The sequence below is a fragment of the Leopardus geoffroyi genome, chromosome B3 (assembly GCF_018350155.1).
Source record: "Leopardus geoffroyi isolate Oge1 chromosome B3, O.geoffroyi_Oge1_pat1.0, whole genome shotgun sequence".
Lineage (NCBI taxonomy): Eukaryota > Metazoa > Chordata > Mammalia > Carnivora > Felidae > Leopardus > Leopardus geoffroyi.
Window position 1 is genome coordinate 106,886,795 of NC_059337.1, and position 265,706 is coordinate 107,152,500.

Sequence of the window (265,706 nt, forward strand, 5' to 3'; positions counted from 1 at the left end):
GGTTCAAACTCACAAATGATGAGATCATGACCTGAGCCGAAATCAAGCGTCAGTTGCTTGACAAACTGAGCCACTCAGGCGCCACAGAGATTTTTAAAATAAGAATGAAAGACTGCTAATATATCTTTCAAAGAAAAAATATCTGGGATGATTTTAAACGTGATTATGTATTAAAACAAAAGGTGAATTAAATGCTTAGTCTTCTAAGCACAATAATTTAAAAACTTGGTAACTGACACAAAACCTGGTACTTTAGGTAAAATTCTTCTGTTTATTTATGAATACATATATACAAATGAAAATACACATGAGACATTCGCACTATATATGTGCTAGCTTTTATTATATGTTACTAATGTTTTCAAGGGCATGAATGCCTTTCTTATTTTTGATGTCCTGCATATGATTTAAGCGGGTCATTTAAAGTTACTAATTACAGTCTAATGTTCTGCTTGGTGGAGTTCATCTTGTGTTTGCACAATTAAAATTCTGCTTCTACTCGGGTGTTGGATTTGCAGGTTGGCTCATGCAATGATCATTCTGGCAGAGCTAGCAAAATGGTGCTGGCCACAACTAGTAATTGTCTTAGAGTTCCCTGTTTAATAACAGTGCTACATCCCTTTCCCAAGACCTCTTGTCAGGTGCATAGATGTGCACATTAGCCATGCTTTATAAAGCAAATCAAGTGTTTCCGTGTAGGCTGGCTCTAGATCCTACAGATACTATCATTTCTGTGTGCATGTGGCTAGGAGGTAGATCTATAGTAACTGTACAGCACACTTTCACTTTCCTAAAATGGAAAAAGAGCTCTTTATTCTGACTTGTAGAATATTCTGTCTTTTTCAGGGTCAATATGCATTTTAAATTTCAAACATTTGGATTATACAAAAATACACTTAAACCAGACTATAGAATCAGGCTTTTGAAGGCAAAAAACCCTTTCTTTCCCTCTCAAGCTTCAAACCAACTGGGAAACAGACATGAGACATATACATAGAGCTCAAAATATCAACTTTAATACTGGAAATTCCATTGGGAAAAATGACTGCATATCTGTACAGAAAAGGACACACTAACATTCTGTCTTCCCACTAGATCTTGCAACAGTCCACCTGAGGGAAAGTTTGGTTCAATGTAGAAGATTCACTTAGTGAACCCCACTAGTCTGGGGTATAGACAGATGAAAACAGGAGTAAATCCCCAGTGTCTTTAATCCTGTTGTAGATTAGCTTCACGAAATCAAGAAACGTGAGACAATGGTCAGGAGGTGGGTGTGTGTGTGTGTGTGTGTGTCTCACAGATGATCTGTTAGTTTCTCAAGTATTTTATTATAAGATTTTACAGATAGAAAAAATTTCAATAAATCTCTACAGAGTCAAAGTAGCACTGGTTTGGGGTATATAAGGTAATACTTAACAACACGCTGTGATATATAGATTGTGAAGACATCTTCTTTACCCATTCATCTGTCAATAGACACTGGGGTTGCTTCCAAGTATATACACATCATTCAGCCATACAAAAGAATGAAATCTTGCCATTTGCAACAATATGGATGAACCTAGAGAGTATTATGCTAGGTGAAAAAGCCAGACAGAAAGATAAATACCACACCATTTCACTTAAATGTGGAATCTAAAAAACAAAACAAAACAACACAAAACAAATGAACAAACAAAACAGAAATAGATCCATATGTACAAAAAGCAAAATGATGGTTCCTGGAGGGGAGGAAAGTGGGGGGTTGGATGAAATAGGTAAAGAGGATTAAGAGGTACAAACTTCCAGTAATAAAATAGTCATGGGGATGAAAAGTGCAGCATAGGGAATATAGTGAGTAATATTATGATAACGTTGGTGACAGGTGGTAACTACTCTTGTATACAATTGTTGAACTACTGTTGTACATCTACCTGAAACTAATATAATATTGTATGTTAATTATACTTCAATTAAAAAAAAAGAGTGTTTGTCAATTGCACTCTTGTGTCCCAGTTTCTGTGGGAGGGTAAAAACCAACTTTGCCTTGCTCCCAAACTACCTTCTGTCATGAAGACGTTATGTCAAAAAGAGTTCATTTTTCCTTTGGATAAAGTCAATTAGCTAACACAGAGGGTCATCCCAGTTACCAAGTGAATTTAGGATGAACTGAATGTCAATCCCAAAGTTGTGACAAATGGTGCTGTCAAATCCTCTTATTTGAGGACTAGTTATTATTTGAGAACATGCATGGGATAGGTTGTATCTGCTTGCTATACAAAGGGTAAGTTTTCTTTTTGTCTGCAGTCTCTTTAGGGGATTGTCTGTGACGTCCATCATATTCTGCTTTAATGTGTAATTTTTTCAGTAATAAAATTGATTTTCTTTTCCTTCTACTTTTGTGGAGAGGTGTTTTGTGTTGTCAGGAGATCTGAGTTTTAATTACATTTCCCCAACAAGGTGAATAAGAATTGTCAAGCACTGTTGGAGGGAGGAGAATCTGAGACAGCTCTTCTGGAAAGTTATCAGAAGGTATTCAGGAAACTATTTGCTTTTGGGCCAGTAATTCTGTTCCTGACATATGTCTTGGAGAAATTGTCTGTAAGAAAGCAATTACAAGGCTGTTCGACACAGTGTTGTTTATTGGAGTCAACCTAGGTGCCCAAGATAGGGGAACAAGCAAAAGGTAAACCTTGGTAGATGTGTATACTGTTCAGAGTATAGAAACAATAATCTACCTGAACATTCAGAAACAAAGATCATAAAATAGTACTGAATGGATTGATTCAGTACTTAATAGTACTGAATAGAACTGAAGTATTGATTCTTTATCAATAAAATTTATAGCACAGTGCCATTTATATAAATCAAAAATACAGACCTACAAAACAATACTGCCTGTTTTTCAAAGAGAAATACACAACTCAAGGTTTAGAAGAAATATTAGATTGTGGGGGGTGTGGTTGAGATGGGGGTGGGATTGGAGAAGGAACTGGAGATAAAAGAAAGGGCCTCCTATGGACAAATGATGATAATGTGCTATAACCTGAGGGATGTAACTGACTTTCTGAGCCAGAGGTATAAATAAAAGACTCAAAAGAAAGGAGGTAAAGAAAGAGTTCTCACACACAAAGAACTGCTCAGCTCTCTAGTGAATTAAGTAAGACTACCATCCCTGGTTAAATTCACTGTCATTCGAGTTGCTACCTTATAGCTAAATATAACTGGGATAGTAAAATGAAAAGGTTATGTTGTCTGCAACAGAGTAACACCTTTACAATTCCATTTGGGCTGTCTTTTAAGAAAATCTTGTCCATTAATTATATGTTAGCAAATCATGGACAAAGATTATTTAACTTTTTCAGATAGACCATTTAGAAATACCATTCTGTTCATCTAATTAAAAATTTCACTTCAGAAAACTCCTTTTAATTGAATAATATATGTTCATTACCAGATATTAACAATGAGAGCCTCTGATGATTTTATAAGAACTACATAATTATCTCTCCACTGCCAAAGTAAGCCCTAAATTATACTGCGTTCACTTTTTTATGATATATCAAATTCAAACATGGGACAGGGAATTTTCACAGATAATCTAATAACATCATTAACAGAAAAGTACTAATTTGCAGAAGGATCAAATGTCAACAAGAACACAAAAATTAAATTAAACTAGCATTTGAAATCTTCAGGTTTTTGGTTCTCTGGAATTAAAGGCATTAAAAAGCCAAACTGTAATTAGATGTCTCCACAGTTCTCCAGCAATAAGGATAGGGCTTTTGGGGAAATAAATTTAACAACCAATTCAAAAGGTTTTAATTAACAATTAGCATGCAACTCAAGATTTTCTTATGTAGGTTTGAGAAGTCACCTCTATTTTGTTGAAATGATTCTTGTTTAAATCAGGCAGTGATACAGTAAGCTTGCTACCAGTTTACAACGTATTTTCAGATTCAAGATACTTTTACCCATAAGTAAACAGATTTAAATATGTATGTATTAGTCTTTGTCTAGAATATAAATAGAGAGATGAATGAAGTCTTAATTCACTAAAATGTTTATTTAACACATTGGAGTTTTAGCAGTCTCATTTTCTACTGTTTCTTGAACAGACACATAAACCACATTATAAACTTTAAAGTTGAGAAAAGGAGATTAACAAGATCATCACTGGTTTCATATTCTTCCTGTGGCTTTTAACTGTAATCCAATACTATCCCAATACCATCTAGAATATGTTAACGACAGGCAATTCTTCCTTTAAGAATTGCTCAGGACAAAGGCTTTAGTTTGGCAAATCACCAATGATTATTAGCCTACAGCTACACAGGAACTCTGATTCCGTTGCTGACTGGCCAAATCCTTGAGTCTTAAAATTACTTGTTTATATAACATAAAGAAAACTGTGTGTTAGCTCTTAGTCTTTTACTGGTCAGGAGATTCACAACAGATTTCTAACAATGTACTTTGATAATCTCTGTACTTTATCCAAAAGACCTGCATTTCCCAAAATGAGAAGCTTGATGTATAAAGTTCACCTCTTGATTTCTGATCCCAATTTTTAATCTAAAAGTTTAGATTCCTAAACTATCCTTATCTAGTCTTTATATCCTAAGATGAATACTTGCTCAGGCAGCTAATATTGTTAAACTAGGTTTTCAAATAATATTAAACATACAGATCTGAATCAGATTTCACTGGTATTTGTTTCAAATCCTTAAGCCACAAACACTTCAATTAATTTATTTTTAATTCACCAATTAATGACAAATGTAAACAAATTCCTGTGAAATAAGAAATGTACAAGGAAAATTAGTCTATTTTTTCCATGTTCGTGTTTACAGTGAACAATATAGAAAAAAACAATTGAATCATGACAAGTATGTTGAATTGTTGATAGTTATAAACGGAAAGAGACATTTTTAAAATCTGCACTTCTATTTTTCTTGAGAAAGTTTAAAACTAGTCTATTGAATGAGGCGGCCATCTGGTGACGGAAAAGAGCACTACAGGCACTATTTTGCATGAACTGAACGTCATAAATATTCTATGCAAACCAACTGAACCACAAAAAATTCAGCAGCGCTGTCCAACAGAAACATAATAGAAGTCGCATGCGTAATTTAAAAATTTCTAATCGCCTCTTTTAAAAAGTAAAATTTTAATAACGCATTTTTATTTAACCCGATATATCAAAAATAATACTGAGTCTTCAAAATACAATGTGTATTTTATAGTACACTTCAATTCAAGTGTTCAAGAGCCACGCGTGGCTGTGGCTAGTGGCTCCCATATTGGGACAGGCAGATCTAGAAAATGAAATGACAGCTACAGTTCCTTTGATTTTCCTTTTACTGAATGCATTCATTTCTCAGCCCTTCTGCTCACCCTTTAAAAAAAAAGTTCCTCCCTGTCCCTCTTTAAGTTCTACTTTATTTTATAAATATGTTTTGCCTCCTGAACATTTTGGAATATTTAAAGGACCCTCCAGAGCCGGTCCAAGAACAGTAAGAAGACCCTTGGAGGGTCCATCTCCTCTCTAGAGGCACCAGGGCATTTGCCTGCCTGCTCCGTCCTTCGATTCTGCTCGTTCCGCGCTCTGCAGCTTAGGCGGTGGTCAGCTACATTCTTGGGGCTCCGAGGCCACGCCAGGGCCGGGAGCGGGGATCGGAACGTGTCCTGGCTGTCTGGTCGCCTTATGACATCACAGCGACATGACTTTTAAGGTTCCAGTTCAGCAAGGCTCCGTCCTTCCAGACCCCGAAGGTTAAAGGCTTTCAATGGGAGACAGCCGGGACTGGAGGAAGCCACACGACTAGGTCTCTGCCATCATGCCCACAACTCGTTGCCTCCGATCCGGTCCTCCGATCCTGAGACAGCAGGCGAAAAGATGCGCGCGGGCACAATGACACCCGCGAGCAATAAGCTCCCCGCCATTTCCCAGCAGCACCAGCGGGGTCTTCCGGGTGGACCCCTACCTCTGCTGATTGGCTGGAGGTTGCCGCCACGTGATCCAGAAACGGATTCGGCCGCTGCTTTTCCCACCCCGTGATGTCCCCCTCCCCACTCCAAGGTCGCTGGAGGCGGAGGGCAGGTTTCCTAGGCAACAGCAGCTGGTCGCGTACACACACCAGGCCCTGGATTAGAGAGGGTGTCGTGCCTGCTGTTGCAAGATAGGGATTAGGAAATCGGAGTGGACTCTGCTCTGTCTCGGATTGCCCGGGAATCCATCCTCTTTCTGGGATAAGGTGAGTGTGCCTCACCTTGTGGCCTTCGGGTGTCTTTGCTTCTCCCTCCTGCCACTCTGCCCGCCCCGGAGAGGAAGATGGGAGAGAAGAAACACTGTGGTCAAAGGACTCCCCCCGTAATGGTGCAATGGAGATGGTAATAATGAGACAGTTCCATGTCTTTATTGAAGGCCATCAGGGTGACCAGAGCAAAGGTTAAGAGAAGAATAAAAGAGAAGGTGGCTCACAGTCACCTGTGCAGCCTTTCCTGCAGACGTTAAGGTACAGAACTGAGAGAATCAAGTGCTTATTGGCCAAATTTGATACTGCTCACCTAGAGCCAGAAAGGTGTTTGTTTGGCCCATCAGTGCTAACAGGTGGATTCTGATCTCTTTATACCCAAGGGAGGAGACAATTTGACCATACAGGGCTTCTAGTTTGTAGAAAAGAAACTTGATTTTTCAGAATCATACCCTACCCAGCTCTCATGGCAGACAGAACATGGTGCTTTATACTCTAATTATTATACTCTGGTCTTGTATGGCAAATATTTACATATTATTATATTATATTCCAAGTTATACCATATAGGACCCTGTAGCATGACAATTAATTCAAACCATTTAACAAACTTTTATGGAACACCAAGCAAGTGCCAGGCACAGTGATAGGTTCATTGACCCTGCCTTCGGTGAACATGACCCTCCTGGTAGGGAGGAAGGACCTGCAAGCATCACAGTAGAGTAGGACAGGTGCTATAAATAGAAAGTGTGCAGGCCTTAACAAGGAAGAGAATGATTATAATACTACCAGAGAGAATTAAAGTCTTCATACAGAAGACCCTTGATTTAAATTTTTAAGGATGTATGGAGTATGCCATAAAGTCAAGGGAAAAAGGCATTTTAGGAAAGGAAGACTGCATATGCCAAAATGCAGAAATGCCCCAGCCCATTCAGAGAACTATAGTTGTGGCCAGACTCTGAGGTGTTGGGAGTTTGTGGTTGATGAGCTTGACAAGCAGGCAGGGGTCAGACCATGGATACCATGAATACCTTCCAAGGAGAGTGGCGTAAATAGATTTACCTTTTGGGAGGTTGGCTGTTACAGTAGTGTAGAAGGTGGATTGGAGGGATGGATGTAGGACTGTAAGGAGAGCATCCAATTAAGGTGAAGTGATAAAGGCCTGAACTAATGCAGAGGCAAATATGATGGAGAGGAGGGGGAAAATGATAGACATTTAAGAGGTATATTCAGAAGGATTTAATGAACAAGTGAATATGGAAGAAAGACTAAAAGAGTGGTTAAGGATATGTCCCAGGGTCTAATATGGATGATTGCAAAGATGGTGCAATTTACCAAGAGAAAGCATACACTAGGAGAAGAAAGCTGGCTAGAAAATATGACTCCAGGTTTGAACGCACTGAATTTAAGATGCCTGTGACACATCGAGATGTAGCTTTCCATATTGGAAATTGGATTTGCACAGGAAGGAAGTTGCACAGCAAAAAGGAAGATAAAAATTAGTAATTTTCACCAAGAAGGAAACAATTGATCAGAAAAGTAGATTTGAAATAACAAGTAGAGGGGCAAGTGGGTGGCTCAGTCGGTTAAGCATCTGACATGGGCTCAGGTCATGATCTCGCAGTTCGTGAGTTCGCGCCCTGCTTGGGCTTCTCTCTCTCTCCGTGTCTCTCCCTGCCCTTCCCCTACCTGGACTCTCTCTCTCTCTCTCTCTCTCTCTCTCTCTCTCTCTCAATCTCTCTCTCTGTCTCAAAATAAATAAATAAAAATTAAAAAAAAATATAACAAGTAGAGAGAAGACACGGGGAAAATGTCAAACCAAAGAAGAAATCTTAAAGAAAGGAGTCATCAACATTGACAAACGCTATGTCAAGGTCAAGTTAAATTGAGAGCTGAAACATGGCAAGTGTCTTTGACAATTAGAAGATTATTGTTGACCTTGGCAAAAGAAATGGTTGTGGCCTGACATATCATCAGTCAGACTGTAGTGAGTTAAGAACTGGATGGAGGTAGTGAAGCATTGCTAATGACTACTCTATCTAGAAGTTTTTCAGCGAAAATATCTAAACCCAGCTACTCATAGAATACAAGATAGGAAGACTTTTTTTTTTAAGACAGGAATGATCTAACATTCGTGTATGGAGGGAAAAGAAACTGCAGAGAAGAAAAGGTGGGAATAAATGAGGAGGAGGAAAATTTGACGGAATAGTATTCTGAAAGAGACTGACTAGGATGGGATCAGTACACACATTTTGGACAAGAGAAAGAATACTTTCACTAAGAGGGGAGTCAGGAAGGGAAAGAAATACATTTTTAGGAGGAAAAGAAATTTAAGGAATGTAAATCTGATGTCATCACTGTTCTCTGTGAAGACGGGAGACAAGATCATCTGCAGAGGAGGGGTGGGAGGGAGAACCTGAGAAGAGTGGCAGAAGTTTAGAATAGTCCCTATGTCATGAATCCCCCATCTGTATGTCTAGCCCTACTCTCACTAGGAGAGGAAGTCGAAGAGGAAAATATAAAATGTCTGTTGTTGAAGACGGAGGCAGCTGAAGTAGAGGCCATGCATTTGTAGTGACTTCAGCTCCGTGCTGGTTATATGAAATGTTTCAGCAGCACTTCACAGTGGAGAGGGGAGGTGATTGGATCAATCTGAGATCAGAAGGGTGAAAGTTATAGAAGCTCCTGGTGGCTCCCGGTTCCCTGAAGGAACTAGAGGAGACCTGGGGTCTCTTAGATGGTCAGGCCCTGAAAAGAACTTCCCCAAAGTGGAGGAGAGTGGGTACAAGCTGGCCAACAGGACACAACTCTTGATGAAATCAGAAGCTTCAGCTGGAAGCCTTGGGTCTACTGATGACTGGAGGAAGCATAGGAGGCTTATAAGTACCAGAGAGGTTCAGGCTCCTCATAATTCAAGTGCAGTTATTCAAATTATAGAATTGGAAGCTTTGTAATTAAATTTTGTTTTGCTAATTAATATTGGATTAGAACAGATTTTTTTCTAAATGAAGGCATTGATGAAAGAAAATAAGATGAAGTGGAAGGCTGATATCCAAAATATACGTATTTTCTCTATCAAGAAAAAGTAGTCTCCTTGAATAAATAGAAGACTAATACTGTAAAGATGGACGTTCTCTTTAGATTAAGCTTTACACTGGAATCTCAAAAACCCAAGTGAATTTTTAAACACTAAATACAAAATAAACATAAATTTTGTTTGGAAAAATAAATGAAAAAGTAGCCAAGAAATTTTTAAAAAAGAATATGATGGAAATTGATATAAATCACAGTAATTAAAACAGGATAATACTATAGGAATAGATAGAGCTAAAGGAGAACACAGATTGGAAAGTCCCAAATTAGGCTCAAATATATGTGATAATTTAGTAAATAACAAAGGGAACAGTTAATTTCTTTTGGAATAGACATCTTGGACATGGACTAGATAACTGGAATTGCCATTTGGTGACTTTGGATGTACTGAGGACAGGCTTTTTCCTTGTGTGGTGGCGGAAAGGTAGGCTTTCCTTTAGTGTTCACAGACATTAAACCAGAATGTAAGGATTTCTTTACTGATGAGAAGGGGTGGTGGTACAAAGCTCTCCTTTACTTAATATGGCATCTGAATAAGCCTAGGGAGGGAAGACTGTGGCCCACATTTATGGACGGGCCTCTGATAGAGTACCTAATCCTCTCAAAGTTGTTCCTTGCTAAGTGCTCCATTGCCTGGCTGCCCCTGCAGCCTATGCTGTAATATATGGGGGGGGGGGGGGGGGGGGGGAGGGGGGGAGGGGGGCAGGGCAAGAATGGGTTAAAGAGACAGTTGCAAGGAAAGATTGGTATCACCTTCAATATGGATCCATCATCTAACTACTTCTCACCATCCCCACTACCTCCACCCCACCACAACCACCATCCTCTCTCTCATGTTATTACAAGTTTCTTTCTTTTTTTTTTTTTTTCAACGTTTATTTATTTTTTTGGGACAGAGAGAGACAGAGCATGAACGGGGGAGGGGCAGAGAGAGAGGGAGACACAGAATCGGAAACAGGTTCCAGGCTCTGAGCCATCAGCCCAGAGCCTGACGCGGGGCTCGAACTCACGGACCGCGAGATCGTGACCTGGCTGAAGCCGGACGCTTAACCGACTGCGCCACCCAGGCGCCCCTACAAGTGTTTCTTAACTGGTCTCCTTGCTTCTACCGTAGACACCTACAGTCTATTTTCAACAGAGTAGATCGGGTGATCCTTTCCAAAACTTAAGACAGCTCATATTACTCTCTCACCCCACCCCCCTGCCAAATCCTCAAAGAGGTTTCCATCTTACTCATAATACTAAAATGTAAAGTCTTCACAAGGGCCTACAGATCACAAGACAGCACATGATCTGTCCCTGCAATACCTTTCTGATGTCACATCCTACCTGTCTCTATTTCACTAGCTGTGTTCCAGCCATATCATTTTCCTTGCTATTTTGCAAACATGCCAACTGTTCTTTTTTTTTTTACATGTGTTCTTCCCTCTGCATGGATGCATTTTCCCCAGATTTCCTCATAGCTCACACTCCTTCATTTCCTTCACCTCTTTGTCCAGATGCTACCTTACTAGAGAAATCTTCTCTTTCCTCCACCCCCTATCATTTTCTGACTGGTAGATATTAGTTCCTTAACACAAAAGTTAATGAATAAGTGATGAATTAGTAGAGATTCCAGTGTATTAGAATAATTTTCTGGCTCTTATTTTTCTTTGTGATGCTAGCTGGGGCCCCTCCCCTTCTCAACTCAGCATGGTCAGACTGTGTCTCCAGTTTACAAAGCCTGAGTACAAATACAGACTCTGATATAAATCTCAAAATCCTTTGATTTGGTTCCCTTGGATGGCTTACAGCCACCATCTTCCCAATCACTGCTGGTCTGAGTTTGGGGAATTTTTTCGAATAGTTTTATAAAACTTCTTTCCTTGGTACATTGAATTTTGGGCTGGTTTATACCAATGGGCTTTTCTCTCAGACTCATGCCATCTACTTCATTTTCATTCAAAAGACCCTTTGCTAATAAAATACTCAAGAATAAACTAACCAAAGAGGTGAAAGACCTGTACTCTGAAAACTATGAAACACTGATGAAATAAATTGAAGATGACAGAAAGAAATGGAAAGATATTCCATGCTTATGGATTGTTAAATCCACAAATATTGTTAAAATGCTTATACTACCCAAAGCAATCTACACATTTAATGCAATCTCTACCAACATACCAACAGCATTTTTTGCAAAACTAGAACAAAAATTCCTAAAATTTATATGGAACTACAAAAGACCCCAAATAGCCAAAGCAGCCTTGAAAAAGAAAATCAAAACTGGAGGTATCACAATTCCGACTTCAAGCTATATTACAAAGCTGTAGCAATCAAAACAGTACGGTACAGGTACAAAAAATAGACACATAGATCAATGGAACAGAATAAAAACCCCAGGAGTAAGCCCACAATTATATGGTCAATCTTCAACAAAGGTGGCAAGAATATGCAATGGGAAAAAGTCTCTTCAACAAATGGTGTTGGGAAAACTGGACAGCTACATGCAAAAGAATGAAATTGGACCACTTTCTTACACCATACATAAAAATAAACTCAAAATGGATTAAAAAAATAAATGTGAGACCTGAAACCATAAAAATCCTAGAAGAGAGCACAGGCAGTAATTTCTCTGACACTGATCATAGTAACATCTTTCTAGATACGTCTTCTGAGGCAAGGGAAACAAAAGCAAAAATAAACTATTGGGACTACATCAAAATAAAAAGCTTCTGCACAGCAAAAGAAACAATCAACAAAACTAAAAGAGAACCTACTGAATGGGAGAAGATACTTGCTAGTGACATATCTGATAAGGGGTTAATATCTAAAATATTAACACACAAAAAAACCACAAATAACCCAATTAAAAAATGGGCAGAAGACATGAACAGACATTTCTCCAAAGAAGAAATACAAGGTGGCCAAAAGGCACATGAAAAGATGCTCAATATCACTCACCATCAGGGAAATGTAAATCAAAACCACAATGAGATCACTTCACACCTATCAGAATGGCTAAAATCAGAAACTCAAGAAATAATAAATGTCAGCGAGGATGTGGAAAAAAAGGAATCCTCATGCAGTGTTGGTGGGAATGTAAACCAGTGCAGCCACTGTGGAAAACAGTAGGGAGGTTCTTCAAAAAATTAAAAATAGAACTACACTGTGATACAGTAGTTGCACTACTGGATATTTACCCAAAGAATTGGAAAACACTAATTTTAAGGGATATATGCACCCTTGTGTTTATTGCAACATTATTTACAATAGCCAAACTGTGGAAGCAGCCCAAGTGTGCACTGATAGAAGGGAAGGATGGATCAAGAAGAGGTGATATATATATATATATATATATGTATATATATATATATATATATATATGTATATAACATTTTTCCGCCGTAAAGAAGAACAAAATCTTGCCATTTGCAACAACATGGATGAATAGAGAGAGTATAAAATGCTAAGAGAAATAGCCAGTCAGAGAAAGACAAATGCCATGTGATTTCACTCGTGTGGAATTTAAGAAACAAAGGAACAAAGGAAAAGAGAGAGATAGACCAGAAAACAGACTCCGTTTTTTTGTTTTTGAGTTTATTTATTTATTTTGAGAGAGACAGAGTGCGAGCAACCAAGGGAGGGGCAGAGAGAGAGGGAGAGAAGGAATCCCAAGCAGGCTCTGCACTGTCAGGACAGAGCCCAATGTGGGGACTTGAATTCACAAACCGTGAGATCATGACCTGAGCCAAAACCAAGAGTTGGATGCTTAACCAACTGAGACATCCAGGTGCCCCACAAAACAGATTCTTAACTAGAGAGAACAAATGGATGGTTACCAGATGGGAGGTGGGTGGGGTTATGGGTGAAATAGGTCAAAGGGATTAAGAATACACTTATCACGATGAACACTGTGTAATGTATAGAGTGTTGAAGTACTACGTTGTGCACCTGAAACTAATATATCACTGTACATTAACAATATTGGGATTTAAATAAAAACAATAACAGCAACAAAATACCTTTCTGAACATCTCTGACAATCAATGCCCCTTTCCTAGCATTGTTACACATTCCTTTCTTATTTTCACATTTCCCTAGTCATTTTAGTGGGATTTAGGGAGGGAAGGTTGGTAAATACATGGACTCAAGTCACCAACTCATTTTTCTTAAAATTTAAACTTATGTACATGTATATAATTATGATTGAATGAAAGTAGACATATACTTTTAAAATACATATTTAAGTAAAATTTTGTTCTAAGTATAACATCTGTATAGATATCACACAAAATCTTAGGTATCTAATTTTATTTTCTCAAAGTGAATGTGTTCCTTTAATCAGCATGCAGATCACAAAACACATCTTCATCAGCACTCCAGAGCCCTTCTTTGCCTCCTCCTAGTCACCCACCCCTGAAAGGTAACCACTATCTGGGACTGCTACTAAAACCATAGATTGGTTTGCTTTCAAATTTTATATGAACAGAGGCACATATTATGAACCTTACTGTGTTTGTGTGTCTTCCTTTGCTCAATATTGTGCTTGTGGGAATCATCCAATGTTGTATACAACAATAGTTTCTTTCTCATTCCACCTCTAGGTATAAACTCAGACTAAATGTGCACTAAAGTCTCTTATGATAAAAATGTTAAGGGAAGCACCATTTAACTCCAAACTGGAGACAGTCCGAAAGTCTACTAACAGAATGAATAAATGGTTTATTATAGTCTTACTTTTGAAAGTAAGTTTATATCTTCTTACTTTTGAAACATGCTTTTGAAAAGCTTTTTTTTCTTTTCCAGTTTTGCCTAGATCTATCCCCGTTCAACCTCTCACGCCTATTATATGTAAAGATAGACATACTCAGTTGTTAATATTAGTTACCTTGCACGCAGCTTTCACCTGCATGTTAACAACTCATGGTAACCACTTTGTATGTTTATGTGTTTTATCCTTACATAATCATACACACATGCATAACTACATATATATATGTATGTATATTTATATACATATACATACATATACATATACACAGACATATACACATATACATACATATACACACACAGACATACACACATGCATAACTGCGGGGGAATTAGTGTAAAAAGTGGGATCATGATATATATCATATCTACATTTTTGCTTTGTCATGTCATCATATTAAAACCTAGACTCCTATATTTTAAAAACAGTATGTGTCTAGAATAATATAATGGATAGATTAAAAATTACAAAAAAACTGAGTTAAATTTTATTGTAGCTATTAGATATTAAGCAGTTCATATCATCTAAAATGAAAACACTGGCTCATTCATTTTAATAAATATTTATTCCCATGCCAGGTATGTCACTAATTCCTGAGGTTTCTTTTCTTCCCTAGTACACTTAGAGAGCTATGTTCAGTTTGGGACACAACCGTGTAATAGGAAGGATAAACTGGAGCCTGTTCAAAGGAGAGAAACAGGGATATCTCTAGTGAGAAAACTAAAAGACATGAGCTGGGGAGCGAGGTAAAGTTGTAGATGAGAGATGACTGTGTTTGTCAAGTATGGAAGAAAAATACTTGTTTTATTTGAACCCAGGAGGTAGAATAACAGTGGGGTGGAGTTATGGACAGACAGAATTAAATTCAAAATAAAAAAGAACTTTCTAACAGAAAGTTTTAGAGATGGAGTGGACAGTCTTGGGGCCCAGATAGATACTTGGTATTACACTGTGTGAAAATTTCAGGCCACATGTGGGTGGTTTCACTTCAGTAGCTTTAAGATCCCTTTCAGGGGCGCCTGGGTGCTCAGTTGGTTGAACATCTGACTTCGGCTCAGGTCATGATCTCACAGTCTGTGAGTTCGAGTCCCACCTCAGGCTCTGTGCTGACAGCTCAGAGCCTGAAGCCTGCTTCGGATTCTGTGTCTCCCTCTCTCTCTGCCCCTCCCCTGCTCATGTTCTGTCTCTCTCTGTCTCAAAAATAAATAAAAACATTAAAAAAAATTTTTTTTAAAAAGCGCCCTTTCAACTTGGAATGACATGACTCTAGAATTTATTTATTTCAACTTTTCACTTTCCTTAACAGATATATTATGACCTTTATTTTTAACGGAAGATGATTGAATGTGAAAACCTAAACCAAGAAGAAATAATTAAGGAACTGGTGAGTCAAAGCCAAATTTATTTTCAATCCATTTGCAAGAATGTTAAGTGAACATTTTTATACTCCTTTCTGGAGCTTATACTCCTTTCTGGTCTACCCCATGGCCTTTGGGAACAGAGAAAAACCATTACATGGTATGACTTTCCTTCTTGTAAAAGTCAAAAATGGCATTGGTGCAATTGGCAATTTATAATTTCTAATGGCAAAAATATTTTCTTTTAATAGGTAATAACCCAATTTCTTCTTTGAAACAGTGTTTATGCAATGGTTTGTCTTACGAGATGGTTGGACAAGAAGGATCAGATATTTCAGAACTGGAGATGTTTTTCTCAGGGTATCCCCGTATAGTTGGATTATCATTATTTCCTAATCTAACGAGTCTCACCATTGTTGCTCAAGATATAAAGGAAATATCAGGACTAGAAACTTGTTTACGGCTTAAAGAACTTTGGATTGCCGAATGCTGCATAGAGGTAAGCGTAAACACAACCTTATGTGAAGTATTTTATGCCGAATTCTTTGGCTTTGGGAAAAAAAATTCCTTGAAATACATGCATGAGTCATAAATCAAAACAGATGAATGAGGGCGGGGCATACACGATGAATTACAATAAAACCCTTTACCCTGTAAAACAAAACAAACTAAACAGATAAATGGGTAAAATACAGAAATAGATTTCTACAAAGGAGAAAATAGAAATAAAGACATAGAAATAATAGACATATTCTACTTTTTAGTAATCAGATCAGATCAAATAATACCCAGTATTGCTTAGTAGTAAATTGGTCCACTTGGTCAGTATTGGTTGTATGAAAATTGTAACATCTGTATTGAAAAGCAATACTGCAGAATGTATCATGAGTCAAGGGAAGATGCATACCTTTTGAGTCAGAAATCCCTTGTTCTAAGATCTTATCCTAGAGAAGTAATTCAACAGCAGAAAACAACGGTATGCATGAAGTTATTTGTTATAGCACTATTTATAATATTTAAAATGTGAAACGAATATTCTGCACATAAAGGTATTTTTAAGAAAATTATTATAAACTTCATAAGGCTGCACCTTGGTGGCCCAGTCAGTTGAGCGTCCAACTTTGGCTTGGGTCATGGTCTCACAGGCTGAGGGAGAGAGTGTTAAGCAGGCTTCATCCTCAGCATGGAGCCCAATTGATGCAGGGCTCTAGCTCACAACCCTGGGATCATGACCTGAGCCAAAATCAACTGAGCCACCCAAGCACCCCTGTATTTTTTTCTTTTATAATGTTTAGTTCATTTTGCTGGCTACAGGTTTTTCAATAAAGTGTGATTTTTAAAAGAAAATGTGCTTATAATCTACTCTATTAAAAGGATTAATTCTAAAACAGAAGTTAACACTATTCAGTCTCTTTTTTTTTTTTTTACAGAAAATTGGAGGTCTTCAAGAATGTAGAAATTTAGAAAAATTGTATTTATATTTTAATAAAATTTCCAAGATCGAAAATTTAGAGAAATTATTCAGATTGGAAGTTCTTTGGCTGAACCACAATACAATTAAAAATATTGAGGTAAGATAATTTCAGTCATTTATATGTAAAGTCAATTGTTCCTGTGGAGTTTTAACCACAATGTCCTAAATAATATAATGGTTAGGGACCAGAATATTCGTGACTAGTTTAATAATTGTTAAGAAAAACTAACATGTATACAGTATTTTATAATGTGTAGAAACTCCATATACATCGTTTTCTTTGTTCCTCCCACCAAGCCTGGGAGGTAAGGTATTATTTCTTCTTCAAAGGTCAAAAAAAATAGAGATTTAGAGAAATTATATGTAACTTGCCAAGGATTATAAACACACTCTGTGTGATGTGTTTTTCTTCCTACTCATCATCTTCTTTTCCTCTCCACTCCCCTCCCCCTTCTCTCCTCCTCCAATAATTCTCTCCGTATTCCAGGGAAACAAAGATGGGTTCACTGAGACACCTACTTAGCTTCTGTGTTTGTGAGGTACACAGTACCCAGTGCTCAGAACACTTGGAGAACCAACCAGACAGATCAGATCATTTATAAGTATGTATTTTACTAACTTCTTCTAAATTCTATATTGTCTAAATTTTTAGGGCTTGCAAACTTTGAAGAATTTAAATGACCTCAACCTTGCTGGAAATCTAATAAGCAGCATTGGTATGTACTGTTTCATTTGGAATATGAGCTAATGCTACAATAGTTTTTTATCAGTATGAAAAGTACATTCTTAGATTTCGTTTTTAGACTCTTTTGTATGATAGTTTGCAAGGCATCTCTAAATCTGTGATTACAGGATGTGAAAATATTACCCACTAACCAGTTATTACTAACTATACAATGTTATTGTTAGTCTTACTTATATGCAAGCCATGATGATCATATATAACTAAAAAATATTATAGGATATGAGCAGGAGGTAAAATAAGAAATTTGATTTTTCTTTCATCTTGTTTTTTAAATTAAAGGTCGATGTCTTGATCCCAATGAACAACTGGAAAGATTAAACCTTTCTGGTAACCAAATATGTTCTTTCAAGGTATGTTTAAGTGGAACAGTCTACTTTTATTTACCAACCTAGATCATGAACCATCTTATTGCAGAAAATGTACTAAATAGTTCCCTTTTAAGCAACAATTTAATTATTTTGGACTACCCAATACTCTTGGAAATTTTACAGGCAGCTGATTAAGTTAGCCATACTGATCTGACACTTTTAAATCTAACACTATTTACTTGCCTTTGTTTTCCTCTGATCTTTCTGGCTGCACCTCTTCAGTTTACTGGTGTTTCTTCTCCTGGATCTAAAAAATGGACTCTTCCAGGTTAGGCCCAGGATCTTTTCTCATTGCTATCTATGTTCATTCTCTAAATAATCTCATCATATCTTATGACTTTAAATAGCTTTTATTCACTTATTACTCCTAAATTTCTACTTTCTCTAACAGCTATCTCTATGTCTACTTTCCCTAATAACTCCCCAGAACTATAGACATCTCCTATCCTCACTCAAACTGATTTCCCCTCGAATGAACCATCTTCTCCTGCAGCTTTCTCTACCTCTCTAAATGGCATCTCCATTTTCCTAATAACTTAAGCCACAACCCTTAGAGTCATGGTTTTTTACTCCTCTTATTTCTTCATAGCCCATATCCAGTCCATCAGCAAATTCTATTGGCTCTATTCAGAATATGTCCAGTGTGACCATTTTTTACCACCTGTATCTCTACTAACCTGGTTCAAGACACCATCAGCTCTAACCTGCATTTGGGGTTGGGGGGGGGAATGCCTCCTAACAGGTCCCCTTGTGTTTACCCTTTCACTGCTTGCTCCTTCGAAAAATATGTGAGATCAAATAATTCTTCCACTCAAAACTCACTCTTGCTTCTCCCACACTGTGTCTCTGACGATGCTGCTCCCAGTTTCCCTTTTGTTTATTCCATTTCAGCTGCTCTGGTCTCCTTACCAGTCCTTGAATATAGCTATCACTGTCACCTTAGGGCCTTTGCACTTGCTGGGGTATTCTTCCCCCAAATGTCTTCATGGCTCATCTCCTCATTTCTTTCAGGATTGTGTTAAGATGTTATGTTCTTAGTGACCTCTTTCCTGCCCAATTTAGGTAAAATAACAGCAACCTTACTTCCCTCCCTAACCTGAAGCACTCTTATCACTCTCCCTGTGTTTTCTTCTTGGTGCTTATCCACATCCCTGACTAGAAAGAATACAAGCTCCCTGAGTGCAGGAAGCTTGCCTGTTTTGTTCACTGTATTCACAATGCTTAAAACAGTATTTGACATGTAAAATCTCAAAAAGCATTTGAATGGAAGGGAGGAAAACAAAAACACTAAATGTTTATGGGATATGATATGGCTGAAAATATGGCATTTGTAATTTTGACGGTGTCAAATTGGAAGTGCGTATTCAAACACTTCCTCTAGACAGTAACGAAGAAAGATGAGTGAGTACATTTACTATAGAAATAATTTTGAATGGATCATTATTAAAATACACATTCTTTTACTCAGAGAAGAATATAAGATGCCAAAAAGCTATAAGAATGAGGCAGAGTGTTATAAGCACTTTAACCAGAAAATTTAAAAACATAAAAAGTTTAAACAAAATTTTATTGGTCAGAGTCAAGAGGAAATAATTGATATGAACACTAAGGGGTTGACAGAATTTCAGCAAGCATTAGAGGAGGATCTTCTACAAATACAGTGGGAGGGACTCTTGATCTCGGAGTCATGAGTTTGAGTCCCATGCTGGGCATAGAGATTACTAAAAATAAATAAAAATTAAAAATACATGCAGTGGGAGGTAAGCATTCTAAGGTGAGGAGAACATTATGCACGAAGACATGGAGGTAAGAAATCAAGGGGTATATTTGAACAACATCAGCAGAAGAGAGCAGAGGGAGCTTAAATTCAGAATCCTGTGGGAGGTCATTTTAAGCTGACTAACGAGACATGAGGTGCTTAGGGAAAGAGCATTCCAGGCAAAGTGTGAAGGACCTAAATGGTGGAAAGAGCATGGCAATTTCAAGAAACTAGAAGTCTGTTGCTGGGACAGAGTGAGGGAGAGAATCATGGGTTGAGGCTGAAGAAGATAAGCACACAGTGCTGTGAGGATAAGGTATTGTCCTACCAAGAAGCCATGTAGAAGTTTATCTTACTCTGGCTAGTGGAAAAGCCAGAAAAGTGTGGTGGTAAAGAGCATAGCTACATAGAAAGATCTGTCACTTCTAGCACTGCCACAAGCCACAGGCAGCATTGTACTGTGGTAATATAAAGTGCAAGCAAAATAATAATGTAAAGCTTTTAGAATAATGACTAGCACACAGTAAGCACTCAACAGATATGCTCTTTTATTATTACTACCATTTTAATTACATTAACCTATTCTATTTCAATCTCATCAAAAAATGAGGATACAAATTTGGATTGTAAAAATTTATTATACGGAATAAAACTTAAACAGTTCTCTAAAAAAATGGCTATTTTTCAGAAAAACATTGAAATGTGATTCACAGCAACTTTTACTATTCTCACATTAGGAATGTTCTCGGAACACTATTACCTTGAATTTTTATCTCTAACCTTTCCACCCACCCTAAAAAGATACTATCCTGGTGGTGATGGAATAACTTCTGTGCCACTTTCTGTCCATACCAGCTACCACAACCCTAACTTTTAGTGAGATTCTGTGCTTTTGTAGACTCCAGTGTCGTCTGACTTTTGAGTGTAGGTGGGGGTTAGGGGAAGTTCCTGTGTAAGACTTCAAAGTTCCTATCCACCATAGCCCTGACTGATGGTCAAAGGCAACATAGCCACCCAGAAATCAGACAGTGTTTTCTCCTTGGAACAGTCTAGTGGTTTACCTTCCTTGCTCCTGCAGAATTTGACCAAATAATTCTTTGCACAACTCTGTCCAGAAATCTCCATTTCAGAGCAGCTCTGCTTAGTCCCACTTCTGCCATGAGCCCAGTAAGAGCCTCAGGGCCAGCCAGTGAACCAAGTCACATTGGTCACCTGACCCTGTCTTACTCTTGACTCCAGCAGCCTGACTTCACTACTTACTTCCTCATTCCATTTGTACTTTATTTTTAGGACTAGTACCTCCTGGTTTTTGCTTTGGATTTCCTTTAACTCTGATTCTGAATCTACTAATTAGCATTACATCTGTTGAAGGCAAGCCCCACCATAGTACCCTTCTACACCAGGCCTCTGTCATGAATTCTTCCTTAGTTTTTTTCAACACTTTAAAAATGCAATCACCATTCTAACCTTGTAGACTGAGGGCCAAAGCCCATATAGACTCTTAGCTTATAGACTTGTGTGTGCATAAGAAATTAGTAATAGAGTTGTGATAAATTCTATAACAAAGGTAAACCCAGTGGCTAAGAGAGTTCGTAGGAGGAGACTCTACCCCAAGCTTGGGGGATGAAACAAGACTCCCAGGAATGACGGGGTAAATCTGGGATGAAGTTCAATCCACTCAAAGGCAGCAGCACGAATGAAGGTATAAAGATAAGGTAGGGTCTGGCACATTCTGAAATTTCAAGTTGCTCAGCACAACTAAAACATGAAATGTCAAAGTTGCAGTAGAAGAGGAAAGGCTGAAGAGTTAAGCAGGGACCAGATACCAAATAAAGGAAGGTGTAAACAAGGACCTAAACTTCAGTGTAAAATATGTTCAGGAAAGACATTGGCCTGGAAGTGCATTATCAATCCCTTCCCCTCCACTGAATGTGAGGAAAAAGGGGTTCTCAGGACAAAGCTAGGTTTTAGTTGCCATTAACTGGTAGAAAGGGCATTTACAGAAAACAAACAAAAAGCCCTAAAAATCAGGAATTCAGTGGTGCATATAATAGAACAGGTGTCCCCTAGCCTTTGGTGAGAAAAACAGATCTGGAGGTCCAGGAGAATGGTAAGCACCCTTCCTAGGGTGGTAAGGGTGGGAAATGGTGGTGAAGGAAGCAGGAGACCTGCGGACAGTAGGGGCAATAGTTAGCAAAGGGGCTGCGTGGAGGAGGCAACGTTATCTTAAAAAATATATGTGCTCAAGTGACTGACTCCAGGGTTCCAGGTGGAATACCTGATTTAGTAAATACTCTTTGGTCTTTTATTTTTAAAATGCATAGTTTAGAGAGTCTGTTATTTAACTATTGTTATCTATTCTTCATGTAGTTAACATGTTTTTCACTAGAGGAAAAAAAACATTTTATCCATCTAAATCACTTTAAAATGTTTAAGCACATATTAAAATGCATTACATTAAATTATGGGTGATCTTAAGTGTTCAAATGGCCCCTTTAGAAATGGTCAGTTGTGGGATGACTGGCTGGCTTAGTCAGTGGATCATGAGACTGTTGATCTCAGGGTTATGAGTTCAAGCCCCACGTTGGGTATAGAGATTACTTAAAACTATAATGTATATAAAAAAAGAAATGGACAGTTGCAATTAATTAATTGAACATTATCATTGCTGTTGTTTTAGGACCTCACTAACTTAACCAGGCTGCGTCACTTAAAGGATTTATGTCTGAATGATCCTCAATATAAAACCAATCCAGTTTGTCTGCTGTGTAATTATTCCATACATGTATTATATCACTTGCCTAGCCTTCAAAGACTTGACACGTTTGATGTGTCAGCAAAACAGATCAAGGAACTGGCAGATGTAAGTGCATCTTTAATCAGAAATCTGTGACTGAAGTTTAATTAACTGCTTCTTTCTGGCTATGTCCACATATGGTAGGTAGTAATATCTTGTCAGTTCTTGTCACCAACTCTACTTTTGTCCCAAGGAGTGGATATTTCATATGAATATATATAAATAATAATATTAGTACTAGAATCTCAATGTTCTTGACAGTACTAGAAGGCAAAATAAGAGAAAAACATTGGAATTTATAAAACTAAAAGAAATAAATCTGAAAAATGATCATCAGTGTTAAGAAGAAGTGAACTAGTGCTATATACATAAAAATTAATAAGGCCAAAGTAAAGTAGTAATGAAACAAGTAACCTCCTCTCATTTGAAATACTCATATGGAATACATATCAAAATTAGAAAATATCCATGGTTGATGGTAGTATTCTGGAATTAGATAGACTTTAATATAATTAAGATGATTTGGGGCTCTCTAGAAGTATATCTACGCACACTGCCAGAATCTAGGAGGTCTCTCAAATCTTGAAGAGAGCCATTCCTAGGCGGCCACTGATGGTGAACCTCCCAGTAAAGGGGCTGGCTCCTTTCCCATGCCACCAAAGGACCTATAATTTCAGAATGGAGTGCATAGGAATTCACCATATTTATTAATAGTCTTTCCAGATTATAGTTGTTCTTCTCCTTCCAGTCCAGTGAGCCACATTCATTTGTGCTAATTGTTAATTGTCCAGTAGACAGGTTTTGAGTATCTAGAGTGTGGATGCACATGGATGTCCCCATATGAGGCCCTCCCCTCCTTTCCTTGTGGTTCATCCATCATGTCAACATAGATAAAGAATGCCTTTATCCATTTATCTTGTTTCTCTTGTCTTGCCAGCCTGAGGATTTATTCTTAGCTTCCATTCTCTCCTCTCTTTTTTCCAAAACTGAGATTATCCTCTCTCCCATCCCAGTCTGAAAAGTGAACTGTCTTGCAATATCAAGCAAAGGGCTAGAGTTCTTGTCTACTAGCAGATGTTCAGAGTCTTTGGAGATTCAGGGAAGAATGTCTCCTCTAACACCATTAAGTCAAAAATAACGGGAAAACTTCACAGTGACAATCATATTTTTTTAAGATTTCTGTTATCATCTGCAGAGTTCTACATTAGTCAGTTTCTTCAAAGGTGAGCTGGTAATGAAATTACTTGGCTTATTAACTTATCTAACAAATATTTAATACCTATTACATTCCAGGCACACCTCAGGTCCTAGAGATATAGAATGACCAAAACAGATAAAATCTCTGCTTGCTTGGAGCTTACACTCTTATGAGAGAAGACAGATACTCAGAAACTAAATAAGAAAACAACTAGTATGTCAGATAGTGATAAATGCTATGGAGAAAAATAAAACAAGGGTGAAGGAAACAGAATTATAGGTAGGGGCAGAGGGAGAAGTGTTGGCTATTGTATATAGAATTGTTGGGAGAGGATTCCTCAGGCAACACTTGGTCAGAGACTGAAGGAAGTAAGGGAGCAAGCTTTTCAGGGATCGGCAAATGCAAAGAATTTGAGGCAGGAGCCTGCCTCTCATATTTGAAGAACAGGAGGTTAGTGTGGGTGGAGCTGAGTAAGTGAGAGGAAGAGAAGAGATGAAGACAGGAATTGGGGGGTGGGGAGATCAGATGAAACTGTAGGATGTTAGAAAAACTTTGGCTTTTACTTTGAGTGAGGCGGAGCCCCTGGAAAAATTTGAGCAGAGGAGAGACAAAATGACTTATGTTACTTATGTTTTATAGGGATCCTTCTGGGGGCGCCTGGGTGGCTCAGTTGGTTAGGGGGCCAACTTCATTCAGCTCAGGTCATGATCTCACGGTCTGTGGGTTTGAGCCCAGTGTTGGGCTCTGTGCTGGCAGCTCAGAGCCTGGAGCCTGCTTCTGATTCTGTGTCTCCCTCTCTCTCCCTGCCCCTTCCCTGCTTGCTCTCTGTCTCTCTCTCTCTGTCTCTCTGTCTCTCTCTGTCTCTCTCAAATAATAAACATTTAAAAAAATTTTAAAGGGATCCTTCTGGCTAATGGGTTAAGAATAGAGGATTTGAGGGAAAAGATGAGCACAGAGAAACCAGTTAGATCCCAGTCACTTGGATGAGAGGTGTTGATGGTTTGATATAAGAGGATAGTAGAAGAGGTGGTGAAAAGTAGTCATATTCTGTAGTAGTTAGAAGGGGGAACCCATCTGGATTTGCTGATAGAGTGGATGTGAAGTGCAGAGGAAAGAAAGAAACAATAATTCCAAGCTACTGGCCTGAGCAACTGAAGGAGGGAAGAAGTCACTGTTTGATGAGATGAGGAAGAATATGGAAGAAGTCTGTTGAAAGGAAGGATCATGGTTTAATTTCAGACATATAATTTTGAGCAATCTTTTGAACATGTAAGAGGATATGTTCAAAAAGTAATTGGGTACATGAGTCTGCTATTTAAGAGGGTTGCCTGGGTTGGAGATATAAATATGAGAATTGAAGGCAGAAAGATGGTACGTGGAGCCAGGGACTGGACATTCTCTTACACCAGGAGAATGGTGTAAATGGAGAAGTGTGTCAGTTGGGTGTTGGAGACTGGGGAGGGAGGAGGAACCTGCTGATGAGATGGAAGAAGAGAACTAAGAAAAGCAGGTTCTTTTGACATTCTGCCTAAGATTGTCATACATTCGGTTTAGTCTTGTATATGTCAGAAGTAGTAGTATTTAAAGAACAAAATAAAGAATTGTTCCATGATTCCTGATATCTTCTCTTAAATTATGTCATTATATTTCAGTTTTCCCACTATAAAATATTTATCCTTTCTTCACCGTTTTAAGGCAAAAATAGGATATATTACATACTAATATTGCTCAACTTTTGATTTAGATCAAGATGATTTTTCACATTCAAAGTGTTTTTATGTAAGAATTGCATATAGATTTCCAAGGTGCTTTCTTCATTACCATTCATACGAAGACAGGTTGTGCGAGGGTGGTGGCAGTTCTCCAATGTGGTAAACTCTTGAGCAGAGTACTGTCGATTCTTCAAATTTTCACCCATGGCTGTGGAGTAGTTTGTGTAAACTATAAGTGACAAGGACAGTCAGGAGGACCAGCAGGGAGTCAGCATGGGAAAGAGGGAAGAACATGGGAGTTCAAATCAGAAGACTTGGATTCAAGCTCCAGTTGCGTCCATCACAACCTGCCACTCAGGCAAGGCCTTTCCCTTCCAAAACTTCAGCTTTCTCAGAACTATTAAAATAGTGATGATAAAAATAGTACCTGTCCTAAATGTTATTGTAGGGACCCAATGAGTTAATGGGCATAAAAGTACATTTGAATTGTTAAGTACCGTAAAAATAACCACTATGAAACTGTAGTTGAGCCTATGACTTTTCATTCTTTTTTGGTAATCAAAGAAGCAAATGGAACATGTTTTATCTTAACTTCATACAAACATGCAACTGAATTTAGCATTATAGTTAGACTATTTTACAAAAAAAAAAAAAAAAACACTTTTTTTTTTTTAAACTGTAACGGACAAGTAATTCCGCCAAAGTGGAATAGTGAAAATGAGTTTGACATTCTCAAAATCCAAACACAGAAAAGCAAGTTGAATATAGTAAGCCTACAAAGTTGATTTACTGTTTATGTACAGTTTACAACATAGTCTTCCCCATTTTTACGGAATCTTAGTATATACTCTCAAGGACAAAAAAAAAACCCTGATTAATAACTCTTATTGTTATCACACACTAAGTGATCATTGAAGAGTTCAGAAATAGTAAAATATCACAATTTATGTTCCCAAACGTAGATATAGGTATATTCTTAATAAAATATAAAAATAAAGTAGAAGATGGGGCGCCTGAGTGCCTCAGTCAGTTAAGCATCTGACTTCAGCTCAGGTCATGATCTCACAGCTTGTGGATTCAAGCCCTGCATAGGGCTCTGTGCAGAGCCTGCTTGGGATTCTCTCTTCCTCTCTCTCTGCCCCTCCACAACTCATGCTTTCTCTATTAAAATAAATAAAATTTAAAAATAATAAAGTAGAAGAAACTGTGCAAGGATACACTAGAAACTGAAATTAGTAGTTATCTGTGGAAAGTGGGGCACCTGGGCAGATGGGAAGCAGGTGTGGGAAGTACTTTTCATTGTGTATTTTTCAATTATTTTGGTGTTTGAAACATGAGCATATTACTTATTCAAAAATAAAAATTAAAAACAAAATAAAAGCAGTATTTTTTGTCCCCCCTCTGCCAAGGGACTCCCAAGTTAGATTTGAATTTTGGGCAAGCAACACATAATGTTTTAATATCATATTTATTAAACTTAGTTATAATTATTCACTTATACTCAAACATGATTTATTATTTTTTTTTTCAATATATAAAGTTTATTGACATATTGGTTTCCATACAACACCCAGTGCTCATCCCAAAAGGTGCCCTCCTCAATACCCATCACCCCTCCCTCCCACCCCCCATCAACCCTCAGTTTATTCTCAGTTCTTAAGAGTCTCTTATGCTTTGGCTCTCTTCCACTCTAACCTCTTTTTTTTTTTTTTCTTCCCCTCCCCCATGGGTTTCTGTTAAGTTTCTCAGGATCCACATAAGAGTGAAACCATAGGGTATCTGTCTTTCTCTGTATGGCTTATTTCACTTAGCATCACACTCTCCAGTTCCATCCATGTTGCTACAAAGGGCCATATTTCATTCTTTCTCATTGCCACGTAGTACTCCATTGTGTATATAAACCACAATTTCTTTATCCATTCATCAGTTGATGGACATTTAGGCTCTTTCCATAATTTGGCTATTGTTGAGAGTGCTGCTATAAACATTGGGGTACAAGTGCCCCTATGCATCAGTACTCCTGTATCCCTTGGGTAAATTCCTAGCAGTGCTATTGCTGGGTCATAGGGTAGGTCTATTTTTAATTTGTTGAGGAACTTCCACACTGTTTTCCAGAGTGGCTGCACCAATTTGCATTCCCACCAACAGTGCAAGAGGGTTCCTATTTCTCCACATCCTCGCCAGCATCTATAGTCTCCAGATTTGTTCATTTTGGCCACTCTGACTGGCGTGAAGTGATATCTGAGTGTGGTTTTGATTTGTATTTCCCTGATGAGGAGCGACATTGAGCATCTTTTCACGTGCCTGTTGGCCATCCGGATGTCTTCTTTAGAGAAGTGTCTATGCATGTTTTCTGCCCATTTCTTCACTGGATTATTTGTTTTTCGGGTGTGGAGTTTGGTGAGCTCTTTATAGATTTTGGATACTAGCCCTTTGTCCGATATGTCATTTGCAAATATCTTTTTCCATTCCGTTGGTTGCCTTTTAGTTTTGTTGGTTGTTTCCTTTGCTGTGCAGAAGCTTTTTATCTTCATAAGGTCCCAGTAGTTCATTTTTGCTTTTAATTCCCTTGTCTTTGGGGATGTGTCAAGTAAGAAATTGCTACGGCTGAGGTCAGAGAGGTCTTTTCCTGCTTTCTCCTCTAGGGTTTTGATGGTTTCCTGTCTCACATTCAGGTCCTTTATCCATTTTGAGTTTATTTTTGTGAATGGTGTGAGAAAGTGGTCTAGTTTCAACCTTCTGCATGTTGCTGTCCAGTTCTCCCAGCACCATTTGTTAAAGAGACTGTCTTTTTTCCATTGGATATTCTTTCCTGCTTTGTCAAAGATTAGTTGGCCATACATTTGTGGGTCTAGTTCTGGGGTTTCTATTCTATTCCATTGGTCTATGTGTCTGTTTTTGTGCCAAACATGATTTATTATTTACCTGAAGTTCAAATTTAACTTAGAATCTTATCTTTTATTTAGCAATCCTATCTTTACCCACGTTCTCTTGTTTTAGATTTAAGAATTCAATAGAAAATTTTTACACTGACTCAAAGCATTCTTTATTGGATTTTCCATTTTCTCCAAATAGGCAAAAAATTAACACCACTTGCCATTTCTTTAATTACTGTTTTTCTTTTCAGTTGCCCTTCCAAAATAAGCTCTTCTTTATCAGGAATTTTTTTATCTATTAATCATTATCTTACAAGCGTGTTTTTTCTGAACTGTTCTCTGTTACTGATGCCTTATTTTTTATAGAGGACTTTAGTGATTTCAATCTCAGAACTTCATAATATGTTGGGAAAGGGAATTCTTTTGGCCTGTTCATCATGCCATATAACTGTGTCTATTCTATATTTTATGCCAAATAATTCTGTTGGGATCTTGATTATCTACTTTCTAACAAATAAATCACATAACAAGAGCCTGCATCTATGAAAATACATGTCCAGAACAGTGTACAAGACTTCCAAATTATTTAAGGTACAGATAACCCAATAAAGAGAAATGTCTTCATTATTTCAGGTAAACAGTTAAAACTGGGTCACATTTAATAGTGCATCTGATTTGCTTATTTTCTCCTCAGCTAGTTCCTTTTGACTAATATTACTTGTAGGTACCATTTAGCTGGTGTATTTCTTAATAGTAGATTTAATCTATTTATTATATATTTATTATAACTAGATAATCCACTGGTGTTAAGATATTCTAGGTAATGGGATTAGATTGACAATTTAGTCATTTGCTCAATCTAAAACAAGTTTATTTAGAGCATCCTTTTATAGAATTGGGGGGGAAATCAAATTCTATTTCTTACCCATGCTTTTAAAAAATGAATAATGTTACATTTGCTTTTAATGCTTTTGATGTATTTTTCCCTAAGTTAATTAAATAGGAATAATGCAGTGACCTATTTGCTTTTTAGCAATATGCTTTATTAGCTAAATGATAAGATTTTATAAATTGAATTCTATCTGGAAGCACTTTATGTTGTCATCCTCGAAATAAATATGAATATGCCTTAACTTAAAATATCCACAAAGGAAATATTTGGAATTTTATATTTTGCTTATTGTTTAAATATAGCACTCTGTATAGCCATTATCATTTCAGCTATCATCATTATGAGTTATTGGGCATGTAAAATTTTCCAGTGGTTACATAGAACATATCACACTCCCATAATGCTACCAAACTTAATAATGTTTTTTGCTTCAGCTGATCGTTTATTTGTTTTTATTTTCTCACTTTTAGACCACAGCAATGAAAAAAATAATGTATTACAATATGCGTATAAAAACTATTCAGAGGCATCTTCATGAAGACCTTGAAAAATTGAATGAACAAAAATGCAAATTACAGAAATTGCCAGAAGAAAGAATAAAATTATTTACCTTTGTGAAAAAAAATGTAAGATTCAGTATTGTAAAATTTTAGTGGCCATATCTTCAGAAAACTGGTGATAAGACGGCATTATCTTTTAAATTATATATATATGTATACACATATAGAAATAATTTTTTTATTACTACTTCCAAGTTTGCTTCTAAACCTTTGATTCCATTCGCTTGACCAAGCTTCGTTGTGTGCTTAGAAATCTACAACTGTAAAAAGGTAGAGGCTTATAAATTTATAAATGTTTTAAAAAGCTGTGTAATTCAGTATGATTCCAAAAGTTATTGAAATCTATTAGAGTTTATTTCAGCTGTATTTTTATTAGACATATTCAGGCTGTGCTCAAAATTAATTTTTTGGTCTAAAGTGCTAAAATTTCCCTTTAATAATACTTTTAAGGTATTAAAACCAGATGAGACCTTTAAAGCAAGCTGTACTTTGGTAGTTATATTATGTGTGCTTTTTTTACTTAGAGTAAATTGGATTTCCTTTACCAACAGTAGGCTTTGAAAAATGAAGGACTATTAACCTCAAAATAGAACTTTTTATATATAAGAACTTACTGTATTTTTTTAAAGTAAGAAAATATAATTATTCTACAAGTGTTAGAAAAATAAATTATTTGGGGCGTAGGGGAATTGGATTCTTAGTTTACACTTTACCAAAAAAAAAAAAAAATGCCAGTGGGGAGAAAAAAAGAACTAAATTAAAAATGAAAAAACATGAAAAAAACTGAAGAATATATAGATGAATATGGTTAACTGATGTCAAAATAACAAAAGAACAATGTAGATCTGATTGCAAAAAATAAAAGTAAAATGCTTTGGTACTAAAAAGGATCGTTAATAAAAATAAACAGTTTTCAGCAAACATGATGGAGGCATCTGGCTGGCTCAGTTAGTAGACCATGTGACTCTTGATCTTGGGGTTGTGAGTTCGAGCCCCACACTGTGTGTAGAGATTACTTAAAAATAAATCTTTTTAAAAAACCATGATGGACAACCTTAGTATAGGCATTCATAAATAAACAACACAAAAAGCAAATATTCAAATAGAAAAACTGAGCAAAGTACATAAGCTTCTTTTTCACAAAAGAAGAAATTAAAAAATGACTAAGATTTGAAAGAAGAGCTTAACTTGGTTATTAATTTCCAAGTGTGAATTAAGATAACAAACAACCATTTTCTCCTATAAAATTGTCAAAGTGTAACACGTGACAGTACTCAGGCTGGTGAAGATAAGTGTGACCCTACTACACCACCAATGAAATGTAATTTGGGTCATATGTATTCACAGCCTAAAAAATGCTTGCAGCCTTTGACCCAGTAAACCTACTGATAGCACTCTGTTCTAAGGATTTGGATAAAATTTAAATACATAAGATATTTATCACTACACTATTAATAACAACAAAAAATTGGAAACTTAACTAATTGTTTAACTAAAGAGGAAGAATTATTCATTCTTAAGGTAGAGTAGTATACTGCCATTAAAAACCAAGTCTTTTAAATATATTTAATGCTCTTCCTAAAATAAACGGGCTTGAATTAATAATATAATAGATATCCTTAAAGTGAAACATTAACATTTATTTTTGGATAAGAAATGAACCAGTATATGAAAATCATTTTATATCTATTTTTGTGTACAAATGCATGTATTAAGGAAAATCTGCAAATGTGAAAAATAATACCTGTAGATTAGATAAACTATAGACATTTTTAAAAATATGCTTGATTTGCTTTTAATAGCTGGATATAGCCATTATAGAGGTGAGGACAGATAATCAGTAAATTTCTATTTATAAAAATCTCTCCAATGTATCTTGAAATCCTGCAAAGCTGGGGTTAAGGCAAAGCAAGTGAGGTACTCACTGCAGGCCCAAAATTAGAGTGCTAAACACCTCAGTAATCACAATAAATCATATCTAACACAATATTTTTTAAAAAATACAAATGAATGCCAAAAAAGTCCACTATGAACAAGAAAAAACGATCAAAATTTAAATAAAAACATTGCCGTGCTGAGCCATATATAGGAGACTGAGGCAAGAGGAAAAATATGCATCTCAACATACATGTTTTATATATTTTCTATGGTTGATTTTTTCCCAGAATACCAAAGTACTTAAAAAAAAATACTGAAAAATTGAAAAGTAGGTGTGATAAATGTCACGTTACCTTTTTTTATTTATTTTAATTATTTTATTTATACTCAAACCAGTTTAAATATTTTATTTATACCCAAACCAGTATTTGTTATAATTTTACTTTGGCTTTAATAGAAGGAAGCTCATCACTAATATTTAAAAATCAATTTCTTTGCTTTTCTCATTTCGATGAAAAGAACTGCCATGTTTGAAGTATTTAAGAATGTCCTTTGGTCAAAAGAAATTGACTGACTAAACCTGCACCAAAGTTGTAATTGCACGTTTGGCATGTTTTTATGCGTTTGGCCTATTTATTACCTAAATTTCTATTTTCTTTATTTAAATTAACTATATATTTCATAATTCCACTAAAATGTTTTGCTCTATGGCACACTGATTTCAACAGCTGGAACGGGAACTTGCGGAACTCAAGGGATCTGGCAAAGGGCACAGTGATAGATCCAATAACAATAAAGTAGCTGAACTTGAAAAATCAAAGAAGTGTGAAACTGTCACAGAAGAGCCAAATCTTCAACAGAAGATACTGACCAAACTAAATGCCTTGAATGAAAGGGTAACATTCTGGAACAAAAAACTAGATGAGTATGTTTTATGAATTGTCTAGTTCAAATTTGAAACATGAGAGGACAGAATGTTCTAGGCTATCAGTCGAGCTCAGTTCTCTTCCTCAGGGGTGGAAGGAATTATGAAGTAAAACACGGAATGTGTTTCTAGTCCCATTCCCAGCAGAGATAGATATCATTGATTCAAAGCCGACATACATAGTTTTTTACAGAGGCAATGCTTAATTAGGCACAGCAAACTTCCCCCTAGTGGCTTCTTGTCACATCACTGCTCTAGTGTCTGCAAACTAAAAATAGAGCTGCTACTGATGGAGAAACTCACCACATAGACCTGACTGAGCAAAGCACATACATAGTTGTCTGGAGTCACGTAGAAACAAACTCTGGCTGAGTTTCAACTAGACATGTAAAGCAGAAGATTTAGTAAGTACCAATAATTTTTTATTTACTAGGGCATTAAATGGATAAAGTTAGTTTGCCCTGTAAATACTACTGCTGATCCTACTACTGCTTCTACTACTACTACTAACAGCTAACACTTATTTCTTACTCTGCCAAATTCTTTGCTAAGAGCTTTGTATGTATTTTGCATAGAATCGTCAAAAAAAAAAAAAAGCCTTTTCAGGTGTAGGTACTGTTAATATTGCCATTTTACTGAGAAACCGCAGCATCAAAAGATCTGCGCGCCATAAGCGGCAGAGCCAGGAGAGACTTCTAACCTTATTGCCAGAAACAGAATATCTTTAACTTGGTTTAACTGTTAACACCAAGCTTTCTGTACCCATTGACAAACGCCTTATATTTTCATATCAGCCTTTTTTTTTAAAAAAAAAATCTATTTTAACTATAATTTTAATGTTGTGATATTTAGGTTTTTCTAATAACTTAATTTTTCTCTTAAATAGGATTGAAGCAATTTATCATGTTGAAGTAAAACAAAAGAAGAAAAGCCATGGCTTATGGATCCCATTTTTGTTAATTGAGTTGGAAACTGTGGGAAATATCCACTTTGAAGAAGGCACTCGATCTGATGACTGGTAAATCTGTTTGAAATTTAATTACAGCCTTAAAAATAATTTTAGGTGCTTAGGGGTGCCTGGGTAACTCAGTCAGTTGAACATCTGACCCTTGGTATCAGCTCAGGTCATGATCTCATGGCTCGTGGGTTCGAGTCCCGCGTCGGGCTCCATGCTGTCAGTGCAGAGCCTGCTTAGGATTCTCTCTCCCTCTCTCTGTGCTCCTCCCCCACTCATGCTGCCTCTGTTGCTCTCAAAATAAATAAACTTTAAAAAAATAAATAATTTTAGGTGCTTAGGATCATCAGCTAAAATACCAACTTATAAAGTCTTAAAATGTCTAATTTTCAAAACACTTCTCATATAGAATGTTCATCCACTGAAGAATAGCTGTTACCTGTTTTGCCACCAATATGTTTTTCTGTTTACATAATTGCTGTGGGCTAATCTTGAGAACATCCTAATGATATTTCATTGCTCTTTACCCAATTTCCCTTAGCCCAAGAGCCAGAATAAATTTTTTTATGTTTATGGCCAAGTATTAATTTTATATATGTTTAAACTGTTCATTTCTTGACTGGACGTGGCCCTGGATTCTGAATATTGTGTGAGAACCTACAATAGAGAAGGAACGCAGGAGCAGGATTGGCAACAGCAGGTCGCAGACACTGGGGGAGGCACCATAGCAAATTTCCTGGGGGTCCATAGTCAAAGTCAAACCAGTTGTCTAGAGCTGGCTAGAGTCAGGGTGCACATGGACTCTGTGAGTTGAAATAAGGCATGCACTTAAAACCCAGGAATTTGGGTTAAAAGTCCATTTAGGCAGAAATGGAGAGAGCCACCAGAAACAGGCAGGAAACGGGCATACACACTTCGTAATTGAAGCCTCCTGGTACAGACAAGGAAATGACTGTGTTGCCTCAACTTGAGGGTACAACTTAGAAAATGATTCTGAAGGAAGGAAGGAAGGAAGGAAGGAAGGAAGGAAGGAAGGAAGGAAGGAAAGCAAAGGTTTGCAGCAGAAAATATCACTAATTATAACTTCCACATTTCTGTAATCATTTCCTCAAAACTGGGGAGCTGTGAACAAGCCAAAGCTTGCCCTAGAACCCTAGAGCATACGGCGAATTTGGGTGTGTAGAGAGAAAGCAGGAAGCACGTAAAGTGATTGAATGGACTTGATCCAGCATCCCGGCGGATTGTATTTGCAGTCAGTGTTGAAACAAACACCGACTTTTATGGAGTAAAATGCAAAATTCGATTAACTTTTTATATGTTTATTTATTTATTTGTTTTAATTTTTTTTTCAACGTTTATTTATTTTTGGGACAAAGAGAGACAGAGCATGAATGGGGGAGGGGCAGAGAGGGAGGGAGACCAGAACCGGAAACAGGCTCCAGGCTCTGAGCCATCAGCCCAGAGCCTGAGGCGGGGCTCCAACTCACGGACCGCGAGATCGTGACCTGGCTGAAGTCGGACGCTTAACCGACTGCGCCACCCAGGCGCCCCTATATGTTTATTTTTGAGAGAGACAGAGACAGAATGTGAGTGGGTTAGGGGCAGAGAGAGAGGGAGACCCAGAATCCAAAGCAGGCTCCAGGCTCTGAGCTGTCAGCACAGAGCCCGACGTGGGGCTCAAACTCACAAACTGTGATTTCATGACCTGAGCCAAAGTCGGATGCTCAACTGACTGAGCCACTCAGGCGCCCCTGTATTAACATTTTATAAATTAAAATATGTAATTGTTATGAATTACTTTAAGCCATGAGAAGTTCTGCCCAAGTGAGAAATAGACCGTTTAAAATATTTTCTTTTGTATCAGTACATCAATGGCCCAGCAGTTACCACTATTCACTTAACCACAATACTTGATTTTTATGTGCAAAGATATAAAGGGGATTCATCCCATTTCCCATATAAACAAATAAAGGCCTTGATTTTTCAAGTACAAAAATTGAATGGTGTCTGTCTGCAGGGTGCATGAAAAATTTTTCAGTCTTTCATTTATATTCACTCAACCTAAACAGATTTGTTTATTATTATTTCTGTTTCTTTTTAACTTATTGCAGAGTAGTCTATTTACAAAACAAGTAGATGATAAGGAAAAAATGCATAAAAGCAAAATGACTAAAAAGCCATTAGGTAACTATGTCAACCTGATAGTAAATTAGTTTGATGGATTTTGATAAGTATTAGCAATTGTTTACTTGGCTTTAGTAATAACAGCCTTGATCCATTTTAAGAAGAAAATCAAATCTACATTGGCAGAATTTGAAGGATTGTTTTTTTACAAACTTGGCCACCTTAGCTGTGATTTTTTATGGATACTATGAAATAGCTCCTGGGGCGCCTGGTTGGCTCAGTCGGTAGAGTATGCGACTCTTGATCTGGAGGTCGTGAGTTCAAGGCCCACGTTGGGTGTAGTACAGTGTCTGCATGTAGCAGGTACTTGGTATTTGCTAATCAATCAGTAAAGATAACGAAGTGATTTCCTATGTGGTCCCTGCTGGCACACCTCCTCCACAGCGAGCACTGTGTAAAACAAAATAAAAGCCTTTTGTAGCAACCTGTTATTTTCCAAGTGATATTCAAACCTTTCACCCCAATATTCAGCGGGCTTCACCATATGGTGTTCAAACCATCCTACTACTTTTCCAACCCCTCCAGAGTCAGCCAAACTGTGTGTGCCTCACTGCTCTTGGGACATACCTGGTGCACCACCGTGGTTTCCTCTGTTCTGCTTCCTTCACCCAGAATACCTTACATCCTTGCCCTCACTCTCTTTCATTGTCTGTCAAAACTTACTTTATCTTCAAGGCCAACATCAAGAGCCATCTTTTGTGAGGAATACCTTTGTCATCTTTATCAGATTAGTCATTATTCTCTTTGAATCTTCACAGCACTATGTTGCATCTCTCCTATCTTCTACTCAGTTATAATTTTGCCTATGTTTGTCCCATTACTTTTCTGCTCCATTTGTTTATAAACTCAGTGAAGATAGAGACTGCATTCTTATTCATCTTTGAATCTTTTCTATTGTGTTCACTTGCTCAGCATCCATCCACTGGGTTTCTACCATGGGCCAGATTCTATTCTAGGTGCTAGGGGTAAAAGTTATAGTTTCTGCTCTCATCCAGGCTGCCATCTGGTACGGGAGACTATGGAAATGAAGCAGTACTAAATTCTAGGATAATTGTTGGTCTGGAGAAGAATGACATTCAAACCAGAATGGGGGTGTAGAGAAAGTTTTTGGAAGTGGGGACATCTGAGGGAGATACTTTGATCTGAAATTTGAGGGACAGATAGAAGTTAACTATACACAGAATTAGGGGAAGGACTTGCTAAGCAGAGGAAACAGCATGTGGTGAAAAGGTATGGAACTATTATAATACGTTTGGAGAACTACAGTATTTCCACATGACAAAGGCCTGATCATTAAAGCGCACCATGAGCTGGTAGTTTGAATTTCGCCCTTAAGTCTTTGGGACCCCTTGAAAGAGAGGTATAAGAGATTTAGATATTATTTTATATAAGTTCCTACAGTTATTATTTGAGGTTCAGACTAGAAAGCATATATCTCAGGTCAGTAATGAGATGCTGCCCAGTGCATGTGGCACGTTACCAACAATGCTATGAGAAGTGTCCTCTTCTATGAGGAACTGATAATACGGAGTGTCACGGTACTTCCTAGTCAGTTATAGGTTTGGTTCTCCCTCCTCTAGCAGTATTCCGGCACTCTGTGAATGATGTCTTCTCATCTCCAGCTTGACCAGGTGATTTATTGAATGGCTTTAGTTCTCTGATTCCAGATAGCACAGAGCCCATGTCCCATTAGCACGGGGGTTCCCAGTCTCCAGGGCTGTAGGAATTCTATGTGAAGAAGGGCTCAGCTACTGAATTTCCAGGCAGAGAAAAGCTCTATGAAAGGATTCCACTTCATGGAGTTTCCTGTGCCATTCTTATTTCTTGCATTCCTGGGAACTGAACTAGAAGCTAGGTATTGTCCATTTATCGCTTCTATCTATTCTTGTTTACCCTTGTTACTATATGACAAAACTTTATCTAAATAAAATGCCTACAACACTTTCTATCAGAGTATAATAATAATAAAAATGGAGTGCAAGTAGTAATTGGAGCTTCAGTGGTTCCAGGATGTATTATGTAGGAGTGACTTGGACTGATCAGGCCCAGACAGTGATCCCTCTATACATGAGCCTGGAGGTTTCCCACTCCTCGTGATGATGTAATTATTTATCCAGACCTCCGAACTAATTAGCAGCATCAGCTGGTTGCCACACTACTTATATGTATCTGTCTCCTAACAGACTGTGAGCTCCTCCGGGAATGATTTGGTTTGGGCAGCTCACTTTTCAACTCCAAGGGAAGAGTAATTGGGCAGCTCTTAGCCGCACTGGTTCAGTCTTCGCTAGTGAGAAAGGCAGACACTCTAAATGAGTTTGTCCCAGGGAAAGACCACCCACCAGGAAGCTCACCTCTGTGATCTTAGCCCACACTCATGTTCAGGCCTTTGTTGATATTGTATGCCAGGGAGGACCAGACATCTCATTACAGGTAAATGTATCCCATATAGGATCACTTAGCTTTCTTTTCAAATTGATCCATTTTATTTTATTATTATTATTATTTAATGTTTATTTATTCTTAATAGGGAAAGAAAGAGAGCACGAGCAGGGGAGGGGCAGAAAGAGAGGGAGACACAGAATCCAAAACAGGCTCCAGGCTCTGAGCTGTCAGCACTGAGCCCAATGCAGGGCTCGAACCCATGAACCATGAGATCATGACCTGAGCTGGAGTCAGATGCTTAACCTACTGAGCCACCCAGGTGCCCCCAAATTGATCCATTTTAAAATCTCATCTTAGTCCAAATTCTGTGCTACTTTAAGATAGAGCATGGCCCAGTAAGGGCAGTAGAGAGCAGATGAGCACTTCCAATACATTTTCTTGAGATCTTCACATAGTTGGCCCCTTCTTCTCCTTTTCTTCACTCAAATATCTTCTCTGAAATATCTTACCCAGATCTATACTCAGTAGCCCCCACTCCAGTCCTTACTGCAAACTTCTCCTTCTTCAAAGCACTTGTCAGTTTAGAAATGATTTTATTTATGTATTGTTTATTTTTTGGCCAACTCCTTATAATATAGGCTCCATGAGAGGAGGGACCCTGCCTCTTTCACTTCTATATCCCTAGTTATGAAGTTTTTGGCAGTAGTCCAAATGAGAGATGATGGTGATTTGGAAAAAAGTAATAACAGTGATGGTGATGACATAGGGTTATAATCAGGATATTTTAGATGTAGGGCCAAAGAGATTTGACCAAAGAATTGGATATTGGTGAGACAGAGAGGAGGCAAGTTTCATTCCTGGGATGTTAACTTAAGCTACCAGTTAGATGCTGGTACCATATACTGAGATGGAAAACAGTCAGAAGGAGTAGGCTTAGAAGCAGGTGATGAATTAAGTTTTAGAGGCCTATTCCATATGCAAGTGAACATACCAACTAAGCAGTTGGATGTTCAAGTAGGGGTATATCCACCTAAATTGGGTAGAGATAAAGTCTGAAAGTAAAATGTTGAACTATATCCGTATATATAAAATATATTTTTTCTGTATATTGCCAAGGGACCAGATGAAATCACCTAGGAATAGTATTCATGGAAACAAAAGGAGCACCCAAGACTTATTCCAGGTGCAGTCCAACATTTAGAAAGCTGCCAGAGGAAAAAGAATCAGCAAAGAAAACCATTAAGGAGCAGCCAATAAGAAGAAAGCCAGAAATATATAGTTTCACTGAAGCCAAAAAACAAAGTGTTTCAGTAATGAAGGATTACTCAAGCAACATGTCTTTCAGTCAAAACACATACCTAATAATTAATAAAAACAACTCTTTTATGTTTCAAAGTTTAACATCTCTTTTATTGATTAAGTGTGCCAGTTTGGACCAAAGCAGAGCTAATGATATGACAATGTATCTTTAGCAAAAAATATAAAATATGGGTTATAAGTTTTATTATATGTAACTTAGTGTTCTTCAACGTTTTAAGGACAATGTGTTCTTTTCTTTATATATATTCTGTTTTCCCATATAGGTTTAACTCCTGCTATGAACTAATTCTCTCACGTTTTTGTACCTGGGACTTCAGGCCATATGGTATTACTGGAGTGAAAGTAAAACGTATCATCAAAGTTAACAACCGTATTCTGAGACTAAAATTTGAAGAGAAACTCCAGAAGTTTCTTGACAATGAAGATATGCATGATTCAGAGTAAGAAGTTAAATTCCGTAAGGAACATTTTTACAGAAGTCTGATTTTATTTTGTAAAAGAGTCATTCTGTTTTAAAAGCTTACAATATTGGAGTGCCTGGGTGGCTCAGTCAGTTAAGCGCCCAACTTCAGCTCAGGTCATGATTGCACGGATCATGGGTTTGAGCCCCGTGTCGGACTTTGCTTGGAGCCTGCTTGGGACTCTCTCTCCCCCCGCCCTCTCTTCCCCTCCCCTGCTCGGTCTCAATCTCGCTCTTGCTCTCTCTCTCTCTCTCTCAAAAATAAATAAACATTTTTTTTAAGTTTACAATATTGAAAATATGCCTTGTTAGTAAATATTTCCTTTTCATGCATCTTCCTTGACGAGGATGACATCATAGTTTACCCACACTGGGGCCTTTTTTGTTTTTTAAGTTTTCATTTGTCCATTTGGAAAGAGACAGAGAGAGAGCAAGCAGGTGAGGGGCAGAGAGGGAAATTCCCAAGCAGGCTCCTCACTGTTGCCACAGAACCTGATGCAAGGCTCGAACCCACAAACCTTGAGATCATGACCTGAGCCAAAGTCAGACGCTCAACCAACTGAGCCACCCAGGCGCCCCTGTGGCTCTTTTTGAGATTGAGGGGGATTGGAGACTTAGTAATGACACTGAAACATTCACTGTAAATGGGAAATATCCAGGGCAAGATATATGATTGTCTTATCTATGGCTAAGCTCTTTTGAAATCAATTCTCAAACTTTTTTGTCTTAATTATTCTTAAGGAGCTATCGAAAGATGCTGGAATGTCTTTTTTATGTTTTTGATCCTGAAGTTACAGTGAAGAAAAAGCATCTGCTACAAATACTTGAAAAAGGATTCAAAGACAGTGAAACGAACAAGGTAGCATAAAATGTCATTCAGAATAATGCTTTCTTCCTAATGAATAAAGCCCTGCCATTAGTTAGACAGGGCTTGGTTCTCAATCCTTTTATTCATATTTATAGCCAACTTCTGCTATTTCACAGAAAGCTTGGTGCTACAAAGTATAGCATCTTCCTTCTTTGGATTATACCAGAATAAGTCCATCAATTAATTTATCTGCCTGACTATCTAATATTTCTAGGTATCCTATTTTCATGCTGTGATCCTTTTGTTAATGATCTTGAAATCTATTTCTGTAATCTCTTTTAAACACTCTAGGGTCTTCTCCATCTTGAAAAAAAAAAGTCCATTCGCTGAACACTGCTATGCTTTCTGGTTGTCATCCTGTTTTTCTTTCTCTCTTACTGCCACCACTTCTTTATTTTCTACTTCTTTGTCTGCACCTTGCTCCCTGGTCACTCTGAGCTCCAAAATATCCAGTCACCCTTTCTCTGTCTTCCGCTCTCTTGCTGAGGCAGCTGTAACACCCTGTTATACAGCAGTGCTCCCTCACCCTTTTCACATCATGGCGCACACAAAAATGATAATGTTGTTGCATTTAAATCCTGGCTTTCCTACTCAGGAGCTAAGTGACTTCACCTCTATGTGCCTTTTTCTTCCTATCTATAAAATGAAGGTAATAATAGTATCTACTTCACAGAGTTGTGGTTAGGATTTAGTGAGGTATGCATTCCAAAGTTTTTGGATACTGGTACACCACTCCATGTTCATAACACCATTATTCATAACAGCCAAAAAGTCAAAACAACCCAAATGCCCCTCAAGACACAATGGATAAACAAAATATGATATAGTCATTCAATGGCATACTAGCCATAAAAAGGATTTAAATTCTGATCCATTCTGATCCATGGTTAAACCTTGAAAGTATTATACTAAGTGAAAAAAGCCAAACACGAATTTACAAATATGGTATGATTCCACTTATATGAGGTACGTAGAATAGGCAAATTGGTACAGACAGAAAGTAGAATAGAGGTTAGCAGGGGATGAGGATGGAAGGATAGGGAGTCATTATTTAATGAGTGCAGAGCTTCTATGGGGATGATGAACAGTTCTGGAAATGAATAGTGGTGATGGTTGCACAATATTGTGAATGTACTCCATGCCAATGAATTGTACACTTAAAAACGGTTAAAATGGTAGTTTTACTTCATGTACTTTTTACAGTTAAAAAAAAAAATCACCAAAACTGCATTCCAGCCATTCAGTGGAGAATGGATTGGAGGGAGTAGGAGCTGATGGCAGGAGGTTACATAGGGGGGATACTGCAGCAGCAGGCCAGAGGGACAGTGGCTTCAGTAGGCTGGTGTGGCGAAAGTGCCCTTATGTACTTTCTGGAAGAGAAGAAAGAAGGAGGCGAGGAATAAAGGATTGGAAAAAGAAGAGTGGAGTGCTCAGGGTGATTCCAGAGAACTATGAACCATCATGGACACAAAGGTTGGCAGAAAGATGAGGCTAACATTTCTGTGTGTTTCCTGCTTGCCCGACACTGTGCCTAGCGCCTTATCTCCTGCCGCTCCTTTAGGAGATGCGGTATCTCTAATCCTTCAAACAGCCGGCTATCCAGTATGGTAGCCACCACCCGCATGTGACTGCTGAGCATTTGAAATGTGACTAGTCAGAATTGAGATGTGCTAAAAAGTTTTAAATAAATCTCAGTTTTGGTATAGAAAAGAGATTATAATTTCTTATACTGATTACATATTGAAATGATAATATTTCAGATAGATTATATTAAATAGAATGTATTATTAAAATTGACCCAGAAAGTTCTTGGGACATAGAAAGTTTTTTGGGGTTTTTTTGTTTTGTTTTGTTTTTTGGTTTTTTGGGCTTTTTAAAGATTTTTTTTAAATTCCATGTGCCATACGTATTAGTTTCAGGTGTACAAAAGAGTGATTCAGCACTTCCATTACAGGTCCCCGTGCTCATCACAAGTGCACTCCTTAATCTCCATCACTGACTTTACCCAACCCCCCCCCCCACCTCCCGTCTGGTAACCATCAGTACCTTCTTTATAGTTAAGAGTCTGTTTCTTGGTTTGCCTCTATTTTTCCCCCCTCTATGTTAATTTGTTTTGTTTCATAAATTCCATATTAGAGTGAAATCATGTGGTATGTCTTTCTGTGACTGACTTATTTCATGTAACATAATATTCTCTAGCTCCTATTATTCAGCCATAAAAAAGAACATAATCTTGCCATTTGCAATGAGGTGGATGGAGCTAGAGAGTATTATGCTGCATGAAATAAGTCAGTCAGAGAAAGATAAATATCATGTCATTTCATAGAAAATTTTAAAATAAGATTTACCATTATTCTCTGAAGTATTTGATACTATTGACTGCTCTTTCCTTTTCGAAACTCCCCTTTGGCATCCATAATGTTACACTAATGTTATTCTCCTATTTTTCTGATTGTCCTGTCTTTGTTTTCTTTTAATTCTTCCTCTTCCCTCTAAACATGAGAATACCACAAGATTAAGGCTTAATAATCTTGTTTTTCTCCACACATGATCAATTACTCTCATTGCTAAAATCTTAGAAATGGAGTATAATCGGCTAGAAAAATCACTGTGTAGCATGTAGATCTAATAAACCATATTTTTTATGCTATTATGTGCACACAGGAAATAAAGATAAATGTTTACGTACTGCATCGTTTAAGAGGTGGGATAAGATTAAGAAGCATGAGCTGTGTAAGCAGTTTAGAAGACAGATTTGGCTTAGGTTGGCAGTGACTTTGTAAGGCAGAGGGCTGGCTTACGTCATTGCTCTCTTTGATGCCCAAGGACTTGGTCAATAGACTTAAGGAGTATCATTTATTCCACTTGGCTTTCTCCAAAGTGTACGTCCTCAGCCAGCCCACCTCCTGCTCTCTGCTCTGACACCCACAGCTGCCATTCCTATGTGATTAATCGGTTTTATCTCCTTCTACAATATGTCTAAAACCAGCCTTTAATATTTTGTCCATAACCAACTCTCTCCTTGTCTTATTTCTACCAACAATGCTGTCACTCTCCACTGACCAGGTTCAAAGCTTTGAAATTATATCCAACCACTCCCTTTTTCATTATCCCTGTATCTAATCATTTACCATTTGTAGTGATTCTTCCTTTACCATATCACTTTGCATTCTTCCTTTCCCTCCCTGTTCTATTGCCTGCCACCACTTAGAACATTCCCTCTAATCTTTGCCAGTAGTTTCCTAATAGGCAACTCTGCCCTTGGTCTTCCCTCTATTCCTTCCACCTTTAAAAGGAGAGACAAATTAATCTTTCCTAAAACATTATTTTCATAGCACACACTGCATTGTTCTCATGATGAAAATCTTTCAGTATCTTCCCATTACTCACGATAATGAAGTTCAAATCCCTCTGCCTTGCACTTAAGGCCCCTCAAAATCTAGCTTCAACCAGACTCCCTATTACCAAATACAACAAACATCCCAAATGAAGTATGTACTTTCTTTGTGATTCTCCTAAACATACCTCAGTGCCATGCCTCCTTTTGATGAAATGATCTTCCCTACTTTTTTCTTTTGGCAAACTTACCCTTCAAGTCTCGACCTAAGGACCTCCTCCTTTGCGAAGCCTTTCCTGAGTTCTCAGATAGTAGGATCCCTTTTACCTAGTTTACAGGTTTATCAGAAAATCCATTAAAATGGAGAACTAGGGGCGCCCAGGTGGCTCAGTTGGAAGAGCATGTGACTCTTGATCTCAGGGTCGTGAGTTGAAGCCCCACATGGGGTTAGTTCACTTAACTAAATAACACTTAAAAAAAGGAGAACTTTAAATAAATTATTTACTTAAGGAACACTTTAGCAAACTTAACATATACGCTGCTGAAGCGAGCATCCCTTCAGCAAACTTAAAACATATAAACTTACATTTCATTCATTCTTTTATTTGGCCCTTTTTACATAGGGCCAAAGCCTCTGAGTATGAGGTTGAAACTCCTGATAATCTTTCTTACATCAGACCATAACCATATTACATATTAGTTTCAGTTTCTTTAAAGTTGAGCATGAACTTGAGTGCAAGAATCAATCTAGTTTTAGTTTGTATGCTCCCCCTTGCCACCACCAAACTTTTATATTTGCCCCATCTACACATGCTGTAGCAGAAGCTTTTAATGATTAGTCTCTACAGAATCTTACCAATACTTTCCACTTATTTTTCATAGAAACAACTCTCATCCTTGTTCATGTTTCATTATTTTATTTCATGTGTATAATTTCAATAACAAATACAACTGGTATAAAACATTTAGGAACAAAATTAACCGACTTTTTGTAAGCATACAACACAGCTGGGGAGAACAGAAGTACATCAGTTTTTTAAAAATTTTTATTATTGAAGTATAGTTGACATACAGTGTTATAGTAGTTTCTGGTGTACAACACAGTGATTCAACAATTCTATACATTACTCAGTGCTCACTAGAATAAGTGTAGTCACCATCTGTCACCATATAATGTTACTAACAGTATCATTGACTATATTCCCTATGCTAGTATTTTTTAAAGTACCCTCTTATCCTTGAATTGTCACCATACTGGGGTTTAGAAAGGATGGGAAGTACTGCTTAATCCTGTGAGTCGGTTAGCGGAAGCTGGTTAAGTGGCAATCAGTGGCAGTTGAGAATTTTATTGTAGCACATTTGTTATACTAACATACAATTGGGAGGAGATAAGATGACAGAGAAGTAAGCTGTAACCTCAAACACAGCTGTATTGAGGTTAGGTCACTTGAACACCCAGGAAATCGATCTATGGAGTGGCAGAAGGATCTCCATGGCAATCATGGTGTGCATCTCTCTACAAGACCTTGAGGACAGGGACTTTCTTTAGAGATTCCTAATGGAAATCTGATTAATGAATGATGGATAGTTGAATAGATGGATGATAGTTGAATAGACAATCGTACCTGTTTCTATACCTTCATATGCTTTCCCCTCTTAAAAAGACTTTCTTTTAAGATTTCTGATTGGAATTATGTCTAATCTTTAAAGCCTAGCATTGATCCCTAACCTCTACAAAGATGGTTCTTAAAAACATTTCATTTAAAAAAGGAGATCTTATTTGACACATCTTGTGATGGTTTGTATTTTTTTAATGTTTAATGTTTATTTATGTTGAGAGAGAGAGTACACAAGCATGAGCAGGGTAGAGGCAGAGGAAGAGGGAGAGGCAAATCCCAAGGAGGCTCCATGCTCAGCGTGGAGCCTGACACAGAACTGGATCTCATTGGATCATGTGACATCATGACCTCAGCCAAAATCAAGAGTTGGACACTTAATTGATTGAGCCACGCAGGCACTCTGTGATGGTTTGTATTTTTAATTACTGGGTACAGCTTCCATCTTCCCCCCTCTTTCTTCTTTTCTTTTTTCCTTTTTTTTTTTTTTTTACATTTTCTGATTCTTTTTGTTGTTATCTATTTATTTTTTAAATCATTTTATTTTTTAATTGTAAGTATACTCTTTAATCCCCATTCACTATTTCCCCCCTCCTCCCACCTACCTTCCCTTTGATAACTCTCAGTTTGTTCTCTATAGTTAAGAGTCTGTTTCTTGGTTTCTCTCTCTCTCTCTTTTTCCTTTGCTTGTTTATTTTGTTTCTTAAATTCCACATATGAGTGAAATCATATGGTATTTGTCTTCCTCTGACTGACTTATTTCACTTAGCATTATACTCTCTAGATCCATCCATATCACAAGTGGCACGATTTTATTATCTTTTACAAATGAATAATATTCCACTGTGCATACATACCACATCTTCTTTATCCATTCATCTATTGGGGGACAGTTAGGCTGCTTCCATAGTTTGGCTATTGTAAATAATGCTGCATAAACTTGGGGGTTCAAGAATAATTTTGAATTAGTGTTTTTATTTTGTGTGTGCAAATATCCAGTAGTATGATTATTGGACTGTAGGGTAGTTCTCTTTTTAACATTTTGAGGAACCTCCATATTGTTTTCCACAGTGGCTGCACCAGAGTGCATTCCCACCAACAGTACAAGAGGGTTCCTTTTTCTCCACACCCTTGCCAACACTTGTTTCTTTTATTGTTGATTTTAGCCTTTCTGACAAGTGAGGGGTGATCTCTCATTGTAGTTTTCATTTGCATTTCCCTGATGATGAGTGATGTTGAGCATCATTTTATGTGTCTGTTGGCCATTTGTATCTCTTCTCTGGAGAAATGTCTGTTCATGCCTTCTGCCCATTTTTTAATTGGGCTATTTGTTTTTTGGATATTGAGTTTTATAAATACTTTATATATTCTGGATACTAACCCTTTATTGGGTAAATCATTTGCAAATATCTTCTCTCATTTAGTAGGTCGCCTTTTTGTTCTGTTGATTGTTTCCTTCGCTGTGCAGAAACTTTCTATTTTGATGTAGTCCTGACAGTTTATTTTTGCTTTTATTTCCCTTGCCTTAGGAGACATATCTAGAAAAATGTTGCTATAGCCAATGTCAGAGAGATTACTGCCTGTGCTGTCTTCACCATCTTCCCTCTCTCACTTGAGGACCAAGACCATGCTATAGCTGCACAATGCCACGTACACAGCTTGTATCTAATGAATAGTTAGTGATGTTCATTGGAAATCTGATAAGGTTATATTTACTGGGATGTGGAATTTATGGTAACATGAGCAACATTTTAGTATTTATATTTTAAAAACTTCTTTGGGGGGGCGCCTGGGTGGCTCAGTCAGTTGAGCATTCAACTTCGGCTCAGGTCATGATCTCACAGACATGAGTCTGAGCCCTGCATCGGGTTCTGTGCTGACAGCTCAGCCTGTTCCTCTTGTTCTCTGCCCCTCCCCCGCTCACACTCTGTCTCTCTCTCTCTCTCTCAAAAATAAATAAACATTAAAAAAATTTTAAAACCTCTTTGGGTAACAGCTTTTAGTAAGAAAAAGTAAATATGCAATTCAGCATTTACAGAAAACATATTTTTTAGATAATTTGAGTACTAATATTAAACTTGTAATAATTTCAAAACTCTGAGACAGTGACAAGGAGAAGCAGACCTGAGTTCAAATTATGACTTTGCTAATTTCTACTTCTCTCCTTGGATAGATTATATAATCTCTCTTGGCTCTAGGTTTTCTACTACTAAAAATAGAGATTTTATTTGTTCTTCAGAGCTTTCATAGCAAGTAATATGAATTTTAGAGTATTACTGTATTTCTTTTTTGTTGTTGTTGTTTATTTCTTTTGAGAGAGAGAGTGAAAGCATGAGTGGGGAGGGGCAGAGAGAGAGGAGAGAGCGAGACTCCCAAGCAGGCTCTGCACTGTCAGCGCAAAGCCTGGTCCAGGGCTCAAACTCAGGAACTATGAGATCATGACCTGAGCTGAAGTTGGACACTTAACCAACTGAGCCACCCAGGCACCCCTGTATTACTGTTATTTCTGATAAAACGTTTTTAAGAAATAAATCTAGTCCCAATGCAAACTAAAATTTCCATGCATTAGCACAATGAGATGTATCTGGAAAGCCACGTAGATTATTAAACCAAGAACACTATTTATACCAAATCTTTATCCATGTATCTATACTTACCTATATCTCACATATAAGTAAGAACCTACAGGGTTTTCTTTTTTGGAATTTACATGATTACTAGTGGAGTATCATTGAAAATGTGTAAGACTATAGCTCCTGCACCACATAGTGTTGTCAGTCCTGACTCTGGCTGCTTTTACAGGAACGAATACTGTGTATCACTTTTCGTAAACCTATTTGCATGTAAATTTAAAGCATATTATATAAATGGCCTTACAGAATGAAGTTGCACCTGAAAGTTATCTACTGCTTTTCAATGAATCTAGCCTTTTTTTTTTTTCCCAGACACATAAACATAAACTAATAAGCCATCTGTATTGAAGCTGAAGTACTGTCAGTTTTATAAAAATACTCAGCTTTGTTTTTTCTTTGCAGCTGCCTCTCAGAAAAGAAGCTGTTATTCTCGCTAACAGCCTAAGTATGTGTGAGTGTCCCAGAATTGAATTTCTACAGCAAAAGTACAAAGATGAGAAGAACTCTCCTGAGCATGAGCTCTTCAGGCATGGTAATACAAATATATGGTATTTCTGAACTTTTTAGTTTTAAGCCTTTGTTAATTATTTTCATAACATTTTTAATACTTGGCTTTATCAATCAGGAAGATTTTCCAGAAACTATTTTATTTAGTATTTACCAGTGTAGTGAAATACGACTTTCTGATCTGTAACTTTACAACTTACGAACAAATACTTACTGATTATTGTGTCAACATTAATAGAATGGGACTCATTTGTTACTCATATTTAATCCAATTTATATGAAACAGGCTGCTTTTGTTCATTCGAGGGCCAAGCCAAGCCTAGGGTCCTCCTACTGTACCGCCATCTTAGTTCCTTGCTGTCTACTTTTGTTCATTAACTTGTGTCCTAAAAATAAACTCAGTATATATGCATGTCTCTCTCTCTCTCTCTCTCTCTCTCTCTCTCTCTCTCACACACACACACACACACACACACACACACACACACACCACCCCAAATTCATAGGAAAGAGAAAAGAGAACTTGGCACAATTATGCAGTAATCATCATGCCAAGCACTTGGGAAGGCAGGAATTAATCATTTTAATAGATATAAGAAAACCTGGTTGCAAATCTAAAACTGGCTAAAGACAAACTGTAGTGTACAGATTTCTTTATAAATTGCCTCATAGAAGATAAAATTTTGGTACTTTATTCACAATGATCAGTACTTTATTTGCATCTTGAATATATAGATAGATAAAAGCATATGAGCCAATTTGCAGGACACTTCTGGGAGAGGTCCCCTTGTAACCACAGACTGGGGAAAAGTCCAGCTCATTAGGTCCTCTTGCCTCACCCTTCCACTGTTCATGCTTCAGTTCCACCAGTATTATGGAATGTTTACTACGTGTTAAGCACTTGGTAGTAGTATGGATATAGTCTTTACAAACCAGACACAGTTGCTCCTTTATGGTATTGACAAATATAAATAAGCACACAAATAAATGTAAAATTAAAATTTTCATGACATAACAATTTCATAACAAAGATGAAATATTAGTGCATATTACCAAAGAATATATAATAAGGAGAATTGACCTGGTCAGGAAATAAGAGACACCTATTCTTTGGTCTCCACTATAAACCTACTGAAGACTGGGCAGTCAGAAATTTGGTTAAATTAAGTCTATAAGAGTGATATTCTAGGTTCCAGACTAGAGCTCTGCTAGGATTATTCATGACAAACTACATGTATCTTGCAGCCTTTCATTCAGTTAATAATAATCAGAAAATTAAGCAGATAATTGAATATAGAAAGAACTCCTTATTAAAAAAAAAAAAAACATTTGCTTCTTTTTTCTCATGCTCTTCCATTCCCATCTTAAGAAACACCTCATCATGTTTTTCTAGATCCTTCTGAAATGTTTCCCAAAACAGTTAGGTTCTTTCAGCTTGCATTCTGTAACTCATATAGTGTAAAAAAAGTCATCTAAATGTTTCGTCTAGTGATTACAAGTTACATTATAGGATTCAGTGACTCCTAGACATCCTTAGGATTGAGAGAATCCAAAGGTTTCTTAGAAATCAAAAGGGAAAAGAAATGTTTATCCATTTAGTAGACATGTATTGAGTGCCTCCCATGATCTAAGTGATGTGCTAGGTGCTGATGATTCAGAGATGAATTTTTATCCAGTTAATAACAACAACAAAAAGTTTCTTACTTCAAATCACTTGATAAAAAACATTGCTAACTTATTTTCTTTCCTTATTCCTTTTCTGTAAAGCTTTGCTTTAATCACAGGAATCCTCTTTTATAATTATTTCATTTGTTCAACAAATATTTACTGAGTTTCTGTTTTGCTATACAATGACAAACAAGGTAGCAAGGATCTCTGCCCTTACAGAACACATAGTCAAGTCTGGGACTAATAAGGAAGGTGATATGGGAAAATTACTAAAGTGAATTACTGTTAAAATGATGTTTTATTCATATTTAGGCATCCTCCTCATTACAAAGGTTTTCCTTGGCCAGAGTGTTCAGGCTCGTGAACAGGACTCCATCAATCAAGCTAACTATCCAATGGTTAATTCAGTGTTTGCTCCTCGAAAATATTTACTAAGTATGTCTGCCGTAAAGAGAAATGTGCTTTAATTTTTCTGAATACAAAATGCTTGTATTTAATACAGATGTATAGAGATTAATCTCTACTTAATAAAGTTTGTAAACTTTTCTAAAAAAAATCTAGTGCTGGCTACTACTGAACTATTTTTCTGTACCCTGCTTCAATGACATTTATATATGTGTGTGTATAGATTTTTAATTTTGTGAACATTTATTTTTTGAGAGAGAGAGAGAGACCATGAGCAGAGGAGAGAGTCAGAGGGAGGGGGGACAGAGAGAATCTTAAGCAGACTCCATGCTTAGCATGGAGCCTGACACAGGGCTGGACCCTGGGATCATGACCTGAGCTGAAGTCAAGAGTCGGGTGCTTAACCAACTGAGCCACCTAGTCACCCTTGTAAACTTTTATATTTACACATCCATGCATACTGTTAAATGAAATTTCATGTATTTTATAAATATACTATGTATGTATTTCATATATCATATGAATATTATATACATATATGTGATATAATACATATATATTACATATATATTATATATTTCATGTATAGTCTATGTATTTCATGTATATTATATGTATTTCAAAAGATAAACCCATCCTTTTTTTTTGAGAGAGAGAGAGCAAGCCCGAGCAGGGAAGAGGAAGAGGGGGGTGGGGAGAAGAATCTTAAGCAGGCTCCACACACAGTGTGGAGCCCAATGTGGGGCTCAATCCCATGACCCTGGGATCATGATCTGAACCGAAATCAAGAGTCAGAGACTTAACCAACTGAGCCACCCAGGCACCCAAACCCACCCACTTTTAACAACAAAGGTTTTTGAGTAATACATTTTTCAAAAGTATATTTGAATAGAAAAATGACAAAGTATGAAAAGGAAAAGGACATGATGAAAAAAATTAAACCCTACTAGTCTATGTAGTGAAAAGGTGACTAGTAATTTCTAGAATTAAGAAACTGTCGCTTTACTCAAAGCCTACTAATTTAAATGTTAATCACATCTAAAATTACTTTAGTAGCAAGGTCTAGACTGCTATTTCACCAACTAGGCACCATAGCCTAGACGAGTAAACACATAAAATCAACCATCACAATCCACCCCCTGTCTATGTGGCACTCATACACACCTTCCTATACCATACTAAATAGTCAAATAAATAAACTAAGAGGCAAAATGGGTGAGGATGGTCAAAAGTTAAAAACTTCCAGTTTTGAGATTTAAAAAAGTCTTAGGGATTGTAATGTACAGCATGACTGTAGTTAGCAATACTGTACTGGATATTTGAAAGTTGCCAAGAGAGTAAATCTTAAAAGTTCGCAGCACAAGAAAAAAATTGTAACTATCCTTGGTGATGGATGTTAACTATAATTATTGTGATAATTATTTTTCCATGTACACATGTATCAAATTATGTTGTAATACTAAAGCAAATACAATGTTATATGTAAACTATATCTCAACTTTAAGAACTTAAAAATTAAAGGGTAAAAAAAAAACCTGCAGAAAAAAAATTAAACTGTCTAGGAGGGGTGGAAAAATAGAAAAAAAAAAAAAACAATCTCAATAACGTAATAGTTGGAACTTACTGAATTTATTGTTTATTAATCTGTGTAATAATGAAAAAAGTATATTATGTTTCATTTTGAAGAGTGTTTTTCTTGTTTTGTTATTGATTTTACTCTAGATTCTATCACGGGACAGAGAAACTGTGATTGCAGCATTCGGCAGTGCAAGTGGTTTGTCTTTGATCATGATCTTGTTTTGCCAGAATACATCGTTGAATTTGAGTATATTACAATGGTATGGATGTATTTTTAAAACTGGAATTCCTTAAGTAAGAAAAGAACAGAAATAGTAATTAACAGAAGTCTAATAATGTAGTGTCGAGTTTATACTATATATTTTTTTTTTCAACGTTTATTTATTTTTGGGACAGAGAGAGACACAGCATGAACGGGGGAGGGGCAGAGAGAGAGGGAGACACAGAATCGGAAACAGGCTCCAGGCTCTGAGCCATCAGCCCAGAGCCTGACGCGGGGCTCGAACTCACGGACCGCGAGATCGTGACCTGGCTGAAGTCGGACGCTTAACCGACTGCGCCACCCAGGCGCCCCAATATACTATATATTTATACGTAAACATACATACAGTGGTTATTCTGTGAAGGGCTTCATTTTCAAAAGAAATCATTATGACACCTAAACATTTTTATATGCAAATATGTTACATGAGTAATATATGGCTATAGTCTCACTGAAAAACTTCAAACTATATTGAAGGATATATAATAAACATACAATCTGATTTCACCTCACCTGCAGCACCACTCCCTTTCATGAAGAAATCCACTATTAACAACTTCATGGGTTTGCTTTCACTGTTTTTTCTATGCATTTACATATATAACAGCATGTAACATTTTACATAGTAGAATCAAGATCTAAGTATTTTGTGATTTCTTTTTGCCTTTAATCATGTTTTGGACATATTTCCACTTCAGTACATATAGGTCTATACTTTATTCTTTTGGTGACTGCATTCTATCCAGTAATATCTAATTTATTTGACTATTCTCTTGTTCATGAAACATATAGGTTGTTTCCAGTTTTATTACTGTTTAAAAAGTATTTCAGTGAATATCATTATATATTCATCCTTATACAAATATGGAAGTTTCTCTGTAGAATAGATTGATACAATTGGATAGTCAAAGGATATACACATTTTAAATTTTGATACATTTTGCCAGTATTCTCCACAAAGCCTTGGCCATTTTACAAATTTCCAACAGTACGTGACAGAGCTTGTTTCTTTGCATGCTTACCAAAACAAGATATTATCAATCTTTTACTTTTCCACTCTGTGGGCAAGAAGAGGATATTTGATTCTTTAATAGGCTATGGATTATTTATAGTTTTATAAATCACTTGTTATATCCTTGGACTATTTTCTTCTTTTAAAATGTTTTTAATGTTTATTTTATTTTTGAGAGAGAGAGAGAGAGAGAGAGAGAGCACAGGGGAAGGGCAGAGAAAGAGGGACACACAGAATCTGAAGCAGGCTCCGGGTTCTGAGCTGTCAGCACCCAGCCCAATGCGGTGCTTGAACTCACGAACCACGAGATCATGACCTGAGGCAAAGTCGGTCAGTTTACCAACTGAGCCACCCAGGCACCCCATCTTTTGGCTATTTTCTATTGGACTCTATTTTTTTTATATTGATTGGAAAAATCCTTATATGCATCCTGGATATTAATCCTTTATCTTATATATACGTTGCAAATATTTTATGTCACTTGTCTTTTAAATCTATTTGTAGCAAAACCTTATTTGTCATTATTAATTTGCAATTTCCTGGTTAAGTTTTAAGAGGTCAGATCGCTCCAAATTTCCTGATATGGATTCTGGGTTTTATGTCTCATTACAGAAGGCTTATATAAATATCTTCTTTATTTTCTTCCAATACTTATATAGGTTGTTCTACAACTTTAAGTTTTTTTAAGTACATCTGGAAATTATTTTATGTCATGTGAGGGAGGAAGATCAAATAATTTTTCCTTAAAAATGGATAGCTACTTGACCAAGCATCATCTTTTTGTTCTATTTGAAGTGCCATCTTTATTGTTAAAATTATTTTCATATATAAGGGGTTTATTTATAGATCCTTCTATTCCATTGATCTCTTTGTCTAATCTTGGACCCCTCCCACATTGTTTCGGTTATTACAACTTTGATGATATACTTTGATATGCGACAGGGTAAATTCCCTTTCCCTGCCCTCACTCATCTTTTAAAAATTTTTCTTGGTTATTCTTGAGCACTTTCTCTTCCAAAAAGAAGTTAGAAGCAGCTTGTTAAGTTTTATTGTAAAATCCTATTTAGTAATATAAAAATAGGGAGGGGGACAAAACATAAGAGACTCTTAAATATGGAGAACAAACAGAGGGTTACGGGAGGGGTTGTGGGAGAGGGGAGGGGTGAGGGGCATTAAGGAATGCTATTGCTGGGTCATGGGGTAGGTCTATTTTTAATTTTTTGAGGAACCTCCACACTGTTTTCCAGAGTGGCTGCACCAATTTGCATTCCCACCAACAGTGCATTCCGTTTCTCCACATCCTCTCCAGCATCTATAGTCTCCTGGTTTGTTCATTTTGGCGACTCTGGCGTGAGGTGATATCTGAATGTGGTTTTGATTTGTGTTTCCCTGATGAGGAGTGACGTTGAGCATCTTTTCATGTGCCTGTTGGCCATCCGGATATCTTCTTTAGAGAAGTGTCTATTCATGTTTTCTGCCCATTTCTTCACTGGGTTATTTGTTTTTCGGGTGTGGAGTTTGGTGAGCTCTTTATAGATTTTGGATACTAGCCCTTTGTCTGATATGTCATTTACAAATATCTTTTCCCATTCTGTTGGTTGCCTTTTAGTTTTGTTGGTTGTTTCCTTTGCTGTGCAGAAGCTTTTTATCTTCATAAGGTCCCAGTAGCTCATTTTTGCTTTTAATTCCCTTGCCTTTGTTCCCCCAGATTTTAAAATAATTCTCTTATGGACCATTTTTTTTCTAGAGCCACTTCTGTTTATGTTTTTTATGCTCATTCATCCACAGTTTTTACCATAATTACTTAATCACCTGCTAATTACCTAGAGCATCCTACTGCTATTTTACTTGTTCACTCTGAACATCAAATTTCTCTGGATCTGTTCTTCAGAGTGGTTTATCTCCCACATATGTTTTGGCTACAGGTTACATTTATGCTCCCATTTGTCTGTCAGTTTGGTCCCCTCTGATTTATATCTCACAATTCTTAGTCTTTTGTTGGTGCCCTGTCCACTGTTGAAAAATATTTAAAAATGATCTTTTGCCAGTTTTCAAGGACTTTTCAATGGGAGGGGATGAACGTATTTGTTCTTAGCCCACAATTTTAATCTACTCTCACTGGTTTTCTAATGTGATTCTAATCATGATAGATATTACTATATAAATGAAAAAAACTTAATTAGTCTTTCTACATAGCCTATTTCTTATTCAAAGTGATAAATACAGCAACCAAATTTTCAATATTTTTAATAAATTTTTTTAGGTAAAGCCTCACTCTTTATTTTCTTCATTCAACAATGTTATTCTAGAAGAAAGCAAAAAAAATTCAGAAGGATCATTATTGTCTCAGGATTTGCAATTTGATGATGAAGTTATAAAAATGGATCCCAGGATCAAGCCCAGACCAAAACTTATTAATTTGGATGATAAAACAATACTTTCCCTTGCCAAGACTAACATTTACAGTCATATTGTGGTGAGTATCATAAGGAATAAAATTTGGGGACAGAAACCTTGAATTTGGAATCCTAATCTACCATAAGAAGTCTAAAGATACTAAAGCACCTATCTGGTGATGCCAGTCATCATGCTATCAAAATTAAAAGGACCTTGACCTCTCCTTCTTTGTGGACTAGATCAGATCAGTGTTGTCTGGTAGTAATATAATACAAACCATATGTGTAATTGAAAATTATCTATTAGCCATGTTAAGAAAGTTTTTTTAGGGGCGCCTGGGTGGCTCAGTCGGTAAAGCGTCCGACTTCGGCTCAGGTCATGATCTCACGGTTCATGAGTTCAAGCCCCGCGTCAGGCTCTGTGCTGATGGCTCAGAGCCTGGAGCCTGTTTCAGATTCTGTGTCTCCCTCTCTCCCTGACCCTCCCCCGTTCATGCTGTCTCTCTCTGTCTCAAAAATAAATAAACATTAAAAAAAAATTTTTTTTAATTAAAATTTGAAAAAAAAAGAAAGTTTGTTTAATTAAAAGTAAGATTAATTTTAATAAATCCAATATATCTAAATTATTATCATTTCAATATGCAATCAATATGGAGAGTCATTCATCAGTTTCATACTAAGTCCTTGAAATCTGGAGTATATTTGCAGATGACAGCACTTGCAGCCCATCTCAAATCAGACGAGCCACATTAGTGCTCAAATGTGCTACATGTCACTAGTAGCTACTGTACAGGACAGTACAAGCCGAGAGGGTACCCTTTTAGTTTACAAGGGATTTTATTACTGAAAAAAAAAAAAGCTTTCTTTAAATGACTAAGACAGTTAAGTTTCAAATCAGTTCCCAGGATTAGTCAACATAGAATATTAGAGATTTATCTTTACAAAATTAATTAACAATTTGAGTTACTATTGAAGTGACATACATTATTTAATTAATTTATTTTTATTTATTTATCTATTTACTCATTTTCAAGTTTTTATTTAAATTCTAGTTAGTTAATATATAGTGTAATATTAGTTTCAGGAATAGAGTAGTGATTTCATGACTTACAGGTAACACTGAGTTCTCATCATAACAAGTGCCCTCCTTAATACCCATCATCCCTTTAGCCCATCCCCCCACTCACCTCCCTTCCAGCAACCCTGTTTTTTCTCAATAGTTCAGACTCTGTTTTATGGTTTGCCTCTCTCTCTTTTTCCCTGTATGTTCATCTGTTTTGTTAAGTTCCACATATGAGTGAAATCATGTTGTCTTTCTCTGATTTATTTTGCTTAGCATAATACACTCTAGCTCCAACCACATCATTGCAAATGGCAAGATTTCATTCTTTTTGAGGGCTGAGTAATATTCCATTATATAGAGATATATAATAGAATATATAGATAGATAATAGAATATCTATGTCTATAGATATTCTAATATCTATATACATCTAGATAATCTAATATGTATATATAGATATATAATGGAATATATATATACCACCATATATAATGGAATTATCTATACACACACACACACACACACACACACACACACACACACCACCTCTCCTTTATCCATTCATCTGTCAGTGGACATTTGGGCTCTTTCCATAATTTGGCTATTGTTAATAATGCTACTGTAAACATCAAGATGTATATGTCCCTTCAAATCAATATTTTTTTATCCTTTGGGTAAATACCTAGTAGTGCAATTGCTGGCTTGTAGGGTAGTTCTATTTTTATCTTTTTGAGGAGCCTCCATACTGTTTTCCAGAGTGGCTGCACCAGTTTGCATTCTCACCAACAGTGTAAGAGGGTTCCCCTTTGTCCACATCCTCACCGACATCTGTTGTTTCCTGAGTTGTTAATTTTAGCCGTTCTCATAAGTGTGAGATGATACCTCATTGTACTTTTGATTTGTATTTCCCTGATGATGAGTGATGTTGAGCATTTTTTCATGTGTCTGTTACTCGTCTGGATGTCTTCTTTAGAAAAATGTCTATTCATGTCTTTTGCCCATTTCTTAACTGAATTGTTTGTTTTTTGAGTGTTGAACTTTATAAATTCTTTATAGATTTTGGATACTTATCCTTTATCAGATATATCATTTGAAAATATCTTCTCCCATTCTAAAGGTTGCTTTTTTCGTTCTGTTGATTATTTCCTTTGCTATGCAAAAGCTTTTTATCTTAATGAAGTCCCAATGTTCATTTTTGCTTTTGTTTTCCTGCCTCTGGAGACATGCCTAGTAAGAAGTTGCTACAGCCAATGTCAAAGAGGTTGATGCCTGTGTTCTCCTCTAGGATTTTCACATCTAGGTGTTTCATCCATTTTGAATTTATTTTTGTGTATGGTGTAAGAAAGTGGTCCAGTTTCAGTTTTTTGCATGTTGCTGTCCAGTTTTCCCAACACCATTTGTTGAGACTATCTTTTTTCCATCAGATATTCTTTCCTGCTTTGTCGAAGATTAGTTGACCATATAGTTGTGGGTCCATTTCTGGGTTTTCTATTCTTTTCCATTGATCTATGTTGAAGCAACTTACTATACACAGAGGCAACTCTACTGACATATGAAGTCTACCTCCACACCTTGACTTTCAGATCTGTCCACTTCAAATCTGCTACCATTCTATTCAAACTACCATTATCTCTGACCTAGACTATTGCCATAGCCTTCTAATACTCTGTCATTCAACATTGCACAACTCCAGGAAGTACAATTCACATTATATTCTATTAATGTGTTCTTTGGGTGCCATTCATAACTGAATATAACTCAATATGGGGGTTAGAGGGTACCACCTAGAGCTGTACAATAGAGGCTTTGTCCTGCTTTCACTTTGAGCCCCCAATTTATTCTGCATGTTGAAGCTAGAGCAATCTTTTCAAGATACAAATTTGCTCATATCTTTGTTACCCCTTACCACTCTTCCTTGAAATCTTCAAATGATGTTCCATTGTTTTAAAAGTAAAACCAAAGTCCTTAATATGGCCCATAAGATTCTGAATGGCCTGGATCCTGGCCTACCTTTCCAGACTCTTTCAATATTACCCTCTCTTTAGTTCTCCATGCTCAGCCTCCTTTCTGTTTCTTAAATGCATTCTGCTTGCATCCAACACAGATCCTCTGCACTTTCTAGTCCTCTGCATGGAATGTTCTCCCCTGACCCCCTTCTCCTAGTTAATTCCCACACATCTTTTAGATCTATACTAAAGCAAAGTTTTCTCTTACCTCTGAGTCTGCATCAGATTCCTTTGTTATATGCTCTGTGTCCTTCCGAGACTGTAAATTCCACAGTGGCTGAGGCTGTGACTATTCTTCAATATGTATATCCCCAGCACCAGGGCAGCAATATAAGATGGTTCAGTGTGCATTGCACAAGAGGGCCAAATCCAAGGGGTACACTTTAAATCTATAGTAGTATATTTACTACAATTTTCTGACAACTGTTCATAGAATTTCTTGTGCTAACAAAATAAGAATATTGTGATAATTTTCTAAAAGCTGAAAACAGTGGTGTCTTGAGGAAAGGATGGATGCTGCTTCGGATCCTCTGTCCCCCACTCTCTCTGCCTCTTCCCTGCTGGTTCTCCCTCTCTATCTCAAAATAAATAAATAAACTTTAAAAAATAAAATAAAATAAAATAAAAACAATATCTTTACAGCAAATGGTTCTTACAAAGTGGGTTTGCTTGAACTGCAGAAGTAGCAAGCAAATTAATATCTGATACACTGAGAAGACAAGTATCTGATTGATACTTGAGAAGACAAGTTATTCTCACATGACATTATCTTTCTATGTGTGCCCTGAAAGCTGAGATACAGATAAATATTCAGAAATTATTTTTATCTTGAAAGTCAATTACATTGTTCCAATGTGACATTTCTAGATCACTTGTTTATGAAGACAATTTTTTTCAAGTGACTATATAAAACAAAAAGAGAATGAAAAAATGTTTAAAAAATTTTTAATGTTGCTTTATTTTATTTTTTATCTTAATGTTTATTTATTTTTGAGAGACAGAGAGAGACAGAACACTAGCAGGGGAGGGGCAGAGAGAGAGAGAGAGGGAGACACAGAATCCAAAGCAGGCTCTAGGCTCCAGCTGTCAGCACAGAGCCTGCCGCGGGGCTCAAATCTACAAACTGTGAGATCATGACCTAAGCCAAAGTCAGACATTTAACAGACTGAGTCACCCAGGCACCCCTATTTACTTTATTTTTTTTTTTAATTTTTTTTTCAACGTTTTTATTTATTTTTGGGACAGAGAGAGACAGAACATGAACGGGGGAGGGGCAGAGAGAGAGGGAGACACAGAATCGGAAACAGGCTCCAGGCTCTGAGCCATCAGCCCAGAGCCTGACGCGGGGCTCGAACTCAGGGACCGCGAGATCGTGACCTGGCTGAAGTCGGACGCCCAACCGACTGCGCCACCCACGCGCCCCGCTATTTACTTTATTTTTGACTGAGAGAGAGAGAGACAGAGACAGAGAGAGAGAGAGACAGAGAGTGAGTGAATAGTGCAGGGGCAGAGAGTTGCAGGGGAGAGAGAATCCCAAGCAGGCTCAGTGATGTCAGTGCAGTGCCCGATGCAGGGATCAATCTCATGAACCATGAGATCATGACCTGAGCTGAAATCAAGAGTCAGATGCTTAATTGACTGAGCCACTCAGGGGCCCCCAAAATATTTTTGAAAATAAGAAGTGTGGTCAATAGTTTTGAGTCTGCTTCTGAAAATATTTAGAAAACATCTTTTTTCAAGGGGTTGCTTTGGTCCAACTATGTCGTCACTATCCACCAAATCTTCAAGTCAAGGAGATTAAGTTTGACCTTAACCAGTTATTATTAGGGAGGAAGGAAAGCTTCATGACATGATGGCAGTACCACCATCTGCATCATAAATGTGTAGTATAGCGATTATAAGAACATTCTTTGAGTTGACATAGAGAAATTATTGTTTCTGCCCTATAAGGTAAAGAGTTCATATTTGAGTAATAAATTTTTTATAATAAACCTTTAGTAATGAAAAGTTTAAATGCATGAGTTTGATTGGATTGAGCTTCCACAACATGCATTTCTATAGATTTAAAGGGATTAAATAAACGTTAAAAAAAAAAAAAACAGCAATAGTTTAAAAAAAAAGGTAGGCCTTCTTTAATTATCTTTGGTTTGTAAGATAAAAAACAGTGAGGAGGAGAATAAGACTTCAGAATACCTGGCTTGCTCGTGACCTCCACCTGACTGCCTTAATTTGATCAATACCCATAACATAAGAATGGAAGAACCTCTCATCCTAAATTTGCATATACTGCCTAAAAGCCAGAAAAACCTTCTAGGGCTTCTAGTAAAAATAATGGATACTACAACAAGAATGTTTAGACATCACACCCTTTATTCTCCTTCCTTTGTGCCATTACTATAAGAGAAACCGAGGGTACACACACACACACACCTCTTATTTTCTTTTCAGTCTTCCCCTCTAGATTGAGTTTTTTAGCACACCTAAAAATAAATAAAATATATAGAAATAAAGGTGAGAGATGGGAGGGAATGAGTGAAATAGGTGAAGGGGATTAAGAGTACACTTATTGCGATGAGCACTGAGAAATGTATAAACTGGTGAATCCCTATCTTATACACCTGAAACTAATATAACACTGTATGCTAATTATACCTGAATAAAAAAGAATATAGTTATTAGTTGTATGTCTGGCTTGTATGTCTGGCTTTTGCACCGATTTATTCATCTAGCATTTACTGAGCATTTGCTATGTTTTAGGCAATGAGTTAAGCATTGGGGGTTCAAAATGATGGGGCGCCTGGGTGGCGCAGTCGGTTAAGCGTCCGACTTCAGCCAGGTCACGATCTCGCTGTCCGTGAGTTCGAGCCCCGCGTCAGGCTCTGGGCTGATGGCTCAGAGCCTGGAGCCTGTTTCCGATTCTGTGTCTCCCTCTCTCTCTACCCCTCCCCCGTTCATGCTCTGTCTCTCTCTGTCCCAAAAATAAATAAAAAACGTTGAAAAAAAAATTAAAAAAAAAAAAAAAAAAACAAAATGAGTTATTTTCCCTATCTCAAGGACATCATTTTAGCAGAGGAGACAGATATGTATACAAATATAGGAAGTTTGGAGTTGCTGGGAGAGTTCCATAGAGAGAAGATAAGTTTTGTGTTGATTTTTGAAAGATATGAGAAATTCAGTTGTTTATGTCTTCCAGGCAGAGGAAATTCTCTACCTAGAAGCACATGGTTTTGAAAGATCCTAGTGTTATTAGGGAACATAGGGTGACTATGAACATAAGGTATGTAATAGTAGAAGGTAAAGGTGTAGGTTGGAGGTTATAGCCACAATAGGATGGATTTGCAAAGGCAAATTTTAAAATTTTAGTATATCTTTAAGGAACAGGCCCTGTGTTTGTAAACACCCTAACTTTGGCAACTTGTGGTTAGATTTAACTAAAGACAGACTGATGGTATGGATAGCCAGTGGATACTATTGTAGTAGTCCAAAGGACAATAATAGTCTGAACTAAGACACTTTTAGTAGTAATGGTATGGAATGGTTGGTTTGAGAAACATTTCTAGAATCAAATGCATATGGAAAAGAGGAAAATGGGGTGGTCAACAATAACTGTTGGATAGATAGTCAAACTCTTAATCAGGATTGAAAAAATAGACTACCAGGCAGATATGTATGGAAAATGATGAATTCAGTTTGGACATGTTAAGTATAAGGTATCTGTAGATACCAAAATGTGACCTGTAGAATAAACTACTCTGCATAAATTGACCCTTCTTAACAATTTTAACTAAATTTTGACAACTATTTGACATTTAGATGTTTCTCCCTGACAAGAATTTGGTTATATCCACAGTATAATAGGGCATAAGATGGTGGTGGTGAGTGAAGAGAGTTGGGAAGTAGATGCTTGATTTTATCATAATACCAATTTGTTGTGAATATCAAAACATTTTTAATTATATGAAAACATTTTTATATTAAATTATATTAAAACATTTTTCCTGTGCCACTGCTTATTCTGTAGACTATGTATAAACATAATCTTCACTTGATACCTTTCACAATGGTGTAGTGTAAAGACGGAAAAATATATAGACATCAGGGTATCCTCTAAATATTAAAAAAAAAAAAACTGTAATAGCACTCATTTTTGTTTAGGCCGGGATCAAATGGACAGGAAAAGTCTAGGCCAAATTCTGATATGGAAACACTTTCCTACCTCCTTCTTTGAGTGTCTGTCCTCCTACTTTAGCATCCTCAGCCTTTCTTCCTTAGTCCTGTGCCTTCATACAGTTTTGTCCAATCAAGGTGTATCCTCGCCATCTTCTCTCTTATGAGGTATCCTAGCCAATACCCAAAGTCTTTAGGGCCTATATCGTTCACTGGCTAGCGTGAGAAATAGATGTGCCTTAATAAATGTCTTAACAATGTATTTAGCTATTTTCTAAAAAGAATTTTTAAGTCAGTTAAGTGTCTGACTCTTCTTGATTTCAGCTCATGTCGTGATTTCATAGTCGTGAGATTGAGCCCTGAGTTGGGCATGGAGCCTACTTAAGAGTCTCTCTCTCCCTCTCCCTCTACCCCTCCCCCCACTTGTGCACACATACACTCTTGCTCTCTTTCAAAAAAAAATTTTTTTAGACTCAAGTGGAAAATCAAATTAATCAAGAACAGGGCCCAGTGATGCTATTATAAACTATACTTTTAAAATCATACATTAGATATATTTCTTATTGGCTCTCTCTCAATGTTAAAAAACTATGATATAGAATGTAATCTGTCTTATTTTTTTATTTATATTTCAATTTATTTCAGAGTCTGAATCTACATGGAAACAGCTTGAGTAAATTGAGAGATCTCTCCAAGTTAACAGGACTTCGAAAACTTAGTATCAGCTTTAATGAATTTACCTGTTTAGATGATGTATACCACTTGGTAAGAACTGTCCTTTTGAAACTATTTAAGTAAAATAAAATTATTAATTTAATAGATAAATTATTTTTGTAATTATGACCTCAAATATACCATATTCAGGATTATACAGCTCAAATTGGGAACAAACATACATACATTATGATATGTTACTTTGTCTAAAATAGGTCTTGGATTCAGATTCCATTTGGAAAACCAATTATACGCCTGTGGTCATATCTGATTTCTAGCTACTTGAAAATAAATTTATTAAAACTACCCCAGATTTGTTTTTAAAATGTCTTTTGGAAATTGTCATTTTCATTGTTTTCTCACTCTTATTTTTCTGCTCCTGAGTCCTTATTTCTTCATTCTCTAGTTTACTACTTCATATTGAAGGCTGTCAATTCTTCCCATTTGTTCATTGCTCATGTTGTTATTTCTCTTTTCCTTCTGCCTTGTTCTTTCTACCTGAATGTCACCCACACAGACCTTGTTGAACTTGTGTTCGCCCTCTCATAGATAATAGGACAAATACAGTAATGCACATGTACACATAGCTAAGCATCTTATCTGGCTTTTGTCTTCTTTGTTATATATCATATGATAAAAATAATTACATATGTGGCTCCAGAACTCCAACCCAGCATCCCATTTCCATGGGTCCCAGGTCACTGACATACCGTTTCAGAATATATCATCATCCTCAGCTCTTCATTCCCTACCTGCTGCTTTCAACCATATCAAAGCCCTTGTGTTGCTGCTTCTCCCACTCTGGTTGGAACTGTTACTTTGCTAACTGACCTTAAGTTTTAGTATTAAGCCCCCTTCCTTGTTTCTTTTGGTAAGCCGAGGTCCTTTTTAATAGAATCCCTGATAGTTTGGGTTCGATATACAGCTAAGTAAAGAAGACAGTTTGGGGTGCTTGCATGGCTCAGTCGGTTAAGCATCCGACTTAGGCTCAGGTCATGGTCTCGTGGCTCTTGAGTTTGAGCCCTGGTCGGACTCTGTGCTGACAGCTCGAAGTCTGGAGCCTGCTTCAGATTCTGTCTCCCTGTCTCTCTGCCCCTCTCCACCTCACGTTTCCTCTCTGCCTGTCTCTCTCAAAAATAAACATTAAGAAAAAAAGAAGGTAGTTTAATAGAGGTCCCAAGACTATATGTAAATGGTTGGCATGTTTTATTTAACTTTTTTCCTGATGATTTGCCAATGGTTCCAGAGGGTATGACAGCCATAATTATTTTGCTTAGGCACAAAATTTGATGAGTAAACTCTTAAGTCATGCAAGGCACTTAGATAGTGACTGAGCTTAGCCAGCTTCCCAGCATGTATTTTGTAGTACAGTTTTGTTGTTCTCCTTAGATGGAAAATTTTCTTTCAACATCATAGCTTCACAGCCTACTTATTAGATTAATATTACTGTGGACATTTTACAGATAAGAGAACTGGACAAATATGCCTAAGTGGTGTTTTCAAATTTTAAGATTAGCAAAGGTAGATAGATAGATCTAGATAGATCAGATACATCAAGTATCTGATATATAACTATGTCTTGAAAAATGACTACAGGAATGTTAGGGGTGATCAGAGGGAGGAAATAATCGGTGTGTATTTTTTCCACCTTTTTATTGTAAAATAAAACAGATACAGGGGTGCGTGGGTGGCTTGGTTGGTTAAGCATCCGACTCTTGATTTCAGCTCAGGTCATGATCTCATGGTTCATGGGTTTGAGCCCTGCATCGGGCTCCATGCTGACAGTGTGGAGTCTGCTTGGGATTGTTTTTCTCCCTCTCTCTCTGTCTCTCCTCCACATACCTGCTCTCTCTCTCTCTCTCGCTCTCTCTCTCTCTCTCTCTCTCTCAAAATAAATAATAATTAAAAAAAAAACAGATACAGAAAACTACGTACTTCAAGCACATGGCTTAGCAAATTATTATAAGGTGAATGTGCTTGTAACTAGCGCCCAGGTCAAGGAATAGAACTTCGTAAACTACAACATAAGCCCCTTCTATATATGCCCCATCCCTTCAAGAAATCATTATCTTGACCTCTCCAGTAATCCTCTCCCTGCATTTTCCCCCATAGTTTCATCACCCAAATGTGCATCCCTACCTAGTACAATAGTTTGGTTTTGCCATTCTAAAAATTGTTTAAGTCTCTTTTAATTTATAGGTTTCTCTTATAATTCCTTCTTTCCCCTTCCACTCCCCATAGTTTATCTGTAGAAATGCTTTGACCTTCCAATCCTAAGAGTGTCCCACAATTTGGACCCTGCTGATTTGCTTATGATACAATCCTACAAGCCCCCACCCTCAGTATTTTCTACAATTTGGCAACTAAATCCAGAAATTGGATCAGACTCAGGTTCCATTCCTCTGGTAAGACTGTAAGAATCAGATAATGTGTGGTTGACTCACTTTTCTCATGCTGGTAGCATTTTTAATGTCTATATCCATTAACTCAAAAGTGATTACAAAATGGCAATATTTCTATTCTATCATTTCTTTTTCATTTATTAGTTAGACTATTTTTACGTAAAGACATTTCCCCTTTTCTGTGATTTGGTTACCCAGTGGTACCACTCATGTAGAAAATGCAGAATAGGTGTTTATTTGCTTTTATTTACCAATTTTGAAGATAATGAATGGTTCTTTGTGATCTCCCAAAGACAAGCAATTCCTTTTTTGTTTTAATATCATTAGGAATGCAGGGTCTTAAACACATTTGATGAGAGTCCATCCATTCAATTATTATCATGATTGAAGCTCAAATTGTATCGTCTTAACCAATGGAATCATCTTAAAGTTAGCTTCTTTTGCCATGACCATAGTGGTCTCTGATAGCTTCTTTGCCACCTGGCATAAAAGATGTTCCATGTCCATTTTCTGTATTTTCTTTTGCAGACATGGGATCAGCCATTTCTTCAAGGAACCCAAGTTTCTTTTAGAGAAAAGTGATATTTCAGGACCACAGTCTGGGTTGGTCATTGTTTCTAGGTCTTTCCATTGGACAGAACTTATTATGGAGAAGGGGTGTGTGTGTGTGTGTGTGTGTGTGTGTGTGTGTGTGACTATATATGTATGTATAACTAAAACTAACCTCATGTATTTATATTGGTATTTCCAATTCAGATTCAATACTGAAAATCTTTTAGCTTAACCTCTTCTCTGTTACTTACATCAATATCTTTCTTTCTCTCACACCAATAATCCTCAGTTTCAAGGGTACAAATTGATAGCAGTGGACTATTTAATAACTGCTCATTGTTTTATCCCTTATTACACACACAACAGTCTCAGAATAACAACCCTGATACTCTCATCAATATGATTACTGGAAAGATTTTTTTATTTTGTATATGTTCTTTCCATCATTCATTTTAAAAATGAATCAAAATGATCATTCTGTATATACTTTGTCAGAACATGTAGCCTTGCACTTTGTACACTCTCCCTTTTAGTTGTTTGGTAACTGTATATTTAATTCTTGTCACTAGTCCTTAGGTTGGTATCTATCTAAACATTTTGATGGTCTGAAAAATATTCTATTATAGATTCCTCAGGAAGGGCTTATGGGGACAATATCCCTTCCACTACTGCATGTAGATAATAGTTTTTCTATATCCTCTACACATGCAAGGCAGTTTTGCTAGATATAAAATCCTTGGCTCACAGTTTATTTCCTTGGGCATCTTAAATGTTACTTTTTTCTTCTGACATAAACTGTTACTGTAGAAAAGTCTGATGACAGTGTACAATGTTTCCCTCATAAGTCACATGTTTTTTTCTTCTGGATGGCCAAAGAACTTTTTAAGTTTTTTTTTTTTTTAAGTTTAGTAATTTTACTAGAATATGTCTTGGTATTGGTCGCCTGGGCCAGTATTTCAGCTTCACAGTATGCTCTTCCAAAATACAGATTAAAATAATTTTTTCTTTCCTTTTTTTAAATTGAAAGTTTTAAGCCTCTTTTTTTGCTTCCTTGCTTTAGTTTTCTTCTTCAGGGATGCACATTATCCACATGTTGAATCTTTACCTATCTTCACTATTTGTTACTTTCTCTTGTGTCCTTTTTATTTCTTAATTTAAAACTTTAAGTCGATTTGATTTTACAATTTTTTTTTACCTTCTGTTTCTCTTAAAGCATTACTTATTGTTTTACTTGCTTTTGTGTTTGACTACTTGTTTCTGAAATGTTTTTCTTTTATTTCAAATTATTTTATGGGTTCTTTCACCTTACTACTGAGTTTTTCTAATCCATATTTATATTGTTATTTTTTATCTTGTATCATTCTTAACATCTTTTGCTTGTTTTAAAATAGTAAGTTAATACTCACGATAAGTTCTGAGCATATCTTTCTGGTGTTCTTTTATTGCCAACAGCAATGTCTCTCTCTCCTTTCTGCACCCCCACCCCTCTCCCTCTCCCTCCTGCTCTCCTAACTTTGGGATTTGATCTCAATACTTTTCTGCTGCTCATTTTTTAATGAAATTATTTTTTCTTAACTTCTAAAACAAAGTGGAGTTAGGGAAAGCTTTCCTACCTTCACAGATCTCCCTCCTCTGTTGTTTATTTTTGCTTTAAAAAAAATTATAGCGCTTACTTTCTGACATTTCCCGACTGTACTCTCTTCCTCCACTTTGCTCTGAACTTTATCGTTTATTTGCTTTTTTTGTCCTTATCCTGTTTAATTTTTGAGTTTCTTCTTTGAGAAGGATTTTGTTCTAGAAGGGGGACTTCTAGGAGAGTTTTAAGATCCATAAGTGCTGGACTGCCCCAGCTGCTTCAGACCTTTCTCCTGTGGGTCCCATGCATGCACTCAGGAATGAAGAGGGCAGAACTTCTCCCAGTTGTACTCAGGTTGGCTCCCATACTTTCCAGTAAACATTGGCAGCCTTTTGGGGTCTGTCTTGTTCTCAGGTCCATCAGATGCTGACTGATGGTTCCTGCTTCCTCTCACATAGGCATGGATACCCCATAGGGCTTGTGGTTGTTGGTGGTTTATCCCTACGACTTCTTTGGGGTCTTATTGGGCTACCTTGTCATGTAACTTTGTTATAAACATTGTCCATGGAATTTGGGTTTATTTATTTATTCTGTTTTTGTGTGGGGATTCAGAGAGATTGAAAACTTATGCTGCCTCCACCTCTTTATTCTCCAGTAATGAGTTTTGTATGTGTGTTTAATATGAATTATGTTTATCTTGGCATTACAAAAGGTTATGATCTAGTTTAATCACTCACCTTCATTCTTTGAATTATTTTAATTTTTTTTAATATTTATTTATTCTTGAGAGAGACAAAGCATAAGTGGGGGAGGGGCAGAGAGAGGGAGACACAGAATCCAAAACAGGCTCCAGTCTCTAAGCTCTCAGCACAGAGCCCAACGTGGAGCTTGAACTCACAAACTGCAAGATCATGACCTGAGCCGAAGTCAGACGCTCAACTGACTGAGCCACCCAGGCACCCCTCACATTCATTCTTATTGTCTTCTAAGTTTTTTTTAATTTACCTTGGAGATATCTCATTTTTACTCTAATTTTCCTTAAGCATGTCTCTAACATAGAGAGTTTCCATACCTGCCTTGCATGCTACAAGTTGCTTCTACTAGGTTGCAGAAAATAAATATATTATTCTTAAGTGTTCATCATCCTGGCCTTGCCTTGTAAATGAAAATACCCAATCTAACACTGTTTATATAATGGAAGACTTGGCTTCGTTAATGATGAAAACATATATATACTCTATGGTTTTTATAGCGTTTTTAAAAGTCTAAACAAGACATCCATACAATAAATTAAAAAGTCCTAGGCTGCATGTTTGTCATTCGCTCACCTGAACTATCAGGAAAAGAGTATCTGAAAGAAAGCAATAGGAACAGATTTGTTTCTCTGAAAATAGCTCCACCATAGTCAGAGTAGGTCGGGGAAAGACAAATATATATATACATAGATTATATATATATATATATATATATATATATATATATATATATATCTTTGCAATCTTAATCTGGATTATGTGCCTAATTTTTTATTGAAATAATATTTCTGTCTTATCTCTTCCAATGAAAAACTTGAAGTGTTCTTGATGTCTAGAGAGAGCTAATTTATATTTAGAGAATGAACCATTATCCCTAAGAATAGTTAAAGGAGGTGTTGTGGGTTTTAATCTTTGTAAATTGCCTGTGCTATACTGTGATTTAAGGATTTAAACTGAAACACAAGAACTATTAAGACAGAAAACTCTGCTACAAAACTGAAAATACTTAATATCTGTTTTATATCTTGGGATTACAAAAATGAAGATCCTATCCCCCTTTTCAAGGAAAGAAGACAGTTATCTTTTTATGATGCATGGTTCCCAAATGCTAGTCTGCATGTAAGTGCCAGAATTTGGGACAAGTTTTTACCACTTTATGATGAAAACTGGGAAAAGACAGGCCATGTAGTAAATCTTTATAAAGCCAAAAAGACTGTTCTAAGTCTAAGGACTTTATGTTCTTAAGGAAATCGAGTTCATTTTTAATCCATAGTAATATTACTTTTTATTTTTAAAAATATGTTGCAAAACATCTTCTTAAAGTTCTTAATCTCTTCTTTGTTCTAAGTCTGAATTAGTATACACCTTAAAAGAAAATTTTATTTGCAACAAATAGAAGTAACAAATTGAAGTCTTAAAGACTTCTTACAAATAACTAGATGAATATCTGAATAGATAAATGGCTAAAGACAAGACACAAGAAACAAAAACAAAATTTAAAAATGGCTCATACAAAACACATGGAAAGATGTTCAACTTCACCGGTCATAAGCAATGTAAATTAAAATAAGGCAGATGAATTGGTGGGGATTTAAGAAAATGAACATTCTCATATTCTACTGTTGGAAGAAAAAAATTGGTACAAACATCCTTGAATATTATTTGGCAGTATTTATCAAAAATTTTAACAATATAGAAATCCAAACTAAGAATCACATTTTTAAAAATCTCTTCTGAAAAAACATGAGAGTCTCAGTTAAAGTCTCATGATCATGGATGTTTGTGGTAGTGTTGCCAACAATTAGAAGCCACATAAATGTTCATAGTAATATGTTTAAAATAATCCTAATTATTCACTTATTGGAATATTATACAATCAGTACAATATTGGAATATTATCCAAAACCATTTTAAAGAATATTTAATGATGCATGAATGTGAAAGGGATACAAATTTCTATGTAATACAATGTTTTGTGTAAGACTATGTGTGCATATAATTGAAACAATGTTTTCAGTGGCTCTTTTTTTTTCTTTTTAAGCTTATTTATTTATTTTGAGAGAGAGAGAGCAAGCAAGGGAGGGGCAGAGAAAGAGGGAGCAAGAGAGAGTCCCAAGCAGTCTCCACGCCGAGGGTGGAGCTGATGCGAGGCTCAAATTCACAAACTGTGAGATCATGACCTGAGCTGAAATTTCTACCTCTGAAGGTGAATCTTTTTTAACCAGGCCATGGGTTCAATGGTATAAACCAGCAGCCCAGAAAGTAAAAGTGTAATTCCTTGTTTTGGGGGGATAAATTATCTTGTCAGTTACTCTTCAGTTTCTTTCCTAGGAAAACAAATACCTGCCTCTCTACCTTAGAAGGGTGAAGTGAGAATTGAGGGCTAAAAATAAAAGACCTGTAGCTCTTTGGGAGAATACCTATGTTGATACCATAATGCAATATATCTACTGTGTAGGTTTTCTGTAAGAATTACCAAAAAGCATGTAAATACTTAGTGAATCATAGAGACAAGAACTCTGTAAATAGAAACTGTGACCCTTTTCAGCACCACTTCTATTTGTATGTGTTGCAGTATAACCTTGAATATTTGGATGCAAGCCATAACCATGTGATAACGTTGGAGGGATTCAGAGGTCTGATGAAACTCAAGCACCTAGACTTGAGCTGGAATCAACTGAAAAAGTCTGGTGATGAAATAAATATGTTATGCAAACACACCGCAAGCCTTCTTACTCTTGATATTAGGCATAATCCATGGCAAAAGGTACGCAGCAGATGTATTTATAAAAAAGCAAAGAATCATTTTTATTTCTAAGCCATTTTCTTGGTACTATTCAGCAGTAGCCAGAAATGGGCAAACTATCTTTGTTTTACTAGAATTCCTTTAAGTATTTTATAAGTTGAATTCAGTGTAGTGATCAAATGAATTAAATGTTACTATAAGGAAAGCTTTTTTTGATAAGCTCTAATAGTTTGAGAGTATGGTGGCTTTAAGAGTGTTAGGTACCATTGCTATTTGCAAACTTTGGGAGGGATTATACAGTTCAGTGTACTAGAACCTATTGTAATGAAGCATGGGACCAAGAATAATAGAATACAGTGAGAGAAACAGACTATTAAGGGAGGGAATACATTTGTTACTTCCCCTGATAAACCTGCATTACAGAGGCTTATTTTCTGCTATAAAAGGAAATTTGATTAAACACTTTTTTTCTCATCACAAAAATACAGAGATTCATGCTAAGAAATTTCAGTATTCAATGATTATATTTAAGGGTATCTCCAAGGATTTAAAATAAGCCCCAAGCCAATAATTTCAAGAATCCTCCTTTCCTTGCTTTTCAAAAATGAATATAAGACTGGGTTCAATATTTTAAAAAGAGGCTAATGATTGGTTCTGTTAAATTGGCCAAGTTACTATGTTTACGTTGTTCTATTTCTTTTTTGCTCGGGAAAATTGAAGGGTATTTTTCTTTTGCCAAAGCAGACACAGAATGTGTACAGCTATCTTCCCGTTGCCAAACTAGATGCCAAGGGCTAAAGATCTATAGAGACTTGCACACAGAGCTGACTAACTGCTGATCTAGAAGAACAGGAGTTCACTGCCATTGTTCTCTGAGCACTTTTCATCACACTTTTCAACAGCTTATAGCCAGAAGTCATCTGGCTTCAAACAAAACAGATTAGTTTTTAAACAGAATTTAATTTCAGCTACTGAAGAACTAAGTTAGGCCCTTATTTTTAGATATATATAAGAGAGTGGGAGATGCATAATTTTGAATTACATGGGAAGGAAAGAAGCAGCACACTCCTTTCCATGCCATAACATATGTAATATTTTGTAAAAATTAACCTTTTCTTATTTCTCCCAAGCCAGCCACATTAAGGCTGAGTGTTATTGGCAGATTAAAGACTCTCACTCATTTAGATGGACTCCTCGTTTCTGAAGAAGAAACAATAGCAGCAATGAAATTTATTACTGAAACAAAGATTACTCAGGTTGGGTTTCACTGTTTAATATTTTTTGTGCTGTTTAGAATATACAAGTTATATATTCCATACCTTGCTTGTTTTTAAGATTTTGTGTCTTCTTTTAGCATGCTAATAAAAAAAAAACAATCAATATGTAACAACCATATCACTTGAACTTTTTTTCCTGTTTAAATGTATCTTATTTAAATACCAACTAGTTGTATGGATTCTCATCCCTGCACACTACCCCCAAAATGCCTCCTGGGTAATTGTATTTTTTCCTAGTCAACTTGAAAACTCACCAGAGTCCTTTCTAGAGCCTCCATGAAAACAAGCAACTTTCTGTGGACAAAGTAAGCTTAGAGGCCTTGATAAAGCATTTAGTGAATTACCTATCTAGTACTGACATTACTGGCTGAAACAAAACAAAACAAAACATAACATAATTAATGAACTTGGGCAGGGGGCAGGAAATGCCCATATTATGCAGATTAAGACTGCTGTACTCTGGCCAAAATAGCTGCAATCCTAAACATCTTTACCCTAGTTCTCCAGCTATGTACTTCTTGTGAGGCATTTGAATATTAATTCCTTAATGTAATGTTTAATTTTGGATCCACTCAAAATGAAGGGAAGAAACTTTTTTTGTTGATAAAAAAATATAATTAACTCCTGAAGAAGAGTTGGGGGTTTATCCTACCAGAAATCAAAACTTACTAAAATCCTTTAAGACAATGTAGAGTTGGGACAGACCAATAGCACAGAATATAAAGACCAAATATAGAACCATACATACATGGAAACTTGATAAATTACAGAACTGCCTTTACAGACCAAGGAAGCTAGTCAATAAAAGGCACTGGGACAAGTGCGTTAAGACTTCACTGTAAAAGTCAAAATAAAAAATGTTTTAAAAGCAAAGAGCAGAGGGGCGCCTGGGTGGCTCAGTCAGTTAAGCGTCCGACTTCGGCTCAGGTCATGATCTCACGGTTTGTGAGTTTGAGCCCTGCGTCGGGCTCTGTGCTGACAGCACAGAGCTTGGAGCCTGCTTCGGATTCTGTGTCTCCCTCTCTCTCTGCCCCTCCCCTGTTCATGCTCTGTCTCTCTCTGACTCAAAAATAAATAAAAAACATTAAAAAAATTTTTTTAAAAAGCAAAGAGCAGAGATTATCATTATGTCCTTGAATGAGGGAAGAATTCATTACACAAGAAACCAAGAGCATAAATATAAAAGACTGGATTTGTCTACTCATAAAGGAAGTGGAAAAACAAGCTACATACTGGGAAAAGAAATATGCAACATGTCTAACTAACAAAAGATGCTATTTGCATATCCTGAATATACCAGGAAAAGGACTGCCAATCAAACAGAAAAGTAGGCAAAAGGTGCTGGAGAGGAAATCAGAGCAGCCAAATAATAGGAAAAAATGCTCCATCACATTAGTATTCAAGGAAATGAACATTAAAACTGCATGAGATAACAATTTACAGCCACCAATTGGCAAAAGTTTTAAAGCCTGACACTATCAAGTTTTAGCAAAAATTTGAACTAAAAGTTACCATTGGTATAACCACTCTGGAAAACAATTTGGCATTATCTAGTAAGGCTGAATATATAGTTAACCCTATTACCTAGCAAATTGTGTATATTCCAAAGAAACTCTTGCATGTATGCAGCAAGAGTCAAGAATATTCATAACAGCAGTGTGCAAAACTGAAATCAGCCCCAATGTTCACTGATGGGAGAATCGATAAGGAAATACTGTACAGCAATGACATGTGAATGAACTACAGCTACGTGCAGCAGCCTAGATGAATGTCACGAACACAATGTTGAGCAAAAAAGTAAGTCATAGAAGAATACATTTATATTATTCAATTTACAGAAGGTTCTAATATGTGTAAGATTAAGTGATATATTGTTTATGGGCACAAACATAGGCCTATAAATAAAGCAAATGAATGGTAGATACAAAATTTGAGATTGTGGAGCATTGGTTGATTCACATGAGGTGAGTGATGGCTCTGGAGGGGAAGGAGAGGAAAAGGATTAGGATGGGGCACACAGGGAGCTTCCAGAGTGGGAGAAATATTCTAGCTCTGAAACTTGTTTAATGACTGGATTATATGGGTGTTTGTATTATAGCAATCTTTTATAACTATTATTTTCTAACGGTCTGCTAAAACAAAAAGTGAAATATATCTAGATATTGAGAACATTTTAAGGCAAAGAAAATGTCATATTTTAAAATTATTCATTGTGCCACTCAGCAAGGAAAAAGTACTTTTAACTATGTATAAATGAACCTCTATATTCCATTTCCTTTATTCATCATGTGTTTTTTATTTTATTAGTTATCGCTCTTACGGCATTCTAGTACTAAAGAGGAGAGACCACGGACACTTAGTATATGGCCTTCTGCCAAAATTCTGACACAGATTTCAAAGTTGGGACCACATTTACATGTGAATGGAAACTGGTACTTGAAGGTAAAAACTAATTCTGTTTAACTAATATAAAAGCTTAATTTCAATTGATTTTTAAATTCTTTTTAACATTTATTTATTATTGGGAGACAGAGAGACACAGAGCATGAGCAGGGCAGGGGTAGACAGAGGGGGAGACATAGAATCTGAAGTAGGCTCCAGGCTCTGAGCTGTCAGCACAGAGCCCGACGTGGGGCTCGAACTCACAAACTGAAAGATCATGACCTGAGCCGAAGTCAGTCGCTTAACCAACTGAGCCACCCAGTCGCCCCAATTTCACTTGATTTTTAATCAGCTTTGGTCCATGTGTCTTAAAGAGGGCACAGATAGGTAAGGAGCAGAAAACTGTAAGAGCCAAATTAAAATTAAACAGGGACGTCAAGTCATGAGTGGTAATGTCATGAGGACTAGGTCTTAATGGCAGTCACCATAGAGCTGGAGATTTAGGATAAGTGTATGCTACAAGACCAAAGGGTAGATTTTGATAATGTATCAAAAGAAGCAAGCAAACTTTAGAGCACAGAACCAGAGTCAAGCCAAAATTTTGGGTGACAAGGTAAAAGAAATAAAGAATTCTGGCATGACACTAGGGGAACTGGTCACAATTCAGCCAAGAATAGAGCACCAACAGCTTCTTTTTGTTGCACAGAGCATCCTTATGCCTCTTGCCAAAGACTGAACCTGGGTTAAGAGAAGCTGACCCTCGAAAAGGGAAGAAATCAATGGCATTATTTTATTACAGGATATATACAGACATTTAGCTGTGATGCATGCCCAGTGACAGCTCTGCCTGACCCCACGGCGAGTTTTGGAATTAGAATGGCCCTTTAAATTTGTCCCAAGTTGGGCTGAGATGGCCAGGTCTTTATATCCTTCCATCATTGGATTTGGGCCAAACTGGGAAGGAGCATGACCTTGCGCAAGGCAGCTCTCTGCAGCTGAGGCTGTCCCTGAAGGAGCTGACAGCCGAAATCTTTCTGCCCACAGCACTCCCAGCAGCTGGGACAAGTTTTTCACTGCAGGGGAATCTGACACAGCACAGTGTCCATAAGACCATATAAGTCCCTCTTGGGGTTATAATCTTGTCAAATTTTACCCTTTGTAAGTTTCACAATGTCTTTAGTTCCTGAAGGAATTCTTTTTTTTTTTTTTAAGTTTATTTATTTATTTTGAGAGAGAAAAAGCGAGCAGGGGAGGGTCAGAAAGGGAGAGAGACAGAGAATCTCAAGCAGTGCAGAGCCCAATGTGGGGCTCAAACTCAGGAACCATGAGATCACGACCTGAGCCAAAGTCAGACACTTAACAGAGTGAACCACCTAGTTGCCCCTGAGCCCCTGAAGGAATTCTTTTGCTGTTACTTACCACACTTGAATGATTTCGTTAGCCTTTTTTAACATTGAGTTTATTGATACCGAGTCAGAAGTAACATAAAATGTGAATTATTCTACAGATAACTGCTTTAAATTTAGATGGGCAACATCTCTTTGAAATCACAAATTTAGAAAAATTGGAAAATTTGAAATGGGCATCATTCAGCAACAATAATCTCACTAAAATAGAAGGCTTGGAATCCTGTGTTAACTTGGAAGAACTCACGTTAGATGGAAACTGTATCTCAAAGATAGAAGGTATCTGAGAATTTTAAAATCTTAATATGAATGTTTAACTAACAAGAGCCAAAAAGGAAAATGTGGAGGACAGAATTTTTTAGGAGGAAGATGTCTACAGAAGTTCCAAGAAGGTTTGGGGCAGAGTGTTCCAAACACTTACTAGTGGGATCTGTGACCAGTCACTATATGTAATGAGCCCAGCTAGCTGACTTTCAGCTCTGACTTCTCTCTCCTCTCCTCTGTCCCACCTATAACCAAACCTAGCACATTACAAACTAGAAAGTAATTAGTATCTGAATGAGAATGAATGAAAGAATGAATGAGGTGTGCTTTTGAAAAAGATAAAGCAGCCCAGTTGATTTTTCAAAGTATGGAATTAAGATTACTTTTGGAAATTTGAAGACTTCAACAAAAATGAAAACTACTCACTAGAGGTTGAACATTATCAAATGTACTATATCACCTTTTATAGAGATCCACATAAAGTACAATGAAGCAGCTTTACTAATTAATGTTGGGTATGCGCACACACACAAATATACACATCTATCTGGGTATAGAATATTTCTGGTTGTACGATGATTTCCACTGGCTAGAAAAGAGACTTAATTTATACTTTATTCACTTTTGAATTGCTGGATTATTTTTAGCACATGTGTGTACTTTTCCATAAAAGTAGAAAATTCTATTTCAAAAAATTACATATGCAAAAGCAAGTATTAGATATCTTTAAAAACAGTGTGTATAACATTCATTATATTTTATTTTGATGGCTCTTAACAATCTGCTTATAAAACCTGCTTGATCATAAGAATCACTTGGGACGCTTATTGAATATATAGATTCACAGGCCTCTCCTTCGTAGATTTGAATTATGTAAACCTGGGGGTAGCTCAGACATCTCTCTTTAGAACCATCACTAGTCTCTTCCATTCTCACAAAACAGAGTGTTAGTTTTCCTTTGTATGCGTAGCTGAGAACTGTTTCCAGTTTCCTTTTTATTTCCACCCATCAGCCCACTGAAGAGAAGAATCCTCCAACCTATATTTTTCCTATTACCCACTTTTCAGAGATGATAGTTTTACCTCACTAAGCTTTAACAAATATTTCTCTTCTTTTTTCCAGACACAGATAAGTTTAGTGTCCATCTAAGGATTTTTTCTCTGATAGTGTTATCCCAACTTGCCCTAGATCAATTTACTCTCAGCTTGCATAGTCCCATGAGTAAGGCTGGTGTGAAAGGCCAGCATGGATAAAATGTCCTGAGAACCAATTATTTGCCAAAAGCTATAACTGACATATTTCAAATGCAATTCCACTTAATTCCATAACCCCTTAGAGGTAGATTTCAGTATGTGTTTTTGATGGATGAGGAAAATGAGGCACAGAGGTTACAAAGTTTTACATAATATACTTATGATCCCAAATCTAGTGGTTCTACGTTTGAAACCAACTCTGACTCCAAAGTTCTCTCTCATCTTTCAACTTGCACTATACTATATGCAAAATACCTACAGCATATAGCATACTTAGGGGTTAGATTGTGGTGAGAGGTGGCATTTTCTCAAGTTCTGTCTTAAAGTAGTTTTAAGCATGCAAAGGTAGAATTAGGCCAGGTGGTTCTTTTCAATACAAATAATGCCACAATGAGGAATACTTTCCAAAGTGCTGTATCTACTCCCTTACCTTTAATGTTTTAAAATGGGGGGGGCTGGTGATGATTTTGAGCTTTGTGTTATTGTGATGGTGAAAATCTTAATTATATAATTTGAAGGTTATTTGAAAGTGAAATTCAATATTTCCTACATAATACAGTCCCTTAATACCTAGGAAGACTGAGTCTACATAGAAATCCAAAATTGGAATTTAATATATTAGCTGGGACTTTATACACATTGTATCCTTCTTAAAAGTCAAAACAATGATAGTACTATAGAGTCTGTAAAGAGAAAATGTAAAGAGAAAAAGTAAAATGGCCAGCCAGTTATTTTTTAAACTAACTTTTCAGTGTTATCTGAATCATTTCTTGAATTTGCTTATTTTTCTAGGCATTTCCAAGCTGACTAAATTAACCCGCCTCAGCATAAATAATAATCTTCTCAATGGTCTGGAAAAACATACTTTTGATAACATGCTTCATCTTCACTCCCTTTCTCTTGAGAACAACAGAATTACTTCATTGAGTGGTTTACAAAAAGCTTTTACTCTGATTGAATTATACATAAGCAATAACTATATTGCTCTCAATCAGGAGATCTATAATTTAAAGGTGACTATCTCAGATGGTAATGTTTTTGTTTTTTAAAATATGTATGGTTTCTTTATATTATGAGCATAATGCATGTTCAATGTATAGGATTTGGAAAATACAGAAAAATGTAAAGAAGATAAAAATCAAGAATAACAAGGTTTACTGAATGTATTTGCATTCAATTTATGTGTATATAAAAATATATGTATATGTAACCATGTCCCCAAACTGATAACCTACTAGGACAATTTTTTTTTAGTACTCAAATAAAATACCCAAGCCCCATCCCTTCTAACTAGTGCCTTTCTCAGTATTTCCAAGGACTCCTCAACCTGGTTGGGGAGTAAGTCTTGAACATTTCCTGTTCTCAGAGGAATTCTTGATTACTTCTCACTTACTTACTGGTTCTTACTGGAGACTCCCAACTCTTTCTAGCCAACTTTGCCCAGCTTTGTCCTCTTTAATTCTCCCAAAAAAACGTCTAAAACTACTGTATAACTGAAGTTTTGAAGGCTTTCCTAAAGGTTTGAATAAAATGGACGTTTACTACAGCACAGAATAGGAATTCACTTCAAATACATTGTGTGACTTAACTATTTCTAAAGTTCAATGGCCATTTCCTACCACTGGGATTCTCACGATGGCCTCTTTCCTTTTGCTGATATCATATTGCTAGGGCTTGATCTCCTACCAAAAACTTATGTCTGTTTCCTGTCTTTCCTTACTTTCAGCCTTCTCCCCATCCTATTCCACAAATATAACTACTTCTTCTAAAGCTGCAGAGGCAACCTTATCAATTGTAGCAGCAACAAAATAAACCATTTTACATTGTGAGACAGAGTAGTGTTACTCCCGCTTGTCTTAACCTCTCCCAACCACATCTACTCTGGGCCGTTCCTGCACAACAAAGACACATCAAAATGTTCTAATAAAAACACATTTTCCCTTAAGATGAATTCTGCTACTCTCTCAGAAGATAGAAGTACATGGGTTTTATCCCTTATCAGAAGGCAGTATTTTTCATTCCTACTATATCTATATGCACACATGCATACTATTTAAAAGGCCATTCTTCCATAAACAAAGTATATTATTTTAAACTTAGCAAAGTTCCCTCCAAGTCTTTACCACTGATAGATAATATAGTTAGCAGCAGTGTGCTAAAAGAAAGAGATTCTGATCATGTATCACATATCACTGAAATATTGTACAAAATTAAAACTTACTGGTCTGAAAGGATAACTCTTGCAATAAAACGTGTACTTAAAGTACCGTAATCACTAAGAAATGATAGAGTAATTCGAATATTAAAATTCCAGGGTCGTTAAACTCTTAAGGGGAAAAATCTTGCTGGAGTAATACACATAATGTATATGTGTATGGATAGATACATAGATAGAGATAGAGATACATAGATATATCTTTAAATTTATGTGTTTTTATTACCCAGGGTTTATGCAACCTTGTCATTCTCAACATGTATGGAAACATTATTGTATGGAATCAAGAAAACTACCGGTTGTTTGTAATATTTCACCTTCCAGAACTGAAAGCTTTGGATGGAATCTCCATTGTAAGTTGTTTTTATGACTCACAGCATTTGGTCCAGCCTGCATAGTTATATATCCATTGGCCATCATCATTTTGAACACTGCCTTATCACTAGTATGATACTCAGACTTGGGTCTCTAAAGCACATTTTTGATCTGGGTTTTTAAATATTCTCCTTTAGCCAATTTTCTTCTAAATTGAGATGGCAGAAAAGGGAAGATATTGCTTACATTTGCACCCGTTGAATTCGATGCCTGACAAAAATAAAGAGTATAGGGACAGGACAGAAAAATCTGTTCTGGAGCTCTACCATTCTCTTGGGCCTAAAAACAGCTCCCTATTTCCTAGAAAAATACAGTTGTTAATATTTAAGCAAAATATATTTGAACACAAAACTAGTATGTCAGTGTTATTAGTAAACCGTAAGTAAGGCAATGTTGCTGTCAAATGGAAGGTGTAAGTCCAAGCTCCCCCACTTGGCCTCTGTTGACAACCTGAAGGCATGTGCTTTATTAACTGCTAAGCTCACATTGCCCATTGGGCTCCACTGACTCATAAGTGCTCTGCCATTATTACTGTGTGGAAATGGAACAGGCTCCCCAAATATTCTCTAGTAACATTTCTGTGTGGGAGGGGGTGCATTACTGCTGGGAGAGGATGAAGATCCAAGCCACTTGCTCAGCAGGGGGATGACAGAGAGGTGCCTTATTACACTAGGACAAGAGTGGAAGACTGTGCGCCCATCTGCTTTTACAGGTGTAGATGTACCTGCTTGTACAGGTGTAGACCACAATTTATGCCATGGGTTTGGCTGGAGTAGACCCAGTCTTGTCTAAAAATTTTCTGGCTTGTCAGGCTTCCCCTTTCCTACTCTTTCGACTATAGAGAACAGGCATTTGTGTGAATTTTTGTTTTCTCTGGTTGGCATTTCTGGGTTTCTGGTTTCTCCAGCACCTAGTCCCGCATATAGGAGGCAAAAACAAAACCCAGTTGTAAAGGAAAACCCACATCTATGTGTTTCCTTTACTCTCACAATTCCCCACACTCACAACACTTCTGACACCAAATGTGTGGGTTTTCCACATATGAGCAATTCTCTGAATTCTGACACTATGTATCTGGAGACAGGATCGGATCCCACATGCTCAATCCCCCAGCACTGCCCCACCCCCGCTTCACAAGTCCAGATTGGTACCTATGCTTCTGACTAACCGGCTATCAATAGGAAGTTCCCATCACCCTCTCCTTGGGTTTGATTAATTTGCTAGAGCAGCTCCCAGAACTCAGGAAAAAATTTGCTTACTAGATGACTGATTTATTATAAAAGGATATAACTCAGGAACAACCAGATAGAAGAGATGCATAGGGCAAGGTATACAGGAGGGGGCATAGAGTTTCCATGCTCTCTCTGAGCAAACCACATTCCCAGCACCTCCACGTGTTCACCAACCTGGAAGTTTTCTGAGGCCCCTTCTTTGGGGTATTTATGGAGGCTCTACTATGTAGGCATGGCTGATTAAATGACATTGGTGACTGATTCAACCTCTAGCCCTTCTCCCTTCTCCACAGGTCAGGGAGTAAGAGTGAAAGTTCCAACCCTCTAATTGTAGTTGACTCCCCTGGCAAACAGCCCCCATCGTTAGGGACTTTCTAAAAGATACCCTTTAACATGAACTCAGGTGTCGTGGAAAGGAGCTTGTTATGAATAACAAGACACTGCTTTCACCTTTATGGCTCTGAAGCAATTTCAGGAACTGGTGTCAGAAAACCAAATATTATAGCAAAACATGCCTCTATGTCTCTTATATAGGAAATTACAAGGGCTTTAGGAGCTATGTGCCTAGAACAATGGATGAAGACCAAATAAATATTTGTTATTGTATATTTTTTAATGTTTATTTATTTTGAGAAAAAGAGAGAGAGAGAGAGAGAGAGAGAGAGAGAGAGAGAGAGAATCCCAAGCAGTCTCCATGCTCAGTGCAGAGCCCCACATGGGGCTTGATCCCACAAACTGTGAGATCATGATCTGAGCTGAAACCAAGAGTTGGACACTCAACCGACTGAGTCACCCAGGTGCCCCTATATTTATTACTATAAATCACATTATCATAGTCCATTCCCTGATTTTTGATCCTATCATTTATAGCAAAATGATCATAAAATTCAAAAAAAACTGTCATATTACTATAATTTCATTCAGTCATTATCCAGTTTGTAATCATATGAAAATGTCTCCCAGGGTGAAGCCACTCAGATTTGCAAGCTTTCATTGGATACCTTTTCAGATTCCACAAGCAGGAGTGGTATCAGAAAACACAGCTTCCCCTTTTCTGATATAATTGGCAACTGATATGATTATTTAAGAGACAATATCAGGGCACCTGGGTGGCTCAGTCAGTTGAGCATCAGACTCGTGATTTCAGCTCAGGTCATGGTCTTGCAGTTCGTGGGATCGGCCTCTGCTAATTGCATGGAGCCTGTTTGAGATTCTCTCTGTCCCTCTCTCCCTCTCTCCCTCTCTCCCCGTCCCCTCTCTCTCTCCCTCTCTCTCAAAATAAATAAACAAAGATTAAAAAAAGACAAAGAGAATATCATCTCTTGCTCTGAGCCTCTTTTGAAGTGTTAATGTAACATTGGATTTCCCTCATTACATAACTTACTTATTAATTTCTTTACCCATAACTGCTATTTCTCCTTCTCTCCATTTATACCCAAATTTTCCCCCTTTGGAAGGGACAATAGGCTGGGCCGCTGTGCTGGCCTAGATTGCAGACAACAATACTAGTCTAGTAAGTACATCCCCCTCAGTCAGATGGGGTGAGATTATACAGGTGCAGGACTGATCAGCTATTTTTGCCCCCCAGACAATACAACTAACATTCACTGTTAACCCCAATTTTGCCAGATGGGGTGAAGACAAAGCCCACCCCCATCAGGCCTTTAAGAATTTTAACATAAAGTTTAAAAACATAGTTGTAGTTTCTTGCTTAGGAATCATCCCTGTTTCCAGCCATAGTCCCTGATCAGGTAGGAAATAAAAGTTGAGGTGATGTGGAGAAAAATAAAAAGGATAGTGGTATATGAGCATCACCTTCCCTTAGCAAGGATTGCATAGTCACACCAGCATCCTTCCCCAGAGCCACCAGAAAAACAGAGAAGTCTATCCACTGGGGATAGCTTTAGCCCCACTCATGTTCACACTGAGTGTGAGCACTCTCGTGAAGGCATATAAACCAGCCCTTCATACTTTATCTTCTTGCTTTAGACAACTGACGTTTTAACTGCCCATTCCAATTGTCTATCGAGCTATTACTCTTGAGTAGGATATCTTACTGCCCACGTTGGACATTATGAGCTGTCAGGTGTGCTCCTTGGTCTGAAGAAAGAACAGTCAGCTGTCTACATTGGCATGATATCTTCTGTCTCTGTTCTTTTACAGCACTCTGAGCATTTGCATTTACCAGTGGGTAAGCAAAACCCAGTCCGGAGTCAGTATCTATTTCTGTCAAGACTCTCTTGTAGCCCGTTAGGGCTACCAGAATGAGTCTGACTTGCCAAGTTTGTTCAAAGTCCTCCCACCAGGGAAATCTGCCACATGGCCATCTGCAGTCTCTGTCCCTTTTGCTGACAGACAAAACAGTTCTTATTGGTATTCTGTGCCTCAGAGGGTGCAAGATAAAGATGTCTAGATTCAGTCCATCTCTGCATTGCTGTAGACCCCCAGTATTCACCTATTTCACAAACCCAGGTGGCCACCTCAAGTGAGCATATGGGGATATCTGCTTGTCAAATCCAATCACCTTTCAAACCTGGAAGGGAGTTCTGATGGGCATCAATGTGTCCTACTTTAATGTACTCCTCGAATTTCCATAGGGCCATGCCCCATATGGGCATCTTTTAATAGGCCAGTTTTCCACTGCTCTTCTGCCTAACCATATGGCCAGGCCAGGAACAGTGGATAAAGGCCAAATATATATTTCTTATGATAAATCACAACAATAGACCAGCGGACTCACCACAGCATCATTCCTCAGTCCCAAGGTCCCTAGCTGGTCTGCCTTCTTGTCTGCGCCTTTCAGTCTCCTTATATTTATTTTCTATATAATGTATAGGAGTTTTTGCTGTATTTAGTAGGAGGAATAGGGAGAAGTGGGTCCACTCCATTTTGACCTAAAACCAAAGAATTAATATCATTTAGTCATCTGTAAGAGAAGACATCACTTTCTAAATGTCCTTATATGTAGGAACCACCAGAGACTGAGTGTGCAAAAGACTTGTTTGGTGGCAGACTTACTTCTGACATGATTGCAGAACGACAAGGACATTCAAACTTCACCCAAATGCAAGAACTCAGTTGGACTTCATCATCCATCAGGTGCAATCATTTTATTATATGCTTTTTGATATAATTAAATATGCAATTATTGTAATTATCTAAGGTTTTTATTCACCTTATCCAAATATAACTAATAATTCAGAAAGTCACCTTCCCTACTTCAAAATCTCATGCTAATTTCACCACTCATTAAAGTGCATTATCACACACTATGATTTAAAATGTCAGCAATCTAAGACATTCTATGTCTTCTTCTCTAATAACCAAGCTTTTAAAATTAGAATAGACTAGGTTTGCTCCTCACATATGACTTTAACCCAGTGAAATCTGACTTCTAAAGCTACCATTCTTCTGATGTTCTTCTTCTCACTGTCCTCCTGGCAAATAAATCCTTTTCTCTCCTCTCTTTTTCTTATTCTGCACTCTTCACAGACATCTTTAGCCATAATTTTAATTTGTGATGATGATCCTTTAAATTTAACCAAAACCTGAGCTCTTTACTTGAAAATTCAGTTGCTCTTTAGATAGCATCTAGAAGACAACATTCATCTGTTGTCACCCTAGCCAAAAATCTAAAGGTCATTTCTCTCTCCTTTGTCCTCCATTTATAATTGATCTCCATGCTCTACGGAGTCCATATTATAAGTATGTCTCATAATTCCCCTCTTCTTTCTGTAGTCACTACCTTTGGCCTAGGTTGGGAAATGAACTATTTTAGAAACTCTCTTGATGATAGTTTTGGGTTTTTGTCTTATATAACCTTTCCTGAAAATCCATACCACCTTCTAAGATGCAAGTTTTATCAGGTCACTTCCCTTCTCAACATTGTTCAGTGGCTTTCCACTGTCTATAGTAAAATGTAAAATCCCTTTGTATGGCATAGAAGACTCATTCTATTTGTATCTCTTATAACCCTTACCTTCACTGCCCATTACTCTTTATACTCCAGAAATTCTAAAATATTTTAGTTCCTTAATCTCAATCACAAGATGCTGTTTCACATTTCTGCCTTTGCTTATGCTTGTTCTGCTAGCTGGAACTCTTTTTCTAATTTGCCTGACAAATGCTTATAAATTCTCCAAGGCTCATTTGAAGGCTCCACTGTGTGCTGACTTCCCCAGATAGCTTTTTTTTTCTCCCTAATATTCCATTACATCTAACTCTATTATATCATTTTTCCTTTTTTACTTTAATTTTTCTGGATCCCATTTCATGAGGACAGAGACAGCATCTTTTCATATTTGTTATAGCTTTTCCAAATACATTGTCTGCACTTAGAAAATACTAATTAAAATATGTTGAATGAATGATTTATTAATGGATAAAAGTATGCCATAATTATAACTACAGGGTTTAGGATTTGTTTAAAAAAGTAGTTAGGGTAACATAATTTACCCTTGTGCTCTTCTCTATTAAGGCTCAAAGGACCAAGAAAGCCATGGACTAGGAATCAAACATATTTTTAACTACAAAAGCATTCTTGCAAAGTGGAATGCCATAAAAGTTTTCAGGAGATTGCATAGAAAACTCTTTTTTCAAAGACCTCACCTGCTTTCTTTCCCCTTTTCTTTCCCGTCTCTAATGTCTTCCTGGAATTTCAGAAATAATGTGTTTCACATATATCCTCTGCAGTTTATAACCTGAAAACCTTATGATTTACTATATCAACTTCACTATAATTTCATGAATATGTATGTAAACTTATAAAGAAATAGGGATGTTTACTTTAAAAGTTGCTTTGTGATAGTGCTATGTTTATGTGGTAATAGACATGGTTTTTAAAGCATTCAAATTCTGTGTCATTTTCTTACATAAATGCCCAACAAAAACATGTATTTATCCAATTAGTTAGCCCATATATTTTACACTAAGGCAATTATTTTTCATAGCACTTGTCAGATAGAGGCATTTTTTTCATGTTTTTGGGACTGTACATGAATGGTTCACCTATATAATTTTTCTATCAAAATTATGAATGTATTTATCTCAATTCAGAACTGTGGATTTGATTCCAGTTGACCAATTTAGAAATGTATGTAATGTGAATCTACAAAACAATAATCTCACCTCATTCAGTGGATTAATCTATCTGCCTAAGGTGAAGGTGAGTCACTCACAGATTTTACTTTTCTCTTTCAAGGTTTTCAGTGTGAGTTGTAATCTTATTTACTTTGGGTTAAAATATATTTTTGTGTTATTAAAGAAATTATTCCTAAATTTTTGTTTCACCAAGCAAGAGAAAGTACTACTTTCCAAAATTATTTTGGTTGACCTCAGTGTTATGTGATTGTCTTATAAGCAGTAAATCTTCCTCTGCAGTAGGAGACGGGATAGAAGGGTGCCTCTACAGTGTGGGTATGGAATGAAATTGGAGGACACTGAGGTTCTCAACCTGTCTTATAGCTTTGGCTGAGCCATCTACAAAAGCCTTTTAAACATAGGGAAGTGGTGATCTCTCCAACTAAACAATTGTTTCATCTATATCGGCTTGGAGAAATCAGGAGTGCAGATTGAGAAGCTTGAGCAGCTTTCTGGGGTCTCCATTATTTATTTGAAATATTGTCATTTCTTAGCAAGTCAGATTATTCAAAAAAACACATTCAAAGCTAAATACAGACCATTTGTGCCATTTTAACACTGATATATTATTATATTATGTTGTATAATCCATTACATCTTAATAGTTTTTAGGATGTTGATAATCTCAAACTAAAGATATATATACAGCATTCATATTTGAACATCTGATTAATAAGGTATTCTTTCTGTAGGTCTTATGCCTCAACTATAATCATATTGAATCAATCATGCCCAGACTAAAACCTCAGACTCACTTGACCAACAGACAGCTACTCTACCAGAAAGTGCCTTCCAGTGGCTATGGACAGCAAGGAACTTCAAAAATAAACAGGTACTATTCTTTTTCTCACTATTATATACAATTTTTGTTGGGAGTTTAAAAAGCAGTAAGTCACATTAGTGATAGCAGTAACGTACATTTTTCTTACTTGATATTTAATAGCTACATGCCAATAATAAATGTCACAAATAAAAAGATACTCAAATAGCCCTTTGTCATTGCTTTTTCCCTGCTTCCAACATTTCATACCCATTATATAAAAAAAGAAAATGAAGAAATGTTGTATGATTAACGTGTTTTAAATTGAGATACAATTCACATAGCATAACACTCTATGTACAATGCAGTGTTTATTTTAGTATATACACAAAGTTATACAACTACAATGCAACCTCCATCTAATTCCAGAGCGTTTTCATCACCCCACAAAATAACTCCTTCCTTACCCAGTAGCATGAACTTAGGTTTCTTGTAACTTTTGTTTTGTTTGTGTTTCTAAATAATTCACCTGGTCACTTAATGCCCCAGCACCAATGGAAAAGATACTTTATAAAGAAAATGAGGACATACCTCCCACCTTCCTACACATTTTTGGTAGAACGTGAAGATATATATCCAAGACAAAATACTTTCATTCCAGTTATCCTAATGAAGAGCATTCCTAGTGTTTTCATCTATATTTATTGAGGTATGATTTACATATAATAAAACTCTCCAGGTTAAGTGTACAGTTTCATGGGTTTTGACAAATGTATTCAGTCACGTAACTATTCCTTCAATGGAACTATTCCCATCCCAGAAACTTGTATCTTGTTATAATACCCTCCCCCCCCCACCCCACCCCCACACACCCTAGGTCCTGGAAACAACATTGATCTGCTTTCTATCCCTATAATTTTGCCTTTTTCTAAAATTTCATATGATTACAATCATATAGTAAGGACTCTTGTATCTGGCTTCTTTCACTTAGCATAATTCTTTTGAGATTCATCTATGTAATTGCAAGTGTCAGTAATTCATTTCATTTTACTGCTGTGTTGTATACCATCATATAGATTATATGACAGTTGTTTATCCATTTTTTGTGTTCTTTAATCTATTTTAGGATATATTAAGATCAAAGACAATATAATCATCTGTTAACCTGTGAGAGCAAAAAAATATGGAGGGTATAGATAGAAAAATCCCCGGAATAATCTTATTTTTTTATTCATTTATTATTGATGAACCATGGGGTTGTTTCCAGTTTGTGGTTAGTTTGATCAAAACTGCAATGAACATTTCATTTATACACATCATTTATATTGGGGGCTATTCGTATTTTTCAACAACTTTACTGAAATGCAGTTTACATACCATATTCACTCATTTTAAGTGTATAATTTTTACTAAGTTTGTAACTGTGCAATTATCACCGCAACATACTTTTAGAACATTTCCATCACACACCAGAAATATCCATCATTGTCCATTTGTAGCCAGTTCCCTTTCCCACCTCTAGCTCTAAGAAACCATTAATCCATTTTCTGTAGAGTTGTGTTTTCTAGACATTTCCTATAAGTAGAATCATATAATATGTAGTCTTTTGTATCTGACTTCTTACACTTAGCATAATGTTTCTGAGGTTCAGCATGTATTCATAGTTCATTCCTTTCTAAGGCTGAATATGTTAGGTATTCCATTGTATTGCTCTGCCACATGACGTTAATCCATTCAATAGTTGATGGACATTTGGATTGTTTATACTTTGAGGCTAGTATTAATAATGCTGCTAAAACATTTGTGTAGAAGTATTTGCAAGCACTTGTATTTATCTCTTGGGTAGAAACCAGAGTGAAATTCTGGGTCATAGAGTAATTTCATGTTTAACTTTTTAAGAAAATGCCAGAACTGGTTTCCAAAGTGGTTGCACCATTTTACATTACTGAAAACAGTTTATGAAGATTCTCATTTCTCCACATCCTCACCAATACTTGTTATTGTCTTTTTTATTACAACCATTCTAGTAGATTTGAAGTGGTATCCCATTCATTTATAAGCATTTTCTGTCAATCACTTGGTTTTTCATTTTCTTAAATGGTGTCTTTTAAAGGAATTTAAATTTTGATAAAGTCCAACTTACCAACTTTTTCTCCTACAGATAGTGATTTTGGTGTTGTATCTAACAACTCCTTGTCTAATCTAAGGTCACAAAGATTTTGTCATGTTTTATTCAAAAAGGTTTATGTTTTTTCTCTTACATTCAGGACACATTTCTCATACATTTGTGCATGTTATGAGGTAAAATGTTAGTTCTAAATTCATCATTTTACATGTGGACATCTGTTTGTTTAAGGTACTACCCGTGGGGCATGTGGGTTGCTCAGTCGGTTAAGCGAGTAACTCTTGATTTCGGCTCAGGTCATGATCTCACACTTGTGAGATCAAGCCCCAAGTCGGGCTCTGTACTGGGCATAGACTCTGCTTAAGATTCTCTCTCACCCTCATCCCTTGCCCATGCAAATGCTCTCTCTCTCTCTCTCCCCACCCCCAAAAAAATAAATAAAATAAAATAAAATAAAATAAAATAAAATAAAATAAAATAATAAAAATAAATAAAATACTACCCTTTCCCCCACTGAATTGTCTTGTTACCTTTGTTGAAAATCAATTGACCAGGGGCGCCTGGGTGGCGCAGTCGGTTAAGCGTCCGACTTCAGCCAGGTCACGATCTTGCGGCCCGTGAGTTCGAGCCCCGCGTCAGGCTCGGGGGCCTGTTGAAAGAAAACCGATTCTGTGTCTCCCTCTCTCTCTGCCCCTCCCCTGTTCATGCTCTGTCTCTCTCTGTCCCAAAAAAATAAATAAATGTTGAAAAAAAAAAAAGAAAATCAATTGACCATAATTGTAAAAGTTCATTCCTGAACTCTAAATTATATTCCATTGATCTGTCTCTCCTTTTGCCAGTACCAGACTGGTTTGATTACTACAACTTAAAAGTTTTGGTGTCATAGATTATAAGTCCTCCAACTTGGTTCTTTTTAAAGATTGTTTTGGATATTCTGAGTTCTTTACATTTCCTTATAAATAACTATCTTAGAATAAGATGGGTTTTTTTTTTTTTCTGGGGGGAGAAATCTGCTGGACTTTTGATGCAGATTGCCTGGAATCTATTAATCGTTTTGAGGAAAACTGCCATTTTAGTAACATTGAGCCTTCTAATCAATAAACATTGAATATTTCTCCACTTATATAGATCTTTAATTTATCTCAGCAATGTTTTGTAGTTTTCTGTGTATATATTTTATGTTGCTTTTGTTAAATTTCTTCTGAAGTATTTTGTTCTTTTTTATTCTATTGTGAGTAAAATTCTTAATTTCGTGCTCAGTTTATTGATGACATGTAGACATTCAGTTAATTTTTAATATTAATTTTTATCTTCTGATCTTGCTGAACTCATTTATTACTGCAATAATAGTTTTTTGGTGGATTCCTTAGGATTTCCTAAATACAAAATCATGTCATCTGAGAATAAAGACGGTTTTATTTATTCTTTTCCAATCTGAATGCATCTTTTTTTCTTGCTTGATTGTGCAGGCATTTGCTTTTCATTTCAAGTAATTCTTTCTGTACTTTGTCTTTACTATATAAAAATAGTTTTTATTTTAAGAATAAAAAGTGATCATTATATAAAATACAAAGATAATATTATTTAATTCTGATATACTAGTAAATTTTTTTAAACTTCAACTTATAGTAAGTATATATCAGACTTTTTATGATATAGCTTGTTTGAAACTAAGTTTATGGGTTCAAACTTACATGTGTGTTTCAGAGATACAACAAACAGTGAAAATTTGCCTCCAATAATGCATAGTTTAGAAGTTCTTCATTTGGGCTATAATGGAATTTGTAATTTAATTCAGCTACAGCTTAATAGACTAAGAAATTTAAAATTCCTCTTTCTACAAGGTAAGTAGCAACACTGTCAGTGTGTTTATTATTAAAAATTGATTTGGTAATCCTGTTTTAATATGCAAATATTAGCATCAACATTTACACAAAACAGATTGACAAAAATATTTAGTAATCGCTAATGGGTTTTTCTTGGGTTGTTTACATAAATAATGTAAATGCAATATTCTAGGGCTAGAGAATACTGCATCTGTAGCCCTAGAAAATGCAATGTGCTGGCACTATATATGGTATTACATCATAATTTATTTTTATATCACAGTTCAGTTAAAAAACCAATAGAAAGTAACCAGTGAGAAATTCACAAGTAATTATTAAACCCAGAATTGGGCTAAGCACTAAGAAATATACAGAAACACTATATTATTTTAATTATATATAAGATCATTGCTCTAAAGCAATTTAAGATCTACCTGTGGCAATATACTGAAAGAAAGATGATCAGTTCTGAGTAACTATGCATTTCTAATTTAAGTGCAATAAGGTTAGAGAAAAGAGAAATTGAAACATATATGGGACTCTTTGAAAGACTGATAGAACTTAGATGGAAGGTGAACATGACCAAGAGTTTTGCAAGTAGTGGGGAGAAGAGTCACACGAGCACAACTGTGGTGTCTATGGACCAACACTTGAAAAGGGACCAACCTGATAAAAACAGAGTATGCAGCTCTCTGAGAGAGTTATGAAGCTTCTAAACATGATCAATTTGAAGTATAATGCTCATTTTGCAACTGAAAATGAGTAAGAGTTGTAAATCTTTAGAAAAGTAGAATGAGAAGAAAAAAACAGTTTGAAACAATAATTATTTAATGGCAAGGAAGAAAGGTTGGAGGATCCAGCACTGAGACATGTGGGAAGATATCTGTATAGTTGATCTGAGTATGGTAACTTTTTTCTGAAAGACAGGCTTTTCTAGATCATATATTTAAAATTTTAATGCATCTTTTTGCCTATCAAAGGTGCTTATGAGTTGCTTCAAGACCATGGAGACTTAGCCTTAAAAGACCAAGAAATAGAGCACAACAATAACAAATTTTTTAAGATACACTGATGTACAAAAAAAAGCAAACAACCTAGCCCTGGAAAGTTTATTTTAATCTAAGAATATAAAAGGGAGTGTGTTCTCTTGCTGTGTCTAGCATGACAAATCAGAGTGGAGCAGCCTTATGCAGGAGGTGAGGCAGTTGACTCTGACAATAATGGCTACCATTAATTGGGTCATTAGGTAAAGTGTTTGTTTGCATAGATTATCTCACAAAATCTACACAGCAATTCAACATGGTAAATAATTTTACCATAAAAAATTTTACCATAAAAAAAACCATAATTTTTTATGCATTTTGCAAAAAAAGAAATTGAATCTCAGTGGGGTTAAATGATTTACCTAAGTTTGCACTAGTTAATGGTTTTCACCAGTGAATGGTGTCAAACACAGCTCTGTCTGATTCCAAAGCACATGCATTTTCTATCCACACAAAAGACATAGTAAGGGTCTGGGCTAGAGTCGTGTCAGTGGGAAGGGTGAGTAAAAGGTGACTCCAAAATACATTTTAAAAGAAGGAAATATTAGGACTTACTGACTAATTAAACATATAAGGAGATGAAAAATAGTTCAAGAGGTTTTCATGATTTCATTAGGAGACTGGGCAAAAGGAGGTACTAAAGCTAGATAAAGTCATTGTGAAAGGCTGCTACTTTGTAGTAAGGAATGATCAGGTTGTGTTATGACAATTTTGAGATGTAAAAATGGAAACTTTTTCAAGCAGTAGTAATGGACCACAAGTCAAGACTAAAAATTATACCAAAGGAGGTGACAAGTGGAGTCATAAGTGTATGTGCTTACTTAGGAAGTAAACACAGAGAAAGAATAAAAGGCCAAAAGAGATGTGGAGACACCCCCTCGCCTTATATACATCCCACTAATCCCCTGACCCAGCATTAAGAAGGCTGGAGAAATAAGACCCAGTAAAGCAATCATATAAGAAATGTTGAAAGAAAACCAAGAAATGCAGACCTGAGGCCATTTTTTTTTAAGTAGGCTCCACACCCAACGTGGGGTTTGAACTTATGACCCTGTGATCAAGAGTCACATGATCTACCGGCTGAGCCAGCCAGATTTCCCAAGAAATATAAACTCTAAATATCAGAAAAAGAAAGGATGAACAGCCTCAAAGTCAAATGATAGGAAGAATAAGGTCTTTGAAAAAAAATACTGAATGTAGAAACTGGATTAAACAAAAAGAACAACATCGGTAATTGTCAGATCAGATTTGTAAACATGCAAAGAGCAAAAATCAAAGTGAAAACAATGTAGAGGGAAGTGGTTGGATGGGCAGTGAAGATAACAGAGGTTGCATACTTGAGGAGCTTATCCCTAAAAAGCAGGTAAGAGGTCAGAAGGTGGCTAGTGAAGTTATGAGCATATTTGGAGGTTTATAAAGAGGTGAGTTAGGTTAAAGACTGAACAGGAGGAGATGATTCTGAGACCAATCAAAGGGAGTACACAAATAAAAGCAATGATAAGATGAACCCTGGCCAGGGTCCACAAGAGAGAGATTATGAACCAAACTTTCACCTGTTATGTTAAATTTGCAAGAAGATGAGGAAGGTGAATCTTGGGGGAAGGGCAGAGTGAGGCTGTACGGTAGCAAGTTAGAATCTTAAGGATTAGGAGTCAAATTTATCTAAAACATAACTATTTAGTTGAATAAGCGTGAGTTTTTCAAACAATGGTTAATGTTCCTAGTTAAAGAAATGTAAGATCCCTGAAATCACATTCAGCATAGTTTGGGAGTTTTCTTTCTTAAATATGTTTAATGAGCCTTCTAAAATGAATCCTCGCCAAAAGTGTGCTATGGCAGACATTATTCAGTACTTGAAGCTATCCCATAATGATTTTTATACCACTGGCCTCAAAATATCAAAGGTGACAGTCTAAATACATAATTTCATGAAAGTAATATATTAACACAACTGAGTCTCTTTTCTCAATCTGACTTACATAAACTTTCTTCATTTACAAGCAAGACACTGGTAAAGTTTCAAAGTCTGTGATTCAGTTCTGTGAACAATTTTATTGAAGGCTGTGATGTTATAAATTTCTCTAAAGAATAGAACAAAATAAGGTAAATTTGCCATAGCTCACCAATTCTGAGACAGCTGCTTCTTATTTTTTTAACATATCTGAAATCTGACCATGCATTAATGGATAGCATGTCATAGTTTACCTAACCGAGTTTTTTTCTTAGTATACATAAAATACTGACCTATCTTGACAACTGTTATTGTCTTAAATTCAATGAAATACGTTACATTTCAAGAAGAATTCCAACATCATGGAATCACACGTTCAGTCATATGTTAGTTTGCTAGGGCTGCCATAACAAAGCACCACAGACTGGGTGGCTCAAACAACGTACTTATTTCCTCACAGTTCTAGAGATTAGAAGGGCAAGATCAAGATGTCAGCAGGGTTAGTCACTTCTGAAGGCCTCTCTTTTTGGCTTTTAGATGACTTCTTTTCAGATGGTTTTCCCTCTATGTGCATCTGTGTCCTAATATCTTCTTATAAGGACACCAGTCATACTGGATTAGAGCCCACCCCAATGACCACAGCTGCCTCTTTAAAGACCCTACCCCCAAATAGAGCCACATTCTGAGGTACTAGGGTTAGGACTTCCACATACAAATTTGGTGGCGGTGGGGAGGATGTCACAATTCATCCCATAACAAACAAGGAAGATGAATAGTGAATGAAATATAGTGTGGCATAATAGAAGCAGCATTGAGCTTAAAATGTAAAAGGTCTAGGTCAGGCCTGGTGTTGCCACTTTTATGTCCCTGTGCAAGTCACTTAATTCCTCTGACTCCCAGTTTTCTGATGGTTAAAAAATAATATTTTCCCTGTCCCATTTTGAGACTCTAGTAGAAAACACGTTTAAAAGCATTTTGTCAAGTCAAGGGTCCTCTCATTATCATTATTATTAATACTTACAAAGCTATCGATTGCTACAGTAGAGAGAAATAATGGGTTGTAAAGGATTGAGATTTTATAGAATGTAATGTTTAATTCATTTTTAATTTTTTAATGTGGCTGTGGTGCAAAAATATGTTGAGAAATAAATAACAGCATAATTAAGGTTTATTCTTCCAACTTAACACAACAAATTCATTTATTTTAAAAAATATTTAGAGGGGCGCCTGGGTGGCGCAGTCGGTTAAGCGTCCGACTTCAGCCAGGTCACGATCTCGCGGTCCGTGAGTTCGAGCCCCGCGTCGGGCTCTGGGCTGATGGCTCAGAGCCTGGAGCCTGTTTCCGATTCTGTGTCTCCCTCTCTCTCTGCCCCTCCCCCGTTCATGCTCTGTCTCTCTCTGTCCCAAAAATAAATAAACGTTGAAAAAAAAAATTTATAAAAAAATAGTAAAAAAAATAAAAAAATATTTAGATATACCTATTTGAATACCCATTAGAAAAATCAGATATACTCGAGAAGTATATCTTTCGCAGTGCTTTTTTGCAGTACTTTTATACATCTACTTTTGTCAATACCAACTGTTTTAGCACTTAATTACTGAACAGACAGATTGGGTCAATTCAGTACATCGTATACTTCACATCTTGATCTCTCAAACATAAAGGAAAAATTTTAGCAAATGTTATTTGATGATAATGCTACCTTCCCACAAACTGCACTTCTATTTCTCCTTGGAAATACGTTCTTTTTAGCATTTTACTTTTTAAAAAATCATTTGATAAAAAATATTTAAGTGAAGATAGGTAGACCTTTGTTCAAAAAGTTTGGGCTCACTTGACATTATCATAACTTCTCTTTCTTCAGGGAATGAAATCAGCCAAATTGAAGGGCTTGACAATTTAGTAGTCCTTCAAGAATTGGTAGTGGACCATAACCGCATCAGAGCACTTAATGACAGTGCCTTTGCCAAACCAAGCTCTCTGTTGGCACTTCATCTGGAAGAAAACAGACTACGAGAGCTGAGCAAACTACAATCTTTGGTAAAACTTGAGAAACTCTTCCTAGGATATAATAAAATACAGGTAACATATTTTTTTTGTTATGAAATTACAAGACTTAGCTCCTCTGAACATAAAGCTTCCAAACACATCAATGAAAACTTTGCTACTGTGTTACTTATCATTTATATGCCATGTAAATACTCCATGAAGCAGAGACATATAAATAGTCTGTGATGCAAAGATGTCCACTCTGCTCCTAGATTTTAAACCCAACCAACCCTACATGTATCCACCTACTAGAAACAAGTTAGCTCTAAATGTTCTAAGGCTCTGCCAGCAGTCCTAAGAGATCTCTTTTGTTCTTGACTGCTCTTGTTCCAAGCTATTTATTTCCACATCTCAATCCCAGACTTCCTCTCGTTCTTTAAACTTGGCATATGTCCCTGGTCTACCTGATATTTTACTCAATTCCTGATAATAGACCTTGACCTGACTTTAATATTCCATCTCTACTGACTCAAGACTTTCTTATGTAAGGTCCTGCTTTAGTTTTACCTGTTCAGATTTCAACCTATCTCCAATGTCCTGTCCCAGTGAGCCTGACAGACTCTCTGCCCAGACATAGTATGCAGATAAGAGGGTTGAAGGTATATATAACCTTATACAGCCCTAACATTTCTTTCAGTGCTTTGGTGATGATCTGTTAGCCCACCTCTTACCAATTTTACTGCTTTTGCCTATACCTCTAAGACAACCTCAAAGACAAAGTAAAATGTGGATTGTCAGCCAAGAACAGAGACCAAGTATATCTTCCCCACATTTGATCAGTATATAGCATAGTGCCTGGTACATAGTAATTATGCAATCAATATTTGTTTGTGGCTCTACTTGCTAGTTTAGAAAGTCTTTTCTATAGTGATATAAAAGCCTGTTCAAGGCTAGAAGGAAATCATGAGCACTGTCCTTTTCTACATAGCAACTAGGAAATATACATACAGAGAAAAATGGCATACAACTAATTTATCAAGGTTCAAACAACATTCATCTGAGGAAAGCCTTCCAAACTGGCAATAATTCTTGCAAAGCTTTATTCAGAGGAAATCTAAACTGGGAGAATTGCAATCCTATGGAAAATCTTTCCATTAATAGCAACTGAACTGACACAAAGGATTGTCATATCAGACTTAACATGAATCAGATCATACCCAGTTTCAAGCTTTACTAATAATTTCAAGGATACACAGGGTCTGGGACATTACTGTGGCTTCTCAGATCCTTTCTTTTTACATACTGTCTAGCTTACATTGAAATATAAGATCTCCAAGGGAGATTATGTGTGACAGATTTTGTGTGAGTGATCTCTTATAACAAGGGAGTGTTTCATTTATGAAATACCTCCACTTTATACTTGAGCTTACATGATATTTTATAGGGAGCCATGCCTGATAATTCTATACTTTTAGGTTTATTTGCTCTAAGCAGTCCTTAACCAGGGAGGTACTGCTAAGAGCATCTCATAAATAAGGACCTTTTTCCTAGTAAATATCATTGGTCCATTTGACAGCACAGCTATTTATCAGCATAACAGAGAGATTAGACCAGGGAACCTGCTTTTTCCCAGGAGTATCTGTTCCCCCTCTCCCCACCCTCCTAAATCCCTACAGGAATGAATGAATGGCAGAATGGTTATTGTAACAACTTCCTCTCTAGTAACTCAAGCAGGATAATGCCCAGTCAAGGTTATTTTTTATCAAAATTTAATATAGCTAATGGACAAACTATATGATAAACCATGGGAAATTATACATACGTCACCGAGTGAAGGGGTATTGATTGTTTAGTGATCAGTCCTCTTTTGTTTATTTTTATTCTTGAAATAGTATTTTTCCTAGAACTTAGATTGATCATTATACCATCAAACTTATTCTATTAATATTATAGTACCTTAACATGAACATACATTCAGCTGGGAAAAATGAACTGAGATGTGTAAAAAGGTTAAGTTAGAGATTCTGTTTAACTGAAAATATTATGTTCTTCAAAATTGTAAACTCCCCATTCAAATTTTCTTTGGGGGAGAGATTTTTTTCCTCTGTATTCATACCAACATGGGTAGGTGACACCAGCATCAACTTCTACAAATGGGCAATCAGATCAACCCTTGGGTTGATAAAGACTTCTAGAATAGAAGGGAAAAGGCTTAGAAAAATTAGGAAAACACTTCCAATGAAGGTATATGCAGCCCTACATTAACCTACTTTAAAATCTTCCATAAACTGCATATCCTTGATAACAGATTCTAGTGTGAAGCTTTTCACTTAGCCATCATGAGCCATAATGTAGATTTGGAAAATTGTTGCCTGTAGTCCTGCCCTTGCAAGTAAAATACCAGAAACACAACTGAAAGGTGAGTTATTTAATTCAGCTTTACAGTCCTACTTGATTCCTGTGTCTAAATGACTCCCCTATCTGGCATCAGACAACCGTGTCTACTTTTAAACATCCCAGTAATCACCTGAAGCTGGAAATGACTCTAGGAAATAGTCCATTGCTATTTCTTGCCCTAAATGAAAGGCCCCAATCTGAGCCTAACTAGCTGCTACCTAAGCTATTACTATGATTGCCATAAGTGCTTATTCTGAGAATGTACTCAAAAGATAACAACCATTATATTTTGGTTAATGTTGAGCATCTGACTTTAGCTCAGGTCATGATTTCATGGTTCATGAGTTCAAGCCCTGCAACAGGCTATCTGCTGTCAGCTCTGAGCCTGCTTCGGATCCTCTGTCCCCCTCTCTTTCTACACCTCCCCCACTCATGCTCCCTCTTTCAAAAATAAAAAAAATAAACATTAAATAAATAAATAAATAAATGGGAAGCCATTAGCCCTCTTTCCCAATTATGAACATATTAGTTTTCTTGATATATCTTTACACCAGCATTATCATCCACATTTAACACTCTGTTTCTCATATTAATATCTTGACATCTTTGATTAGAAATACTTCACTACTAAACACTGTTATACTCTGTTTCATTTGAGAAGATGATTGAGAAAAAGACTTTTCATATTTCTATGCTTTCCAGTCATGCTTTGCTTCCACAAATAGGAACTACCTGTGGGTCAAATACATAATATCTCTATAGATAACTGACTGTCAGAGATTTTCCAAAGTCGTCCTAAATTTATGAGACTTCTATGATCAAAATTGAAAAGATGAATCACTGTAGTCAAATTCTACTTCCAAATGGTCTAAAATAGGTCTAAATGTTTTTATAGTTAGTAGATGAATTGGCTATGTCTACTTGTCAATCCAAATAAGAATAGGAGCATATCAATAACTTTATGTTATTACTATAAACTAGCAGCAAACTGAAGCTGAGCTTGTTGCCTAAATTTTTACAGAAATAGCATATAAAAAATAATTTTGCAAAACTTAAGATATACTCACAAAGTTTCACCAATGATAAATAGACAATGTTAAATAATCCCATCCATACAGAAGACAAGTCATTCAACCAGAAAAATAGTTTTTCAACTATAAATACTCCCAGAAAATATATCAGGATGCAGTCCATTCAGTATCACATGTGCCTTTATGGCTAAGGTGTGTTTAAAATTATTTAGACTGGATTCACCTTCTTTTCCACACTTCTGGGTCAATCCTCTGGGGAATTAACCAACTATAATCTCAGCTTTAGATCATAACTTTTCTGAGAAGAAATTCGGTCTTTTCTTGCAAGTGCTGCTATATGGCCTATATCCCATGTTAGAATATTGTCTTTACCAATCATGCATTTTGAATTAATTGTACATAGATCTGTCCTTAATCAACATTACAGGATTTGTCACTCAAGCTCACTTTGGAGAATTCAGCCATGAGCTAGCTGTAGTCCAACACTTACATATGATTACTTCAAATCAGTGTATATTTGAAGATTTTGGATCTAACCAAATAATAACTTATTAACTTTGGAACAGGATATGACAGAACTGGAAAAACTTGATGGTATCTCTTCTCTCAGAGAGCTTACAGTTTATGGCAATCCAGTGAGTATGTTATTTTTCTAATTTATCAGTTAATTTATTTATAGTTGTATATAATTAATTTTTATATGTGAGAATTTTTTATCTGTTCCCATATGTATAGACAGTTATCCAAGCACAATTTATTGAATACTGTCCTCTTACAACTTGTTATAATATAATCTTCCATTGTCACATATAAAAGGATCTGTTTCCGGATTCTATGTTGTATTCATTGGACTATTGTCAATCCCTGTACCAGTATTATACTGTGTTAATTATTAAAGTTTTATATTAAGTTTTGGTGTCCAGGAGAATAAGCACCTCCAATTTTCCTTCTCTTCCTCCTTCTCCTCTTTTTCTTTCTTCACTGTTGTGGCTGTTCTTGGCCCTTTACACTTCCTATGAGTTTAAGGAAACAGCTTTTGAAGCTATGTGAGAGTCTTATTGACATTTTAATTGGAATTGTATTGAATATATAAATTAATTTGGGGAGAAATTTGCTATATTTTCCTGTTGGAGGCTTTGGAAGGATTAAATAGGTAGCACTTTTATTTACCTAACATCTGAACAAATTGACAAATATGACAGTGGCAGATAGAGAGGTGAAAATACTTTGCTTACCTTCGTGAGAAAGCCAAATGGGCCTGCTAACAGATCCCAGAAATAAGCAATCATCATCACCTGGTAACAGGAAATGCTTGAGTAAATTCTTTCCACATAGGAGGAGAGCTTCTGCTGGAGGAACAGCAGGCATTCTCCTAGCAATAAATTCCTTCCCAAGACAGGAAAGACAAGAGCTAAACATGCCCAGTCTAATCTTCCCAGGTTTATCAATTAAGTCACCCTGCTCCTCTTGGTGGAAGAGTGAGGGATTGAGAGAGCCCACTAGTGCCACATCACAGAGCTATTTCCACCAAGAAAGAAGTAATAATAAGAGTCTCCCCTAATATTTGTAGTATTTAGACTTCCCATTCATAAGCATGAATGTCCCTACATTTATTTTATGTTCTTCAATAAAATTTATAGTTTTCTCCTAAAAGTTTTAATCATCTATGGTTTGATTTATTCTGTTGTTTTAATAGCTACTTTGAACAATATCTTTTTACATTTTTCTAATTATTTGTGGCTGAAGTACAGCAATTCTGATTTTTGCATTGTTCTGATTTTTGCATGCTACTCTTTATCTAGGAACCTTGTTGAACTCTCTTTTTAGTTCTAATGGATTGTAAATTTTGTTGAATTTTCTCTGTAGACTATCATATTATCTACAAATAATGACTATTATTTCTTTCCAATCCTTACATTTTTAAAATTTTCTTTACTTAGTGTGTTGACTAGGACCTCTAGTACAGTGTTGAATGAAAGCATTGATAGTAGGTTATTGACTTTAAAAATGCTTCTAAATTGTTACTATTAAATATGAGTTTGTTGTACATTATGGGTAGATAATCTTCAACATTTTAAAGAAGCTCCTTTTTTTAAGTTTACTTATTCCTGAGAGAGACAGTACAAGTGGGGGAAGGGCAGTGAGAGAGGGAGAAAGAGAGAATCCTAAGCAGGCTCCCCACCATTAGCGTGGAGCCCAACGCAGGGCTCCAACTCAGGAATCATGAGATGATGACCTGAGTCGAAACCAAGAGTCAGATGTTCAAACAACTGAGCCACCCAGGGGCCCCAAGGAAGCTCCTTTCTAATTGCAGTTTACTACCTGTTTTTATCATGAATGGTCATTGGATTTTGACTAATTGGCAATTCACTTTTTCTCTTTAATCTGTTAATATGTAAATTATATTAATAGACTCCAGTGTTAAACTGTCATTAATCCAGTGCTGAATACTATTTATTTGGTCATGTTTTATGCTTTGCTGGATTCAGTTTGCCAAGATTTCATGTAGTATATCTGTATTTATGGAAATAAGTAAAGTTATCCTATAATTATCTTCTTATGCTATTCTTTTAAATTCATCAAGGTTGTTCTTGCCTCATAAAATTAACTGGGAACTCTCTCTCTCTCTCTCTCTCTCTCTTGCTAGTCTATGAATTAGCATATATAGGAAAAATTCATTCATTTGAATCTGGGCTCAATATTTTTTGAAGTTAGGTTTTAAACTACTTATTCAAATTCTTTAATGGCTATAAATCTAGTAATATTTTCTATTTCTTCAAAAGTCAGTATTGAGAAGTTATATTCTTCTATAAACTTGTAATTTTTTATAAATTTTAAATGTATTACTATATAATATTCTCCTGAATTTTAAAAATGTCCTCTAGGGGCGCCTGGGTGGCGCAGTCGGTTAAGCGTCCGACTTCAGCCAGGTCACGATCTCGCCGTCCGGGAGTTCGAGCCCCACGTCAGGCTCTGGGCTGATGGCTCAGAGCCTGGAGCCTGTTTCCAATTCTGTGTCTCCCTCTCTCTCTGCCCCTCCCCCGTTCATGCTCTGTCTCTCTCTGTCCCAAAAATAAATAAACGTTGAAAAAAAAATTAAAAAAAAAAATAAAAACAAAACAAAATAAAAAAAAAATAAAAATGTCCTCTATATTTATGTTTTGTCACTTTTTTTATACCTAAATTTGTTGATTTTTACTTTTTCTCTTTTATTCTTGATAAGTCTTGCTTAAGACTTATTTTGTTTATCGTATTAGTATCTCCAAAGAACCATGTTTTGGATTTATCAAGTGGTTTATTTGTTTTTTATTTCACTAAGTCCTACCCTTGTTTCCATCTTTCAGTTTCTTGGAATTTACTTTTTTAAACATTTTTAACATTATTATTAAAACTATTTTTAGCATAATACTGATTCTGTGATTCAGCTTTTACTTGTTTTAAGTTTTTATTTTACTTCCAGTTAGTTGGCATACAGTGTTATAGTGGTTGCAGTTGTACAATGTAGTGATTCCACACTTAAATACATAACCTGATGCTCATTACAAGTGCACTTCTTAATCCCCATCCCCTATTTAACCCATTACCCCACCCACCTCCCTTCTGGTAACCATCTGATTGTTCTCTATAGTTAAGAGTCTGTTTCTTGCTTTACTTCTCTCTCTTTTTACCCCTTTGCTCATTTTTTTTTCTTAAATTCCACAGATGAGTGAAATCATATGGTATTTGTCTTTCTCTGCCTGACTTATTTCACTTCACAGTATACTCTCTAGGTTCATCCATGTCATTTCAAATAGCAAGATTTCATTCTTTTTTATGGCTGAGTAATATTCCTGTGTGTGTGTGTGTGTGTGTGTGTGTGTGTGTGTGTGTGTGTAGTGTGACATCTTTATCCATTCATCAATTGATAAGTCAATTGATGGCTGTTTCCATAATTTGACTATTGTACATGATGCTGCTGCAAACATCAGGATGCATATATCCCTTTGAATTAGTGTTTCTGTATTCTTTAGGTAAATATCCAGTAGTGTGATTGTTGGATCATCAGGTAGTTCTATTTTTAACTTTTTGAGGAACCTCTATACTGTTTTCCAGAGGGGCTGCATCAGTTTGCATTCCCAGCAACAGTGCAAGAGGGTTCCCCTTTCTCCACATCCTCACCAACATCCGTTGTTTCCTGTGTTGTTGATTTTAGCCACTAGGACAGGTTTTGATTTGCATGTCCCTGATGATGAGTGATATTCAGCATCTTTTCATGTGCCTGTTGGCCATCTATATGCCTTCTCTGGAAAAATGTCTTTTGTGTCTTCTGCACATTTTTAATAAGATTATTTTGTTTTGGGGTGTTGAGTTTTACACTTTCTCTATATATTTTGGATGCTAACCCTTTATTGGATATGTCATTTGCAAATATCTTCTCCCTTCAGTAGGTTCTCTTTCAGCTTTATTGGTTGTTTCCTTTGCTGTGCAGAAGCTTTTCATTTTGATGTAGTCCCATTAGTCTATTTTTGCTTTGGTTTCCTTTGCCTCAAGAGACATATCTAAAAAGAAGTTGCTATGGCCAATGTCAAATAAATTACTGCCCTGTGTTCTCTTCTAGGATTCTTATTGTTTCAGATCTCACATTTAAGTTTTTAATCCATTTTGAATTTATTTTTGTGTATGGTGTAAGAAAGTGGTCCAGTTCCATTCTTTTGCATGTAGCTGTCAAGTTTTCCCAAACCATTTGTTAAAAAGACTGTCTTTTTCCATGGGATATTCTTTCCTGCTTTGTTGTAGATTAATTAACCATATTATTGTGAGTTCATTTCTAGGTTTTCTGTTCTGTTCCATTGATCTATGTGTCTATTTTTATGCTGATACCATACTGTTTTGATTAATACAGCTTTGTAATATAACTTGAAGTCCAAAATTGTGATCCCTCTAGCTTTGCTTTTATTTTTCAAGATTTCTTGGGCTTTTAAATGTCTTTTGTGGTTCCATACAAATTTTAGGATTGTTTGTTCTAGCTCTGTAAAAAAATGCTGTTGGTATTTTGATACGACTTGCATTAAAACATATATTACTTTGGTTATTATAGACATTTTAACAAGAGACAAAGAAGGGCACTATATAATAATAAAGGGGATAATCCAATAAGAAGATATAACAATTGTAAATATTTATGCATCCAACATGGGAGGACTCAATTACATAAAACAATTAATAACAAACATAAAGGGACTAGCTGATAATAATACAATAATAGTAGGGGACTTTAACATCCCACTTACATCAATGGACATGATCATCTAAACAGAAAATCAACAAGAAAACAATGGTTTTGAATAATAACACACAGGACTTGATGAACTTAACAGATATATCCAGAACATTCCACCTTAAAACAGCAGAATACAGATTCTTTTCAAGTGCACCTGGAACATTCTCCAGAACAGATCACATATTAGGCCACAAAACAGGCTTCACCAAATTCAGGAAGATCAAAATTATACCATGCACCTTTTCTGACCACAACATTATGAAACTAGAAGTCAACCACAAGAAAAAAATCTGGATAGACCACAAATAAATAGAAGTTAAATAACATGCTACTAAACAATGAGTGGGTCAACCAGAAAATAAAAAAATAAATTTAAAAAATACATGGAAACAAATGAAAATGACAACATAATAGTCCAAAATCTTTGGGATGCAGCAAAAGTGGTTCTAAGAGGGAAGTAGATAGCAACATAGGTCTACCTTAAGAAGCAAGAAAAAAGAATCTCAAATAAACAACTTAACCTTAAACTGAAGGAGCTACAAAAAGAACAACAAATGAAGCTCAAAGCCAGCAGAAGGAAGGAAAAAATAAAGTTTAGAGCAGAATAAAAGATATAGAAACTAAAAAAATAATAGAACATATCGATGAAACCAGGAGGTAGTTCTTTGAAAAAAATTAATAAAATTGATAAACCTCTAGTCGGACTCATCAAAAAGAAAAAAGAAAGGACCCAAATAAATAAAGTCACAGATGAGAGAGGAAAAATGACAACAAACACCACAGAAATATAATTATAAGACAATATTATGAAAAATTGTATGCCAAGAAATTGGACAACCTAGAAGAAATGAATAAATTTCTAGAAACATATTAATTACCAAAAGTGAAACAGGAAGAAATAGAAAATTTGGACAGACCAATAACCAGCAAAGACATTGACTCAGTAATCAAAAAACTTCAACAAAAGTCCAGGATCAGATGGCTTCACAGGTGAATTCTACCAAACATTTAAAGAAGAGTTAGTACCCATTCTTCTCAAACTATTCCAAAAAATACAAAAGAAAAGAAAACTTCTAAATTTATTCTTTGAGGTTAGCATTACCCTGACCAGATATCAAAACCAGATAAAGATGCCAAACACAAAAAAGAACTACACTCCAATATCTCTGATAAACAGAGATAAACATAGATGCAAATATCCTCAACAAAGTACTAGCAAACCAAATCCAACAATACGTTAAAAAAAATAATTCACCATCAAGTGAGATTCATTCCTGGGTTGCAAGGATGGTTCAATACTTGCAAATACATCACATTAATAAAAGAAAGGATAAGAACCATCTGATCATTTCAATAGATACAGAAAAAGTATTTGACAAAGTACATCCATTCATGATAAAAAAAAAACCCGACACAAAGTAGGTTTAGAGGTAACATACCTCAATGTAATAAAGGCCATCTATGAAAAACCCACACCCAATATCATCCTCAATGGGGAAATACTGAGAGCTTTTCCTCTATGGTCAAGAACAAGACAGGAATGTCCACTTTCACCACTGTTATTTAACACAGTACTAGATTTCCTAGCCACAGCAATCAGATAACAAAAAGAAATGAGGAATCCAGATCAGCAAGGAAGAGGTAAAACTTTCACTATTTGCTGATGACATGCTACTCCATATAGAAAACCTGAAAAACTCCACCAAAAAACTGCTAGAACTGTGAAATGAATTCAGGAAAGTTGCAGGGTACAAAATCAATGTACAGAAATCTGTTGCATTTCTATACACCAATACTGAAGCAACACAAAGAGAAATTAAGGAATCTATCCCATTTAAAATTGCACCAAAAACAATAAGATGCCTAGGACTAAACCTAACCAAAGAGATGAAAGACCTGTACTCTGAAAACTATAAAACACTGATGAAAGAAATTAAAGATGACACAATGAAATGAAAAAAAAAATCCCATGCTCACAGATCAGAAGAAAAAATATTGTTAAAAGGGAATTTACGGGGGCGCCTGGGTGGTGCAGTCGGTTAAGCGTCCGACTTCAGCCAGGTCACGATCTCGCGGTCCGCGGTCCAGGAGTTCGAGCCCCGCGTCAGGCTCTGGGCTGATGGCTCAGAGCCTGGAGCCTGTTTCTGATTCTGTGTCTCCCTCTCTCTCTGCCCCTCCCCCATTCATGCTCTGTCTCTCTCTGTCCCAAAAATAAATAAACGTTGAAAAAAAAAATTAAAAAAAAATTAAAAAAATAAAAGGGAATTTACTTTTAAAAAAAATTCTTAAGTAGGATGTCTAGTTCATTTTTAGGTTTCAAAACACTGCTTAGCAGCATATTAAAAGTTTTGACATGTAGTATTTTTCCTGTTCTTTATTTCTTAAAATCTAGTCTCCAAAAGATTTCTTCTTTATTCCATGAATGATTGAGAGGTGTGTGTGTGTGTGTGTGTGTGTGTGTGTGTGTGTGTGTGTGTCTGTGTGTGAATTTCAAACCTATGAAGTGTTTTTTGTTATCTCTTTGTCATTTATTTCTGTTACTGTGTTTTGGTCAGAGGAGACAGTCTATACATTCTTTGGTATTTATAAGACTTTCTTTCTGGCCTATAATGTGGTTCATTTTTTAAACCTCTATTATATATATACACTACATTAGAAAAAAATAGATTGTTGGCATGCCTGGGTGGTTCAGTCAGTTAAGCGTCCAACTCTTGTTTCAGCTCAGGTCTCGAGGGCGAGCCCTGCTTCAGGATCCACACTGGGCATGGAGCCTGCTTGAGATTCTGTCTCCTCCCTTTACCTTTCTCCTCCTCCCCCACTCACACTCTTTCTCTCTCTCTCTCAAAAAAAAAAATAATAATAATAATAAAACAGATTGTTTATTCATTCCCCTTTGATGAAAATTTGTCTCTTTTCATCTCTTCTTCATGATCACAAGATGTGCTATATACTTTTTCTTTGCTGTCAGTCCCCCAAGAACACACCCACATTCAGAGATTTGCTAAAAGAACTCAAGGGACTTAGCATATCATTGAACTCATGGCTAAAATTTATTAAATGACATAGTGAGGATTCACAGCCAGGTGATGAGGAAAAAAGACACAGGTGGAGTCTGGAGAATTGATAAGTAGGCTTCCTTATGCTCTTTCTCTCCCATGAGGGAGAGAAGGGTCACATAGTACATACTCTTCACCCAGCAACAAAAATGCAGCAACATGTGTTTATGTTTCTACCCAGGAAATTCCACTACACTTAGCATTCAAGAATTTTGTTGGAAGTTGGTCACATATGTACCCAATGCCCATCACATACCAAAACTCCAGACTCCCAGAAGGAAAGCAAGTTGACCATAAATCATATCATTTGGGTAAGCAATCTAGGCACAGTGAACTACCTTTAATCAGGAATGGTGGGAACACTTCCAAAATCCAAGTACCAAAAACTAGTCAAGAGCTATCCTTGCAAGCAGACCTTTCTAAAGATAACAGTTTCAGGCCTACTATGTTAACTCTTCCTATATACCTTCTTATGTACACATGCAAATATTTTTCAGAGTAGGCTGACAAACTATGAAGGGATGGATTATACAATCCAACAGATGTGTACTGAATTCAATTGGACAGTGCCTATGGGAAAATACCATATAAGTTTCAAAGTAATTACTCATAAATGAATTTTTATAGCATAATCCTCTTCATGAGTTGAGATTGCCTGTAGTTAATGAACAATATTATATGCTCTAAAAAGAGACTACACGTCTAAATGGTAGTCTTGGTTAACAAAAAAGTTCTAATCTTCATTTAGTATAACAAGAAATTGAGAAATCTTTCAAAAAAGGAGCTCATATTTGTATCAGCTAACACTACAAATTAGCTATTATCTGTCATTTTTGGTGCCCAGGTTAAATTTCTTTCTCTATAAAGGTTAATCTTTGAAATAAAAGTTTTTTTAAGAAATACATGGTTATTTTTAACTTTATTCAGATTTGCAGAAAAACACTACATCGCCACATGCTCATATTTCGGCTGCCTAACTTACAGATGTTAGACGGAATACCTGTGAATTCAGATGACAGGGCAAAAGCTGAATTTCAATTCTCTGAACTACAAGCAAAGAAAACTTCGGTAATACTTCTATTATTTATACTTTTCCTTTTAAAATATATCATTATTAACAAATTAAAACCAATTTACTGGGTAAATCTGGGCTATGATGTTCTGGTAGACTATTTTAGTATCTATTTTAGTGATTAGTATCAAAAGCATCTTGATCTGGTGAATAGAGCATATACATACATGCAAATTCCAGGGAAGCTCCTTTTTCTAATAATGTAGGTTGATATAAAGAAAATTATTTAAAATCTTGGGGTGCCTGGATGGCTCAGTTGGTTAAGTGCCCAACTCTTGATTTCGGCTCAGGTCATGATCTCACAGTTTGTGACTTTAAGCCCACGTCGGACTTTGGGCTGACAGCAAGAAGCCTGCTTCAGATCCTCTGTCTCCCTCTCTCTCTGCCCCTCCCTGCTTTCTCTCTCAAAAGTAAATAAATATTAAAAATAAAATAAAATAAAATCTGTGTACCTCTTGCTCAATATGTGAGATAATGCTAGAAGGTAAGAAACTATGACATATCACTTCTATAAACAGAAATTAACAAACTCTTTCAGTTTAGCACATAGGAAGGGAAGGAAGGAATTCTGACCTCAACACTCTGGACTATGTAGTTCATCTAACAAGGGAGATGTGTGCTTCTTTCTTGTCGGCCAGAATAATTGTGCCTTTTACCCATGAACGCTAAAAAGGTATCTGACCATGACATGAAAGAGTTGAGAGAGAGAAGCCACAAAGCATACCATTAGGAAATTCTGTCCTTGGCCACCAGGATTCTTCATGACCATCCTCCAAAGACTAAACTTAACCCAGAAAAGCTATAGTTTTTGAACAAAGAAGTAACCTTATTAGAGCTGTGCCTTTGCAAGATTTGAGAAAGAAGAGGCTGGAAGCAGGGAAACCAGTTAAGAGGCTTTTAGAGATTATGAAGACCTAGACTAGGGTGGGGCAGTTAAGAAGGTAAGTGAACCTCTAAAGTAAGTGAAAGCCAGAGAGCAAGGACATCAGTCAGTTAACAAATAACACTTTTGAAACTCATATTGAAAAGAAAAGAAGATTACCATAGATGCTTTTACTTAATCAATGGATTACCCAGCACTCTCCATCCCTTCTGTAAAATAAATCGATTCCCAGAGCACACTGGAAGTTTGATATTAGAAGGCTCTTCTCCAGCCCACTTCTGCCTTCAGCAGATTTACACATTTATCAAGAGCTGGCTGTTTTGTCAAAAACTTATATGTCAGTTCTTTTATCTTAAAAAGCCAGATATGCTATAAATGCAAATTTTAAATTACTATTTGTATATTTCTATGATAACCAAAATAGGGTACTTTGGAAAATCTGGATAAAGATCAATCACACACACACACACACACACACACACACACACACACACACACACACACAAATAGTGTCAAATAGGTTAGGAGGAAAATCTTGTAAAAAATGGGAGAAAATTATAAAAATTCAAACACAATATGTGGGAAAATTATTTTAAAAATTCTTGTGTTCAAATTTTCTCCACATGTCTTTAAATTCTTACTACTTTAAAGAAACCAAAACTGGAAGTTGTAGGCAAAACATTAAGGATAGCTTTATCTAAGAACAATGAGATAAAATACCAATCAAGGGACTCTTACAGAAAAGGCCTTAGCCATCACAAGATTCATGAGCTCATGTACATTTATGTTTTATGACTAAAAAATAGGGGTGCCTGGGTGGCTTAGTCGACTCTTGATTTCAGCTCAGGTCATGATCTCATGGTTTGTGAATTCAAACCCTGCATCGGGCTTTGTGCTGATGGTGGAGAGGATTTGGGATTTTGGGATTCTATTTCCCTCTCTCTCTGTCCCTCCCCTGCTTGCTCTCTCTCTCTCTCTCTCAAAATAAATAAAATTAACTTAAAATTTTTTTTAAATAAATCTAAAAAATAAACATGAATTATATATACAATTCTTAGTTATTCCCTGATTTTTTTCATCAACCTTGACATTTTTTGGTTGACCAAGGAGCTTCTATTATAGGTCAAAGTAGTCACAGAGACCTGCAAGACTTAAAGTTGTACAATGTTAATAAGTATTAACTACAATAGCCAAAGGAAGTGGTTCATTTGTAGGTTATATCTATAAAAATTATTCTAAAAATTATGCTTTGTGAAAACAAATCTTAGCTACTAATTTGTATGACTTAACTAAGAAAGAGCACCATCTAATGTGATCTACTGAAATTACTGTCACAGGTCCTAGTCTTTCAAAAGAGAGCAAATAATCAAAATTTAGGTCAGTGATCTAAGGCTCCTTTCCCCTCTCTATTTTATATTCCTGGAGCAAGTCATTACTTACTTCCAGAAGTGGAAAACTAAAGGAAACTTGAGTTTCCCACTGCTGCTGTAATAAATTACTCAAATTTAGTGGCTTGAAACAACACAAATTTATTATCTTATAATTCTAGAGGTCAGAAGTCCAAAAACTGGTCTTACAGGGCTAAACACAGGCAGTGACTCCTATATTTCTTCTGGAGCTCAAGGAGAGAATTTGTTCTTTGCCTTTTCAAACTTCTGGAAGTTATCTGCATTCCTTGGCTCACGGTCCTCTTCCAGCAATAGCATCACTTCCACTTCTGATTCCATCTGTACATCTTCTCTGTCTCTGACCCTCCTGACTCCCCTCCTTCTTATAAGGACTCTTGTGATTGTACTGAGACCACCTAGATAATCAAAGATCATTTCCTCACCTCAAAATCCAATGTAATTATGTCTGCAAAGTCCCTTTTGTCATATAAGGTAATATATTCACAGGTTTTGGAAATTCAATGTGGACATCTTTTTTTTTTTTGGGAGGGGGCACTATTCTGCCTCCCATACCACATATGTGAGGGCTCCAGGTGAGAGAACTATAAAAACTGTCACATTACAATTTATAAATTGTATTTTAAGGTAATGTTGGCTAATTTGAAAAATTACATATAAATTCACCAAATTACATATAAAGAAATCACTTAGAGGAACTTTAAAGATCCTAATTTCCATATATATTTTTTTATTAGTTTCATGTAGCAGAAAAAATACACAAACTCAAATTTTAGTCGATAAGTATTTTACTAAAGGATTTGCTTCTTGGTTATTCTTTTCTATTTCTCATATAGTGAACTCAGATTTTTCCCATTACTATATATGATATGCTAATATGCCTTGAGTGAATCTAGACATGTATTCTTGCCATTTGAATCAGTGCCATATAAAAAAACTTAATTATTTTTCCACTTATTCTATATGTAAGCATTTTATTAAAAATTATTTTTTGATTTGTCTATACATGGTTAATAAAATAAGGGGGATATCCAAAGTCTTTATTTTAGAAAAATCCTTTTTTAGATCTTTAAAATTTTATAATGTTTATTTTTGAGAGAGAGACAGCACACACACACACACACACACACACACACACACACGTGGGGGAGGGGCAGAGAGAGAAGGAGACAGAATCCAAAGCAGATTCCAGGCTCTGAGCTGTCAGCACGGAGCCAGACACGGGGCTCGAACCCACAAATGGTGAGATTGAGACCTGAGCCAAAGTCGACGTTTAACCGACCGAGCCACCCAGGCACCCGTATTTATTTATTTTTAATTAATCTCTACAGCCAATGTAGGGCCTGAACTCATGACCCCAAGATCAAGAGTCACACGCTCTTCTAACTGAGCCAGCCAAGTGCCCCAGAGAAATCTATTTTAAGATTCAATAACAATGTTTATTTTCATGGCTAGGATAAAATTGAGCCATCATTTCTTTTAGCTATTCAGAAGACACAAAAACAATCCTTTTTCAAGTTTATCACTTCAGTCTAATTCATTTTTCTTTCAGTTACTGCTGTTCTTTCTTTTTTAAGAGCAAGTAAAGATAATTAACTCTAAAGTTGTCCTTTAAACCAAAATATTTTGGTCCTTTTGGTTTCAGAAGAAAATTTGACAACATTCTAGATTAGTGATGGGAAGAAACTCTAAAAAGGAATTAGTTAGGGAATTTGGGACTGAGCATCTTTAGTAAAAAGCCTGATACTTTAGTGCTCATTACAAAGCTGCATTCTTGTTGACACTTATTAAAACAGGGTAATTGGCCATTTTACACTAATGGCAAACACTTATATTTCTAAGTAAGTTGACTCATATATTCAGAATTCATATTTTTAAAAGTATAAACAAGGTCAGTCTTAAGACAGAGCAAGCATAAATTTCTAGGGAAACCAAGAGTCTCCAGCCTAAAATACTTGTCTCCTCTGTTTGCTGATTCCTGAAATTCTTTTAAAAGCCTCTTAATCCTCAACTAACTTAAAATGTAAACACCATTTAGAGAGCACATTCATTAAGTGATTGTTATAAGATGCTTTTCTTAGTCCCCATTTATTTACTTGTTTTTGAAAAACTAATTAACTGCAAGGCATCTGATGAGGTAATATGAGGATTATAAAGATGTTGAAGATATAATGCTTACTATCTAGAAATTCCTGCTCAGTAAAAAAGAAAAGAGAAGAAAAAAGAAAAGAAAAGAAAAGAAAGAGAAGAGAAAAGAAGAAAAAGAAAAAAAAGAAATGTTACAAAGGAGAAAAAGTTTAATTCTAATTTTCTTAATTCTACACTTACCTCATTGAGATCCTATGGAGAGAGGGAGATGCCGTCATACTAGTGATGAGTACAGTACAATCTGAAAAGACAGAACATAAGGTTCTGAGAGAGGTTAAGGGTTCAAAAGACTGTTTCAGTTTCTGCCTCATACCAACTCAGTTTAGGCATATAACTCCTGACCTAAAAATTTTTAAATTATCAAGTGGGGCTTGCAGTAAGGACTAAATCTATTGATCTGAGTTTTGGAAATGAGACATTCTTAACTGGTTTTATTTTATTATGTAGCTCATTCCTGTTACCAACTGTCTAATGGATGGTGGGTCATTTGGCCAAGTGAAAGCTCCTCCCATGAAGATAACAAATGTAATTCTGCCTAGTGGATTTAGCCATTACTTGGGATCTGACTTCACTTTAACTCCTGAAGCTGAAGGTATTTTGACAAAAAGTTTCAGAATGAACGTAAAAGCAAACAAACACTTCATTTGAAACAAAAATCTCACTTTGACTTCTAATACTACTTAAAATTGCATTTTTAAATTTACATTTCCTAAAATTGCATGTTTGTTCAAGTTTCATGTGGCCATTCTGACTTTAGAGTCTATAGTTTTGGGGAGTTTTGTTCAACTACTAATATTTTGTAACTAAACATTTGCTTGTAATGTGAACTTTGTGATACTTACACAATTATTTTCTGAATTATGTATTTTCAAAGGCTTTGTTTCATTTTATGTATTTCATAGCATATAGCTGCTAAAACCAATTCTTTTGTACATCCTGCTAAAAGTAGAAATCAGAGGTTTAAAAATATCTGTGACAACAGACTCTTGGGGTACAAAGAGAAGATCGGATTTTATCCTTGAAACCACAAGTAAAGCATGCAGCTAATACTAGAGAAAAGTTTCAAGAGGTACAGCTCGAAAGGAGGGAGTATATTAAAAGGACAGGGCATGGAAATGTATCCTTCTATTACACACATTTTAATTCAGGCTTAGATCAAACCTATTCCCTAATTCCATATCTTCACTGGCTATCTTGTTGGTGAAAGTGGGGATAGCCACTCCTCTCAGGGCTCACCTCTTCCATTCCCTGTAACATTCCACTTTGCTTGGGACCACTGGTGGCAATAAAATCGAACATCATGAATTTATAAAATGATCTAAGAGCCTACCAAGAAGAGTATATTTTCTGTGTGATTATTTCAAGAAGAAACTCAGTTAAAAGAAACCCCAAATCATTTACTTTGTTAAGATGTTATTTTTTAACTTATTTTTCATACTTCTACATACTAAATGGCTTTAAGATTTTAGTCACGGTGAGAACTTTTATGCTTCTGTCTGATAGATATAACTATTAGTAAAATAGGACATACCAAATTTTTAGCCTCCTTAACAGTACAATGTCCTCTTCGGGAATGGCATCAATATCTTTTTTTTTTTTTTCCTGGCACTAGTTCAATCCTGAATTCATCTCCATAATGTCCTCAGATCTGTCTTCAAGATTTGTCTGTGACTATATTTGAGGTTTTTCTTGAAAAGTCTTATAATTTCTCTCCTATCTTCTGACGATGTTGCCCCAATTTTTATTTTGAAAAATTATGGTCACTTTGTCTGTACATTTATTACAGCACACAGCTCTAGATATTTATATTTTTAAAAATTACCTAGAAATAATCAAATAGATTCACTAACTCAGACATTTAAGCAGCATTGAGTGCTAGAAATATATTCCAATTCCATAATTTTATTTAAAATTTTAAATTCATGTTATGAAATATGTACAGGATACATTCAACTCAAGGGCAGCCAAGCTTTATTACTTAATTCATTTCATTACTTACTGCTTCTCATTCTTTCACAATTCCTAATTTCAGACAAAAAAAACAAGAATGCAGGGACTCTGACAAATAATCCTCGGAGCATCCATGCAGAAATAGCTTTTCGGCAACTCAGAGGAATAGATCCCTCTCCGTCTCTTTTATTACATCAGAATATGACATCTCCAACTACACAAGTGTACCAGAGCAACCCAGATGAGGAAAGGTAAAAACTATTCTGTGTTTTAACATCATTTCTCATCATTAAAAAAAAAACTCCCCAAATTTGCTAGTCATGTATAAAAATAGAAAACATTATTGTATACTATTATTTATTTACTGAGAGCAGGGAGAAGCTGTCAGATAGCATAAGGCTTCTCCCACATTCACAAAACCTTTCCCAAAGTCCAGTATATTTACTTCATAATTCAAAAAGACTTAGAAATGGCTATCAAGGTAGAATAGTGCTCACCTAATGCTTACATGAGGGAACACTGAAATAAACAATTGTAATTATATTCTCTCTGAAGTCACTTCTCACTAAATGTGAAACATGATTCACTTACATTTTGAACAACAAGATAAATTCAACTCTGAAATCACGAAACACTAAGAATTTGGTCGATTCTTCAAACCTCTTCTTGTAGTTCCGACTTGCCTCTCCTCCAGTCTGGACCCTCTCCCTGGAGGCCAGCTCAGTGCCTAAGAACCTGCTACTTCTCATTAAGAATCCACTCTGTTCAACACCTGTCTGCCTAGATTTCCAGTTGTTACCTGTCCCCCAGCTTCTTTGGAGCCAAGCTCCAATTCATCTATTAGTGACCTACTCAACAGCAGATCTAGTGTAGGCCTGGCTCTTGATGTACTGACTTCCTTCCTATTATCAGTCCTCAGGATAACCTGATTTTTAAATGTCCAAAAATAGGATCATTTTCTCTACTGCACTGTCTTTTTGGAATTGAACACATATAAATTACAGAAATTATTTACTGCAGAATGACTTTAAAGTAGCTGATCCATTAGGAAAATAAGTCATATTATTTGACTTATAAATATCTTATTTCTGACAGAATTCCTGGCAGCCACTTTCCAAGATCAAATCGAATGTAACTGCCTAAAGAGAAATGAATATACACCAAGAAACCTATTTCTGTTTAGTAGTTGTACCAAAATTATCAGACAGTGTTGGTGGAAATATAATATATAAGATAATCATGTTACTTATTTTACTGAAGCACTTCAGTTCCAGATGATGATAATTTCTGTCACCCTGGTTGAATTTTACTTTAATATCACCTCTCTTAAACTTTCTTTATGATTATCTTAATTATTCATTTGAATTTCTATATTAAAAAAATCATGAACCATTATATCCTACAATTTGAAAAGATAGAAGTAGCGTAAAACAAAGTCCAGAGAATCAAATATTTAAGTGCTGATATTGGAAGCATTTAGTTACAAACTCTTATTGTGGCCTGTCATATGAAGATACTAAGAAAAGGTAATTCTAGTAAATATGCATACTTTATTTGTTGAATATCTGTTCGTTTGGAGTTAACAAAAACTAAAGTATACATTTCTTACCAAACACAGCTATTACTAAAGCAAGCTGAGCTTTGCTCATTGAATTACAAACTAGTTTTTTAGGACTAAAATTGGGGGAAAAGTACACTTAAGCCAGATCTGTCCTAAGAATTGTTTAGAGATGCAAATTATGGGCATCAGTAGCACTTCCTGAAGGTGGCTAACTGCAGGTGCAACCAGGCATTCGTGCTCTAAGAATAAAAAAGCACTATTTCAAATACAAAATGTGTTAATTGTACCCATAGTGTACAAGCAGTTTGAGGCTAAAAAGAACATATGTTCAAACTGAGTGGATACTTTTAAATTTGAGATCCTTAATAATTTATTTCACTGGAAATAATTTTTATAAAATTTTACACTGTGTAGTACTAGGGCACATCACAAATAAATCAAATATGGTTTTGAATTTGATTGTTTTATTAGATACAGCTCTTTAAATTAATGACTAAATTGTCAATCATATTTTGATATAAATGGTCTCTACAATTCATGAATTATTCTACTAAAATTTTCCAACTATTGGTTCAACACCGCATGTAGTTTTCATACTATTTTAGATGTTCCTTACATGAAAATAAATTTTTACTAAAATATTTGTATTTTTTAATCTACCTGGAAATAGGCTTAAAGATATTTTGGAAACTAATTCCAATGTGTTTGCAGCAATATTGTATCTTTTCTTCTTCAAATGCTATATATGCTCATGATTTAATCATGTAATGCTTAAAATTTCAAACCCAATACAGATTGATTTTATACTTTTTAATGTGTGGTTTTTAAACAACTGTTACTCTTAGCTGAAAATAAGATCCTTTGTTTAAAAAACAACTCTGCAGTTCTTATGATGTCCAGAAGATGTCTTTCTTGCCCTTTAGTTTTAACAACTGCTTCCCTTACAGTGTTTGGATGAGTGTCTGCTCTTCATTCTTTGTTACTAACTTGGCATCGCCAGCTTTTTTTCTTTGATGATAATGTATAAATGAAATACTGAATATATGTTACTTTTATAATGAAAATTGCCTTTTCAAATAATAAATCTGGTGGGAAAAATAAGTGCAACTGGCTTTCACTAGACAAAAAGAATTTACAAGAATTAGAAAAGTATAAAGCAGGAAAACATAACTCATTATTCAGCATCCACTTAACATTTAGCATATTTTCTCCAACCATTTTTCCTATCCATTTGGAATATACTTGAGATGGTCATTTGATTTTTATGTACTACACATTGTTAACTTTTGAGATATCATTTCTATTATAAATTTTTAATTACATCTGAATTTCCTGAAAGAAGTAAATGAATTTATAATACATAATTTGATAATAACATTAAAAAATATTAACATGTATTTAGGCATTATTAGGTGACATACAGAAAATAGACACAGATCCAACCTTTAGAACATTTTAACATAAAATGTGATAGGGGCGCCTGGGTGGCTCAGTCGGTTAAGTGTCCATCTTCAGCTCAGGTCATGATCTCACAGTTCATAGGTTCAACCCCATGTTGGGCTCTGTGCTGACAGCTCAGAGCCTGGGGCCTGCTTCAGATTCTGTGTCTCCCTCTCTCTGTCTCCCTCTCCCTCCCCCCACTCACGCACATGTGCGCTCTGTCTCTCTCTCTCTCTCAATAAATAAAAACATTTTAAAAATGGGGAAATGTGATAAATTACTTCATATAAAAGCAATGAGGAAGATCATTACTAAGGTAATTTGCACAGTTCTGAATTTTTTTCTGCCATGATGGCAGATGACACTCACATGATACACAACATAATCCCCTGAAAATGCCTAGATAGGTTAAACTGTTGGTTATGTGCAGTTCATAAAATAATAGCTATAACTGCATCCCTTTCCTGTTCAACAAAACAAAAAAATGTAATTGAACATGAGAGATGTTTTTATAGGAATGACTTTATTTTTTTAATGTTTTTTTAATGTTTTTTTTTATTATTTATTTTTGAGAGAGACAGAGCGGGAGTGGGAGAAGGGCAGAGACAGAGAGGGAGACAAAGAATCAGATACAGGCTCCAGGCTCTGAGCTGCCAGCACAGAGCCTGATGTGGGGCTTGAACCCACGGACCACAAGATCGTGACCTGAGCTGAGTTGATGCCCAACTGATTGAACCACCCAGGCACTCCTAGGAGTGACTTTAGATCTGCCCTAAATTATTTAAGTAAGTAATTCACAAACTGAGCAATTTTAAGTTATAGTTACAAATTATTTGTAACATACCTCCCAACTCATTACAACAAAACAGGCAAATAGTGCTTTAAATTTACAAACTACTAGCCTGTATTTTACATGGTTTATCCTAATACCACTCTATGAAGTAGATAAGACATTTATTGTCTCCATTTATAAATAAACTGGCTCAAGGAAAAGAGTAGATATCATACCACATCCTAGGTTTTTTCCACTCCAAATTCATTACTTTTTCAATTACTACAAGTGAACTGACATTTAATTATTACTAATATGTAATCAGCAGTAGTAGAGCCCTAATGTATGTAAAAGCTATAAACTATTCATCCTCTTCCAGTATATTTAGCTTAAGGAAAATGCATAATTTCCACAGTAAAATTAGTTCTTTGCCCCCAGCAAATGTCCTGACAGATTTATTTTGCATGCAGTCATATGCATGAATATAGACTTGTTTTAAATTAAAAAACAATTCCACAAACAACCTTGAAAACTAAAGTTAGGGCACTTTATAGGTTAGGAGTCTGTAACGCTGAACTGAATATAGATGATGTCAAAGTGATCTTCTGATTTCTGTATATGAAGATTGACCATAATAAAGTAATTATCCAATAAGAACTTTATTATTTGCTTCTTTTTGTATTGTTCTAGACTTCTCTGATTGTTGACACAAAATTAACAATGGCCATGCACATATTTTTGCCTAGAATATTTAGTATGCACTGTGTGTATGTTCGCAGGCACTCATGGCCAGTTTTAAAATAATTCTTGCATTTAAGTAACATGCCATTTCACTCTTTATTCATAATATTTCATACATTATAAAAACTGTTTAATGTTTTTAAACATTAGATCTTACTGTTTGTTAGTCATGCTATGGGCTCTTAGCTTCAATTAAATGTTACCTACATAAAAAGAAGTAAATTATTTACAGTTCTATAAGAGTAGAAGCAAACACTTACAGCCAAGTTCTGTTGGTTATTCAATGAATCTGATCAAATCAGTTCTTTTTATGAGAAAGAAACTGGCTGGGTTTTTTTTATTCCTCTTACCATAATACTTAGAGCTTCTGGATGACCTCCAAGTGCTTAATTACTCTTCTTATTCATCTCTCTGCATTTACCTTCACTAATAAAATATTTTTAAAGATTTTTTTAAAGTAATCTCTACACCCAACGTGGGGCTCTAACTTACAACCCCTAGATCAAGAGTCACATATTCTACCCACTGATCCAGCCAGGCACCTCAGTTGAAATATTTTTAAAGAGGGGCGCCTGGGTAGCGCAGTCGGTTAAGCGTCCGATTTCAGCCAGGTCATGATCTCACGGTCCGTGAGTTCGAGCCCCGCGTCAGGCTCTGGGCTGATGGCTCAGAGCCTGGAGCCTGTTTCCGATTCTGTGTCTCCCTCTCTCTCTGCCCCTCCCCCGTTCATGCTCTGTCTCTCTCTGTCCCAAAAATAAATAAACATTGAAAAAAAAAAAATTTTTTTTGAAATATTTTTAAAGAAAAAAGTATCAAAATTGCAATTTTAGCTCACAGCTGCCTTTTATTAGAACTAGGTCAGCAAGAAGCACACAGTTATTTTATTAGTAATATTTTATTTCTGGAAGTTTTTATCGTATAAGAATATGAATTATAATATTCTTTATTATTCTTTGTCTTTAATTTGTGAATAAAAATACTTTGTAAACTACTGAAAAGACATTTCTCAGACCAAATCTGTGCACTTTTTATCTTTAAATTTTGTTTTGGTGATGATTTTTCCTTACAATTAAGATAAAATGAATGATTTTATAGCCAAAACATGAAATGCTGTAACCTCAAAATAGAATAGTATATTCTAAGGAACTCAGAAGTAGCTTTGAAAGTGGTAATTATCTGAAACCACATTATTTATCACTTATGTTTTATGTATTAGACCACACCTTAACTATATGGTCTCTTAAGTAAATCAAAGGCCAACTCATCAATATCATCATTTTCCATATAAAATACATGTGATTCTGAAATGCTAAGTTTAAAATTAGAATAGATGTTTCCTTATATTGTATCATTTAAAATAAGAGTGTTCCCATAGGCTCTGAATAAAATTCTGTTAATTAACTTACAAATGTTTAAATATATTTCATACCAGCAGAGTTACATTTTTAAACATTACAAAGAGAAAAAAAGGTTAGTGATGATCTTCCTATTTTTGTAAACCATTTATGGTTACATCTATTTTTAAGTAACAGTATCTATATTTTAAATAGAAAAAAAATAAGATCATATGGTTTAAAAACTGTAGATTTTAATCAGGGATCTACATGTTTTACAACTTGCTTATTTTAAAACATTTTTTCTAGAAAATGTTTTAGATAATTTTAACAGTTTGGCTGTACTATTTGATCCATCTTTAATTATAACATAATGCCCCCTTTCCTCAAAATGTTCTGCCAGTATGTTTCTCAAAGAACAACCAAAAGAGACTAATCTATAAAAAAATATATCAATAACATTTTTAAGTTTCCAATTATTTCTTATTCCTTCCCATCAATTTGGCTGAGAACAGGTATTTACAAACACTGGTAGCCTACTTTCTTATGGTCTTTCTTTTTTTTTTTTTTTTTTTTTTTTTTTATGAAGTGCTTTAAAAGAGTTCAATCAACCTTAATGGTGCATTTTTAGTTAAGGAAATAGAATGCGGAGAAGTCAATTTGAGCTCCCAGACGAACAAGTGTCTTGAGAAAGAATAGGCATAAATGGGTTTAGAAAACAGGGAGAGTAGGAGTAAAATGCAGTGAGCAGAGCACTCAGGGAAGCCAGATACAATGGAAAGAGTAAAATACTGCAGAGCTTTTTAAGCTACATACAATTGGAACAATGGACTTGATCCAGCCATCTATGTTAAACTGTTAAAAGGTGAAAAGCAAGCTGGAATTCTATAAAGAGTGTTGAGGAACAGTAGATTGAAGAGCTTTAAATCTAAAGAGAATGAATGCAGTCATTCAATAGGATGGAAATGAAGTCAAAATTGGCATATTTCCCTGGTTAATTTACCTTGCGAAGGACTCTGTTCAGTTTTAGGCATTAAGCCATTATTTGCAATGAAATAGTCTTTAAATTGCCACCTTTGGAGTTTTTAAGCAACACAGTGTACATCTATAAATTTCACATGGACATACCACATATTCATACACATATACATGAAAGTAAAAATACAACATATAGATCTCACATAATTGTAACAATTTAATACTATAGTTTACAGCCCACAGCACACTAAGTATGTCAAACTTCCCATTCTCCAAGAACAAAAAAGGCTAACTTAGTAACAAAGATGCAAGTGTGCAAGTACAAAAACTTGAAAAAGAAAACTAATCTAGAATAACACATGTAACTCATAGACAAGAATGCTGTGAAATGATTGAATGGCTACATTATTTTTTATTAGCTAGTAGTCAATCAGAAGAGGTTTTTTTTTTTTACATTTTTGGAAAACTTTTACTGAATATGTTGATATACTTTCCTGATTTAGTAATTAGAATAAATAAAATTTTATCTTCAATGATTTATGCTGACTGGGCGACAGTTGTGCATGATTTACAATTTCAGAAAAACGTAGCTGAAGGAAGTGTGTGGCATGTATCTTGTACAGAGGATATCACCTTGAACGCTGCTTATAGCCAAGGTCTGATGTTATATTATTATTATGTTTAATGAAGGTAGGAGTATATCTGTGGAAACAGATCTAAAACATCTATAAATAGAAACTAAGTAAGACTAAAGTCCAAACATGAGCAGGTTGGGCTATTAACTCTCAAAAAGAATAATTATGAGAATGTTAAGTTATAAAATCATCATCCTTTTTTCTTACTACATACTTTAAATACTTATTTATTCTCTTTAGACTTAAGCATTAACTGACCAATACTGACATTATCAAAGATTTAAAGGGTAGCTACAACAGACTTCAACAATGAAGAGCTCCCAGTATCATGGAACTGTTTCAAGTTTTTAAACACTGATACTATTCCTTTGATATTTATCACTTATTCATTTGCATGTGTGATCAAGCTTACCACAGCTAAATGGCCTATATATTAAAGAGGTAAACACATGAATAATGTTATAGCAAAGAATAGAGGATACACAAGTAACAAAAAGAGTAATATAAATCAAAGAGCTGTCCTCCCACATAATAGATCACTTCTATTTCATGACATTATACCCTTATTGTTCTTTTGCACTTATAAAAGATGTATACCTCACCATCTGGGAGGCCAAAACCTCAATTATATACAGTTATAAAATCTTCAATTGAACATATCAGTATAACAAAGAAAGCAATATCAGAACCAATCCCAAGATCTATGAAATTATTTCCTCTAGGAATTACAAACTTAGAAGACTTCAGGGACCTGCCAAATATGAAGGAGACCAGATATAAGAAAAATTCACAGCCAGAAATATAATCAACTGCACTTTCACTGAAATAAAATGTGCTAGTTTCTATTTGCCCTCCCATATCTACTTTGCACCATTTTCCTGATTTGTGACTCTAGAGAATGACTCATGGACAACATCAACCAGGGTTCTTGTTCTATCTGGCAGTTGGGTTAGCCAATGGAAGACACTGTAGTATATCAAAGAGAGTAAGAATGAACAAAATTTAGGCTTTAGTAGAAACTGTATTCCTTTACAAGGGCCCCAGCTCCTCTTGCGCTCTCCTAAAACTTTCTGGATTCTCACAAACTCCCACCTCTTACACTTCAGGCCTGAGGCTGTTGCAGATTCGTAATGTATCACCAATGCTGGTCTTTTATGATCACTCATCTGGTTTGAAACTGACACCTGACACCTTTTTCTTCCACAGAAAGATGTGTTTTTTGTTGTTGTTTTGTTTTTTATTTTAGAGAGAGAGATTGCATGTGCATGAGCCAGGGAGAGGGAGAGGGAGAGGGAGAGAGAGAGAGAGAGAGAGAGAGAGAGAGAGAGAGAGAGAATCCCAAGGAGGCTCCACACTCAGCACAGAGCCCAATGCAGGGCTTGATCCCATGACCCTGGGAACATGATCCTGAGCCAAAATCAAGAGTCGGATGCTCAACCGACTGAATCACCCAGGCGCCCCTACAGCAAGATGTTAATGTAAGGCTGGAGTTGTGATGTGCAGCATGAAATATAGACTTGAATTCTAGGAACTACATTTTTTAATTAGTATTGTGGCCAAAAAAAAAAAAAATGTGTTCACAAACATAGGAACTAATTATGGATAAAATCTTTGCAGTTTTTACATACTACTCCTGCAATGTCTATAAAATTCTGGTATTTCAATGAAACTTTATTTCTCAATTCACTAAATTCCATTTATAACAATTCATTCTCATTATCAAAATTGGGAAAACTAACTGCACAATTATTTCATGTTCATAAAGTTTGAAATCATGTAAACATTGCAATCTAGTCTTTAACTCCCCATTGTTAGAAGTGTCATGCTGGCCACCACTTGCTTTTCTGGAAATACATTTTAGCCTAAGTAAGGAGACTAGATTACTTCTTATCAAACTTGCAAAGATAAAATTTCTCTAGGATTGAGTAAACAATATGTCTGAGTAACTACTAGGGAATGTTTTTCCAGAGAAATTTTCAGAGCATTTAGATGTAGTATCGGCCCAAAAGGCTGTCCTTAAAGCAATCTTCACTAGTGATCTGAGCCAAGAATTTTGTGGATGATTTGCACAAATCAATTTTCCTGGTTGAAAAAACTCTCTACAAAACCGTGGTTGACTAAACACCAAACATATCGTGCAGCACAACAACCTATAGTATTGTGGATCTGGTTCATTAAGTTCTCAGTTCCATTCCACCCCCACCTGTACTGTAGAGTTTCCCCCTCGATTGTAGGTAATTTTCTATTTGGGGCTGAAAGCCTAAAGAATTCTTTTTCTTTATTATTAAATCTTACTAACTATTGCTCTATGCTATGCTCAGAATTTTTCTCTTTCTTTTATTGGTGGCCAGTGTTTGAAGCTAATGGCCCTTCTCTGTAGTTGCTGATGGTGATTTTTTTTTTATTATTCCTGTTGTTGTAGTTGTTGATTATTATGTTAGAAATTGGGGGATAGTGATTCATTTGCCTATCTTAATCTAGAAGTTCCTACCTGAAGATTTTCATGTCTTTCCCAAACACAAAAATAATTTACGTGCTACTTTACTGTCCAAAACACTTAGTAAAGTTCTATTAATCTAAAGGGAACATAGTGTATTAAAGATTGTTTTTTATCAAAATTAGTAGCAATAAAATGAGTTTGATTAGTAAATTCAAGAAGTATATGCATAGAAACTTTTGAGGAAAGTTAGACAAAATAGGAGATCCAAGAGAAGTAAAGAGTGTTTTGCATTTTTTCAACCCAAGGAGTAAGAAAATTAAGGATACTACCTGCCAAGGATTATGGTTTTGGTAAAGATTAACCTCGTGACTACTCTTAGTTGTCCTGGCAATGGGAACCTCACCAATGAAAGTGGTATTATAATGAAAACAAAAACAAAACACAAAACTCATGCACATGAAGTACATGACAATCACAGGCAAAGTAACTCACGGTCTGGCTAGCTCTACCTTGGGAAAACATCTAGGGATGTTGTTTGAGAGTGGTTTGTACTCTTTTTAATCAGATAAGGTAATTAAGTGCTATGTATCCATACTAACTTACCCGTTATATTTATGGCACTCACAACCTGGAAGGGTTTTTGCATGGAGAAAATGTAGTTGCTTATTATCTTCCTGTCAAGTGTAAGCTGGCTGGGGATTGAAGGAATTGTAGCTCCTTGTTTACATAGCTTTCCCCATCCTTTGCTGTGGGCCCAGGTTTACTCTGCACAAAGAGAAAAGTGGGATTAGAAGTAAGAGTCAACACAGAAGTTCCTTGCTCCCATCAAGAATCATACTGACCCCACAAATAGAGATAACTGGATTGTACATCTATGCTCTTCTCAGCAGCAGTAGAAAATGCCACAAATAATTTAACATTTGCACACAATTTTCCTGTGACTTTTGCAAACATCTCAGACATATCTTTAACTTACTGATGAAAGGAATTTCTAATCAGGTTCACCTTTACAAAATCTTTGTTTCTAATCAGAGTACATAATTGTCTCCTGCATTCAATAAACTGTGGTATAAGAAGAAATATATTCGATCTTTTTCCCTGGTTTCTGACACAAAGCTCCAAAAACTCTTAGAATTTCCTGAGTGATATGAGTATCTTTTGTCATTCGTAAGGAACCCCTTTAGAGCACATCCGAGTTTATGCTAATGAGGTGACCCAGGGTGGGGCTCCTAGAGAGCATCTGGATGGAACTGGTCATCAGAAAGACCAAGTGATTAGAGGGTTGGGACTTTCAACCCCACTTACAACCTCTGGGAAGGGGAAGCAGGGTGAAAGCTGGAGAGTAGAGATCTAGAACAACTCTTCAGTGAGGGCTTGATGAGCTTTGAGGTTGTTAAACCCACATGGCAGGATGGTTGGCACACCCAGTTCCACAGGGACAGAAGCTCCTACACTAGGGACACTTTTGGACCTTGCTCCGTGTACCTCTTCTTCGTCTCTATCTTCATAATATCTTTTATAAGAAGCTGGTAAACCAAGTAAATGTTTCTCTGAGTTCTGTGAGCTACCTGAGCAAATTAGTCAAATCTGAGGAGTGGGTTGTGGGAATCTCCAATTTATAGCCAAAGAGTCAAAAGCACAGGTAACAACCTGAACTTCAGGCTGGTGTCTGAAATAGGGCCAGTCTTGTGAGATTGAGCTCTCAACCTGTGGGATCTGAAGCTATCTCCAGAGAGACAGTGTCAAAACTGAGTTAAATTTGTGAAACACCTAGTTGGTTTACTGAGAATTGGGAGAATTGCTTGGGGATGTGGAAAAAACACACTGGAACATGTAAAGAATACTAGATAAATCCATCTCTGGATAAAATTAACAGATGTCAGTATAAGCAGCGTAAAAGCAGCATATTAGAATGGCCTCTAAGAATTGCCCCACAAGATACTTTTTAACCACAAATAGAACAATTGTAACTTTGCAGTAGAAAAACCTGGTAAACACCACTTTAAGTGATCAAATTTAATGTCACCAATAAACTATATCAATACCCTGATGTAATGCACTAATAAGAGCACATCAGTTCTGTGATAATCTCACCAAAAATACATAATCTGATCATGAGAAAATACCAGAAAAACTGAAACTAAGGGCCATTCTACATGTAACAGGCCAATGACTTTTTAAAAAGGTCAGGGCATTGAGGGGCACCTGGGTGGCTTAGTGGGTTAAGCCTCCAATTCTCAATTTCAGCTCAGGTCATGATCTCACGGTTCATGGGTTCAAGCCCCACTTCTGGCTCCAAGCTGACAATGCAGAACCTGCCTGGAATTCTCTCTCTCCCTCTCTCTCTCCCTCTCTCTCTCCCTCTCTCTCTCCCCCTCCCCTTCTCATGCTCTCTGTCTCTCTCAAAATAAATAAACTTAAAAAAAATACAAATAAAAAGGTCAAGGGCATTGAATAATGAAAACTGAGAAATTGCCATAGATTGGAGAAAACTAAGGAGACATGACAACTAAGTGTAATATGGGGATTCTGAATTGGATCTTGGACCAGGAAAAGTACATGAGTGGGAAAACTAGTGAAATCTGATAACGTCTGTAGATTAGTTAACAGTATTCACCAATGTGAACAGTTCACACAATCAACAGGAAGGCTAGAAATCCAGGCTCACAGAATGAGCTCCATGGAGAGCTGAGCGGTTAAAATCACAGGTGTTGTCATGACATTGGAATAAATTAGGGTACCAATGCCCTGCTGCTACCTGGGTGTTACTGGGCCTTGGATGTTCCTGCTGCCATTAGAATGGATTCTAACTATTCCTACTGCTTCACTGCCCATGATTACATTGAAAGCCCCAGGAAGATGGCCAAACTTACACTGCCTGCCAAAACCTTAATTAGGAGAGTTTAAAATAAGCATTGGTATTTTTCACCTTTCCGTGAGAGTTGTGGCCTGCCCACTGATGCTTCCACAGTGGCAAACAAAAGAAAAGGATTCGAATGTTGGGCAGCTCAGTTGGTTAAGCTTCTGGCACTTGGTCGTGAGACTGAGCCCTGTGTTTAGGCTTTGGCTGGCTATGGAGACTGTTTAAGATTCTTTCTCTCTCACTCTTTTTCTCTCTCTTTCCCTTTGCCCCTCCTCCACTCTCACTCTCGCTTTCTCAAAAATAAAACAGAGTGGGCAGCGGAAAGATGACAAATATGCAGTACATGAAATGATTTAAACTATTTTATGTTTTTGTATTGTATTTTATTTATTTTGAGGAAGAGACAGCATGAGTAGGAGAGGGGCAGAGAGAGAGGGAGGGAGAGAGAATCCCAAGCAGGCTCCACACTCAGCTGGGAGCCCAACGCAGTGATCTCACAACCATGAGATCATGACTTGAGCCACAATCAAAAGCCAGATGCTTAACCCAAGCCACCCAGGCACCCCTAAACTATTTTAATGGAGTTGAACAGAAATATTGATATTTATCTAGAAGTTTTTAAAAAGTGGCTTCACTAGAAGGTGGGTAAACTATGGGAGTTTGTTATTTTGTAAGGTAGGTAATTTTCTACCTTCTTTCTTCAGATTCCTTTGGGAAACTCTTCCTCAACTCTATATTAGTGTGGGGGCTGCCGATGACAGGGGTAGGCACACAGGACCTGAAGTTGAGACATGGACATTGGCAGAGTGATTTTTTTCTTCAACTGCAATTCTTTTTTTTTTTTTTTAATGAAATTTATTGTCAAATTGGTTTCCATACAACACCCAGTGCTCATCCCAACAGGTGCCCTCAATACCTATCACCCACCCACCCCTCCCTCCCACCCCCCATAAACCCTCAGTTTGTTCTTCTTAACTGGAAGGATGTGTGAGTATGAAGCCTCTGAAGGCATTTGCCTCCTGACACTAGGAAAGAATCTCTTTGAAGAATAAAGCAATGCAAACCAAGAGTGGAGAAAGTCCTAATAGTGGTCTTTGAGCCTCTGGGTGCTTTTTTTTTTTTTAATGCAGTCTTAAGATCTACTCTTGAACTTCTCAATTATGTGAGCTAATACATCTTTTGGGGAGTTCAAGTTCTGTCATTTGCAACCCAAAGTATTCTGACATAGTGCAATGCATAAGATCTAGAAGAAATATACTTTCTGTTTTGAGTTCTAACAAAGAGTAATGAAGAAATACAGTATCCCCACTTCCCACAGCAGGAGTAGGAAGTATATTGGGTCATCAATTCATAAAACAGATTAGTTTTAAAAGTAAAGAAAATGCAACTCCTCTTAGAATCAAAGGAACTATGGCCTGGGGAAAGAAAAGCTGTTAAGTTAATTGCTTGAGAAAGTCAAAAGCAGGAGTAAAAATCCTAGATTAAAGTCATACCATCAAATCCATGTTTGATACAAGAATTTCTTAATAGGAAAGAAGTAAGAGGGGTGCCTGGGTGGCTCAGTTGGTTAAGTGTCTGACTTCGGCTCAGGTCATGATCTCACGGTTCGTGAGTTTGAGCCCCATGTCAGGCTCTGTGCTGATAGCTCAGAGCCTGAAGCCTGCTTCGGATTCTGTGTTTCCCTCTCTCTCTGCACCACCCTCACTTGCGCTCTGTCTCTGTCTCTCAAAACTGAATAAACATTTTTTAAAAATTAAAAAAAAATAGGAAATAAATGTTTCATAAGGTTAATTCTTTTAATAAGGTTAATTATTTTAAAAATTAGAATCTGGCCTGCATCAGGTGGTATAAAGCTTAAATAATGTCATAATAAAAGTCAAAGGATCCATTGTCAGATTTATCATTATATATCTATAAAATCGTAACTTCTCTGGAAACTCTGGTTTCTCACCTCTAACACAGCATCTCTAAAACTGTGATTGAACATTAAGAGTTCATTTCAGTCTGACAGTTACATTTTTTTGCTACTGCCAACATACATGAGCTTAGAACAGCATGAAAAGTAGAATAAGTTTCAAATCATACATTCGAGCATAACGCCATATAATTTGAGGATACTCATCTTAAAATTCTTTTTCCAATTGCCTTATGTATTTCATTTTTTCACTGTAGTGTACTTTTAAATCTATTGACTAACTCTTCTTTCAACTTTTGATGTATATCTAGTAATCAATCCATAGCTGCAACCACTTAAAATTTTTTTATTATGTAATAAAATATACAGAACATAAAATTTACCATCTTAATCTTTTATTTTTTTGAATTGTGGTGAAATACACATAAAATTTACCGTATGAACCATTTTTAATTGTACAGATCAATGGCATTAAGAATATTCACAGTATTGTTTAACTATCACCACTATCTCCAGATCTCTTTTCACCTTCCAAAACTGATACTCTGTACCCATTAAACAATAACTTCCCCATTCCTCCTTTTCTAAGGCAACAGCCTGGCAGCAGCCACTTTACTTTCTGTCTCTATGAATTTGATTACTCTCCTATAGATAGAACCATACAGTATTTGTCTTTTTGTGACTGGTTTATTTCACTTAGCATTGTCTTCAAAGTCCACCCATGTTGTAGCATGTATCAGAATTTCCTCCCAAGGCTGAGTAATATTCCATTGTATGTACATACCACATTTTGCTTATCCATTCATCCATCAATGGACACTTGGTTTGCTGCCACCTTTAATGGAATAATGCTGCTGTTGTAAATAATGCTGCTATGAAAATCAGTGTACAAGTATCTCTTCAATCCCTGCTTTCGCATCATGGGGAATATACCCAGAAGTAGAATTTCTGGATTTTATGGTAATTCTATGTTTAATTTTTTGAGTAACCGCCATACCATTTTCCACAACAGCTGCACCATTTTATATTCCTACAAACAATGCACAAGGGTTCCAATTGAGAACTACTTCTATACATTGAAATGTTTTATTATTTTTAAATGTTTCAAAAACATTGAAACGATCATCTAACCATGCTAATACAGCTATCGTTTTCTAAAATCTAAGTCTTCTCATTTGTATATCTCACAGAACTGTAATACTTTATACAATTTTTGATTTTTTCTGCATTCTACATCTTGAGCATTTTCCATATTACAAAGCCCAAAAATATCATTTTAATGTATTATATTCAACCAAAGGGAAATACTATTTTTTTCTTAATCATTAGACATTTGAACATTCAAGTGGCTTCCAATTTTATGTAATTAAAAGTATGCAATAAACAACATATGTTCATAAGTCCTTTTTCTTCTGAGGAATACTTTCTGTAGGAAGGTATTAATCAGTTAAAAAGTTTACATGTTTTTATAGAGTTGTTGACAAATATTACTACATTTATTTCCAAAGGGGTCATAACGGTTTCTATTACCCTAGCAATCTCACCAGAATGACCCTTGACAGGAGGTAGTTATCTTTCCATGCATCTCTAATTCTCTAACAAGCTATCACCTAGTAAACACACAATACGTGTTTACCAATTGAATTCATGAATGAATAAATAAGAATGGCATTTAACTGAATCTTCACCATTACCCAATCTTATGTGGTTGCTAATTTATGACAGACAGTGCATTTTAGATGGGGTTAAACTATTTTAAAGCAATGAAAAATTTGGCTTGCAAATCGGAAGGTTCATAAAAAATGAATCATGCCAGCATAAAGGTCTTTCTTGGTATTTAAACATTTTCCTATCCATTGCCAAGTGTAATGTAATTTCACTCAATTATAATATTTCATTCTAAACATAAAATAGTATTGTGGGATCACTTTCCTAACTTGCCATCTTTTGTAGTATTGGGTAGATTAAACCTTTACTTAGCATTTATGGATCAGCAAACAAAATAGTATCAGCCATCCTCACCTCCAAACCAAAATGGAATTGACTCTAAGTTTTATCTTATTTTGTTCATTTTTCTTGTGAATTTCTATCCATTAAACCATGGGTTCTTTGACATTAAATAATGTTTCCTTTCCATCTTTGTATAAAATTTTGCACAGTAGGAATCAATAAATATTTTTTGTATATAAATATATATATTATGCTATACATTTATTTTGTTTAATCTAATTGAGGATTTTAAAGAACATGGTAAACGTAAATTATATATGCATTAAAATATACATTAAAAGGACATCCTCTTCATGTTAAAGTACTAGAATAAAATTATCAGATAAAAAGGAAGACAAAGTATCCTGATATTCAGTGTAGTATTCAATTCTTCACGGGTTGTAAATTATAATGGGAATGTTACAAAACTGTCAAATTCTTCCCAAAGCAATCTTCAAGTTAATCAACATAGACAATCACTCTTTTCATTTCTATGGCAATAGAAAAATTTTAAGCAATATCTTTTGATTGGAGTTGTCTTGAAAATTGCTTCGTGTTGGAGGCCTTATTTTAAAATGCAACAAGCCTGAAATATTAAATGTAATTTGTCATGCAGCCTAGAGAAAGAATGAAGCATTTGGTACATTTTTCCTAATTGTTTCTGATTGCTGCCTGGGTAGCTCCAGCACTTCTCCAGATTCAAAATCACCTTCCAGGGCTTTAACATCTTTGACCATTACTTTTAATCAAAGAGGCTGAACATAAAATAACGTGACTATTAGGTAGCAGAAATCTTAACAACACTGGCTTTAACATTTTTATTTAATTGACCTTAAAGACAGAGCCCTCAAAAAGTAAATTGTTAATGAATTCTGATTAAAGTGACAAATTACCTAATGTTAACACTGACATAAATCACTGTCCCAGGAGAAGTGGTCAATACTAAAGTCAGCAGAATTTAGTTTTCCAATGATAATCATGTTTTGTTAAGTCCTGCTTAATAATAAAGTCCATTCTCATACTTAATGTGTGGTTACTTAGAAAACTTATACACATTAAAAATTTGCATGAATTTCCTTCACACTAAAAAGCACTGTTTTTTTAAATTTCCACTACTGTAATCTGAAGTTCCCATGTCCATTCATCCAAGAAGGAAGATATCACTTATTGAGTTAAAATTTGATAAGGAGGTGAAGAAAATATTTGCAGAGTCTAGTAAATAGGGATTATGAAAAGAGGACAAAATATTTCAGAATGTTCTCAGGTAGCATTGCTTTTGTTTCTGAACAGAATGAGTCCTTTTGAGAGGAGATAGTAATGGATGGGATATTCGTGCTATAATCAAAAGGAAAGGAAATTAGCTTAGGGCTCTCCTTGTTCACTTTCTCATGAGGCAAATATTCACTATGTGCTCCAGAAGAAAAAGGATAAAAAGGATTCCACATCACATTCAGGTACATATGTTTAGGATGTATATTTTTAAAGAAAATGTTGGGGAAAAGAGACACAGATTTAAAAAGAAGTCTTTTCATAGAGTTAAGTGTAACTTTTAGGATTTCACGGTCCAGTGTTCTAGACCAGAGTATATTTAGGCGTGCGAATGATAGAAGAACAAGTTGCACAGGGATACTGACTGAATTGTGCAATTAAAAGTGTATGCCTCTAAGCTAATTGAGCAATTCAGAATAAAAATATTTTCATTTGATTTTTTCAACATAGAACATGAGTTTTTTTTGGTTTTATTACATGTGTTAGGTGATATGTGCCCTTAAAAAAAAAGCTTGTCTCTAAAATTTTATTCATTATTTTTGCCAAGAGAAAAAGTTATAAGGGAAACGGCTTACAGGGAAAAAAAATCCATAGGCTAGTTTTATACAAAAACCACAAATAAAAATGATCCATAGTTTCTTTAAGTTTTTATTAATACCAGTTAACATACAGTGTAACATTCATTTCAGGTGTACAATTTAGTGATTCAACACTTAACACATTCAGTACTCATCACAAGTGCCCTCCTTAATCCCCATCACCTATTTAACCCATCCCCAACCCATCTCTCCTGTTTGTTTCTTAATACACGGTTGCTTCCACAAGTTAATGCATCTCTTTCTTGCATGCTGCTCTTTCTGGTTACATTTTCCACTAATTACAAAGTATTTTAGGAGGAAAATTTCTATGTAAAAATGTGAATCCAATATTTGGCTTGAAGTTCATATGTAACAGAATTTTAACTTTGAAGACTGATAATTATTCTAACATTTGTTTCTGTAGATTGGTTTTCATTGAGACTAAAAGCATAAAAAGCAGCTCTGGAAAAAAAAATTAATTACTGGCATAAGTTTTATTAAAAACTGCTGTACTTTAAAATTATATTGTTAAAGATGAGCCAGATATGAAAATTTCTTCCATTAACATTTAGTTATTGCCAGTTCAATAAAATAAGATTCCCATATATTTTATTTTACATATTATACATAACATACACTTTGTATAGATGCAAGTATTTTACATATACACATATCTGTAAAAATACATGTATACTTTACACATATACTAAAAATTAAAATTTTATATGCAACATTACAAAGAAATTCTAATAATCTTGATAATGTATATATAAATTCAGCAAAGGCTCTAATTTACTGTAAAATAAACTCACATAAAGGATTCCTACAGATATATCACTGAAGTGGTCCAGATTCTAAGCAGTCTCTGATTACCAGAGCTCAAAATTTACCGATATGCCAAATAACTTATTGTAATTTTCAACTGAAATATAACATTTAAAAATAATATAACATTTCTCTCCCTGTGAAAGCATCAATACTGTAACCACTTACTCATAGAAACTAGTAACTACATATTCCAATTAGTTTCTAGATAAAGGAACTAGTATAAAAACAAAAACCCACTATGCCACTTTTCTTGTTATATGTAGCTTGGTGGGTTTTTTTCTGGGGGGGGGGGGGTATAGAGATATTTTTTTACTGTCAATTTAATTTTGTACATAATTTTATATTTAAGTATTATAAAAAACAATATGTATTGTTGAAAATATATTAACAGCACAAAAGAGTAATATAAAAAGTTCCCCTTCTCATCAAACCCCAAATTAACCTTAACTTCTATCATAGTTCCTCAGGTAGCCTTCAAAAATACACTTATACAAAGCATGCTCATGCATACATCTAGGTTTAACGTAAGATCATACTATAATTTTTGAATTATACAAACTATAATTTTTAAATGTTTTACTTAAGTTAGACATGTCTGCATAGCAGTACATGTAGATATACCTCCTTTTTAACCTGATTTATTTAACCTGTTCCCTATTGAAGACTGTTTTGTATTTTGCTATTACAAACGTTCTAAGTACCTCTTTGTACAAATATTGCTGCATACTTAGGTGAGAAATCTGTAAAGGTGGGATAACTGTTAAGTATATTTCTAGACATGAAATTTCTGTTAAAGGCAACTGCAGAGCTAAGCAAAATTTCAAAGTGTATCTCCAATCTACTATCCCACCAAAACTGGTTATTGTTGTTGTTATTTACATTTTATGTATACATTTTGTCGTTGATACTTAGAGTTTATGTACAAGGTTTTTATTTTTTTTGTTCATGTGTTTTTTATGTATGTATGGTGTTTTTTTTTTTTTCCAAACTGTGGTTTCATTTCCTATAAATATTTCTGTGAGTAAACTCTAGTTTTCATATTTTTAAATATATTAACCTAAAGAGGGCATCACAATTTAAGCTGTAGGAAGTAACTCTAACCAGTGTGGACTTTTCCATTCAATAGCAATAATATCATCATGAGTCTGGAAAGATTGTGAGAAGGCATATAAACTTTCTTCTACCTTCAGACGAATTATACTAACTCCCTTTCCACCCCACTCCACACACATTCAATTACAATTTCAACCAAAATTTTATAAGGCAACTTGTTCATTGCACTTCCTTATATGTTCATTCTACAGGAAAGTGAAGATAATGTTCACATGATCCTAAACAGTTGGTACATTTACAAATAAATGAGTTAGCAGGCAAATGCCAGGAAAAGGACATCTAAAAACTTCAGCTTTAGCTTTTGAAATGAGTATTGAGACATATCCTTGATAACAGTGTCAATAGGTTAATTTATGTTCCAATCTTAGTGTAGGACACTGGGAATAAACACTATGAAATCTGCACAGTCAGCTCCTATTTATGTGTACCAAAATATAAAGGGAAATCATTGTAAGTAATTGAGATCTATGTGTCCCTTAATTTTTAGTAAAGAGTCAAATGAATGCGCATATGGATATTTACATAGAGTTTGATCTTTCAGTGATAGCTATAGTCACAAACTCTTATGAAATTTAACGTAATTAAAAAATGAAACTCTAGCCTTTTAAATATTCCAATTTAGTGATTTTCAGTCTACCAAAAATTCTACTGTGCTCTTTTCAAACAAATACCTAAAAGAAGTTTCCAGTGGTGACAACTTTCTCAAGTAATATTAATTTAAACACTCCTGAAATTAAAATTTTAATCTGTGAAATTAGTGATATGAAATAATAATGAAATTTAAGAACTATATGAAAAATTATGGGGCGTCTGGGTGGCTCAGTCGGTTAAGCGGCCGACTTCAGCTCAGGTCACATCTCACGGTCCGTGAGTTCGAGCCCCGCGTCGGGCTCTGGGCTGATGGCTCAGAGCCTGGAGCCTGCTTCTGATTCTGTGTCTCCCTCTCTCTCTGCCCCTCCCCCATTCATGCTCTGTCTCTCTCTGTCTCAAAAATAAATAAAACGTTAAAAAAAAAAAAAAGAAAAATTAAAAATTCTTTTTTTTTTTTTTTTTTTTTGAGAGAGCAAGAGTGAGCAAACTAGCAGGGGAGGGGCAAGAGGGGGTGGGGAGAGAATCTTAAGCAGGCTCCATGCTGAGCATGGAGACCAAAGCAGGGCTTAATCTCAGGACTATGAAATCATGACCTGAGCCAAAATCAAAAGTCAGACATTTAACCGACTGAACCACCCAGGCCCCCCTTAAAAATTCTTAAAACCATAATCTGAGAAATTCGATCCTTCCCACTGTACACTCATCAGAAATTAATATACATTTTTCAGAATTATCATTTAGAATATATTGTAATTTACAACAAAGTTTAAAACCAATTAATGGCAAAGCTATGATTACAGTATACATTATTTATTTTATGGTCCTAATTATGAATGTTTACCTAGTATGAAATTTTTTTCTATAGTAAAGGAAGTTTCAATATTAAACTTTAAAGTTAACAATTAGTCACTGCTTGTCTTTAATTAATTTTATTGAAGTATAGTTGATATACAATGTTACATTAGTTTCAGGTGTACAACACAGAGGCTGGACAAGCTCAAAAGTTATACTATGCCAACTGCAAGGGCAGCTACCATCTGTCACCATACTACCCTATTACAATACCATTGACTATATTCCCTATGCTGTGCTTTTCATCCCTGCCACTTATTCATTCCATAAATGGAAGCCTGAATCTCTCTCGTTCACCCATTTTATCCATGCCACTATCCCCATCCACTCTGGCAACCATCAATTTGTTCTCTGTATTTATCAGTCTGTTTCTGCTTTTTGTTTTTTTTTTAGATTTCACATATAAGTGGAAGAATGTGGTATTTTTCTTTCTGACTTATTTCACTTACCGTAATACCCTACTCCTTATCTGTAATAGCCTCATAACTCAACGTCACCCAACCCATATGCCTGTAAACATACTAAAATTGCTACCCACCACATGCCCATTCACATGGTCTTCATACACATTGAGATGCATATGTTTTGTGACATAAAGGAATTAGATGAAATGAGCCATGTAAGAAATAGATCTCATTTTATAGTCCCTTTTTTTTCTCTCCTGATGGTTTTCTTCACATTCAGTAATACCCAAACCTTGGCATTCTCTTTCAAATCTCATAATTCCAAATAATTTTTTTTTTTTTTTTTAATATGCTTCACACCCATTGCAGAGCCTCACACAGGGCTTAAACTCAGGACCCTGAGATCAAGACCCCAGCTGAGATCAAGAATCAGATGCTCGGGGCGCCTGGGTGGCGCAGTCGGTTAAGCGTCCGACTTCAGCCAGGTCACGATCTCACGGTCCAGGAGTTCGAGCCCCGCGTCAGGCTCTGGGCTGATGGCTCAGAGCCTGGAGCCTGTTTCCGATTCTGTGTCTCCCTCTCTCTCTGCCCCTCCCCCGTTCATGCTCTGTCTCTCTCTGTCCCAAAAATAAATAAACGTTGAAAAAAAAAAAATTAAAAAAAAAAAAAAAAAGAATCAGATGCTCAACCGAGTCACCCAGGCACCCCTCAAATAACTTTCTTTATGTAGAATACTCCTAAATTTCTATGTCTTGACCTGTTTCCCAAGGTCCAATCCTATATTTGCAACTGGAAATATCCCCCAAGTCCTTAAAACACGTAACGCCTCAAGGTGGATTATCTTTCTTTCACCCTCAAACCTATTCCTCTTATGCTTACTTTAGGGTTCCTCAAACTTTGTGGTCACACAGCTTGAAGGTTAGGCTCATCTTTTTTCTTTGGTCTCCTTAACTCCCCCAACCATCCCCACCCTGATCCAATCCTTTACCAAATCTTAGCTGTTCTATTGCCTTGCCCTGGAAGCTCAACTTTCAAATTCTCTGCAGCCACTTCTCCACTTTAAATCATGTTACTCTGTGTTGCTGCAGCTCTGCATTATTTTCAGAGTCCTCTGGTCCATGACCTGTGAGCAATGGGTCAGAGTGAGGCTTTTATGATTTTAGGTTTGTCTGTTTTACTTTATGGCAAGAGGAGTAACTTGAAAATGAGCATTACTATTACACAAAAACAGGTATGCCGTGATAATGACTGGGTAAACATTTTCTCTGGCTGAAGAAGCAGGTCCAGATTTTTGGTAATGTTTCCTTGTATATCAATCAGCAGGGTTAACAGAAAAAACAAAACAAAACAAAAACACGGATTTTTTGTTTAAACAAAACAAAAAAAGGATCTTGAAGACATACAGGATAAACGCTCAATTCTAAATCTCATTTGTTTTACTTTTCTGCAGCTCAGATTCCTTATATTTGAAATGAGAATAAGCTATCTCATACAGTTAAGATTAAATAGGGTCCATAGGTACCTGACTTATGCTCTAAATATTTGTTAATTGAATGAATGGTGCTCTCCTGCCTGAAATACCTCCTTTCCCAGATCTTTATCCAGCTAACTTGTACTTATTTTATGGCCCCAGTGCCTATTTGTTTATCACACACTCAGTATTACTGATGTCCCTGTTAGTCTCTCATTATATTTTAGTAAATTCCTTGAGGATAGAATCCATGTGTTATTTGACTTTGTATCTGCAGCAATTGGTGTGATTCCTGGCAAACAACATCCACTACTTCAGTAAATGTTGAACGACTACTTTTTATACACTAGTAACCAAAGGCCTTGTACCATAAGCTTTACCAATTTTATTCTAAGGGCAAAGTAACCAACACAGTGGAAAAAAGAAAAAATTAACAACCAAATATCTACAGCAGGTATCACAACAACAAAAATATTCTGATCGAATTCTATGTAATTGAAGGTGGCAAAAATGCAGCCTCTCCTCATAAAGACAACAGCTCGCTCTCACTAAGCACTTAAAACTGTGCCTAACTGAGCGATTTGGTTATTTAATCCAATCTACACAACTCCCTGTGCGATAAATTTTCTCTTATTTTACACGATTTGAAAACTGAGCACCAGGAAGATTAGGTAACCCGTAGATCACGCAAGTAGGGAGCTGCGATGTCAAGATTCCAACAATTTGGGACTTCCTAATTCCTGAGCCTGTACCGCTAATCACACTACGCCGACTTCTAGCAACTGCAGATGTCAGGTGGTATCCTGACCCATGATGACTACGGCTAGTATGTCTTCCCTGAAAGTGAGGGAAACATTAGCGATGGGCCAAGAGTACCTCTCCCCCTCACACTGAACTATGAAAGGTTCTACCTGCTAACTGTGTCAAGTATATGTACGTTATTGAAACTGCACAGGGTTTTCTTCCCACAATAAACTACAATAAACTACACTTTCCCTCTGAATAGAGTAATCCTTGGTTTTCTTTTCATATTAACACACACAAAAATTTCCTTACAGCTTGAAAACCTAGATGCTTGAGAACTAAGCCACCATTTCCAGTGAAACCAGAAAACAAACCAAAAAAAAGGCCGCATTTATAGTTTCGAGGTAAAGAGATCCAAACAAGACAGTCCTTGAGCACTTAGAAGTCCCGAGTATGCAGAATTGCTAGTGTCAATCACACAGGAAACAGAAGTACCTTAATACTGACAAATTGGCTTCGGCGTTCCCTTAAAGAGCCTCTAAATCATTTGAGACCAATTTCCAATGTAATGCTCTAAGGGGCCACCTTGTAGACTTCCAACAAGCAATCCAGAAGGTGTCCAGAACATGAGTAAGAAATCGAACTTCTTGGAAAATGGAGGCGGTGGGCGCGGGGCATGTAACTTTAAACCGGCAAAACTAGGAGTTTGTGGCTACCTTCCAAAGATTCCCGTATCTTACATTGCCACTAAGTAGTAACAGTGGGCCCGGGCTTTCCACAACCCCCCCCTCCCCCCGCCCGCAATTAGGATAGGGGACTTTGCCCCATTTTATTAACAGATACCTTCCTCGTAGCATGATTCAATGATGGGCATTTTGGTTCCTCGCATTTAAAAATGCAGCCACAAATCCACTCGGGGAGAAAAAGTATGCAATAAAAGGGCAATAGCTAGGACGTACAGCCAGTTCCAAATCTTCCAAGCTGAAGAGGGCGTATGAAGTATCACTAAAAACATTTATTACCGTCCGTGTGCCAAGTGGCGATGGCCAAAGTGCGGATGTGGTTAATACAAGTGCAAAACACCGAGCGGTGGAGTCACCCTACACTCCAGAATCGGCGGTCAGACCACCGGTAAACCAACGCTCGCGAAATGGCTGCCGCACGTCAATCGGCCAGAAAGCATTACTCCCTCCCTCGGGCACGTCACGTCACCAGGGAAACGGCGCTTTTGCGTAGGGGCGCGGCCCGGGTGAAAGTTCAGGGCTGGACCGGAGACCCCCGCCCCTGTGCCTTTGTGGATGCTTGTGGGCGCTAGGCGAGGCCAGAGTCCCGGTGTCTCCCACGGCCCCGGGTGAGGGGAGCGTGGGCCCAGGCCTGGAGTGAACAAAGCACCCCTCTTCCCCAGCTCCGCCTCGCTCGGCCGGCGGTGGGGTAAGCGCCCCGAAGCGAGCACCAGCCGGGGGCGGGGCGAGCTGGGGGCCCGAACCGCCCCCGAGCGCGATCTCGGTTCCGCGGCAGTGGCGGTGGCACCCGCTGGAGTTGACGTTAGCCATGGAAACGCGGAGCTGGCTCAGGCGTGACCTCGGGGAGCTGGTTGCCTGGCCGCTACAGCTTCTATGCCTTCGCGTTCGGGTCGCCGGCAGCCTCTGGGCGGGATCGCCCAACCCGGGTTTACCTGCAAAAATGCAGTCCCCGGGATGCCTTCGCACCGCCTCTGCCCTCGGGTGACTCGAGGTACGTTCGAACCCCGACATCCACCTGGGGATTTCTTGGTCACCTTAATTTCCAGGACTATGCAGAGTCACATTCTTGCAGTTTCAGTTGCCGCACATTTCTTGTTCTTCGCTATAAAACCTTCAAATGCTATTATTGCACTTTCTAGACGGAAGATGAACTCCGTGCCTAGAGGAATCAATCCAATGTGACTTTAAGTTTTTTCAGAAAACTGCTTTAGCTTGTTGAGTTACAGCGTTTTGTCTCTAAGAGACACTGGTCAGATGGAAAACGGTCCTTTGGGTTTTGATTGAGTGATGTCCTTGTTTCACCAATACAGTTTACAAACTGCATCCCTTAGATAGTCCTGTACTCTTTCCTTATGTCCAGCTAGACCACTTTTGCCCCGGCCTGGTCAACTTACGTCCCCCTGAACATGAATAACTCTTTCACCCCTAATCTGTCTTTTTTCAAAACTCTGTCAAGGACCAGTGTTTACTTCAACGAAATCTACAACAGAGGTTATCTATCAGACCTGTGAATTGATTATTTGCTCTTTACCAATCATTTCTCTTGTATTCAGCTATCTGACATTAGGTACGTTCTTTTTCGTTTTGTTAAACCATTTTTTAAAGTTTGTTTATTTTGAGAGCGAGAGAGAGAGAGAGAGAGAGTGAGTGCGGGTGGGGGAGGAGCAGAGAGAGAATCCCACGCAGGCTCTTGGCTGCCAGTGTATGCTGGGCTCCAACTCCTAAAACCTTGAGATCATAACCTGAGCTGAAACCAAGATTCAGAGGCTTAATTGACTGAGCCACCCAGGTGTCCCAAATCATTCATATAATTAGGGCACAGACCATCCTTTGTATCATTTGGTGTCCACTGCCACCCATGCCAAATCTCCAAACTTTTATCATAGCATCCAGAGCCTGACTCTATGACCAGACAATGCCATTTTAGTAATTTAACCGGGGCACCTGTCAGCTACTCCTAAATTTCCTACTAGTTATTAATGGACAGTACCTGGTCGGGGAACTTTTCTGTTTCTTTTTCTTTTGTAAAAACGAATACTACACTGTATGTTCACTAACTGGAATTTAAATTTTTAAAAAGTTTTAAAAATATTAAAGATTTTTTTTTAACGTTTTTATTTATTTTTGAGACAGAGACAGAGCATGAACGGGGGAGGGGCAGAGAGAGAAGGAGACACAGAATTGGAAGCAGGCTCCAGGCTCTGAGCCATCAGCCCAGAGCCCGAGGCGGGGCTCGAACTCACGGACTGCGAGATCATGACCTGAGCTGATGTCGGACACTTAACCGACTGAGCCACCCAGGCGCCCCAAAAATATTAAAGATTTTTAAAGAGTGTACAATTCAATGGTTTTTAGTATATTCATTGAATTATGCAAGTATTACTGCGGTCAATTTTAGAACATTTTCATCACCGCTAAAGAAGGCCCTTAAAAAGTAAAAACAAATGAAAAATTAAAGAAAAGGGGGACACCTGGATGGCTCAGTCAGTTGAGCATCTGACGCTTGATTCTGAGCTCAGGTGTTGATCTTAGGGTCATGGGTTCAAGCCTCACGTTGGACTCCCTGCTGGGCATGGAACCTGCTTAAAAAAAAAAAAAAAAAAAAAAAAGCCCTGTACTCTTCAGGAATTATTCCCTTATTCCCTATCCCACTTGTCACCATCCCCACCAGCCCTAGGCAAACATTAACCTATTTTCTGTCTTTATAGATTTTCATGTTCTGGACATTTCATATAAATGGAAGCATACAATATGTGGCCTTTTGTGATTGTCTTCTTACATTTAGCATTATGTTTTCAAGGTTCATCCGTGTTGTAGCCTGTATCAGTACTTCATTCTTGTTTATAGCCTAAAAATATTCCATTGTATGGATGTGCCACATTTTATTTAATCTGCTAATGGACCTTAAGGTTGTTTCTACTTTTTGGAAAATTCATATTTCTGCTATGAATGTTCATGTACAAATTTTTGTGTACACTTATGCTCTCATTTCTTTTAGGTAAATACCTAGGAATGGAATTGCTAGGTCATATGGTAACTCTCTGTTTAGCCTTTTTAGAAACTGCCAGACTGTTTTTCAAAGCCACTGCACCATTTTACAAAACTACTTGCAGATTCCGTTCCCCCCTCCCCGCCCCCACCTCACCAATACTTGTTTTCTGTCTTTTTGGTAACCAGTCAAGTGGATTTGAAGTGATACCTTGTTGTGGTTTTGCTTTGCATTTCTCTAATGAATGAGTAGTGATGTGGAAACTTGTGTACTTGTTGGCTATTAGTATATATGAGTATATATATTAGTATATATATGTCTATTGAAATTCCTTAAATTGATTTCTTTGTTTTTGTCACCATTGAGTTGTAAGGGTTCTTTATATATTCTAGGTGTTAGTCCCTTATCATATATATGATTTGCAAAAATGTTTTCCCATTCTGGGGGTTGTTCATTTTCTTGATGGTGAGAATCTTTTCTTCTAGACACTTTCCCACTTGTGTTTATCTCTTATCAAGGAGTCCTACATGCCAGTATCCTCAGGCTGGCTTGGCTAACAGAAGTTTCCTATTTTGACATTTTGGAGATTCCTGTCAGGTCCACTTTTCCCTGAAAACTCTTTCTCCCAAATTATCCTTCTATTTCTCTAACCTCTAAAATTGCCTTTCATTTGACAATGGCTTGGTATGATCGAAAAACTCGGTCAGGCGCCAACTGACATTGTGTGTGGATTAAGTCACTTCGTATCACTGGTTCTCAGTTTTCTTTTCTGTAAAATAAGTTGATTTATTTCTGGTAATCCCTGTGAATGTTAGACTTCATTCACCTGATACTTGATTTTGAAAGAAAAACTTGTTAATCACTTTGCATTTGTGATTGGTAAGATGTGTGCAGTATGGGAGAGGTGGATTGGGATAGAAGCAGAAGTGTCAGCTGGCCTGGCACATTTGTGATGCACTGATGTGACCTTGGCTATTTTCTACCATTTTAGTTTTCCAAGAGTATGGAATGCTAACCATTCATATTCTAGTGTTATACATTTGGGAAGGATGATCCTTTGATCTATCTAGTTACCCTTTCCATCCATTGTTTTCTTTACAGACCAATTCCTATGAATTTACAGAAAACTCTTAGATTCAAAGATCCTCCCCAAATCTTGAATTTGAATAAATACCATTTTGTTGATCAGAGAGATGTGTTTGTGCTTGTTCTTTCATTTTAAGACTCGTGTTTTGTTTTTTTTTTTTAATGTTTATTTATTTTTGAGAGGAAGAGAGAGTGTGCATGACCTGGGGAAGGGCAGAGAGAGAGGGAGAGACAGAATCCTAAGCAGGCTCCATGCTGTCAGCGCAAAGCCTGATGCAGGGCTCAAACCCAGAAACCTTGAGATCATGACCTGAACTGAAATCAAAAGTCATGAGGCTTAACTGACTGAGTCACCCGGGTGCCCCAAGACTCTTTTTAGGTGCTTGAGTAGATTTTCCTTTTATTGGTGGCGAGAAGAAACTACTTACTATAGTAAGTGATAAACTATAACATGAAATGTGTTTTTCATGTTTTAGCACCAAATGCCTTTCAAAAGGCTCTTCAGGAATTTAGCTGTTTGTCCATGGTATGCGTTTAGTTAACGTTCGTAATGTATTTTCAGAATTACAAATAAAAAATAAATAAAACTTTCAAAAAAAAAAAACTGCTCTGATAGTAACAGGTCATTTGATCCAGAGCAAATGAGAATTACTTAATCATAGCATGCTTTTTGAGTACTCAAGATGTAGGCCATGTTGTTTCTTTTCTAGACATGCATGAAGTTTTTTATTTCCCATATTAATAAAGGTGGTGATGCTTAGAAAAGTAGAACTTCAGTATACTTCCTTTCATTTTGTTTTTTAGGTCTCTATTTGAGAGAGAGAGAGTGAGTGTGTGTGTGAGAGTGAGAGTGTGTGAGCAGTGTAGGGGCAGAGAGAAAAGGAGAGAATCCCAAACAGGCTCCATGCTGTCAGCACGGAGGCTGATGCAGGGCTCGATCCCATGAACTGTGAGATTACAACCCCAGCTGAAATCAAGAGTTGGACATTCAACAGACTGCTCTACCAAGACACCCCTTCTTTCAAATTTTTTCATCAAGGTGCCCCTCCTTTCAAATGTTTTAAAATACTTTTGAGGAACATGGATGAGGCATTCTATTTATTACTGACAAAGTTTGTGTAGGCATTTTTTAAACAAGCAGCAATTACTTTTTCTTGAAAAGTTTATTTTTAATAATTCTATGTTATTTGTAAACTAACTTTGTTGATTTCTTATTCTCTTCATAATGAAAGTTAAAATAATTCCAGAGTTACTTTTACCAGTAACAATTATTTGACAGGCAAATGATCTCTACCCTACTGGATTATAATCTTCTTTGGATCAGACAGTAGCCTTATTACCATTACCTAGTACATTGTAGGTATTCAGAAGTTTAAATGTATCAAAATACTAAATTTCGTTTAACTGTTTCTCTATAAAAGGAAGGATAACACATTTGTTTATATTAACAACTATCAAAATGAATTCTTTAATCCTCACCAGCATCTTCTGACAGTGCTTCAAGTACAAGTTAACATAGGGAGAGAAAAAAGATTATAATGTATGTCAGAGCTAATATCCTTCATATATAAAAAGTTCTTTGAAATTAATAAGAGAAGTGAACCCTTTTTTTTTTAACATTCATTTTTAAAAGAGACAGAGCCTGAGTGGGGGAGGGGGAGGGAGAGAGAGGGAGACGCAGAATCTGAAATAGGCTCCGTGCCTGCACACACAGCCTGATGTGGGGCTCAAACTCACAAACTATAAGAACGTGACCTGAGCCAAAGTTGAATGCTTAACTGACTGAGCCACCCAGATGCCCCAAGAAGTGAACACTTAAAAAGAGGCAATTTACAAAGGAATTAGATGTTTATCTACATGTACACACACATGTATAGTGAATATTCCCAGAAAGATAGACCATATTAATGAAATAATAAGATTCTATAAAAAGGAACATCCAGGCATTAAAGACATACTCTTAGAAATTGAACATATGAGAGCAAAGATTTAATAAAATTTGACAAATATACTAGGAGATAGTAAGTTTCCTGAAAGTATAACAAAAATATAGTTGACACACAGGGCAGACATACTCAATATATGTGTGTGGATTCAGTGTTACCTCATACCTGTTAGGATGGCTATTATAAAATAAAACGAAAGAAAAACTGCAAGCGTTGGCAAGGATGTGGAAAAATCGGAACCCTTGTACACTGTTGGTAGGATGCAAAATGGTGCATCTGCTATGGAGAACAATGTGGAAGATCCTCAAAAAATTAAAAATAGAACTGCCATATGATCCAGCAATCCCACTTATGGGTATATATCTGAACATACTGGAATCAGAATCTCAAAGAGATATTTGCCCTCCCATGTCCATTGTAGCATTGTTTACCATAGCCAAAAAAACAGAAGCAACCCATTGTCCATCAACAGATGAATGGATAAAATGTGGTATATACACACAATGGGATATTATTTAGCCCTAAAAAGGGAAGGAAATCCTGCCACATGTTATCACATGGATAAGCCTTGAAGATATTATGGTAAGTGAAATAAGCTAGTCAGAGAAGGACAAATACTGCATGATTCTACTTAAATGAGGTATCTGTAATTGTCAGACTCCTAGAAACAGTACAATGAAGGTTGCCAGGGACTTAAGGGAGGAAGAAACAGGAGGAAGACTTGCTATATAAAGATTTAGTTGTGTGAGATGAGTAAGTTTTAGAGATCTTCTGTACAACATTGTATTGCTACTTAACAATACTGTATTATACACTTAAAAATTTCTCAAGAGGGTAGATCTCATGGTAAGTGTTCTTACCATAAAAAAATCTAAATCCAATAGAACAGAAAAAAAAGTGTGGATTCAATGAATGAAATTAACCAATCAATAAAAATAATGGTAGATTAAAAACAAGTAGCCTTTACTAAACAAAAATTAGACAGTTGACTAAGAAAACTTTAAATTTATTGTAATCCCCTGCAAACTGCCACTTTTTGTTTATTATTATTATTTTATTATTTTCTTTAAGGGATTTTTTTCAGGTTGGTATCTTGCCTGATTCCTGCATTGAAGTTGAAAAATAAGAATTCCCTCCTAGTACATTGCCAGATTGATCTGTTTCTCACCCTTCTAGATAATGCTCAAATTCCAAATAAAGCAGCGTTTCTATGGCTATTTTGTTGGCCCACTTTCAGAGTAGCATATGAAAACAGCATATGGCCAAAATCAATGTTGTGATGCCATCTTTATCCCTTAATCTTTATTTTCACAGCATTTTTCCTCCTAAGCCTTGAGCCATTTTTCATTTTAACATGTTGGAGGCTACAGCCATACAAATGCATCAGTCTGTTTAGAAATTGTCTCTGAGAATGTATGCCAAATTCCCATTCAGGAAGTAAGTTTTAATTAGTCTGAATTTATTTTCCATTTTAGTAATCCAGATTAGAATTTAGAAGATCTCTCTGGGGGTACTCGGTAGCTTGGTCAGTTGAGCATGCCACTCGATTTTGGCTTAGGTCATGATCCCAGGGTCATGGGATCAAGCCCCATATAGGGCTCCTTGCCTTGCGTGGAGACTGCTTTAAGATTCTCTTTCTTCCTCTCTTTCTGCCCCTCACCCACTTGCTCGTGTGCGTGTTCTCTCTCTCTTTCTCTCTAAAAATCAGAGATTTCTTGGTATAAATGGTAAGTGTTGCTCTATATAAAGAAAATATTTAAAAAATTTTCCAGGATCTGTAATTAAATTAAATATCTCACAGTATCAGTTTATTTATTTTTTTTTTGCTTTAATGAATTTCCAGTTTCTGTCATACAATTCTTCATATATATATAAATATACATTTATATATATTTAGTGTTTTATTTATCTTTGAGAGAGAGTGTGTGAGTGGGAGAGGAAGAGAGAGAAGGAGAGAGAAAATCTTAAGAGGATCCAAAGCAGGCTCTGCACTTACAGCAGCGAGCCTGGTATGGAGCTCAAACTCATGAACCATGAGATCATGACCTGAACCAAAGTTGGGCACTCAACCACCTAAGCCACCCGGGGCACCCCCGTACAATCCTCTTTTATCTTTAAGATATTAGAAAAAAATATCCATACTAGAAGAAAGCTTTTCAGCAATCTGATATACTTGCTACTTGACAAATTTCCCTCATAATCTTTTTCCTTGTGTAGCATTATTCATGACATTCCTCAGTTGGTATATCTTTCCTTTTTTAAGTTTATTTATTTTGAGAGAGGGAGAGACAGAATCCCAAGCAAGCAAGCTCCGTGCTGCACTGTAGGCACAGAACCTAGTGCAGGTCACAAACCCACAAACCCGCAAGATCACAGCCTGAGCAGAGATCAAGAGTCTGATGCTTAACTGACTGAGCCACTCAGGTGCCCCCTGATTGATATATATATTTTTTAAATGTTTATTTATTTTTGAGAGAAAGAGAGCATGAGCAGGGGAGGGGCAGAGAGAGAGGGAGACAGAATCTGAAGCAGGCTCCAGGCTCTGAGCTGTCAGCACAGAGCCCGATGCGGGGCTTGAAGTGAGTGTGAGATCATGACCTGAGCCGAAGTCGGATGCTCAACCGACTGAGCCACCCAGGCGCCCCAAGATAGATATATTTTTTAATTCTCCTTGGCTTAGCTAAATCTTTAAGATCATAATTGAAGCTGAGGCCAGTATTTCTCAAGCAATTTACAGAGAACACTACACACATGATCTGTTGCTAGATATGGTGGGAATGTTAGGTTTCCTGTTCGAGTGAGTTTGGAAAATTCAAATGATACATTTTAAGCAGGTTTGCAGTCGTGTTTTGTTTTGTTTTGTTTTTTTAACTTCAAAGATGTCTCTAAGTCTTTAGTTTGCTGATATCCACTGTGACTCTTCAAGATGATGTCCTAGTGTTTTATTTATCAAGCTTCTTTGACCATGGACTCCCTTTTAAGAAACATTGTGTAGAGCAAATAATTCTGTATCCTTCAGCCTTTCTTTTAATATCACATGAAAATAATTCAAATCTGTCTTGAGGAGACTCAAGTGTGAACATTCTCTTAATACTTCATAATGTGCTCTCACTTCTTTTGTGGTTGATCTTGCCTTATTTTGACTCTGTTACCTGCTGTTTTATCTCTGCTTTTCCCTCCTAGTATGAACTAGCTCCTCCTTCCTGACAAAGAAGAAAGTTAAAATGTTGCATAAGATAGGGAGCAAATTACAATTGGATTTCTGTCACATTAAAATTCTACAGCCATTTCCTTCTCTGTCCCTGAAACTCAGGCTCTCCCTCAGGCTCATCCTGTTCCTGTAGGAACATACTGCTTTGGAATATACTGCTCTAGGCAAAATCTTCTCTGACCCAATAATACTATCAATAAGTGACATTATTTATTCCATATTATCAATAAATTATTTTCTAAACATTTAAAAATAGAATAAAGAGTTTGCAAGTTTACTGTTAGTGGGGCAGGATATGCAGGAAGAGGGTTTTGAAAAAAAAACGAACAGTAAACACTCCCAACTTCCCTTTTAAACAGCAGTATTTAGTGTTGTCTTTTAATTTTAATCATCTTATATATACCATTAATGTATTACATGCCTCTCCATGCCAAGATATTTTACTAAATATTACAGAGAATCGGAAGTGTCTCAAGATTTGGCCCCAGCCCACAAATAACTAGTTAGTAGAGAAAATAAATACAAATGAAAAAATAACAGGTAAAGAGGTGAATAATACAAGAAGTGCCCTATATTGATACATGTTACAAGATGAAAAGTATGGACAAGCAATATTTGTTATACAGAGAAAAGAGAGGCACAGTTTGACCTAGGCGTTCTGGGGAATTTGCAGAAAGGATTAGACTGAATGTCTAAAGTTGACCAAAATTACTAATTAGGGAAGGGAAGACAGGGCATCCTAGGATGGAGAGAACATGAGCAGAGACACCAGAGAGAAAAGGGTGGGATGTGTTTGCAGGGCAAGGGGCCGAGAGTTCTAGAGGTTATTTGATAATTTGAAGAGGTATCAAAATGGTCTATGTAAAATACACAGACACACAATCACATTGTAGTATGTATGCTGTCTGGAACTTTTTACACCTATACAAACTATATACAATCGTGTATACACACAGGTATATATACTCTTTTTTTTAAAAATGCAAATGGGATCATCAATGTGTTTATTTTACTTTTCAACATGTCATGGCATCTTTCTGTTTCCATATCAACAACAGATCTTCAGAGTATTTCACTGTTCGGAATATAATCACAGAATATTCCATCGAATGGGAAAGAACATTTAAACTAAACTCTACCAAAGATTCAGAAGTACTAAAAGGTAAATGAATATGGATAGTAACATGAAGCCAGATAATCTGATTGTAAGGTGTCTTCAGTTTCTGGCTTTCTGGCCCAGCGAGCCGTTTCACCTTGTTTCTGATTTGCCTCAGTGGAGCAGGAGGGACCAGCTTTTACCTAACTCCCTGGGAAAATTTCAGGCACTTCCAGTCTCTTGAAAAATCCCAGGCCAGACATCCAAGTTCATTTTCCTTTCTGATGGCATCTTCTGTGGATAATTGAAATCAGAATATTTACATCTGCTCACAAGAATATGCCCTTTACCTTAGGCTTGTACGGAACAACATACCAGAATAAAGTACACTGAGCCTGACATCAAGACAGGAGATAAGCTTATTCAGAGGGGAGGGAAGCAGTCTTTTCATTCCTTAAGATTGAACCATCAATGACTAAGGTTCCATTTGGCCCTACGGTTATGTTATTTTGTGAGTATTTGCACGGCTGTCATGTAAGTAAAAGCTATGACTTGTTCTGTGCAGAACTAAGTCCAATGACTAGAAGACTAAATATGGTGTTTACAGTAAAGAACTTCCTAACAGCATAACAAGAGGTGTTCTAAAGTAGTCATTCTTAATGGCGACCTCCAAATCTTTCATGATGCCTGAAAACTGTCTCTAGGGCTGGTATTGGTTGGGTAGGACTGACTTTCAGAAAGACTGTTTTAAACTGAAGAAAGAACAGAAGAAGAAAGAAGGAGAAAAAGAAGAAAGGCTGTTTTAAGACGGCTTTAAATTTGTGTGTATGTAGTAAAATACATACAACATTTACTGTCTTAACCATTTTTAAGTGTATGGTTCAGTGGTATTAAATGCATTCACATTGTTGTGCAGTCATCACCATCATTCGTCTCTGACTCTTTTTATCTTGTAAAACTTTATATCCATTCAACAGTGACTGCCATTCTCTTCCCTCAGCCCATGGCAACCACCATTCTACTTTCTATCATTTTGACAACTCTAAGTACCTTGCCTTAGTGACATTCTGCAGTATTTGTCTTATTGTGACTAGCTTTTTTACTTAGCATACTGTCCTTAATGTTCATCCATGTTGTAGCATACTGCAGGATTTTTTTCCTTTTTAAGGTTGAGTAATATTTTGTTTATCTTTTCATCCTTTGATGGACACTTGGGTTTACTTCTGTGTTTTAGTTATTGTGAATAATGCTGCCGTGAACATGAGTTACAAAAATCTCTTTGAGAACCTGCTTTCAATTGTTTGGAGTATATATCCAGAAGTCGAATTCCTGGATCAAATGGTAATCCAATTTTTAATTTTTTGAGGAACCACCATACTGTTTTCCCCAACAGTTGTCTCATTTGATATTCCCACCAAGTGCACAAGGGTTCCAGTTTTCCACATCCTCACCAACACTTGCTGTTTTCTGTTTTTCTTATAGTAGCCATCCTAATGGGTGTGAGGTGGTACCTTGTTATAGTTTTGCTTTGCGTTTGTCTAATGATTAGTGGTGTTGAGTATCTTTTCGTGTGTTTATTGCTATTTGTATATCTTCTTTGGAGAAATGTCTATTCAAGCCCTTTGCCAGTTTTTGAGTTGGTTTATTTTGTTGTTGAGTTTTAGGAGTTCTCTATATATTATGGATTGTAATCCCTAATCAGACAGATATATGATATGTAAATATTTTCTCCCATTCCGTCGGTTGCCTCTTTTCTATGTTGATAGTGTCTTTGGTGTACACAATATTTAAATTTTCATGAAATCTAATTTGTCTGGTTTCCTTTTGTAACCTGTACCTTTGGTGTCATATCCAAGAAGTCATTGCCAAAGCCAGTATTGGAAGCTTTTATCCTATGTTTTCTTCTCAGCATTCTATTGTTTTAGGTTTTACACTTAACGTCCTTTTTGAGTTAATTTTTGTATATAGTGTTAAAGGCCTAATTTCATTCTTTTGCATGTCAATACTCAGTTTTCCTCACACCATTTATTGCAAAGACCATCCTTTCCCTATTACCTTTGTCACGTATTTGGCCATATATGTGAGGATTTATTTCTGGGCTCTCTATTCTATTTCATTGGTCTATGTCTCTTTCTTTATGAAGACAGCTTTAAACATAATTTTTCTTTTCCAACCCAACATATGATCCCTGAGGTAGTACTTTGCTAGCTATCTTGTGTCAGGCAACTGTTTTTCAGAATAAGCTACTGAGTATATCCCAGGAAAAGGAAAAGTTGAAGGTGGAGAATCCACGTTATTTGGTACTTCGATTTTTCTGGCCCTTAAATGGAAATAATCTAGATTAAAACACATATAGGCCCTATTATTGTTTCATGTTTTCCTAGTTTTGGTAGATTTTGGAAACTGATAACAGAAAGAAACTAAAAATTGAATCAGAAAGTGGTTTGCTTATGGTAACATAGCTAATAATAAGCATTTACTCTGACACCTAGAGTCTTTTAATTTCCAGTTTATTGTTCTTTCTACTGCATATTGACCTGTCAATGGATTTTATTGAAATGTAACTATTTTATTTTTATTTATTTAAAAAAATTTTTTTAATGTTTATTTTTAAGACGGGGAGAGAGCATGCGAGCAAGGGAGGGGCAGAGAGAGAGGGAGACACAGAATCTCAAGCAGGCTGCAGGCTCTGAGCTGTCAGCACAGAGCCCAATGTGGGGCTTGAACCCCAGAACTGTGAGATCATGACCCGAGCTGAAGTCCAGGGCTTAACTGAGCCACCCAGGCACCCCCAAATGCTACTATTTTAGCAGGATTTGACTCTTTAAATTATCAGAAAATCCTAAATTTATTATAATTGCTAGATGATATGACTAACAGTATTTGTTTCCATATTCCATTTCTATTTTCATTTCAATACAAAGGAATCAAAGAGAATATGTTCATATTATAGAGCAGAGTTTGGCCAACTATGGCCCACAGACTGAATGTGGCCCACAGGTATGGGTAAAAATACCATAACACTTTATCAGAGCACAACCACTCATATCCATTTATGTATGCATTGTCTATGGCTGCTTTCTGCTACAACAGCAGAATTGAGTCATGTAGCAGAATTGAGTCATAGTAACAGAAATTATATGGTCCACTAAGCCCAAAATATTTACTCTTCTGCCCTTAGAGAAAAATTTAGCTGACCCTTATAATAGAGGAAAAGTTTAAAACCAAACATTGAAAACTCTTAGGAAAATGATTAAACCACTGGCAGATTTGAGTTGAAAGCACTGGCTTTTTGAACGTTTCTTTGCCTTCAAAATCTAAAAATGTCAATTTTAAGATCTAGTTTAATTAGATCTGATTTCCATTAATTTAAGATCTAATCCCAAATAATAAGTTCTAGATAAATTATAATGAATATCCTTTTTTTCCCAAATAAAAAACAACTTTTCAACTGTTTGTTTAGTGCTGCATGTATGTCAGGCAATGGGGAGGAGCTAGCGGGTGAAATTATAAATCCTGCCCTTGAAGGAATTAAGGAGATAAAATAGAAATGTGGAGTTCCCCCCCATCTTTTAAGTATGACATTTTCAAGTAGTGACTTTTTTCTTTTTCTTAGAGACTGCTGTGTTACAGAAGAGGATGTAACTTTCAGAATAATCCTGAATGAGAAGGATGAGTCCAGATGTGCCTCTGCTGAATGATTACAAACAGGACTTCTTTCTGAAGCGCTTTCCACAGACCGTTCTTGGAGGCCCTCGATTCAAACTAGGCTATTGTGCCCCTCCTTATATATATGTTAATCAAATTATCCTTTTCCTGATGCCATGGGTTTGGGGTGGATTAGGGACACTTTTGTATCAATTAGGGATTTTGGAAGACTATTACACAGCAGCACTTTCAGGTGGACTGATGCTTTTCACTGCATTTATCATCCAGTTCACAAGTTTATATGCCAGGAACAAATCGGTGACCATAGAAAGAATGCTAACCACAGATATCTTAGCAGAGGAAGATGAACATGAATTTACAAGTTGTGCTGGTGCTGAGACTATCAAATTTCTCATTCCTGGCAAGAAATATATAGCCAATACAGTTTTTCACTCTTTTCTTGCTGGGTTAGTGTGTGGTCTTGGAACATGGTATCTGCTTCCAAATAGAATGTCCCTGCTGTATGGCAGTGCAGGAGGCGCTGTTCTGCAATTTGTCTTCGGATGGATGACATTATGTATAGGAGAATATTCATTAATTGTAAACACAGCTGCAGAGACTGCGACTTTCCAAACCCAGGATACTTATGAAATCACTCCTCTTATGAGACCTCTTTATATTTTTTTCTTTGTTTCTGTAGATCTTGCACACAGGTAATAAGCTACCCAATACTTTGTCACTTGCTTTGTTTTTAAGCATACATACACAGTATGAGCTCTCCTTAGTATTAAAAAACTGAATCTATGAAAGTCATCAAGACCAAACCATTGGGTGATAGTTGTTCTGATGATTAATCTCTTCGGAGTAATCTCTGTTAAACATTCATACTAGCGTAGTAATTAAACCTTATTGAGGAGTTAAAAGAAAACTCTTTGGTAAGAGAAATCAGCAAAATTTCAATTCTGTGTTTCACTTTAAATAAGGAGCTATGTGCTATAAGATAGCCTGGCTGAGACCTGTGAAAAGGGAGATGGAATTTTCCTATGAGGGTATAATGAAGAATTTAAAATTTATACCATAAATATTATGTACAGATTGAGTGAATTTAAGATGAGTAACATTTCTAATTTTGTTATAATAACTATGTAGGATGAATACTGATTTTTTAAAAATCAATTTGCTATAGAAGAAAAATAGACTTTTTTAACAAAACTGTTTACCAAACTGTTTACAAAATTGTTGGATAACCCCCTTTGTTCACCTTTTATAAATCTGACTTTTCTTTCTCTGTTTCTGTAGATTGCAGCTTTCTCTCTCACAGGTTTATGTCCAGATAGAAATGTAAAGGCATTTAATGGACTGAATGTCTCCAAATTCATATATCAAAGCCTGTCCCCCAGTGTGATGGTGATTGGAGATGGGGTCTTTGGGAGGTGATTAGGAAAATGAGGGTGGGGCCTTGGTCTGATGGAATTAATGCCCTTATCAGAAGAGACACCAGAGAGCTTGATCTCTCTCTCTCTCCACTATGTGAGGATACAGTGAGAAGGCTGCTGTCTGCAAACCAGCAAGAGAGTTCTCAGCAGAACCTGACCATGCTGGCACACTGATCTTGGACTTCCAGCCTCCAGAATAATTTCTATTGTGTAAGCCACCCAGTCTGTGGTATTTCATTATGGCAGCCCAAGCTAAGACAGATTTTGATACCAAGAGGTGGGTTGCTCCTGTAACAGATACCTAAAAGTGTGGAAGTGGCTTTCAAATTGGGTAATGGGTAGAGGCTAGAAGAGTTTTGAGGTTCATGCTAGAAATGTGGACTTAAAGGCATTTCTGGTGAGGTCTTAGAAATGAGAACATGTTCTTGGAAACTGGAGGAAAGGTGATTGTTGGTATAACGTGGCACAAAACTGTTCTAATTTTTATGGAAAGTAGAACTTGAAAGTGATGAAATTGGATAGAGAGTTAAGGAGATTTCCAAGCAAGTGGCTAAAAGAACAGCTTGAATTGAAGAAGAAATTGCTAAGCAAAAAATAATCAGAACTAGAAGATTTGGAAAATTTTCAGCCTAGCCATATTGCAAAAAAAATGAGAAAGCATGTTCTGAAGTGAGCACCAAGAGTGTGACTGGACTAACACTAAAGAGTTCAAGGGGTTATATGACCAGAAATACGGCCAGTTTGAACTAAAGCAGTCAGAGACCAGATGAAATGAACTAAGGTTGTTAGACTTCTTAGATTTGACAGGTCTTTAAGAAGAGGGGAAAAATGACCCCAAAAGTGATTCAGAGATTGTCAGGGCTACTTCCTTGGTTTCAACAAACTAGAAGCTGGAAGCCTTGGGTCTAGTACTTGCCCTGCAAAGCGTTGGGGGTGGGACCCACACCTAGAGCTGTTTGGGTAATGATGGCAACCCTGGGGGCCTAGAGGGCAAAATATGGAACCAAGAAGATTCTTCCTCAGCCTTAAGGTCTAGTGGAATTTGCCTTGCTAGGTTTTGGACTTCTTTGGAACCTGTCACCCCTTCCTTCTTTCCTATTTCTCCCTTCTGGAATAAGAATGTTCATTCTGAGGTCACCTGGGTGGCTCAGTCGGTTAAGGGGCTGACTTCAGCTCAGGTCATGATCTCGCGGTCTGTGGGTTCCAGCCCCGTGTTGGGCTCTGTGCTGACAGCCACTTGCAGCCTTGAGCCTGCTTCAGATTTTGTGTCTCCCTCTCTCTCTGCCCCTTCCCTGCTCGTGCTCTATTTCTCTCTCTCTCTCTCTCTCTCTCTCTCTCTCTCTCTCTCTCAAAAATAAATAAACATTAAAAAAAAAAAAAAGAATGTCCATTCTGGGGCTGTCCCACTGTTTTATTTTGGAAGTACATAGCTTGTCTGATTTCACAGGTTCACAGCTGGAGAGGGATTTTGCCTCAGGATGGAGTGTACTTGAGTCTCACCCATATCTGCTTTAGATGGTAGTTAGATGAAACTTTGGACTTTAGCCTGTAGAATTGATGCTGGAATTTTTTAAGACTTTTGGACCTGTTGGGATGGAATGAATGTGTTTTGCATGTAAGAAGAACATGAATTTGGAAGACTGGGTTAGAATGTTAAGGACAATGTTTCTGCCCCCTCAAAATTTGTATGTTGATGCCCTAACTCCCAATGTGATGGTATTTAGAGGTGGGGTCTTTGGGAGGTAATCAGGTCATCAGGGTAGTCCTATTCTTATGGGATTGGTACCCTTATAAGAAGAGAGACCAGAGAGCTTGATCTCTCTCCTTCCACCATGTGAGGATGCAGTGAGAAGTTGGCTGTCTGCAAGGCAGGAAGAGTGTTCTCACCATAACCCAACCATAATGGCACTGATTTTCCTGTCTCTAGAACTATAAGAAATAAATTTCTGTTATTTAAGCTACCTGGTCTGCGGTATTTGTTATGGAAGCCTAAAATAAGACATTTAAAAATATTTAGCTATTTTGTATACTGAAACTGACCTATTCTTAGGTATCCAATTGCTATTCCTTAAATCTTAAACTCTTCTCATTGTGCTACATTTGTGGACCAGAGGACACTATAATATCCTTTTTCTTCATCCAATCAAATATGTAAGGGAAAAATTAGTTTATGGGAAATTCATCTATAATTGCTCTGTTAGTACCATTACCATTTATTAGCTGTAAAATATGTTACAGTTAAATACTTGGTTTTGAAAAGTTAGGAATAAAATTAAGTTTACGTGTGTATGTATACATTTGACCCCTTTTTAAAGATGGAGGTTTATAAGATTATTTTCACAATATAGATTCTTGAGTTACTGTCTCACTGTGCTATTTCTGAAATTAGAAATTATATACCTGCTATAATACATCTTTGCATTTAAATTGATGCTCCAGGTTCTTTAATTTCTTTTTTAAATCTCGGTTAATTTATAATTTGATTACCTTGAATTTCTGCATTACTCATTTCTGAATCAAAGGACATAAATGTTTTTAGTACATTGTAGTTGGATTTAATGTACAGTTTTAATGTTTACGGTTTGATCATTACAAACAGGTTTTTGTTTTTTTCAACTAAAAGGAAAAGACAAAAGCAGGCCCAAATCTGTTCATATAGAAGAAGATGACATATTTGTGCATAAAAATTACCTCTTACTTGACTTAGAAATTTTTAGCTTCCAGTTAACAAACTAATAAAGAAGATGATCTTTATACAGTAGATATGATACTGCAGATAAAAATGTATGAAATGTGTGCACTGTTCAAATTTGAACAGTTGTCAGATATATCAAATTGTTTCTTAATTTTATTTCAGAGAATGTAAAAGTTGAAGAGATAAGCCTCACAGTATAATATTTTCTCTTTCCCCATTCTTTATTCTACCCAGTACACTGTGTATTAATAATTTACTTTTTCTGTACATTTTCATCAAAGACTGGTATTAAATCTACAGTGCTTATAGTTCATAGACTCTCAGGAATTGTTTGAACGTATGATGCATATTTATTTCATCTTAGCCACTATAAACATCTTTTTGCTGGACGTGGATATAGTGTACAGAATTTGAAATATTTTTATAACTGTTAGAGTCAAAGTTTTTTTTTTCTTGAGGTCTTAGATATTTTGCCCTAGAAGATTCCTATTACATTATCAGAAATAGAATTTAAACATACTTTCCATATGAAAGACTTGACCACAATAATCATTATTTGGGTCTGAGTCATACAGGAAAGTGATCATGATGTGTGGTTGCTCAAAATACGAATGCTTATATTTATGTATGGTATTCTTGTATATAAATAAAATTTCTATGTCATTGCTTATTAAGAACAAAAAGATTTAGGGAGGTTAAATCAAACTTGGGTAAAATATTTCTTGAGTATACATTATTTTTACACAAATTATACTATACTTAAATATATTAGGAAGAGAAATGTTGTCTTTAACAAGAAACATAACTACAGATCTGCATGTTTTCTTTGACCTTCCTGTGGTTTATTATGTGTGGTTTGATTTTCCTTTTTGTCACTTGAGTATTTTCTTCCCAGAATGAAATACATTTTAAAACTACACTACAAAAAGTATTGTCCTCTAATTTAGCATTATATTGTTAACCTTGTATTCATTAATTCTCTGCTTATAAAATTTGAAGGACATACATTATGAGACAGTGCATTAGCTGACATAGTCTTGATAGCTTTGGAGCAAACACATTATGTCATTATTATATCCATAGTTGCTATACATTTGCTTCTGGGCTGTTAACATATGCTTAAGTGGATAATTATTACAGAAGGTGCCTTTCTCCTTGACTTTGATTCCTAGCAGCTCAGGTATTCAAGTACAATTATGCTGTGAGTTTTGACATTTAATTTTTTATAAGTTATCTTTTGAACACTGTAAGTACTAGGACATTATTGGTTTCTGGACAAAGTATGGTCAGCCTTATTTCAAAAAAATTAGTTATATTTTGATAGTGTTTATGCTTCTGTGCTTTGAGTTTTGTTAAGTCATTCAAAGCCATCTAATTTTTAACTGGTAAATGCTGTACGAAGAACAAATTTCTCCACTTTATAGAAATCATCTCTAGTTTATGAAATTGTATTTTACAAGTTTGTATTCTCTATAAAATAAAAACAATATTATAAATGCTGGTTAAGTTCCCACACTAATCCACAGAGACACGTTCATAGCCTAATGTTGCCAACTTCTGATATTGATTCTACTGACTTCAAGTTCTGGGACCTGGGGGTAAGACAGTACTGGGAGAGTAGGAAAGAGAAAAGAGCTCTCTTTGCTAGCTACTAACGTTATGAACATCAGTAAGGCTTTGGCTTTCCTAGAGTTACTTACAATTTTAAATTAGAAAATTTTAAACTCTCAACAATCATTGGTAGAATTTTAGCCAATGTAGGTTAGACAATTACAGGAGAAATATTTTTGCTCTGGACTCTGTTCAGTTTTACAAATCCCTGAATTCAATTATTCAGTAAACTGCTTTTAATTACTTCTTTCCATATTGGAATCCACATATTTTCTAAGTGCTAATCTTGTACACAATTGAGTAGGGGTAGTGGCTGCTATGGGAGAAGGACAATGGTCACAATTTACAAATGTTGATATTTTGCAGTTTGGGACTAGGATCTTTTTGTAAGTGTTCCTTTGTTTTGGGGGAGTGGGTGGCATGTGTTTTATTTTTCCTGGGAAGATCCTCTCTCTATATTATTTTGTATGATTTAAATGTTCCCTTTTCTTATAGGTTTACGGTAAACATACCAGCTCTAGAACAAACGAATCAGATTTTACACATCTTGTTTATATTTTTACCCTTTCTGTGGGCACTCGGGACTCTGCCCCCACCTGATGCCCTTTTCTTATGGGCAATGGAGCAGATTTTAGAGTTTGGCCTTGGAGGCTCATCTATGTCAACCCATTTACGGTAATTATTTTAAATATTAAGGTTCTGTGTAACTTAAAGTATAATTTTTCTTTTCAATCAAATCTTTCTTTTTTTCTCTGCAGGTTATTAATAATGTTCATCATTTCTGCTGGAACAGCGGTAACATCGTATTTCATTCCCAGCACTGTTGGTGTGGTTCTTTTCATGACTGCACTTGGGTTCTTGCTGAGTCTTAACCTAAGTGACATGGGTATTTTCTTCAAACACAGTGCGACTGGACACAGAGTTGGAACCAAATCTAAGGCTTTATCCAATGGGTCAGAAAAACAGTTTACTTGGAAGGAATGCCTTTTCTATATTATTATATTAGTCTTGGCTCTCATAGAAACTAGTTTGCTGCATCATTTTGCTGGTTTCCCACAGATTTCCAAAAACAGTCCTCAGGCTATTGTTGGCTATATTTTGATGATATTGCTTATAATACTGTGGCTACTTAGAGAAATTCAGAGTGTCTGTATCTTTGGAATTTTCCAAAACCCTTTCTATCCAAAGAATGTGCAAACTGTGACTTTATTCTTAGAGAAGCAAAGAAGGCTTATGAAGATTGGTGTTATCAGACGGATTTTGCTAAATCTAGGTAAGAAGATAAAATCTACTAATTTTGTGTTTTAGCTAGGAAGTGTACAAAAATATTCCCATATTTTTGTAATATACAACATACAGGCGTTCATTCTTTTATGTTTTGGTTTGTTTATTAGTTTTTTCAGTTAATTGCTTAAATGTGCTCATAGAAGAACACATATCAGCTAAAATAAAATGTGGTAGAAGAGGTTACTTTGCCTTAATTAAATAATGTCTTTTTTTGTTTGTCCTAGTGTCGCCTTTCGCTATGATAGCATTTCTTTCATTGGACAGTTCCTTACAAGAGCTCCACTCTGTGTCTGTCTCCATTGGGTTCACAAGAGCTTTTAGAATGGTAATCCTAATAAGCACTTAATAGTATTTTCCTATTGCTAAGCTTGTGATTTTGTTTATTCTAACAGTTTACTTAAATTATCCAATTCTGCCTAATAAAGTGGATAATTTTTGTACTGTAGGTGTGGCAGAATACAGAAAATGCTTTATTGGAGACAGTCATCATATCAGCAGTGCACTTATTAATCTCCAGTACAGATGTGTGGTGGAACAGAAGCCTGGATACAGGTGTCAGACTCTTACTGGTAAGGATACGTTTCAATAGCTTTATTGAGATCTATTTCATATACCATAAAATCACCCACTTAAACAGTTCAGTAGTAGACAGAATTTTACAGCCATCACCATAGTCTAATTTGGACCATTTTCAACATCCCAAAAAGAAACCTCATGCACATTAATGTCATTCCCCCATTCCCTGTCCTAACCCCACTCCAGTGCCAGCAACCATTAATATACTTTCTGTATCTATGGTTGATTTATTTATCAGATCATGGATTTTTAGGTTGTTTCCACTTTCTGACTATTATGAATAATGCTGCTGTGAACATTTGTGTACACCTTTTTGTACATGTGTTTTTGGACATATGTTTTAATTTCTCTTAACTATATCTGCCTAGGACTGGAATTTCAGTTCATAGTAAGTCTATGTTTAACAATTCAAGGTATTGCCAAACATTTTTCCAAAGTGGTTGCACTATTTTACATTTCTACCAACAACGTATGAAGATTCTAATTTCTCTACATATGTACTAACACTTGTTATTATCTGACTCTTTCATTATAATCATTCTGATGGGTGTGACATGCTATCTCTTTTTTTTTTTTTTTTTTTTATTATATGAAATTTATTGTCAAATTGGTTTCCATACAACACCCAGTGCTCATCCCAAAAGGTGCCCTCCTCAATACCCATCACCCACCCTCTCCTCCCTCCCACCCCCCATCAACCCTCAGTTTGTTCTCAGTTTTTAACAGTCTCTTATGCTTTGGCTCTCTCCCACTCTAACCTCTTTTTTTCTTTTTTCCTCCCCCTCCCCCATGGGTTCCTGTTAAGTTTCTCAGGAGCCACATAAGAGTGAAACCATATGGTATCTGTCTTTCTCTGTATGGCTTATTTCACTTAGCATCACACTCTCCAGTTCCATCCACGTTGCTACAAAAGGCCATATTTCATTTTTTCTCATTGCCACGTAGTATTCCATTGTGTATATAAACCACAATTTCTTTATCCATTCATCAATTGATGGACATTTAGGCTCTTTCCATAATTTGGCTATTGTTGAGAGTGTTGCTATGAACATTGGGGTACAAGTGCCCCTATGCATCAGTACTCCTGTATCCCTTGGATAAATTCCTAGCAGTGCTATTGCTGGGTCATAGGGTAGGTCTATTTTTAATTTTCTGAGGAACCTCCACACTGCTTTCCAGAGCGGCTGCACCAATTTGCATTCCCACCAACAGTGCAAGAGGATTCCCATTTCTCCACATCCTCTCCAGCATCTATAGTCTCCTGATTTGTTCATTTTGGCCACTCTGACTGGCGTGAGGTGATACCTGAGTGTGGTTTTGATTTGTATTCCCCTGATAAGGAGCGACGCTGAACATCTTTTCATGTGCCTGTTGGCCATCTGGATGTCTTCTTTAGAGAAGTGTCTATTCATGTTTTCTGCCCATTTCTTCACTGGGTTATTTGTTTTTCGGGTGTGGAGTTTGGTGAGCTCTTTATAGATTTTGGATACTAGCCCTTTGTCCGATATGTCATTTGCAAATATCTTTTCCCATTCCGTTGGTTGCCTTTTAGTTTTGTTGGTTGTTTCCTTTGCTGTGCAGAAGCTTTTTATCTTCATAAGGTCCCAGTAATTCACTTTTGCTTTTAATTCCCTTGCCTTTGGGGATGTGTCGAGTAAGAGATTTCTACGGCTGAGGTCAGAGAGGTCTTTTCCTGCTTTCTCCTCTAAGGTTTTGATGGTTTCCTGTCTCACATTCAGGTCCTTTATCCATTTTGAGTTTATTTTTGTGAATGGTGTGAGAAAGTGGTCTAGTTTCAACCTTCTGCATGTTGCTGTCCAGTTCTCCCAGCACCATTTGTTAAAGAGGCTGTCTTTTTTCCATTGGATGTTCTTTCCTGCTTTGTCAAAGATGAGTTGGCCATACGTTTGTGGGTCTAGTTCTGGGGTTTCTATTCTATTCCATTGGTCTATGTGTCTGTTTTTGTGCCAATACCATGCTGTCTTGATGATGACAGCTTTGTAGTAGAGGCTAAAGTCTGGGATTGTGATGCCTCCTGCTTTGGTCTTCTTCTTCAAAATTCCTTTGGCTATTCGGGGCCTTTTGTGGTTCCATATGAATTTTAGGATTGCTTGTTCTAGTTTCGAGAAGAATGCTGGTGCAATTTTGATTGGGATTGCATTGAATGTGTAGATAGCTTTGGGTAGTATTGACATTTTGACAATATTTATTTTTCCAATCCATGAGCAGGGAATGTCTTTCCATTTCTTTAAATCTTCTTCAATTTCCTTCGTAAGCTTTCTATAGTTTTCAGCATACAGATCCTTTACATCTTTGGTTAGATTTATTCCTAGGTATTTTATGCTTCTTGGTGCAATTGTGAATGGGATCAGTTTCTTTATTTGTCTTTCTGTTGCTTCATTGTTAGTGTATAAGAATGCAACTGATTTCTGTACATTGATTTTGTATCCTGCAACTTTGCTGAATTCATGTATCAATTCTAGCAGACTTTTGGTGGAGTCTATCGGATTTTCCATGTATAATATCATGTCATCTGCAAAAAGCGAAAGCTTGACTTCATCTTTGCCAATTTTGATGCCTTTGATTTCCTTTTGTTGTCTGATTGCTGATGCTAGAACTTCCAGCACTATGTTAAACAACAGCGGTGAGAGTGGGCATCCCTGTCGTGTTCCTGATCTCAGGGAAAAAGCTCTCAGTTTTTCCCCGTTGAGGATGATGTTAGCTGTGGGCTTTTCATAAATGGCTTTTATGATCTTTAAGTATGTTCCTTCTATCCCGACTTTCTCAAGGGTTTTTATTAAGAAAGGGTGCTGGATTTTGTCAAAGGCCTTTTCTGCATCGATTGACAGGATCATATGGTTCTTCTCTTTTTTTTTTGTTAATGTGATGTATCACGTTGATTGATTTGCGAATGTTGAACCAGCCCTGCATCCCAGGAATGAATCCCACTTGATCATGGTGAATAATTCTTTTTATATGCCGTTGAATTCGATTTGCTAGTATCTTATTGAGAATTTTTGCGTCCATATTCATCAGGGATATTGGCCGGTAGTTCTCTTTTTTTACTGGGTCTCTGTCCGGTTTAGGAATCAAAGTAATACTGGCTTCATAGAATGAGTCTGGAAGTTTTCCTTCCCTTTCTATTTCTTGGAATAGCTTGAGAAGGATAGGTATTATCTCTGCTTTAAACGTCTGGTAGAACTCCCCTGGGAAGCCATCTGGTCCTCGACTCTTATTTGTTGGGAGATTTTTGAGAACCGATTCAATTTCTTCGCTGGTTATGGGTCTGTTCAAGCTTTCTATTTCCTCCTGATTGAGTTTTGGAAGAGTGTGGGTGTTCAGGAATTTGTCCATTTCTTCCAGGTTGTCCAATTTGTTGGCATATAATTTTTCATAGTATTCCCTGATAATCGTTTGTATCTCTGAGGGATTGGTTGTAATAATTCCATTTTCATTCATGATTTTATCTATTTGGGTCATCTCCCTTTTCTTTTTGAGAAGCCTGGCTAGAGGTTTGTCAATTTTGTTTATTTTTTCAAAAAACCAACTCTTGGTTTCGTTGATCTGCTCTACAGTTTTTTTAGACTCTATATTGTTTATTTCTGCTCTGATCTTTATTATTTCTCTTCTTCTGCTGGGTTTGGGGTGTCTTTGCTGTTCTGCTTCTATTTCCATTAGGTGTGCTGTTAGATTTTGTATTTGGGATTTTTCTTGCTTCTTGAGATAGGCCTGGATTGCAATGTATTTTCCTCTCAGGACTGCCTTCGTTGCGTCCCAAAGCGTTTGGATTGTTGTATTTTCATTTTCGTTTGTTTCCATATATTTTTTCATTTCTTCTCTAATTGCCTGGTTGACCCACTCATTCGTTAGTAGGGTGTTGTTTAACCTCCATGCTTTTGGAGGTTTTCCAGACTTTTTTCTGTGGTTGATTTCAAGCTTCATAGCATTGTGGTCTGAAAGTATGCATGGTATAATTTCAATTCTGGTAAACTTATGAAGGGCTGTTTTGTGACCCAGTATATGATCTATCTTGGAGAATGTTCCATGTGCACTCGAGAAGAAAGTATATTCTGTTGCTTTGGGATGCAGAGTTCTAAATATATCTGTCAAGTCCATCTGATCCAATGTCTCATTCAGGGCCCTTGTTTCTTTACTGACCGTGTGTCTAGATGATCTATCCATTTCTGTAAGTGGGGTGTTAAAGTCCCCTGCAATGACCACATTCTTATCAATAAGGTTGCTTATGTTTATGAGTAGTTGTTTTATATATTTGGGGGCTCCGGTATTCGGCGCATAGACATTTATAATTGTTAGCTCTTCCTGATGGATAGACCCTGTAACTATTATATAATGTCCGTCTTCATCTCTTGTTACAGCCTTTAATTTAAAGTCTAGTTTGTCGGATATAAGTATGGCTACTCCAGCTTTCTTTTGGCTTCCAGTAGCATGATAAATAGTTCTCCATCCCCTCACTCTCAATCTAAAGGTGTCCTCAGGTCTAAAATGAGTCTCTTGTAGACAGCAAATAGATGGGTCCTGTTTTTTTATCCATTCTGATACCCTATGTCTTTTGGTTGGTGCATTTAATCCATTTACATTCAGTGTTATTATAGAAAGATACGGGTTTAGAGTCATTGTGATGTCTGTATGTTTTATGCTTGTAGTGTTGTCTCTGGTACTTTGTCTCACAGGGTCCCCCTTAGGATCTCTTGTAGGGCTGGTTTAGTGGTGACAAATTCCTTCAGTTTTTGTTTGTTTGGGAAGACCTTTATCTCTCCTTCTATTCTAAATGACAGACTTGCTGGATAAAGGATTCTCGGCTGCATATTTTTTCTGTCTAGCACACTGAAAATCTCGTGCCAATTCTTTCTGGCCTGCCAAGTTTCAAAAGAGAGATCAGTCACGAGTCTTATAGGTCTCCCTTTATATGTGAGGGCACGTTTACCCCTTGCTGCTTTCAGAATTTTCTCTTTATCCTAGTATTTTGCCAGTTTCACTATGATATGTCATGCAGAAGATCGATTCAAGTTCCGTCTGAAGGGAGTTCTCTGTGCCTCTTGGATTTCAATGCCTTTTTCCTTCCCCAGTTCAAGGAAGTTCTCAGCTATTATTTCTTCAAGTACCCCTTCAGCACCTTTCCCTCTCTCTTCCTCCTCTGGGATACCAATTATGCGTATATTATTTCTTTTTAGTGTATCACTTAGTTCTCTAATTTTCCCCTCATACTCCTGGATTTTTTTATCTCTCTTTTTCTCAGCTTCCTCTTTTTCCATAACTTTATCTTCTAGTTCACCTATTCTCTCCTCTGCCTCTTCAATCCCAGCCGTGGTGGTTTCCATTTTGTTTTGCATTTCATTTAAAGCGTTTTTCAGCTCCTCGTGACTGTTCCTTAGTCCCTTGATCTCTGTAGCAAGAGATTCTCTGCTGTCCTCTATACCGTTTTCAAGCCCGGCGATTAATTTTATGACTATTATTCTAAATTCACTTTCTGTTATATTATTTAAATCCTTTTTGATCAGCTCATTAGCTGTTGTTATTTCCTGGAGATTCTTCTGAGGGGAATTCTTCCGCTTGGTCATTTTGGATAGTCCCTGGCGTGGTGAGGACCTGCAGGGCACTTCCCCTGTGCTGTGGTGTATAACTGGAGTTGGTGGGCGGAGTCGCAGTCAGACCTGATGTCTGCCCCCGGCCCACCGCTGGGGCCACAGCCAGACTGGTGTGTGCCTTCTCTTCCCCTCTCCTAGGGGCGGGATTCACTGTGGGGTGACGTGGCCCGTCTGGGCTACTTGCACACTGCCAGGCTTGTGATGCTGGGGATCTGGCGTATTAGCTGGGGTGGGTAGGCAAGGTGCACAGGGGCAGGAGGGGCAGGCTTAGCTCGCTTCTCCTTAGGTGATCCACTTCAGGAGGGGCCCTGTGGCAGCGGGAGGGAGTCAGATCCGCTGCCGGAGGTTTGGCTCCTCCGCAGAAGCACAGAGTTGGGTGTTTGCACGGAGCGAGGAAGTTCCCTGGCAGGAACTGGTTCTCTTTGGGATTTTGGCTGGGGGATGGGCGGGGGAGATGGCGCTGGCGAGCGCCTTTGTTCCCCACCAAACTGAGCTCTGTCGTCCGGGGGCTCAGCAGCTCTCCCTCCCTTTGTCCTCCAGCCTTCCCGCTTTCTGAGCAGAGCTGTTAACTTATGACCTCCCAGACGCTAAGTCGCGCTTGCTGTCGGAACACAGTCCGTCAGGCCCCTCCGCTTTTGCCCGCCAGACTCGGGGGCTCTGCTTGGCCGGCGAGCCGCCCCTCCGCCCCGGCTCCCTCCCGCCAGTCCGTGGAGCGCGCACTGCCTCGCCGCCCTTCCTACCCTCTTCCGTGGGCCTCTCGTCTGCGCTTGGCTCCGGAGACTCCTTCTGCTAATCCTCTGGCGGTTTTCTGGGTTATTTAGGCAGGTGTAGGTGGAATCTAAGTGATCAGCAGGACGCGTGGTGAGCCCAGCGTCCTCCTACGCCGCCATCTTCCCTCCTCCCTGACATGCTATCTCATTGTAATTTTCATTTGCATTTCTCTGAATGCTAATGACACATCTTTTCATAAATTTATCAGCCATTTGTGTGTATTTTTTGGAGAAATGTCTATTCAGATTCTTTGTCCGCTGTCTGTGGATTGCCCTTATTGTTGAGCTTAAGAGTATTTTTGTAATGTATTCTGGATACAAGTTCCTTGACAATATAAATAAAATTTTTTTCCCATCTTGTAGGCTTTCTTTTTCTTGATAATATTCTTTGAAGCAAGAAAGTTTTAAATTTTGCTGAAGTTCAATTTATCTCTTTTTTCTTTTCTCATTTGTATTGTTCGGGTCACATCTAATAAACACTGCTGCCTGTTTCCAAATCATAAATATTTACTGTATTTTCTTCTAAGAGTTTTACAGTTTTAGCTGCTACAGTTCAGCCTATGATCTACTTTGAGTTTATTTTTGTGTATGATATGAGGTGGAGTTCCAAATCCATTCTTTTGTATATGGTATACAATTATCCCAGCACCATTTATTGAAAAAGCTATTCTTCCCTCAATGATTTTTCTTGGCATCCTGGTCAAAAATCAAATGACAAATGTGTTATTTCTGTTCTCTTCAATTCTTTTCCATTCATGTATGTCTATCCTTATGCCAGTCCTATACCGTCTTTATTACTATATTTTGTAGTAGGTTTTGAAATTGAGAAGTGTGAGTCCTCTAATTTTGTTCTTTTAGAGATTGTTTTGATTCTTCCAGTTCCCTTGTATTACCATGTAAATATTAGTTTCAGCTTTTCAGTTTTTGCAAGAAGGCATCTGAAACTTTGATGGAGATTACCTCAAATCTGTAGATCAATTTGGGGAGTATTGCCACCTTAAAAATATTTATTCTTCCCATCCATCAACATGGCATGTGTTCATAGTTTTTAAAAAAAAATTTTAACATTTATTTATTTTTGAGAGACAGAAAGAGACAGAGCATGAGTACGGGAGGGGCAGAGAGAGAGGGAGACACAGGATCTGAAGCAAGCTCCAGGCTCTGACCTGTCAGGACAGAGTCCAAAGCAGGGCCAGAACTCACAAGCTGTGAGATCATGACCTGAGTGGAAGTCAGGTTCTTAACTGACTGAGCCACCTAGGTGCCCCTCAAGATCTTCTTTATTTCAAAAATGTTTTGTAGTTTTCAGTGTTGCAAGTCTTACAGGTTTTATTAAAATTTTCCTAAGTATATATTTTTTGATGATATTATAAATGGAATTGTTTTCTTCATTTTTTGTTTTTTTTAATTCATTACTAGAGTATAGAATACAATTGATTTTTTTTTTTAATGTTTATTTATTTTTGAGAGAGTGAGAGACGGAGACAGAGCGTGAGCTGGGGAAGGGCAGAGAGAGAGGGAGCACAGGATCCAAAGCAGGCTCCAGGCTCTAAGCTGTCCTCACCGAGCCTGTGGCAGGGCTCAAATCCACAAATTACAAGATCATGACTTCAGCCAAAGTCGGACGCCTAACTGACTGAGCCACCCAGGCACCCCTTGATTTTTTTTTAATACTGATTTTGTGTCCTAAAACCTCACTTCTATTAGTTCTGATAGATTTTTAGTGGATTCTTAAGACATTCTGTATATAAGATCATGTCATCTGCAAATTAGATATGGTAGAATTTTTTTTAAGGTTTTTTATTTATTTATTTTGGGAGAGAGTGGGAGAGGGGCCGAGAGAGAGGGAGAGAGAGAGAATCCCAGGAGGCTGTGCACTGACAGTGCAGAGCCTGACACAGGGCTCCAACTCACAAACCATGGGATCATGACCTCAGCTGATGTCAGATGCTTAATGGACTAAGCCAACCGGGTGTTCATAGTAGAGGTATTTTTTACTTATTTTCCAATCTAAATATCTTTCATCTCTTTTTCTTACCTAATTGCCCTGTCCAGAACCTCCAGTATAGTGTTGAATAGAAGAGTGGACATCTTATGAGGAAAGCATATTCCATCTTTCTCTATTAAGTTGATGTCATTCTTTTACCATTAGACATGATATCAGCTATTGTAGATGCTCTTTTTCAGGTTGACAGCTCCCTTCTATTTCTGGTTAATCTTTTTATCATGAAGGGTATTGGATTTTGTCTGATGCATTTTCTGTGTCTATTGAAATGGTCATGTGATTTTTGTCCTTTAATCTGTTAACATGGTATAATAAGTTGACTTCTGGTTGTTAAACCAATCTTGCATTCCAGGAATAAATCCCATTTGTTGTGATGTATAATCCTGCTTATATGTTGCAGGATTTGTTAGCTAGTATTTTTGTGTGGTTAATATTTATATGTTATCTGTAGCTGTCTTTTCTTGTCATGTCTTTGGTTTAGATATCAAAATAACACTGACCTCATAGAATGAGTTAGGAATTTCATACTAGTTATTCTTAAATGTTTGATCATATTTGATATGTATCTTAAATATTTTGTAGTATGTGGTATTTTGTAATATGGAAGCTATCTGAGACAGTTTTTCTCTGTGGGTAGCTCTTAAGTTACAAATTCAATTTCTTGTTACAGGTCTATTCAGTTTTTCTATTTCTTGAGTTGCTTTATGTTTTTCTAGGAACTTGTCAGTTTCATCTAAGTGATCAAATTTATCAGCATACAGTTCATAGTATTCTCTTACAATCCTTCTAATTTTTTTCTGTAAGATTGGTGGTAAAATTATCTCTTTCATTCCTGATTTTAGTAATTTGAGTCTTCTCTATTTTATTCTTGGTCAGTATAGCTAAAGGTTCGTCAGTTTTGTTGATCTCAAAAAACCAGCTTTTGGTCTCATTGATTTTCTCGATTTTTTTAAATAGTCTCTATTTTATTAATTTTTGTTAATCTTTATTATTAAAAATTTTTTTTTAATGTTGATTTTTGAGAGACAGAGCATGAGCAGGGGAGGGGCAGAGAGAGAAATGGAGACACAGAATCCAAAGCTGGCTCCAGACTCAGAGCTGTCAGCACAGAACCTGATGTGGGGCTCGAGCTCCCGAGCTGTGAGATCATGACCTGAGCTGAAGTCGGATGCTTAACGAGCTGAGCCACCCAGGCGCCCCTAATAATCTTTATTATTAACTTCCTTCTGCTTACTTGAGGATTAGTTTGCTGTTTGTTTTCTAGTTTCTAAGGTAGAAGAGTAGGTTATTGATTTAAGATGTTTCTTCTGCTAACATAGGCACTTAAAGCTAGCTATAAATTTCCCTCTGAATACTGTTTTAGCTGTATCACAAGTTTTGGCATATTGTGTTTTTATTTCATTCATCTCAAAATGTGTTCTCATTTTTTTGTGTGATGTCTTCTTTGACCCATTGGCTATTTAGCAATATGTCTTCTAATTTTTTTTAAGATTTTATTTTTAAGTAATCTCTGCACCCAGTGTGGGGCTTGAATTTACAACCCCAAGATCAAGAGTTGCATGCTCTACGGGCACTAAGGAATCTACTCCTGAAATCATTGTTGCACTATATGCTAACTAATTTGGATGTAAATTATAAAAAAAAGAAAAAGAGTTGCATCCTCTACCAACTGAACAAGCCAGGTGCCCCAGCGATGTGTCTTTTAATTTCAAGATTTTTTAATTATTTATTTATTTCTGTTGTTGACTTCATTCTGTTTTAGTTAAAGAACATACTTTGCATGGTTTGTATGAACATACTTGGTATGATTTCAATCTATTAAGGTTTGTCTTAAGTTATGACTTCTGTTTCTTAATCTATAGAATACTCTCTAAAATAATGATAAATTAAGGATAGTTGCTTATTTACCACTTCTGGTTCTCATGACTTAACAAGCATGTAATGCAAAACTTAGTCAACCTTAACATCAAGGGGCGCCTGGGGGCTCAGTCAGTTAAGCGGCTGACTTCGGCTCAGGTCATGATCTCACAGTCTGTGAGTTCAAGCCCTGCGTCGGGCTCTGTGCTGACAGCTCAGAGCCTGGAGCCTGTTTCGGATTCTGTGTCTCCCTCTCTCTTTGCCCCTCCCCCGTTCATGCTCTGTCTCTCTCTGTCTCAAAAATAAATAAACGTTAAAAGAAAAAAAAGATCTAGCTAGCACTCTATTGGTTCTCTTTAGTATTAGTTTTTTATAGAGAGCCCAAACTTTTATTTTTTCTCTCTCTTTTTTTTAAGTTTATTTATTTATTTTGAGTGAGAAAGAGCACGCACATGTGTGAGCAGGGGAGTGGCAGACAGAGAAGGAGAGAGAGAATCCCAAGTAGCCTCCATGCTGTCAGCATAGAGCCCAATGAAGGGCTCACTTGATCCCGCAAACTATGAGATCATGACCTGAGCCGAAATCAAGAGTCAGAGACTTAACTGACTGAGCCACCCAGGCACCCCGAGAGCCCAAACTTTTAAAAATGTAGACTCATGGGGCACCTGGGTAGCTCAGTCCTTTCAGTGACTGACTCTTGATTTTGGCTCAGATCACGATCTCGTGGTTCCTGGGTTCTAGCCCTGCATCAGGATGTGTGATGATGGTGCGGAACCTGCTTGGAATTCTCTCTCTGCCCTCCCCCATTCACACATGTTCTCTCTCTCTCAAAGAGAAGTAATTAATCAATTAAAAATAAATAAATGTAGACTCATTTATTACTTGTGAGGTTGGAGAAAATTATAACAAGTATCTCATACAAGAGCTATTTCCTCAAAAATATTGCAGCAATAATAAAATCATACAGTTTTTCTTACATGACCTTGAAAATTCATGAAGTCTTTAAGAATAAAAAAATCATTTTTCCATCTCTGCAGGTTGGTATCGTGCGTGATCGCCTGATTCAGTTCATCTCTAAACTGCAGTTTGCCGTGACTGTACTTTTTGCATCGTGGACTGAGAAAAAACGTCGGAAGTCAACCACCACTTTATGTATACTCAACATTGTCTTCTCTCCATTTGTGCTGGTCTTCATAGTTCTTTCTACACTACTCTCCTCTCCATTACTCCCCCTCTTCACCCTTCCTCTGTTCTTGGTGGGCTTTCCCCGACCTGTTCAGAGTTGGCCAGGAGCAGTGGGCACCACAGCCTGCATGTGTGCAGATACAGTATACTACTACCAGATGGTCCCACATTTGACCACTGCACTGCAGTCTGCAATGGCAGCTGGAAGTTTAGGTAAGTAAATGGGCTGTGCTCACAAAATCTTCACCAATGTATTTAAAGTACAAAAAAATGAATATACAGAAAAAGTCTTTTGATCCAACCATTATATAGATTCTAATACTATGATATATGGCAGAAGGACTAAATATGAAATAGAAGTGTATATCTTGCTTCTTATTTTGAGGTGTAAATAAAGTCACAAAATAAGAATAATAAGGGAAAATTTCATCAAGGTGATTTGACAGTTTTTTTAAAACATTTTCTTGGATAATCAGGTTGTAGTCCTACCACTGAAACATGAAAAAACCTTATCTACCAGAACTTCCATGAATCTATAGTGAGTTCACATCAAGCAAATGCAATAGCTTAGATCCATAAAGATTAAAAACTAGCTTTTTGTAATATCAGATTGAAGGGTTTAAGGGAGTTTGTTCATACCTTATTAGTTATTGTATAACAATGTAAGCAGTCTGATGAGGTTACAGGGCAAGATGACAAAAGCTATGGCCAATGATCAGTAGCCTCCCAAAATGAAATACTTTGCAAATATCAGCAAGAAAAAATATTTTTGATGAGGATAAACTAATTTTATGAGTTAATGCTTTCATTGTACACTAACTAAAAATTCAACTATATTGCGCTTCTTGAGGTTGGTTTTAGATAAAGTACAAGCTGATGCCAGAGGTGTGTTATCTCCTACCATTATTTACCTTAGCCCTTGAAACTTGTTTTAGAAATATCTAGTGACATCTTGGCAAACTGGTTCTAGGCAGAAGGTTAATTTCAAATCAGAATTTTTTTTTAGTGTATTTATTTATTTTTGAGAGCATGCACCTGAGTTGGGGAGGGGCAGAGAGAGAATCCCAGGCAGGCTCCACACTGTCAGTGCAGAGCCCGATGCTGGGCTTGAATTCAAACTGTGAGATTATTACCTGAGCCAAAATCAAGAGTCAGACGCTTAACCAACTGAGCCACCCAGGCACTCCTCAAATTAGAATTTTAATGAAATGCTTACTTGGATTGAATTTCCTAATTACCTATTTGTTATCTAAAATATGTGAGGTGTGGTGTCTAGGTGGCTCAGTCAGTTAAACGTCCGACTTTGGCTCAGGTCATAATCTCACAGTTCATGAGTTTGAGCCCCACATTGGGCTCTGTGCTGACAGCTCAGAGCCTAGAACCTGCTTGGGATTCTGTGTCTCCCTCTCTCTCTGCCCCTCCCCCTCTCACGGTCTGTCTGTCTCTCTCTCAAAAATAAACATTAAAAAAAAACATTTAAATAAAATATGTGAACTAATTTAGGAAAAACTTTGTAGTATACATTTTTTTTATTAAAAAAATTTGTTAACGTTACTTATTTTTGAGAGACAGAGAGAGACAGCACGAGCAGGGAAGACACAGCAGAGAGAGACACAGAATCTGAAACAGGCTGCAGACTCCGAGCTGTCAGCACAGAGCCCAACGTAGGGCTCAAACCCATAAACTGTGAGATCATTACCAGAGCTGAAGTCAGATGCTTAACCGACTGAGCCACCCAGGAGCCCCATGTAGAACAAATTTTTTAATGAATAATCATTTTTTTTCTTTTTCATAGGAAGTATTCTACATTTTTAATCTTTTCATCCAGTTTGAATTAATGTTTATTATATAATACTATGCCACTTTAAAAAATACCTGAGGCTTGACTCACATTTGAAGTAATAAATAACTTAGCAGTAAGGTAGAAATTATACTTTATTATCAAATCAGTTACATTCAGCCAAGAGTGTGTCATAAAGTATTCCTGGTGGGGCTGGGGGGCAGTGGTAAAGAATGTGGTAACATTTCACACACATCTGATTGGCAGAAATATAAAAGTTAGACATTACCAAGTACTGGCTGGGGTATGAGGAACAGGAATTTTCTGGAATTTGCTGGAAGGGAATATAAATTCATACAACCACCTTGAAGGGTAAACTAATAGTCTGTAGTAAAGTAAAGATACACATATCCTATGGCCTAGGGATTCAGTTTTAGATTCCATAGTTCTAATTAGATTCTAATTGTGGAGAAACTCTTGCACATGTGTTCTGGGGGTTCCAAAGGTTACTAAGGTTTGATGATTTACTAAGAGGACTCACAGAGCTCAGTGTATATTTGTATTCACAGCTAAGGTTTATTACAGCAAAAGGCTGCAGAACAAAATCAAGAAAAGTTATATGGGGTAAGACATGGTGCAAGCTTCCAGATGTCCTCTCCCGATGGAGTCACACAGAACATGCTTAAGACCCCACGCACATGTTGTCACAACATGTGTGGTATGGTGACTACCAGTTATTTGGGCTTTTACTGGGGCTTTGTCATGTAGGCACCTTCTGCCTAACATGTACCAAAATTCCAGACTCACAGAAGGAAAGCAAGTATTCAGTATAAACTGCATTGTTTGCACAAACTGTTTAGACACAATGAGACTTTTATCAGGGAGAATGGTGAGGATTCTTCTGAAATACAAGTTCCCAGGTGCCAGCCATCAGCCAGTTTTGCAAGCAGGACTTTCAAAGGGTAGCAGTCAGTTCTCCTGTGTTAACTCTTTACTGCACAATACATTGTGTAAGCAGACTTGCACAAAGATAATTTCTGCAGTATTATTATGTAATAGAGAAAAATTAGAACAATATGGATATAGTTATTAACATGGAAATGAATATTCAAATTTAGCTATATTCATACAATGAATTCTCAACCACAGGTACAATTAATGACTTTTAAGCTATTTGCAGTCAACATGGTCAAATCTCAGAGACATAATGTTGAGAGAAAACTAATTTCTAAAGGTTTTGTACAAGTGTGGCAGGTAGCATTGTATGTAAATTTTAATACCACAAAACATCTTTATATGTGTGTTTATAAAAATGTCCAAAATGCTTTAAATAATGTGAAGTTGGCTTTTATACATTTAATATTTATCCTACTATATTTAACATGTATTTAGGATTTTATATAACATAGGTTCTAATCTGTTGTTTCTCTGAAAAATATATCCTTGAATTTTTATGTATTATCACCTATAAATTTTCTCTTCTGTCCCTGTTCCTATAAAGACCTTAATTTAATGCCTCCTAATATGCAATGAATAATTGTTTCTATTCTTGACATGAAGACAGCATAAAAGGAGCTATGAATCAGTTCCAAGAGTGTTACCAATTTTGAAAATTCACATGACAAAATAAAGCAAGCTTGAATATTACTTACTTTTTTTTTTTTTTCTAATTTGTTTTAGGTCTCCTCTTACCTGGGTCTCATTACTTGGGCCGTTTTCAGGATCGTTTAATATGGATAATGATTCTAGAATGTGGCTATACTTACTGCTGTATTAACATTAAGGTCAATGTACATTTGAAACCTCTAGTTTTTTTATAGTACATGTGTAAAATTTTACCTCTTATAGACACATCATACACTGAATAGCTGAATTTAAGAGTATCAATTAATTACCTGTGAAAACACCTAAGGATTTTTACAGTATATTTCAATTAGCACATATTGATAGGTAGACTAGTACTGATTGTTTAATAGAGCATAGTAACAAAATATTGCCAGCCCCCTTTTTGTCTGGACCTATTCTTTTTATCCCTACTTGGTTGAGCATCTCAAAAGTGTGACTCAGTAATATCTTTTCCCTATATTATATATGCATTCTCAACTTAATAAAAAACCTCTTCTGATCCTTACTACCCTACCTGCTACAGCATGTTTTTCTTTTCTTTTTAAAACAAAATTTTTTAATACAATTGCTTATAATCAAATCTCAAATTTCTTTTCTCCTATCTCTCTTCAACTTACTCTAGGTTTTTGACCCTATTACCTATTACTGTACCAAAACTGCTCTTGTCAATGTCTCCAGTGGCTATCACATTGGTAAATCCAATGATCAGTTCTCAGACCTGGTCTTGTTTGACCTGTCTGTAGCATTTGACACAGTCTATATCTTCTTTTTGCTTATTTCATGGGTCATTCCTTGTCAGCCTCCTTTGACGGTTCCTTCTCTTTTCCTTGATCTCTTGACATCAGATGACCTCGACATCAGAGTACCCCAGAGCCCAGCAGTCCTTGGTGACAACTCCATCCTTCTGGTTGCTCAGCCCCAAAACATTTGAACTTTAGTCCAGTGACATTTCACACCTGTTTACTTCTATGTCCCATATGCAGTCCAACAAGAAATCCTGTTGGCTCTGTCGTTAAGCCATATCCTATATCCTACCACTACTCATCACCCTGCTATTAGCTATCTTTATCTCTTTCCTGGGTAATTGCAATAGTCTCCTAATTGGTCTCCCCACTTCTACCTGTGCCTCTCTCTTGTCTGTTCTCAACTAGAGTGATCTTTATAAAGTCTAAGTCAGATCATGTCACTTCTCTACTCAAAACCCTACAGTAAATCTTTTTTTTTTTTTTTTTTTTATTCAGGGTAAAAGCCAGGGCCTTGAATGGTCAGTCTCCCTATTTCCTCTTGGCCTCATCTACTACTTGAATCCTCTCAATTTTACTCACACAGTCAACTCCCTTACCACCTTCAAGGCTTTGCTCAAATGTCACCTTCTCAGTGAAGTCTACTATGGCTCTCCCATATATTCCCATATGTATTCCCACTACCATCCAGCACTCCTTGTCCTAGTCCTCCTTGGCTTGCTTTACTTTTTCTTTATTTTCATAGCACTTATACCTTCAAACAAACTATGTAATTTACTTATTATTTTCATTGTTGACTGTATCCCTTTACTCTCTAATGTAAGTGTCACAAGGGCAGGGATCTCCGTTTCAAGGGGTATATCCTAAGCCCCTGGAACAGTGTCTGTCTGGCACATAATAGGCCTGTGGTAAATATTTGTTGAATGAATAATGAATGAATGAATTTTTTTGTCTTAGCACAGACTGGATAAAATTGCTGGTGACTAAAAAACTTTTTCTTTAGCTCATTGGTTCTCAAATTCAGTTCCCCAGATGAGTAATATTAACATCTACTGGAACTTGTTAGAAATGGACATTCTTGGTCACCACCTCAGACCTCCTGAATCAGAAACTCTAGAGGAGGACCCAGCAATCTGTGTGTTAACTGACCCACAGTGATTCTGACTCACCTAAAGTTTGAGAACCTAGTCTAACCTGTACAAATAGGAGAAGGCAAAAATCCATGCAAAATATTGAAGGCATTTTCATTGCTTCATTTAGGCTCTATTTTTAAAATGGGATGCTTTATAATACCTAATAATGTGGGTCCTTTATTGCTCTTTTGTGGTCTGTTATACATGTAGTGTAAAGATACACTTTTCAGTGGCAGTCTTTGTTTCTTTTTCATTTTTTCAGACACAACGTGGCTTAGTGCCATCTTATCAACATTTATATGTTATATGCTTTAAATATTACAAAGCACTTTTATTACTTAAATCTTCACACCCCTGTGTGCTAGGATTATTTTTCTTTGAAAGAGAAGGAAAAGGAATCTCCAGATAAGTGACCTACTCAAGGTTAAGTACTAGCACCTGGTAGAGCCATGATTTTAAGATGGGTTTTGATGTCACATTCCATGTTCTTTCCCTGGATCCTAATACACCCTGACAGCATCGCCTTTTACTAAAGGCACTGGTAGTTTTGTAAAAATGTGTAAATAAACAACAATATTAATAATAATATAAACAGTGACTTCGTGCATCCTCTTCAAGGGATTCCTTCTAGGAAAGTAATAAAAATGTGTTTAAAATTCATGCAAAAAAATAAAATTTGTATAAAAACATTCATAATATTCATTCTATCAACATATATTTGTTGCATACCTACTGTGTGCCAAGTACTGGTTTAGGCACTGCAGACATAATAGTAACCAAAAGATAGCTGTTGTATGGAATTTACATTATAGTTGGAGGAGACAATAACTGAATACATAAATCTGTATGATAATGATGATGTTATTATAATTAAAAAACTGGAACAGGAAAATAGTTGAATCAGTTATGGCATATCCATACAATAGAATAATATTCTCATAAAGTAGGATACAAAACTACTGTATATACTGTATAATTCCAGTTTTGCCTTTTGCCCTCTAAAAAAATGTTTATATTTAAAAAAACTTTAAGTGTGATTCAACCTCAACTGTACATACCTATAGTCTTTAAAAATTGTGGTTGTAGTCAATTAAATTGTTTTGCCAGTTTCTAGTGGCATCTCTATGATTTCTTTTAAAATAGTAGCACTATTTTTCATCTCTATATGCAACAACAAATTGCTAAAGTACTAATAAGTTTGAGTGAAGGTGTAGCTCTTGAGTTAAAGAGGTTTTTTTTTGCATTTTCCATATTTTCATTATGAGAATCCAATCCACGTGCATATACAAAAGTAGTTGCTTTTTTCTATGTAATAAGTACTCATAAACTCAAGTACTTTTTATCTCATCTTTAGGGCTTAGAATTGCAAGAGACATCCTGTCATACTGCTGAAGCTCAAAGAGTTGATGAAGTTTTTCAAAGTGCCTTTGAACAAGAATATGCAAGAGTATGTTCTGTTAATGAACACTTTGGAAATGTCTTGACACCCTGTATTCTTTTGCCAGTAAAACTCTATTCTGATGCCAGGAATGTTCTATCTGGCATAATCGATTCTCATGATAACTTAAAAGAATTTAAAGGTGACCTTATTAAGGTACTTGTGTGGATACTTCTTCAACACTGTTCCAGAAGGCCCAGCATGCAGGAGGTTATTCACAAAACTGAAAATAAAGGGAAAGAATCTCTAATAATCCTGCCTGCTTTGAATGCTTCACCACAAACCCAATCCCTAGAAGACACAGATAGTTTAAATTCAGAAATTTTGGATGATTGGTCTGATGATAATGTTTTTGGTGATGAGCCAACTATCAAAAAAGGAAAAGAAGAAAAAGATCAATTGAAAGTTGTAGCAGGTGTAAATTTGCCTATTCCGGGCTCAGTAGAATCACAGGGGGTCGGTGATCATTCAGTAGGCACAGTTCCTGAAAATAATCTTTACAAGGCAGTTATATTGGGATACCCTGTTGTTGACAAAGGAAAACAAGAAGACGTGGCATATATCCCTCTCATGGAGTTCAGTTGTTCTCATTCTCACTTGTTAAGCTTACCTGAAGAGTGGACATCTAACTGTTTGCCTAACTCCAAAATGAGGGAGATGAGCTCATTATTTCCAGAAGAGTGGTACCAGTTTGTTTTAAAGCAGTTGGAATGTTTTCATTCAGAAGAAAATGCCTCAAATGTACTGGAAGAAATCGCAAAGGACAGAGTTTTAAGAGACTTTTATGTTCATGCCGTAATGACTTGTTATTTTAGTTTATTTGGAGTAGATACTATGGTTCCCAGTCCTGGTCATATATTGAGAGTTTATAGTGGTGTTTTGCCTTGGTCCCTTGCCTTGGATTGGCTTACAGAAAAGCCGGAACTGTTCCAACTAGCACTGAAAGCTTTCAGGTAATTTATTTTGATTATATACAAATTGTAACTGGCAGAAAAATGATTTTTCAAATAACCTAGAAGGAGGAACTTTTTCTAATTGTAAAAAATAATCACTTTCCTAAAAATGAAAAACAAATGCTTAGTACGTATAGTGATTATATCAAGAGTACTTAAATTTCTACATCCTTTTATTTATGTGGAGAACCTATTCTTCGTATGGCTTATTGAATTTCTTCATTTTCACTTCACTCCATCATTTCTCCCTGAAATATGTAGGATTTTAGTTCAATGTCTTAAGAATATTGATTGAATAAAATCTATTTTGTCTATAAAGTGGATTTTATAAATTTTATTAAAAATTTTAAAATTCTTTGTTTCTCCATTTTTAAGGTATACTCTGAAACTCATGATTGATAAAGCAAGTTTAGGTCCAATAGAAGACTTTAAAGAGCTGACTAACTGCCTTGAAGAATATGAAACTGACTGGTACATTGGTTTGGTATCTGATGAAAAGTGGAAGGAAGCAGTTGTACAAGAAAAACCATACTTGTTTTCTCTGGGGTATGACTCTAATATGGTAAGGTTAAAAATGTGTTTTTAAACATTTTCATATATTAGCCTTAAGGAATGGAAACCAGTTATAAAGTACTTGAACTAAGTGATAGAGATATAACATTCTGGGATGGATATATTAATCATATTATTAAAGTATTTGTAGTCATGACTTTATGGCCAACATAGTACAATCCTAGAATGACTGGTTATTTACTTTTGCAAACCTAATTAAAAATGTGTGGCCATTGTGCAGTAACTGACCTATAGGATAGCCAAGTAAAGTTCATTTAATTTACTATAGCATATTTGACTAAATGGATTAGATTCCTATGCCAAATTTGAGTATCACTTTGGATTGGACTCCTAGAAGAAAAACTAATTTATAAGTGGCAAAGCATTCCTTTTGCCACCATCCATGTTTTATTTGAAGCAAATCTAACCTGTGAAAATTCAGGGAGACTCCAAATAATGACTTTTTTTTTTAAGAAAATAGTGCCTATTCTCATTACATTTAAAATGTTATCAAGCGTGCACAATATGAGTCAATGTTACATGCTCATTGTAGGCTTCACACCTGGCATTGCAGGTTAGGGAGCTTCACAGATGTGCTCCCAATCAAAAATGATGAAAGTTACATTGAAAAACCATTTAAAGACTTGGAAATGGTGCTAAGGGCATATAGCAAATGAAGAAACATTTATTCAAGAGTACTAACTAAAACCCAGTAAGAATAGTGAGAGACTGCAGTATTTGAACCAAGACCCATTCCTTCCCAACTCAGCAAGACAAGCTCTGCTCGCATTGATACAATCAAGAAGGGTTCCCTCTCACTTCAGCTCCTGGTTGGAGGACTGTTTTCCTGGGAGAGGCAGGGCTTCAGCATTTCTTACCTTACTTCCAGCTACCTGTTGTGAGGCTAGGTTCTGGGCAGGTGTGGTCAAGAGGTGAGAACTGCTTTCTGGCCAACCTATCTCTTTGGATGGAGGCTTTACTCTGGACTTGGTGCCACTGAGAATAACGGGGACCTGACCACCCTTACCTGCTTGGCAGGTGGAAGTTCCACACTGGGAGAGGCAAACCAGGAAGACCTGAGGTTACTGCCCTTCTTCTATGTCCTAAAGCAGAGCTGTCTCTCAGAAGAGAGACATGCCATTATCTCACCCCCAGATAAAGAGCTCTGGCTCTCAGATTTTGCCCAGTGGGAGATGCAGATCATTAAAAAAGAGAGATCTCTACATCTCTTCCCAAAGGAAATTATTTTATCTGCAACAGTGTGGAGACATTGACACCTAAGATGCTCTCAAAAACAACGGAGCTTGTGGTAAAAAGTAATTAAGGGATTGGGGCACCTGGGTGGCTCAGTTGGCTGATGAGTGAGTTTGAGCCCCACATCGGGCTCTGCACTGGCAAAGCGGAGCCTGCTTAGGATTCTCTGTCTCCCTCTCTCTCTCTCTCTGCCCCTCCTCTGTTCATGCTCTCTCTCAAAAATAAATAAAGCATTAAAAAAAAAAGTCATTAAGGGGCTATTGGTAAATTTGTTAGAGATATAAACTAAACTGTAGGCTGGGTAGATGAACAAAACCAGGGAAAGAAACCATAGAGAAGAGCCTTCCTGTGATCAAAAATAGGAGCCAAGCTTAATTGGGTCAATCTGTGAAGCGATTTACATTGCAGGTCATTGTTGAAAACAAAGCAGCCGCCTGGCAATCATAGGAGCTTATTAGCAGCTGGGTGTGAGCACTTGCTAGATGGAGAGAGCCCTGCTAAACCCCTTGCCATCTCATGGTAACTGGGGACACTCACAGGCTGCACTCCCTGAGGAACCACATCAAAGGCTTCACCCTTGTGGGAGAGGTAGGGATTAACTTCACTAAGGTCAGTCAGCCACTCACTAAACTAAGCAAGTAACAGTAACATTATAACATTATATAACACTGAAAACATGCAAACAAAACAAAAATCAATAGGACTTCATCAAAAGTAAAAACTTTTGTGCTTCAAAAGACACCATCAAGAGAGTGAAAAAACAACTCAGAGAATGGGGAAAACATTTGCATATATCTGATAAGGGACTTGTTACTAGAATATTTAAAGAACTCTTACAACTCAATAATAAAAAAAATTTTTATTTAAAATCTGAGCAAATTATAAAATGAGCACAGGATCTCTATAGATATTTCTTCAAAAGGAGATATACAAATGGGGCAATAATAAGCCAATGAAAAGATGTTCAACATCATTTGTCTTGAGAGAAATGCAAATCAAAACCACAATGAGGTATCACTTCCTACAAGGACATACTATGATGGCTGAAATCAAAAAGGCAGATAATACCTGTTGGATGAGAATATGGAGAATTAGAACTCTCATACGGTGCTGGCAGAAATGTAAAGTGGTACAACATTCAGAAAACATTCTAGCAGTTTCTTAAATGATTAAACTTAGAGTTACCATTTGACTCAGTAATTCCACTCCTAGGTATATACCCAAGAGAAATGAAAGCATAGATCCACATAGAAACTTGTACATGGATATTTATGGCAGCATTATTTATGACTGACAAAGGGTGGAAACAACCCAACTATCCATCATGTGATGAATGAATAAGTAAATTGTGGTTTATCCATACAATGGAATATTAGTCCACCATAAAAAGGAATGAAGTACTAACACATGTTGCAACATTAATGAACCTTGAAAACATAATGCTAAGAAGCCAGTCCCAAAGACCACATAGTATATGATTCCTATGAAATTTCCACAGAAGACAAAACTATAGAGATAGAAAGTACATTAGTGTTTGCTTATGACTGGGAGAATGAAGGGATAGGAGGGTGATAGCTAAAGAATACAAGGTTTCTTTTTGAGGTCATGAAAATGTCCTGAAGTCATGGAGATAGTTGTATACATTTGAATATACTAAAAAACTACTGAATCACACACTTTATATGAGTAAATTGTATGAAAATGTGAATTATATCTCAATAAAGCTATTTTTAAAAAGAGCCTATTGTGTGATTGTCCAACAACTAGGATTTATGACTTAGGCATTGTTGAGGCCAGATAGGGTGAAGGGATAGAAAAGGAAACGAAATAGAAGTAGCTGAGATTTTGTCATTTGGGTCATTGAATGAATGGCTATCATTTCAAGCTTATTCAGAGAGCTACCAAAGAGAGGTGATTCTTGATTCTGAAGACAAGCAACTCATGTGTACGTTTTAATACACCACTTTCTGTTTAAGTTTGCCTAAGCACAATGGAATTTTTTTCTAAGTTTATAAATAAAATGTAATGGCCTGAACATAATCTCTTTTTTTCTTCTTCTTCTTCTTTCCTGTCCCCCTTTTATACTTTAAAGGGAGTTTACACTGGGAGAGTACTTAGCCTTCAAGAATTGCTGGTCCAAGTTGGGAAGTTAAATGCTGAAGCTGTTAGAGGCCAGTGGGCCAATCTTTCCTGGGAATTGCTTTATGCCACAAACGATGATGAGGAACGATACAGTATCCAAGCTCATCCACTACTTTTGAGAAACCTTACGGTACAAGCAGCTGATCCTCCCCTGGGATATCCAGTTTATTCTTCAAAACCTCTCCACATACATTTGTATTAGAGCCCATTTTGACTTGTAAACGTATTGTCATCACATGAGATGGTTGTTTTTTTTTTTTTTTTTTTCCATTCTAGAAAAGTAACAGTGTGATTCCTCATAGCTTCACTGGACTTCTCTCTCTTCCTCCAAGTCCGATGCCTGAGAAAAGCTAAGCTCTGTAAAGTTGACTCTCTTAGCTATCTTAATGGTTAAAAAAAATCAAACAAACTTGATCTGACATGAAATTTAGAGCTAGTCGGCCAGTATTTGTGCCCTGTGGATTGTGGTAGGCTTTAGCAAATATAAAACATTTGTGTAAGATTAGATAATGAATTTTTTAATGCCTTCTTAAATATGTGGTAGGTGACTTGCCTTATGGAAGTCAGCAGCTATGTGATTTTTACGTACTCAGAAGACACACATACGTATCAGCGCTTTCAAGTAATGGTAATGGATCCTATTGAAAGTTGCAAAATGTATATATATTTATTTGAAATACTAAATTTTATAGTATTTTCAAACTTAATGCCGTTTTAACATTTAACATGGTCTAAGTATTTTCATATAATCTATTCATTTTCTTTTCATATACTTCAATTCAGAAACCTTAAAAGCCTTTAGTAAAATCTCTTACAATAAAATATTTTCTTTTCCTTTCCCCGTATCCTTTTGATATGCATGAAAGAAACTGGGTTTAACTTGTTTTTCAGGATTAATAGTGTTTGGTTACAACATAATGAGTTCACTACTAGAGGGCATTCTGTTGATCTGGCTCCTTAAGCATTTCTTAATTTTTTTTCTTTTTTTTTTTAATGTTTGTTTATTTTTGAGAGAGAGAGAGAGAGAGAGAGAATCTGAAGCAGGCTCCAGGATCTGAGCTGTCTGCACAGAGCCTGAGGCAGGGCTTGACCTCACAAATTGCAAGATCACGACCTGAGCCAAAGTCGGTCGCCCAACAGACTGAGCCATCCAGGCACCCCAGGCGTTTCTTTTCAGTTGAATATACTGCTTCTGAAGAATGATTTACCCAATAGGACTAATGGGCACTAGTGTTGTAGGTATCTGAACTAAAGACTGAAAGAAATGGTAGAAAAATTTTCATAACATCAGGATATTCATTCTTTTGCTGCTTATAGATACAGAGAAAAGATTGGTGGTTGCATGAGGAGGGTGGCGGGAGATGAAATGGGTGAAGGGGATCAAAAAGTATAAACTTCCAGGGGTGCCTGGGTGGCGCAGTCGGTTAAGCGTCCGACTTCAGCCAGGTCACCATCTCGCGGCCCGTGAGTTCGAGCCCCGCGTCGGGCTCTGGGCTGATGGCTCAGAGCCTGGAGCCTGTTTCCGATTCTGTGTCTCCCTCTCTCTCTGCCCCTCCCCCGTTCATGCTTTGTCTCTCTCTGTCCCAAAAATAAATAAACGTTGAAAAAAAAAATTTAAAAAAAAAGTATAAACTTCCAGTTATAAAATAAGTTAGTCATGGGGATATAATGTACAGCACGGTGACTATAGTTAATACTGTATCACTCATCTGAATGCTGTTAAGAGTAGCTCTTAAACGTTCTCATCACAAGAAAAATTTTTGTTAAGTGTGACAGATGTTAACTAGACTTACTGTGGTGATCATTTCACAATATATACAAATGTTAAATCATTATGTACATCTGAAACTAATGTTATCTGTCAGCGATAGCTCAATTAAAAAAAATAGTTAAGTTGGGGCGCCTGGATGGCTCAGTCAGTTAAGTGTCCTACTTCGGCTCAGGCCATGATCTCAGTTTATGAGTTCAAGCCCCTTGTTGGACTCTGTGCTGACAGCTCGGAGCCTGGAGCCTGCTTCAGATTCTGTGTCTCCCTCTCTCTCTGCCCCTCCCCTGCTCGTGCTCTGTGTCTCTCAAAAGTAAATAAACATGATCAATGTAGCCAATAAAGATATTAAAACATGCTTCCAAGGTCGTCCCTTTGGAAAAACATACATGTGGATTTGCTTTATTGTCTAATTAGATAATAATAAGATTTAAGATAAGGGATGATGAAATTTTCTTTGATCTTTAGCCTTAAGATTCACAAATCTTAATAGAAAACAATACTGACTCTTGCTTCAGAGAATAACCTTGGAAGTTGATTAAAAATCATTATAAGGTTTTATTTTTCTATGTTTTTTTTTTTTTTCCTGAAGAGTGTACCTCCTAACTTCTATGAGGCAATGGCAAACAATATTACAAATGAACGGTTAGGATGCTAAGGCAGACATAAATGTTTACTAGAATATGGCTATTAAAAAAGATGAGGACAGGGAAATACAAATCAAAACCACAATGAGATACCACCTTACACCTGTCAGAATGGCTAACATTAACAACTCGGGCAACAACAGATGTTGGCAAGGATGCGGAGAAAGAGGATCTCTTTTGCATTGTTGGTGGGAATTCAGGCTGGTGCAGCCACTCGAAAACGGTATGGAGGTTCCTGAAAAAACTAAAAATAGAACTACCCCATGACCCAGCAATTGCACTACTAGGTATTTATCCACGGGATACAGGTGTGCTGTTTCAAAGAGACATATGCACCCTCATGTTTATAGCAGCACTATCAACAATAGCCAAAGTATGGAAAGAGCCCAAATGTCCATCGATGGATGAATGGATAAAGAAAATGTGGTGTGTGTGTGTGTACACACACACACACACACACAAATGGAGTATTATTCAGCAATCAAAAAGAATGAAATCTTGCCATTTGCAACTATGTGGATGGAACTGGAGGGTATTATGCTAAGTGAAATTAGAGAAAGACAAAAATCATATGACTTCACTCATATGAGGACTTTAAGACACAGAACAGATGAACATAAGAGAAGGGAAACAAAAATAATATAAAAACAGGGAGGGGGACAAAACAGAAGAGACTCATAAATGTGGAGAACAAACAGGGTTACTGGAGGGGTTGTGGGAGGGGGGATGGGCTAAATGGGTAAGGGGCACTAAGGAATCTACTCCTGAAATCACTGTTTCACTATATGCTAACTAATTTGGATGTAAATTTTAAAAAATAATAAATATAAAAAAAGATGAGGAAAGGTCTTAACATAATAATCTAAGTTCCTACCTTAAGAAACTAGAAAAGGGCAAAATAAAACCAAAGTGAGCAAAAGGAGGAAAATAATAAAGAGTAGAAATCAATGAAATTGAAAATAGGAAAACAACAGAGAAAATTTTGAAAGCAGTGGTTCTTTGAAAATTTTCAATAATATTGATAGAATGAAATAAAGAATATCACTACAAATAGGGGCATCTGGTTGCTCAGTCAGTCAAGCATCCAACTCTTGATCCTAGCTCAGGTCTTGATCTTGGGGTCATGAGTTCAAGCCCTGCACTGGGCTCCATGTGCAGGGCTTGAACTCAAGCCTTAAAATAAAATAAAATACTTAAGATAAAATACTTAAAATAAAAAAGTATCATTACAAATCAGACTTTAAAAAGATAATAAAGAAATACTACAAACTTTATATTCATAAACTTGACAACTTAGAAAATGACTCAATTCTTGAAAACCACAAACTACTAAAGCTCGACCAAAACTAAAACAGATGAAATAGACAATCTCAATTATCCTATAACCATTAAAGAAATTGCATTTTTAATTTAAAATCTCCTGAAAAAGAAATAATCCAGGCTCAGATACTCGGGCTTCTTTATTTTTATAAATATTTTTATACATGTTGTTGCATGTATCAGTAGGTCATTCATTTTTGTTCCATTATATGGAATAGTTCCCAGTTTGTGTGTTCCTTTCATCCGTTGATGGACATTTTGGCTTTTCACAATTTGGGAGACTATTATGTAAAAGCTGTCATGAACATGCATTTACAAGTCTTCGTATGGACCTGTTTTCATTTCTTTTGGGAAAATACCAAGGACTAGAATGGCTGGATCATATGGGGTGTACGTTTAACTTTTAAGAAATCGCCAAACTTTTAAAAATCAATTGTGCTACTCTGCATTCCCACCAGCAGTATATGTGTATAAACTATTTCATTCATATAAAACCCTAGAAAATGCAAACAAATCTATAGTGACAGAAAGTATATCATTGGTTACCTGGGATGAGATAGGCAGGGGGAATAGTCACAAAGGGTCACAAAAGAACTTCGGGGGCTGATGTTTGCTCTCTTTTTTGAGCTAATGGTTTCATAAGTGTGGCCATATATGTCAAAACATATCAAACTGTATACTTTATGTATACTTTAAGTGTATCAATTATACTTACATAGAGGTGTTAGAAATAATGTTTATTATTTAATAGGATATGTTTATTCAGCCTCTGAATAACTGTGACTGAGGTGTCACATGAATTACTGTGCACCCAGTAGTTGGGCAGACTAACCCTAAAGCGATAGCTTCTACTGGTAACTCTTCTAACCAACTCTCCAGCTATCACCTTGCACAACCCCATCTCTGCCCCACTTTCAGCATTGATAGAATAAGCACACAGTTTCCTTCCTATTTCAAAGGGTGATTTGAGTTAGTGGCTAGGAAATGTGGGGTCAGTGCAAAATAATAAACACTTTTTAAAAAGTCAGTATGTGAACACTTGGGTTTCACAGCTCGTGACGACCTTTGACAAAATGAACTTTGACAAAAAGCTGCCTTTCCATTTAGGGCTGCTCACAAAAAAGACCAAGGAAGAGAAGGTTTATACACAGAAAAGCATGTCTTTATACATGTCATAGAAAAACACCAGATGAATTTTTAAAGATAATTTTAATTTATTTATGCCTCTTCATTGGCTGGAACAATTGAGCAAACTGAATTCATTTTTCCTTCATCCCGATACCACGCTATTTTCAGTCTATGAGTTTTCATCCATGGCATTGTGGAGGTCTGGCATACTCTCAGCAAACCCTAAACACTGGCAAGCACAGTGGCAAGGTCTGGAGATTCAATGACAAATAAAACAAAACTGACCTGGACTCCAATCTCTTGAAACCTTCATGTAAATCCCACCCTTTGAAGGTTCAGTGCAAACCACCTTCTCCACAAAGGACTTCCACACTATTCTAAATGTGATGGAGGGGTTTCCATGGTGTAGTGGTTATCACATTCATTTCACACTATATGCACATCTCTCCCTTTTCTGAACTGGTTGTGCTTACAATCTATACCATGCCATATGACAATGTTATTTTGTAGTCCTCTAGAACTGTTTCAACAATTCACCTTTTTGTTTTTACCCCAGGTGCAGTGTATTCAATTAATCATAATTCCCATTTTCATCACTGGTTGTGCAAGAGTTCTCTCGTGTATTTTATCCCCACACTGCACCCTCCATGCCCTCCGCATCCTAAGCTACCATTTCAAGTAATCTAATGTATATCTTTTCACTGTGTTTTCTTCCAAATGAGCACTACCTTCTAAGCACATAGATTTAAGTGTATGTAAATAGAATTATGTTATTATAGTTCTTTACTTTTCTCCACTCATCACCATGCTTCTAGGATATATCAGTGTTGCTATGTGTTCATTTATTCCATGGCTGCTGTACTCCATGGTGTACCTCTGTCACCTTCCCCCTTTTGTAAAGATAGCCACTAGGGTGGCCTCCAACTTACCCAACAAATGTTCTGGTTATTTTATTTATGTTATTTGGACTATAGCTAAACTATTAACTGCTCATAAAAAAGGAACATGTTTTTCTTGTCAAGGAATATTTGCTAATTTTCTATTGTGGCCTATATATGTTTTCTAATGTAAAGTGGTGAAGATTAAAGTAAAATTAATAATAATAACTAAAATAAGGAGTTGCCAATGGAGTCTTCCTGAGCTGAGTTTAATCCTGGCTTTACCCCTTACTAGCTGTGTGACTTTAGGAAAGTAATATACCTACTTGCTTTGAGCATCTCTTTCTTCTTCTATAAAAGTGGATAAAACCACATACCTTAGCGGGCTGTTATGAAGAATAAGCGAATTAACTCATACAAAACAACTTAGAACAGCAAATGGCGTATGACAGGTGTTGAATAATGGCTGCTATGAGCCCTACCAACTGTTTCAAACTATAGGCATTTGGACCCATCAGCTCTTCTAAGAGTGTAAGGATCTTAGAGACAGGACTATTTCAGATACTTCTTTATATCTGCTCATTACCCCACACTGTTTCATGTAATGTTCCATATGTTTACGTTTAATGGGTTATTATAATTATTTTGTTAGCATTCTGCTAACTTAGATTTTAAGTATATATGCTAGAGTAAAATGCTCTTTTAAATCCAAGAATGTGGTATGTCTTAATACCTTTATTGCAAGATTCATGGAAATCTTCTATTATTTATTACATGTTGTATCTATTAAAAAGTAAAATCAGAAGTTAGTCTTCAGTATATAAAGATTGCTGATTTCATTCTCCCTCCAGTAGCTTAAAAAAAAAAAAAAATGCGAGTACTCCTCCTTCAGTCATGTTTTGTCTTCCAGATTTTAAAGTAAGAGGCATCTGCATCCTGTAACAGAGAGACAGTAGCATGAATCACTCTCTCTGTATATTTACCCCAGTTTTGTTTGTTTTTTGTTTTGTTTGTTTTTACAAAAAAAAGCTATATCATTATTTTTCACTGTTAAGAATTCTTAGGGGCACATAGGCAGCTCAGTCAGTTAAGTGTCTGACTTCAGCTCAGGTCATGATCTCGCGGTTGGTGAGTTCAAGCCCCACGTCAGGCTCTGTGCTGACAGCTCAGACCCTAAAGCCTGCTTCAGATTCTGTGTCTCCCTCTCTCTCTCTCTGCCCCTCCCCCGCTCTCTCTCTCTCTCTTTCTCAAAAATAAATAAACATTAAAAAAATTAAAAAAAAAAAAAGAATCCTGGGCAAAGAAAACCTGGGCAAAGGCTTAAATTAGAATAGAAATCATAGTGAGAATTCTAGATCTACACAAACATATCTCTGTATCATATCTCCATATCTTAGTATCATTATCTCCTCTATCAGGTATAAACATCATTGATTAGCATCTGCTCATGCCATTTCTTAAATGCTGAAATCTCTATTATTACTCTTCTAGACCAGCATATCATACCTACACTAACTTGCCTTAATAAATACAAAGAATAGGTCAGGGTATTCAGGATTGAAGTATCTGACAGATAACTCTAAAATTATTTCTAGTTATTTCTAGTACATTGCTTAAAGAGTAAAACGAGGCAACCCAATAATCCTTGAGATGTGATATTTCATTTGGGAAGATACGCATTTACTACTTCCAAGAATTTGCACTAAGACAAAAAAAATATGTAACAATTCAGTGCAGCTATTGTTCTTGATCCTGGAAAATAATACATATTCATAAAAACAAAGTTCCAGACATAATGTTCCCACCCTAAACAATAGAAACAAACTCAAGTATTATCAACAAGTACATTTAGTTTGGGATAAGCTATACTGGCATTATCTTAACATAGATGCCTTAAAAGCAAATAGAAAATAATAGAAAAGAAGCAGGAGGAGAAAACCATTAAAAAAAAAAGTGAGGAACAATTTTTTAAAGTTTATGTGGTTTTACGTAAAGAATGAGGAATTTGATCTCAGAAATGGTCTTCAGAAATGAAAGGATGCCCAGTTTCTCATTAAAAAAAAAAGTGATTAGCAACAAGACCACGTAATGAGCAATATGTTAAAGATGGTGGTAAGAAGAGAAAGGCCATCATTTTAGCAAAGTCTAGATGTAATCGAATGCTTGACTTACTGAGTAATGCCTATATTTTACAGTTATATAATCTATAAAGAAAACAAATTCACATTCTTGTGGATGTCCCAAAGAGTACAACTATTATAATAGCACCAAAAGTCTAGTCCCGGTCCCCCCAACTCCCGCATCCCTCAAAAAAGTAATTTCTATAATGTATTCTTTCTCCACCCTATTGCTTAACTCTCTGATCTTTATCTATTAGTTAAATATCCTGCTACCATCAAAACAGAAACATTAACAGCTAATACTTAACAAGCAGGACATTCCAAGATGTGTTTTAAGGGCTTTCCATGTACTCACTTAATCTCTGTGACAATCCTATGACTAAGTGCATCATTAGTCTCCATTTTGTAGCTGGGGAGATTGACATAGAAAAGAAGTCTGAGACTGAGGGATGAGGTCATGGAACAGAGCTGGGATTTCAACCCAGGTAGCCTGGTAAGAGGCTCCATGATCTTAATCAGAGAGCTATCACCTCCCTAATACTGAGGACTTTCTTTCCCAACTCTTATCCATCACTGGGCACAATACCACTATACCAGCTGCCCTCCAAATTTGAAATTCAGATGTAAATCTTTGATGAAGCTCTACCTTTTTTTAAAAAGTTTTATTTAAGTAATCTCTGCACCCCCACATGGGTTTCAAACTCACAACTCCAAGATCAAGAGTCACATGCTCTTCATACTGAGCTAGCCAGGTGCCCCAGAAGTCCCACCTTTAGAACCAACCCACACCACCACATCCCAACATTACCAAAACACTTATAAATGGCTTGGTACCAAGCAAACTCGTCCATATTACAACTTCGTAGAAAATAAATAGCCCCTTCATTTTTCAAGCTCTGGACTTGGTGCATCATGGAAGTTTTATAACCTTTAAGTCTCTTTAAGCATTTTGTTTTATTTTTTTCACTAATTTATGTTCAGGATCCTTCAAAAATTGGGAACAAATTAAGTGCCTAACAATTTGTGGACTGCTTAAATAGTGGAAGGTTACATAATGATACATATGGTATGCTCCCACTGAATAATGCTCTTTATATATCAATCCCTGCTAACATTTCTAAAAGAACGTAGTAGTCATTGAAAATAATTTAACAATAAAAAACATCCACAGAAATAGCCTTTCTTTGCATAATCCTATCCATAATTTTTGGCTTAACTCATTACATTTTCTTGCTCTTCAAACATTAAATTCTTGTGATGGTCACAATTTTCTCAGAAATAGCTCATAATATTCCTCACTTAGCTGTAGGAATGAGTGCCAAAAGAATGAACAATCACCATATTTTTTCAGACATGGACATTTTGGTACATCTCATGTGCATAGTGCTTCCAGAATGAGGCCAAAGGAACCAGCACTACACAGAGAGAGTGCATGATTTTTCACTGCATGGTAAGTGCTTTGACAGAGTAAAGCACGGGCTGAGGCCTCATCCTGGAGAGAAACTGGAGGGGAGGCCATTATCATTCCAAGGAGATGGTACCAGGTAGGAATTTGTGATGAAAAACAGTGGAGAAAGAACACATACATTGGTCAATCAGTAAGTTTTTAGAAGATAAAATGACAATCTCTGATTTGAGTTTACCTTGTAGAAATTTCTAAGACCAGTAGTAATTTATAGTAAACCAACAGATATGCCTGGGGAACACAATACTTCTTATATCTTTCGTATTTATGTCATAAAGTTGATGCGGAGTAAGAAAAGTTTTCAAGCGCTCAAAAATTTCATACTTTCTACAAGACTGATATGTATTAAGAATTGTATAAATTGGTCTTACCAAACCTTTCTTAAAGTTCTCAATTCGTTTCTTCCCTAATATGTTGGTCAGCCACCAGGCCCAGGTTGGCATATATTGCCACAAATATGTTATTAATAAAAAAGGGTGATCCGCAATCCAAACTTCTTTCAAATCATTGGCCATGCTGATTAACATCAGCCGCACACAACGACTAGTCGCCATCTTGTGGTGCTGGGCTACATCAATGCCTATAGACTAAGAAAATGTTAAAAAAAAGTAAGTGAATGCTGAGTATTTATCCAAGATATTTCACAAAACTTTTTAGCTATAAAGGACTCAGAGGTCATGTAGTTGACGCTTTCACTGGGACCTCATGCCCCTTAGAAGACATCATTGGTACTGATGGGTGTCTATAAACTGTAATGTTTCAAAAAGCCTTAGACAAATCATACATGCCCAGATAAGATCATGCAGGCTAAATAAAAGATGAAGGTTCTTTGCTTTTATTTACATCCCCTTTAATTTAATGAAAATTATATATCAATTTAGCAATAAAGATTTTTAAATAAATTACTAATACATATATTTAGCAAATGAAATTCTATAAACCATGGAGTCCATAGTGAACAAATCTGGTGCTGCTAATCCAGTTAACACACTACCATTCTACAAATAAATAAACTGAAGCCCATAAAGGTAGTAACTCATCTGTGTTCACACAGATCATTAGCAGTAACCAGATCTTCCAAGTCACTTGATTCCCAAAACAGCGTGCTGCTTCTAGTTTACCTTACAGTCTCCACAGAAAATGTGAAAATATAAATCATATCTGTAAACATTTACACAGAAGCATAAACAGATTTATGTCTCAGCAGAAATTGATCTTCGTGGAGAAGGAGGAAAATTTCACGGTCTTTAGTGGGATTTTGTATCACTGGGTGATACTGGACTCATCGCAAGAAATTTGTCATCCACTTGGCAACTCACCATGTGCAGTCCAAGAGCTGAGGGAAGCACAGGTGTGTGGTCAGGCACAGGTGAAGCTAACCTAAAATTACTGCAGTCCAGCCAGGCTTTTTCTAAGCTCCTTCACCATAGCTCTTCTTTAAAATCCCAGTAAGATTTAATGTGCTAAAATTCAGCCACACAAATCCTTTCAATGTTGCTATAATTTGTGAAGTGATAGAAACTGAGTTTTTAAAATGTTGATAGCCCACATCATAGTGGATGTTATATAAGCAGTATCTTATCAACTTCTTTAGCCTTTATTAAAACTGAATGCCAAAGCACTAGCAGCTAAACTTAACAGCGTTCCTACTGCCATGAGTTAAGTTTTGCAAATAATTCATAACACAGTAACATGTTAGTGTAATATGTTAGAAAAAATTCTAAGCACAGTGATGCAATACCAATACATAACTACTAAAGCGTTCAAATTATTCTCCAACTAGAAGTTTTTTACCTTTGTGACTTCTCCAGACAGGGCATTCTTCACAATATTTGACTGCACAGGTCCTGGACAAATGTTAGAAACTACTATACCTGGGTATGCAGCAAGTTCAGTACGGAGGCAATTAAAAAAACCCTAATAGACCAAAAACAAAAAAAAAAACAAAAACAAAGAAAGAGGGCAACAAATAAAATTAAATACATGTATCTCATGTTTGCTATTAGCACGACATTACTTTTCTTCAACTTTTTATGTGGGACACTAGCACATTATCAAAATATGTTTTTAAATGCCAAGTAAAGGACAGGAAATCTCACTGGGCAAGTTTATTAAACATTTTTAACTCTAAGACAGGGCAATCTAGGGCGCCTGGGTGACTCCGTCGGTTAAGGGTCTGACTCCTGATTTCAGCGCAGGTCATGATCTCACGGTTTGTGGGATCGAGCCCCATGTCGTGCTCAGTGCTAACAGGGCAGAGCCTGCTTAGGATTCTCTTTCTCCCTCTCTTTCTGCCCCTCCGCTGCTCACATTCTCCTCTCCCTCTCCCTCCCTCTCTCTCTCTTTCCCTCTCAAAAATAACTAAACACTAGAAAAAAGACTGGGGGCAATTTAGAACAGGCATCCTCAGGCATCACCATCTTCTGGTAGGAATAATTGACACCTTCTGGCAGTGGTGGCTGACACCACGAGTTATGTATCACGGTAGGCACAGGACAGGGGAAAAACTATCCCCGGAGACTCTGCGACACCCTCCCCACACCAATCCCCATCTCCCTGCTTCTTTTATCCCTCAAAGCAGTCTCAAGTGCCACTGCTGGCGCAAGAGGGAGCAAGAGGGATTAAATACTTGACAGAAATTATCATAGAGGAAGAATTCAACTTTCTCTATTTATATGACTATTTTAACAGACAATTTGTTTCAGCATTTATTTTTAGGGTTAGCAAGCGAGTCCGTGGCTGGTTAAAAATGTAATAGGATTGCTTCCTCAATGACTTTCATAAAAACAAGCTAGACCCTCTAGACTTGAAGATACTGGCTACTTCTGAACAAATAGGGAGTAAACATCTACTTCCCCTCCTCTCTTTTCCTAAATTAGGAAATGTTCCAAGATTACATTGGTATCAGCTGAGATAAGTATTGAAAAGCCTAAACAGCTAATCTGGAGTGTGATCCAACATTAAAACAGTTACCAGCTCTTAATGCCAACCACTAACAAATAGCAGCTATAAGGGTTCACGCTGCCAGGGACCAACAAAGTGCCTGCCTCAGACGTACATGAAAAAAGTCTTTGTAAATCAATGAACTCTCGTATCCTTAACCTCTCTACAGCAAAAGAGGAGAGAGGACACCAAGAAAGCCAATACATCATGTTAAACCTCTCCTTGGGGTGCCTGGGTGGCTCAGTCGGTTAAGAGTCCGACTTCAGCTCAGGTCACGATCTCATGGTCCGTGAGTTCGAGCCCCGTGTCGGGCTCTGGGCTGATGGCTCAGAGCCTGGAACCTGCTTCCGATTCTGTGTCTCCCTCTCTCTCTGCCCCTCCCCTGTTCATGCTCTGTCTCTCTCTGTCTCAAAAATAAATAAACGTTAAAAAAATTAAAAAAAAAAAAAAAAAAAACCTCTCCTTGTCTGAAGTCACATCTAGTATAGTGTGTGAACTTTTCAGTGATAAATAAATTCACTCTATAGCTTGTTGGGAATCAGGGAAGGAAATGTGTTCTTCCAAAAGTACTTCCTAGTCCTAGTGTTCAGCTACTGGTTTAACTAACTGGAGTCTCAACCTGCCACACTGTATAACAGGATCAAATCCAGTAATAAAACAGTGAGTCCTGGAAGGCAGGCCAGATAGCTCAGGTTGCATTTTAGTGAAAGCACTCTGCATGTCAGGAAGATACTGGGCTGTCTTTCCTCATCCACCTGCCTGAGACTTGCCCATCTGCTCTGCAGGAAGTAACTACTACCCCATTACCAAATATGGGGAAATCATCAGTGTAGCAATCTGTTTCATCACTCTCCGCAACCGTCTCTCTCCACAGCAGAAAGAGGATACCCTGAAGAACCAAAGCTTCAGATCCTCATGAATCTATGAAGGCCATTCAGCTGTTGCATCTCATTATTCCAACAGCGAAACATTCCACTTACGCTGACTTTCAACAGCATTAATTATAAATTATGTGTCTCCTATTGGCCTTAGGATCTAATTTGTTCTATGTTACAGTTTAATAATATTTCTTCATATCCATTCTTAAGCCAATATTAAAAAGTCATTTGTTTCTATAGTCACAGCTAGTAAGTTATTGTAGCCCAAATCAAGCTTTCTCCCAGCCTCTGCCTTGACTGGATTTTCTTCTTTCAGTGAAGCCACAGTAAATAGGGTCAAGACTAGTCCCAGTAGGGATACGAAGCCCAGTCTAATCATCCAGCGGGGAGCTCCTACTTCTGACATGCAAATATATTTAGACTAGATAAAATAAATGCCAACTACAACGGGGAAGGAGAAAGAAGTCAGAGAAATGGGAAGGGTAAGTACATCAAGTGTGTGCGGAAGAAATGGGGGGTAGAGTTTCCATGAAGATGTGATAGAAATGAGGATGAGGGTGACATGTTGAGCAGACTATACAATTCTTTAGGGTGGGGACCATTTCTTATCTTTATATCCCCAGGATCCACTGCTATCCACAGCATGGCACAGTGTCGGTACTCAGTACATGTTTGCTGAATTAGGAAGAGGTGTGTGAGATTCAAGTCTTTTTTAGCATCTTCTGGGGATGTCCTCTACCCAAGGTCTCCTTGGGTCTCTCTTGCTGTTCCCCTACATCACTGCCCCGTTCCAATGACCTCTTGCAGTGATGGCCGTATCTCCCATATACATATTTAGATCAGAGCTGAGTTTGAGCAGTCTTACCCGGAGAGCATGTTTGCTGGCACAATATCCAGTAGAAAGGGGCGCAGATATGATACCCTGGAGGCTATTCACAGTAACAATCTTTCCTTGTTTCCTCTCGATCATGTGAGGCAGAACACACATTGTCAAGGACAGCGTCCCTAAGTAGTTAAGCTCTATTAGCTCCTTGAAGACGTCCAGGCTGGTCTCCACAAACAAAGAACGCTGAGATCTTCCAGCATTGTTGACCAGAATGTCGACCTAGTTAAATAAAATCAGAAAAGGGGCACTTTGGGGATGACCTGTAAATGGACTGATACAATTCTTAGGGATGGCTGGTTATATTGTTAACTTGAAGAATCATTGGAATGGAATGGTGAATTTCCAGCAGTCAGCAATAAAGAGATAAAATAAAAACCACAATTCACCTACGGAATTAATTTCCCATCATAAAAATAAAAGGCACAGTGAATTTTTATCTTCTTTTGTTCTACATGAAGGAATTAGTACTTAGTAAGGTATGGAAAGTACTAATTACATAAATCCAAAGACTTAAAGTATAAAAGACTCATGGGCATTGATCTCACTGCATGGACCCATTTGCCTAAAACCCTTTAAATGACAGCACACAAAGAAGGGAATCTCTTTTGTAGCTACCTATTTCAAAGCAAGACTTACCAATTCAAAATGGCTACTTACTTTACCAAACTCCTGGAGGACCATTTTGGTAGCCGCCTCATGGGAACTTCTGTCAGTCAGGTCAAGTGGCAAAACGAGTATATCTTTGTCTTTTAAATTGCCAATCTCTAAATAAAGACATTTAAAAATTAGTGCAGAAGTTGTAAGATAGTCCAATCAAGCTTCTGGCTACTTGGTGTTAAGTTTAATACCCACCCTATAACTGGACTTGGCAAAAACTCATTTCTGAGTGGCCTGGTGGAAGAATTTCTCTCAGTGACCAAGAGGACTGGCAGTAATAAGGCAATATCTAATCAGACAAAAAGCTGGCTGGGTACACAGGAAGTAGTATGGCTCTCTTCAACTTGAATACGGATAGTCTAACATTGGAACAGATACTACAAGAAACCATGATTATACTACAAGCTAAAAAAAAAAAAATTAGAGCTTTTTCTTTAGAAGTACAGAGATATATTTGTTTCATTATAGGCTCAGAAAGTATAGTTGCTCTTTTACACACATTAAAACATAAAAACAATTTATGCTTCACATTAGTAAGACATTCAGAGTTAACCCAGTCACATGACACACAGAAGCTTCCTTCCAGACAAGGATTCAGGGATGCAAACATGGAACAGGACACCCTCAAATTGCCAATCGAGAAACATGTTGGCCCTTTCTGTCACTACTCATCAAAAGAGTACGTTTTGAAATACAACCAGTAAAGCCAATAAGAAAGGCAGGTAGAGAAAATAAACAAGGTACAAAGGTGTTATGGACAAACTGTTAAGCTGTGAAACATCAACTGTTTTAAAAAAGAAATGGAAATGCTTGCACCAGTGATCTGACAGATAAAAGGAAAAGTCAGCCTTAGTCTAGCAGACACATGCTGACATGGTTCATTTCTGCCAGTACAGGACTTGCAAGTCTCAACAGCCAGAGGAAGTGTCCCAGTGCAAAGCATAAGAGGCCTCTGAAGGCAATATTGTGAAAGAGGCCTTGTGGCCTTGCTACTGACTCTCTTTTCTGCATGGTTAACTCCATCAGCAAACTGAAAGAAAATTGCTTCAAGAATGACAGGTAGAGAAATGACCCAAAGAATGGTCTGCTTGAAAATTCAAAATTATCTCATTTTAGGTACTGTTTCATGACAAATGATAACTTGTTTTCTTTTTTTTTTTTTTAATGTTTATTTATTTTTGAGACAGAGAGAGACAGAGCATGAGCAGGGGAGGGGCAGAGAGAGAGGGAGACACAGAATCTGAAACAGGCTCCAGGCTCTGAGCTGTCAGCACAGAGCCCGATGCGGGGCTCAAACTCACGGACCGCGAGATCGTGACCTGAGCCGAAGTCGGACGCTTAACTGACCAAGCCACCCAGGCGCCCCTGATAACTTGTTTTCAAGTGAACACATCTATACCAAAACCTAAACCAAAAAAAAAATTAAAAATAAATAAAAATTTAAAAAAAATTAACATTGTTGCTCCCTATATGAATATTACCTCAAGCTGCATTTTAAAACCTAATTCAATTCCTGTTCTTTCACTTTTTTTGTTCTTTCATTTTTATAACAAAAATCTTACAGTGTCCCATATGACTTTAATATCTGCTATTTCAGCAAAATGAAGAAGGTTCCTTTCTAGTTGAATTTCTATGGTTACACACATGAATGCCATATATAAGAACCAAACTGTTCTTTCTCTAAGACAAAAGTATAAAGTACGTGGTCACTGAAAATCCACCAGCATTCGGGGTGCCTGGGTGGCTTAGTTGGTTAAGCGCCCAACTTCAGCTCAGGTCATTATCTCACAGTTCCGTGAGTTTGAGCGCCACATTGGGCCTTGTGCTGACAGCTCAGAACCTGGAGCCTGTTTCGGATTCTGTGTCTCCCTCTCTCTCTCTGCTTCTCCCCTGCTCTCTCTCTCTCTCTCTCTCTCTCTCTCAAAAATAAATAAACATTAAAAAAAAAAAAGAAAATTCACTAGCATTTAAAAGAATTCGTGATCAGTCTCTAATATCAAGAGTCAGCACAAAATAAAAATAGAAGGCACACGCAGATCAATGGAACAAAATAGAAAATTCAGAAGTAAATCCACAATTACATGGTCAATTGATCTTTGACAAAACAAGAAAGAATATCCAATGGGAAAAAAACAGTTTCTTCAACAAATGGTGTTGGGAAAACTGGACAGCAACATGCAAAAGAATGAAACTGGACCACTTTCTTACACCATACACAAAAATAAATTCAAAATGGATTAAAGACCTAAATGGGAGACATGAAACAATCAAAATCCTAGAAGGGGATACAGGCAGTAACTTCTCTGACATCAGCTGCAGCAACTGTTTTCTAGATAGGTCCCCTGAGGCAAGAGAAAGGAAACAATGGCAAAAATAAACTATTGGAACTACATCAAAATAAAAAGCTTCCATACAGCCAAAGAAATAATCAACAAAACTAAAAGGCAACTAAAAGAATGAGAGAAGATATTTGCAAATGACATATCCAGTAAAGGGCTAGTATCCAAAATATATAAAGAACTTACAAAAACTTAACCCCAACAAAACAAATAAATCAATTAAAAAAGGGGTAGAATTTGCAATGATGTGGGTAGAGCTACAGAGTATTATGCTAAGGAAAATACATCAGTTAGAGAAAGGCAAATACCACATGATTTCACTCATATGTGAAATTTAAGAAACAAAACAAACAAGTATAGGGAAAAAAGAGAGAGAGAGGCAAACAAAGAAATAGACTCTTTTATAGAGAATAAATTGATGGTTACCAGAGGGGAGGGAGTGGAGGGATGCGTTGAATAGGGGATGGGGATTAAGGAGTGCACTTGTGATGAGCATCAGATGATGTATGTGTTAATCACCATACTGTACACCTGAAACTACTATAACACTGTATGTTAACTAACTAGAAGTAAAATAAAAACTTAAAAAAAAAAGAAGAAGAAGAAAAGTAGAAAGGCATCAGAAAAGAAAAGGAAGGGGCAAGAGCGGCTACTGAAGAGATGCCCAAAGAAAGAGGATTTGGATCTAAGCATTTGGAGTATCTGGAACCAGAGCAGATAATATGCCCAGGAAAATCCCACTCTTAACTTCTAAAAATCTCAAAATTGTATTTGAATGTGAATTCTGGTTGATTTCCAGGAAGTTGCTGTGGTTTTAGATTTACTCACCAAGGCACCTTCTCTTCACCCTTTCCAGCTCCTGCACTCTTCTGGCTGACAGCACAAGGGAGACTCCTAGTTTAGACAGCTGGTAAACCAGCTCTTCACCGATCCCGCTCGATGCTCCAGTCACCCATACCACCATATCGGTCAGCTCCCATTCTAGTGAGAAATAAGGGCAGATTGAGGGCAGAAACTAAGCTCTGGCTTACACCCATACATCAAAGATTACCAAAAAGACAGTCTTAAACAATACCACAAAATATGAAGACATAATGTGCGGAGTTTAAAAATTCCAATAGCCTAGGGGTGCCTGGGTGGCTCAGTCAGTTGAGTATCTGACTCTTGATTTTGACTCATGTCATGATTCCAGGGTTGTGGGATCCAGCCCCACATAGGGCTCCACACTCAGCATAGAGCCTGCTTGGGATCTTCTCTCTCTCTCTCTCACTCTCTCCCTCTCTTTCCTCCACCATCTGCCCCTCTCCCCTGCTTGTACACTCTCTCTAAAATAAAAAAAACTGTTTTTTCACTATCCTATATTTATGGGCTTGATTCTGGTGATGTTCTCACAGGTATATACCTACCTCAAATTCACTGAGTTGTATATTTTAAATATGTAGTTTTTATGCTACTCATACCTCAATAAAATGATATAACTTTTTTTAATTAAACATCCTCAGAAAGCACCTCCTACCTAATTTTTTTTAAAAAAGCATGAATACAAATATATTAGTAACAGTTATCAACACATTGTATTATATATTCCCGACTCTTGGGTGAGTTTTCCTGACTTAACTCTAGGATAAGCCTTATAACTTGATGATCTGACTCTATTTATTTATGTATTCAATTGAGGCTCTATTTATTTATGTATTCAATTGAGAATTGAGAATTATGTTTTCAATTGAGAAAAATTAGTCTAAGTGAATAAAAAGTCTATCTGAATTGCTTTCTCACTTCCTTATCCATGAAATGAGGGATTCAGATAAAGATGATCACTAAAGGTCCCATCCAGTTCTGAATTCTATTATTTTAATTTCTTGCAATGGAGGTATTGATGATGAATCTGAATATACCAAGCTCTACTCTAAGGTATGGTGGTATCATTCTGGATTTTTGTTTTCCTCATTTGTCAATCATATCTGATGCCTATCAATTAAAAGTCACTTTATAAAAGTGCTTGCTCCTCAAATGCCTGAGCTTTCTTCTTGGAGAATAACAGTTCACCCAAGATTAAATGCACACGATAGAGAAATGAAATGCTGTACTCTGCTTGCCCAATCATGTTCTTGTGAAAAACTATAAAACTGTTACAGCTCTAAAGCAAAGAGGAGTGGTTTATTCTTCTTTCCTCCAATGAAAAGCTTATTTGCACTGCAGGACATGAGAGCCACTGTCTATCTGAATTGCAGGGGAGGAGCTAGATGTACCTGGGCTTTTTTTTTTTTTTTTTTTAAGTTTATTTATTTATTTTGAGGGAGACAGAGAGAGAGAGAGAGAGAGAGAGAGAGAGCACGCGCATGCACGTGCACACCAGCAGGGGAGGGGAAAAGAGAGAGGGAGAGAGACAGAATCCCAAGCAGGCTCAGCGCTGTCAGCACAGAGCCCAAAGTGGGGCACCAACCCACGAGCTATGAGATCATGACCTGAGCTGAAGTCAAGAGCTTGATGCTCAACGACTGAGTCACCCAGGTGCCCCACACACCTCTGATTTTAGATCATAAACATTAAAATCAGGAAATCAGTTTACTGTTTTAGTCAAACAAGTCTAAAACCTAACTGTCGGGTTAACAGTACGAGCTCTGATTTTAGATCATAAACATTAAAATCAGGAAATCAGTTTACTGTTTTAGTCAAACAAGTCTAAAACCCAACTGTCGGGTTAACAGTACGAGCTCTGGACTGCCAGGGTTCAAATCCCGGGTCCATCACACACAGCAGTGAAATGCCCCCATGTGAGAACTTGGTGCCTTAATGTTCACAACTGGAAAACTGGATTAATAACAAAACCTCCCTCAAAGCATTGTTGAGAAAAGTAAGTTAGTAAGTAAAGTACCCCGAGCAGTATCTGACATATACTCAGTGCTTAATAAAATGTCAACTCATTATTGCTAAAAGTGTTTAACAAATAGACTTTTCAGCAGCAAAACATAGAATATTCACCCAATAATGTATGTTCTAATTTCTCTAGCAAGGGGCAATGGGGTTACTAACTATAAAGGCTTTATATGTTTTTATTATTCCCTATGTGCTTAAACACATTACCTTATTAAAACCCTTACAAGAAATTCATGAAATAAGAATTATCTCAATTTTATAAAAAAGGAAGCTGAGGATTACAGACATTAATTTACCTCACTAGACTGTAAATTCCCTTAAAACTGGGACCCTATCTGCCTTGTTCACTATTCAGTGCCTAGCACAGAGACTGGAATATAGAAAGAACTCCATCAATAACTATTCAGTAAACACCCAATAACCCTAGGAGAGCTGGGACATAAACCCAGGTACAGGGCCACCAGGGTGGTTCAGTCAGTTAAGCATCCAACTCTTGATACCAGCTCAGGTCATGATCTCACTGTTCATGAGTTCAAGCACCTCATCAGGCTCTCTGCTGACAGAGCGGAACCTGCATGGCATTCTCTATCTCCCTCTCTCCCTCCCTCAGTGGTGGTCTCTCTTGCACGTACGCTCTTTCTCTCTCTCAAAATAAATAAATAAGCTTTAAAAAAAATCCCAGGTACATTTAGCTCCAAAGTCCACACCCTGACCACTAGCCTATGGTGCTCACATTTTAAAATGATCAATATTTTATTTCTTTTTTTTTTTTTTTAGTTTATTTATTTATTTTGAGACAGAGGGAGAAAGAATGCCAAGCAGGCTCTGTGCCGTCAGCACAGAGCCAGATATGGGGCTCGATTTTACAAACTGTGAGAATATGATCAATATTTTAAAACCCAACTGTTTCTTAGCCATTCAAGAAACTATAGCTTGTCTTCAGTTAAAAGGTTTCATGTAAATATCTGAACTAAGGTTGCAACCATCCTGAATACTATGTCTAGGCTGTAATTCTTTCCCATCACATGATGTACTTTTACGGAAATGCACAAGCGAGAACTTCATCAGGAATGGTAGAGTGTATATTCAGATAATAATCATCTACTCACTCACTGACTACTCACTGTTCCAAAGTTCTGCAATACTCAGTCTACAGGGTGACTCTAGTTGTTTGTAACTATTTACTAACTTGCATAGAATAAAAATTTCTCCATTTTCACACCAATAAGCAAATATTACTTAAAACCAACAATGAAAACCCCTTAGCTCAGGTGTACCTTAGTACACCTGCACTTCTGGCCCCTTTCTTCCCACCATGGAGAGGAAAACTTTTGTATTTAGCACCAACTCTTGTTTACCAATTCCACAGAATATAGCATAAATCATGGTCTCCCCTACAGAGTCTCTGAAAGCAGATCCTCAGAGCTGGAAGGAAACTTAGCAGTTCAACCCCCAACCCAGTTTGAGAATTCTCTCAAAGCGCAGACTAATGTCTACTTAATTCCCTCACAGAATGAGGAAGCTAGTTATCTCCAAAGCACCCCCTCCTTTTTAGACTAGTCTAATCATTCAAGGGGGGGGCAAGGATTTTTTTTTTTTTGAGAGACAGAGAGAGAGAAAGAAAAGAGAGAGCATGAGAAGGGAAAAGGGGCACAGGGAGATAGAGAGAATCTTAAACAGGCTCCACGCTCAGCACAGAGCCCCACACAGGGCTCGTTCCCATGACCCTTGGATCATGACTGAGCTGAAATCAAGAGCTGGATGCTCAACTGACTGAGCCACCCAAGCATCCCAAGGATTCTTTCTTCTACTGTGATATACCTTCAATTTCTGCTACCCAGCAGCAGTCAGCAGAAGTTCTGCCTTGTGGTAACAGAAAGAATAAATCAGGCCTGCCTCACACATGACAATCCCTTGTATATTGAAGACAGCTGACGTGTCTTCCCTAAATCGTCTCATCATCTCTTGCTTCTCTAAGGCTAAACACCTCCAGTGTCTATGACCTTCCCTCAGATGACATGGCCTCAGGTTTCCTCACTCTTTGGCTCACACCCCACTGCACAAACTCTAGCTGGTCAATGTTCCTATTGAAGAGAACTAGCTGCAGAAGGATCCAGGATTCCCGTGGGGTCTGGACAATGGCTGGTTGAGCCACTGCAGTATCCCCAGTGTGCAACACAGAGGCCAGCACAGACAAGCCTTTATTCAGGAGACATCTGTTGTGGACTGCTATTCGTTGCTTCAGGGACTACACGTCTCCCAGGCTTGCCTAATCTTTTCTGGCAGTCATTTCACAGTTCACTCCTATCGAGGTTACTGCCAACAAAAACCCGAGTTTTCCCCAGATGTGCTGCTGCTGGAAACTTTTCCTGCTCTGGACTTGTGCCATGGATTTTTCTGGATCTATGTGCAGTATCTATGATTAGTCGCCCTTAGATTTCACCATGTAAGATATACGCTTGGGAACATGGAGAGTTTCTTTAGGAGGATATGTGAAAGCAGAAATGTTGGTTGCCTCCAGAGAGGCATACTTGGTGGCTGGGGGCAACTTTTCACCATAAGTCCTTTTGTATCTTTATTTTCTTTTAAGTTTATTTATTTATTTTTGAAAGACAGAGAGCGCAAGTGGGGGCAGGGCAGAGAGAGAGAGGGAGAGAGAGAATCCCAAGCAGGTTCCACACTGTCAGTCAGGAGCCCAATGTGGGGCTCGAACTCATACACCGTGAGATCGTGACCCAAGCAGAAACCAAGAGTTGGATGCTTAACCAACTGAGCCACCCAGGTGCCCCTCCTTTTGTATCTTTAAATTCTGTAGTATATAAGAATATTGTCTATTTTTTAAAGTGACAAAAATAATAAACCTATGGAGAAGACAAGGAGGATTTATTTAAAAAATTTTTTTTTTTTTTTTTTTTTACCTTAATAGAGTCTGCCTATCTTTCCAATCTAAACCGTTTTGGGAACCTGATGGGAACCTGAGTGTATCTCCATGTTCCTTTAAGTTTGTTTCATTATCACCAGCCCCCAACCTCCAGTAGTCTTTCTAGTCATTTTTTTCTTAAAAACTCCCCCAGGGGCGCCTGGGTGGCTCAGTCGGTTAAGCGTCCGACTTCGGCTCAGGTCATGATCTCACGGTCCGTGAGTTCGAGCCCCGCGTCGGGCTCTGTGCTGACAGCTCAGAGCCTGGAGCCTGTTTCCGATTCTGTGTCTCCCTCTCTCTCTGCCCCTCCCCCGTTCATGCTCTGTCTCTCTCTGTCTCAAAAATAAGTAAACATTAAAAAACTCCCCCAATGAAATTGTAACTCCAGATACACTGTGTACCTCACATATATCTGTGCTTTATACATAAAAGGAGTTCTAGAAAGCTTACTCTTCAGTCAATGCAGGTTTAAGAATGACTAAATTTAAAAATGAAGTTAAAAGTTAAATTAAAATTTAAAATTTAAGGGGCGCCTGGGTGGCGCAGTCGGTTAAGCGTCCGACTTCAGCCAGGTCACGATCTCGCGGTCCGGGAGTTCGAGCCCCGCGTCAGGCTCTGGGCTGATGGCTCAGAGCCTGGAGCCTGTTTCCGATTCTGTGTCTCCCTCTCTCTCTGCCCCTCCCCCGTTCATGCTCTGTCTCTCTCTGTCCCAAAAATAAATAAACGTTGGAAAAAAAAAAAAATTAAAAAAAAAAAAAAATTTAAAATTTAAAAGCCATCACCATTTAACATTACAACTTTATTTGCTGAATAACTTTTAATGTGATTTATTTACTTAGATAAATAACAATGTATCAAATTAATATGCAAATTAGTCAATTATACAAGTAAATAATAATAGCAATGTAATTAAATGCATCTTAAAATCCTTCAAAACTATTTTTCCAGCCAAAGTAAAACACTGAAAAAATTAAGTGAATTTCTTAAAAATTATTTTTGATCACCTTAACTTTCAGTTTTTGCTTGATATGCGATAACCTGTAATTTAACTAGCTATTAGATATTCATTCAGACATTGTCTCAACGTTTTCCCTTTTCAGCACTTGACATGACTAATGGATCAAATAACTTCTACAGAATTAAGTTTTAAAAACAAATTATTTGTATGTAATTCTCAAAGTCCAAGTTAACATAAAAGCACTCAGGATCAAATGTAAATATCCACAAAGTAGCCACAAGGCAGCCATCAGGCAAGAGAAGGTCTGATCAAAAGAGGGTCTGACAATCCCAGCCATCTATCTGCCTGCCACACGTTGACTTTGCACAGGTGTAGTGTATTTTCCATGAACTCAATAATGTCAGCACTCCAGATGTTATACCCAAGAAAATGCAACGACAGAAATGAAATACTAAGGAATAAGATTTTGTCAGGTACAGTTGAGCTTTGAAGGGACACAAAACACTGTACCATCTAAGTTTTTGTTGGTTGGTTGGTTGGTTTGTTGTTGGTCCTCAAGAACCTGTTTTGACATCCTTGAAAGCCATATGGCTCCCCTTCCCTCCCAGACCCGTTTTGAAAGCAAAGTCTATCTTCTGAACTGCTAGCTATCACTTCCAAGTAAACTTCCTCACGTGCTTTTTGGGTATTTTCACACAGGAAACTAGGTCCAGGGAAAGCCCACTTCCCTGAACCCTTATGGATCCAAAGCCTAGCTCTGGCTGGGTCATTTAATGTCTCTGAATATTGGTTTCCCTACCTGGAAAATAAGATCAATAACGCCTGCTTTGTAAGTCTCTGTAAAGGCTGGAGGTCGCGTGTGTAAAGGGCGGTGCCTTTGTTTTTAGCGCAAAGAATGCAGTAGTAAACGACGACCAAATTTCAAGCAGGGCACAGATGAAAGTGGGATAGGCAGAATGCCCCTCAATGTGCCTGTAATGATCTATCTCGGGGCAAAATGCCAATCCAGGTCTTTCTAGGGGGATAAGTAGGTAGGTACGTAACTCCGGGTTATTTCATTTTATTTCACAACTCAGAATGAGGGAACAACTTCAGGATATAGAAAAACCGAGCTCTAGTTCTCGAAAGGAGGCTCCCGTACAAACTCAGGGGACTGGCAGTGTTTCTCGGTATCGTCGTCCGCGCACGCAGCAGCAGAAACCCTGGGAGCCTGATTAAGAACTTCAGCACTCAGGGCGCCCCGCCCATTCCAGCGCCCTCTGATTTTGGCAACCAGGCGTGTCCTCCTCCCTGACCCGGACGAAAGACAAAGGGGCAGACCCGCCTTCTGGGCCCCGGCTTTTTCCTCCCCCACCGGCAGTCCCAGGGAAAGGCGCGGAAGCTCCACGCCACCCAGAGGGAGGCGGGGACAGCGGGGACGGGCGCCCGGAGCCCGACCTCCCACTCTGGAGGCGCGGCTGCGGTCCTCACCTGGGCGTCGCCCCTGCCACTCGGCCCACAGCAGGGTCAGGTCGCCATCCGCCCGCAGGAAGCGCAGCAGCTGCACCACGAGCGCGAGAAGCGCGCACAGCGCCAGCAGCCAGAGCAGCAACTCCCAGCTCATCGCGGCCGCGCAAGCCCGGCCCTGCCTGGGGAAACACAGAACCCGTACGAGCAGCGGCGCGGCGCACGGAAATCGGCCCGGCCGCCTCCTCGCGGGCCGGAGAGCCGCACTGCCCCGGCTCCGCCCAGAGAGTGGACAGGAGGGAGGGGCGGTCTGGGCGCGCCGCACCACCCGGCTGGGAGCCGCGCCCCGGGCCGCGTGGAGGGGGCGGGAAAAGCCCGCACGCCCCGCCCAGTGCCCCGTGCTCCGCAACTGCTGAGCCTGCTTCGCCTGCGTGTACGCCTAAGGAAGGGTTGCTGCTGAGACGCCAGGCGTGGGTGACTTAAAGACTCGGCGGTACTGCTGTTACTACCGTAGCCACAAGGTTTGTAATAATCAAGAAGGATTCTTTAACAGTTGTTTTGAGGGGATATAGTTCCAAGTCTCGGGTTGTGTCAAAAGGAAGAGCACAAAGAGTCCAACCTATGAATGCGACTTCCTCCGTCCTCATCTTTCTTAACTAAATAAACCCAACAAACTATCAAACTGTTTTCCACCCCACCCCCAATTAACCGGGTCTCTGGAGTTGGCCCCTTGTTGATTTAAATACGGAAAACAGTGTTGCATAAGACACTTGCCTTCTTGCTGGAGGAGAAAGTGCAGTTTCGGCCAAGACTGTCCATGAGCACTAGCTCTAGGAGCAGGATTGGGGACCTGAGCCAAGCTGGTTCCGTCCTCAGCAACCCTAAGTAAATTATTTATTTTTATGTACTCACAAACAGTAGGGAGGTTTAAATAAAAAAATGTAAAGGGCACAGTAGTTCATACACAATAATTCATTCTTTTATAATTATGAGAATTCATTCTCATTTATTGTTTCCATTATAATGATCACATCTTAGAGTCCAGCCTGAAAGACAAGGGCTTTGTTTATAAACTTCTATATCCTGGACCTATAGAATTACCCTTGCATGTGAAAGCAGTAAGAATGTTTAGATTGTGATGATATGGTTCTGATTCTCCGAGGAAGATGTACACTAACTAAACTTGGATCTTGGCTGATTGTTTACCTCTCTTATAACTTGGTGTAATATTGCTCAAGAGCTGACCTCTTAACTTGTTACCTTTGCAATATGGGTTTTATTTTTCTTATGATAAGTGAGTTTTAAAATAAGGTGCTTAAAAAATACCACACTGAGTCTCACTCCCATGAAAAAATTCCAAGAGTTTTCTCTGAGCTTGTTTCCCCTTCTGTAAAATGTAAGGACTGAATTAGATTTGGTGTCCCAAGCCAGACCATGCCATGTATGTATACCTGGATTCTCCATCACACACTCCAGCTTTGGGGAGGCTGAAAGGGGAACAGAGCTGTTTCCATGGAGAATTGTAACTAATACACAAACTATAATAAAACCACACAGTCTTTTCACCTCACTAGCACTTCTTGCACTGGAAAGTGAAAACAAATTAATATACAAAATTTCAATATCATATACATCTTACCTGAAAAGAAGCATCATTCATTTTGGAATTCAATTAGATGTTTATTAAAGAATCCGTCACGGTGATCAGAAAAGCAACAGTGATAGCTAGTATCTTTGCAGTGCATAATTATCCTGTTCACCGGTGGGAAAAATCCAACCTCAGAATATGCTGCTTCTGGTGAAGACACTCAGCAAGTTGTTAGTTATCACAGTAGCATCTGTCAGGATTGCCTCTTCCCATTTTGCACGGAATGTATCTCAAAACTTGGAACCAAAGTACTCAAAGCAAATGAAAGACAGATGAATAAATAAAGGGACTCCCCAGAGGCTCAAGAGGCAGAAGAGGCAGAGCAGTGGAACCCTGGCCTTTCCTGGATTAGTCCATTCAGGAGCAGACAGAATTTCAACCAGTCATAAAACTCCAATAATAAAAAAAACAAAACTGATTCAAATATAAGCTACATTCTTTCCTCTATGACCAGAGAAACTTAACTGAGTCAAGGAGAAAAGCATTCTCAGCTGGGCCCCTCCTTCATTTCCATTTGGAAAGAGCTTTGGCTGCTCCCTCTGCACACATCTTGGTATTTTTTCATGAAGCCAGGGCAGCGCTGAAGTAAAGTGACCATTAAGTAAATCCCCAGGAGCTGAAGCAGTGGCCCCTCAGGACAGGGTCCTTTCACAGAGAAAAAAGATGAACACCATATGCTGTATTTCAGCAGCACCTTAAAATGTGGTTCTGACAGCACACAGACTTACTCTTAGCTGAACTGTTTTGGCAAACCAAATCTTAGTTTGGTGCTAAATATCCTTGTCCCAAAGCCGTGATTTACATCCCAAAGTAAACAGCACAATTAAAAACAGAGAGAATACATAAATAGATAAATAAATAAACAGTATAATCAAAACACCACTAATTACACAAAATATCAAGATATTATTCTTGGTTAATTTCCACTAGAAATGAGCTTCGAAACAATTGCTTCCTGCTAAATGCCTACATGTGTTAGAATTAAGAACTTTTTTTGATGTTTATTTATTTTCAGAGAGAGGATCATGTGAGCAGAGGAGGGGCAGTCAGTAGGGAGAGAGAGAATGCCAAGCAGGAGCTTGGGATCCCATGAACCACGAGATCATGACCTGAGCTGAAATCAAGAGTTGTCCACTCAACCGACTGAGCTACTCAGGAACCCCCTAGAATTAAGAATTTAAAAACAAGAGGGTTTTCAATCCACAAGCCTCATAGGGCCCAGGTAGAGTGCATAGAAATTAGGTCATGGCTGAGAATAATGGATGGTCAAACGGAGAACATGCTAGGTGTTGATGCAGTAGAACCTCCATCCTCTCTAATTTCTGAAATACCTTGTATGCTCTGATGTCAAAGGCTGTTCCTTGGCATAAGCCAAATATAACTGTAAAACAGTGATGAAAGTAAAAGACAGCGGCTCCCCTCCGCAATGTTTTATTTTCCAGTCTTGCCTACCATGCTTCCCCTTTCTTTTGTCTTGAAATGTTTGAAGAATGTTACTTGCAATAGTTAAGTTTCCTTAAACAGCCCTTCCTTCTCCCTTTCCAATCTTATTGCAAACCCCCACCCCAGCTCCCCACTCCCATCCCCCTCTAGAAAGATTTTTGTGGCTCTCCGGAGACATAATCATCCCTTACCTAGTCTCACCTCTTTTTAGAATTACTTCTGATGGGAACGACATCTGATATCTCTAATTATTTTCAGGGCTAATACATTATTACTCTAATGAAACTTTAAGCTCCTTGAGATCAAGTAGCAAAGCTAATGCTTCTTTTGAAAAGTCCCAGTACTTAGTTTAGTGTTAATGCAACAAATGATAAACCCACATTGAATTGAATTCTCTTTTCCTTGAAAGTTAAACTTCCTTGAAGTTCTGAAATAAAGTTGGTATTAGAATAAAAGTTGCTAGAACTTAACAAATAATCTTCCTGAGTGTCACTAAAATGCTTTGAATAAAGCTCCAACCAAGGCCTTTTGTATAATTGGTACCCTTTAAATTTCAGCTGTGATAGAATGGTACCCCCTTCTCTCCTTTTAGTAATGGTCATAATGGTCACTTTTGGGGCACCTGGGTGGCTCAGTCAGTTAAGCGTCCGGCTTCAGCTCAGGTCATGATCTTGCAGTTTGTGAATTCAAGCCCCATGTCAGGCTCTGTGCTGACAGCTCAGAGCCTTGATCCTGCTTCAGATTCTGTGCCTCCCTGTCCTTCTCTGACTCTCCCCTGCTCACACTCTGTCCCTCCCTCCCTCCGTCTCTCTCTCTCTCTCTCTCTCTCTCTCTCTCTCAAAATTAAACATTAAAAAAATTTTTTTGTTGGGGGGCACCTTTGTGGCTCAGTCAGTTAAGCATCCGACTTCAGCTCAGGTCATGATCTCACAGTCTGTGAGTTCGAGCCCCGCGTCGGGCTCTGTGCTGACAGCTCAGAGCCTGGAGCCTGCTTCAGATTCTGTGTCTCCCTCTCTCTGCCCCTCCCCTGCTCATGCTCTGTCTTTCTCTGTCTCAAATAAAAACATTACAAAAAAATTTTTTTTAAATAATGGTCATTTTTGATGGTATGGGCTGAGGCCTACTGAAGTCAACCAGGATGAAAGCAGTTGTGTGTAAGAAACTCTCACTTTCCATAATAAAAGGGCATATAAAAATAACTTTAAAAACCCAGATCCTCCATTATTGGCAATTCTGGGGGATGAAAAAAAAAAAGACCCTATGAGTGGAAACAGGGACTAAGGAAGTCTGGGAGAAGAATATTCTTCATGAAGAACAAGAAAGGATTTGTGGGTTTTGATTGGGGATATTATCACAACCTTCTAGATACTTTTGAAATTTTGTTGGATGTGCTTTATTTTATTTTTCTTTCTCTCTCTCTCTCTCTCTTTCTTAGAGTGTGAGTATGAACTGGGGAGAGGGGAAGAGGGAGAGAGAAAGGGAATCTTAAGCAGGCTCCATGCTCAGCACAGAGCCCAATGAGGGGCTCGATCCCACAACATGGGATCATGACTTGAGCCAAAATCAAGAGTCGGATGCTCAACTGACTGAACCACCCAGGCACCCCAAGATATGCTTTATTTTCATAGTGCCAGGTGGCCTAAGGCCAGGAGTTCTAAAGATCTGGACAGCATGTAAAGGCATAACCAACAAGAATTGTCTGGCCTCAAAAGCCCACAGTGTTCTTGTACAGAAATCTTGTAGCCATTGTGGACAAGGTCTCCTTGATCTATTCCCTGCTTAATGGAAGCATTCCTGCATCCCTCTGCATCTGTTTGCCTATACTCCATATATAAGCATTCAGGTCATTGTTTAGTATTCTGATATTCTGCAGGCAGACATGGTCTTACTTGAATAGTCTTCTGTCTCATACAAATTATTTATATTTAGTAATCTTATGGGATTCCTCAATAAGAAAATTTCACTGCCCTGTTGGCCGCATGTAGTTTTGCATGTCACTGAATTGATTGTCTCTTGAGATTAGCAGATTTCCACATTATCTTGACTCTCTTAAACATGAACAATTCACTATATTATTCTCTCACTCCCTCTCTTTCTCTGTCTCAGTCCCTGCCCCCTTCTGTCTCATTAAATGCTTCATTTTAAGTTTCCCCTTACATATAAGCAGTAATTTTTTTTTGTTTCCTGTTACCTTTTTTAAGAGAGAGTAGGGGAAGGGGACAGAAAGTGACAGAGAGAGAGAGAGAGAGAGAGAGAGAGAGAGAAGGAATCTTAAGCAGGCTCCATGCTCAGTCTGACATGGAGCTCTATCCCACAATCCTGGGATCATGACTTGAGCTGGAATCAAGAGTCAGACACTAAATGGACTGAGCCACCCAGGTGCCCCTAGCAGTAAATGTTCTAATCAGTGGTGGTGGTTACTCAAATCTACACATGTGATAAAATTGCATAGAACTATATGCAATGCACATACACCTACACATAGATATATATGTGTGAAGCTGGTGACATTTTAATAAAGTCTATAAATAGTGCTAACCACAATTTCTGGATCTGTTATTCTGAAATTATATGAAATGTTACCAGTGGGGAACATGGAATGAAGAATACACAGGACCTTTCTGTACCATTTTTGCAACTTCCTGTAAATCTCTAATTATTTTAAAGTAGGAATAATTTGTTCCTAGGTGGCACCTAGGTGGCCTAGGTAGTCGATTGAGCGTCCGACTTCAGCTCAGGTCATTATTCGGTGCTCTTTGAGTTCGAGCTCCACATTGGGCTCTGTGCTAACAGCTCAAAGCCTGCAGTCTGCTTCGGATTCTGTGTCTCCCTCTCTCTCTGCCCCTTCCCCGCTCATGCTCTGTCTCTCTCTCTCCTTCAAAAAATAAAATAAACATTAAAAAAAATTTTAATGCGTTAAAGTAGAAATAATTTGTTATTATAAGGTGCTTGCACTGCCTGTGAAGCAAAATAGTGTTATTTGAAAGTAGGCTTGGATTAATTATAAATGTATATTGCAACTTCTAGGGCAACCACTTAAAAAAGGAAATAAAGACAATTGATATGCTAAGAAAGGAGAGTGTAGGGGTGCCTGGGTGGCGCAGTCGGTTAAGCGTCCGACTTCAGCCAGGTCACGATCTCGCGGTCCGTGAGTTCGAGCCCCGCGTCGGGCTCTGGGCTGATGGCTCAGAGCCTGGAGCCTGTTTCCAATTCTGTGTCTCCCTCTCTCTCTGCCCCTCCCCCGTTCATGCTCTGTCTCTCTCTGTCCCAAAAATAAATAAACGTTGAAAAAAAAATTAAAAAAAAAAAGAAAGGAGAGTGTATTAGTCACAGCTCCAGAGAAACAGAACCAGTAAGATTGTGTGTGTGTGTGTGTGTGTGTGTGTGTGTGCATACGTGTGTGTGTAAGAGATCTATTATAGGAGTTACTTGTGCAATTATGGAGACCAAGAAATCCCATGATCTGCCATCTGCAGGCTGGAGAACCAGAAAAACTGGTGTAATTCAGTTCAAGTCTGACGGTCTGAGAACCAAATGAGCTGATGGTGTAAGTCACTGTTCAAGACCAAATGCCCAAAGGACTTCAAGCTGTATTACAAAACTGTAATCATCAAGACAGTAAGCTACTGGCACAAGAACAGGCACTCAAATCAATGGAACAGAATAGAGAACCCAGAAATGGACCCACAAACATATGGCCAACTAATCTTTGACAAAGCAGGAAAGAATATCCAATGGAATAAAGACAGTCTCTTCAGCAAGTGGTGCTGAGAAACCTGGACAGTGACATGCAGAAAAATGAACCTGGACCACTTTCTTACCCATACACAAAAATAAACTCAAAAGGGACGAAAGACCTCAATGTAAGATGGGAAGCCATCAAAATCCTTGAGGAGAAAGCAGGCAAAAACCTCTTTGACCTTGGCCACAGCAACTTCTTAACATGTCTCCAGAGGCAAGGCAAACAAAAACAAAAATGAACCATTGGGACCTCATCAAGATAAATAGCTTCTGCACAGCAAAGGAAACGATCAGCAAAATGAAAAGGCAACTGACAGAATGGGAGAAAATATTTGCAAATGACATATCAGATAAAGGGTTAGGATCCCTTTATAAAGAACTATAAAGAACTTCTCAAACTCAACACCCAAAAAAACAAATAATCCAGTGAAGAAATGGGCAAAAGACATGAACAGACACTTCTCCAAAGAAGACATCCAGATGACCAAACGACACATGAAAAAATGCTCAACACCACTCATCATCAGGGAAATACAAATCAAAACCACAATGAGATACCACCTCACACCTGTCAAAATGGCTAACGTTAACAACTCAGGCAACAACAGATGTTGGTGAGGATGTGGAGAAAGAGGATCTCTTTTGCACTGTTGGTGGGAATGCAAACTGGTGCAGCCACTCTGGAAAACAGTATGGAGGTTCCTCAAAAAAATTAGAAATACAACTACCCTATGACCCAGCAATTGCACTACTAGGTATTTATCCAAAGGATACAGGTATGCTGTTTCAAAGGGGCACATGCACCCCCATGTTTATAGCAGCACTATCAACAATAGCCAAAGTATGGAAAGAGCCCAAATGTCCATCTATGGATGAATGGATAAAGAAAATGTGGTGTATATATATATATAATGGAGTATTACTTGGCTATCAAAAAGAGTGAAATCTTGCCATTTGCAACTACATGGATGGAACTAGAGGGTATTATGTGAAGCAAAATTGGTCAGTCAGAGAAAGACAAATATCATATGACTTCACTCATATGAGGACTTTAAGATACAAAACAGATGAATATAAGGGAAGGGAAGCAAAAATAATATAAAAACAGGGAGGGGGACAAAACATAAGAGACTCCTAAATATGGGAAACAAACAAGGTTACTGGAGGGGTTGTGGGAGGGAGGATAGGCTAAATGGTAAGGGGCATTAAGGAATCTACTCCTGAAATCATTGTTGCACTATATGCTAACTAACTTGTATGTGAATTAAAATAAATAAATTAATTAAAATAAAATTTTTTTTAAATAATAAAAAAGGGACAATACATAAGAGACTCTTATGTATGGAGAACAAACAGAGGGTTACTAGAAGGGTTGTGGGAGGGGGGATGGGCTAAATGGGTAAGAGGCATTAAGGAATCTACTCCTGAAATCATTGTTGCACTATATACTAACTAATTTGGATGTAAATTTAAAAAATAAAATGAAAAAAAGTGAAAAATAAATAAAAAGATTAAATAATATAAAAATAAGAATAAAAAAAAAGACCAAATGCCCAAGAACCAGGAGCACTGATGTCCAAGGGCAAGAAAAGATGGATGTCCCAGCTCAAGCAGAGAACAAATTTGCCCTTCTACTTTTTTGAAAGGATTAAATGATGCCCACTTGTAATGGTGAAAGTGATCTTTACACAGTCTACTGGTTCAAATGCTAATCTCTTCCAGAAACCTCAACAAGGTGTCAGTTCTTCCCAACTGATCTATAGGTTCAATGTAATTCCAACAAAACTTCCAGCAAGCTATTTTGTGGAAATTGACAAACTGAGTCTAAAGTTAATATGGGAGAGGCAAAAGCCCAGAATAGCCAGCACAATATTGAAGACGAACAAAGCTGGAGGGCTGACACTTTTTGACTCTGAGACTTACTGAAAGCCACAGGAATCAAGATGGTGTGGTATTGGTGAAAGAACAGACAGATGAATGGAGCTGAATAGAGAGCTTATAAATAGACCTACACAAATATAGTCTACTTATCTTTAGGAAAGGAGCAAAGGCAAGATAATGGAGCAAAAACAATCTCTTCAACAAATGGTATAGAACAACTGGACATCCATATGCAAAAAAAATGAATCTAGATGCAGACCTTCCTTGTACCTTTCACAAAAATTAACTCAAAATGGATCATAGACCTAAATGTAAATGCAAAACTATAAATCTCCTAGAAGATAACCAAGGAGAAAATACAGATGACTTTGAGTGTGGTGATGAATTTTTAGATACAACACCAAGGTATGATCCATGAAAGAAATATTTGATAAGCTGGAATTCATTAAAATTTAAAATATCTTCTCTGTAGAAGACCATGTCAAGAGAATGAAAAGACATGCCACAGACAAGGAGAAAGTGTTATAAAAGACACATCTGATAAAGGACTCTTATCCAAAATATACAATGAACCCTTAAAATTCAATAGTACAGGGGCACCTGCGTGGCTCAGTTGGTTAAGTGTCTGACTCTTGGTTACGGCTCAGGTCATGATCTCAGAGTCGTGAGTTCGAGCCCTGAATCAGGCTCAGTGCTGACAGCCGGAGCCTGCTTGGGATTCTGTCTCTCTCTCTCTCTCTCTCTCTCTCTCTCTCCCTCTTTCTCTCACTCTATAAAATAAATAAATAAACAAACAAACAAAACAAAATTACAACAATACAAAAACAACCCAATTTAAAAATAGGCAAAAGATCTGAACTGATGTATATCAAGAAGATATATAGATGACAAGCGTAAGAAAAGATGTTCAACATCATATGCCATTAGAGAATTGTGAATTAAAACAGCAATGAGATACGACTACATACCTATTAGAATGACCAAAATCTAAAGCACAGGCAATACCAGGTGCAGACAAGGATGTGGAGCAAAAGGAACACTCACTCATTCATTACTAGGGGGAATGCAAAATGGTTCAGCCATTTTGGAAGACAGTTTGGCAGTTTCTTTCAAAACCTAACGTACACCTACCATATGGTCCAGCTATCATGCTCCTTGGTATTTACTCAAGTGAACTGAAAATGCATGTCTGTACAAAATCTTTCACAGCTTTATTCATAATTGTCAAAACTCAGAAGCAATCAAGAGGTCCTTCAGTAGGTGAATGGATGAACTATGGTATATCCAGAGTATGGAATATTATTCAGTACTAAAAAAAGTGAGCTATCAAGCCCTGAACAGACATGGAGCAAACTTAAATGCATATCATTAAGTGAAAGAAGCCAATCTGAAAGGGTTACATACTGTATAATTCCAACTATATGACATTTGGAAAAGGCAAAACTATAAGTAAAAATATCATCGGTTGTCTGGGTTTGAGGGTGTGGGGTTAGGTAAAAACAGGCAGAACACAGCATTTTTAGGGCAGTAAAAATACTCTGTATGATATCATAATCATAGATATATTCTGTTATATATTTGTCACAGCGCATCGAATGTACAATGGCAAAAGTAAACCCTACTGCAAACTATGGACTTTGGGTGATAATGATGTGCTAGTAGGTTCATTGATTGTAACAAATGTACCTACTGCTGCAGGATGTTGATAGTGGGGGATGTTGTACATGCGTGAAACAAAGCATGGATGGAAACTCTCTATACCTTCTGCTCAATCTTGTTGTCAGCCTAAAACTATCCTTAAAAAAATAAAACTTACAAATTTTTTTAAATTGTGAATTTCACCTCATTGAAAAAAAAGGTAAGTTTGGATTTGCCCCCCAAGTTATTGTTTGCCAACCCCTGACACAGATTCTTTGGGGATAGGGGCTGTTGTCTCTCCAATGCCTGGTATCTATTGTCGTATAGCAAGCATATAAGTGGTATTTGTTTAGTTCAAGTCTTTGTGACCAGCTCCAACAGCCTTACCATTTTTTAGCCTTCTGTTCTTAATCTGTCATAAACTACACAAGACCTTTTTTCATTTCAACTGTTTTGGCTACTCCAGGCAATTCACAATTCTATATAAATTTAAGGATCAGCTTTCCATTTCCATAAAACAAGCCATTTTGAGACTAGGGAATGCATTAAATGTTAGATCATGCTGGGTAGTATTGTCATCTTAACAATATTAAGTCTTCCCATCAATAAACATGGAATATCTTTCCATTTTGTCATCTTTAATTTCTTTCAGCAATGTTTATAGTTTTCTGCCTTTTACCTCTTTGGGTAAATTTATTCCTAGTTATTTTATTCTTTTTGATGCTATTGCAAATTGAATTTTTTCCTTAATTTCCTTTTTGTATTATTCATTGTTGGTATGTAGAAACACACTGATTTTTGCATGTTGATTTTGTATCCTTAAATTTTGCTGTATTTATTAGCACTAATAGTGTCTTGTGGATTCTTGGAGAAATGGATCATATCATCTGTGAATAGAAAGTTTTACTTCTTCCTTTTCAATTTGGATGGCTCTTATTTCTTTTTCCTGTTTAACTGCTCTAGCAATTGCAGTACAAAATTGAATAGCTATAGTGAAAGCAGGCTTTCTTGTCTTGGTCCTAAGGTTAGAGGGAAAGCTTTCAGTATTTCAGCATTGATTATGGTGTTAGCTATGGATTTTTCATAAATGCCCTTTGTCATGTTGAGGAAGTTTCCTTTAAAAAAAATGTTTTTAATGTTTATTTTTGAGGGAGAGAGAGCCCACACGTGAGTGGGGGAAGGGCAGAGAGAGGGAGACAGAGGGTCCAAAGCAGGTCCCACGTTGACAGCAGAGACCCCGATGTGGGATTCAAACTCATGGAACTGCGAAATCATGACCTGAGTTAAAGTCGGACATTTAACTGACTGAGCCACCCAGGCGCCCTGAGGAAGTTTCCTTTTAATCCAAGTTTTCTGAGTGTTTTTATCATGAAATGATGTTGAATTTGTTAAATGCTTTTTCTGCATCAACTAAGATGATCATGGGGTTTTTTTTTCCCTATCAGTTTATTAATGCAGTGTGTTACATTGATTGGCTTTGTTATGTTAAACATTCTTGGGATAAACTTCACTTGATTATGGGGTATAATTTTCATAATATGCTGTTGGATTTGGTTTCCTAGTATTTTGTTAAGGATTTTTGCATCAGTATTCATAAAAACTATTTGCCTATCATTTCTTTTCTTATGGTTTCTTTCTCTGGCTTTGTTCAATGTACTGTTGGCCTTATAAAATAAGTTAGGAAGGATTCCCTTCTTTTCATTTTTTGGGAAGAGTTTCAGAAGGATTGGTGTTAATTCTTCCTTAAAATTTTAGTAGAATTTTCCCTATTAAAATTGCAAAGCCATTTTTCACAGAAATAGAACAAACAATCCTAAAATTTGTATAAAACCACAAAAGACCCTGAATAGCTGAAGGCCTTTTGAGAAAAAGAGCAAAGCTGTAGGCATCATGCTTCCTGATTTCAAACTATATTACAAAGCCATTTTAAACAAACCAGTATGGTATGGCATAAAAACAGACACATAGATCAATAGAACAGAATAGAGTCCCCAGAAAAAAACTCACACATATATAATCAATTAATTTATGACAAAAGAGCCAAGAATATGCAAAAGGGAAAGAACAATCTCTTCAATTAATGTCAGGAAAATTGGACAGCTACATGCAAAGAACAAAACTAACCACTATCTCACTCCATACACAAAAATTAACTCAAAATGGATGAAAGACTTGAATGTAAGACCTGAAACCATAAAATTCCAAGAAGAAAACAGGCAGTAAGCTCCTTGACATAGGCCTTGGCAATGGGTTTTTGGATTTGACACCAGAAGCAAAGGCAACAAAAGCAGAAATAAACAAATGAGACTACATCAAACTAAAATTCTTTTGCACAGCAAAGTAAACCATGAACAAATGAAAGGTAACATACCAATGGGAGAAAACGTTTGCGAATCATGTTACCTGAAAAGGAGACAATATCCAAAATATATAAAGAACTCCTATAACTCAACCACAACAAAACAAAACCAAACAAATATCCAACTAAAAATAGGCAGAGGATCTGAATAGATATTTCCAGAGAAGACATACAGGTGTCCAACAGGTACAGATGAAAGGTGAAAAGATGCTCAACGTCTTTCAACATACGGGTGAACAGATGCTCAACATCACTAATCATCAGGGAAATACCAATCAAACCACAATGAGGTATCACCTTACACCTATTAGAATGGCTATTGTCAAAAAGGCAAAAAATAATAAATGTTGACAAGGATGTGGAGAAAAGGAAACCCTTGTGCATTGTTGGTTGTATGTAAGTCAGTGTAGCCAATATGGAAAACAGCATGGAGTTTCCTCAAAAAATTAATAATGGAACTACCATATGAGCCAGCAATTCCACTTCTGAGTATTTATACAAAGGAAGCAAAAACACTAACTTGAAAAGATATATGCATTCCCATGTTCATTTCAGCATGATTTATAATAGCCTAGACTTTGAAGAAACCTAAGTGTCTGTTGATGGATAAATGGATCAAGAAAATGTGATATACACATAGAATGGAATATTATTTGGCCATAAGAAGAATAAAATCTTACCACTTGTGACAACATGAATGGAACTTGCAGGCAATATACTAAGTGAAATGAGACAGAAAAAAAAATAGCATGTGATCTTACTTACAGAGGCTTGTGTAACCCCACCAGGTCCTACCAACCTCTAACCCTTCTCTCCATAGGAGCCACAGACCAGCCTGAGGACCAGTTAGGGACAGCAGACACCACTGATACTCTGAACCATCCCCAGCACAAACCCCAAACTAGAGTCCATAAAGGAACAGTGATGGGTACTGGGCCTGGGAGAGTGGGGCATGGTGCCTATACTACCTTGGTCTTGGCTCTGCACTCAGAAAGGTAACTCATCATCCATACTCAGGCTGAGGAAGCACAGAAACTTGGAAGTTTAGACAGCAAAACTGATGACCATGCTTCTCCTTTGTACCAAAGGCACTTTTGCTGAATTCAAAGCTTCTTAGGTAAAACTACCTATTGTCTGTCAGAGGCTTCCTTTTAAAAAATTAAAAAGCAAAATAAAGAAATGAATAAACAAAAAGCAGAAACAAACCCATAAACACAGAGAACAAACTGATGGTTGCCAGAGGAGGGGGAGGGGATGGGCAAAATGGATGAAGGAGAGTGGGAGATTCAGGCTTCCAGTTATGGAGCGAATAAGTCACAGGGATAAAAGGCACAGGTTAGTCAATGATATTGTAATAGCAGTCTACAGTGACAGGTGGTAGCTACACTTGTGAGCACAGCATAAGGGATAGATTTGTCCAATCACTGTGTTGGACACCTGAAACTAATACAATATTGTGTGTTAACTATACGTCAATTAAAACATTTTAAGGCTTGGGGCACCTGGGTGGCTTAGTCGGTTGAGCGTCAGACTTCAGCTCAGGTCATGATCTTATGGTTCGAGTCCCATGTCAGGCTCTGTGCTGACAGCTCAGAACCTGGAGCCTGCTTTGGCTTCTGTGTCTCCCTCTCTCTCTTCCCCTGCTTGCGCTTTCTCTCTCTTGCTCTCAAAAATAGAACAAAAAAAATTATAAAACATTCTAAGTCTTTTATTATGTAGTAAATGTTGCATCTTCTATTGAAGGCATCCATGAATAGGTCAGCACTGCCCTCTACTGGATGATCTGTGTTCATTACTCAATAATTGTGCACAAAATGACTTAAATAGGATTTTTGATATTTTTTTCTGAATTTCGATGAAAAAATGAATGGAAACTAGGATATTCTTCCATGCCTATTAAAATGGTTAGATAAAAAGTTCCTCCAAAAAAGTCTTTTTCTAGTTTTGAGAATTATACGTTTAAAAAATGAATTCAAATACATTAACCACAAAGAAAGAAAAAGCCAGAGAGACAGAAAGATAGAGGGGAGATGGAGAGGGAGAGGCAGAAAATAAATTCTCATCAGAATAAATGGGTAAATTTCTTACTTTGGCAACCCCCAAAATAAACTCGAGGAAATGCTTTCTTTGTGACATCACCAGCTGCAGTTCTTCTAATGTGTATGCTAATTCTAGCTCAGGGGATAAACTTTTTATCTTCTTCAGACAAAATTTAAGCTGAGTTAGTTTACTCAACTATAATGATTAGTACTCCCGCTGTGAAAATGTAGGTTCCTTTCAGAGAAGATTAAATTGTGGTTGGTTGGAAGTCAGCCCAGCAAGCTGTTATACCTGTCATAGTAATAGCATTAAAACTGACTGAAATCCAGCCCAAATTTTGACTTATAAGGCAAGAAAAAATAAACGGTAATTAAAAGATATTACTACTTGAGGGGCACCTGGGTGGCTCAGTCGGTTAAGCATCCAAGTCTTGATTTCGGGTCAGGTCATGATCTCACAGTTCATAAGTTCGAGCCCCGCATTTAATTCTGTGCTGACAGCAGTGAGCCTGCTTGGGATTCTCTGTCTCCCTCTCTCTCTGCCTTTGTCAGCTCACACACACACACTCTCTCTCAGAAATAAATAAACATTAAAAAATATATATATTACTACTTGAGTAGCACTTACAAAGCAAAAAATAAATAAATAAATAAAAAGGAAAGAAAAAGGAAAAAAAAAGGAATACCTATGCCATAAATTACTGTGACAAGAACACCTAGATGCAGTCTTAATAAAACATATGCCAATGCAGGATGAGCTATCATTTCTGGGTTAAAGATTCCCAACCCAAACTCTCCAATCCCAACCTCCACCATCTCTCCCAGAGACCCTGAAAAGAACACGGGCTTTGGCAGAGACAGCCTGGATTCAAGTTCCAGCTCTGCCGTTCCAACTCAAGGCCTTGCTCTCCTTACCTGTAAGGTCGAGACAATAACGTGTAACTCACAGAGTCTGACAAAAACTGAATGAAATGAAGCATGCAAATCACTTAACACAGTATCTGGCACACATTAGGTTTCAATAAAAACATTCTTTTCCTTCCAAACTCCTATATCCACCCAGTTACGAGACAACTCCAGGTGACACACAGGCCATCATTTCCAAGCAACATGTCTAAAACTCTTCTCCCTCTCTCTTTTCTTTCCTAAGTATGGCCACCATTATTCACCTCGTTATCCAAGTCAGACACTTGAACATCACCCTGAATGCCCTTCTCCTTCACATGTGCTTTAAAAATTCCTTTTCTGCCTGCGAGACTCAGTTCAGATGTCACTTCTCCTGAGAAAAGCCTGGATTTCTCTGCTCCTCTCAGGCTGAGTTAAGTTCTTGATCTTGTCCCATGTTTCCAAACTCCCCATATGTACATCTAGTAAAGAACTAGTTACCCCACATTGTGGTGACTCATTTCTCTTCCCCACTGGGCTATGGGTACTTTTAGAGCAGAGACTGTGTCTTATTCAGAGTTTTACCCCCAAGTTCCAGCATTGCATCTGCCATAGGAACATGCTGAAAAACATCTGTGTAATAAATGTTAAAATGGATTCATGAATTAATAATATGTTGTTGGAGTTTCTAAAATGCTCATCTTACTCCTTTCTTCTATGGAACAATAGAGTTAGGAGTCAGATAGAGAATGTCATGTGGCCCGACAAGCCAAAATCAGGCTTCCTAGTCCTTCCCCTCAAATTTAGATTTCTAGACTCTGGAAGTTAGGCAAGATTTGCCGAGCAGGCACCTGCCTCATACCTATCAAACACAGAGTGAGACAAGCTTGCCCCCAGAAGCCCACCCTTGGGCCTTGACCCAGGTGTGCTTACTGAATCAGGGGCAAAGGAAAATCTGTGCTCCTTGCAGGGAGGGCATTTCTAAAAAGGAGAATGTATGTACTTTAAGTTGTTCCCTGCACAGGGAGCTGGCTGAGGGGCAGGTGAGGCCTGAAATTTAGCTCACACTCCATTAGCCAAGTGGGGCATGCTGGTTTGAGTCTGTGTTACGTAAGGATACTGTCTGCTTATCAAGCCCTGTAGTCACCCCCTGAGGGCTGTGTCTACCCCGAGGGGACACAAAGCTCCATTTGAAATGGCTGGTCATTTAATTTTGATGAGCTAGGAAAGGAAGGGAAGAGCTCTCCCTAAGAAAAATAAATGAGGGTTGGGGCTCCTGAGTGGCTCAGTCAGTTAAGCGTCCAACTCTTGATTTTGGCTCAGGTCATGATCTCACAGTTCATGAGATCGAGCCCCATGTTGGACTTCATGCTGACAGTGTGGAACCTGCTTGGGATTCTCTCTCTCTCTCTCTCTCTCTCTCTCTCTCTCCCCTCGCTCTCTGCCCCTCCTCTGCTCACTCTCAAAATAAATAAATAAAAATTTTTAAAAAAGAAAAATAGGTGGGGAGAAGAGAGTTAGTATTAACTGAATATCTACTATGTGCCAGACACTGGAATACATGATTTGGATAAACCACTTCATGTCGTTCAAACAAATCTGTAAAAGTTGGTTATTTTCAGATGAATGTACTGAGGATTAGAGCCAGGATGACCACATAAGTGATGACACTTGGATCCAAAGTCCATTATCGTACCACCGCTCCATGATACTTTGTACTCTGCCAACAGAACATCCTAGTATCAGTAACTTATTCTGTAGTATTCCCAGGAGCTAAAGAGCATGAAGTTGAACAATGCAAACAACGCAAATGTGAGCTGAGAAATGCGATTAAGGCACTACCCAGTTTTCAAACAGGTAAAAAAGTTCATTCCACGACTAGGGGCGCCTGGGTGGCTCAGTTGGTTAAGGGTCCGACTTTGGCTCTGATCATAATCTCACGGTTCATGGGTTTGAGCCCCACGTTGGGCTCTGTGCTGACAGCTCAGAGCCTGGAGCCTGTTTCGGATTCTGTGTCTTCCTCTCTCTCTGCCCCTTCCCCACTCACACTTTGTCTCTCTCTCTCTCTGTCTCTCTCTCTCTCTGTCTCTCAAAAATAAATAAACATTAAAAATTAAAAAAAAATTCATTCCAAGACTACAACTTTGCAAATATTTTTTTTCTAAACTATAAACGAAAGTTAGGCTCTTGGGCAAGCTCACAAAATTGTTTTTCGTGGGTTTGGAAGCTTAAGCCCTGAAATAGAACTTCTCTGATCTTCTGTGAATATTGAGTCCCTGATGGTCCTAGCCACCATCACAAGCTGGTATGTTCCAAGATGGATTGACTAGCTACATATACAGGGGCTTATAAGGCAAGTAATATAAAATGAAGGATCTATATAAAAAGCCCTACAAATAAGGTTTGAAAAATCTCCATTGCAGGGTTTCTCAATCTCAGCACTATGAACACTCTCATCTAGATAATTCTTTGTTGTAGGGAACTCTCTGGCACATTGTAGGATATTTAGTAGCATGCTACCCTCAACCCACAAAATGCCTATAAAAACATCCCAGCACCAGTTTTCTGTTTACAGCCAAAGAAAATGTCCCTTGGAGGACCAAAATCACTCTCCATTGAGACGTTGGAATGCAATGGTCTCTGAACAATGGCTTACCACCACTTCAGTCCTCTGTAGCTCTCAAAGGCCAGAAACCCAGCTTTCTACGGATAAACTACTAACATACAAAGACACATAACATTTTAAAAAGTAAAACACAAGTCTTGAGGGTTATGAAGGATTATTTGGAAATCCTTCAAAGATTTAAGACATTTAAATATCTCAGTCTTTTTAATACCTAGAAAGATTTAATACCATTTTCTTAAGTAAAGGGTGATCAAAAATTCCTTTCCAATGTCGTAAAATATACTGTTCCCCAGAACAGTCTAAGATTTTTAGGTGAATTATGATATGCTTGTTTTCAGGTGGTGATTTGGAATCAACAATGGGCCTTTTCTTTGACTGTAAACAGAAAACTGTGGGTGTGGACATAATGAAGCAATTGTACCATTGGAAATAGTGAGTAACTCACATCCCTCTTAGAGAGGGGAGGGTCATACTACCTTCACAGCACAGACCAAGAAAATTCCCATGATGCTAAGAGAAGTTTCAGATTCCACAAAATAATCTGAATCCCCTACTTTTTTCTCCCATCCCATTATTCTCTGCTTTCAAATGAACAAAAAGTGGTTACCTTCACAGGCTATTAAGCTAATGCCCATTTGCCCCATGGGGGAGTTCAACCTCTCTTTTATATGAAAATTAGAATTCTTATCTGATCAACATCAAAATCTCCATTCAAAGATGAATATAGAGGCAGGAGTTGCTGTAGCTTTCTAAATGTTACACAAAACAGGCTGAGGAATCAAATTTCAAGACTCTTCTGTCCTCAGTCCTCAGTAAGCATTATACATTCTCCACTTGAACACTGAATTCTGGGGGCTAGCTGTTACATTAAACTGACCTCTCTCCTGATTCACATCCCCTAATAACAAAGCTTTCAAAGACAGTTGAAAACCTTTATGGTATGTATATGTATTGTGGAGTGGTTAAGAGTGGGGACTCTGGACAAATGTCCATCGATGGATGAATGGATAAAGAAGATGTGGTATATATATACAATGGAGTATTACTTGGCAACCAAAAAGAATGAAATCTTGCCATTTGCAACTACATGGGTGGAACTGGAGGGTATTCTGCTAAGTGAAATTAGAAAAAGACAAAAATCATATATATGACTTCACTCATATGAGGACTTTAAGAAACAAAACAGATGAACATAAGGGAAAGGAAGCAAAAATAATATAAAAACAGGGAGGGGGACAAAACAGAAGAGACTCATAAATATGGAGAACAAACTGAGGGTTACCAGAGGGGTTGTGGGAGGGGGATGGGCTAAATGGGTAAGGGGAATTAAGGAATCTACTCCTGAAATCATTGTTACACGATATGCTAACTAATTTGGACGTAAATTAAAAAAAAAAAAAAAAAAAGTGGGGACTCTGGAGCCCTATGTGGACCAGGACCCAGAATCTCAACTCTCCACTTACTGGCTCTTGGGAGACCCTTGGGACCCTTACCTCAGCTTTGTGCCTGTTTCCTCACCTATCCAATGGAAATAATCAAAAGTGCCTACTTTTTAAGGTGCTCATGAGGAATAAATGAATTATTATTTATAAAGTGCATAGGCACGCCTGGATGGCTCTGTAGGTCCTGGATGACCTTGATTTCAGCTCAGGTCATGATCTCCCACAATTGTGGAATGGATCCACACTCAGTGTGGAGCCTGCTTGGGATTTCCTCTCTGCCCCTGACCTGTGCGTGTGCATGCACTCTCTCTCTCCCTCAAAATAAATAAACAAACAAGTAAACATTAAAAAATAATAAAGTGCATAGAATGGTGTCTAAGATCTAGCAAGTGCTATGCAAATATTTATTAACCAAAAGTATAAAATAAATAGAGAAACACGAGGCTTCTGTCCCATTAATGCAAACAAACCATGCCCTAGGGGAAAATTAAGAAATAGGTGTCTTGTCTTTCCTACCTGAACTTCCTTCTTTCTGTCTCTTCTTACTTTTTCTATGTTCAACTTGAGCCCCCTTTTCAAGTTCTTACCAGGGTGTTAGCAGATCACAGTTGGTGATGTTTAAGGTTGCCCATCTAAGCTTCCTTTTCCAAGGGGCCTTTGAATTCCCCTTGGAGACTCTGAAAGGCTGAAAAGTCAACAGAGTGTAAAGAAACGAATCTGCAGTGCTGACATGTCAAGGTGGAGTTGTATTTTCAGATGGGGGGATCCTTCTGTACCTGGGCTGCACCCTCCTGAGGCTGGTCCAGGGAGAATAATGCAAATTCATACCTTTGAACCTAAAAGTTAAATTTAAAAAAACAAGCAGCCTTAAATGTCTCTGTGCTAGCATATGGAAATTGTGGCACTTTCTTGAAATGAGTCATCCTAAACCCAAGTTAGAAGCAGAGATAATTTCCAGATGTCAAAAATTTTTTATTTTTCACTAAATAAAAAAGCAAGCAAGATGGAACATTGTTCTTAATACTGCTTCTCTTCCTAGCTGTTAATGTTTACTCACTTCTGATTTTCCTAAGATTATCCCCTTGTAAGCTGTGGCCTAAATGCATTTAAATTGCCTTTCAATATCCCAAGCAATCCTTACTACCATGGAAACAGAACCAAGGATATGCAAGATGACTCCTCAGGGGCATAATTTGGTGCTTTACATACTTTTGATTGGTTGTTCCTTGCTCTACACCCCTTCTCTGAAATGCAATCATGTTGGTTGTATTTATTTTTATTATCCATGAGAGCACACAATTCACCAAGTAGTGGAAAGTGCCATTCATCCATCAAAGTGCTTCCACAGATATTTATAATCACAGGCAGCATTAGCAAGGGCAAATCCGTATGCATCAGAAAGCATGGGCAGATTGATCCAGAAGGATTTAGGCATTTGCCCAGTGGCCTATGAGGTAACCTACACTTTTTGTACTTTTGTTGGTGGAGGAGAAAAGGGCGTGGCCTAGTGCACCAAAGAATGCTGCCTAATGTCATGGCTCTTGAAAATGTGACTTGGCAGTTGTACAGTTCTGTATAGAGGGAGTATGAGATAGTAACAATAAGGGACAAAAAATGAGAAATATCCAACTTACGACTCTTTTGGTAAAGTATTTATAGCCTTAATAAAATACCTTAGCTGTTTCTCCCCCATATGTAAAATGGGCATTTCTGGAGTGTAGAGTTAAGGCTTGGGTTCAGTTTGAGGTCAGTGTTTGTAAACTAACGATCCTCTGGATGAAAGATTAGACATAATAAATATTTCCCTTGCCTGTTTCATCAAGCATGATGAAGATGGAGAAAAATGTCAAGGTCATGTCTGTCTCTTTTGTTCATTCTATTTCAGTATCTATCTGAGTATCTATCTCAGCCACTTATAGGCATAATATTCTCATACTTTACAAATAACTGGAGTCATGACACGTGCAAAGGCACAAAATAAATATTTGTTTTCTTCTTTTTCGTCTTCCCTTTTTTGGGTTACTGGGAATTCTCTGGGCATATGTCAAGAGACCAGCCCACTGCTTCTTAGAATAAATGATATCATGGCAATGAAAGGGCATAAAGACCAGACAAACTGGGCCTACCTGACCTTCACCCGGCATAGAAATGATTTTGACATTTAGATGTTGAAAGACCAAAATGTTGACAACTAAGTTTAATCTCTATGATATATCAAAGTTCCTATACAGTTATGGTAAATATAAATAAATATTAATAAATATATTCACAGATATTTCTGATAGAAATATTTCTAATATTTCTAATAGATGAAGAAGATGGACTTATAGTTTCTGAGTGGATATAAAATTGGTACATAGAAACTTGAAAGAAAATTTTAATAATAATCAGATAAATGAAAAAAGAACTATTTTTTAAGTTTATTTCTTTATTTTGAGAAATAGAGTGGAAGGGGCAGAGAGAGAGGGAGGAGAGAACCCCAGCCAGGCTCCTCACTGTCAGCATGGAGCCTGAAGTGGGGCTGGAACCCACGAACCATGAGATCATGACCTTAGCCAAAAACAAGAGTCATATGCTCAACCAACTGAGCCATCCAGGTACCCCCTCCCCTGCTGCAAAAAATACCATTTTATATCTAATTAGCAAAAGCAGTTCAATTATCTATTGAACGCTCACTGCTATGGAAAAGGAGGCAGACATGTCTCATGTTTGTGGCCACCTGTATTTTTTTAAAACAAACTTATATTTGGGAAAGTTGTCGAATTATAAGTCCTGTCTCTTATAATACAGAACTCATTTTCCCAAGTTCCTTTTCAGCAAAGATATAGACATGTAACCTACAAATATATCCAATTAAGAGCTTGATAAGAAGAGGGAAATAGGAGGAAGTACATGATGCGCAGAATTCATTTCCTGAGAGATGATAGTAGAGGTGTCCAGATTTGAGGGCTCTGGTATCTAGCCGCTGCCCAGACTCAGCAGGTAAACTGGCGTGGTGTCTCCTGATAACAACACAATCTTCTCTGGAACAGCCCTACAGTGTGGTGTGGGTAAACTCCACTCCTTCATGACTGTGGAGACTCCAGACTTACCCTCTGAACCAATAAATTCCTTAGTTTACAGCTAAGAATGCTGATTAATATACTATATACATTCATACATCCTTGGTGCAAATATGAACTGAAACATCACTTTTGTAAAGTGCTTTGGTATTATATATATCAAGATCCAGAAAAAAATCTTCATCTCTGACTCATTAACCTTCTTCTAAAAATTTATGCTAAGAAAATAATCTAAAGGAAGGAAAATGGCTGTATGAATGGACACAATTTAAAATTTCAAGGCATTAGAAACAATTTGAAGATCGCCACCTTGAAAGGAAATTGTTCCCCATGGGGAACATTTAAGTCAGTTATGGCATGCCCTAGGCACTCAGTAGAATGCCAGAATTTCCACATGTAAGGGCTTAGGATATATAATTTTGTTGGAGGGAGGCCAGGGGGCTTGAAGCTGCATTTAGACAGAGAGCTTGCTCTTTTCCCTTAGACTGAATAGTTATTTGGGGTTGCTTATGGGGAATATTTAATGGGATTGGGGGGCACTAAAATATTCCCCAGCTATCTCCCCTAGACCTGCCACTATTAGCAGAAAATGACACAGTAAATAAAGTAAAATAATTTTTAGGAACTTATGTAGCACAGTAGGAAAAAAAAATGCTCATGATATCTTTATTAGGGAATAGAGCAAAAAACAAGTATATCTATGTAGTGACTACAGTTGAATTAGTAAATTGAGCCAGGTTTGGAAGGAAACACAGAAAAACAATGTGATTTATTGAGTGACAGAATTGTCAATAAATATTTTGTTCTTGTTTTCTGCTGATGTCATTCAATGCAACAAATATTTTTATGCCTTACAAAATCGTCTTGTGGTCAAAATAATATCCTTTCTTTGGCAATGTTTCAGTGATATTATGGCAATACAGCCACCTTCTCGGTGAAGATGACTTTGATACCTATTGTCTTCCGGCAGAATTAGACTCAACGTGGGCTTTAGCTACTTTTGGTGTGTGTGGATCCACAGGACCAAAGGTAGAAGGCACACTCTAAGAAATCACCAGCCATGTAGGTCTTTCCACCCGAACTTTAAAAACACACCTGTTCACATGGAGAAATGATGTGCTCAACCATGACCCAGAAATTCCTCTCCTAGGTGTTTACCGTGGCGAGATGATTGGCACACATGCACCAGTAGATACATACAAGAATATTTATGGTAGCACTATTTCTATTCACCAAAAACTGAAAACAATTTAAGTGTTCATTAATAGCAGAATAGATTCTTAAAAATGGGTAAATATATGGTGTAATCACGATACTGTATAATAGTACATAATAGTATCTACTTTTAGATAGTGACTGTATACAAACTACTTTTAGACTCAATCAGACAAACAAAGCTCATAAGCATAACAATGAATAAAAGAGGCAAGATTCATGGTATGACTCCATTCATAAGTTTAAAAGCAGACAGAATTAAACTGTGCTATTTAGGGATGCATAGAAAATTGGTAAAACTATAAAGTAAGGTAAGGAGATGATTAACTCAGATGTCAAGATAGTAGCTGCCTCTGGGAAGGGAAGGGGAGAAGTAGTTGTGCTTAGAAAGAGGCACACTGTGGCTTCAGGCCTGGAAGTGTTCTTTCTTGATTGGATGGTGTTTGCAGATGATCACTTCATAATTTTGCATTAGATAGTGGTACATTTGTGTTTTACATTCCTTCCTTTGTGTATGTTGTGTGGAAATGAGAGTACTCTGCAGGTCCTAGAGTCTGGTGCACTGGGAGGAGTCCCCTTTTAGTTCAGGCCAGGACCTTCTGCCACAGAGACGCTGAGGTTGCAGCTTCTGGATCTGTAATTAGGGTGTCCATCACTGTCATGAAGAGTCATGAAAACGGGCATGTTTATTAACTGGCCAATCCCCAGAGGGCTTGTGACTCATAGAAGCTCTTTGAGATGAAGGGGAAAGCGTTTCAGGGACTCTTAGCCTGGAGGCAGGATTCCAACACTTTTAAATGGAACCTAGAATGGGAGAGCAATGAGGAGTAAAGAGTTGTCCCTACATCTTGCCATGACCAGTGAGGCCACCTGAATCACTGCCTTGGTTATGAACTGCTGCCCAAGAAGATGTAAGTTAAGTCTATTAAGCCTTCTTCCAACTGACTTGGAAAGCAAAATACCTAACAATTTGACCAATCAATTGATTGCATGGATGGTCTGCCCCAAACCAAACATGCTACCAAGAACCAGAAGTTGGTATCGATTACTTGTGCATTTGAAATCTATCATTTAAAACTCAAACCTGAGTTTTAAATGGTTCTAGTTTTCACAGGCTCTAGTTTAATTTTGTGTTCCTGGCATGCTACTAAACTTGAGAAGAAGCAAAAGAGATTACTCGATGCTCTTGCATTGTAATGCTGAGCTTGACTTAACTATTTTCTGGGTGATGTGCAACTCTGTAGGAGTAGAGATGAACTTCTAGATTCTTGTCTAATAGAGATGCAAATAATTTCTGTCTTGTGGAACAGGTAACCCCCAAAATTATATGTGGCTCTTTGGACACTAACTGCTTTTGTATATAACTCAACAATCTTAGCATTGTCAAAAATACCTAATTTCTCAAATGCTCTTTAGATAGGCTTTTAAATCAATTGGACAATCATAGGAAAAAAGGAAGGAAGGGAGGGGCAGGAGAGAGAGAGAGAGAGAGAGAGAGAGAGAGAGAGAGAGAAGAGAAGGGAAGGGAAGGGAAGGGAAGGGAAGGGAAGGGAAGGGAAGGGAAGGGAAAGGAAATGTTTGCTCTGTGAAAGACAGTGTGAATAAGATAAACAAGCTACAGACGGAGAGACAATATTTGCAAACCACATATCCAACAAAGGAGTGGTATCTAGAATATATAAAAAAAATGAAAACTCAACACTAAAAAAAGCACCCTAAATAATCCAAGAAGATGGCCAAAGTCTTGAACAGATATTTCACTGAAGATGATAACTAAGTACATGAAAAGGTGTTCACCATCAGGAGCTCCCAGGAAAATTCAAATTGAAACCACAATGAGATGTGACTACATACCTATTGGAATAGTGAAAGTGAAAATTAGTGACAAAACTAAATGCTGGCAAGGAATGTGGAGAAATGAAATCACTCTTACATTGATGATGAGAATGTGAAATGGTACAGCCATTCTGGAAAACAGTTTGGTAGTTTCTCAGAAAACTAAACACACAAAAACCAGATGATGTAGCAATTGCACCCTTGGATATTTATCCCAGAGAAATGAAAACTTATGTCCAAATGAAAACCTGTACACAAATGTTCATAGTTGACAGATGTTCATTTCAAATGTTTTTCATAATAGCCCCAAAGTTCCTTTGATGGACAAATAGTTAAATGGTGACACAGCCATACCATAAATACTACTCAGCAGGAAAATAAAAAGAGAACAAGAATGAGACACTATTAGTACATGCAACAATTTGGATTACTCTCCAGGGAATTATGCTCAGTGAAAAAAAAGCCAGTCCTAAAAGGTTACGTACTGTATTATTCTATTTACTTAACATTTAAATGTTAACATCTAATATTTCAATATTTAATATACTTTAACATTTTGAACACTTAACATTCCATTTATTTAACTTTCCATATTTTAAATTATTTGACAAGTTGAAACATTTATTTGCCCTATTTAATATGAAATTTTAGAAGTAGAGAACAGATCAGTGGTTTTCAGGATTAGGGATCAAGAGGGAGGGTGGGAGGAGAGGGAGGTAGGTGTGGGCATAAAAGAGAACAGGAGGGATGCTCCTTACTATAAAGGAACTGTTCTGTATCTTGACTATAATGGTGGACACATGACCTACAGATGTGATAAAATTGTGTAGAACCCCCTCCCAACACACACACTCATACACACAAGTACAATGAAATAAGAAATCTGTACAAGATCAGTGGATTGCATCAATGTCAATATTCTGGTTGTGATATTATTTTTTACAAAATGTTACCTTTGGGGGAAACCGTGTAAAGGGTATCTGGGATCTTCTTGTGTTATTTCTTACAATTGCACATGGGCATACAATTACCTCAATTAACATTTCATGATTATATATAATATGCACACTCTTGGTATAGAAATATACAGAAAATAAAGAAAAAGTGTGAAGAAAAATAAAAGAATCCTCGATTTTATCACCTGCAAATAAACAACTATTAAGACTTTAAAGTAATCCTTCCAGCCTTTTAAGAAGTCATATTAAAAACATTGGTGTAACTTTGTTTTATAAGCTAGTATTTTCGCTTAATATACTGTGAGAAGTTTTCTGTATCATTATATAGTTTCCTATAAAGTTATTTTTAATGACTGCATATAATTCCTTCATATAGAAAAACTACAGTCTATTTACCCAATCTCTGGTTTTATTCTATTTTTCTCTCTGATGAGAAATGTTCAATGAATATCTTTGAGGATAACCCTTTGGTCACATCCCTGATTATTTCCCTCAGATAAGTTTTAGGAAGTAGAATTACTGCTCAAAGAGTATGAGCATTTTTAAGACCTTTAACACTTATCACTAAAATGCTCCAAAGTGGGGTCTTGGTGGGTCAGTTGGTTAAGCATCTAACTCTTGATTTCGGCTCAGGTTGAAATCTCACATTTCATGAGATCGAGCCGTGTGTTGGGCTCTGCACTGACAGTGTGATTCCTGCTTTGGATTCTCTCTCTCCCTCTCTCTGCCCCTTCCCACTCATGCTCTCTCTCTCTCTCTCTTTCTCTCTCTCAAAATAAATCAATAAATAAACTTTAAAAAATAAAATAAGTAAAATAAAATAAAATAAAATGCTCCAGAAAAAAGTCGTAGCAAAATACACTCCTATAAACAGTAAAATATTTATTCCCAAATCTTCACAGATAATAAGAATTATAATTTATTAAAAGTTGATAATTTGGGGGGCACCTGGGTGACTCAGTCCATTAAGCGTCTGACTTCATCCCAAGTCATGATCTCACAGTTCGTGGGTTTGAGCCCCGCGTCAGGCTCTGTGCTGACAGCTCAGAGGCTGGAGCCTGCTTCGGTTTCTGTGTGTGTCTTTCTCTCTGCCCCTCCCCCACTCATGCTCTGTCTCTCTCTCTCTCTCTCTCTCTCTCTCTCTCTCTCTCTCAAAAATAAATAAGCATTAAAAACTATTTTTAAGTCGATAATTTTTTATAAAATTTTTAAGAGAAATATAGTATCTCATTTTGAAACTTTGTTTCCTTTAAATGTTAGTTCAATTAATTTTTTTTTGTATATTAGCCATTACAATTCTACTTTTGGGAATTGACTTCCCATGTCCTTTATTCATTTTTCTGTTTCAGTAGGCACTGTATTTCCTTACTGTAAGTGAGCTTTCACATTTTTTATATTCAAATCAAGATGTTTCTTAGTAGCTTCTTCCTTTTAATTTCAAGCTTATAAAGTCCCTTCTCATCTTGATAGCCGGTTAATAGTTTATCATCTATATTTATTTTTCATCTTTTTATATTTTCACTTTGCTTTTATATTTAATTTTTTTAATCTGCCTGAATTTTGGTGTAAATTATAAAAAATATGGGGCACCTGGGTGGCTTAGTCAATTGAGCGTCTGACTCTTGATTTTGGCTCAGGTCATAATCCCAGGGTTGTGTGATCAAGCCCCATGTCGGGCTCTGTGCAGAGTGTGGAAACTCTTTTGGATTCTCTCTCTCTCTCTCTGCCCTTCTCCCCTGCTTGTGCTCTCTCTCCCTCTTAAAAAATACATATAGATAGATAGATACAGATATGACACCTTTTCTTAATTGTTCACCATTTGTCTCACCACTATTTATTGGGGGGCTTATCTTTTCTTCAAATTCAAATTTTAAATGTCATTTTTGTCAAGTACCAAACTTTTATGTGTTTTGATACTGCTTTCAAAGGTTTCTATTCTGTTCATTGTTGTGTTTACTGTTGGGATAGTCTCACTTTGTTTTCTTGATTGCATTGATTGATTGCACTTGTATATTGTAATGCCTGGAAATGCAAGCTCTCATTTTATTACTGTTCTTTTAATATTTCCTGACTATTTTCAACAATATATTTGACACATTTTTTGCTGATGTGAGCATCCAACTAAATGTATATGTAGATTATGACCTGTTCTTCCACTTCTCCAACTGCTAAATTATAATAGAGAACATCTATTGAGTGCTTTGTGCCAGACACTGTTCCAAGTATTTTTACACACATCAACTCATTTAATGTTAGCAGTGACCCTATAAGGTGGGTATGTTCAGTGTCTGTGTTTTACAGAAGAGGAAGTAGAAGCATGGAGAGGTTAAGTAAACTTGCCCAAGGTCACATAGCTAGTATGTGGCTAAACTAGCTGTTGCATATAACATGCCCACTAAATCCAGGCAGTTTGGCTCCAGAGCTCACTCTCTGTCAAACAGTATAGCTAGGGTGAATATTATCTTGATTTTTTTTTTTTTTTTTTTTTTTGCTTTAAACTGGAAATACTATGAGGTAATAAGCCTGAGATACCACAGTGACTAAAAACATGGTTCAAAGCAGCTTCGTATGCATATTCTATAGCAAAATATATTTTCCTTTAGAGTGATGAAGGAAATTTTCTTTACATTATAAAATAGAACTAAGAGTTCTGAACCTCAACAAAGGAGAAAACAGGAGGCAGCAAACTATTAGTACTTCTATTGGTGCTAACTAGCTTAACCATCACTAAAATTATCTTCCTTATTAGTTTGTAACTCTGTCTAAAATTCCACTATTACAGATTCATTGCTCCAGGTTAACTCTCTAAGGTGTGAATAGCCCCTGGTGATACAATACTTGTCAGGGTATTTATTATCTATACTGTGGTGTGATTCCAATTCCTCCTAAAACTAGCCCTGACATAATAGAAGTTGTCACAGTCCAAAGGGGAGATGGAAATAGAAGGCAGTGTTCTTCTGGAGCCTGGAGAGAAGGAAGGCTGTAAGAGTAGTGATTGGGTGGTGGGAGACCACAGTTAAAAAAGAGTCAGTTGGCCAGTAGCCTCAAGTGACAGAAGTGACAGAAGGAGATTGGAAGGTGGAAGGGGGTCCCATGGAGAGACAGGAGGTGGGGAGAGACTCCTTTCCTCAAAGTTTTCCCGGGACTGTAGCTGGGTGCAGCTGAGCATTCTAAAAGGAGGACTTCCTCTGGGGATCGGGGAGTCAGGAAGGGACTGTGAAAGGAGTCACACCCTTGACATTCACTCAGAAGCTCTGAGGTTCGTTGGAAATGCTGCATGAGAAGCTATGTCCAACGGCACTCAAGCATACACATACAACACCATAAAAGGAGACAGCATTGTAGACTTTCCTCAAATCCTCACGGCTGTGAATTTCTCCAACAAAGTTCTTGCAACATCATGGCCTCTACCAAACCTTCCTCCATTTGTCACTGCCACAATGATGCTGACCTTGAAATCCAATACCAGGGGAAAAAGGTGGGGGCTTCAATAGCATTCCTTTTACGTAAATTCTTACTAGCTCACACAAATATTTTTCATTGCTTTGTGATTTATGGGAGGTAGGAGTGGAATAGTTTAATGGGTATGCTGATTATAAAAGCAATGGATGCTTATTGTAAAAAATCAGTGATGTAGAGAAAGAAGAGAGTGAGCTTCTCCTCTCACCCTGCTACAGTGCAGTGTGCCTTCCAAACTTTGCCAATGGCAGAACAGTGAGATACCATTTTGGTTTTTTTAAATTTCTTTAATTCTTTTATTATTGATTGATTGATTGATTGATTGATTTTAAATATATTTTATAGTCAAATTGGCTACATACAGTGAGTAAATTGTGCTCTTGGTTTTTGGGGTAGATTCCCATGTCATCGCTTACGTATAACACCCAGTGCTCATCCCAACAAGTGCCCTCCTCAATGTCCATCACCCATTTTCCCCTCTCCCCCACCACCCCATCAACCCTCAAATTGTTCTCTGTATTTAAGAGTCTCTTATGGTTTGCCTCCCTCCCTATCTGTAACTATTTTTTTCCCCTTCTCTTCCCCCATGGTCTTCTGTTAGGTTTCTCAAGATCCACATACGAGTGAAAACATGATATCTGTCTTTCTCTGACTGACTTATTTCACTCAGCATAATACCTTCCATAATACTTTCCATGTTGCTGCAAATGGCATGATATCATTCTTTCTCATTACAAAGTAGTATTCCATTATATATATAAACCACATTTTCTTTATGCATTCATCAGTTGATGGACATTTGGGCTCTTTCCATAATTTGGCTACTGCTGAAAGCTTTGCTATAAACATTAGAGTACCTGTGCCCCTATGAATCAGCACTCCTGTGTCCTTTGGATAAATTCCTAGTAGTGCTATTGCTGGGTTGTAGGGTAGTCCTGTGTTTAATTTTTTGAGGAACCTCTCTCTACACTGTTTTCCAGAGGGACTGCACCAGTTTGCATTCCCACCAATGGTACAAGAGGGTTCCCTTTAGTGAGATACCATTTTGAATTTTTACTTAACATGTTATTGTGGACACTTCTTTGTGTCAATAAATGTAGCACCCCAATTATTGGCTCCATAGTATCCCACTATATTTTCTGCTACATATGATTTATTCAACAAACCGAACAGATGGACACTGAGATCATTGCAATCTCTTTCCATTATATATTATCCTCACACTAATTGCTCCCAAGGTATTAATTTCCTAAGAAAAGAATTGCTGAGATAAGTGACACTATGTAGGACACTAAATAGATGTATATGAGCTATATTATATTTTATTGTACCTTTTAATACCTCCACCACTTGCTTTACCGTGTCTTTTCCTTTACTATGTCTTTTCGTGGTATTCAGCTTTGTTCAGAAATCATTTTAAAACTTGCTCTATTGTTTCTTTTTTTTTGTATCTTGTAAAGCATCCTTTTTTTTTTCACAGAACATCTTTTATTGTAACCAATTTAGCTTTCTTTATATAATATGGAAGCAATTACATTGGTCAATATGTCTTTTTGAGTTGTCTTTATGTAAAATTCAAGTATCTTAAATTTCTTATTTTTATCTTGTAAAACATTTAATTTTTTCACAGAACATCTTTTATTGTAACCAATTTAGCTTTCTTTATATAATTGGAAGTGATTACATTGGTTAATATATCTTTCTGGGTTGTCCTTATGTAAAATTTGGATGTGTCCCTAAATTTCTCTCCCCCCTCTCTTTTTTTTTTTTTTTTTTGTTCAGAAGTAGAATTTAGTGATTCATCACGTATGTATAACACCCAGTGCTCATCCCAACAAGTTCCTTCCTTAATGCCCATCACCCATTTAGCCCATCCCCCCACCTACCTCCCCTCCAGCAACCCTCAGTTTGTTTTCTATAATTAAGAGTCTCTTATGGTTTGCCTCCCTCTCTGTTTTTATCTTATTTCATTTTTCCTTCCCTTCCTCTATATTCACTTTTGTTTCTTTTTTTAAATTTATTTTTTATTTTTTTTAATGTTCTTATTTATTTTTGAGACAGAAAGAGACAGAGCATGAACAGGGGAGGGGCAGAAAGAGAGAGAGGGAGACACAGAATCCGAAGCAGGCTCCTGGCTCTGAGCCGTCAGCACAGAGTCTGACACAGGGCTGGAACCCATGGACTGCGAGATATGACCCGAGCTGACGTCGAATGCCCAACTGGACTGAGCCACTCAGGTGCCCCTCATTTGTTTTGTTTCTTAAACTTCACATATGAGTGAAATCATATGGTATTTGTCTTTTTCTGACGGACTTATTTCATTTAGCATAATACACTCTAGTTCCATCCACATCATTGCAAATGGTAAGATTTTACTCTTTTTGTTAGCTGAGTAATATTCCTATGTATATATATATGTATACATATATATGTATATTATATATTATATATTATATATTTATATATACATATATACGTATATAATATACATATATATATAAATATATATATATATATATACCACTTCTTTATTCATTCATCATTTGATGGGCATTTAGGCTCTTTTCATAATTTGGCTATTGTTGATGATGCTGCTATAAACATTGGGGTGCATGTGCCCCTTCGAATCAGTATTTTTGTATCCTTTGTGTAAATACCTAGTGGTACAATTGCTGGCTTGTAGGGTAATTCTATCTTTAGCTTTCTAAGGCACCTCCACACTGTTTTCCAGAGTGATTGCACCAGTTTGCATTTTCACCAACAGTGAAGAGGGTTCCTCTTTCTCCACATACTCATGGACATCTGTTGTTTCCTTAGTTGTTAGTTTTAGCCATTCTGACAGGTATGAGGTAGTTCTCTTTGTAGTTTTCATTTGTATTTCCCTGATAATGAGTAGTGTTAATATTTTTTCATGTGTTCTATAGTTTTCAGAGTACAGATCTTTTACCTCTTTGGTTAGCTTTGTTCCTAGGTATTTTATGTTTTTGGTGCAATTGTAAATGGGATTGATTCCTTGATTTCTCTTTCTGCTGCTTCATCATGGGTGTATAGAAATGCAACAGATTTCTGTACATTGATTTTATGTCCTGCAACTTTGCTGAATTCATGTGTCATTTCTAGCAATTTTTGGTGGAGTCTTTCAGATTTTCTGCATAAAGTATCATGTCGTCTTGTGAAGAGTGAAAGTTTGACTTTTTCCTTGCCTATTTAGATGCCTTTGATTTCTTTTTGTTGTCTGATTGCTGAGGCTAGGACTTCCACCACTATGTTGAGTAACAGTGGTGAGAGTGGCCATCCCTATCCGGTTCCTGACCTTCAGGGAAAGACTCTCAGTTTTTCCCCATTCAGGATGATTTCATTTAATTTAGTTGTGGGCCTTTTGCATATGGCCTTTATGATCTTGAGGTATGTTCCTTCTATCCCTACTTTCTTGGGGGTTTTTATCAAGAAAGGATGATGTGTTTTGTCAAATGCTTTTTCTGCATCTATTGAAATGATCATATGGTCCTTAACCTTTCTTTTATTAATGTGGTGTATTAGGTTGATTTGTGGATATTGAAGCACCCTTGCAGCCCAGGAATAAATCCCACTTGATCATAGTGAATAATTCTTTTAATGTACTGTTGGGTTTGATTTTCTAGTATCTTGTTGATAATTTTTGCATATCCATGTGCATCAGGGATATTGGTCTGTAATTCTTTTTAGTGGGGTCTTTGTCTGGTTTTGGAATGAAGGTAATGCTAGCCTCGTAGAGTGAGTTTGGAAGTTTTCCTTCCATTTTTATTTTTTGGAACAGTTTCAGAAGAATAGGTATTAACTCTTCTTCACATGTTTGGTAGAATTCCCCTGGGAAGCCATCTGGCCCAGGACTCTTGTTTGTTGGGAGAGTTTTGATTACTGATTCAATTTCTTTGCCGGTTATGGGTCTGTTCAAATTTTCTATTTCTTCCTGTTTCAGTGTTGGTAGTTTATATGTTTCTAGGAATTTATCCATTTCTTCTAGATTACCCAATTTATTGGCATATAATTGCTCATAATATTCTCTTATAATTGTTCGTATTTCTGAGGTGTTGGTTGTGACCTCTCCTCTTTCACTCATGATTTCATTTAATTGAGTCCTTTCTCTTTTCTCTTTGATCAATCTGGCTAGGTGTTTCTCAATTGTGTTAATTCTTTCAAAGAACCAGCTCCTAGTTTCATTGATCCGTTCTACTGTTTTTTTTTTTTTAATTTCTATATCATTTATTTCTAATTTTTTAATTTCTAATCCTTATTATGTCTTTTCTCCTGATGGGTTTAGGCCTTATTTGTACTTTTTCCAGCTCCTTTATGTGTATGTGTGTATTCTTCCTTCTTAAGGAATGCATGTATTAACATATACTTTCCTGTTTTGACTGCCTTTGCTGTATCCCAAAGGTTTTGGACTGTCATGTTTTCATTTTCATTGCTTGCATGTATTTTTATATTTCCTTAATTTCCTGGTTAACCCACTCATTCATTAATAGGATGTTCTTTAACTTCCACGTATTTGTGGTCTTTCCAAATTTTTTCTTGTGTTGACTTCAGGTTTCATGGCATTGTGGTCTGAAAATATGCATGGTATGATCTCAGTCTTTTTGTACTGGTTGAGGCCTGATTTGTGACCCAGTATGTGATCTACTTGAGAATGTTCCATGTCCACTCAAAAAGAATGTGTATTCTGCTGCTATAGGGTGAAATGCTCTGAATAGATCTGTTAAGTCCATCTGGTCCAGTGTGGTTCAAAAGCCATTGTTTCCTTGTTGATCTTCTGTTTAGATGATCTGCCCATTGCAATAAGTGAGATGTTAAAGTCCCCTACTATTATTGTATTATTATCAATGAGTTTCTTTAAGTTTGTTATTAATTTATTTATATATTTGTCTGCTCCCAATTTGGGGCATATTTATAATTGTCGGATCTTCTTGTTGGATAGACCACTTTATTATGATATAGTGCCCTTCTTCATCTCTTATAACAGTCTTTGGTTTAAAATCCAGCTTGTCTAATATAAGTATGGCTACTTCAACTTTCTTTTGATGTCCATTAGCATCATAAATGGTTCACAATCCCCTCACTTTAAATCTAGAGGTGTCTTTGTTTCTAAAATGAATGTCTTTTAAGCAACATATCGATAGGTCTTGTTTTTTTTATCCATTCTGAAACTCTGTGTTTTTTGATTGGAGTCTTTAGTCCATTTACATTCAAAGTAATTACTGATAGATATAAATTTAGTGCCATTGCATTACATGTAAAGTTGCTATTCCTGTACATTGTCTCTGTTCCTTTCTAGTCTTTGTTGCTTTTGGTCTCTTTTTCCCATTCAAAAGGTCCCCTTTATATTTCTTGCAGAGCTCCTTTAGTTTTTGCTTGTCTTGGAAACTCTTTATCTCTCCTTCTAGTCTGAATGACTGCCTTGCTAGATAAAGTATTCTTGGCTGCATATTTTTCCCATTTAGCAGATTGACTATATCATGCCACTCCTTTCTGGCCTGCCAAGTTTCTGTGTCTTATGTGTCTACCCTTGTAGGTTAAGGACCTTTTGTCCCTCCTCACTTTCAGAATTCTCTCTTTATCTTTGTAGTTTGCAAGTTTCAGTATGATATGTTTTGGTGTTGACCTGTTTTTGTTGATTTTGAGGGGAGTTCTCTGTGCCTCTTGGACTTGAATGCCTGTTTCCTTCCCCAGATTAGGGAAGTTCTCAGCTATAATTTGTTCAAATAAACCTTCTACCCACTTTTCCTGTTCTTCTTCTTCTGGGACTCCTATGATAGGAGTATTATTGTGCTTTATGGAGTGGCTGAGTTCCCTAATCTACATTTGTGATCTAATCATTCTTTCCTTCATTTTCTTTTCTTTTTTTTTTAATGTTCATTTATTTTTGAGAGAGAGAGAGACAGAGTGTGAGCAAGGGTGGGGCAGAGAGAGAGGGAGACACAGAATTCGAAGCAGGCTCCAGGCTTCATGCTGTCAGCACAGAGCCCAACATGGGGCTCAGACTCATGAACCGTGACATCATGACCTAAGCCAAAGTCAGAAGCTTAACTGACTGAGCCACCCAGGTGCCCCTCTTTTCCTGTTATTTTCAGCTTCATTATTTCCCATAATTTTATCTTTAATATCACCTATTTGTTCTTCTGCTTCTTCCATCTTAGTTGTGATTACATCCAGTCAGTTTTGCATCTCAGCTATAGCATTTTTTATTTTGGTCTGACTAGCTTTTAGGTTTTTATCTCTATAACAAGGGTTTCTCTGGTGTCATCTATGTTTCTTTCAAGTCTAGCTAGTATTCTTATGACTATTTTTCTAAATTTTTGTTCATGGGGTGCCTGGATGGCTCAGTTGGTTAAGTGTCTGACTCTTGGTTTCAGCTTAGGTCATAATTTCACAGTTCATGAGTACAAGCCCTGTGTCAGACTCTGTGCTGCTTGCTGGTGTTGAGCCTGCTTGGGATTGTCTCTCCCCCTCTCTCTCTGACCCTCCCCTGTTATTTCTCTCTCAAATAAATAAATAAAACTTTAAAAAATAAATAAATTCTTGTTCAGATATGTTTCTTATATCTGTTTTGAGTAAATCCCTGGCTGTGATTTCTTCTTTATCTTTCTTTTGGGGGGAATTCCTCTGCCTTGTCACTTTGTCTAGGTTTCTGTCTTTTGCAGGTTATGAGAGTTTGTTATGTTTCCTGTCCCGAAGAGTAATGCTATATTAAGAAGGGGTCTTATACTGTCCAGAGCCTGGCACTTCAAGGAGTGTTTCCGGTGTATGCTGTGTGTACTCTGCTGTTGTGTGTTGCCAGCTCTTTCCCACAGGTCAGTCCTCTCCAGAGTTCCTCCTTGCTTGCAGTGGGGAATGTTTAAACCTTTAACTAGGTGTGATTTGCTTTGTTTGTTAAAATAAGCCTGATTTAAAAGGTGGGGGGGGGGGCTGATCCAAAAAAAAGACAAAGGAAAAGGAACAAAAAGACCAAACAGACAAAAAACTATAAGCCTGATTCCAAAGAAGAAAGAAAGAAAGAAAGAAAGAAAGAAAGAAAGAAAGAAAGAAAGAAAGCAAGCCTGATCCAAAAAAAAGAGGAAGGGAAATTAAAACAAACAAAAAACTATAAGCCTGATTCCAAAGGGGAGAAAAAAAAAAAACAAACACACCTGGTCCTATTTCCACCAGAACTGAAGCTGATGCTTTGGAGCACTCTGTGATCAGTAGACTTGGTGCGTGCAGGGGGCCTGCACTGGTCTTCTGGGGGAGAGGTCCTGGGCTCTCATCAGACCTGCCCTAGTAAAGTTGCTCCTGCAGGGCACAGAGGGGTGGAGTTTGGTTTAAGCAGCTTTAACCTCCACTGGGGGCACTGTGTTGCTACACTGAAGTCAGACCATGCTGGGGCGGGGGTGGGGGGGGGCCGGGAGGGGAGGTGGGGTGGAAATGGTATCACCTAGTTGTCTCATCCCTGGAGCGGGGACTTCGTGCCAGCTGCTGTTCAGGAATCCCTCACAAAAAAAAAAAACCGAACAGTATCACCTCTAATGTCCCAGGCTTCTATCAGATCTCTGCCTTCACCCTATCTGTGCCCAGGCCATCAACACAGCTGGTGCCACAGTTCTTCTGTGTTTTATCTCTGACAAGTGGCTTGGATTCAAAACTCCAAATCTTAAAGGACCTGGCACAGCACAGACCTGCTCCATTCCTCCATAGGAGAGCCTTGGCACACTGTGTCTCATGCAGTTTTGTCCCAGAAAAGTAGTCACATGGCCGTGCAGGTGCTTGGAGTTTATAGTAAAGCACAGTGAAAAGCAGCGACCAGTTTATCTGCCCTCTGCACACACCTCTGTCCCTTGCTGATGAATGGCTGCTCAGTGGTGCCCACCAGGTCTTTTGTCCTTGGAGAGGCAATATACCCTCTTCCAAATGTATTCCAGGAAGGGGAACGTTCTCTCCCAGTGTGACCTAAGGGATCCCCACACCACACTGTCCACTTCCGGGCCTCCTCCCTCCTTCTCCATAGGAGCACCACTACAACTGCTTGGCTCTACTCTGGAGAATGGTGCAGACTTCTAAAACCTTAGAATTTGAGCTCCACTACTTACTTGTGAAAACTTGCAATAGTCAGTTCTTCTTGATCCTCCAGTCAATGGTTTTGGGGAAGAATTTTTCTTGCACAAACCTGACACATTGCTCTCTCTCCTCTCTCTTTCTCTCTCTCTCCCCTCTCTGTGGTACCACGGCTTTTCTCTCCCCCAGTCCGCTTCTCCACACCTCATACGGGCCATGTTCTCTCCCTCTAATTGTGCAGATTGTTCTCTTAATCCTCAGATGGATTTCCTAGGTGTTCAAAATGATTTGATGTTAATCCAGCTGTGTGTTCAAGGGATGAGGCAGGAACGGGGTCCCCCTACTACTTGGCCATCTTAACTTCCTCTCCTGCCCTGTTGTTTCTGATTCCATTTCACAATTGAGAGAAATGTGTGTTAGGCTAATAGGGAACTCACAGATTCTCATATTTGGAGCATCTTTTATTCTTTAGATCTTAAAGAAATCTTTCTAGGATCATCAGACCTCAAGATACTGGCAAATGAAAAGTTTCCATGAAAAGACAGCCATAACAAAGGAGTGAGGCTCTATGTTCTTGGTGTTCATTGTCATGTAATTAAATCTTATGAACATTTTGGTGAAAATGAGTTAGGTAGAAAAAGTGTACATTTTTAGGCTTGATTATTTTGGATCGCAAGAGAGAATCTGGGAAGGGGCTACTAACAACAATGGACTACCCTTTCCCTTTATGTTGAACACTGTATAAAGAGATCAAAGTCTTGTATACAATCTCTTCCAGGGCCACTTAGCTGTACTTTCTTCATCAATGTCTACTGAACTTTTAAACCTAGTTGGACTTAACAAATGGGAGTTGGAGATTATGACCAACCAAGACCATGTAAATGGCACTAAGGCGGATCTATTAACCCACTCAAAGAGCAGCAGCAAAACGTCAGAGCAAATTAGAATGCCTTACCCTTAGTTCGCGGACTGCAGGCTGTGCTGGACTAGGCTGAGAATCAGGCCATGGTGCCTGTTGTAAAATCAGTGGGAAAAGAAAAAGAAACAGAAAATATGTGAGTCAGGGTCAGGGATTAGAGCTGCGATTTCCATGACAGTGTTGGGATGTGGCTACAAAAGAAAGTTACAAATGAAAGTGATAGGAACTCAACAAATACGTGCCTAGAACCAACCGGATCTTCTCTCCTCCCCAGCAGGCTCTGTATATGTGTACATCTTTGTTCTCTTGCATCTCTTTCTCTCTCTTCTTGCTCCCTCTCCTACCTTCCTTCTTCCTGTCATAGGTGCTGAAAAGCCAGTGGCAAATGAGACCTGTATCACTTCTCTGTCTCTATGGAAGCCTCCTTCCTTACTGACAAATTATCTCTGGCTTTCCCATTCTAAAGGGTTTCTTCCTTTGTTTTCATTTTTTGGGGGAATAGTTTATACTATAGCTAAAACTGTTTTAGTATCCATTCACTCTTTTTTTTTTTTTTTTTTTTTTTAAGTAAGCTTCACACCCAGCACAGAGCCCAATGCTGGGCTTGAACTCACATCCCTGAGGTCAAGACCTGAACTGAGATCAAGAGTCAGAGGCTTAATCGACTGAGCCACCCAGGCACCCCAGTATTCATTCACTCTTTAACCAGTCTTTGCCACTAAAGCCTTTTCTGCAACCATGGTCTCAAATGTCCCAAGTGATGTGATGGCCATTTGCGGATATCCAGCACAGAACTACCTTCATATGTGACAACTCTCCCATTCATGAAGCTTAGTAGATACAGACTTCTTTGACCCTTTATGCAAGTTGAAGAGGATCAGACTTATCCTTCTCCTTATGGGAATGAGAGTATATAATCTAGGTCTGGCCAATAGAATTGGCCAAAAAGGCAAAAGGAACTTTGATTTCGGAAAGAATGAAGCAATGACAGGGTCAGTTAGAGATTATTCATAGAAGCAAGGGTGAGGGTGAACTTTCTGGCTAAATGCAGTGAATACCTCAGAGTGCAGGAGCCTATGGCAATTTTTCACGAGACCTTTCCTTGGGCAAGACCCTAATCATGTTCCTTAATTCTCAGCTTCTTTGGTTCCTGCCAGTGTTCTTAGTCTGGTTCTTCATTCTTACTGTTTTGAGTTATCCAATATTCTTCCAACGCACCCTTTTCTGAAGTTAGCCAGAGTTGGTTTGTATTGCTTGCCACCACGAATCCTGACTGATAAAGATGTCCTCATCATGCAAAGACCCCTTCTGAGTTGCATCCTCCCTTAGCCCTTTGTAGCATTTGAAACTGGCTCCTCTCCCTCCTGAAACTTCTTTTATATCGTCTTTAGTTACTATATACTCTCTGAATGTCCTCCTATCTCTCTTACTATTCCTTCTCTATACTTTTTTGTGGATTATTTTATTTCCCTCATTGTCTCTCATTCTGTCTTGACTTTCATTTCTCTATTTAAGGTCTCTCTAATGATCTCACCCTCTCTTATGACTTCAGCCAATCTTTAAACTTAGCCTGTGGTCTATGGGACATCTTCATCTTTGTGTTCCATCAGTACCTCAAACTCAGCATCACGACCTGATCCTGCCTCTGTTCTCTCGCCATCTGGATGCCAAACTTTGGAAGTATTGTTGATTCTTTCTTCTCCCTTCTCCTTGACATTAATTCCCATGTTAAAACTTTGCCTGTAGCCTGATGAACTCACAGGAGAAGAAATGTTCTCCTTTTCAAAGCATTGTCTATAGAAAGGCTATGGTACTAAATGATCTCTAAGATCTGTTTCCACCCCAACATTCCATGATTGTATAGATGCCAATGCTGCAGTAGATGCTGCCTCCAGTCATCATGCTCTTCTTTCCATGCCCATTGTCACCATTGCCATAAGCCCCTCACTTTGCCAAGTGGGGAGCATAGAGTACTGGTTCAAAGCAGAGGTTCTGTAATTAGGCATATGAAGTTCAGACTCTGGTTCTGCCTCCACTACTTATAAGCCATAACCTTGGGCAAGTTGCTTAGCTCATCTGAGCCTCATTTCCCATTTCAAATGGGAATACCAATAATTTTTACCTAATAAGGCTGTTGTTGGGATTAAATGAAATAATACTTGTCAAGTACTGTGCCTAGAATCTAATAAATGCTAGATAAATGCTAGCTGTTATTATTAATTTTTCCTTATATGATCAAAGTAACCTCCTAATTGTCCTGCCATCATTAATCCATCCTCCATTCCACTTCATTATATTTCACTAAACCTAGTTTAATAAAGTTGTATACTTTAATATACTGAATAGCAATTTTGAAAGTCCTCCAAAACACAAATTGGGTTTTTTTATGCCCCAAAACAATTCCCAATAACTCCAAACAACTTACCTTGACATAACCTTTCTTTTTAGTCACTCAGTCTCTCAGTTTCCCAGTCCCCTATTCCCAAGAGAAGAGCACATTTTTGTGAGCAGGCCATATCAAAGGCAGATAGCCAGCAAGCCTATAAGTGGGCTCACCCTAATCAGATGGCAATACTTGGTCCAATCAACTCTGATCAGAGGGTGAGATCTACTGTCCAATCAGCTAGGGCTGTGGGTGCACCAGGTCTCCTTAGAAGGGACTATGGGTAGGCAGGAAATACTTGACATCTCCAGTACAATAATATTCTTCTCTGCTCTATCCCATTGCCACCTACAGAATGCCTATCTATACTTCCAAGTCCAATTCAGTACTACCTCCTTCATGAAGTTTTTGCTGATCCTCTCAGCCAAATGTGACATCTGTTTCATTTCAGTTCCCACAGGCTTGGTTTGCATCTCTGAATAGCAGTAAATATCCTATCTCCTCTTATAAGGTCCTTGTTTCTTACATGCATATACACACATCTTCTAACAGCAACTAGACTATATGCGCCTTCAATGCAACTTCGTATTTTTGATTTGTTAAATATAATTGACAACCAATTTGCTTATGATCCTCAAATATCAGTGGATCCTGGACCACCTGCATGAAAACTACCTATGGCACCTGTTACAATACAGATTCCTTGACCCTGTCCCAGACCTAATGAATCAGAATGGGAAAGGGACCAAGGCCCAAGAATCTGCACGCTAACAAGTCTCCCAAGAGATTTCTACACACACAATTATCTGAAGCCTCCACTGTAGCAATTGTTTACTCTCATGAGCATCAGCAGCTTTCCACAGTGTAAACCATAGAAACAACTGTGACCAGCTCTGAGCAAAGCAAGTGGTTCCCATTCATGACCTAAGCAAGCATACACTCCTCTCTCCAGCCTAATCTGGACCTTGCAATCCACATGATGTCCTGTCTTCACCATAGCCTGTGAACAGACTCTGATGACTTTTCATATGATGAGAGCCCATGGCACTGTTGCCTGTGGCACTTTCATAATTGTAGCCCAGGAAAAAAGCCTAAGAATGATATAATGCATTGAGCTCTGCTCCGGGGTGCTAAACAACAAGATAGAAAAGCTTAGTCTTGCACCTTGCCACCTTGCTAACCAAACATGAAATCTGTGGTTTCTTGGTGAGGTTGCAAGGATAGCAGGTGGCTTGAGAGAGAGAGAGAGAGAGAGAGAGAGAGAGAGAAAGAGAGAGAGAGAGAGAGAGAGAGAGAGTGTGTGTGTGTGTGTGTGTGTTACAGGGACCATCTGCTTCTCACAATGTAGATGGGAACTCTTCTGTGACCTAAGTTGAAGCTTAAGCTCCGGGGCCAGGATTCTCTACACCACCTGTTCATTAGAGTCACTTGGGCACCTTAAAAAAATCCCTATGCCCAGGTTGCATCCCAGATCAGTTAATAGAATCTCTGGGGGTGAGAACCTGGCATCAGAACATTTTAACACCTCCACAGCCATTCCAATGTGCAGGCAGTTAAAAAGCTCTGTTCAATAGGAAGCAGATGCATTAGTTAATCTACATTATGGAGGAATTAACAACCTCCACTCATTGCTATCATTATCAGGTGAAGCCACAATGGCTTCTGCTGAAGCACCTACTAATTGACACATGGCAAAATTCTGACACTGCTAGATCTGAACCAGTGGCTTTCTCAGCCCCAGGTAAAGAATCTCACCAAAGTAACTCAAATTCTGTTAGACACCTGGATTTTATGACTAGTGCTCTCAACAGCTCATTCCTTGGTAAAATGAAGATAACCTTTTGTCACAGAAGCTACAAGAACCCCTTGGTTCAGAGTGGGTGCTCCACTCTGCCTGTAGGTTCACAGATTTGTGTGCATACTTGTGTTTTCATACCCTTTCTTTTCAAAATGGTTGTTATTGAATTTTATAGTAAGGAAGGCAAGGAGGAAGTGATGGAGTGCTGACGTACAGTCTTGTCTGTTTCTATTTGGCATAATAATTATTTTTCAGTGGCATCACGTCATTTCCTAAGCACTATATGGATATTACCGTGTTCAGTTCCAACACCTCTGTGAGATAAGTGTTATTCCCAATCTACAGATGAGGAAATTGAAGAGCACAGAAATTAAACTTGCCTGAAGTCTAATTGAATCCAAATCTATCTGACTTCAAAATTCAGCTCTTAGCCACATTATACTGCCTCTTAGAGCATTTTTGTGGTCACATGCACACATGCATGCCTCTTATCAAATGTCAAGTATTAATAAAATGTACTTTTTACTTTAAAGAATACCAGAAATTACTGATCAGACCCATAATTATAGTTTATGGATCTCCACAGGTACACAATGGTCAAAGTTGCTAAGGCAGGGTTACACCCAAATTGGATGCTTAATAAATGTTTGCTAATGAGTGGATGAATAGATAAATGATGGATAAGTCAATGTATGGATGGATAAACGAATGAATGTGGTATCTAATGGCAGTTTACGCTATCTTTCTTTTCATATTAATCTCCTTGGAGGGAGAAGGACTATATTTTGTTAGCCATTGACTCTGTACCTGGCACTATGTTCATGTAAGTACAGGAAAAGTAGGTATGGTCCATGGAATCCAAAATTATTCTGTTGGTAGAATTTGAGAAAATACATATATTTCAATATTTTTCTACAGAGTGAGAAGGCCTACATCTTACCTAAACCCAGGAAAAAAGGGTATCAAAACAGTGGCTGAAAATTGAAAAATGTTGGGAACTTCTCATTGTTTTCTCTATAAAATAAGCAAGAATGCATTTGGAAAATATGAATTTTTTTTTTAATTTTTTTTTTTAATGTTTTTATTTATTTTTGAGACAGAGAGAGACAGAGCATGAGCGGGGGAGGGTCAGAGAGAGAGGGAGACACAGAATCGGAAGCAGGCTCCAGGCTCTGAGCCATCAGCCCAGAGCCCGACGCGGGGCTCGAACTCACGGACCGCGAGATCGTGACCTGGCTGAAGTCGGACGCTTAACCGACTGCGCCACCCAGGCGCCCCTGGAAAATATGAATTTTTAAATATAGTCAACTCTTGAACAACACAGGGGTTAAGGACACCGATCCCTGAATAGCAGAAAATCCACATATAACTTTTGACTCCCCAAAACATAACTACTAACAGCCTACTATTGATTGGAAGCCTTACCAATACCAATAACAATAACCAATTAACACTTATTTTGTATGTTATATACTCTTTTCTTACAAAAAAGTAAAGTAGAGAAAAGAAAATATTATTAAGAAATTCATAAGGCGGGGAGGTGCCTGGGTGGCTTAATCAGTTAAGCGTCTGACTCTTGATCTCAGCTCAGGTCATGATCTCATGGTTCGTGGGACTGAGCCCAGAATCGGGCTGTGCGCTGACAATGCAGAGCCTGCTTGGGATTCTCTCTTCCTCTCTCTCTGCCCATCCCCTGCTCTTTCATGCTCTCTCTCTGTCTCAAAATAAATAAATAAACTGTGAAAATAATGAAAAAAAATCATAAGGAAGAGAAAATATATTTACAGTACTGTACATATATTTACTGAAAAATATCTGCATATAAGTGGACCCTGCAGTTCAAGCATCCTGTGTTTTTCAAGGATCAACTGCATCTTTTCCACTTTGGTTTTATTTCTCAATGTTGGGTATGCAAAGTTTCAGGGTTAACCCCATGAGAGCACTTAGGAGAACTATAAACAATCACAAAGTTGCTTTAACTGTAGGAGAGCAAGTGGAATCCTGGTTAGCATACAAAGAGCTCATGCGATCTGATGAACACCAGACCCCTCAGAGTTAGGAAGTGGAAGTATTCTCGCTCTCCAGAGACACTTTCACACTATTCCCCTTCATCCTACACTCTTACGAAAACTTCTCAGGGTGCCTGGTGGCTCAGTTGGTTGAGCATCCAACTCTTGGTTTTGACTCAGGTCATGATCTCATGTGCTGTCAGTGAGAAGCCTGCTAGGGATTCTCTCTCTCCCTCTCTCTCTCTGCCTCTCTCTCTCTCTCTCTCTTTCTCAAAATGAATAAATGAAAAAAACACATACCTCTGCTCTTTGGTTCACACTGTACAGACATGCCCTACCCACCTTGTAATAACACTCTTTGCTTCTTGCTCCCACCAACTGAAGGAATTTCCTGTCTACATGGCTCCCACCATTACCCTTGAAGATCTCATTATGCAAGGGCATGACCTACCCAGTATCCCTACATCTCAGTTCCTTTACCTCCTGATTCCTGATTATCTCCATTCCTCCACAGCCACCCTTGGTTACACCCTGCACTTGCTACCACCAAACATTCATCACCTCACAAATCACAGTTTCAAACATCCCATTTCTTATTCATGATCTCACCCCTCCAGCTTTCTCGCTTGGCCTTATTGAGCTTTTGGATCCATGGATCCTTGTGCCTTGGTTTTTTGGGGTGTTTTGTCTTGTTTTTGTTTGTACTTTTGCCCTCCCTTCCCCCATACCAGCTTAGATTCCTGGGCTCATCATTATAATTACCCTGTTGCAAATATGCTAGGTTTACTCAACCTCTTCTTTCATAGAATCTACTTACAGGCCCCCAGTCCTGGATGAACTTCACCATCCACCTCCCCTGTGTCGATGCCTGAGCAACTGAGTATTGTCACAAAAGTCAAAAAACCAATTCAGGTTAGTATCACAGTAAAATCTCAATTACAGATTTCAGTGGGTAGTCTACATGGCCCAGCAATCTTACTTTTGTTCTCTAGAAAGTTTGAGTTCCTGTTCTTCCCAACTATTTCTCTGACTCCCTCAGTCTCAGAAGATCACCTGTTGCAAACATTGTTGATTTGTCCTTATTTATGAAATCCTGGTTTTGTTTCAGTGACATGGAATCACATTTGGGCTAAGCCAGCAGTTTTTAGCCTGTTATGTGAACCTTCAGGGGAACACAAAGCCTTTCCGAGGGAAGATGAGCTTTGATCCTCAATTACCTTGTGTAAATTTCTCTGCACTGATCCACCTGAAAATGTCCTGTTGGTCCTCTATTCTTACCTCCCTCTGGCAATTCCTTCTTTGACTTTATAAAAGAAACTCATGGGGCGCCTGGGTGGCTCAGTGGGTTGAGCGTCCGACTTCTGCTCAGGTCATGATCTCACAGTTTGTGAGTTCGAGCCCCGTGTCAGGCTCTGTGCTGACGGCTCAGAATCTGGAGCCTGCTATGGATTCTGTGTGTCCCTCTCTCTCTGCCCCTCCCCTGCTCATGCTCTGTCTCTCTCTCCCTGTCAAAAATAAAAATAAACGTTAAAATTTTTTTAGGGGCGCCTGGATGCCTCAGTCGGTTGAGCGTCTGGCTTCGGCTCGGGTCATGATCTCACAGTTTGTGAGTTCGAGCCCCATGTCAGGCTCTGTGCTGACAGCTCAGAGCCTGGAGCCTATTTCAGATTGTGTGTCTCCCTCTCTCTCTGCTCCTCCTCTGTTCATGCTCTCTCTCTCTCTCTCTCTCAAAAATAAATAAACATTAAAAAATTTGAAAAAAGAAATAAAAAAGATTCATGCATTTCACTGTTTTAAAGTCTTACTTTGAGACATTGTGCAGTGCTGCAAGCTCTGATGCAGTAAGTCTGAAATGTTATCAGAGAAGCTTTCTTTAATTAAGGCATCATAAACTCATGATAGGAATTCATGTCTTTATAACATGTTTCCATTAGAAGTGATGCATAAGTTTAGAAATGGGGCATTTGACCCATATCAAAATATTCTGAATTGTGATATAGAGTGTGACAGTTGGAGGGATGACAATTTTCATTTAATAATGTATAAGAAATGTTGAAGGCGGTGTACCTTGTTCTATCTGTGGCAAGATTCCAGGATTTCTCTATCTTGGATTCATGTATTCAAGATTGTAAAAAGCATGCTGGCCAGTACCAATCTGCAGGAAAGCTAGTCTCTGAATCTTCACCATTCACAGTAGTGAAAAAGCATCAGATGAATACTTTCCTTTTATCTGTGTCTACAGATGGTCCTCAGTTGTATGTTTTGTTGGATTTCAAGGAGGAAGAGGTGAAAAGTTCTATACTGACCTCTCACAGGTAAGCAATACAGCTTAGAGTAAAAGAAACATGAATCAAAGTTAATGTTATATATCTGTCCAGACTAGTAGGAAAACATCTTCACTACTATTTACCCAAAGATTATTGAGTGTTGTAAATCCACATTCTTTTTTTTCCTTAAGTGAACATCTCCAACTGGCTGTCAGCATCAAACACTTACTTACTAGTTTGTTTAGACCTACCATCGTTGGACATGTTTTGGACTATCCCAACAGAAACATGCAGTGGATTCTAGTATGCACTTCACCACCTATTGCTACAACGTTGTACAACCCCGGAGAGCGCCATTCCTGGGCAGTCCTGTTGACAACAATCATTACTGATCCTTTGTAAGCCTGAATGTACAAGGGCCCATTATCTTCTGCTCCTCTTTCTCTCTTATTTTCTGTAAATTTGCACAAAACAGATTTAACTGTACTGTGAAAAGTAGAATTTCTATTCAGGTACAAGTTTAGGACAATAAGTTCATTAAATGCAAATGAGGATGTAAAGCTATCTCCATCCTCTCAGATTAAGGTATTCATTTCAAACAGTTCTAACTGCTCAGCCCTGGACTTTATGTGAAGGGAGAAAACTAAACCTTTATTTGTTGAAGCGGCTTTTGGTTGGGTATTCTGTCATTTGCAACCAAAGCGTCCCAAACTGACTCGCCCTCTTAATTCATTTCTCACAGAGAATATTGCATTCATCAGACTGTGCCTCCCAACCATCAATCCCACAGAATTTCCTGGACCCCCACACACTCTTTCTCTCCTTTTCCCACAGTGGAAGAGACATCTTTTCTCTGAGTGAAGGCCATTCAGCCACATGTGGTTTGCCTGCCAACTGAGGACCTTGCCCTGGTAGTTACCCTCTCTGTTTTGCATCTTTAGCCTCTTACTCTGCACCCAAACTTTCCAAACAGCATTCTTCTATGTTCCACCTCAAGCAAACAACAAACAAAAAATACCTCCCTTGATGACACCAGCTCCCCTGCCTGTATTCTTTGTATTGCTCTTCTTTCCAGCCAAGCCTCACAAGACTTACTGCACTCACCATCTCTGCTTCCTTTTCTTCTTGGACACCACCAATCTATAAAAGCAGCTCTTACAGTTGTGACAATTATGTCACTAAATCCAACAGATACTTCTCAGTCTTATCATATTTAACTTCTTAGCAGCATTCGACACTGTTGATTACTGACCAGTTCTTAAACCATTCTCGTTTGTCTCCTATCAGACCACACCCTCCTGGCTTCCTGCACCCTGTGGCCATGGCATCTCAGACTCCTGTTCTGATTCCTCCTTCTCAAACTGCTTCTGAATATTGGCCCTCCTTGTGGCTCTCTCCCTGTCTTTCTCCTCTTCTTGTGCTCTGTTCTGTCAGCCCAGAATGATCTCATGTGTATAGGCAGTTGACATTCAGATGTGTATCTCCAGTCCAATCTTTTTGCTGAGCTCCACCTTTGCATAAGTGATTGCTAACTTGACTCTCTATTTGGGCGGCTCGCAGGCACCTCAGACTTATGATTTACAAAATCAGACTCTTAATCTTTACTCACTCAAATGTGCTTCCCCCTTTGGTATTGATGTAAACATCAGTAAATGACATCTTCATTTCTGCAGATGGTCTTGCTAGAATACTGAGTGCATCATCCCTGACATAGCCCTAATCCTTTCTCACCTCTTTCTCCTTCAACCCCGATTTCAATCCCAAATAAGCCATCATCAAGTCCTATCAATTTTACCTCTAAAATAGCCCCTGTATCAATTCACTTCTAGTTGTTTCCACTTTAGCAACAATCTAAACCACCAAAGACTTTTACTATAGCTTCTTACCTGGTTTTCCTTAATCTTTTCTCTAATCCGTTCTTCACAAAAGAGCCAGGCAATGACTGAAGAGATAAAGTTAATCATGTCATTTCCCATTTTGAAATAGCCCTTCAATGGCTACCCATTGTACTTGGATAAAACTCTGCTATGTTTGCTTCTTTTTTCTTTATTTTTTATTCAAGTATAACTAATATACAGTGTTATGTTAGTCTCAGGTGTGCAATATAATGATTCAGCAATCTTATACATTACTCAGTGCTCATCACCATAAATGTATTTTTTTTTAGTATAGTTGATACACAATGTGACATTAGTTTCAGGTGTGTTCACCACAAGTATAGCTACCATCTGTCCAGTTACATCGCTATTACAATATCACTGTATTCCTTATGGTATGCCTTTTATTCCTGTGACTTAGTGATTCCATAACTGGAAGCCTGTATCTCCCTTTCCTGTCACCCATTTTGCCCAGCCTCCCACTCCCTACCCCACTTTTGCAGCCATCAGTTTGTTCTCTGTAAAAAAGTCTACTACCTTTGATGTTGCCTATAAAGCACTACCTAATTTATCTCCCTCCTACCATCCCAATCTCATCATATGTCTCTCCACTTGGCTCACTGTGACCCAACCACATTAGCCTCTGTCTCTGCTTGACAGAGTTCCTTGAGAGTGCCAAGTTCTTTGCTATTCAAGGCCTGCTCAGTGTATAATGCTCTTTTCCAGGCTTTGCCTTCTAGTCTAAATTTAAATGTCATTTCCTCAGAAAGTCTTTTCCTAATGCCACAATCCAAGTTTTACCCCTTTCACTACTCTATCCACAATGTTTATCATCAGCCGGATTACTTTTCTTACATTTTTTGCTCCTTTGAACTGTCCTCCTATGAACATTTTTACATATGTATGCAAGAGTTTCTCTAAGGCAGTGTTTTCAAACTGGGGGTCCCAATCTGCTGGTGGGACCCAACTGGGGGTCCCAATCTGCTTTTTTTTTTTTTAAAGAAGAAAGAAAAATAAATAGAAGAGAATCGAATAAAATACTAGAGTACATTGCATGTAACAAGTAAATGTAAGCTTTGTTTCATTAAACTTTTAGTGTGTGTGTGTGTGTGTGTGTGTGTGTGTGTGTGTTGGATTACAAGTTAAAATAGATTTATTATTGCAGGTCAAAGTAAAAAATGGTTAGAAAGCCACTATTCCAGGGTATATTTTAGGAATGTATATCTTGGGTCACAGTGTCCAATTATAATTTTAAACACAAATTATAGGAAATCAGAAACTCTAGTGGCAGGAAAAAATTAGATAGATAGATAGATAGATAGATAGATAGATAGATAGATAGATAGATATTGCACTTTGCCCTTGGTTTACTCATGCTAGTTTCCATAAACTTTGTTCACATTAACAGTATCTTTTTTAAAAAAGGGATAAATTCTTAGAATAAAATATCTTACAGATATTATATAAGAGGTAAGTTATTTATGTAGAAATCAGTGTTGTTTAAGCACACAGAGCAGTGACAGAAACCAGGAGGTCTGAAGTTTTAGCATGCATTCTCTTTCCATAACTTTCCACATCACCAATTTACATTATGGCTAGAAATAAATCCTTCATGTTTATTTAAACACTAAAAGTGCAGAACACGTTTATTTTATTGTGTAAAACCCTACTGGAAAAATCCTGGCTGCTTAGGATAGTAATCCCCAATCCATGGACAAAATACCACCTCCATGCGCTGTTTTCTATTCTCGGTCCCACTTGGTGCACTGCCGCCCTTTCACCCACCTTTGCCGCACAGCAGAGACCTGTAACTGTGCCAGGTTTACCAAGCCAGAGCAGACAGCTGCCTCTGTGCAGCCCTCGAAGGGAACTGAAGGACAATCTACCCTGAAGGATCCACCCAGTGCCTGACTTCCCACTGTCTGGTGTCAGCCAGAAGACCCTTGTTAAAATCCAACTACTTTACATAGGAGGAAGTCACATTTTTAAACCATTAGTTTAAAAGCAGGACCAGGACCTTGAATGAATGGGATGGAAATAAGTGGGATCCTCCAGCTGGCTGGGGTAGGAAGCAGCAATGGAACCTTTAGTGAGGAAGCAGGCTGAGTCCCCCGGCTAGATGTGGAAAAGAAGGGCTGGAGACAAACCCTTCCTCCTAGCAGTTTTGCTATGCCTCTCAATACTATCCCTGTCACTGTGGGGACGTGTTGGGAGCGCTAGGAATCAGAGCAGGCATTTCAGTTCTGTTCTATTCAACCTCATTCACACGCTGCCTCCATTGTGAGGTTTCAGGTCTGGCCCCACGCTCGTGCTCAAACACAGTTTCCCAGAAGTCAGTATTGGGAATATAGAAACCAACCAAGTTTTGGATACCCGTCTGGTTTATATGTCGCCCTTTTATTTCTTTTGCAATTGTCTTTAGGACTGGCCTGTCCCTTCTTTTAGCCAGCTTTGTTTTTTCAATCAGCTCCAAATAGATATTCCATTTGAGTGAAACCAGTACTGCCCTGTAGCCCAAGCCAGCAATGAAAAGAGGAATGTGAGATTTCAAAAGCAATAAAAGAAAACAAAACCAGACAGAGAGCAGGTCTGTTTCTTGGGACACATCAACCTTACACCACGTTGCCGGAGTCACTTTTTATTGAAGATGACAAACAGATAAAATCCCTCCATAGCTGATGTAAGAAAGAAGTCTTTTGGTAAGAACAGAAATAAAGAGAACTCGGGTCCTGGCTGAGATTGCTGGGCCAAGATTCAGATGTGAAGGGGGAGTTGTGACTAGTTCCCTTACCTCTGATGTATAAGACTTGACCTGATTTTGCTCCCAGGAGCCCGTGGGCTCTGACTTTGGGAGCAGGCGGCAGAGAGGCAGAGTTCCTCATCTTCAGAGTCCACAACTTCTTCTACTTCATCACTTACTCACTCACTCCCAGGCCAGGTTTTGATTAAACTCATTCACAGTGGGGTGTAAATGACAAATGTAGCTCCTTGTTTGGTTTTGACCCTTCTCCTAACAGAAATTCACAATACACATTATCATATTGGAGTATTGAGAAGTCCCACAGAGAAGGAACCTGTCTAACTTTGTTTTGTCCACAGTGTCCCAACTTATCTGACCATGGTCTTTTTTGTGCCCTCTGAATAACATCATTTTAGAGGGAACTAGCCTTGTGAGAAACGTGTTTCTTTAGGTTAAACAAATACCTCTGTCATTCTTTCAGCCAACAGTCACTGAGGCACAGTGTATGCTGGGCACCAGTGAGTAAAACAGGCACTGTTATGAAGCTTATATTCTTTAAACAATGCATGTCTTCCCCCACCTTACTAATATAATCACTCAGGTGAGGATGTGGCTGAGCCAATGACTGAAGACATCTGAAGGAAGATACTAACCAGATGAACAGGTAGGAAGTACAAGAAGAACAAGGTTCTAGGAACAGGGAACACAGGGACAAATATCTGGCATTAGGAGAAAGCATGGTGCCATTCAAGAAGCAGAGTGAGAGCTTTCCCCCTGTTGGAGGTGGAGGGGGTGGAGGCCAGATCTAGTGAGGAAGTTGGTTGGGAAAGGATTTGTTTTGGCCTGAGGGTCCTTCCCAGTGCCACTAAAATCACACCACCTCTGTGCCACTCGGCACTTGCCAGGTTCCAGGCAGAGGCTCTATCAGGTAACTGCACAACAGGCATCAATGCCCTCGTTTTCCGGAGGAGGAAACAAAGGTCAGAGAAGCATGTGACCTTCCCAAGAACATACAGTCACTTGGGTCAGAGTCAGGATTTATTTATTTTTTTTTTTTTTTTTCAACGTTTATTTATTTTTGGGACAGAGAGAGACAGAGCATGAACGGGGGAGGGGCAGAGAGAGAGGGAGACACAGAATCGGAAACAGGCTCCAGGCTCTGAGCCATCAGCCCAGAGCCCAACGCGGGGCTCGAACTCACGGACCGCGAGATCGTGACCTGGCTGAAGTCGGACGCTTAACCGACTGCGCCACCCAGGCGCCCCCAGAGTCAGGATTTAAACTCAAGTCTGTCTGAGTCTAAAGCCTTGTGCTAATCTAACAATGCCCTGGAGACAGCTGCCTGTACCCTCATGCATAGCCTCTCCAGAGCACCTAGTTCCTAAATGCTTCTGTGCCCTGGGGAGGGCACAGCCCGAGGATATGACACACACATGTCACATTAAGTGTTAGAGAGCCCTGGAGTGGGACACCAAAAGGCACCTTTCAGGACTCAGTATAATTGTGAGTGCCAAAAGTGGACACAATTTTCCATTTAATGCTTTAAAGTAGGCTGTACACCCAAGCTCAGAAAGGAAGACCAGGGTGCCCTTCGGAGGTCTTGATGCTCCCGTGGCTCTGACCCTGAAAGGTGGCAGTGGCCTTTAAATGCCCCAGGAGCAGAAGCCTTGTGTC

The 265,706-nt window shown here is 37.4% G+C and overlaps 3 protein-coding genes and 2 long non-coding RNA genes across 20 annotated transcripts in view; 3 read left to right on the forward strand and 2 right to left on the reverse strand.

Annotated features, from left to right (window-relative positions):
- The first annotated feature begins 5,817 nt into the window (after positions 1–5,817).
- On the forward strand, positions 5,818–125,326 carry LRRC9 (leucine rich repeat containing 9). Of its 7 annotated transcripts, none has more exons than XM_045451134.1 (33): positions 5,818–6,233; positions 15,389–15,466; positions 15,721–15,939; positions 16,871–17,011; positions 17,567–17,630; positions 17,939–18,009; positions 22,467–22,649; positions 29,732–29,887; positions 32,428–32,624; positions 33,511–33,642; positions 39,729–39,905; positions 40,667–40,784; positions 48,782–48,911; positions 50,867–50,989; positions 52,682–52,797; positions 56,075–56,287; positions 64,089–64,208; positions 72,018–72,209; positions 73,319–73,444; positions 75,773–75,907; positions 77,355–77,532; positions 79,563–79,783; positions 81,216–81,338; positions 85,561–85,691; positions 87,648–87,756; positions 88,424–88,563; positions 92,324–92,460; positions 97,302–97,519; positions 101,421–101,489; positions 110,098–110,238; positions 115,127–115,271; positions 116,712–116,880; positions 124,813–125,324. In XM_045451134.1, the coding sequence occupies exons 2-33, from the start codon at positions 15,419–15,421 to the stop codon at positions 124,868–124,870; spliced, it is 4,500 nt and encodes a 1,499-aa protein (XP_045307090.1). In that variant the 5' UTR covers positions 5,818–6,233; positions 15,389–15,418; the 3' UTR covers positions 124,871–125,324. The 7 variants fall into 7 exon arrangements, 6 of the variants coding, with proteins under 6 accessions (XP_045307090.1, XP_045307091.1, XP_045307094.1 ...); XM_045451135.1 differs by lacking the exon at positions 124,813–125,324 and adding an exon at positions 117,725–118,037; XR_006705055.1 differs by lacking the exons at positions 116,712–116,880; positions 124,813–125,324 and adding an exon at positions 109,352–109,481.
- Positions 41,956–142,318, reverse strand: LOC123583932. Of its 7 annotated transcripts, XR_006705059.1 has the most exons (8): positions 142,170–142,318; positions 140,006–140,055; positions 130,085–130,171; positions 127,134–127,295; positions 114,860–114,920; positions 102,090–102,149; positions 85,333–85,486; positions 41,956–42,163 (listed from the first exon to the last, which is right to left on the reverse strand). It is a non-coding gene; the product is annotated as an uncharacterized LOC123583932 (long non-coding RNA). The 7 variants fall into 7 exon arrangements; XR_006705062.1 differs by lacking the exon at positions 102,090–102,149 and having other exon boundaries at positions 141,991–142,318; XR_006705056.1 differs by lacking the exon at positions 102,090–102,149 and having other exon boundaries at positions 142,170–142,316.
- Positions 142,319–142,425: 107 nt separating this feature from the next.
- Positions 142,426–187,353, forward strand: PCNX4 (pecanex 4). 4 transcript variants are annotated; one of them, XM_045451141.1, is made up of 11 exons: positions 142,426–142,881; positions 155,835–156,579; positions 162,104–162,283; positions 162,367–162,881; positions 163,120–163,220; positions 163,342–163,464; positions 174,747–175,107; positions 178,355–178,458; positions 181,531–182,567; positions 182,943–183,129; positions 186,466–187,353. In XM_045451141.1, the coding sequence occupies exons 2-11, from the start codon at positions 155,882–155,884 to the stop codon at positions 186,715–186,717; spliced, it is 3,558 nt and encodes a 1,185-aa protein (XP_045307097.1). In that variant the 5' UTR covers positions 142,426–142,881; positions 155,835–155,881; the 3' UTR covers positions 186,718–187,353. The 4 variants fall into 4 exon arrangements, with proteins under 4 accessions (XP_045307097.1, XP_045307098.1, XP_045307099.1 ...); XM_045451142.1 differs by lacking the exon at positions 142,426–142,881 and adding an exon at positions 153,049–153,559; XM_045451143.1 differs by lacking the exon at positions 142,426–142,881 and adding an exon at positions 157,166–157,579 and having other exon boundaries at positions 156,479–156,579.
- A 5,615-nt stretch (positions 187,354–192,968) lies between these two features.
- DHRS7 (dehydrogenase/reductase 7) lies at positions 192,969–212,103 on the reverse strand. The gene is made up of 7 exons (XM_045451147.1): positions 211,770–212,103; positions 204,370–204,522; positions 201,203–201,309; positions 200,525–200,764; positions 197,633–197,755; positions 196,210–196,425; positions 192,969–193,189 (listed from the first exon to the last, which is right to left on the reverse strand). Exons 1-7 carry the CDS (start codon positions 211,900–211,902, stop codon positions 193,142–193,144), a joined length of 1,020 nt encoding a protein of 339 aa, XP_045307103.1. The 5' UTR covers positions 211,903–212,103; the 3' UTR covers positions 192,969–193,141.
- A 45,461-nt stretch (positions 212,104–257,564) lies between these two features.
- LOC123583937 overlaps positions 257,565–265,706 on the forward strand; it is an 11,422-nt gene continuing 3,280 nt past the window's right edge. The window contains exons 1-3 of the long non-coding RNA XR_006705065.1: positions 257,565–258,060; positions 259,391–259,463; positions 264,634–264,696. This is a non-coding gene — a long non-coding RNA (uncharacterized LOC123583937). The remainder of the gene's footprint in view (positions 258,061–259,390; positions 259,464–264,633; positions 264,697–265,706) is intronic.

Coding starts and splice junctions, on each gene's coding strand:
- LRRC9 (XM_045451134.1), top strand. CDS start 15,419: ATGATTGAATGTGAAAACCTAAACCAAGAAGAAATAATTAAGGAACTG. Junction 48,912..50,866: donor GCATGAGCTCTTCAGGCATG/GTAATACAAATA, acceptor ATTCATATTTAG/GCATCCTCCTCATTACAAAG. Junction 85,692..87,647: donor TGGACTTCATCATCCATCAG/GTGCAATCATTT, acceptor ATCTCAATTCAG/AACTGTGGATTTGATTCCAG.
- PCNX4 (XM_045451141.1), top strand. CDS start 155,882: ATGAGAAGGATGAGTCCAGATGTGCCTCTGCTGAATGATTACAAACAG. Junction 175,108..178,354: donor AATGGCAGCTGGAAGTTTAG/GTAAGTAAATGG, acceptor AATTTGTTTTAG/GTCTCCTCTTACCTGGGTCT. Junction 182,568..182,942: donor CTAGCACTGAAAGCTTTCAG/GTAATTTATTTT, acceptor TCCATTTTTAAG/GTATACTCTGAAACTCATGA.
- DHRS7 (XM_045451147.1), bottom strand. CDS start 211,902: ATGAGCTGGGAGTTGCTGCTCTGGCTGCTGGCGCTGTGCGCGCTTCTC. Junction 201,310..204,369: donor GGTGAAGAGAAGGTGCCTTG/GTGAGTAAATCT, acceptor GTCTTTATTTAG/AGATTGGCAATTTAAAAGAC. Junction 196,426..197,632: donor TGTCTGGAGAAGTCACAAAG/GTAAAAAACTTC, acceptor ACATTTTCTTAG/TCTATAGGCATTGATGTAGC.